This window comes from Helicoverpa armigera, chromosome 2 (genome assembly GCF_030705265.1).
Source record: "Helicoverpa armigera isolate CAAS_96S chromosome 2, ASM3070526v1, whole genome shotgun sequence".
In the NCBI taxonomy this organism is placed as follows: Eukaryota; Metazoa; Arthropoda; class Insecta; order Lepidoptera; family Noctuidae; genus Helicoverpa; species Helicoverpa armigera.
The window spans coordinates 2719889-2922845 of record NC_087121.1 but is presented as its reverse complement, the minus strand read 5'-3'; the positions used below and the strand labels follow the sequence as shown (position 1 = coordinate 2922845).

Genomic DNA, 202957 nt, shown 5'->3' with positions numbered 1-202957 from the left:
AATACTGGTTGATTCACTATTTTGTCGTCCTATCGCCTATACATGGCCGAATATATAAGCTAGAAAACAAGAAAAAAAAATATTGTGGTACAATTTTTGTTAAAACTTTGCATGAGCCGCATCTATTGAGTTGTAATGTTGAAACTGTTGAAATGTCACAAACTATTAATCCTCTCATATATTTATTGCTACGATGTCAGATGTTCCAAAAAACATACATTTTGTGCTTTTTGGTCATTCAACATCGATGAAAGCGATATTTAACAATCAATTTGCAAGACAAGTAATATTTATTACACGCCTTTGCATTCGTTTCAATAATATAATTTAAAAGTACATTCCTAATACTTATAAGCTTACTTCTTTCCCAACTAAAGGTTGGCCATAATCCCGTTATATTTTAATGGTTCCTTGTTAGAGCTGAAATGCAATTCTCGTGCTGGAATCGCCTTAATCTTTTACTGCACTGAGCCCGTGAGCAGAGCGAGCGGAGTCAGGTAAAAGCTATGTCCTGTAATCTGTGCTCGCATCAAATAATTCTGGTATTCTCTCTTGAATAAATCTTCCTTTAAAAACTGGCTGCTTTTTGCGGGTTCCGCCTGGAAAGGGCTTCCCGTACCCAGATAAAATATAGTCTATGACAACCGGGGAAACATCCATATTGTAAGTTTGTTTTTTTTTCTTCATTTATTAAGGGTTGCATAACAATTTTTAGCTCTCGTAATCAACATATTTGTGTAAGTGTATGTATAAGTATTTTTTGAGCAGTATCTTTAGTGCCATCAAAAATTTTTCACAATTAATTTACGTGCACGTTTTCTAGGCTCTGCAGACACAACATTTTACTATGAAAAAAAAAATTATTTCATAAATACATCTAAAATTACGAATTGAATTCAAAAACTCTAAATTAATTCACACTCAAATCAAATTAATCTCGGCCGTAGCATAATTATGAAAATGTCATGCAAATATGAATAGCAAGTTTCATGAAAGCTAAAAATAACTGGGAATACGTAACGAACTAGTTATGCCGCGCGACTCCGCCTACTCAGTCTAGTACATCATTAGTGTATGACTGGGCTTTATTCAGATATAGGTACTGAAACTGCATATTCCTTATTTTTTTATTACATACGTAGTATTTGTGTAAAATATACCTTTGCATCTGTGTCATCATCGACAAATGGATTTTTTTCTCGATAAAAAATTAATTCTTTGATAACAAATATCAATATTTTATATATGTACACCGTTTTCATTTATTTCAGCTAGGTACATTACACTTCTAGACTATAGTATTCCTATATCAAAGCAGGTAGCTTTTTGTATCCCAATAAAACAATTCGACTATGTTAGTAAGAATATCAGAGTTTTAACAAAATCTTTAGAACCTTTTATCTCTTAAAAGTCTTTATTGGCCTAAATGAAATTAATGTGGGCACGTGCAGACACTTACGTGCAGAAAAATATAGTTAGGAATATAGTTTATTGCATTTACAGTCTGTCTGAAAACGGTCGTCTGAATGACTTACAGACCTCTGCCCTCTCTTCGTAACAGACAATCTTCATATAAATGCAAGTATTATTGACATATTCGTTTGTATTGTTAAAATAAGTGAAATATGAGCATTTAGGTAAATTTATATACGTATCTATTTCTATTATTTTTGTTTTTTTTTCTGTGTAACGGGTAAGCAAAGAAGATGGTTATAGATGACGGTTTTTAGTCAGTAAGAGTCCGACACACCGCTGCTAACCCACCGCTGCTACGTTGTAAAAATAAAATGTTTTGTTCAATTTTTATTTGTATATAAAGTATGTTTTGTTAACTTTGTATTACAGAAAGGTTTTCTTAAAAATAAACAGTATACAAACTAACTTATAAAAATAAAACTAGTCTTGTGGTCGCACTAATTAAACTTTCCACCCCCAGTTGGATTACTTTGTAATGAAGTTTTAAGTAAGTAAATGCTTAAATGTAACGAAAATAGTTTTTATTCTTAGTTAACTCCGGAGTAAAAACCATTAGAATAGAGGGTTTACCACAACTCTAAAAGTTATTCACTATTTCGCGGTTACTGAACTCTGTTCGGAAATTACTAACTCAAACTTTATCTAAGTTTAAATTAATGATGTTTACATGCTAAGGTCATAAAAATATTGATGGTAATTTGCTTTTAGCCTAATCTTCCAAAGAATAGTAAATTACTAATTCCTAAAAAGAGCAAACTTAGGAAATAAAAGTAAGTAAGCTATAGTTTGTTCTGATACATAGGCTACATCAGTGCAAAGTTTTCAATTAAAGTTACTGAAACCGATTTAATGATACCATGATATTACTGAGCCTATGAAAAGACCTTCACCTAGGCTCCTTTTCAGCCGGTTGCAGAAAACGCTTTTCCCGGGACGCCGTTAAAACCGCGAGGAACAATAAACCAAGGATTTATAACAAGACATAACATTTAGTAGTCAAATACCCAATTTGCAAGACCAACTCACTCACAAACACACACTCACACACAGCCACACACACACACATTTACACCGTCACTTAATCAGGAGTGCGGTCGTGTTGACTTGGTAAATTATATGGCAACTTTTAACCGGTTGCTGAAAGAGTATATCCTGGCTGAAGCCTTGTGAAACAGATAATACCATTATAATGAGATAAAATCAAAGACTTTATAACAAAACATAACATTACGTCTTTTTCAGTAGTGAAATACCCAATTTGCAAGACCAACTCACACACACACACACATATTTACACACACACATTTACACCGTCACTTAATCAGGAGTGCGGTCGTGTTGACTTGGTAAATTATGTGACAACTCCTGACAAGCCAAACGTTTTCCCAGCCACCGAGTGAGGCAGACTTTATTAGTTTTCACTATAAAGTTAGACTACTATTTTGAGGTTTAATTGATGAACTGGAACTTAACAAAATCGATTCTGTTTTTGTACATAGCTGTTTTCGCAGTTTCACCCACATCCCGTGAAACTTAAAGTGGTGGGGTAAAATATAGCCTGTGTCTTCCAAGGATAGTGTAACTTTCCAACAGTGAAATATTTTTATTAAATCGGTTCAGTATTTTTCAGCTGCTATAAACAAACAGACATATTTCCTACTTCAATAATTGTCAACACGCACAACTAACAGCTCAAAATATCGACCAATACTTTATCAACTCGAAAAAGTATCGATATCGACAATAAGGCCTAAGAGGCACTACATCATTGTCACTACACAAGTTCTCAGTCCCACCGGCCACATTTAGCCTCTCTACGATTAATGTAGCCTATTTATTCGTTGCTACGCCGTAGTCGCTACGGTGCTACGTGCTACGCGTGCTACGGTAACAATGCTACGACGATGTAGCTCGGAATTGGAAGTTCGTGACTCTGTTTTGTGTAAGCTTGAAAACGTGGGCTTTATTGCTTGGAAGAAGGAAATAGAATAGGGTTCTGAAAAATCTGTGAATGGATATATTTTCAGTGAGTTTTATTAAAGCTACGAATAACAATAATTTATATGTTTTCTTACGGTAAGTGGCATCATTTAACTACAATGATAACAAAACCATTTTCAATTGAAAATTCGCCGATTTGACCAAGGAATCACCTTAAATGCTGTAAATCAATGTAATTTAAAACATATTTTAATTTCATTAATATATGTTTTGCTGATATTCGCAATTACCCATTCATATTATTAGAAAAAAGAGTACTGTCCATTACATTAAAAAACTTAAAACAATCACAACCCACTGTTTCTCATAAAAAAAGAATTACCTACATACCTACTTAACCATTTCAAGATGGCTGCTAGCCAAGTGTCGCGCACCTGCTGACGCGTGCACTTCCCTGTAGCTGTTACACTCGCAAACGAGCTAAACGTCCCATTTGTTTTAATATATTGCTTAGGAGGATCTCACACTGCCACGAGAGAAAGTCGCATCTGTGATCGTACATTGTCAAATTGTTTTACAACTACAAATAGTGTGTTAAGTATGAATGTGGATGGATGGAGAGGCAGAGGTAGACCGAGGAAAAGATGGATTGATTGCCTGAAAGAGGACATGAAACTGAAGGGAGTGGATGTAAGTATTACGTCTAACAGAGAGGAATGGAAGAAAAATACGTTTTGCACCGACCCCAAATCACTTGGGAGCAGGGCAGGAAGATGATGATGATATTGTCAAACTGTGATACAACTAGCGACCTTGCTACATGTATTTAGGCACCTTAAGTTTATCAATAAATAGCTGTACGTCGCTATTCCACTTGTACCCCGAGGGAACTACTTCCCACACCTAGATAAAATTAACCTACATCATTTCTCGGGCAATAGGTTAAGTAGTTTTGGCGTGAAAGCACTGCAGATAGATGGGGTTACTTTCGCATTTATAAAGATTTGTAAAGACTAACTTAGTTCCGCAGTAAAATAATGGTTTTATTCGTAGGCGTTTGATTCATCAAGATATTATAATAGCGTAAAATTTCCTAACTTGTCTATGTATCTTGGTAGTGTGTCATTCACCTAGAGCTAATGACATAACAGTTAACTTTTTTTTCACTTGTATAAAAAGGTCGTTATTTGTATTTATTGTTGACGAGGAGACTAATCGACGCTTAGTTGATTGGGTAATCAACTGAGTGTTCGTTTTTATCTACATGAGTATAGTTTTGAGTTTAATCAGGCCTAAGTTCAGTTATAACTTAAACTATCGTTTTTCTTAAAATAACGGTTTACTTTGAAGCTTGAGCGTAAAAATTCATACTAAACAAATGTTTTGAGAAAATTGATGTTTTTGTTGGTAGTTAACTTGAACCTCAGATATTTTGAAATATTTTGAGATAGTATTTACTGTCTCAAAATATTTTTTAGCGGGAACCAAATAACTAGTTTAGGTACATAACTCTCATTAAGTTTCGATTGTTAGTTTAGATACATAACTCTCAAAATTACATTATAATATTATCCTACTTTATCGGCCAATAACAAATTTATCGGAAAATAACATCACCTAATTTTACCAAACCATTTTATAAAAATAATCCCTTACTTAGCATATTTTTCCCTACCGTCTCTCACAGCCATTCGTCTGATATACCTTCGTAATTTATTCAGTGGTCTGAACTCAGCTTCTGACGTCAGACCTTACGAAACTGAATGATGAAGTGTTTTAAAAACCTTGGGATATTTAAAAGCTTTTTTATAAATCTTGGGATATTTTAAAGGCGAGAAATAGTGGTAGTGTAAATTGGTTTGAAATGTTAGTTATAAATAAACTCCGGGTTAGTTAGGTACTCAACGTAGAATTTCTACGAAATGATGACTATTAGTTAGAAAATACTGCTATTTGGTTAACTTTGTTATTACATATATTGATTTAAATACATCACTGGCATCCGTAGTAGTTCATTTTTCTTCAGATTTCATTTATAAGCTAAACATTTCTATAATTCTGTACTCCCTTACACACTATTAAGGCTCTATTGATATACCAATAAAATACTTTAGAAGCCTGCGTGATTAGTGATTACTTAAAAGAGTTACCTTATCTAAGTAACACAAAGTTGTGAGGAGAAACTAGAATGAGTTTTAGTTCCAAATATCTTATGCCTTCCCGTCTTTACCGTTACAGTATCCGTCGTGCTCTACAAAGGACATATCGTAAAAAAAATATTCTAAAAGTCTTATTTAAAAAAAAAACACACAATTTTAAAACAAATTCACATTTCGTGTAATTTTTCAGCATCTACCCACATGCTCTCAAAACGTTATTTAGGCTGTCAATGTATTGAGTTAAGGCGCACCCTCGCGTCGGTTGATTGAAGACGACGGTGGCAACGCGCCATCAATTGACATTACACGCGTGACTAGACACGGTGGTGTGGTACATGACTTATGTTGAGCTGTTGATAGATGAGAAGGTTTAATTTTGGAATTTTAATAGCTTTTTCAATGTTTTACAAACGATATATGTATATGATCTACCTATCCGCAAATGAATCATACAGCATCTTATTTCTTCAAGAAAGATTAGTCATTCTTACTTTTGAAATCCAGGTTTCGTCACAATAAAAACCAGTGTTGTATTAATATCTAGAGTGACTTGAAGCTTTAAAACTCCCTAGACTTTTGAGATCCTGCACTTAAGTACCGTACTTAGAGAACAGGGTCTTTTTTACAGCGCTCTTCTGTTTCTGAACAAAAAACTTTGTTTTTAACATTGAACCTGAAAGATAATAATCTACTAAAACAATTGCGCATATGACAAAACTATGGCCGTATGTAGACATTCTTTACACTTAACCCATACCATACATACCTATATATACCTACCCAGCTACCTAGAGCTACCTAATCACGTCACACTGACCATCTCGGTCACAATACATTGTGACAAGGTAACCGGAGCTTCGGATATCCTCTAACGAAACAATAGCAGTGCTGATAAACAGGTCAGCTTCTAACCAGCTAATGGGGATATGACGTCATCACCACGTGTCCCCAGTGACCTTCTGTAGCCATTCTCGGGTAATCATCTTGAGGAAAATGGATTGGATAATGCTGGTGTTTAATAATGTAGGGGAATGGATGGGAATTTATTTGGTAGAAATACAAGTGTTGAATTAAAAACAAATCCTGCAAAAAAAAACTCATTATAGGCTACAGCGTAGTGGTTATTCACTCTAAAGACATCAGCCAGCTGTCATGCAAGACATACTATAGTAACATTTGAGTAGACACAGATGGACTCTCTATTCCGTTACGCTCATAGCCCGATGGGACGGCAATTCGACACGACCGAAGTTTCTAAAAAGTGTCTGATAAAGCAGTGCAGCAAGGATTAATTTGGCATTGATATCAACCACTAGTTATTTATTTTACTTTGTCAATTATCAACATGACCTTACTTCTTAAGAAATAAGAAAGGCAAAGATCCTTGGCCTAAACTTCCACACAAAACACTATATCTAACTTAGAATACAAAGAATGTGTTCTACTTTCTTCACATACACACAAAACACCATAAACCTTGTTTACATAGAAATAACTTGAGCTTAAAGATAAAAATCGACCTTGACCGCTGTGAATGTGTATGATGGATAATTTTCCGACTGACCTTGGAATGCATTTATCTACTCACTTTAATACATAAAAGAACCCTCTTTAAGTAATAAAGTCTTAAAAGCTTTTGATATCAGATCGTTGTTGAGGAAAATGTAATTAGTTGAATAAAGAATGTAAGTTTATTTAGATAGGAAGATAAAATTAATTGTACTATAAATGTGCAGTTAACTGTTTAGTTTTTGTAAAAATATTTAAGTACTATTGGTTTTAGAAAGCATCACAATAAATATTTTTTACAATTTTAAGAAATCTTTCACTTTTTGAAACCTAGACTATGTATCTCTGAGTTACATATATTTAATCGCGGCAAGGCAAAACGTTCTCATGAAAAAGTGGGAAACCAGCTGGTATCTAATTTATACCGAATGTGTTAAAAATCAAAATGACCAAAAAATTTGGATAATAAGTGACATAGCTGTTGCAGAATGATTACCATACCTACTACATAATTAGACACATATTATATAAATTAATGCCTGCGTAAATCAGCTGTGTGTTCACGTGTTTAACGCGAGCTGACGTCACGTTGGCAATCGGACGCGTCCGCTGTCGCGCACTGACGCGTACACGAGCGCTGTCCAATACTTGTCTGTGTAGATATAGCCTTATTTTGTAGCTGTGGCGAAATATTGTAGCTATTGGCGAGAATAGAACATAGTAAAGCAATATTGTGTTTAGAATATGTGTGGTTTTTATTTAGAAGTATAATAATAATTTTTAGAGCTAATATAAATTAATGAGCTGCGTAAATCAGCCGTGTGTTCACGTGTTTAACGCGAGCTGACGTCACGTTGGCAATCGGACGCGTCCGCTGTCGCGCACTGACGCGTACACGAGCGCTGTCCAATACTTGTCTGTGTAGCTATAGCCTTATATTGTGGAACATTGTAAAGCAATACTATGTTTGGGTTATGTGTGGTTTTGATTTACGATCTATTTTGGGTGAAGAAGTTTGCATGTGTTTAGATGCGTTACTTAGATGCGTCAAGACATAAATTATCACGTAACTAGTTGCTTTTACGCGGTTTCACCCACATCCTGGAGGAACTTTCTCCCATATTAGGATAAAATTAAACCTTTACTCGGAAATAATGTAGCTCTCTAACAGTGCAAAAACTTTTCAAATCGGTTCAGTAGACTGAGAGCCTTTAGGGTATAAACAAACCAAACAATGTTTCCTGTTCATTAGAGGTATATAACTATAGATTTTACATAAATAAAATATAACTTAACAACTTACAAAAAACGTAATGCAATACATTATTGTGAAACTGTTCATTTACAGCAACTCCTCAAGCTGAGCATAATTAATTTCGCAATGCCCAGCTTTCTTCAATTTAACTTAGTTTTTCCAACTGCGGTGGAACTAAGAAATTCCCTTCGTTTTAATGCAGGTCAACTAAATACTTAGTGTGGCCTGCATTACTGCTGCATTTCTTAGAGAAAGGTTGCCAAGTAAAAACTTCTTGCTGTTGCTTTTAATTTAGAGTTGCTTCAAAAGAATTAGTTAGAAGAAAAAACATTTTGCTTGTTTCTTTCACAATAATGTATTTAACTTAAGTTTACCTTAAAAAGTTGTGGGTTAAAAGATCAATAAAATCGCACCTGCTTTATCTACGAAGTATAATAAGGCCCCAAATTCATGAAGTTCAACTTATAGCTGTTTCTGTTTATTTTTTGACACGATCACTACTACTTTCAGATATTTCCCCACTCTGAACTGATTATAATTTGTTACAATCAAAGTCTGTTAAAAATAAACTTAGTACCTAACTATTAGCTGACTAAATATAAGTCACTACTTCATTGCTGACATTTAAATATAACGTAAAAAATAATAATCTTTTCGACGATAGTAACACGTTTCCCAGCTGCCACACATTGACTGACATAACAAAGTTGTGTGAAGTTAATCAATCATTCTTCAGAAGTCGACTTCATATATCAACTTAAAATTCCGAGTCATCTTTTCAATATTGGGACGAAGAAGTTTCCCTTCGACGAAAAAGGTAATTGGTAGGTTATGAACTGAATTTGGGAAGTTTGGGCTAAAATTGTATGAAGAAAGATTTTTTTTCTTTTCATTCTCAAGAATCTTTATGAAAATTCTTCAATTTGATTAATTATTTTATGGATGTTTGGGTAAATCCAAATCAAATCTACTTAAGAAATAGACATAATAATAAATATGAATAAAACCTCTAAGTGCTATGAAGTATAGATACCAGTTTGGATTGCATAAGCGATTTCAATATTTCAAAGCAACGGATAAACTGTTTTCACGCACTTACTTACTATAAATTATTGACACTACTGCATCTATTAAAAACACCCAAAAGAAATAAATTAGACGATATCATGAAGTTTCCGACCGCACACATTTCATTCAAACCAAAATTTCGAAGTTCCCAGATGCACCTGCTCAACTCAACAAATTCCAAATGCAATTCAAACTTGGAACACAACTGGCAATGACAGTGTTTTTGGCGGGAACTTTTTCAATTTCGAACAGAATAAGCCGGTTGAGACAGAATTGGGAACGGAACGTGTAGGACATAAGGCAATGGAATCAACATGTTCTGCCAATCCGGATATTACAGCGAGAACGTACGTCTCACGTGATTGGGAATCAATCTGAAAGAGATTTCTTTTTTACCTTTTCAGCTTTCGAGTTTAGAGTACTATTTATTTATAAATTTAAGGTTTTAGGTTGGAGTAAAAATGTTATCACATACTGAGTTTTATGTGAATCCCACAATTTTTCTTCTGCAAAAACCTATAGGTATAAATTGTATGATTAGGCATAAAAATTAGAGGGTAAAATATCAAATAGGTTGAACGAAAAAAGGCGAGTATTATTGTAGCTGTACAAAAGCTCCAAATTATAACCACAGAAATATTGAACTCAAATTGCACAAAATATGTTCAAAGCATAAATCGAAGCGCATCATGAACTATTCTGTAGCAATTTCTATGCAAACTATTTCAATGCAGAACGCAATATAGCGCAACAATGCGAGCACCAAGAATGACAGTCTCTATGGCTTTGGCAACTTCTGAATACTGCTCAATCTTATTGACATTGCAAGGTTTCTGAGAGAGTTCTTGTCAAGTGACTTTGAAATACTGAAAGCCAGATATATAGAAGCTAGAAGGTCGAGTATTCAAGAAAGGTGGTCAATATACCCTGCCGGAGTTGTTCGAAAGAGATACCTCGGACCTGGTACATAAAAGGCCTACGACGGAATACGACGGTTTTTAGTCAGTAAGAGTCTGCCACTCCCTCACCGCTGCTAACCCACAGCGGGAGGGGTCATTTGATGATTTTTAGGGTCGTTAAAAAAAAACAAAAAAAAAGGTCAACAGATGATGACGAAATAGTATATCAGTGTCCACGAGAAGTTTGCTTACATTCGTTTTCATTACGTATTCAGCCCATGTTAAGGCTAGCTAGCCTTAGCGGAAATCTTTTCATAGCCAACCATTCATAGGCATCCAACGTAATCCGTGTAATAGGAATAAAGTGGAAGTATTTCATACATCTCGTAACGAACACCATTTATTTTTATGGAGAACCTTTACTTTGGGTTTGAGTCACGTTATGCAATTTCTTTGACTCTCTCAAATACTTTAAACCGATTATGCCTTAACTTTTTATCTATTAAAAAGAAATAAGAATTGTTCTACGTTATACTGCTTGTAGATATTTTCATTAGTACGTAATTAAATCTCGCGGTATTAGTAAATAGATTGATGAAGTCATCAAATGATTAAGCAACATACCTCATTAAATAAGTGGAAACAACCTTTAAGTAAGTAGTACCTCAAAATCGATTTCCTGAATAACATTTTCCTAAACCACAAACCAGCTTCGCAGATGAGATAAACAGGACAAAATAGACGGACGCTATTTGCAGAAGCTGTAATTAACATCTACAGTACTCATCTGCTTAGAAATGACCCCAATCCAAATGAACCACATAATTTAAAATCGTTGGACCCAACTCAATGTTTGACCAGCAGAAGTCACCTCCTTTCAAGTGTGCATGTATTTGTAAAGTATATATGTGTGTGTGTGTGTGTGTCTGTGTGTGTGATCAATTTTAAGCTTTAATTATAAAGTTGTGTCTGTCTGAGGACAATTGACGATCTGTCAACCGTTGCCCTCTAATTACCAAGATTAAAGTGTGAAAAAATCGATTGTAAGGATGTTTTGTTAGCTTTAATAAGCTCCTAACAGCGATCCTGTGGTAACTACTCCGCGCAATGGGATAAACTTGATAAATAAGCCCTTAAGGTTTATAACATATGTAACAACAAACTCTGCTTCCTAAAAGTAGCATAGACATTACATTAACATACATTTTTACTCTGTCATATGTACTCAGTACCTACATTTACTCTAAAATTCAGTAAGTCAGTCACTTAATTTTAGCTACTTATTGCGCGTTTTCAAACTCCACACTTTTCATTTGAGTTTTCCTCCCATTTCAGCCAACAACAACAAAATAATAACAACATCTAATTTAACCATATTATTCATTCTACATACACCCAAAATCATTTCAACCAGTACACGTACATTCACAATGAAAGCAAGAAGGTTGATGAAAGTAAGGCCATATGGAACTCGTCCAAAGCATAGACAAAGTTTCTTCTTTTGTCGACGCAAAGAAAAGGTTTCATACGCGAGTCATCTCGTTGGAGAGTAGGCAGACTGCCAGGTTGCCTGAATAAGTGTAGTAAGTAATACGGCTGTTTTTTTGAATTGAAGTCTTATTATTAGGTTTTTTGGTGGGCTATTTTGCTGGAAGGTTTTATTGAGGTACAGAAGGATGGTTACAAAATGAATTAATGTATTAAGTCTTAAGAAGAATAAAACATCATGGTGTTTCCGATTAGTATTATATTTTGGCTATACCTATTTTACGACAAGACTATAAAACATATTTGATTGGTTTCTCTGAAAAATCAGACAACATACAGGCGGTGTAAGATTAGATTTTTTTCATGACCGAGGGAACTATTTTTCGGATTCTAGCCATTTAAAACGAATCAGTCGTTTTGGTATGTGGGTAAAAAGTAGGGATTGAAATTCAGAGAAATTCGTACTAATAAATCTAAGTTTGGATAAAACCACACGTATGTATGTATGTACATTCTGAGAGAGTGTTCAGAACCGATACGTGGGTGCTAAATTAGTAAAGTTTGAGACAGCAACAATCAAAGTTGAGAACTATGCTCTTACACACTTTATACGATTTCCTTCCTTGATCACCTTTGTTGAGATTCGATAGTTATGGAGGTCATTGACCTTGTTAAGATCATTGAAATATTACTGATGGAGACACATTGAATAAAGGCAGAAACGTAATAAGGAATTATAACAATTTTCATTTAGACTGTTTCAAACTAAAAGAACAAGTGTTCATTCTATCAGCATATACTAAACAATTTTATTTATAGAGATCACGTATTCACTTACGTGTATATTATTACATTATTAGGTTTTAAAGGTTTTCTTATTTCACCCATATATTTATTTTTATTTATTTAACTACAAAAACGGCCAGTTTCTAGTTACATTTGTTTCTTTTAAAAAAATACTTTCACTCTCTCATTTCACATACATTAGACATACTGACAGTCTTTGACGATCTCGATGGCGCAATGGTCACCATGCCGGACTGCCGAACCTGAGGTCGGGAGGGTTCGATTCCCGGTTCGGTCGACATTTGTGTGATGAGCATGCTTGTTGGCCGTGGTCTGGGTGTTACAATACGTATTTATCAATATGTAGCTATCAGTATATGTAGTTTGTCAGTTGTGTTAGCAACCATAACACAAGTTAATTAATAACTTACCATGGGGCTAACCGACCGTGTGTGAAAATGTGTCCAAACATTATTTATTTATTTATTATTTAGTATCTTATCCATGGGTACATTCTTTTTACTGCGGAATGTGACCCTTTTATATGCTGCCTTACCGACAAACTTTGCTTTTGATCAAACAAACAAGAGGAAACAGAGAAACTCCAGCTGTTGCTAGACAAGAAATAATGATGCCTCAGGGAAATTGTACCAAATTCTTTTAATTCAGATTGTATTACTGATGCAAATTAATCTAGCCTGCAGAAAAACTGACGCAAAAAGCGAGGAAATTAGCAAATGCTACTCAAAGGAGATTTTATTTAATTCTTTAAGTCCAGAGAAAAAGGCTAGCTTGCATTTAAAAGTGGAATTGAAAAAAGTCGGAATATTTTTACTTTTTCTTGAATTGAAATGTCTCTCCATTGAATCTAAGCCACATATTTACACAATCAAAGAAGAAATATTAATACGATTCTCTCACAAATACAAAACGCTTTTCCGATGTCAAAAGGCCCATTTTTCAAAGCATGTGATTTTGCACGAATTAAATACATGGTATATTACCTATAGGTTACTTTGATAATATGGGTATAAATCTTATACAGCTAAAAAGGTTCTTTGTTTGAACGTACTAAGACAAAAAATAGACTATAGAGGTAGGCTATTTTTTATCCTAGTGCATGAATTAGCTCCATGGAATTTGGATGAAACTGCTTTTAGAAGCCGATTTACAATAAAAGTAGCTACATAGTAATATGATAAAATTATAAGTATATCCGTAATATTTCATTATAATTCAGGAGTTTTCACGCCCACTTTCCTCAAAACGTGCGGCATATTAGGGGCAAGAAAATTAGGAAAGAAATAACTCATCCTGCTTATTTCGTTTTCTTTTATCGTTTAACATTTTCAAAAGAGTAGCTATTTTATTTTAATGAATTTATTTAGAGAGAGGATAACTTAACCAAGATTGCGGTTTTGTTTTTAGGGAAGGAAAAATACACTGTTTTCAACAAAAATAAGTTTTTAGCCAGATATACACTTGCGCAGTTTATTGGTTTTACACTTCCTTAATATTATTTTAATGTGTTTGGCGCATTACATATGAAGCAGTAGCTAGTTGTAAGCTTATAAGCTGCAACCAAGTTTAGAGAGCAATTTTCAAAGTTTCAGCACCACGGTAGAACGTAGCATAATATATTATTCTGAAATGAAATGAAATGAAATGAAATGAAATGAAATGAAATTGTTTATTTTGCAAGTTGGACATTACATCACTTTTACACGTCATTTTAAGAACGCTGAGGCCGGCATTTCCTAACTGACTGATCCCTGAGAAGAAACGCCGAAACAAACTCAAGGGTCATAGTCTCTTTTAAAGTCCAAACATGTTATAAATGAAATAATTATGTGTGAGTGTCACCATGTACGCGGTCTGGAATGGCCTTTTGAGGAAAGAGCCACATCAGGCTGGAGCTGACCAGTCCCAACAGACGGCACGCATGCATCAGTCGTCGTGTAGCTCAACCATATCTTAGGGAGCTCAACGACCTGTCACACGACGATACCAGATCTGCAGAACATTTGCGTAGGCCATTTAAAAAATACTCAAACCCGCCAGACAGTATTTATGTTATAAGGATATATAATGTTGCTCGCATACACGATACTCACATTCACAATAATAATAATAAATTTAAAAAAATACAATTATAACATATAAATGTCAATAAAAGAATGTCATTAATAAAAGTTATCTGATGATAATAATATTTAAATGTCAAAAGTAACAATACACAGGCATTTAAAAAGATATCACTCACTAAGCGAGCAGCTCATTCCCAAGCTTCTTTATCATTTAAATAATCAGATATTTTGTAATATCCTTTTTTCAAGAGTTTGGATTTTATATGATTTTTAAATTTCCTGATAGGTAAGTCACGAACCGCTTTGGGAAGTTTATTGTAAAAGCGTATACATTGACCCATGAACGAGTTGCTTACTCTGTGGAGGCGAGTAGCATGTACAGCGAGATTATGTTTATTCCTAGTATTTATGCTATGAACATCAGACATTTGAACAAAGTTAGAAATGTTTTTACGAACGTACATTAAATTTTCAAAAATATATTGAGAGGCAACAGTCAGAATGTTTATTTCTTTGAATTTCTCTCTGAGAGAAACTTTTGGGCCCAGATTATAAATGGCTCGAACAGCTCTTTTCTGTAGAATAAATATAGTTTCAACATCCGCACAGTTTCCCCAAAGGAGAATCCCATACGTCATTGAACTATGAAAGTAACTAAAATAAACTATTCTGGCTGTGTCCACATCGGTGATAAGTCGGATCTTTTAATAGCATAGGCGGCTGAACTAAGCCTTCCTGACAATTTAACTATATGTGGGCCCCATTGGAGTTTGGAATCAACGGTCAAACCAAGAAATACCGTTGACTCAACAGGCTTCAACTCTACTCCATTTAGTTGTACATTGGTGTGTAACTGCCTTACGTTAGGCGTTGAGAATTTAATTAACTTCGTTTTAGATTCATTTAAAAGAAGATTATTGACATTAAACCAATGAACAACCTTAGAGAGTGCATTGTTAACTTCGTCAAAATTGTCGAGTTGGCGCTTGATTTTAAAAACGAGTGAAGTATCATCGGCAAACAACACAATCTTGTGATTATCCCTTACGTGATAAGGGAGGTCATTAATATAAATAAGAAACAAAAAAGGGCCTAGAATTGAACCCTGTGGAACCCCCATGGTGACCGTAGATCCAGAAGACCTCTTACCATTGACATCCACCCTCTGAATTCTATTATGCAAATAAGAAGTCAGAAGGTCAAGAGCCTTGTTTTGATACCATAGTGGTGAAGTTTCCTGATGAGTATATCATGGTGCACGCAATCAAAAGCCTTGGACAAGTCGCAGAAAATACCGAGCGCATCCTGCGAATCCTCCCAGGCCTCGAATATATTTTTAAGCAATTCCACGCCCGCATCCGTAGTAGAACGACCCTTGGTAAATCCGAATTGTTTAGTGTGCAACAAGTTGTTTCTATTAAAATGGCTCAACAATTGACGTAATATTAACTTCTCAAAAATTTTACTCAAAGTGGGTAAAATTGAAATTGGCCGAAAATTTGATGGATCGGTTGTACTACCAGATTTAAACAATGGAATTACTTTACTAAGTTTCATCAAGTCAGGAAAAACACCTGATGCAACACAAGAGTTGAACACAGTTGCTAAATAAGGTGAAATTATTTCAATTATCGATGAGATTATCTGAACTGACAATCCCCAAAGGTCAGCAGTCTTTTTTACATCGAGATCTTTATACGCTTGAATAATATCCTTAGAGCTGACAACCGTGAATTCAAAACCTTTGTCACATTCCGCAACACAATTTTTTAATATTGTAAGAGCCGAACTGGAAGATGCCATCAGAGTTCTGGTTGTTAAAATAGGGATATTGGTGAAAAATTTTCAAACTCAGATGCTACCTCCGAGTCTGACTTAATGTCTACATTGTTTATTTTTAAGTGAAAGTCTCGATTCCGTACAGTGGATCGGCCTATTTCTGAATTAATTATATTCCAGGTGGTTTTTATTTTATTTCCAGAAGCTTTTATTTTCTGTTTTATGTGTACTGATTTTGCGGAGGTACAGGCTCGTTTAAATATTTTTGAATAGTTTTTAACGTACTGTTTAAATGTTTCATCTTGATTGAATGATCTTTCATAGTATAATTCAAACAACTTCTGTCTACTTTTGTAAATACCCGGCGTTGCCCAATCACTAAATGTTGCCTGATCACAAACAGATATGGACTTAGTAGTAAAAACTTTTTTAAATTCACAATTAATTAAGTTGAATAAAAGGCTGTAAGCTTGATCAGGATTATCATGATAGGGCAATTCAGGCAGTTTTTCAAACAAGTTTTTTTTAAATTGTTCCAAGCGATGTTTGTTTACAGGAATAAAACTTACATTTTTTCTCAGACCTCTGTTAGTTTTCATAGGAAAAATAACTAATTGACCAGAGTGATCAGAATCTAACACATTTAAAATTTGTTTATTTAAAGGTTTTAAGTTTGTGAAAATGTTGTCTATACATGTAGCACTAGTGCTAGTTATTCTAGTTGGCTCGAGAAATGTACTGTACAAGTTGTATGATTTAAATAGAGTTATAAAATTATTAACAATAGCAGTATTTTCCAGTATATTAATATTAAAGTCTCCACAGACGACAACTGTTTTATTATTATTAGAAATTTTGAATAATACATCTTCCAGATGCTTTTCAAAAATTGTATATGTTGCACATGGGGGCCTGTATACACTCATTACAATGAACTGCTCAAGCTCAACGCATGATATCTCAATTACTCGCTCAACAGAAAGGTTCACAATATCCTTCCGTTCTTTGAATTTAATGGTATTGCGAAGAATTATTAGAGAACCACCACGTATTATATTTACTCTGCTGTACGAGCTGCCTACACAATGGTTCTTGAAGCTAAACATGAACTGATGCTCTTTAAGCCAATGCTCAGTTAAACATAAAATATCTATATTATTACAGTTCATGAACAACTCCAATTCCAATTCTTTACCAATCAAACCTTGTATATTTTGATGGAATATATTCAAATTCTGTTTGTTTCTAGTATTTATACTCAAAGGGTTTGATGGATCAGAAGTGACAACATTTTTTGCGGTATTTAATTGTACATTTGAAGATATAATTGTATTTATGTCACAATCCAAAATAATCGATTGACTATTGCTAGAGATTGGCTCTATTGTCTGGTGGTGGAATTTAAATCACTTGGAACTAATTCCAAGTTCTGTGAAAAATAAAACTAGACTGCTGAAAAGGAGCAGTATCGTTAGCCAAGCATTTGGCTTTGTTATAAATACAATAAAATAGCGATTTTGCTATTTGTTCTTTATAAAAATTACAAAGATAATAATTATCTTTTGTCATAAAATAATTATTACTAATGAGTACATTAGAGTCAATAAAATTGAATTTTTCATTATACAATGTCATAGTTTGTATTTTGAGATTGCATTTATGTCTATATTTGTTTTCTGTCTGTGACAAGCCCTTGCCATAGGGAAAAGCATACAAAACTATTTTCTCTACGTTTAATTGAGATAAACACTCAAAGTATTTAATAACTGATTTAATAGTGGCATTTCCTCTTCTCCCAATTAGTACAACCAGAGTAGTAGTTGGACAGTAACTACTGCTTAGTATTTTACCTAATATTTGTTCATAAGTAGCCCCAGGCATACAATAGTTTATTACCTGCTCACCTAAATGTTGATGTAATCTGTGACACATGTTTTGTCCAATTTCATCGCTATATATTACTATTTTTTTGCAATTATTTTTTTCCTTTTGTATTAATTCTATTGGTTTTTGTGTGTCGAAGGAAGTACTTTTTTTACAACTATTTAATTTAATACAATGAGAAGATTGATGAGAACCATCTAACCCTGAACAGCCTGGCAGATCTTGTTCACAACCTGGTGTTCGATTGTTTGTTAATGAATTAAACATTTTCTCATTCTCACTACACAGATCGACCAAGCTGTTCATTGCCAGTATGTACTCACCCATTTCTCTTTGTGAGGTTTGATATTTGCATGTAACTGCCATCAGTGACTCTTGTAAATGGAGAATCCTTGACTGCAGACGCTGCATATCAACCTCATATTCTTTTTTACTATTATTGAAATTTAATTGCAGTTTTTTACAACTGTTTAATGATTTGTAGGTTTTGGTGTAATTATTTTTGTTATTTTTTATTAACTTTTGAGTCCTTTTAATAAATTTATTTATTTTGGCATATTTCTTTACTTTGTTTTTGCTGCCAATAATTTGCTTGACCTGGGATATTGATGCAAAGCTGTTGTCAGTAGTCAGGTCAATAGTCACTATTTGAGAACTATTTTTCAAGAGTGAGTCAGCAGACTGCACCGGCGTGGTACCAACCAGTTCCTCAAACAGTGCATTGGTTTGCTCTGTTTGAAGTCTCTGGCTGGTACTCTCCATCCTAATAATAGTGTCCTGGGCCTCACTCAACCTACACTTCAGTTCAGCGTTGTGTTTGAGAGTTGTGTCAAACTCATCGCTACACCGGTCAAACTGGTCAACAATGTGTTGGAGCTTATCCCGTTCTTCTGTGATGTTTAATAATTGACAGTGCAGTTCTGCCATCTCACTCTTTAATTTACTATTATTGTTTAAAATATTTAGTACTTCCTTCTCATTGTCATCCTGTTCCCTCTGTAGATCCCCACACAAATCCTTATATTTCTTAAGTTCCACTAGTGTTTGTTGGAGTTTAGCTTCCTCCAAACGTGCAGTGGCTTTCCTGGTCATTATTCTTTCCATTTTGCACAGAAAAAACAATAACTCAGGTAGGTGTTTATGAAAGTGTTTTAGTTTGTGTGAGAAACTATTTTCTAGGCACTATTATGATGTTAATTATTCTCTCCGGTAATCACTAATGAAGAATAAGAATTCTCAGTAATAAATTAAGTTGAAAAAAGATAGTACTTACAGGATTTCACGATGACAATGCACTTTAATTCAAAACTTTCAAAGATCGTTATACCAAGTTTCGAACTTTGACAGGCCGAGACTTGGTTATATTTACACAGTAAAACACAAAGTATATCACAAAATTTACCGTCCCAGCAATAAGTGTTTATTATTATTGCGAATTAATGTTATAACTTATAAAATAACACTTAAATTATATTTAAATTAAATTAATTAATTGGGAGAAGTTTTGTTGACGTCTTGTCAACAGGGTTGCCACAGACCCACCACAGATTCTGACGCACCTATTAGCTGTTGAACAACCAAGTTTTATCAAAATCTATTCAGTAGTTTATGGCGTATGAGTGAAATCATGAAGTCGACCCCAACATACATAGTTGGGAAAAGGCTCGGGAGATGATGAGTTAAAATTATGATTTGGGGGACACAATCATGACGTTTATTTTCTTAGTACATAACACCCTACAAATAAATGTTTTCACCTTAATAAACAGTAAATACATACCTTTACCACATAATAAGATATTTTCACAAAGAAATAGATAGCATCTCGCAGATTCAATGGCGGACGGATATTAGTTTGTTATCTGTGGTCGGGTGACAGTGAGCTGATTGGCTGCACAGATTGGATTCTAAATTATAGACTGATTCTTATGGCGAAATGTATTTTTAGAATTCGTTACCTTCTTTGTGACTCTTTGTTTTTAGTTTATTGTTTGTATTTATTACTTATTTATCTTTAACTTCAACCTCAGCACATTGCAACGATAATACTTCTACGGTTCCGTGCCGATACACATATTATAAAGAGAAAACATCACTTAAGTATGTTTGTTTTTTAAATTCTTTGACTGCTTATACGCTATGCCCAAGTGACATAAGCTATATTCTTTTCGGACACGGGAAGTAGTTTCCACGAGTGATTATTTTTGGAAAACGACATTTTTTTACCAGAATTACGACATTATTGACATTAAACATACCGCTTTCAATACATTGACCCTCCGATACAAACTAGTCCTTTAACCCCAAAATTCCGTTCAAAACTCAAGTGGCTTCCTATACGTCTTCGCCGGAATACTCATATCCTGTCTTTACTGTACAACATTTTGTTCAATCCAAAAAACCCGTCCTATCTAAAAGAACGTTTTAAGTTCCTTAATGACACACATGCAAAATGTCTAAGGTCATCTGAGAATTTGAGGCTAGAGATGCCATTGCATTCCACTAACTTCTTTGATAAATCTTTTACCGTTCAAGCTGTGCGGTTGTGGAATGCATTGCCCGTGACAATAAGGCAGGCTCAATCTCTAGCAATCTTCAAGAACCTGGTGAAAAAGCACTACCTTTCCAATTTATAATCCAGTAAAATACCATATTGTTGCGGAGTAGGTATCACTAAGTTTATTGGCAACTTTCAATATATATTATATATATATATATATTTGTGCTATTTTATAAATATATATTTATTATATGTATATGTATTTATTTATTTTTTTTATTTTGTCTATTTTTAGGTATTAATATTATACATAGTACACCAAAAACTACCTGCAATACAGTTATTTCTTTTTTATTCTCAATCCATCCAAAGGTTGTCTGTAAGAGATCGCTTTTAGCGATAAGACCGCCCATTGTGTCACCGACTTTTAAATCTGTAGATCAGTGTTTTGTTGTTGTTTTTTTTTTAAAAATTGGTGTACATAATAAAGAGTATATCTATCTATCTATCTATCTATCTATGGCATTAACACTTTATCGTTAAAATCTTAAAGTCCCAACACTATTAGTTACACACATTTTCACAAAACCGTTTCAGAATACAAATGGTGTTTGCTAACTTTTATAAGTACCCCACACTGCCAACTTTTTAGTTGGCCGATAGTCTGTTTGGGTTTATAAATGAATGTATCATCGTACATTATGAAAATATGATATGAAGATGAATGATAGTACACACATTAAAAAGATCGTTATTTAGCGGGTATCATACTAACTGAAAACTTTGATTGGAATCATGATTTCCTTTATAGTTTGACCTGTTTAATAGTCAGCGATGAATACCATTTTATTGCAACGTTAATTTGTCCACTACCTTGTTATTTGAGGTAATTTCGGTACAAAAAAAATCTTTTGTTCAACATCAGGTCAATTGTCGGGCGACTGTTTAGTCTGCAGTGTGTCTGTACTTTAACTCAGAATGCTCTCACAATCTTGAACGCTGCAATTTTAACAGCTTTCTAATGGAAAATGTTTTCAAATGCATTTCTGAGGCTTTTGTTGAAGATGTATTCTTGTTGGTTTATTTCTTCGTGAATTTTTAATGTCACTTAAAAGGGGACTTGTCTAGGACTCGTTGATAAACCGATTTTAGAAAATTGCGTAGATTCTAAGCTTCATGTGGAGTTGTTACTTAGAAAAGAATGATAAAGAATTCACAGACATTAAAGGTGAATAGGTTAAAAAGGAATTATATTATCTAGATGATCAGTTTTTCTGGAACAAGTTTACCCACTACAAACAGTAATATCACAATAAAATACTTGTAGTATTACAGATGTAGTCCATTTCTAGTCCAAGTAGTATTCTTCACATGCAAGCACCACATATCTATATACTTTTTTTTGTAATTATTATCTTATTTTAATAATTGATTGTTTTTACACATTATAACCTCGTCCAGTTTCCAAGCAGAAGAGTGGCGCCTCCGAGGCTGTCCTTCAGAGCCCTTTGTACGTCCCACGCTAATGACACGGATAACCTATTAGATAATAGATGTACGTACATAAATATGTATGTATTTACGTATAGCTGTGAGAAAAAATAAACATTAGAAACAATGAAAATGGACAGCATCCTATAGTGAAAGAGTGAGGTTTATAAAGTCAATATAATTTTCAGATACCATTTAAAGTATTACTTAAATGGTACTTTTATCACGATGTGCATTACAAAAGAAAAAATCTTCAAAGCAACATGCGCTCTAATACTTATTAGGCTCAATATTTGTAAAATGTTGTCGTAAAATCTCGCTTCTTTTACACCTCATATCTGATCTAATAAATCTGTCAAGATATCCATTTACACCATTTATTTAACTACACTATCTATTTCTATCACTATCTATTTATTTAAAGTAGAATAGATAAAAAAACATAATTACCAAAATTAATTAATTATACTTCAGCTTAGTTGGTGATAATTTGTACTAGATTAAATACTTAATTACTTAATAGTCTCATACGATATCGTTCCTATTTGTGTTATTTCTCACACGTTTTCTGTTAGTAACACTTAGCTAGGATTATGTGATTTCTTAGCGAAACGTGCGTAGGAGTGATTCATTATTTTGTAGACGTAATAAGTATTCGTAATTGCGTTTAATCTAGTTCTAACACTTAAAGGGCTCTTGTTCACACACGTTTTGCCGTTACCTAAATAAAAGAGGCACCACAGGCAATTTAATACGGGTTACGATAAAAACGTACCGTAAACAAGAGCTTTAAAACTTTATCGTCTAAAGAATATATCCTTAATGATCGGTACTCTACTCGTATTGAAAATGAGAAAATAACTCTGTTTGTCAGTCACGCGTTCAGTCCAAAACTATTCGATCAATATAAATTACATTTGATACACACATAGTTAAGGCCCGAGAAAGAACTTTATTTTTATCTATGTGCGGGAAATAGGTCCCTCGAGATCAGCTTACATAAAACCATATATGAAAAAGAGATAAAAATAAGATTGAATTCGTTTACAATAGGTACCTATTGTTTCCTACGTAGAAATTGTCTTGAAAATACGTTTTAAAAGAAAAGTATAAAATACAACTCAATGTGCAATTATGAAGTCAGAATGTTAAGATAGGAGAAAATAATTAAGTGCTCAAGCTTCACTTAATGAATTCTTTAGTTCTAGTTTTGTTTGTTTGATTTTTAATAAAACATCTGTTGACTCTTAAACTATGGCTAGGGTTGGCAAAACTTTCTCGGTGAGATCTAAGCAACTTTATCTACTGCCTGAAAATTAAGTAAACTACAGTCCTTGCTGAATTTGGAGTCTTTAATTAATCAAAATCAAGTGTTTTATTACCAATAGACTGGAACGGTTCCATAAAATTAATCCCTAATGCAATCATTTGTAAAGTTATAATATTATGTAGTAAATAATATTTTATGGATTTTGACACAAAAATGCGTGAAAACTTGTAAATGACAACTATGTTCACATTTTTTTGCAAATTAACAAAAGTAAGTATATAAAAAGCGTAAGTCGGATGATCGATGTCCTACTAAAAAATTTAATACTAAAACGATAGCAAAGCAACCCTAAGAAAGTTTTATTTCGATTAAAATGCAAATGGGGCGGTAAACAGCGCGGGCGTCGCGACGCCGCCTCGCCGCGGCGCCTCCACAACAAATACTAAAAGTATATCATTAATTTTAATTTACATCTGATGAGCTTGTAGTGGTATTGAAATGTATAGTTTTAGAAGTGAAAACTGAAGCAAACTAGACTTGAGTGTGGAATATGAGTTCGTTATGCAGTCACGGATGTAAATGTAAAGTCAATCGAAGAAAATGAAACCCTGGAGATGATCAAAATTCTCTCAGATAGGAAGTGAGGTCTTTAAAAATAAGCCTCGATAAAATGCGCTATCTATCACTGAAATAATTTATGAAACCGGCCCTGTAGTTCCTGTCTGAGATTAGCGCGTTCATGCAAAAACCCTAAACAAACTACTCAGCTTTATAACATTAAAGATGACTAAACTCTGCGTCTCTTTTTTAAGAACATTGCTACCCTTAGCCCTAACGTTAGTCTCTTCCTTAGTATAGCAATGTATATTTGTTAAGAGCAGCATAAATACAATGGGCTGCCTGGTTCATAAGATATAAGCAGACACACACATACATAATATAAAATAACATAACAATATCACCACAAACACACGCTGTCAGAAACAAAATCAAGCGCGTCTCACGAGTTTACTTATAAACTTGAAACTTTACTCAAAGATAAGTCCTTAAAGGCTTTGTTAGTGCAAGTTACAAATACAAGTTAACATATACTTACTTACTTACAAAGTTATTGCAGTAATCTCGTCAAGTTACGAGTGTTACAACTTCCTGGTTTGAAGCTCTGTTTACTAAATTATGAATTAATGTTTGCGTAGGAAGAAATGTAAATTAAACCGAATGTAATTATAATTTGCTTTATTTATTGTATTTGTGTGAAGCTTAAAAATTGTGGGAGTCAAATTACGATTTATAAATTTTTTTGAAGAACTAGGGAAAATAATGTTAGTATTGTATTTTCCAAATAACAACTCAATTTTCTCTTAATAACTTCTGGACATAATCCTAACTGAACTTTATCTTTATCATCTACGCGACGCATTCCGAGCGACTAAAACCTATCATATGGCTCATATGTCATCGTATGGAGCGGTTAGTTGTCAATTGTTTACAACCGTCTCTGTTATCTACTTATTCGAGAAAAATGCGAGCTGACAATCCGCATGAACACGCTAATAGAGTAAAACATCACCTTACTAATTGTCCCTTGTTCCAGCCGCGAATCAGGAGGCCAGCTACCCCGCTCAGCCAGCATAGACTCAGTAGTAGAAGCAGCTATCTGCGCCCGCCACTCCGAGCCGAGCCAGCCCACCACACTACAGCTGCCGAGAGCTGACCGCGCCTTCAGTCTAGCGTCACCAGTGGTTGGCAGGAGAGCGAAGACTCAGAGAGGACAGGCTGGTAAGTTGTAGCGATTGTTATTTGTTTTTTTTTATGTTGTTGTCATCCCATCCTTTTTTGGTGTTGTCTGTCCATTGATTCTTATGTACTGTGTGCCAGTATGTAAATATGTTATGTAGTGTTCTATCCTTGGGCTCATCAATAGTATAAACGTCAGTTCCCTTAAAACAACTGTTTACTACGTATTTTTACGTGTGTCAAATTCAGTAATCAGTGGTTTTAAGCAAAACGGAGTTTATGTTGTCAATGAACTTGGGTCTAAAGTGTCAGCGGTATACACTATCAGCACTGATTTTAAAGGTCACTTCAACCTTTTTCGTGAATTGGTCTATCAATATTATGGTTTGTTTTTGCGCATTGTTTCTGTTAAAAGAATCAAATAAACGTTTCATATTCATTATTTCTGTATTGACTTTTATAAATACATATTGACAACAGTAGCAAGAACATTAAATAAAACCATATTAAAGGAATGCAAACGAGAGCTGACTTGTTTGCTTAAACGTGTAAACAGAGCGTTTATCCTACAGAACAACATTATCGAGATAATCATAACAACAAGGGTTAAACAAACAATAATGGCGGATATACCTAAGTATAAGAGCAGACTTTTCCTCTTTGAAGTATTTTTCTACAGAAATGTGTATACGTAGCTTAATATTTTTATTCCTGTCGTAAGTATTTGCTGCGAAAACGCGAAAACATAAATATATGTTTTTTTATGTCGTATTTTACATGTAAGAAGTGAAGATTATAAATAAAGTTGTCCCAGCTTATTTTACGCAAATCGAGTCATTTGTTGCTACATTTAGCTGTAATTGCCTTTTTACAATTTGTTGAACTGTTGAGCTATTTAAATAACACCGACTTTAAAGTCTACTTTGAACTTAGGATGTAGAATAAATGTTAATTTAAATTAAAAAGTTTGAATAAGGCTTTATATTCTGCCTAAACACAAGTTAATAGCAATAAAAACAGAATAAAAACATTAGGTTTGAGTTTTTTTGTTAACCTAACAGTCACGCAACACAATTACCACCCTTTAGTACAATGAAAAGGTTAAAAGTAAAATAATGTATTACATACAGACTTTGTTTGTGAATAATCTAGAATTCAGTCCTACCAAAAAAGCCTGGAATTTCGTTCTCGAAAATTCCAAAAGTAGGTACGTGATATCAATAAAATATCAGGCCCTTGTTAATTACATTCTATGTTCGAAAAGCAATTAATAATTTCTCATTAAGAATACTTCCTTGTCTAGCATTTTAATAACTTCGTTTGGAATGGACTTGCCGACTGAATAAAATTATTGGAATGACTTTCGATTTTAATTGCTGGTTTTTCTCCGACTCCTGGCAGCTTCATTATTACCGCAAATATTGAGTTTTCATTACTCAGCTGTTTAAAAAAGAACATATTTCAAATTTAAAAGTAACCAAAACGAAAAGCATCTATACTAATATTATAAAGAGGAAAACTTTGTTTGTTTGTTTGTTTGGTTGTAATGGATAAACTCAAAAACTACTGGACCGATTTTAAATATTCTTTCACCATTAGACAGCTATATCAACTGCGAGTAACATAGGCTATATTTTATCCCGGTGCGGGTAGTAACTCCCACGGGACGCGGGTGAAACCGTGGGAAAACGGCTAGTCAGAAATAAAATTACGCCATTAATACAAGCCTTGCAAATTACAAAACTTCCCACATAACATAATTGTCTAGAAAACTCAGCACAGCACTAAGTTCTGACGGCTCAGAATTTGTCTCTCGAGCGTAAAGTTTGCCAGCTAAGCACATGTCAGCGTAGAACACGCCAACTTAAAACTTCAGCGTATGAAACCAAGTTGTTCAGCAGAATAATATATTCTTTGTCAAATGCATAAAGACTTTTCATACGAGTTCTGTGTTCTGTATGCAGCTAACATGCATTTGTGGACAAATAACAAATAGGTTATTACGTTAGTAATGCATAAAATCACGACCGTTTCCCACAGGGGTAAAGTGATGTAAGTCTAGTTACAACTGTGTAGTAATAAGACTTGCGACCATCTTTTTAACGGTAGCTGAAATCTTTACAACAGTAAAGTAACTTTTGAATTATGAAAAATATCGATATTTACCCCAATGCTATGCTTTTCTTGTCAGTTGTTTTAGCAATTTGTGCAAATATTTCTCTTGCTACTCAAAATAAATAACTAGCTCATTTTGAATAAGATTCACAATTTCCTTTCTCATTATATCTATCACTATAGACTGATTTCCATAAACTGGGCCAGTGTCAAACTTGGTCGAGAATAAATACTGAGCTTTCTTCAGATTAACATCGATAAATTCATATCAATGTGAACCCCGCCGAATGGATTATCACAAGCAATAGAGATGTCATATATGAACGTGGAGGGAACCATTTTATCGATGGTAAGTGCCCAAAGCGCCATTTTCATATCCTGTGACTATAAAGACATAACGCATATATTGTAAGCTTTGTACCCATCGTTAAAGGATATTACGGAAAGTGGAAGGATGGAAAGGATGTCCGGATGCCCTAATATTCAGCATAAGTACAGGAAAGTTACTTTTGTCCGAACAGTTGTAATATCATTCAATTTAAACAGTGCTTTAATGTCAACTATTATGAAGCTAAGGAGCTTGTTTCAGTTCTGATTTCAGTTCCTACTGAACCAATCTTAAAAATATTTTATGACTTGCTCTTGTGTACAAAGGATGAACTAAAACATAGGCGATTTAAGGGGATGCCATGAGCATAACACAGTGTACCTACGTAATTTATCTACCGCTATGTCATCATTCCTCCACTTAAGTGCAACATGGCGATTTTGTAAGCCCCTGCCGGCCCCATTCATTATACGGGTTCGGGGATGCACGTTTAGGGTTAGAGCTATTTATTTAAGTAACATGTAGGGTTAAGTAAACTATCATGCATAAGCTATGCTAAAAGATATAGGGTAAACTATCTGCATGGCTTAATTTTTATTTTACAACGCCGTTTAAAAAATACAGCCTCATTTCTCCCGAGCGATGTATCGAGCCATAGCCTAATAATTCGATACGTTATCCAGTTACCAGAGCAGGTTGGGTTTGAAAAGACTAGGCTAAAGTAAAATGTACCATATTACACTGGTCCTCAGACAAACAATCCATAAGACAGGTACGCAGGTATACCATCAACCTCTCTGCCTAGAAGAAATAGATTTTCATAATTTTATCAACTGCTACGATCATCAATGCATTGCCGCTTGTAGTCCAACTTAACCATGCAAAAACGGTAAACAAACACGCAGTCTATCTATCTACATACATTTACATACACGGCATATATTTTGCTTGAATAATGTGTGCAAAAATGCGAGCACTCAGAAAACATGTTTTGTCACGCCCTTGCGCCGCATAGGGAATAATGAAGAGCTGGTACGAAGGTACGAGATACAAGGTACGAAGGTAGGTAGGTCGTTACGAGAGGAACCGCAGTTATGGAGAAAGGTACTTCAAAAATGGAACTGTATTTTTTTACTCGCGTGGAGCTCTGTTGAAAGGAGTCTTTGAGTCTTTCAATATTTGAAGACCCATAATGCTGGCTGACAAGTTGATGGCAGGAAAAGTTTGTGACGTGACGGTTAGGAAGCGCGTTTTCCTTAGAGGATATAGAACTATTAAATAAATAATGCTGCACTTCCTTACCAAATGTTGCTGACTTCATAGTTAATAAATAGAATTGTTTTTACGTTATTGTTTTATTAAAATAAGATGGTATATTATTTATATATCAATTCATTTGTTACCACACAATTGTTGGTACAAATCTGTATCTATCTATAGATTATATTCCCTTTTCCCTTAGAGAAGCCGATTGCAGATAATTTAGGAAAAGCGAAAATTTTACAGCCCAGGCCTCAGCCGGGAACAGCTATACATTATAACGTTAAGTTACAATCATTTTTGATCCTACGCATTTTATTCCTATATTTTATTCTACCCAGCTAATAACTTTATGACTTCGACCTTTAGCTAGATCGTAATCACTAATCTTTTTACGCAGTTAGCTAGAAATCACAGTTTTTCTGAAATCCCCTACGTCCCTAGAGCCCCGGCGTGGCTCGTAAATTGAAATTTCCAATTGGAATACGTTCCAACAGTTTTACGGTTAGATTCACACCGATTTTTGTCTCGCGACGGAAAAACGTACCTATTCGTTTCTGATTCGTGTTGATTAGTTCGATTTTATATGTTGAGGGATTTTTTGTTGAAGTTTGATATCTGAATTAGGATGAAGTCATGAAATGTCTCTATTTGGAAAGACAATTTAGCTACTTGCCTCTAAGGATTAGACAGATTTGCTAGGGTTTCTATGGTAAGTAAACAACTCCTTCCAAGTTACCTCCATGAAACACCAGTCTAGTTGATTAAAATAAAATTATACCTAAGGCTATACGTATCTGTAAATTAAACCTTTACAAATTATAATTTAAATGGCCTTAAGTACATACGATAAACTCAATTCAATCTGTCACTTCAATAAAATTGCAAAAATGTTGTATCTTTCAACAGATTTTTTTAATATTTGAAAAGAACTTTCCGATATTATTTTCTTCAATCGAAAATCTTGGAGTGCAATCTGCATCTGTTTCTGATCCGATACAAAACTGCTGGGTTATTATATTTCTATGCGAAGATATAAAAAGCTACTGCAACGACTCTTTGATATGATAATGAGGTCAGCTGCGCTGGACGCTACTGGTGTGCAGGAATATTACAATTTTGTTCCAAATGAATTATTATTTTTTAATCTTGTGGTTAAATTAAATTGGTGAATAGGAAAGTGAATCATACGAGAAACGTTCGTTTAAACTTTAAATCAAATTCGAGTTTTTGTCAGATAACAAATTAAAGTACCATTTTGGTTAGTTCTCTTTGTTCTTCTGAAATTACAGATTGCATCAAAAGGATGCATCGATAAAGACGCAATTCACATTATCGTCCCAGACATGTGATTATGAGTACACAATATTCTAGATAACGCCTAGTCTAGTCTAGTCCTAGGTAAAAATATTCAATCAGCAAAGTGGTAGCAGACGTACGCTAGATAATATAATCTATTAAAAACGTTTTTTACATGCATATTTTAGAGTAGACACATGTAAAATTACTTTATGATAGTAAAATAAAACTTCATCTTTTCAGCTTAGTGGGTTCTTTATCAACATTTTTATATAGACCGTATAATATAATCTGGAATAATAAACGTAAATAGATATACAAAGCCATACAACAACTTCCCTCAACTAAGTAAGGTAAGAAGCTATCAAATTGCTTTGTTTTTCGTTCGTTATTGCTTCTAAGACGCCATTTTACCAGTCTTATATAAGGGTTTCCCTGACCCTTGAGATTATACCGGTAATCAATTGTTTTAAGCAGGTTTACCAAAGGGTGGCCTTTAACCCTTATGGAGGAAAAGGATTTGTAGCAGTGGAAAATTGATTTCAAGTTTCAAAACAAAGTGATTTTGTAAGACTAATATTTTGCGCATTTGAAGATGCATGTTATTGCAGAGTTTCTCCAGTCTTTCTTAATTAAGGTTTAATATAATTTTCAACAAGTTTTATATTAAATTTTGGGTGTCAAGGATTGTTATGGCGTCCAAAAACCGAGAGATGAAAAGTTTGGCAAGTATGGTATTGTGATTTTCATTAATTTGATTAATTTCTTCCTTATATTACTTTTATACAGCCCGCTAGGTGTCATTTAATATTCAATCCAATGCAAAAAAAAACTTGGAGATACGCTTTTTTTTTTCTTTCAGTAAAAGAGTTAGGTACGTAGCTACCTAACGCCTACAATACCATTATATTATCATAGACATGAAAACGCAAGTACTTGTGGGAGATTTACCTAAAATATGGCATAATTTAGAATATTGCGCTACCTGGCAATGGAAGAACGACTACAAGTTTCAAACTTACCCAGGCATTAATGTATAACACAAACAAGTTCAAGGGAAATTTTAAAAGCTAGTATTAATTTTAGTGTTATTAAGGTCGAGTTTTGAGTGTAGGGTAGACTGGGTACAGTTGTGCCAATTTTCATTTGATCACCAATAATTTTGTTATTTGACTAATTAGCTCGCAAAAAAGGAACTTGTATCGCAATTTGTACATTTGTGTACGTAAAAACACTAATATATTGTTCCTTAATACAATGTATTACTCATAAGATCAATTTTTAAAAAAATGGGAAAGTGTCACAACCGGCCACATACCAAGGGCGGTTGTGACGTGCATAAACATTTATCAAAATGGTCTATAATATCTTTTATTGTTGAAATGTTTAACATAATAAGCTTACAAACATTGTTTTAACAATCAAAAAAACAACATTTGCTCTGTTAAAACTTGTAGCTGTAGAAAGGCTTGTAGCTTGAGCTACACGTACAAAATCCCTTGTTTCACTTCTTCATCGGCATCTTTATATTTTTTGATATCACACTGCGCTCTTTCGGTCTTCCACAAACGCATTCTGGACATCTAAAAGAAAAAAATAATAATATGAGATTTATTATATGTATAGATATTCGTCACAACCGTACCCAAAAAAAATGACACAACCGTACCCAACGCATCATTTTGAAAACAAAAAATCGCCACGATTTTACCAAATACTTTACGTGAAAAGAAATCACTTGTAATTAAATATTAATGTTCAACTTTAAAAAAAAAAAATTATAAGATAATCTATCTGTATAAAAATAACAGTAATTAGGAAAAGAAATCGAACAAAAATACTTACTTTTGATTGTTGAAAAGCAATGTGGGCTCCTGCTTACGTCAACGTCGTGCGCCGGCCAAAGCAATACTGGGGAACGTGTTTAGGCTTGTAAGCCACGTCTTTCTCCCCTACACCACTCCCCCGTATTACGTATAGTTTCGTTACAATTGCGACTGTCACTACCGTACCCTGGCACAACCGTACCCAGTTTACCCTAACGAAATCAATTTGTTGAAGTCTTGTACTCAAAGCAGTAGAAGTGCTGTAAAATAAGTGACTTTAATGGAATAAGTAAGGTTTTGCATATCTTGGATAATGTACACTTAGCCCTTAGCTATCTAGGTACCTACTTATTTTGTAAATACTGGCTTTTGTAGAAAATCCAAAACTATGATTAAAGTAATATAGTCTGAGCATAATAATTTTGCTTTTACAAAGCTAAGTATTACCTACTTACCTACCACGTTTTACGGCTCAATTACCGTATCCTAAAATATTTTCTAAGTAAATACTTATGTTTGTAAGCTATTATTTATACTCCATCCTACTATGTATTAATCCTAATATGTACGTATTAAATATTATGCTACTATGGTATTAAAAAAGTGAAAGCTTGTATGAATTTTTGTTCCTCTTTTACGCAAAATATAATACCTATATAGATTTTGTTCAAACTTAGCAGTAACGTAGCTTATTTATCAGAATAACATATGCGTTACATTTTACTCATCTGCCGGAAAGCAGTTCCCTCCAGCTGCAGGTAAAACTCAGACTATTTATGTAGATAAACATTCAGTATAATTTCCAACAAAATATTCACCAACCAGTCAAAACAAGCGTGATTATCTCCACCATAAACCAAGTAGTATTTACTCTCCTGCACTAAACGCCTGCATGTACGTTAACTACTAAACAGATATACAACATGTTGCTATGAGCGAAGTTGCAGGCGCTTGATTATTTCGATTCAACTTGGTCCGGCTAGTTGGTTTCCTATTACTTGTGGTCTGTAGCTTTAATTTTCAGTGGTTAGAGAACTAGACTAAATTAACATCTGGGTTTACTGTAGTGCTGGCTAAAGTTGCATATTTATAGTAAGTACCTAGTTGAGAGCAAATGTGTGTATGGAGTCACACCGTGTATAATACAGGACCTTGTGGGCTGTCTAACGTCTTTAAAGATGTATGTAGTGTAGTTTGTGTTATAATATACACCTAGGACTGTGTATACATAAATGCGTAAATACTACTACTAAATAAAGACAGAATTGTTTGAAGTTAAGCAAATTATGGCGCTATCAATTGAGATGTTTATGCAAACAATTTACTTTTATTGTTCTGTGATTTTCGAACGGAAATTGGCAATTCTGTTCACAATTGCATGATTCTGTATAACAGTTATACCTACGTTGTTAAAAGAAATAAAATTCGTTTACGATAACGCTTTTGTTATGCAATTTTTGCCGCTGCACGAGGCAATGCATACCTATTACTTCACTGGACTGCCATATATGTACATGTTCCCGTATATAAAAGGTTAATTATATCAAAGCTATGAAAGTAAAAACTTTCGGCTTTTAAAATGTATAATACACACTTACCTTCTTTGTGAATTATTCTATTATGTACCTATGGCTAATTGTCACATGCACATTTGCACATCCATTCAATAATTTTTATCACGCTCAAACATAGACACTACTCTATTCCTATCATAACATTAGCAATCCAAAACCCTTGAAATATACCCAACTGAAACACTTCAAAAACTTTTTGAACGTCATCGATTACCGCTTTGCTTTCAACTACTTTCAACACAAAAAAACAGTAGCGACTAGACCAGACCATACTTCAACGTATACAAAAGTAATACCTCGAAAAATACTTGTGAATCCAGACCATAAACCAAAGAAGTACCTCGAAAAAAAAACCTCATAACAAAAGAAAGTGAGGTTCTAAGTTCTAACATTCGCGCTCATTACCATGTCAAAGGCGCCGCATTCGCCCTTCTGACGTTCTGACTCACGCAACTACCGCAAAGGTACCGCTTGTTATTTACATTTCCCTACTTCTTGCGCTGAAATTATAATAAGGGACAATCAGTTTGATGTGACACCTAGGATTTTGTTTGAGTGGTTAAGTTTGTGAAATGTAAGATGTATTTTTAGGTAATTATTTATTAAAGAAAAAATAAATATTTCGTATTTTAACGAAGCCAAAGACTTTATTAGTATGAGTTTGTCCCATAGATCAATTACCTATGTTTCCTATGGATCGCCAGCAGTAAATAATTATAGTATTTCTAGATCAATAAGAAAGCTTCTGTGGTTTTCAAGTAAACCAAATATATACCGTATAAAAAATAATTACAAATATTGATGTTATATTTGGTTGAAGAGCCTACTTAATTTTATTTAGAAAATCTCTAACATTTCAGTGTAGGACAATCATCGTCCATATTTTCCTTTAGCTCGAATATTCTGTCCGGCAGCTTTAGACAAGAATTTAATATCTTGGTCGATCGCTAAAGCTCGATAGACAACAACTGCTGCATCAACTTATAAGATTGTTAAAATTTAATATTGAACTATATAGTATCAAATATTAAAGAAGAAAATCATTTCATTTATAAAGGAAAAACGAAAATTCTTATCTTTTACCTCAATTAAGACCAAAACGAAAAACTATTTCGTAAACACAGATTTAATTTAAGGATTAGAAATGTTGATATCGATAAACATGTAATTGGTTTCTACTTATTAGAAATTGTAGTTTAAGTGGTATTTGTAAAACTGTTTGGGAATAAAAAAAATAGACCTATACATAGGTATCATCACAAACGCTGTTGAAACTTTTGGATAATACTAATATAACCTTTATATACTTTATACCAAACACTTTTACATCGTAAAGGATATAGATCAGATCACTAAAATTCCCTATAAATTATTATCAAGACTAATAAACTCAAAGAAATAAACTGTCTGCAATTCAGTACACTGTCAGGACCACCTGTCTTGTATATTAAGGTGACGTTATTACGTGGCTCCGGGCAATACGTTCCGGTCGCTAATGAAGTCAAGATGACGAGCGTATTACCGCTTCACGGCCAACTGTTTTATTCTGTGTAAACCTGAAATATTTTTGAGGTGACTTGTTTTAATGGTGGTTATATTTGAAGTATACATGTATGTATGTAGATTGATCTTTTTGGTTTTTGGAGAGTAGTTTGCTTGCTTTATAACTCCAGTGAGGTAGATTTTCCATACCTCCCTTTGTTGCTTTCACTTAATTCACCTTAATTATGATAGCTAACTTCTAGCTTGTGCCAATGTATACTCGCGTCATGGGGGAAAAACTTGGTGCAATCGAATAAAAAGTAGACTAAAGCCAGACTATAACTGGCCCTTTGATATATGGGCTATATATATCTAACACTAAATGAAAGATTGACTTTTTTCCAGTCGTTAAACAAAATTACGGTAAATATACCTACATCAGCTGCATGTAGTGAATATATATAGTGTCAACTATTGTAGGTAGATGTAAAGGTTAGCAGCGCAATAAAAACTACAAGTTTTATGAGACGTATTAGCTTTATAGAAGTTCTATTTAATGGATCAATTAAAAGTGCTATTTTTAGCATTATTTCTTTAAAATCATCAAAAAGTTATTTGTATGTAAAAAACTCTATCTTAAACCTAACAATTAAAAATTTTCCACGTGAACGCCTAATGCTTTGGCAACGAGACTAATAATAGTTATTCAAAGAAACACAATCCAAAATGATATCCCGACAAAATTCGACACTAAGATCCAATCATAATCCAGAGTAAATAGCACTAAGAAAACTCAGGAATCCAATACCATAAAACGTTAATATAGGAGACGGAACGGTAATCAGTGGCCATGATATAACTGTATTGGATAAACTGGTTGCAATGTCGGCTATCCTGCGTTAGTAGGCTTAGTTTTGCCATAGATATAGATTTATCTGTAAGATATAGGAAAATAGTACTGGTGAATAAAAACTGTTGTATTTTTCGTATCATCATGTGTTTTTGATTAAACTTCCCAATAAGGATTCATTCAAAACAATCTTAATTTCCTAATACCTACATATTAAAACAGTATTTAATATGTCTAAAATAATTCTTATACACAACTTAAAACTAATAAAACGCATCAAAAAAATAGTCCTCATCGCTGTAAACCAAAAGGTATTTACGATTTGTCTTTTCTTAATAAAATACAAAAAAAAAGAAAATGGGCTGTAGCGTTCTTAGTGCGTAAAATGAAGAGGAGTACCTGTTATCCTATATAAATGATCCCAGCTCACCAAAATGTGACTATCCTAAAAAAATACCGTTACATTTCCTTCAGAAAATTCCAAAATAATAACAATCTATGTGGCATATGGTATTAATTGGCGCCATGAGAATAATTACCACGTGAACGGTCACGAAGCCGAAATACCAGGGGAGCATAAGTTAATGGTAGCGTATCGGATCGGTCATCTTCACGCTCGTTTGGATGAGGGGTCAGTAGATCACCAAGCGGATCTCTTGCGTGATGGGTTGAACATCGTAGACATTTGGTCACGTTTGTTGTATATTTAATTTAAACTGTAGTACGGTAGTTGTTTAAAAATAAGTTATAGTACCTATGTACTATTTTATTCTGTATACGTAACTTTTTACAATCCATTCATGATTGTTTCCATAAAGTATCTATAGGTATCTATACTAAAATAATTATAGGTATGCATATTTGTAAATTTTAAAAGTGGAAACATTTTCTTGTTTTTACCTTAAGCCAAAGGCATCAAAACTACTAAACTGATTTAAAAATTATTTTACTGTTAGTAGCTTCATTGAATACCAAGTAACATAAGCTATAGGTATTTTGCCAAGGTACGGTCAGGAGTTTCCCCGGGACGCGGACGTAACCGCTTGATAACGCTAGCAAGCCATAAAGAATATTAAGTAGTCTGACAGTTTCTTTCAATGATTAACATAGTAATGTTCCTACATTAAAATGATAAAAACTTGAAATTTCTTTAGGTAGACAGGTACTTTCCCTTGAGACAGAAATCGCGTGTTCTTTTTAGTTTGGCAAATGTCTAGACTTTTTAAACTTTGTCTTCGTTGTTATTAAATATTTTCTTTTTCGTCGTGAAAAAATTTTGTTTAAGAATACTTATGTAATTTACAAAAATGACTTTTTTCAGCGTGGTATTTTTCTTTGTTACTTGAATACTAAAGTGAGTAAATATTGTAGTAATTTTTACCTCCAAGTTAAATTCAGTAAAGTGATTCTTTTAGTATCACACGAATCGTTTAAGTATCACATATTACTTTACTATTGTTAAAAACACTCTATTTAGTGACATGTAAAAAACATACACAAGATCTTAAATAAAATTATGTATTTTTAATGTGCCCAACCAGTTAAAAAATTAGATTTACGACTGCGATTACAAAATTACTATTTTGTTAATGTCTTGTAGAATTTCTCAGATCATAAATTATCTCCGAAGTCAAATAAACCAGTTTGTCACAGAAACACCTGTTTTTGCAACAATTTATAATTTTGCTAAACATAATGTTTTTGAGAATATGTTTAATATTAAGTATTTTAATTAGATTATAATGCAAATATGAGACATTTATATTTTTTCCAGTTTCCGTCACATTATGACGCTCGATGTTATCAGATAAGTTATCTCCGTTATCTCAAAGATAGGCAGTTTATTTAAGTTTAAATTTATACAAGGTTAATGACGTCTTAATATCGTATCCAATTTTTTATAACATACGTAACTAATGCAGTATTTTTTACGCCAATCGCTTTAACTCTCTCCAATTGATAGTGTTTTTTTTCTAGAAATCTTCTTCTTCTTCTTCTTGTTTTTTTTCTAGAAATATAAATTATAATTTTAATTAGGGTTTCTATAGTCCATACTTCTCTTAGAAACTCATAGCAAAAAACAAGACATTATTTCTACATAAGCAATGTTAACCCGACAAAATACTTTAAAATCTAAAAACCCGAGCCTATCAACAATTTACCGTTAAAATCAATCAATAATGAATCTAATGACAAACCGAACGGCCTGATCTACTCATTCAATAACAATAATAATTTACCCACAAAACATTCACAGTTACATTTTAAAGAACCAGTTTAATCTACTTTCCTTATCCTGGAACTATTACTTGAGACTTAAAACTTCAAACAAACATTCTTAGTACTCGCATTCTAGGTACCTAAGCCCGCAGTGACGTGCACGGAAGTCTCGCAAAATTCAAACAAACGAATGAAAACAAAACAACGCCTACATTGCAGCGTGCATATTTTAATCCGGGCCAAAGTGGAGGCTCGGGTTAGAAGCTTTTAAGGCTGCCATATAACCTATCTCACTCACACGCCAAGAAAAAACATCGCCGTCTCCCTCTCCCCGCTCGCCACGCCAACTGCCGGTAACCCGGCGAACTAGTTGACAGTTGTTGCCTAAGCGCATGCTCTTTGTATTGTGTCGCGTTCTTGTTATGACTACGTTAATTTGTTCTAAAGTGTATTAAAAACTTTTTCGAAACAAAATGTTTGTAAAAGTGTGTGCTTATGATAGTGAATGTAAGAAAATAGTGACTTTGTGTCAGTAAATGGGTGCCCGTGGTATTGTTGACATACCAGGATTGTTTTTTACTTGGAGTCCGAAGAACAGTATTAAAATAAAGCTCAAACGTACGTATATTCCCTCTTTTTGTTGTATTTTTTAATTTTAATGCTTAAGATAAACTCAAACAGCGGAGAAAATTAATTAACAAGCTAATAAGTTTTCATAAAGCGTAACTTAATTGATTAATTAACCCTGAAATGTTAAATTAAGTGTTTAGTTTAGTTTACTTACTTAAAAAAATTATCGAATAATCGCTACATTTTTGTGAGTTGACTTATTTAAAAAAACAGGGCAGAAATAACACAGTAAATATAAAATTAGTACCTGACGTTATCAAAGAAAATCGCCATAAACATAAACAAACGTCTTTTTGGAAGTTTTTTTTAAATACATATTAAAAATTTCCTCTTTCACCTACTTAGGCACGTAGGTAGGTACATAAGTTTTAACTCTAAAACCGCTCGACTGGTTCATAGAATTCACCAGCCTTTCTTTAGGCATTCAGGTCAAAATAGCAATAAAACCATGACCTCTAAAACCACAGACACCATCAAAACAAATACCTAAATAATATTTAAAATTCACCACAAATACATCCTTGTGTGCATCCTACTGCGAATTTAACAACAATTTTCCTGACTGCTTAAAATCAGACGCAAATCAAAAATTTCCTCATATTATTTACCTCAATTCGGCCACAATACAACCTCTATTATAATACCTATTTACATATAAAATGCTAAGTTTTTAATTTGAAATTTTGCCAGCGTTTGAGTATGGCTGCGCAAATCGCGGCGCGCATTTTAAACAGTAAGCAACATTCGTTAGCGAATTCCATATGCTATATTAGGTTTAGTGCAGAATAATAATAATCGTTGCAACGTGGTTTATGGTTGTAGGAAACTGATAAGGCCACGCATGTTGTATGCACAGCTTTAATTGGCGACCCGTGATATGACGGTCACCGTAATCGGTAATTGCAACTGCCGTTTTTAGCGCGCAGTTCCGATACAATTTGCTAAATGCATATAAGTTTGCAAGTCATTTTATTTATTCCTTGTTTCTAATTTTACTCATATATAATTTTTACTAGCCTATAATGTCCCACTGCTGGGCAAAGGCCTACCTATCTTGCTTCTACACTTCCCGATACTTCGACTGGGCCCACCAGTCTCAATCCCGTCTGTGGTGTCCATCCTAAGGTATCCACTGGGTGATAATAGTCGCCCATCTCCCCGGATGCATTTGTCTCACGTGTCCGACCCAGTATTTCGAACATAAGCAAGTTGAAAATATGTATATTTTGTTAAACGGTCAGCTTCATATTTACGCCAATATCGAAGTCGTTACCGTTCCCAACTATTTGTTGCAACATGATCCGGGTTTATAGATAAAAACGACCGTTATTGCATACCTATTGCTTGACCAAGCATTTTGTATTAAAACAATGCTTAGAAGATAAGTTATTGCTCTCGTAAGCAGTTTTACTTTCATCCATGCTCGCTTGTGCACAAACATTATGTATGAACATCAGTTTTATCTTAATTTGCAAATAAGTATAATAAGTCAAAGTAACGACTATTCTTTTCACATTAATCATATCGATAAAAAATTAAAACTAGCCAAATCAAATAAATTCTAACAGGTTCATCTAGAATCATCGTCATCAAGCTTGCATAAAAAGTCATCGCTCGTCATATGTTTTATCGTCAACCATTCCATGTTATGAATTAAATGTTCAACAACACATAAGAACAATGAATAAACACAGATTAGCAATGCTTTACCCAGAAGCGATACAATGTAGCTAAGTTTATGCAAAATCAACTATTCGTCGAGCTAAGACGGCTTAAAATTTGCATGATGAACCACTTGAAAGATTAAGATTCTACTTAAATATTAACGACGCTGCAGACTCATAAATTATGACATTTTCGTGCGCTTTATGTGCTTTATTTTTTAATGAGCTATAAGGATTTTAGGGGCGTGTGTAATCATCTTAATTGTACTAGGTACACAGAGCAGACGAATCTGAAGAAAATATACTGCAGTTTTTCCACCTAAACTAAGTAAGCAGTTTTTACACTAATATGCTCTTCACTTAACTAAATAACTAAATCTCTTCAAGGGCCCATATATTTCAACTAAGGTACCTATCGTATACCTTGTGTACATTCATTGATATATTTACATTACCATACCAAGGAACACTTCGAAACACAACCAAAACATGATTCACATTGATCACAACTGAACTTTATACGTTGTCCGTTGGTAGCAATCAAGTTCGAATCCTACTGTTTATAAAAACCGATGCAATTGGAACCCGTGCAGGCGTGCACGTCCAATGCGACCGCTCTGTCAATCGTCCATATACGTAGCGAAATGGCGCTTTCTCTGCGGTTTGGGGTCAAATAACGGACGACAGTTTAATGCACGAGTTATCGAATATATTATAACACTAGTTTACGGCTGATTCACTTGTGAGGAATCCCGAGAGAGTTGCGTAATACATGATGACCAAACTAAAGATGAATGCAGGACCACTGTAATCTAAGACAAAATATCCAACTCAAATCAATAGTATACTTAACTCTGGTGATAGTTTTCTTGTGTTTAGGTTATCGTACAGCTCCTGACACAAAGACATTTGAGGTAGCCAGTTTATGGTGCCATAGTGTACTAAGTTTAGCTCAAGTATGATCTTCTTCAACGCAAACCAATCTGGGTTAAATATAACTAATATAATTGACTATAATTTTTTTAGAATTGCACGGAGACACGTCTGAATTGAGCCGTATTCCCATAAAATTAACTTGCAGACAGCCATACTTTCTCAAGCATAACATATCTAAGGATCATGCATGCCATTAGGTCAGGGCTTGCGTGTTTCAGACCATACAGCACCATGATATTAGGTCGACGTGCCAGATAATGGCTATTAGCACGTCGCTATGTAGCGTGAGGAGTTTTGAGTTTGCGATCGTAAAATAACAATAAGGAAATTGTCTATTACCTAGCTATTATTATGATATCTTTGTGTGCAATTTCAAGGAAGTAATGAAAATATGAAAAGTGTTATTTGGTTTATATGAAATTGAAACGTAAAGAGTATATATAAGGTCAAAGAATAACGTCCAAGTAAGTTGGATTCGGTAGTTTTCCGTGCATTGTTATAGGTACCCAATTCTAAGTATAATGTATGTATTTATATTCCGGAGACACAACTGACGTAAGGTCTGCCAAAACGACCAAATAAACTATATGGAAAATTACCTTCTTATTAAAATCCACATTAAAAAAACCTTCACAGCAGATTTATGCCCGGTTTTTATACAAATAAACGATTATTTTTGCTTATGGATAGTAGCATTTTGAGACGTACGTCAGAAGTTACCGTCCATTGGCAAAACGGATCGTTTCTTCTGTAAAAAGGAATTGGGAAGTAGGTGACATGGCAGAAAAAAACATACTAACGAAAAAATCGCTTCTATCAAATAAAACACAAACAAGAAAAGAATGAAGTGGAACACGTATTTGGATGCAAAAAACCTGCGTCAACAACATTACTTTTGTTTTTCTACTGACTGGAAAATTTTAGAAGTATAGTGAACTTGACTAACTTCTAAGTTTCTATTTTCGATGAAAAGATGTGACATAATACTGAAGCCACACACATAATAACTCAAAGGCATTTGATAATTGAAAACGACGTCTAATGAAGTAATTAAAAGATTCCTCAGAGAATTGAGAACACAATTACGTTGCCGCTCAATTATTTAACAATCGCCAACTTTAATAAGAAAATTGTAGGATTACATGCTTTGCAATTATGCACAGAACTTATTGTTTGCAATTTTTTTATTCAGCATATCTTTAATTAAACGGAAGCTGACATTTCCGGAGATACTTAATTTGCTTTTAATAACAACATAATTTGCTCGTGCGACGTCAAAACAATTAACTTTGTACTTATCTGTAGGTGCATATAACATAATATTTATCAACAACGTTGATTATTAGGAAATAATTTTCATATTATGATTAAAATGACTCCTGTACAGACTAAATTATTTCCAAATTCCTCGAAAAATTGCCATTATTTCCTTTCCTAATAGAAGGAAAATTAATTAATTATTCCATATTTTTGGTTCGGTATTATGTTTCAAACGAAACGAAAATATTTTTATTGAATAAATTAATGACAAGATTTAGTTTAAAAATAATATTACATACCGACTTACATTCAAGAAGTATTTGTTTTAATTCTCATGTATTTTATTCACAATAATCTCTTTTTATATACCTAACACGAGCAACTATGCGGAAAACTCCAATTTTCAATTAATAATTGGTAAAAGTTCTTATCGGTATTTTCCTAACTAGCTCAGATTCTTATTTCAAACATGTATTTAGTTTATCATAGAGGTTTTGCTTCCGTGCACATTTACTTTTTTTTCTAAACCAACATGGCCGCGACTGTCAAACGGCCAATTAGTTTGTAATAAGCAGCAATAAAATCAATAAACGCTTGTTTAATTGGTTTGCATAGCCTTATAGAATATTAATTAGTATAATAATATGTGTGAGGTATTACAAAATCGGCAGAGGCCAAAATTTTTGCAAGGATGATTAACAATGACAGAATATCGCTTTAAAATAACATCAAGCAAAGGTGTTGGTTCTTCTGGAAGGGTCACTTTTCAATTTATGCCATTCCTTTCTCATTAACAGATTTAAAAAATAACAATCATAAATCACATTTAGAAATAACTTTTAGAAATTATTTAGAATTCACTTCTTCTTAACGATTTAACTATTGAAGTAGATAATAGGCATTTAATATCCTATGTGCATTAAATTACGCCTATTTTAATTTAATTTTAGTTCTAGACTTACTTAATATATAGAACAATCGACAATATTATAAGGCAAGTTTGTATAAGCAAATATAAACCCAAGACTAACTTATTTCACAAGAGCGCTCGGGTTACCAACAAAAGCACTAAAAAGTTATTGTTGGCTGAACAATAATAGTTATTATGTACAACAATGAACAGCCGGGAAGCAAATTATTATGGCAACTTAGTCAATGAACGTACAGTCCACAGAAACACTTGATCCTGTAGGGATTTTGTTTTGTTCGAAGATCAGAAATCACCAACCGTTCCTTCCTGTGGATGGAGTAAAAGGAAGAATTAAAATCTGAGTTCTGACGTCTATCCAGCCAGCATAATTTTCGGCCACGGCAGCTGTTCTCGAAAGAGGTTAGCCAGCTACGTAGGACATTATAATTACGTTAGCGTTTACGTAAACAGTCACTTTAATTCATTTCCTTTTCACATAGTCAGATATCATGTAACCTTATAAATAACATTACTGGAATTCATCATTTAAACACACCATGATGAACGAAGGGTTCCTTAACCTACATTTTATGCGTGGGAATGTAAAAACACAAATATTCACAAACTTACAAGCCCGTAACATCCCCATCGATTTGGATGGGTGAGCGAAACAGTTGGCTTGACATATGGTAACAAAACTCCTTGGTGCGTTGCAGTCGAGCGGTTTGGCTGAATCAACTTTCCTTTGCCGATAAGGATTGTTATTGTTTATGAATCATGGCGTCATCATACGTGTTGGCATGTTGTATTGAGTTTTTTTGCGAACAAGGTGATAAAATAGGTACGTTCATAGCTGGCTACTGTAAGTGATTTAACAATCTAGTTACATATTTCTTAATCGCATTATCCTAGAAGGAATAAACGGTCGTCGCTGAAGCTCCACCAAATGTGAAAATATTTTTATAATATTGTTGAGTCTTTTCGTACTGACAAGTAACTTCAGACAATGTGGTCTGCTTCAAAATAACTAAAAAATCTGTATTCATGGTTTCTGAGGATTTCTGAGTTGTGACATTCAGTATTAGAATTATTTCAGTTAGGCTATTTCAAAAACAATAATGATTGATGATTGAATATTTAAATCCACTACCGCAAATATCAAAACTCTTTAACACAAACTCAAGAACAGCAACATACATACTTAAATCCAACTTACACCTGCATATAATCTTAGCATTTTCCAGCAGTTACCCAACCGTGAAGAAGGGGGTCACGATTGATTAGGTCGCTCGCTTTGTGCTAACCAGTCTGTACAACTAGTCTAGTGCTTATAAGGAATCTATGTTTTGTTTTTGTAAGAGGAATTTCTTAGTAACCGGTTCAGTTCTTTAAAGCGTGATTAAAGAAACATTTAAATAACTAAATCTGTATATTTTCTACTGAATATATTTAGTCATCATCATTTACCCAGCCTTTTTCAAATAATTATGTTGGGGTCAGCTTCTAGTCGAATGGGATGCAGGTGAGTACCAGTGTTTTACATGGAGCAACTGGTGGACGGAACTAACTCTTGGTAAGACTGGTTATGACACTTTCTGGCATCTGACTACCTACGAGTAGACATGTTGAATTTGAATTTGACAAATTCCAAAGAGGTCTTCCAATTGAGAATTCGAGAATTCCAATTACTTTGTTTGTATTGCAAGCTCCGAAGCTACTCAACCGACTCAAAAATTATATTCTTAAATATTGAGCAGTTACGCAATCACCGAATGACATCTAGGCTATATTTTATACAGGCATATTGGTAATTAGTCTCGGGTTAACAGCTGGTATTATGTAAAGGTAAAGATAGGATATCTTCTAAACTGAAGGCAAAACATATTGAAAGCTCCGGAATACATCGTTAAGAGGGTTTCTACGATAGAAACGCCAGATAACGCGAGTGGTGTTCATTGTATCCCTATTGTCTATGTCTGGGTTACGGAGTAAGGGAAGATGAGCGGAGATGCCATATGTAATGTAGGAAGGTTAGGTGCTTTCTTCTAGGTCAGATTCGTACGGTGGGCATGAACAAACCGATCAGTTAGGAGTGAACTAACGAGGCGTTCGGGTTCTTTGAAACATCTGTCTACAATTTTTGGTATTACAAAAAACTATCGGGTCTAAAGAAGGCGTATAAGGGCGAAAGCAGTAACGTTCCTCGTCCCCCGTTCACCCGCAATTTGGCGTGCTGCTTTCTTAGGCGATTTTCCGCTATGGCACCTCCGCTAGTCATTTTGTTCTCCATGGTTTGGGTATTGTAGAACATCATTCCTTGTCGTAGACACATATGTTTCAAGTGCCTAAGTAAAGTCTATAGTCGTTAGTCGTAGAATAGGGTGGAGCTAACAATGCCTACCCAAAGTTAGGTTTGGAATATATTACGTTTATTTGATGTCGATATACATACGTTTTACGTTCGTAAGATCTGTTTTCCAATTTCGAATTGTAAGTTAAATGTTCGTTAAACAAAATACCTATTTGAAAAACGGAATACTTAGAACGGATGCTTATGTTGGTTAACTTGAGCCTCATAAGATTTTTGAGTGTTCTTGTAAATGAAAACTTATTTTAAAAATAATTGTCTTTTGCAGGAAATTATTTTAATATTCAATGCAACTTACCATAACAACAAAATAATTGCCTAATTCAGCACATAGATAAAGTGCAATATAATAAAAGCCACATTAAACCAATAAATTATCCTCAATACTTAAATCCGTGATCTTCACCTTAACTGCACAAAAAAGTGGAAATCTCCAACAATTAGGGGGCAGAGTGACGTCTGTGCACTGGTACTCAGCTACATCCGGCTAGACTGGAAGCCGACCCCAACATCCTCCGAGCCTTTTTCCCAACTATGTTGGGGTCGGCTTCCAGACTAGCCGGATTCAGCTGAGTACCAGTGCTTTACAAGAAGCGACTGCCTATCTGACCTCCTCAACCCAGTTACCCGGGCAACCCAATCCCCCATGGTTATTGACAGCCGGGACCTACAGTTTAATGTGCCATCCGAAACACAGTCATTGGTGTCTAAGAAATACTTAGAAAGTACATACAAACTTAGAAAAGTTGCATTGGTACTTGCCTGACCTGGAATCGAACCCGCTCCCTCATACTTGACAGGTTGGTTCTTTTACCCACTAGGCCCCCACGACTTCCCAAGCCGACCCCAACATAGTTGGGAAAAAGGCTCGGAGGATGATGAGTGACGTCTGTGCACCCGAGTGAACAATCAGACATTTACATAATGTAATCAAATCCTCCGCTTCGTTAGTCCTTTACCGAACTCTCGGAATAATTGGATAAATTATTACCGTTGTAATTCTAGAGCAAATTATGTTTATTAGTACAGACAGACTGTAACTTATGTTACTGTTCATGTTCATGTTTATTCTGCGGATTTGGTTCGAGTAATTTCTGCAGGCATTTGTTTTGGCTTGTTGAGACATTGACAATGCTTGCGTAATTGGGTCCTACCTATTATTTGAAAGGAAAGTTTTCAACACGCTTTTATTAGGTTGACCTGTATGTAACTATGTAATGGAATCTAAAGTAACTAATTTTACCACCTTATGATACAGTCGGAGCTAGAAGATATAAATATACATAGACTTTATAGAAAAATGTGATGGTTTTTACGTGCATTTACTTATAAAAGCCTGTTCAATTTTTTTTACCTAGGTATTAATTTATTTTATTGAAGTTTCAGTTATGTTTTAATATTTTTTTCCTCTTAAAAAATAACGTAACAACATGCTTGTATAAACTGAACATTTATTTCCACATTTTCGCAAAATAAAACGCAACAACTTCGCTGTTGGAAAAATATGTGCCATCAACGATATCAGTCCAATTTTTGGTATTTTCAGAGCTCAAAAATCCGGCGATATTTCCTTGTTTCACGGACGGCGAATTTCACATAAACTACGAGTCGGGCTTGTTATCTCTTGCAAATAGTCAGTTATTCCGGTAGTCCGTAGTTTAATTAAAACTACTAACACGGAGATTTTTGAGAACTTATGGCGATAATTGGCTAACTTCAGTAGTAGGTATCCTGAAATTGAACTGATAAGCATTTTTTCAGTTCAGTATTTTCGTCGTGAAAAAGCCACATACGGACAGAGTAACTTTCGCTTACATATATGTATATTAAAGGTCTAGCAGTAGTATTTATATTGATTCATGAAGTAGATAAAGTTAAGAACTTCGCTTTAGAAAATTAGATAATGTTGGAAATAAATATATAAGATTGCTTTTATCCGAGAATCACTTCTACACTATTCAGATTAAGTAGAGAACCACACTAACTTTGCCTCGGACACCCTTTAAAAAAAATTGAACGAATCTAGATTGAAACATCATTATCTGTAGTTTGGAAATAAGTAGACTAATTCCGCAACAATGTAAGTAAAACACAGACAATCAGACGCCATTAAGATTCGTAATAACAAAAGCAACAAGCTCATTGGAGCCCATAACCATAGCCTACGAAACTATGACTCAATGAATTTGATCCAGTATGGCTAATCGACGTCATAATACGAGATTCTGTGCCAAGAAACTGGTGAGTTTGTGGCTTAATAAGACAAGGTTTCTTGGCCATTCTGTGGACTATATGTATATCTATATGTTATGTTAGGTTAGGGAAGGCTGTTTGTTCTATAGTAGTTAGAAAAGTAAGAAGGTTTACCTTGGTATCTTAAGCTGAAAAGTTTTTTGAGTTTATTTGAACGCGCTAATCTGAGAAACTACTGGACTGAAATGTAATTGAAATAATTTTATGAGGTTGAAGAGTTTGGACGTTTAGACACCTCATCTTAGGAATAACTGGGTCTATTTGAAAAAAAAACTATTGTTAATAATCGTTATACTTTATCGAGACGAGAGGTTATAGACTACTTGAAGAAGTTTTTAAAAGACGCAGCTGAAACTGCGGGCAAATGTTGTTACCCATATACTTACCTAATTATACATAATTTTACAATCAATCAAAAGCTTCATCTGTCTGCCATATGACAGGAAGCTTCCTGTAATTATTCAAACAAGGGAAATTGATTCCTATGCTGAGCATAGCGTCGGTGCTTGCGCATGCGCAAGTCGTGAGCGCAAATCGTGATTACTGGCACTAATGCTACAAGTATTAGCTTTGATTGTTTGTTTATTGTTGATGTTATTAACTAGCCTTTTCTGGCGAAGTTACTTGAGATATGAAAGCTTATTTTGTATTCGTTAATTTAGCTAAAATCGATCTTTAGGGTCTCATGTAGGTAAACAAAGTCCTCGGCTGCAAATGTCTGTAAAACTACTGAATGTACTTTCACGTGTTTTTCACCAACATGAATACCATTACCAATATGATAAAGGTTTTATCTGGTTTAGGAAAGGTATCTATTAGCTTGAAAACGTCAAAAACCGAAGGGGTTCAGTGCATAAAGTAGGTATCATCAGCCAGCGTCGAAAAACCTGTGAAACTTTTTAAATTAGGTGTAAAAAGTGCAACTTTTCATAATAGGTAACAGATAATAACACACGTCATCAGCTTGACGTACACACGTCATGACTTGTACATAGATTCCTAAACACACAAAATAGAACATAAACAAAGAACGATCAAAATGATATTCTTCAAAGCAAACGAGAAACAGTTACACCAGTAATTACTAACAAACAAACAAAACTAAAACTCAACAAAAGCACTTACTTATGTGTTCATTTTGAAGCTTCACTTCTGCACTGAAGTACCAAAAAACTAAGTTGAACAAGTCGACCTAAATAACGTTTTCAGCTACAATTAAATCACTGGTAGAGTGTGTTTTTTATTTTGTCATAGCACTAAAAGCAACTTATAATTATTATCTTAATCAGACACTATAAAACAGTCTTCAATGTGCTTGTCTGCCTGTCCTCGATATACTGAAATATGACTGCTTGGACTTTCATGCCATTTCGTTAATAAATTCATGAAGTAGCCTTAGCTAGCACAACGGGGCAAGCAGTTTGAATCTTTTATCTATTAGTAATGAAAACCACACGAAAATATGTTCAGTAACTTTTAGATTTACAGCGAATAAAAAGACACGGAGTAAAACTTTGTTTTATAACATTTCCATATTAATAAAAATCTTAGTTCCTTGCATAAAACATTACTTATTCTAAAATGCGGGTGACGCAGCGGTTAGAAACTAGTCTTCATAAATATTACATGGCAACACCATATTTCTCTGGCTAAAATGGCTAAGCCTGACAGGTTGTGAAGTATGAGCGTATAAAAGTATTAAGTACTGCTGTGAAACCGATTAGGGTAACACTGTTACGAAGAAAAATTTTATATGGCGTTTAGCAAATTTTAGACGGACGTAATTGTGTAATTTTGTGATTATTAGATTGTACTTGTTAAAGCAATATTACGTTTACCTACTGCCGTAGATATTAAGACCTATAAACATGGCTTTAAAACCCATTATAAATCTTTATATGCCTTTTAAAAATGACTTTTTATAAGTAAAGCACCCTTTTTACCGCCAAAATAAACGTCAATTTTTCCAATGACGCAAAGCAGATTATACCGTCATATATAAATGACGTGCCAATTATAAGCAAAACAAATGAATCTGCTTAGAATATTTGGAAATACCTTGCCCAATAAATATAAGCAAAGGTCAGCAAAAAGTTCCATACAATTTATTTATCAATACCACGGAGTAAGGAAAGATGAGCCGAGACACCATGAGGCAGGTAGGTCGGCCGTCGGGCGCCTTCTTTTAGGTCAAATTCGTACTGTGGGCAATACGATCAGTTACGGCTGAACTAACGAGGCGTTTAGGGTCTTTGAGACATCTGTCAACATTTTTTGGTATAACAAAGAATGGTCGGGTCCAAAGAAGGCGTAAAAGATCAGAAACAGTAACGTTCCTCGTCCTCCACCCAACCGCATTTTGGCACTTTCTTAAGAGATTTTTCGTTAGGGCACCTCCACTAGTCATTTTCTTCTCCGTTATCAAAACAGAAATAAATTGTAAAGCAATTCTCAGTTACGTGTCCACGAGTAGTCTAGTTTGTTTTCAATTCCGCCTGGATTTAAGAGATAAATTACCTGAAAATATACCTACGGCCTGTTGGTGAAAACAATTTTTACCTGAAGGCTTTATTTGTGTAAATTTCAGACTTATTTATGGCCTTTTTGGCCTTGTTTGAACCAGTGGGACGCTTGTCATAGTCAGGTTTAAGTAGCAATTGAAAAATGCTGATAAAAATGTATGGTTTCCAGATTTTTATGTCTGAAAGATGAAACGAAATAGGTACATAGTACATATACTTATAGTATGTGTAAGAACTCCTTAAAGAACTGTAACACCCGGAAGTTTATGTGTTTCTAGTACACGTATGAAGAATTATTCAATACGCACGTTCTATCATTGTTTCAGTCAACGGCATTGATTGTTACAGGATTTTCAGGTAATATGACCGCGATAAAAATTCAGCAATAAGGATTTTTTTTCTTATCATTATAATTATGTAATACTACTATTACTACTAATATTACATAAATCATTCATAATTTTATAATATAATCTATGCAAACAACAAGTTCTCAGTAGTAAAAAAAATGTGATGCTTATACATCCTGATTTATTTATGATTTTAAAAACTGAATTACACATAAATATATTTATAGTTCCTCATTATCTGTTTTAATGTGGTTAATTGGCTGTATAAATATTTACAATGGCCAGTTCTTTTATTCGACGACTAATTGCATTGCCATCCGCGGCTCATTTGGAGCACCAATTATAATTCATGGCGGGACTGAGCACTTGGCCCTTTCAAATTGGACTGAACTGCTGCAGATGTAGGAATTTCAACTGAATTTCATGTGGCTTTACGTCTATTTTCAATTAAATCTTTTAATTCAATAAAGTGCGTCTGTGCGGCTGCGTTGGGCCTGTTTTCGTTATTTGGATAATGGATATCGCACTGCGGATTTTAATTTTAAGGAATTGCGGAATATTATTTTCAAAGAATTTTAGGAAATTCAAACCCAGTTTGGTATATCCAAAGAAATTACTATGAAGAGTCGATTAAACAAAAACACTGACACAATATGAAATTAGAACCGCATTTCATTTAGATTTTCTTTGTTTTTGTAAAAAAGTCTTCCCGTAATTTATTCTTAGTCCCATTACCCAAAGCAAAATAATTGAAATTTCCCACATACAAAACACCATCAAAAATTCGTACGAACATCATTACGGAACCCAGGCTCATTAAAATTAAGCGGCAGATCGTCACAATCATGGCCGCTGCCTCAGCGGCGCACCACAGACTCGTTAGTACTCCGATCTCATTATTGAACCTCCTCGATGCCAGCCTGTTTCGAACTCATTGCTTGTTCTTTTGAGATCGCACTTTTTTTCTATATTCCAATTTTGAATTTTGTGCGTTTTGAAAATGGAAAATGTTGAAATCGGTATATGGCCTATTTTGGAGACTGTTTTAGGAATTAATATTTTGGTTCTATTTTTTTTAAGTCTTACTTCAGCAATAACACATAGGAAGTGGTGAAGGGTGGGCGTTTTGGGGGCTGTCTATTGTAAATTCCTGACGTTCAAAAAGTGCTGTCTTGCAGCCAAGTTTGAATAAATGATTTTTGATTTTTTTGATTTTGATTTTGAGTAGGTAACCTCTTCATAACATTATATTTTATGTGTAAGTATTTTGACTTTATGTCCGTCTCTCTTAATTTCCAAAGCCAAAAGCTAAAGTGCAGAAAATAACTACTGCAAAGTTTGAAAAAACTCTATTTTCAGTTGACTAATTGAAGTTAAGAAATTGTCAAGATAACTGCTGAATATTTTAAACTTCTCCGCTTCTCAGCAAAGTGCCGACGCTACAATTAGCTGAAAACTTCACACCAAAACCAGTTAAGTGTTTCTTTTTAAAACTGACCTCTTTAGACTGGCTTTTTCAGTATGTTTTCTAAACTTAAAATAAACAGATGTATTTATAGAGACCTTTTATAACCAAAAGCACATAACAACCCGCTAAGTATCTGAAAACTTTTTTCCTATATTTTAGCGCAATGCAGTGTTTTTGTTATAACGAGAAAACCTGAATTCAAATTGAGAAATTGAATTGAATATCGAACGCTAGATTTACATTGCTCCATGTTGACCGAGTCTGATAAAATAGTTTTAATGCAAAGAGATTGCATTCTGGATATGAAAGTAAAATATTATATACTCCAATAAAAGTTACGAGTTCATTTCAATTGATTGAATGCTTTTTCGTATTAATATTAGATATTAGTAGACTTTTTGTTTCATTATCTTCAAGTAGTCTCATTAGCAGAAATTTCAAACTATAGATTACTTTTTCTACGTTATTTTTTAAATAATTTAATCCTAATAGACTAATATTTCCATGCCATTTATTAGTCTTAACTTTTGTCTCTACTATGTAAATATAGATTTAGATTTTATATACTTATGTAAATTAAATACATAGGTCATATCAAACCAGACAGTAAGATTGAAGGCCTTATACCAACATAGTTCAAAAAGGCCACATACATGATGATCAACCTCAGACCTTGCGATGATTAATCATAGTTTTTTAAAGCAGTATGTAATCAGTCATTTTATATATTATTTGTTTTTGTTTCTAAAGTATAAAGATATGATAAAGTTTTTTTGTTTTGTTCGTTTGTAACGGCTCCAGAACTACTGAAACGATTTGATTATTTTTTTATTTGGGAATCTATATTATCATGACAAGATGCTGTGACATCGCTATAAGTATAAACATCTGCAAAATAAACGATTTGATTTATATTTTGTCCATATATTTTACAGCATTATTTTAACAGCAAGGTAAATACCTGTTTCTGATTATTGAGTCGATAACTTAAAGCTATTTGTGTTTAGACAGCCTCAGTCATTAATCTTATCGTAAAAGTCGAATTTAAATATATGGGCCATTACATAATCATAATTATCTGATAGATACTATATTTGTGTATTTTCAAACCTTATACCAGCAATAGTGTAAAAAAACAAAGTGCTAAGATTCATTTTAGTTTTACAACATATTTAAATTGTAAATTCCTATGTAGTCAATCAAAAAGTAAATAAAAAGTATTTAAGTAGATAAATAAACGAGCTAAAACTGATGTCAATAATTCCTTTGATATTTTGCACATAATAACATGGTAAGTTTTTGAACGCTCTATGTATTTGGTTTTCAAAGATTTTTCCATTGTTCTGTATTTACTTGTAAGAAAAAAATACTCCTTTAAAAAGTAAAAACCTCGGAAAACAGCAATAATTTCCCGCATCTGACACGAGTGTAATTCACGCTGTTTAACTGCAGTAATTACTCTATAATAATTGCTAGCTCGTTAACCAATAAACAATAATAAATGCCCGTCGCTTAATACGAACTGATTTACTTCGCTAATTAATACATCGATGGACTTGGCACGAATTTAAGCGAGTATTCCAACTTGGTGTGAACGATCTTTGTATCAAATGTTCTGGAAATTCTCACTGTATGATATTCAAGCGTTATATATTTAATACCTAATTAGCAAGTACCAAGAAAGCGGTTTATGTACCACATTAAACACTCATCCTCTATGTAACTGCTTCGTTCTTCACTAAAATGCAGAATCAGGTTTAAAGTACAGACTATACATATATTTTTGCACTACTCTCAATTTTATTTACTTAAATAAAACTTTTTTCGCAAAACTCTGTACTAGCCTATTTTTCATGTCCATAAACCATAGGTTCTAGCCAAGAATAATGGATCAAATTATGCTATATAATTCAACCTTCTTCGTTGCAAACGTTGCTTCCTTGTATAGTGTGTAGGCTTATTTAACTTTTTTATCTTTTACAAGATGAGCAGACATTTTCCCATCGGCAACAAATTTCTTTACCACCATGATAGTAATCTGACTAACAGAACATCTTTTACTATTACATAAAACGTGTAATGGTAGACTCAGATAAGGAATGGTGGAAGCCGCTTGTATGATGGGATTCTAAAACAAAAGAGCATTGCGTAATTTAAGGGGTTTCCCTATTGTTCGAACGATTTGAGTAAAAGCAGTTTATGGTAATTCTTTACGATAGGTAACTACATAGTTAAATTTTGAGATTACTATCAGTTTTTTGCAATGTTACTCTTTTGTTACTGTGGTCAGTGATACAATGTATATTTTTAAGATATTACGGATAATATTCTACTTCTAATTAAATAACATCTTGGAACTTTATTTTTTAAGGATATTATACTGCCTTATATTTTGATTACAGTTTCAATTATTGTAATCCATAATAACAGCTTTTTGTTCTTTCGTTCTAGTATCAAATACAATTCCCTCAAATTTTTCTAGTCAAAATTTTTAATTTAGAATTGTTAAATACAGCAGCGGTTCAAAATATTCTGAGCAAAACATGTACATATCTTAACTTTTAACCTAATAAAGGTACGGGTAAATCAATTAAATTAATTTATTTAACTGTATCCCACCTTGATACTCCTAACACCAACTTCCCGATAGTTTTTCACCGCCACCGAGAGCATCAGCCGCGTAACGTTCCATTATACGCATTTAGCGCAACACTTTCACTATCGGCGCTACTCTAGTGTGACAGCACGTGTGTCAACTGTAGTAGAGGTGGGATGCATTCGCGATGTTTTTTTTTGTTATTGAAGTGGAAAATACGACTGAAATATACTCACATCAGAAAATTTGTACATAAGTAAATTTTTAAGGACTTTTAGGGAAACAGAGAAGGTATAACAAAACTAGCTGTTCCCCGCGATCCCACCTGCATCCCGAAGTATTCCCCGTACCCGAATGAATAGTAGCCCATGTCCTTTCTCAGGCTTTTAGTTAGAATATCTGTGCAGTTCTATAGTTTCATTGTGATAGCGGGACAGACAAACAGATTGACTTTCTCATTTATGTTATTAAGGATTTTATGTTTGGAATATTATCACCGGTAAATAAGGCAATCTCGATATCAACATTCTAACACAAGTAAAAAATTGAGCTTCATAAATCAAATACCATAAATAGCATGAGAAAAGATCAAAAAACAATATAAAACAAGTTGACAGATGATAATATCATTTCCATTAAATTCAGTCCTCACATTAAGCTCAGGACTTCAACTTAAATGAACTTTTCTGTCATTAAGACTACCAATTTATTAACCTTTGTCTCTGCTCATTACATTTCTTTCTTTCTTTCCTCAGTTCATATTACAATAAAATATTATTATTACCTTTTCATCTAAGAGCACACTGCATACAAAACTGTCGGCCGTCAGTTGAAAATCTTGATTCCAATTTAATTTTTCCGTCGTTCCAATACCGGATAAATATCTGATCTTTAATGTGCGTACAACCATTCATCTTAATACTGTTATAAGAGCCCAAACAAACTATCGGCCGACTTAAATGAGATCTTTCTTGTCGCTTAAACGTCTTGTATCGTACTTTACTATTCATGAAGCTTTTGCTCTGCGAAGCTTGAGTAAATACGTACTTGGCATTTAAAGTCAGTACAACAAAAAAATCTTTTGAAACACGACACGCTTCTAAATCTCTGGAGATTTAGCTTCAGCCTGAAAGCATTTTGTAACATTTCGCACTTTTTCGCTAGCGTTTTCTACGTCTTAAAACGTCTTGTAATCTTTATAGTTTCCTTAGACGCTATTTTTTTTCTTTTTTATGGCATGACTTGTATTTGTAATAAGACTTTTCTTGAAGTTGTACAAAAATACTGGAGGAATACAAATACATAAAGTAGTGATGGTTTATTTTAGATAGGCCACTCAAAATGAGGAATGAAAAATAATTTTAGCTTGTGGTTTTATTTACCGTGGGAATTGGATTAGCTTGTAGCTTTCCTCGATAAAATGGGCTATCCAACTAAAATATTAAACTGAAATATTATTCAAACTCGAGCAGCAATTTCTGAGACCAACAAACCAACTCTTCAGTTCTTAATATTAAGATGGATGTTACTGAAACACGAAATCCATTAAACATAGCTAATGAATTAATTAAGATCTCCATTAAAACACTATTTGTCCAGTTACATTGATTGCAAGGAGTTTCACTAATTTATTTAACAAGTTTGGTCCTCTAAGGCTTCTCAGAATTTGAATAAGACTGATCTAGTCTGGTCGACTGAAGTTAAGTTACGACTGAGTGAATTAGTCTAGTTTCAATAGTGGACTAAATTATAGATTTGGAATAATGTTGAAATACTTTAGAATTATTATTTATGTTTATCAATGACTTATACTTGAAAAAATAATCTTAAATTGAAACAAAAAAAAACATTATCCACTATTATATTATATTAGCCTTGTGTTAACAGCTTCTAATTAATTATCTCTTGACATTTAACGATCAATAAATCATCAGCGATCGTATCCGAAACTGTTAACAGATTTATGCACAACTCCGACTTAAATCCTACTCCGTCAAGCAATATTGTTTATAGCTACCTGCGCAAGAGTAGAACGCAGTGATCGAACAGGTTCTTCAAAGTTCATTCGTTCCCCATTCATTACTACAAAGGCCGTTGACTGCGGCGTACTCGCACGTCGCGTCGGCCATATTGTTCCGCCATATTGGCAGCACTGACGCCATGTTGACTTACGTTGGCACCCCTGACAACCGCCGCCAACTTCACGGCACAGCGGCATACGCTAACGTTACGTTAGTTATGTTTTGAACTGTTTGTGTACGGCATACGGTTTCTTAAATAAAAGAATTTCGTATTTTCATCAATGGAACGAACTTTTTTGTTTCCGTTGACAATCGGACAACGGCTTTTGTGTTATTTTTATGTTATTAAAAGTGTTTTCAAGTGATAAGTGTCCGTTGATAAGTAAGTTAGTGAAAGTTTGGTTATGTTGACAGTTGAACTCATTAAAGCGGTTGATTGTAACATGTTTGGACAAAAAAATGTGTGATTAGGTAATTATTGATTGTGTGTTGTTGTTACAAAAAGTATCGACAGATTTATGTGTTCATGATGTGCTAAGTTTATGATGTGAGATCTCGCAGAGCCCGGTCTTAGACCTTCAACCGTTTATGGCAATGTTTCGAATTAATTTTGTCTCGAAAAGGCACGATAAAATCATGGTGCCTTTTTTATGATTTATCTTGGTAAACGGTGATTTCCGGAGATATCGTCCACTGTGTCTGTCGTAAAGTGTAGAAAACTTAATTTGTTGAGCTTTGTTTTGGTTAGGTACATGATTTTCTGCACTCGTTAAATCCTCAAAATAAAATACGGGCATGCAAGCTTGATACTAAAAAGAATGTTACATACACAACAATGAATAGTAAAATGGATAATTATTACACAACTGGGCAAACTATACCAACTTAATTTTGCAAGTACCTAAGTAGAAATTGGAAGGCAATTAAAAGTTTTTGCACTATTTAGTTTTCCAGTTACTAGGTAGGTATCCAATTAATAACCAAATTAGTAAAACATATAAAATAACTATTAAAACAAAGGAAATACGTAATAACTTATAAATTACCAGAAATACTGTAATATGTTGAACTTTAGTTAGTTAAGTGGCACTTCAGTTAAGTGACCCGCATATTAGAAATGAGTATGCGGGCTTAGATCCTAACATAAGTCATGTTTATGGCTATAACTTTATATACCTACCTAACAAATGTTAATGCTAAGTTATATGCGAATGAAAACAGCGAAAATACAACTGATTTTCGATAGCGGAAATTTATTTTGATGATTTGCGCTGTGGGTAAAGCAAAACAGATCAAAACCCCACTATTCTTATTCCAAGGCCGTTTATTCTTTCTTATTCCTCTATCATCTCCCGAGCTTTTCCTTAGTTAGATATTAATCCCTGTCTTTATTGATGCAAATCCTTACAAAATGCTTAATATCTGGCAGGTTTACAATTTAATTGACATTGTACTTAAACAAAACAAAGTTTCCGACAGCAACTCCACCCGTGGGAACTACTCAGCGCAACCAGATAAAAGTAGCCTATACTCTTTCTCAACAATATATATTTTGAAATCAGATCAATAGAATCCAATATAAGCGCGTTAGAGCAAACAAACTCTTCAGCTTTATTTATTTATTTTACTACAGATCACACTCGTCTCCTTGCAACTCCTATGAATTGTTCAAGTACTTAATACATTATTTATTTAGGTATTGTTTTAAAAATATTGACATAAATCTCAAGAATGCACAAAAGGCGTAACAAAACATCATAATGTAATTGTGTTGTTTTCCGTCTTGTTATGCAAAAACAAACAGTCTTACAACCGTTTTTCCTTTCAAGACTGAAATTCCTGGAATTTTTTATTCACGCCTTTATGATTGTCTTATGTTTCAATCAGTTACTTCCATGCTACGCTTCATAGTCATTATGTACCTGACGGCATGACAGCATGATCCTGGGTACCTATGTTTTCCATTCAGTCTTACCAACGCAAACAGCATCATCAGCGTTTCTACTGTCCCACTACAAGACACAGGTCCCTTCTCGTACAGAGAAGAAATGTTGGGTTTACCTAATCATCACGCTTGCTCAATGTGGTTTGGCAATTTCAGACTTTAAAGTGCAGGTTTCCTCAAGATATTTTTCTTTACCTTTACTCCGTCGAAAGTAGTACCCAAGATACATTGGAAAGTAGGTACTCACGACTTAAAAATGCTACATTAGTACTTTGCTTACCTTAAATCGAACCCTAACACTCATACGTGAAGAGTAGGTGCTTTAACCACCTACACACACATTAAAAAGGGTATTACCTAAATCAAAATTAAAAGCTAATTAAGAGAATATTAACTTCAAAGACCACAAATGAGGAAGGAAAAGACCTGGAAAATAACATGCTTATTTACTTCTAGGTACACCATAATATGCAATCCATTTAAACCTTATAGGTAACCCACTGGTTTAGTTTACCTTACCACAATCATGACCGTATTAAATGGTATTAACAACTTATATAACTAAAACCTCAGTGTGGTACTGTCCCGACGAAATATTAAATTGATAGTTCATTTTGTATTAAGTTTCGGTTTTCCTCTTGATAGTAGTGTTATTCTACTGAATCTGGATTTATGAAGTGGCAAGGCATAAACGTGTGTTATATTTAATATTATTAGCAAATAAATACCTAACTTCAAATGACCTCAGTTGTTCCATTGACATTAAAAATGCGAAAAAGTTCCAAATCAAGCGGAAATTTCATCTAGTTTTAAAGTCGGCTAATGAATTCAAATAGCCAATTAAAATTTGCTGAGCAGTAAAATTAAGTTTTATTTCGATGATATTCGTAACTATTCCAATTTAGCGGGAAAATGTGACACATTACCGTCAGCTGACCATAAAATCGAAAATTACGCCATTTTGGATTTCAGCCGTAATGTTGGTATTTTGGCCTTATTGTAGTGAACTGCTAATGACTTCAATGGCTTACTCACGAAGTTTCTTTATTCGCGTAATTATAGAAATTTGGATGATTTCTCAATATTCGGCGTCATTAAATGACAGGGCTACTAGTAAAAATATAGTTTTTTTGTTGCTAGGCAATATTTTGATCAAATATAATTTAGCACTTCTACCTAGGCTGATCAATTCACAAGATTATTCATCCATTGTTAACTTCAAGTTCTGAATGTCACTATATGTATTTATGTCAGTCAGTTTGTGCCCTCGCACTGCCTAAACAACTGAATCGAAGTACATATTCACGAAGGAGTTATCCTTGACTTGGTCCTGACCAAGCGTCCTAGGGTAGCAATTAGATCAGAAGAAAGCATTGTTATTGGAATTTAATAACACAACCTAAGTTAAGGTTAAGCTCCTCTTATCTTAATGTGTCTTAAACATTTAAATGACATCGGAACTATTCTTATCGTTCACTAAAAAACTTACGATTCCTATTTAGTATAGTAGGAATTAACGATAATATTCGTAGAACCAGTAGGAATAATGTCAGCAATCGAGAACGTTTCCGGCAATAACTTGTAGACGTGATCACGTATTGTGTTTAACGTGCAAGTTGCAGTTGCACAAATACATTCATTTGCGGCTTTGTGTAAACGTACAGAACATTGTCCCTTATACTCGTAGTTAGTTCATAGGATCATACACTGTGTAGTAACATATGTGTCATGTTATGACCTATACAACAGTTCTGTGATTTGTCCAACTATAATACTGAACCCACTTTGACAATGTGTCTTATTGTTTACCTATTTACCTAATTCCACCAGTGCAAAGAGCCATAGCAGTCGATTTAAATGGACCAATTGAGGACATACTATGTACAAGAACTCTCTATTCCCTCAATCTATTACTTACAACTAAAGATAGTTCAAGAATCAAAACACAGAGTGTTTCTGCTACCAAAGATTGATGTGTGTTAGTGTATGCCCCGCTTTAGTGAGTGCATCTAGTTGTAAAGTTTATTATTTGTTAGCGATATTGTACTAGGACCTTGTGAAGTGACTTTATTAAATTTTAACTCCAACATAGGGTCCTCAACTCAAATTAACTGTACAATATTGTTCGCTTTAAGCTCATCCAACTGAGTTGAAAAGGTCTAACTATTATTGTGATTGCAATAGTTAGCGTGTTTAACTGACACGAAGACACCTTATCGAACAATCAAGAATTTAAGTAAAACTTGTTGTAGACTATCTAAAAGTACTTAAAAGCTGATAATTTTTGAGTGACATCTGATCATCATAGATGTCTCGGTCAACTGTCTGTTTCACAATATTAACCAATTGTTGTTTGTCTCAGCAGTAACACAGTTTGCCTGACAGTGACAGAATATTACCTAAATGGCAGACACAGAACATTAAACTGAGAGCATAATCAATCTTCATGTATCTCTCTCCGATACGGAAATACTACAAAATGAATCTCGAATCCCGATCTGGATGATAAAGTAATAACTCAAAGTGTCTCAAATAAGTACTTTTCAAGTCTTCGAGTAAAATACGAATTTTACTCTTCCATACTGCATTTCAAAATGGCGCCCAACAATTTCGCCAGCTTCGTATTCCATTACGCTGTATCTACAAACTTGACGGCAAGCATCACTATGGAAAAGCTCGATGGAACGTAAAATAAAACTCAAAGGATACGTTTCTCGCGCAGATAGCGTCAGCTGACATCGGAAATTACCATTTTAATAGTATTCTTTGGAGTTGGACTTCCGTAACATGTACAAAATCAACAAATTTACATAAATGTACCGCCGCTGATAAAAGGTCTGTGAATTATTAAGCGTTTCCCCTCTATTTGCTCTGTTTCGTCATATCCTGGCCTTGAATTGGCTTAAGTTCGTTCCCAATATTCTATCAATACACTTGCTTACTAGAGAATAAGAGATAGAATTTAGACATTAGCGCCATTATGGTAATTATTGCCACTCCATGCTAACATTATTTGTATTATGTGCTTAATATATGTACACGTTATTCAGCTCTTATGAAGGACAAAAAAGTAACATCAACTCCGCAGAATAATTACTTTTTTCTGTAATTCAACAATTGGACAATTAATTTGACTTTGTAGTGTCACCTTGAATTGCAATGAATCTATTAATTACTGGAGTCTAGTATAACTAGACCTTTTAATATACTTAGCAAACATAATAACCAAATTGTTTTAATTAGTCACAAACAATCATTAATTTTGTAACAGTCACTGTTATAAAAAATCAAGCGTAAAAAAATATAGTTTAGTTTTTATTGAACCATCGACAATAACTAAAACGTTCTATTCTATATTCGATTTCACGGGAAGGAGGATAATGCGCGTAAAATAGCCTCTTTGGTTCGTCTTCAAAACCTTATTATGGAATCGATCAGATTTCAACGAGATTTACTATAAAAAAGACAAAAAAGCAATAATTTATCTTACCTTTTTCAAAAGAACTACATCTTATAACTTTTTAGTTACATACTTAGATACTCAATTACTAAGAAATTGTCGATTTCAATTGCTTGCTTTATATGAAGTGGGTGATAAATACCTAATCAAACGATTTGGTTCTCTTTAGTTCAAGAGCCGATAGTGCCATAGAAATGATATAATAATTTATTACAGAACTATATTTAGTTTAATATATGTAGGTACTAAAAATATTACAATACATTTCCTTTCATGAATTCAGGATGAAACAAACCAACCGATTTAGATACATGTAGATAATTCACTTGGAAATTAATGAAAAGTTTGTAACGACAGTTTTTATCTAGCTAGTGCGGATGAAAACGTGGGTAAGAATTAGTTCATGTTACAACCGCTTATATTAATCTTATATTAAGTAATGTGTATAGAATCGATTTTACGCTTTCAAAGTCCTTTGATAATCCCAAATTATAATTGTTGTCAAATGCAGGGACCCTTGTAATGTTTAATGTGCCCCGAGTGACCGTAGCTAAGACATATGCTTTTAATTACCGAGCTTACACGTCGCACTGAACAGACATCTTTGTTCAATTGGCTTTAAGTTTCAAAGGATTTAATTGCTTAATTATATTTATTTTGAACTGAGGACTATTTTGGCAGCCAGTAAGTCTGACAACCAGTCTTACCAAGGGGTATTGGGTTGCCCGGGTAACTAGGTTGAGGAACCCCATAGGCAGTCGCCCCTTGTAAAACACTGAAATGCATACGGATAGACTGGAAGCTGACCCTTAGCTGATGATTTGTTTGAGAAAAAAATTTTAGACGTTTCTTTCGAATGAAGTGTCTCAGTCTACACGTATTGGCAAAAGTCGAAAAAATATTCGGCCTCTTTAGCGCTATGTTATCTTAGAAACCTGTTAAATATCCACAAAAAACATCATTTGCAATTGCCGAAATGTAACAAAAACACCCGGAAGATACCTACGTTTAATATTGGAAGCTAACAAAGAGAAGGAATTTAAGTGTGAGGGGCTCGTTCGTGAATAAGGGACACCGCACCTGCTACCTGATCGGCCGTTGACTAGCTTCACGTCGGTTCCAAATTTAAACCAAATCTGACGTTTTTGGTTTTGTTTTTTTTTTTAATAACTATAAGAAAAAGGATATAGCTTGTCTTTGTTTTATATCCTGATTTGATATTTGATCTCTTTGGTGTTTTAATAAATGAGAGGAAACGATAACAGAACTGTCATAATGCTGATTTGTATATTGTTTATTTTTGTATTGGTAGACAATGGCTCTGGTTTCAACTTAAGTCTATTGAAAAAATAAAATATTACATGATGCTACAAATTCACCTACCTCTTTTATAATGGCAATATCTATCATATAAGCATCTTTGTGATTCAAATATCTAAAATATGGAGGTCATGTTTCGAGAACTTGTTTTCTGAGAAATGAAAAAAAAACAGAATTGGGTCAATTCGAAGTCTTATCGAGTTAGCCTTATTATTTGTTCTAACGGTTTTTATTATCAGCAAAAATGTTACTGGTCACTGTTATTAAGATGTATTTTAATTCAGATTATCGCAAAGCCGGTTAGGTCATAAGCACAAAATAGAACAGAAGTCAATCTCATGTATGTACTTCACTTTTCATGCCTAAACTCGGCGGTCGCGCTAGGGTTGTCAACTTTTTTATGCGCATAAAACTAATGTGGTAGTGGTACTCGTATCTAATTATTTGATGTATTGTTGAGAATAAAACAGGAAAAATGAAATATAAACCAATAATAATCAAAAAATTAATGTGGCATACAAGAGGTTAATAAACACTTTCAACGGAAATTCGTTTGAACGAGATACCGAACTTTTTCAGAAACCGCAATTTATAATTTTGTTATTCATACATATATACTTACCCTACTCTTTACTTGTGAAAAAAATATTTTTGTATGTAATGGGCTGGTACAGTCCCTGATCTAAGCTTGCTTCTACCTACAGAAACCTTGATGTGCGAGTTTTATTTCGTCTACCTTACAACATACTCTCGCCATGATCACAAAAATTATCAACTCCTACTAGTAATAATCTTTGAGGGTAGGTAGGCAGGTTTGCCTGGGTCGACACTAGCAAAACTTATTACGGCATTGGGCCAGAGGCCGCCGCCGGGGCGCTTACCTACCCACCTAACTGTACCTACCTACTGCGTTTATTAATCGAACCATCGAAATATGAGAAAATAAGTAGGTACATAGGTACTAAAGGTAATACGGCAGGCTAAAAAAACGACAATTCACTGTTTATTTTTGTATAAAAACAACCGTCCACTGAACAATTATAATACGACTTTTTGTTGCTCCATTATTACTTTTTCTTTTGTTATTAAAATTAAAAATATTACAGTCAAATTACAGACGCGTGCACATTTATCTACCTTGTGTGTGACGCGCGTATCTCAAGAAAACGGCAGCCGCGCTCGCACTGTTTTGAGTTGTTTTGAGACAGCGCGTCTGTGAACACGCACACATAGACACCTGTGTCTGCGTGACTCGAACGCGCTTTGTATGTAGATTGACTTCTGTACCTATGTATTCTGTGTCATAAGTTCATAATTTGACCTTCTTAGTTTATGAAGGAATTTTAATTAATTTTACAAATACAATAATCCAAATAAAACTGTTTTAGCATTAGCCTTCTTCGGTTCATGTAATATAGAAAATAAGAAATACGTAATACTTAATGAGTCTATTACCAAAAGTAAGAGGCCAAGTCATTTAATAGATGCGTGTGTAAAAATAAAAACTCGCTTCAAAACTAGTTCGTTTTTACTTGAAACTAGTCTCGTGATCAATTATACTTACTATCGGAATGAAGTCTCAATAAATTCAATGCTGACAAATTGACTCGCAATATTACTTCCATAATGGTCGTTCTGCCATTACATTAATAACAGCGATCGTTTAATTAAATTGTTTCCTTTTAAAAAATATCTGAAAAATGCCCGACAACGCATATCGAAGATAAATGACGCACGTACGAAGAAGGTTGAATGCAGAATACGGAATAACACGGATATTTACAAGTACATGGCCAGAAAGATTAAAGGAATTTTAAATTCGAATCTCAGCCGCAGATGCATAGAATTTAAAAATAGATTTAATTAAAAATGCTGTTTCGAAAAAGAACACGGTGTTCAATTGTTTTCTGCCTCGAATTCAAAGCGGTGTGCCGCAATTTAAAAATTTAGAAAAAGTGCCGTTGTCTGCAAAGCTTTTACTTTACTGTTTCACAACATGAACAGAAAAAGTTACTACAAAATGCAGATTGGCACGTGTGTACTAGCTATCTTTCTATCATTGTTTTCATCTGTCATCTCGTAATTATTTACTCGTCATATTTATTTAAGTCATAAATTATCACGTGCAACATTTAAAGCTAACTTTGCAGATGATAAACGTCACCCCAATTATCTATTTGACTGAGTTATTTGATAAAATATTTAAGTTAAGCTACAAAAACCGTCGCAAGGTTTACATAGAAATGCTTATTATAGTTATCGGCACGAATCTTGAGCTCTGACCTACATCTGCGCAGAAGTGATTTATTAGCAAAGAAGCAATCCCGAGTGACGGCTATGACGCGATGCACTGCTGGCCAATCACCGCTTTACAACGCCCCCGCGCCTCACTTCATACCACAAAAGGGACCCAATAAATTACTTCTGCGTAGGTGAAGGTCAGAGCTCAAGATTCGTGCCGATAACTATAAGCATGTTATTGCTAATTTCATGTGTTGTTAAGTATGACAGAACTTTGTAGTTCCCCCAACTTGGTTAAGTTGTTCGCAGAACTTTCGCCTCATTATTAAGTTTCTAACTATGATTTATAAAGGACTTCACACACACTGTACGCGATAGGTATTGGTGGTAACAATATGCGACTTAGTCTGGTCTTGCTTGTAAACAACTAGAACTGTATCATAGTGTGAATAGAAACTTTTAACTATTTTGTAAAGAAATTGTCTTAGATAAACGTTTTACTATTAAGTTTATGGAAAACTCTTTTGATGCGACAATTTACTTTTATTTAACTTTCGAGTCCAGGGGGGATAATCGTTAATCGTATCGGCAGCTTTTAAACTTTTTGATTAAAAATACGTATATTTACACAATCCTTTCGCAAATTACCCACAGCGCTGCAACATGCTTATCTTTAATTGCACATGTTAATTAAATTGCACGAACAAAGCTATCATAATTGCAATATGTTCCAAAATCTTAAACGAAAATGCAGAGAATCATGTAACTTGCTCACTATTACCTAACGACCACAGCTTGTGAAGTTGTGCGACACGGTGTAACCTCGTTCACTGGCAATGTCCAATAAATTAAACGAATGATCGATCACGGCACAGTTGTCGGCATGCTCGGCGCCGAGCTCTGCATTGCCGTAAATCTAACCACCGCCACCACGAACATTGCGAAAGAATCAATACCAACCATAGAAGCAATGCACCCTATAAAACTTAGCTCAACAAATCAACTTATCTCTCTGTCCTTAGTATTTATCTCAGAATTCACGTCACAACAAATCTGACTCGTGAAATGCGTATACCAAACAATCGTATCTTATCAAATCAAATGATTGTGCAAATGAGAACAGTTTATCAGTGGCGTCAGTCCGAGGCGGGCTACTGCGAGGTCTCCGGCGCCAGAGCCCTACCATTGAGCACGTTGTTGCAGGCCGCACTCGACACGCCGGCGCCGCACCGAGTGAACGTCGGGAAGGAAGCGACTCACGTAACTATCGTTAGTGAATAGAGTGCGCGAAGTCGATCGTGACGTGCAATGCCCAGGGCCCAGTGCGCCCCGCTACCCCTCACAGGGCTATGGAGACCCTCCTCGATAAGTTCAAGAGGGAGCAAAGTGGTCTACGACGTTCCAGATCCGTCCGCGCTTCCCTACGACTGATAGGCAACCGCTGGCGGTCCAAAGACGAGGACACTACAGATGACATCGACAAGATCAAAACCAACGGAATATTATTCACTAAGCCCATCTGGACCGAGAAGGACTACGACGTAGCGTATACGGGTATCGAAGGAACGTATAAACCAAAGACACCTGCCATGGCGAAGAGAAAAGCTGAGCCACCAAAAGTGAGGAAGAAGAGTGGAGACATTGACTTGAGTTTGAAGCCGCAGCGACCAAAGAAAGTGGAGAAAAAGTTTAGTGATTTGTTTTCAAATAAGAAACAAAAGAGTGTGTCGGCTAAGGAACTAATAGTGCCGGAGAAAATACCACCGAAAGCTGCGGCTATCTTACACATACATTCTCCTGAGAATGATAAAATGAAGAAGAAGTTAAAAGGGATGGGGAAGTCGGAATCTGCGAAGTCGATGGCGGAGTTGATGTCGAACAAGCGCGTGCGTCGAGGATCGGAGAGTGACATGTGTCCGAGCCAATCACGTGGTTGTGTGAACCCTGCGTTTGTGTACAGCACGCCGCCAAAGGACAGGAAGATGCCGATGTCACCCACCGCATTTCTGAGTACGTATATTTTACTTTTAACTCTTCATACAACCGTTTACCGCATAATCTAAAAATGTACTAAAACTTAGTCAACAATTTTGACATATTATGACTTTTCGTCCGCATTCCCCCTCCATTAGGCTATTTGTTCAAGCTGTTGGAAAACTCATTGTGTACAATAATATGACATGAAGTGTCACTAATTATACAACAGTACGTGCGGTGCACTCGTAGTTTAAGAGTTATCACTCGAGAGCCTGGTGAACGAGTATTACGTTTATAGACACACTCGTCAGTATTGTGTGATAGTGGTGACTGTCATTTGTCAGTGGAGGATTTACTTTGACTCCTTCTAGAAGATTCTTTAGATTTTTTGGCAACGAAATTGACACTGAAATATAAATTCTCTTCTGTAATAGGTTTAGTAAAATACATAACTTGTTTTAAAACGATAAGGCTATTTCCAAGTTCCATAAAATTCTATGCACTATAATAAATCTTGATATTTCTCCCAATCAATTTCACCGAAAATCGTTACCTACACGAGAACGCTCTAATCGCTACTCAATAAATCACTTCGAATTGATTTAGATGAAAGTTTAATAGGACAATTACTCGAGCCCAGCACTATTCTATTCGATATAATGTAATCGAGATACCACAATAATGTTTTAAGTAAAATACAAATTACAGTTTCCTTATCTTATCCAAACTTAGGTGGGTAGGACTAAGAAACAGTAATGTATGTCAGAAATCTAGTAGGTGTATCAATAACGTAATTTCGCGCTAAAATAGTAACTGGTTTTAAGACAACGGGTAATCGATTTGGTTCGAGTCGATTAACAATCGAATGTCCGTTTAAAGTCCGATTTGTAATTGTTCTATTTTTTAATTCACATGTCAATGACATAGCGTAATATGTTTTCTTTTCGGGCTGTCCACGGAGTATTCAAATTGCTTCTAATTTCGAATGTTTCAAAAATGAAGACCATTAAAAAAGAAAAATAATTCTAAATTAGAACAATTTCAAATTCGAAATTAGAATACTTTGTTACATAAGTCAAAATGGCGTTACTAAAACAGTGGAATTATCACCATTCATCACAAAGAACTGGATTAAAGACTACGATTGTATATTTAGTACTAATCTAGCTTTATAATTAAAATTAAACCAAAGATTAGTGAGATAATGGTTCCAATCTCAGTCTCCTTAAGCGGTGTTATCCCACTGTAATTAAACAATAAACTGTGATCTCTGTTCTTAACATCAGTTACAGAAATATAAAAGGGTTATTCCATTTGATTATTATTTTATTTTCAGATGAATGGTTACTGAAAACGCACCTATTGAATATATATATCAGGAAATATTAAAGTATTTTCCTCTCTATTAATTGTTTACTTCACTTTGTGGTTATGTATTGTCGCTTTGAATATGTTTCCATTGTTATGTAAAAAAAACTTTAACTAGGACAGGATATACCTATCTCTATATTTTCCTACAGTTATTAAATTCTCCACCCACAAAGTCGGATTTCATAATAAACATTTAAAACGTGAGGTTTTTACCGCGATTTATTTATGTTAGTGGTGTGTGAAATTGCCTGTCGTTGAACCGAACACCAATTAGCCGATTTCATATTTCACTAAATGGCACCCTGCTAACGCTGGCCTTTAATTTAGAACCTGGCCAATACTAATTAGAATTTGTAATAGCCATATCCAAACAATGCATTCATCAATATTAAAAACACAAAAAAGTATCTATGAAATCGAATAATACCTCTTTGCTACCACAGCGCACGCAAAAAAAAATAGAATTCAAGATTCAATATTTTGAAATAAGAACACATTTTCTAACAGTTTTACCGATATATCGAAAACTAAATAACCACGATATTAGAAAAGAAGAAAAAACGCCTGCGTAAAAAATCGTACTGTTTTCATTGAAACAGAACTTGCTCGTTCAAATAAATGCGGATGTTCTTTATTCTGTGAAGCTGTTCGTTAATCAACGGCAACCATAGAGAAAAATCCTACAAAAACTAGAATACGTTTCATGTTCTCTTTTCTATTGTTTGAAGAAGGCGCGTTCTAAAAAGTTTGCACTCGTTGTGGCACACAGAATTTTACTTTAAGCTTACTAGACATAAAATATAATTCAGCGAATTTATGTTATAGATTCCGTTTAGCATAATTGGTTGCCTTGATAAAGACTGTAATTTAGTGTTATAACATAAAACCTACTTAGTCTATACCTCATTTAACGAATGAAAACATGCTACACCGCGTGCGTTATACCTAATCAAGTAAAAAACTTAGATCGCCCTGAACGGATCATTAGGTTCTGTTGTAAGTGTTAAAATTATGTGTTTTTCGGTAGCAAACCATTATTACTTAACACCCGCATTACTGGCACTTCATTAACTATTGTTTCGTAACTTGTTATCATGTATTTTCCTTGCAATAGGTTGAACTACGTATCTTTAATTGCAAACATGTTTTTCTTGTTATTTGGTGGTATGTAGTATTTGGTTATGCTAGTGAAATATTTTAATTTCTTAGTATTACAGATAAGTTAGTATGATTTTACTTATTTACGTAGATATTAATACATTCACAAAAATTTATAAAATTATCCTAGTAAAAAAAAAATCAAAAATTCATCCCCATCGCTGTCGACTGTGAGCGTACCCAAGAGACTGGCAGCATTACTTCGTTGGATCGCCATGCTAAACCTTTGTCCTAGGTAATAGCCAGCCTCTTGGTCACGTTAATTAGTATGACTATATTTTATACATTGCTCCAGATATAGGTCATATAGGTGCTCTATTTGTAAATAGTGCTACAACACAATCAACCTATAGAGGACAACCAAATTAACAATAGATAGATTGTTTGAAAGTTGACCTGGCTAGAAAGAATGTTACTTGTGAGATGACGAGAGATGGACGGTATGGAAGAAAAAAACATGCTGCTCCGACCGCAAATAAAATTGGGATAAGGACAGGATGCTGATGATAATGATAATAATCAACCTATAATTCACAAAAGAAGTATATATTTTTCAATTTTTAAAAACTAGGACCAATGGTATTGATATCGAAATCAAAAACGACAATGACCGATGCAATAACGTGTACAACTTCGACAGATATTTTGATAGTATTTTATAACAATATTGATTCATCACCAATGACTGTATAATTTTATTATCTCGCGTAAACTGTCTTATTTATTGCATTATCTTAAGTATGTGATTCACGCTCAATTTTGGCGTGATTGATTTAATGTTTATCTTTTCATCGGCTGAAATCAGTCAATGCATTTTGGCACACCCATTTTTCTTCCTATTGATATGACAGATTATAATGACTTACGCCATAAGGAAGTAGTATTAGAAATGGAGTCGTTGTATGTGGTTTTCGGGACCACATATAAATCCAGCATCGTTTAGGCGTCAAACTTTTGCTACTTCATATTCAGCTAGATTTTGTAAGCTCATGATCTTATTTAAAATCGCATACGCCTTTACCATGAATCTGTCCGGCCATTATACAGACAACGTAACAAACAAATGATTACGTCCTTACTGAATATTAGATGTTATGTGGATATTAATTTGCAATGCAAGAAGCTTCACTTACACATCTACAGCCCTTTTAGGGCAAATGGGCAAATACTTGGAGAGTCTTAGCAAAAAACTAGGCAATAATTCATTGGGTTTCCTTCCTGAAGGTATCACTGTTGCAATATCCTCACGTGCTGAAAACAGACGTTTGTGCAGAACGTCCTCAAAACTCTTCAAGTCTAAAGTTAACTGCGCAGTAAAATTTCTTGTAACAAATATTCGAGTCTTCAAGTGACTGAGTGTAAAAAATTAAAGAGTGAATAGGATACCTACTTCTAGGTAAGCGTGCTCCATCTTTGACCACATCATCGCTTACCATCAGGTGAGATAATGGCCAATCGCGAGTCTATAGAAAAAACAAAAAAAAGGTCTACTGCGCAAGCAATATAACTTTAGACTTACCAAGTCAATTTAGACATACTGTATACAATCCCTTGGCGCCTTAATTAATAATGGCTTGAAGATAAAGATCTGACAGATACGGCGCCATTTTAGAAGCAGACATTAGGATAACATTCATTGTTTATCTGACTTGGTTAGATCTTAGAAGTCTGTCTGCTGTAGCTAATGATATTCTGAAGGATAATGTTAAGTTAGTAGACAATCATTGTATTTATATGAACCTTATTGTCATAATTTTGATAAATGCGGGATTGTTTGAAAAGTTACCGCGGCCCTGGTATATAAAGGGCTCCTGAAGGAAGATGGTGAATTTTTGTCAGTAAGTCTGACACTCGCTCACGCTACCCATACAGCGCTAGGGGTCATTTGATGTTTTCACATCAACGATGTTCTCTTTTAAAATGGACCTTATGAAACATTGCAACATCATTCAGAGTACTATCTTTATCTTCTAAAGTAATAGGCTGGAACAACTACGAATGATCTTTCTTACAATTTGCTGATAAACCAGACAAAGAGGCCATTGTAAAACAGTTCCCATACCAGTGAAAATGTTTGATTTTCTACGTTGTTATTACCGCATTTTACACTTTCTGGAACTCATAGTATGGTTAGTATTTCGAGCTAAATAACAGAGCAAAGTTTTAGTTCAATTGCATAATAATTACGTGAAATAACGTCACAAGAAAAACAATGAATTCGATTTGCATCATCGAAAAATATTCAAAAATGGAAAGTCGTCTCAATTATTTTGCAGTAAAAAGGTTTTAACAATAGCGAATCAAAATACTTACCATTCATGTCGTACTGGCATGTAATTTTGGAACATAATAATCTCTTTACGTAATAACTAACTGACAATGGTTTGTGAGAATTTGAACTAAGTAACAGTTACGAAAGATTATGAGGAAAGCTGAGACATTGACCTTTTCTTCGAATCGCTTAATGACCAACAAATTGCATCATCGCATTCCCCGTCGGTTTTAAATTTCTAAAAAAAGTACCTTCGTAATGTGTACTCATTTGCCGAATTTATTTTTGACGCCAAAAAATGCGTTTATTTAATGACCTCGAAAGTTGAGCTTTTCTTTTGTTTATTTATGAAAATTATTTTGGAACAAAAAGGCCCAATTAACGCAAAGCAAATGAGGACATTTTGTTTTGTAACACTTTTTAAATCTTTTAAACTAATAACCTTTATAATTAAGTTGCCTTTAAACAAAATAACACGATATAATTGAAAAAAAGTTAGGATTTTATTTAATTTGGTTTTTGCCTTCGTACGAGGAAAATTGTCCAGAAATTATGTTGCTGTATTAATTTGAATCTACACCAAAATGGTTTTACCTAGGTTTTACCAAAATATATCAGCATCATCTGCCTAGCCTTCTCCCAACTATGTTGGGGTTGGCTTCCTGTCCAACTAACGCTTAAACAAGGAGTGACTGACTATCTGACGTCTCCAACCCAGTTTCCCGGCCAACCCAATAAACTATAACTGAAACTTGGTTACCAATTACATAACCAAAACTAATTAATATTTCCATCCTCTACTTCTTCCAATAAAAATTCATCATTAAACCCTAAAACTAGATCGAAAAGTCGAATACAAATTCGATATATTTCCATTTCAAATTGCGCGGCCATTGATTCGATTACTTTCCCCGAGATATTTTGACATCGCAGAGATGAACTTCCGTCACGTAATTGGAATCGAATATTTTATTTATTAATCGATTTACATAAAAATCTTTATCGATGTTCTAGAATCGAGATGTTGGCAATAAAACGATAGTCTGACGCAAGTTACCCGTTATGAATTTTAATGTACGGTTTTTGTCTTTGGTCTAATTAAAGTTTTTTTTTACTAGCTGTTTTCCCACGGTTGCACCCGCGTCCTGGGGGACTTCTGCCCGTACTCGGATAAAATATAGGCTATGTTACTTGGGAACAGTAAAGCTTTCCAAAAGTGAAATACTTTTATATTAAAATCCATATAAAATCATCTAACTACATAAATACTATTCTCAGGGAAATATCCAGAGGTACGTGCAAAAAAATTAATAATACAATTTAATCCTCTTAGTTAAGAAGGGAGTCCATTTGCGTTTGCCATCACTGCTAAACTAATTTGAGAACTAAATTGAACTTCCACTCAACCTAGTTAGTGAGGTGTCGACACACTGGGTTTTAAAGCTAGAACACACAGGCTTTTACAAAAAAAGTTTACAGCACAAATACATTTATAGAATCTAGATCAATATTGCTAAGATTTATTACGAAAGCAAATGTTGGCAATAAACGAAATTAAAAAAAAATTGTAAAGAAGTTGCGCAGAAATAAAACAAAGAATAATGTTTGCATAAAACCTCATTAAAGCTTTATATGAGTATGTAGACACAGTTCAAATGATGATGTCGCCAATTAAAAAGATCTAGATAGTCCGTACAATGACCAAAGTCAGAATCATGCGACCATCTCAGTTGCAACTATGATACTGCAATGGAGCGACATGCTAGAATTCATAACCTGCGGTCAGTTCTTTTTTCAAAATATTTTTGTTTGTGGCCAGTGATGTGATTGAATTGTTTTTTTTTTGTTTTTTGGTGTCAGTGAAATTCGGCCAGTGTTTTATGCGGTTTTAACGGTTAACCTCTTTTGAATTCGATTAATACGTCGTATCGAGTTATCGTTTATTTTTATCGTTGTGTTTGTTAGTGTCAATCATTGTTACTACTCTATCAAATTAACGGAAAGCGTATTGAGATTGTTTATGCTTTCTCTGTAATTATAAAATGGTTTGACGGCCTGTTTGTGAGTTATTTTAATTAATTATTATGTACTTACAGTAATTTTTAAGTAAAGGTAAATTAATTCGGTTCATTTGATGGGTCTATAAGCCCCAAGAATCTACCCAATGCTCATTCTTAAGCTGTCCCTATTACTTAGCTACCCGTATCCAAACTTCGGCTCACCTTAAGGAAAGTCCTACATGTGTTATATCTTCCTGAACATTAAAATAAGTTTTTTAATAAATTACCCATCAAAACGGATAAACGATGCTTCCAAGGGTAAAACGTCCATAAAATTTTCACATGCGATTCACCAAAGGTCACCTACGTTCTCACACTTCGTACATTTATTCAGTACCTCGTTCTGCTTCGTCGGTTAACCATGATCCTTCCGCATGCTGTCCAATACAAACGATTTACGATGCATCACTGTTGCTTTCGTGCAGTTTTTTCATCGTTGAGTAATGTTTACACACGCGGTGCGCCGGCGCACGGCTATCGAGACATGCAGGGATGTTCTTATGTAAATATGTAAGTGTTTCTGTGAAGAAGTGAAGTGATTTGTAGTGGTCTGTATGGTAGACTAAGAAAATAACAAATTCTAAATTTTGTGCTTGTATTTATTTTTTTTTATGTAACAGACCTATGTAAGACCAACTTATTGATCATCATTTCTAAAAGACAATTTCAATTTCCACCGAAAAAATACGTTTCCTGTCGTCGCCAAAATTTTTCAATTTCCGCTAAGTAATACAATTCCTGTATTGCTGTCCTACAGGTATTTGAAGCAGAAAATACATACAAGAATTCACTTAGGATTTTAAGGAGTCTGTTTAAAGACTGGATAATGCTTTTTCATAAATTCTACATCATCGTCTGCCAAACCTTTTCCCAACTATGTTAGTGTCGGCTTCCAGTCTCCCCAGATGCAGCTGAGTACCAGTGTTTTACAAGGAACGACTGCCTATCTGATCCTCTACCCAGTTTCCCGGGCAACCAAATACCCCTTGGTAAGACTGGTTGACAGCCTTTCTAGCTTCTGACTACCTGCAACGATTGCCTTAGATGTTCAGTGACAGAAGGCAACAACCTACAGTTTAACGTGTCATCCGAAACACAGTCATTATTGGTGTCCAAGATATTCTTAGTGGATACAAACTTATAAAAGTTAAAGCATAGGTACCTACTTGTCTGACCTGAAATCAAACCCACATTTGAGAGCACACTAGGCCGCCAGGTCTTTTTTGCGAGAACCATAGATCCTACAAAGACCAGTATTTCTTCGGCTACGTAATACAGGAAGCATAGAAGCATAGGTTTGCCTAACCATCGTAATTGCGAGTGAACCCTCCAGAGAGTGCTACAACGACGCACACAATGATGGGAACCTTTCACTGAGCTACTGAGAACTGACGCTTTCCTTTGTTTACGTTTTGTTAACGCTGCACAGTGATTCACTCTAAGGCCATAAATCGAAAAATGTCATAGGCTTATCCCCATTAGATCTACTTACTAACTGATTAACAAGTAAAGAAGCTACCAAAATCTCTAAATACCCGTGTCATAAGCTCAACTTATTGACCACTTTTGTGCATCGGAAGTTGGCGCATCTCGAGTCTAATTATCGCAACGTGTGAGACATCAAAACTTAACACTTTGTTTTTGAGTGTCACTATTCCAAATCAAGTGTTTACGTATGGTGATAGTATGGAGGTCCAAGACCAAGGTATGTACTTCTATTATCAACTACTTTTTTATTTTTTTTAATGCGTTTAATATTTTTTTTAATTTTTTTATTGAAGGTAGCGTTTTTGTAGATTTGTTTGGTATACTTTGATTTCATTTGGACCTATAACTTTTTGCTGCTCAGTGCTGCACTTGAGGCAAATGTTTTTCGAATAAAGAGGATGTTCTTATAAAACCATATAAGTTTCATCTGCATCTTTCTGCCCCTTCTTGGGTTAAAGGAGTGTCAAAGTATGCATGTCCATAGTATTGAAAAAACTTTATATTTTAAGTTCAGCTTTCATGTTGTTTTAGGTAAAGCTTTCAAATGTTCTGTTTCGAGGACGACTATTTTTGACATTTGGCACTCTAAAGAGGGTAGTCCAAATGAAAAATGCAACATGTCCTGAATACTTTGACCGAAACATCGTGCCTTTCGGATGACATCATAAATATCAAACTAGAGACTTTAAGTAATAAAATTATGAATGTATATAAACGAATTTCTCATTATTGGGCAAAATCAAATCGTAGTAGGTCTAAATTTATAGAAAAATATTCAGATTGACTGAATGTAGTTGAAAATATTGATGTAGAGCGAATTGAGTTACATTTATCTCAGAAGTCTGGCAAAGTTGAACCATCAACTTCTTCATTCAGATCCCTTCCCAACAGGTTTACGAAAGTTACCTGTTAAAAACAAAAGGTGTGCTATCAAAATATGTTCTAGATTTGTTATCTGTTTGTAGTAAATACTTTTGAGCTTGAATGTATTCTAGTATATTTTGTGTTTTGTGTGTATTTGCAAAAAGGGTTGTTCATGTATTTTTGCTGTTTTATTTTATTCCTTTGGTTGTTTTTAATATAAATAACCATTATTTATATAGATTTTTCATTAAAAGTCGCAGTATGACATGTTTTAGGTTTATCGTCTAAAACAAAATTACTGCGAGTAATTTTTACACCTAAATAGTATGATATTTTTGTTAAATGAATGTGGTTATGTTATAATTTTAATAATTTGCACTTATCTTAACATATTTCAACGTGTAAAATAAATTAATTAAAAGTATTTGTGAGTTTCGTATTTATGGCCGCCTTTGTATGGAACGTGAATCACTGTGCGCTGCTTTGTAAGTAATACATTAATACGTTTTAATATTTGAAATGGTTCTGGAGATTGGTTAAAAATGATGCAATAATTGATTTGTTTCTCTATATTTAGAAATACATCTCGCATTTAAAATTTTGGGGGTTATGTATGGGAAATTGGAAAGGGCTATGAGAAAGCTTAGCACAGGAAAGAAAATTTAGGAAACCTTAATATAAAAGATGTTTTAAGTGACACATTAAATTAAGAGTTTCACGATAATCTTATTAGCGATTCTTTTACTAATTATTATGTCTGCATAGTAAACGGAGAATGGATTATTTTTGAATATTTATCAGCAATCAATTAACTTGATAATTATAATATTCGACGTAATAATTATGTATTTGATTTATTTTTGTCGTTTTACCGCCGTAGTTATGAAGTAAATGTGTAGTCTCTTTATAATAACCAGTTGATGTAATATTCTTCGGAAAAAAAACTACATAATATCTACTAGAGATAGTAAAATAATTAATACATGTAACAGCTGTTTGATGTTTATTTAATAACATTTATATAATATATGTATATAAATGAAAGTCGTGATAGTTACACTACTTATAACTCAATAATGGCTGAAGCTTTTCCCTAAAATTTGATAGTAGACCCAGGAGAAGGACAGAATAGTTTTGTCACCACCCGACCACGGGAAGTAGACATCTCAGGACGCGGGTGAAACCGCTGGCGGAAGCTAGTTATAATACCACAGATTAAACATTCATAAAAAAAGATACATACTTAACTCTTTCCAAATACAAATTACGACTTACGACACTGCAATTTAAGATTCGAAATTTAAAATCATAAAGAGAAAGTTGTCATGTCTGCAAAAGAAGTTTTTTGTCTAATCACGATGACATTAACGTGTGTATTTGATAAACGTCATTATTATCTACTCAGTATGTTTATTACAAAGAAATCACAATTTAGCTACCTTAGAAAGCAGTCATTAAATATAATGAAACTTTAAGTAAAATCTACACTAGGCAGGTAATCACAAAAATTTTGGGATATTTTTTCATGGGTGTTTTTCTTATGTGAAGGAGGAAAATTGTCGTACAGCAAAATAAAAAGCCGCAAATTGTAGATTCAAGTATCTTATTTTTATACCTGCTTATTAATACTTTCCTATTAAATCCTGAGTTCTGGAATAATCCTAAAAAGAATTCATTTTTTTCCAATCTTCAGAAAGTTGAAAGGAAAAAACATCCCAAAATTTTTATGGTTTTACTGTTATTAAACGAAATCAATGCTCAAAATCTATTTTTAAAACCTCGAGTCGATATACAAACTTCTTAGTCGTTTCTATTTGCATAATGAGTTAATTTCAATTGTAACCGCGCAGACTAGGCCTCTTAAAACCTTTGTTTGATAAGATAACCGACCGTATTTTTCCATAATACTTATTACAGACAGAGATTACTCTCAACGTCCCTTCGTAATTGCTCAATTATTTAAAAGACAAATAGAACATTCAAACTAAATATCTAGACATGTGGTAAGCATGTATGTAGCTATATATTTGTCTATTATGTGTAATAAAATACACAATGACTGATTCGTTAGAATTATATGTTAAAATGTTATTTACAATGCCTGAGAACTAGGGAACTACCGAAATGACTAACAGTACTACTGATTACAGTTAAATCTTCTCGTTTTATACAAAACAGAGTCTATGAGAGAATTTTAACTAGCGATCAAGCTATTCACAAGGTTAGGCTATGAATATTATCATCTGTCTAGCCTTTTCCTAACTATATTCAGGACGAAACACAGTCGACCCGTGATGTAGTAAGTAGGTACTAGTGTTATACATGAAGCGACTGCATAAAAAACAAAAGCCAAACGCTCTTCGGGAACAATAGGAAGTGTGTTGTATGAAGCCGTCAACTGATGACTCGTTCGAAATAGCTTGAAACATATTGGCAGATGAACTCCAAAAATAGTTTCACCATAATACACCTCAGTTGGGAAAGAAGGCATCTTTATCACCATAGAGCATCTAAATTACACGTCAAAACTTAATCTCGGTACCGTATCTTCGTTTTTACGTGAACAGTTTCCGGACCTTTCCTCATTTCGATGTTACCGATTACCAGGTTCGATATTAACCGACCTTGTATGTCCACAAGGTGAGTATGGCATGACATTGAAGTGAATTTAAGCTTTTTAATATTCCGACAAGTACAGCCTGTCGCCTTGTGAAATCGATTTGTAATCGATATTCAATCGATAGATAATCATAATCTGTCGTCAAGTTGTGAATAAGGCTATGCTATTGGGTGCAAATGTGCCTCGGGGTAATTCTTGAGGCGGTAAAAATGTTTTAAATTCTATATTTGCTTACGAAACTTTATAAAGAAATAGTCAATAAAGATATAGGTATAAAGAGATTAGATCGAGATTGGATTGTAAAACATACTACTGATTATGTGTTCATCGAAAGACCTTTCAAAAGATAGATTACAATACACATGTAATAAATAGGTGAGTCTGAAGTTAGCTCGTTGACCATTTTCGGTGTAGCAAAGTTATTTCGGACTGTTAACACACCAGTGATTAACATTATTATAGTGACGATATTACTACATTGAAGCTTTTAATCACTTACGTTCTTAATGCAATCAAAATCCATCAATCATCTATTCAGCATCGCATTACGAAATGTTGCATTATCTTAACACCTTATTTGGACTGCCTTAGAAATCCCATTATACCGATATGGTATCTAATCACGCCCTCAAAGTTGAAAGGTATTGAGAGTAATATGTTGGTACAGAACTTAGAGCATTTGAATAACTGGAAACGCCAGCAGTATAAATCACACAAATCTACGATAAGGGCTGCCGATTTCCGCTTGTGTTAGAATGCAAAATGTTGTGTATGTACTGCAAAAAAAAATATGATACTTAGCTCTTTTTTGTGCGAAATTTTCAAATGAACCTTCCTACAGTGTACGCAGCGTTAAGGGATGACAGACTCTTACTAACTAAAACCCATCATGCTCCTTCTGGAATTCTTTTTATACCAGAGCCGCTTATACTCTTTCTAACATTCCTGCAGCCCCATTCCACACAATTGAAGCAAACATGAGTGGTACTTTCGTACCTTTGTCAGAGGAGAAGACAAGGCTATGGCATCTCCAATAGTTTAAATGATCTAAGGTACAGAATTTGTATGACATTGAGCTAATCACAGTCATTGTTGTTTAAATAACCTTTGGCTGTCGGCCGTGGGTAGCTTGATAAATGATCCGGACGAATGTAGGTGGATCGGAAGTCCTTTAAGTTAGTTTTTTTTTGAGAAACCTGTTCTGTTCCAGATTTGAATGATTTTTGTGCTGTAGGTTTTATTATTGAGATGAAAAGAATGAGTGCGGTGAATTAAAAGGAAGTCCATTAATAAATTGATGACGGAAATGATGATGATGTGAATGGAAATTTTTGTTCAAAACTCAGCGCAAAAAAATTGTGCAATTATGCTGCTAGAAAATTCAACTTTTACTACTTATAGGTAGTATTTCATATCACTATTTCACAAATAATTCTTATCAGTCATTTTTTATTATTATTTTTCCCATTTTGTTTTTTTCTTTTTGTTGATTTTGCACGTTTCTCCCCTAGAGCTTCAGTACGGCGCTCTACTCGAGGGGTGCGGGGGGGAGCTGCCGTCGCTGAGCGCATGCGCCCCCCACCCCCCGCACCTCGACAAGGCAACACGTCGGCAACAGAAGGACGCGCGAGCGCAACAAGACAAAATCGCACAAGTTAACATACACTTACACGGTATTTGTTTCGTTTTTTTTTATTTTGTTCTTTTTAAAATTTTATTTTTTGACTTTCAATATCTACAATTTATATATGTACTTAACATTATTATGTACACACTTACTATAAATAATAAAAAATTGGTTCAAAACTCCTCATCGCTGCCCACCGGGAGTGTACCCAAGAGGCTGGCAGCATTTTGCTACGTTGGATGGCAATGCTTACTTTTTACCCCAAAATAAAAACCAGCCTTTGGGTCACTTAAAGCGTCAGCAAGTCTCTTCGTTAGTTTTTTTTTTATATTCTTCTTTAGTTAATTTGTGTTATGTATTCTGTTGTTTCTATTATTGACATTTTGTGTTTAACATTTCATTGTTTGTTCCATTATCTTATTGTCTTCATCAAACAACACTTACACTGTACATTTGTCTATTGAACGCCGTCTATTATTAAACATACCTATTTGTTCTTCTATATTGTCATTTACATATTTTATACAATGTACATTGCTAAGAAAGCCGAATGTTCATCTGAATATAATCCTCACCAAACTTACTTTGCCGCCATCGGAATTTGTGGGAACCATATCTACTAACTCTATACTGATGTTTTCAGCAACTTCTTAACAAATTGCAGCTTTCCTAACCCGTTTATATTCTCAATATTAGTAAATAAGTAGTTCTTTAAAGTGAATCCTAGTTCTATTTGTTACAGCACTGTTCGCGGCCGTGGAACATGGCTACCTGGACAAGGCGCGGAACATTCTGGAATCCACCGATGTCGACGTCAACAGGTTTGTGATTCATTACCCTTTTATGTGGAACGTTTACTACGCCAATTTTATTGCCTAAGATAAGATGGACACAGCAAACACATTTTACTACAAATTTATTGCCACAGAGAAATAGTATCAACATTTCCTTATCTGAAATTTGATTATATTGACACCACAAATCACGGATACTTCAAAATCATCAAATTATGTAAATTCCTAAGATTGAATGATGAGATATAAATCACTAACCCACTCAATTTCTTAAGGAAATGTCTTTGAAAAACCCATTGATATACATAATCCAAATCCCCGATCCGATAAACGCAGATAAAAATAAGACGTCACAAATTCAAGTAGAAGTCATGCAATCTCAACCAATAAATAGTGTAAAGAGAATAAATATCAAAAGGAACAGGTACGATATATTAGGTTCCGAGGAACAGGTACAATAACGTATACTTGAGACAACTGTTCCGGCCAATGCGGCAAACATGCATTCGCTAAGGATTTATCACCGTCCGACTGTAGCTGTTACTAAAGAACTGTTTGTAGCACCTGGATTTGTCAGGGTAACAAACGACGTGCTTACGTATTTACTTTTGAATTAAATGTGGATCTTCGAGTTAGTGTTGGAGTTAAGCTTAATGTTACGTTGCTATTTGTAGATCAAAATTGAAAAGTCAATCTGTTTAGGTTGCCAAACTTAGCAATTGAAAAAGCTGCAAGGCTCCTTAGCTAACGAAAAATGTTGTCTTTATTGCCTTACTATTATGTAACTTAAAAAAGCTACTATATCCTAATTGCAACAAAGTAAATATAAAACAACTTCTTATATTCACTCGTGAAAAAATACCATTCTTTGAATCGTGAATCTTTCATGAGAAGTTAATCTCTTTTTTTCCGGATAAGTTTCCTTGCGTTTCCCTGTGGAATAAACTTCTTGGAAAAATATGCTCAGCTATATGCAGTTTAGACTGGAATGTAATAAAGTTGTCCTTTTCTCAATGTTTTATAACCCGTCATACAAAATAACGACTCATACGCTGTTATATAAAACCTTTTTAGAGCTTTATGACTGTCCTCATGTCTATGGTTTGCTTATATCCTCTTTTTTATTCCAGTCTCAATGCTGATGGGCTGTCACCGCTCGATGTGGCCGTTCTTGCAACCAACAGACAACTGGCGAAAATGCTCATGGAATTCGGTGCTAAGGAAGGAACGCAATGTAAGTTTCGCAATAGTTTATGTTGTTATCTTGAGCAAATGGCTTGTTTTCAATGTTCCTAGCTTGCAAAACAAGAGGATACTGTTTGCACTTTTATCTGTTCTTAGTTCAATAGTATTGTTTTTGTGGTAATTCCGTAGATTTTACCACAACTTTCTGAGATACTACGCACGTCGTAAGGTCGTCGAGGTAAATTATTATTGGTGTCAATAGCCTTTGAAAGGTAATAATCGTTCAAGAAAACATGTGAATCACGTTGAAAAGAAATTCGTAATATTCAAATGCAGCGGCTGTAGATATAATCAGATTTTAACAAGTCTAGTAGTATCGTCGGGATTATCTGATAACGATTGGTTCCTCGTGATGTTTATGTGGCTGAAACCTTTTTAGCGGATTGTTTTTTATCATTTGTTTTTTCTTCAGTTGAGTTACGATTTTCTTTTATTATAAGTACACTTACTTTGCGTATTTGCCCTGACGAGTATTTTATAAATGCATTAGAATTTTAAAAAGCTCTATAATATGTAATTAAAACTAGCAATAGTCTATTTCTTTAGAAGTTAAGGACAATATTAGATGTTGACAAGAAAATAGAGTCTGGTTATGATATAATATGAAAAATAAAATTATTCCTTTACCGATAGCGACAAGGGCATCCGAGCAGATGCACAATAAATGGATGTCTTCAGTGAACCCATACATTTTCCATTTCTGACGTAACCCACCTGTGTGTGGGTTTTAGGGGTGAAAACACAAATATTACATTCAGTTGGTAAAATGGAATTGTGAATTCAGTTATTTTAACACTTTTTTTTACTTTTCATTCGCATTTTCCGAAATTGAGTGGTCTTTGAATAAAGATTATAATTTGAAATTACAACTTACCGAGCTGATCTTAAAAACCTTAGCACGCCATTCTGAAGTAAGGCAAAGGCATTTAGTAAGCCTACGTCCAATTGCCTACAAAATGCGTTCAAAAATAATAAAAGTTTAAAAGCTAGAAGCTGTTCTTTTTTCAAAATCTTCTACTCCAATCACGTAAACCCTACATAATAACGTTCCTATCTACGTGTTCATAAACACGCGCCCTTGATTCAGCGTTCCATACGGTAAGGAGATTAGAGATTATTATTCCGCTGTCATTCCACCTCGTATTTCGGTACCTCAGGTATTTTTATAATTTACATTCCTTACGTACGCGAGAATTATAGGGAAAGAAATGTTCTTTGGTGCAAAGAAATGTTCCGATGAAATTTTTCCACGGATTCTCGGCGTAGACGTTAATCAGACGGAATTTGGGAGATAAAATGTGCTATCTATTTTATTTAGACTCCTTTTTGACTAATACGCTGTTACTTCATCTTAATTTTCAATACTCTTCTCTCTGGCGTGTTATGAAAGCAAAACTCTTTCGTTTTTCAACAGCTAATTTTTAATTTACCCAACCGAGCGGTTACCGTGATAGCGAAAGTTGGACGTAATGACTTTCGTGCTCATTTTAACAGGAAACTTAGGAAATCAGGATTAGCTAGGATTGCCTATAATTATTGTAATAAAGTATACATTAAGCATATATTATGAGGTATAAAGAAATGATTTATTGCAGTTTTAAAATGAAACTGAACAGGCACGCGATGAGAACATAAATACAAACAAATAAATGGAAATCAGGTAAATGTCAGTGTAACACAATAGCGTCGGAAATGCAAAATGCTAATAGGTGCAGGTGACTGGCAATTACATATGCCGACGTCACTTGCAATCCAAATGTTCCTGGAAATAGGCACGTAAATGGTGCTTTCGTGGAAGTAGATTTCATGTGGAAACGTAGGTTAATTTTCAAATTTTAATGGCCGAATTTTTCCTACGTTTACTTTTGCTGTTGAATAAATAGGAAACATATTTTTTCACAAAAACTTCGGTTAAGCTCTAATGGCTGAATTTTCCATAGATGTGTTTTAATTAGCTGTGGAATAAATGGGATACATATTTTCTATAGGAAAACTGTCATACTGACATATTAGTCTGTGTCTGTCATCCATTAAATATGGCAACAAATTTTACCTTCATGTTCAAAAAATGTCTAGATATCAGAAAAATTTTGCTGAGCTATCTCCCAAAGTCAACAAAGATACTCGTTTGAATTTTTAGAAACACGTTATTCAGGAGAGCTCTTTTGCACCCTTTTCATCCATGTCCATTAATTGAGTTGCTATCGAATCTTTGACAAGAGTAACCCCACTCGGTGTTGCCATATTTGTAACGTGTCACCAAACCAGCGCCGTATAGGGTTGCCAGTTATCCGGTTTGAGCAAGTGCTAATTATACTCATGTGGTTATAAATGCATCTGAGATTGTAGATTAACTGGCTCGGGATATTCTTTCGTTTTCTCATCGGCTGCAATTAAAAATATATGTTTTTTTTTCAGATATAATATGTTAGGTGCGTGGGAAAGATAATACTAGTGACTACTTAAAACATATAAATCTTTACCTTGACAAAATGACAAAAATCTAGTAGGTATAGACTAGTCGCTATCGAATAGGTATAGACAAACTCTTGAAACAATCTATCATGTCCTCTCGAGACAATATAGACGTTCGATCAGATACGAACTTTGATGACGAAATCTTGTTAGAAGTCAAGTCAGCAAAACTTGCCGGTTACCAACCATTGGCAACGAAATACCTCGTATTTAGGTACAATATTAGTTTACAAGACCACACCTGTCAGTCATAATCTGACCGACGCTCACCCCTGTCCAGCACAATCGCTGTCAGACCTGACGAACAAGCAATTGTTACGTCGCGTGACGCGAGTCGTGACCACCTTCCAAAGTTATGTCACGAAATGTGGACTGCGATATCCATTTAACCACATTTACCATCTCACTGCCACTTTCAAGCGTATTCAGCGGACATAAGGTTGTAAATCCTGTGTTAGGTTTTAGATTGAGAACTGCATGTGAGGAAAACGTGTAATTTGGGTCTACGTCATAATTGGGGAAGAATTTTGAACATGTTACATGATATTGTGCGTGTCTTTATACGTTTGTGTGTACAGGCAGTTTCCTAAAAATGTAGATTTTACATATTGTGTTACATATTATCAACAAGCTTCCGCTCTCGGATTCACCCGCTTTCTAAGAAATACTTCCCTCATCCAGATAAAAAGTAGCCCATGCTTTAGTCTGATACATAAGCCATAAGTACCTATTCCTAAGAATTTCCAACACAATCCTTTCATATCCGAAATCGCAGAAGTTACAAACATACGCCCACATAGTCAGAAAATTTCCCCTCTTTAATATTAGTGTGACACGGAAAGTCTGTAAAGCTCTGAAGTTATTCAGAGCAATACTCCAGAGCAGCCAAAATATTCTTGGTCCGTTAGCAAAGTCCTGCGATTTATTCTACTCATCCAGGGTTCCATTTAACTTTATCTATTCGAAAGCCCCTTTCAGTACGTCTAACTATTACTGACTACGCACTTATTGTTCACAAACTTTCCTCATTGGCTGTGTCCGGTGCGATTTACCAAAAGCCTAATTGGAGCACCGTAGACAAATATTTTTGTGACAATTTCCGGAGATAATCGGTCACAACAGGCCACTATCGTTTATCAGAGAAACTTTATTATTTTCACTTTGTGGGCGTGATTTGTTTTTCTAGTATTATCGTGGACCTACATTTTCGTAGTCATGTTTTGCAGCAGGTGGTGAAACATTAATCATTATTATCTGTCAATATCGGGTGATTATTTGAATGTTTTGTTGAAAGATAGTTACGGCGTTTTCATACCAGCGGATTTTCCTCAAACAATTGACAACTACCGGTGCGAAAGATGTGGTTTAAAACCCACACCAGTGTGATGCGTTGTTAGTGATGAGTTTCAGTTTAAAGCAATAAATAATTATTTCACTGTAATGGAGGTCAGTACATACAAGGCCATTATGTGCAGTGACATACATACACGGGTATTTGCGGCCAACGACAAATAACACAAAAGCCCACACATGTCAATACTACTTTTTATATACGGACAAGAAATAGGAAATAAGAGAGAACAAAAAAAGTAATACAAATGCCGGGATGTCGGCCGGATCGCCGCGGGCGAAACTTGGTTCTTGGTCTCCGAGAACAGCCGAGGTTAGCCGAAGTTTACCGATGTGTACGTGTGACACGAGCAAAGCTGCAAGTGACCCGGCTAACTTGGGCCTTGAATCGGAACATGCCGTGCTTAGTCTACTGCAAGTCCTTTAAGCCGCTACTTGGAGTACTTTGGCGTCTACTAGATATAACTACCTATGGGATATATGCTATCAACTCAAGCTCTTGGAATATATCTTGGAGACTAAGTACCTATATTGTATGTTAATTCATCAACGTTTCGCTAAGAATATCAAAGACCTGGAAGAAGGTGCCAAATCACCTTCGTGACAAATCATAAGGTTATAATTTAATACAGACCCAAAGCCAGATTTACCAGCTGCAAACCGCTCAAACTTTCAACTGCAAAATTAAAAAGTTCTCACTCGCAACGAAATTCTCGGCTTGTTAACAGCAAACCCCTTGAGCAATGAATATCTGGTTTTGCAGCAAAAATTGGGAGAATTGCCAGCACCCGAGAGGTTTCCCACCGGGATGAATTCTCGTCATGGAAAACAAATGACTAGCGGAGTTGACATAATGCACAATCTCCTGAGAAAGTTGAGTGCCAAAATGTGGATATTCAGGGAACGAGGAACGTTACTAGCTGCGCTCTTACTCGGCTTTTACGGAACCCACTTATTGTTATCAAAATAAAATCACCAATCAAACAAAACCAATCTTTGACAGATTTGGCAGATTACTTTTGATTTGACAAAGAACCGACGAACCGAAGCCTCGTTATGTCTAGTAACTGATCACGCCTATCGTACATTACTCTAACCTTCGAGAAGGCATCTGACCAACCTATATGTACTAGATTACATACTTATACTACGCGACTAGTCGACGTTGGTATTCGAATTCGGTAGGTCCTCTCCGCTACCTATATACTTATGGCAACTCCGCTGTTTCCTTCGTCCGTGATTCTCTCCCACATAAACCCTGCATCGCATGATATTGGTTTTGCAGGCGTGCGATCAAGCGTGACTGGAACGTGTTGTATCTCCAATATATTATTGTGCATTTACTTTTCAAATGTAGAACAGTATTCTCTGTGGTCTATGTGATGCTTTTGAAATATTCGATTGATTCCTTCCCAACAAACAAACTACTCTTATAAAATTATATGTTTAAGGTCTAATATCTTATAGTTGCTTTAAAATCGCTTTCATTATGTCAATGTTCCTTATTATGGCACAATATAAGAAGATTTGGCTAATATTACCTTTACTCTTATAATTTGGTTGGGTTAACCATAACAAGTCCAAATTACATGATTATAATAAGGATTGAAAATGTGTTATTCTCATAAGCGCATTTACAATGCTTTTAAGCCTTATAATATTCAAAACCCTATAAAAGCTTGTCATTTGGCTAACTGTTCTTATAATAGTAATGCATAAGCTAACTATGACACTTTTAAACTCATAGGAGCATTTCATAAGATGTCTACCCAACAAACAATATTCCGCATTTTATATGGTCTTTACAAGAATGAACGCAATCCATAATCACTTACATAGTCATTAAATACTTATACTTATAGTCATAAACAAACAACTCAACAAATCACTTGAGGGTTCCGTCAATGATTTTATGGAAGATGACAATGAAGTACAGGAAATCAGTCAAGAAGAATATAACGGTGGTGGTAGTGAAGAAGACATAAATTTTCAACTAAATTTGAGTTGAATAAGATGGATATCGGTGGTGATGTCAAAAACTGGGCAGTAAAAATAATAATTCACAATGGCTTTCAGTGGTCTATTTATTAAAATATCTATTTATTTACACTTTTTTTTTTATTAGCCTATGCTGTCCCACTGCATACACTTACCTAGTAATAATTATTTTTCATTGCTAGGTATTAAAATTTTTATACTATTGAGAAATGTGTAATAAAATTATGGATTACAATATTCACATTCATCTTCAATAAAGATCATAAATCAAATACTCTTTACAATTTTGACAAAACAATAGTAGCAAAACTTCTATTTTTTTACGACCAATCACAAAGTGTGAAGGTATGTTTGACAAAGTCTGATATTTGCAATGAAAACATTTTCTTCGTACGATAAAATGTGTCAAATTCCATGGCCATCTCTTGTTTTGAACAGTGAGATCTTCTCCGTAAATACGACCATTGTGATAATACCTAAAATGTAATATAGCTAATATTAATACAGCTACGGAATGATGAAAGGAACCCTAACGGTAGTTAAAATGGCGATAGCAGATGGAATAAATGTTGCCATTACAGAGCTTATAATCTTATAGATTTCTAATAGACGTTGTGAGAATGATATTACCCTTGTAAAAGCATTATAAAAAACATGCCTTAATAATTATTCACATTTTTACGTCAAAACTACTCAAATTCAAGGGCGCGTTGATATAATTACACTTTTTGTACCACATTTTATCATACGTTTGAATTCCCACACAGTTTTCTCAATAAACAAGCACAATATACTCTCGGATTCAGGTACACTAAAAAAAATAAATGAAATTAATCATGGCTCTTGTTTTCTTTAAAATACTCGTTGACGCTGCCAAACTGTGAAAAATCACTCAACAAAACATTTGTTGCAGAATCTCAAACACTGATTTTAAGGCGAATAGATTTAAAATAGAATTTGTCTTGCCGCTATAAGTTTTACTCCCTTGTTGCTCGCCATTATAAAACATGTATAAGAGTGGTTGGCTTTTTAAGAGCAAATCCTTTTGCTTTTATAAGTTTGACTCCCTTATCGCTTGCTATAATAAAGTACATATAAGAAAAAGAAGCTGTCAATAAAGCAAATATAAGGGGGGTTTGAGGTTATTGTTCTTGTAATTTGTGCCCAAACGCACCCTTATTAGCGTTAATACGGCTCTTACAAGAAATTTATTTTTGGCATTTTTAGCCACTATGAGAGGATTTTTTGTTTGTTGGGTTATAGCGAAGTTGTAGTACCGCCATTAATATGGAAAAAGAAAGAAATGTAGTTTTTTTTAAGATTTGCTCATAAGGTTCTTCTGAAAAGGCTTAATCAATGCTTTTATACAATGAATACTTACATGGGAAATATTTTATGTATGGTGTTCAGGCGCCTTAACAGCCAAAGAATGCACCTGCGTGTTTGATGACTTTTAAAGTTTGTGATGATAACGAAATCCTTGTGTACCCTTGTCCTCTTAACATTTTATGTTGCACTAACTTCGGCTTGCAGCATCGTCCGTTCAATTAGGATTCAATCCGTTGCTATGACAACTAACCGCATAGGTAAATACAAGTGCTTTTCGTCGATATTCATTAGGTTTTAAAAATGCAGTAAAAAGTGTGGTGTTAGTAATGTAGAAGTAGCACTGTTTTTCTAAAATATCAAACAACTTATTTTTTATAGAAGACAATCAGACGTCAATACACCTTTTTCTGATTCCAGACATCTTCAACAAAAATATATGTCGTGTCAGCCATTCAATCTTCGTCGGCCATCAGACGAAAAATAACAACAAAACAATGTTATCTTGTATTTATTGCATAACATATAAGAGAAATATTTTCCTGTTTGCAACTTGCATTTTTGCATTCAGATAAAACGACAAGTTTTTGAAGAAAAATGTTCAACTCAAAATGTAGACCGTGATAAAGAGGGCTCTCACTCACCAGCAGAATAAAATGTTTTTAAAGAGCACTTTTGTGAATTTAATGTTAGCATTTTAATATATTTGCTTAAATTATATATTTTTCTAGAAGTTAGTAAAAATTCAGACACAAAAACGAATTCAACTTATTTTCATGTTTGTACATATACCTATAGGTACTTAGCATATATAGATAATATAATTAAAAACTTTTTACCCAAATATCTAAAATGCCACGAAAGTACCCAAATGATGACAAGATGCTCTGTAATAAAAGATGAGCGAAAAAATTATATATCGCACAGTTTTCCACATCATTTTCGCGCGTAAATACTTTTCTTTTAAATTGATTTCGTAAATGGCCGTCGCGTTGCTTTCAAAACTTATGAATATCTATCAAAGTAGGTCGTATACATCACTTGTTGGCCGAACATTGCGTGGAATAGACATTATTCCTTCGATATGTTAAACAGCTTACCTATAGAAGATTTGCGATCCTTTCACGTCTTTACCTCCAGATTGAATTTTGGTAAAGTACTTTACAGGTATTTGATGTCAATAGGTTTTGAAGAAAGCTATCAGAGTTATTTTTAGAGCAATCATTTATATAGCGGGATTTGGAAATAAATTGGTTTAATAGCCACGAGACATTAGGTACACCTATTTTTCGATGCATCTCTATGCCCGATTTTAATTGCATTGTTTTAGAAAAGTATACACGAGGTACAGATAAAAACAACTTATCAAATATTGTAAGAGTAAGTAATTCCTCAACTTATGCAGTTAAATCATGTTATTTTAATAAACAGTGTAGGTCATTAGGTACCTACATGTTCATAATAAACCAACTGCAGTTCAAAACACAAACTGCAAGAAAAAAACCTTTTGGCAACTGAAACTGAATTGAAGTACCAAGCAAAAACCCTTTACTGCGGCTTTCAGCGCCAATTCCCTCGACACTGAAAGCCAGATTCCTAAAACACTCGAGCACTTTTACTAAATGATATCGTCCCTAGATAGTTTTCGAGAGCATTCCGCTAATGTACAGGTTTTCCTCAACAATTTATTACGTAGATGGAAACGTTAGACGAGTAGGTACCTTTAGAACTTTTATAGCCGAGACGGTGAGAAATACGACTTAAGTTCATTGGCCGATCAAGTTACGTACTTAGAGAAAAAACTGTATCAAGGGCATTGAACATTACTGACCTCAGTAGGTACTTTACGTTACTAGTTTCCGCCAGTGGTTTCACCCGCTTCCTATGGCAACTTCTTCCCGTTCCTAAGAGTGAAATAATTTTTCATATCGATTCAGTAGGTGGTTTTGGGAGCTTTTCTGTATGTACCTATGTATGTTTTTATCAAGAATAATCAATAAAATATTATCTTCCTATATAAAAACTTATGTTGTTTATCTATTTGGTGGATCCTACAACCACTTACGAACATCGCTTAAAAAGTTTCAAGAGTCCTGGTAAAAGTTTTGCCGTTAAATCTTTTACGTTATTACCGTAGACAGAAACCCACGCCATGTTATATGGCTGCTAACCTCTTTCAATTTTATTACTTACCTATTCTGAGTATTGGCAACTTTGATCAATAACTGGCAACCCCAAACGCTTCGATAGAAATACCTATCGAATGAATTTCACTCTTACGTTTGTACTAAATGTATTGTTTCATATATTTTTTCAGTGGAAGGACTATTATCCCCGGTAAAGCGTGTCAAAGCGCTTTAAAGCACTCCGCATGAACATAAACATTGATCTCACTCGCATTTACGCGCGAAACAAAAATATTGCCGCCATTTTTTTGAAAGCAACCATAAAGGGACCATGATCATGAATAATAAGGTCTGTAATGCCTTTACTCTGTCGAAACAAACAAGGTTGTAATAGAAGTCGCTTAAGTGCTTACCTTCAAGATGCTCTTAACTTACCTTTAGGAATAAGTAACGGATTTTGTCTAAGTAGCTGGCTGGTGATGGAAGGATAACATTATTTTGAATGTCTTGTTCCAAAATCTGTATGTAAAAAGTATAGACGTCGAGAACTTAGGCTGAGTAATTTCTTACCTTCGGTTTTTTGTGAAAAAGTATAATAGTCATGAGAATAGCAATTTTTTTTTGGATTACTGAAAAACTATTTACTTTCACACGTTACAGCAATTTACCCGTCAAATGACTTCACAGAATTCTCGCATAGAACGGTAAACTGGGTCAATTCGGGTTCGGCAGTATACCTAATTCTCATTATTTAAACTAAACCATGAAAATCAGTGCTTTCACGACCAGTCAACAATCAAATACGCAGGTAGCCTAGTACCTAAATTAATCACTTTTGTGATGCGTGAACGTGATTGCCATACAAATGGACTCCAATCGCGATTAAACGTGATTAGCGCATGGAAAGCGAGCAGATTGGGCTGAATACATTCTGCAATACAAATACAATACAAATAGATACACGATGACCGAGATTTTGTATCGGATTTCACGTTTCGTTTGTAATTGTTGGAGGATGGTCTGAAATTATAACGCGCGGGAATCGAATTGTTTATTTATTTGATTGGGAATTGGGAACCGGTGTGTTGTGAAAAGAATTGGGAGTCGTGTTTTGTGAATTCCATTTTGGGTTTAAGGTCATCCTGTAAAGTCTGTTTTGATACATTTGTTATCTAAAATTAATTTTACAGACTTTTGACTTTGCCTTTATACGCAGCTGCAAGCTCCTATCTGTAGCAACGAATACGTCTTTACTTTTTTTATCTTTTGCAGTTACGTACTTTTATTAATATGACGTCACAATACATATGTAGATAGAAGTTTGATCGTCATATTGTTTGTTGCAGTCAAGAACTCAGATTCGTTGGGAACTCATCTTCGGCGACTGGCGCGTGAAGCAGAGTCCAAGTTACACGAGGTGACAGGCTGCGCTCCTGAGAGAACCTGCCGGGAAGATGCATGTACCAGGTACTTGCCTATACATAGTTTAGGTACTAAAAGTTGAAAGGAAATTAGATATAGGTACACATACCTCCACCCAAAATAAGATTGCAAGTACCTTTGTAAATTAAATTGAAACCTCAGTTTGCCCTCAAGGATTGAGTAAAGCAATAAGGGACTAAAAATGATAAGTGATGTATCATCCAAAAGCCTATATATGTTTATAATAAACTTAGTCAACAATCCAACTTTCATATATTCTTTGTACTCAACACCACCATGATACTCTCAAAAGTCACAAATCCTGCAACTGTAGCTCGAGGGTGCTTTCAAGAACTTTTCACAAAGAAAGACAAATGAGACAGTTTATGATAAAAGCGAATATTAATGAACTTACTTAAAATTAACGAGTTTGAACAATTTTAAGGAGAGGCGTACATTCGTTTGTCTTTGTTCATAGCCGTATCAGATGTTTGAATTTTTGACTATAATTATTTAATACCTATTTATTATATAAAAAAAAATATAAGCGTAATACGTCGCAAATGGTTATCACTCACGCACACTAATCGGTTTTTGAGCCGTCACTAATGGCCCTGGCTCCAGACAGATTTTTTTGTTGCTCTCACTTTACAGCCATAGGAATGCGATAATTAATTTCTAATATGCAGTATGTCATAGTATTAAACTTTCCCTTCATCGATGTATGTTTGCCCAAATTCAGTCTCCATATCTACATCATCGGTGGTCCGTCCATCTGCAGATATAGCCGGTCCATTACCACTTCAGCGTGATGATTCTATGACCAGTTCAATCATGTATATTTGCTCTTCAGGTCTTCGGCTGCCAGTCAAGCAGCGGGTACAACGGGATGCGCGGGCGGCGCTGGTTCCGAGAAAGACAAGCAAGCGCAACATTGGGAAAGGAGAGTGAGAACTCTTAAGTAAGTCTTATTTACTCTTCTTTTTCTAAAAAGATATGATACTGTAATATGTATAAGAAGGGATTGTCTTTGTTCTAGTTAATTGCGCATATAATTACAAAAACACGTTATATTTGAGTAAGCAGGTGATGTCTGAGACTTTTATAAATCTCTGCAGAATGTTTTATCTAACGTGAAATGATTTCTCAAGAACCTTGTAACAGATTTCTAGCAGAGATTGAAGATAGGCGTGCCTATGTTATCATAAGGATTACATCATACTTATGGAAGAAAGCATTCGTGATAACTGAGTGTTTGAGTGAATAATCTTGCAAACACGAAGCATTCACTTAACGGTCCACGTTGAGCAGTGATTTTAGTAATATATCCACGCGCAGAGCATATAAGCATGATCATCATACTTCAAAATGCTTGTTTTTCCAAAATATTTTGTTAACTCATCAAAGATTGCATTTTTGTAAGATAAGCACTAAAAAGCATTGCTGTTGATCTTAAATCTTCAGTATCTTTAAAACCCTTTATGGATCCATTGTTCGCGCAGAGAATCCGTGATCAAATAAATAGTTAATTGTCTAAATAATCTAAATTTCCCAAACATTATAACTTCAGGTACGCTCCCAAAAAATTGTTTCTATCTTTTTTATTTTCCTCGTTTCCCATACAACGTGTTAATCCTATTGTCTTCTTTTTGCAGGCGTCTTGTAGTGGGTTGGCAACAGACCCGAGTACCGCCGGCCCCTCCACCACCAGACCTTGAGGTGTGTGGTGCTCATTCCGTGTCAGTAAGACTGAAGGATACCCGCGCCATGCAAGCTGTTCCGAAAGACCTACCCATCATTACTAAGTATAAAGGTAAGATAGAATTGTATTTCTTGAAAGTTAGGGTGTCAAAAAAGGGATATGGGATGCGTTTGTAGCGAAAAAAAATTTGATGCGGGTATAGAAGGCGGATTATTTAATTTTGACAAAAGGCAAATGTTTTCGCACTGATCAAATTCGTACCTAACCATTAGGTAAAGTGATATCCCAGAAAACCAGAAAAGCCTCTAGAAACCAGTCATTGTTTTGATACTTACATTTTAGAGGCCATTTGTTAAAGGTCTTTAAATAAATTATTCAAAAATCCCTATTGTTTTGATACAATGCCAATATGAACATGAGCGGATTTTAAATAGCATCCCTAAATGCACTCGAAACCGTATACTGAATTCCATTTGGAATACAAAAATATCCTCTTTATTCTTTATATTATATATAGTTTCTTTATTGCGACTTCGCGTGATAAGTTTCGAATAATATCAAACGCTTAACGAACCAGTTGCCATCTGCTAGCTTATAGGTATAGGATCAGTCATATCTCTTGAGTCTCTTTTATTTACCTGTCTATCCTCATTAATCAACTCCTCTTCTGTTTTTCCCTGAGAACCATTCTTGATTTAATGTCTTTCCTCTTTGCAGTGGAATGGTCATCACGTGCGGACTTCTCAAACGTATGTGGGTTTCGTGAGGTAGCGGCCTCAGGTACCAACAGTGGCACGAGAGTGCTAGCTGCGGGCCTGACGAGAGGTCGACGATACTTCTTCAGAGCGGCTGCCGGAAATATCAAGGGATGGGGAGCTTATACCGTCTCAGTTCCCAGAAGTGTTGTTCCTAGCAGTGAGTATACTGTTACTATGTGTTTACCTATCAAGTACTTTTCATTAGCAGTGAACTCTGTTTATCCATAAAATGTTCTTCCAACTTAATTTAGGTGCAATAGTCTTAAGTATATACATAGGTCTTGCCTTAGTATCTGTAAATTACTTTTAATTAGGTTTTAATCTCTTCTAAAGTTCAGTCATAAGTGCGCCCATGTGGTCATAACCTTTGCGCAATACCGAACTATTTCAGTTGATTCGCCTTGTTCTGAGCAGCTATTAGCTTTGGATCTTACTATGAAATTTCGATTAATTTCAGGTTGGCGCGACGTAAGCACGCGGGGCACTCGCTCGTCATGCGGCGCGGGCGGCGCGGCGGCGGCTCTAGAGGCGCTGTCGGCAGCCGCCGCCACCGCACGCGCTCGCCCTGCTGCGCACCACGCGCGACTGCCGCGCAAGAAGACTGCAACTATAAGACAGCTCTTCACTGCGGCTAGCAAGTTCCAGAAGAATCTTAGACGGTACGTTTCTTTCCCTAGATTGATTTGCGTCGTCATTTGTTTCGATTTCAAGGCCTTACCACGTTCTATCTATCCATTACCTTTCTTGACGATGGGTTCCTACTAACCAGCCGTACTCCCTATTGTGGTATTCTATACCAAAGAAGGATGAAGAGCATAATAGTTTCAACAATACGCAATAGACACGAGATCATGTTACTTTAGCTTGAGCCAAGTATTTCAAATAGTTATAGTCCAATAGACTCGGCGCTGGAATCTACGCCATTGCTTAAAAATTATATGTAAAAATAGATAGTTCCATCAATAAAAAATATCAAATTACATCTTCTTAAAATAGAAACTTACCTTCAATGTCCATCATTCCAGAGGCGTATACCTAGCGTGTATCTTGTACCATGAGGACAAAGTGCTGGTCACCAGCGAAGAGTTCCTGCCAGTCATCGAAGTGGACGAGACCTACCCCACCTGCATCTACACCGATTTCCATTGGCTCATGAAGGTAATATACCTTAGAATTATTTGTCTATGGTTTTTTGTTGGGAGGTTCAAATTAAATCCCCCTTGCAAAAGTTTGACGGTAAATCTTCGCTTACAGGAAAAAGTAATAAATTATATTATTAATTCAAATTTTATTATAGCCACAACAGTGGGGCTGGAAAGTTTTTATTATGGTTTTATCGACTTTACCGCATTGTAATAGCAGTAGGTACCTACACAAACTATAGGCATAGTCAACAATACAAAAGAACGATCATATAAAAGACTGGACTAGTCATTAGACATTTTTTTTTTATCAGCATGTAGGTATATCTTTACAACGATTTGCTATGTAGAATTTTACCTGGAGAGTCTTCCAATCTGTTTTTCACAACCGACCCAATTGTTAAATAATCCTTAAAAAAATCCTCATGGTATTTATTCCAGGTGTCGTGTTCATGGGACGACGTGAAGGCGTTACGGTCAGACATGGAGAAGCATACGTCGTCCTCCATACACTTCAGACTCAAGCTTCTGACGGCGGCCGCTCAGATGCAGTCTGCGTTATGCATACAGGATTTAGGTGAGTTCTTGCACCTTTAACAATAGTTTGAAGTTTTTATGAGAAGTAAAGAGTGAAGTGACCTTACAATTTTGAAATTATTCTGGAGTGATTACAGAAATTGAGGCAGTAATGCTTTACCTGTAGGAACTTAACCATCGCTATCATGGGGACCTATTGGATTTTGTAGATTATTTAAATTAAAAACAGAATGCTGGACAATATTTTACCTTTTGTAGTGGGACATAAAAGCATACCAGAAATTGCTTATGACATCGAATATAATCGAAATCTAGAAGGAAATCACTTTCCTTTCAATACTCCCAGCTACAACCTATGCCTCCATTTCAACCATTAACTTATCTTCCCCAGGTCAACTATACCACAAGCCGCTCCGAGACTCGCACGGCACCATCGTCCTGTCGTGCGTCAACAGCGTGAAGTCAGTCAAGTCGGTGTCGGCGCTCAACTCGCGCTGGGCGGCCGTGTCCCGACTCCGGCGGAGAGTGCTCAGCGAGGATAATACGATAGGAGAACTGCTGATGGCTTCGGTTCATGAGCAGATTGCTTATCATCAGGTAAATTGATTTTTAAAGTTCCTTGAAAATGCACGCTGTGTCTGCATAAAATAAGAAAAACGGATGTGTACCTAGTATTTTTTTTTTCATAAGTGAAAGCCATTTAAGTCATGAATAAACTTTTCCGTAACGCCTTGAAGCTTTAGGCCTTTTCGGACAACGGCAAAATTTTCGCCGCTCATAAGATAAGTCAGGACGTTTTTCGCTGTTGTCAACAAAGGGACTAAAGATGTAGTGACAAGAATATTCTTTGTACTCTAATTACAATGCTTAATCATGTACTTACCACAATCTTCAACCATATGCCAAACGATGGTCTTCTCCTACCAGCACCTTATTTATATCTGGACCTTCCTCACTAACAAGCTGTTCTATCTCCCCCACAGGTGTCTCGCGTGCAACTACCCCGTGGCTTGTACCTGGGCTACCTGAAGCTGCAGTCGTCGGTGGAAGTAGTCCGCATCGTGGCGCCAGCGCGCACACCCAACGTGCCGCCGCACACACGCGTCAGGGACAACCCACATGTTTCTGCGTTAGTACATAATTATACACTTTTAAGTACATAGGCATCAATCAATATATGTAATTTCCAAGTACATACTATCAACCAATACATGTAAGCTTAAGCAAGTTTTCACAGAGACACACAAATTAATATAATAACGCTGGAATTCGGCATGTAGTGTAAGGAAGTACCTACATAGCTGCATTCATTTACACTGAAAGACGTAACCCAAGGTTTTTACTTTGAACAGTCACATGGCAATGAAAAAGTTGCATCTACAGCCTACACAACATTTGAGGATCAACTTCTATCTGCAAACTAAATATTGTGGAATATTCTAAATCCATAACTAAACATTTCTATCCTTTTTCAGAGAGGAATGGGAATACCTAAAGAACCAATCAGGCAAATGCGACGACTCGCAGCCAATCAACAGCCTTGCAATCAGCGGTCAGGAGCGGCCCTCAGAATCTCAAGAAATGTTCCTCGACCTCATCGCATCAGGCGCACGAAGACTCTTCAAAGAGATGGAGATCCCCATAGAAAGCGTAATAGCCCACCGAATATACGACCTTGAAGTAGTCGAACTAAACAACGACGTCAGCTTCATCATGATATGTCCCCCCGCTGAACAAGCCTGCTCAGTGCCGGGACAAAAGGAAATACTCCTACAGAAAGGCGATCTACTCAGCTTACCAATCCAAGCATTCGAAATGATTCACCTACAAACTTATCACACAAACATTCTGAACAAATACTCGAAACTCAGCTGCGTGCTAGAACTGGATGTAGCTCTAGCCGCCCACTCTCATAGAGAAGCGTTTTCTTGCACTGAACTACAGACAGCCAAAGAGAGACTAACCAAACTAGAAGATCTACAGAATAATCTAAACACAGTATGGAAAGCTGAACGATGGCTCATGGACCTCATAGGTTTCGCGAGAGATAAGGACAAAGCTGCACCTAGTTCTGGTATAGTGCTCAAATATATTCTGGACAAAACACCATCGCAACCCACTGAGAATACTACAGAAGTTAATGAGACAGATAGCAAGTTTAAAGATTTCCTTCAGATACCTTCAAGAGATGGCAAAATAACTAAAACCTCTCCCGGTAGAGGCTCATGGCCAGGGCCCGCTGGGAACGGCAACCATGCCAACCTACATCCAGAGTTCAGCAAATCTGAACAACAGTTGAGCCTATCCCCTCGCCAAACATCTGTATCTACACTAAACCTTTGCAGTTCACAATTCTTAAACCCAGATAACCACAAATTTCCCAGAAAAGGCAGTGCCGACTCCCAGTACACGCAATCCAGTGCAGTCAGCAACAATTTCATGAGCAGTAATTCCCAGTTCGATATAAAGTCATCAGGAGGCTCTCACAACAGTATTGGTAGCAATCGCTTACCACCTTCCAGAAGTGAAGATACTCTCGTACTTCAGAACGAAAATGTAGAACCGAAGCCGAGGCCTCACAGTATTAACGCCAGTTCAACCACATCGAGTCCTCTGTTAACTGTAAAAGGCTATTATCCTGGCAGTATGATTAGCGTTAGAACGTCGAAAGGAAATGTTTCAGAGTCCGCCCAGAGTCTCTCGAGTGATTCCGAGAGCCAGACCTGTCCGATAACGTCAGTTCCTTTGAAAGTCCGTCCTCAAGGGAAGCATTATAGGAGCCCTTGTAACGTCATTGCTTCGAAGAGTATGACGAATGTGAAAGGAGAGGTAGACTTCACGGATACTGGGCAAGAGTATGCCAAGTCCAATTTGTGCGTCAAACGTCAGCCGTTGTTGGAGACGCAGGAAGACGCAGAGTATAACAATAAAGTTCCAAAGACTGATGAGAGGAGGGATAGTGAAGATGTGAAGGCGCCGGAGCCGCGGACACCCGACCAGGCGGGGATACTGCAGGTAATATTAATGTTACAACCAGAAATTATGCACTAAGTCCCAAAGATTACCACGCAATGTCTTGGTGGCGATGACCGTTTTCTTTTGAACATGAATGAAAACATAAACATTTACCGTTTTTGTAAAGCTAAGTAATTACAGGCAATTAACATAATGGCCACATATACACATTCATTACATTAAATGCTAATGCGTTACATCAAACAATTAACGAGTGCACGAGTGATACTTATCGTATTTTCCAGGTATTCGCTGCATACGAAACCGGCCTCGCGGCGGGAACATCGCTCAAGCTGCACGTGACGCCGCGGACGTCAGCGCGGGAGGTCATCGACCTCGTTGTCAAACAACTCAACATGGCCGCCGTTCTCAAAGGAAAATCAGGACCCGTTTACGGCCCTGAGAAACTACAAGACTTCTGCTTAGTTGCCGTCATAGGTGCCCGTGAAAGATGCCTCCGAGACGATTTCAGACCGCTACAACTCCAAAATCCATGGAGAAAAGGAAGATTGTATGTCAGGCTCAAACACGATGTGTTGGCAGCATTGCAGCATTCTGCTAAACAGCCCGCGTATATTTGAAAAGGTTTTTTACTAGGCGAGGGAATAGAGATATTGTTTTGTGGCATAAGTAGGATTTATTGTTGGAACTGTTTAGTCACCGTAGGAAGGTAGTTAGTGCTTGTAAATAAGACTTGTGGAAATTGTTAAGCCGTCTAAATAACTCACCGCCTACAGAGAACTATGATTTCTGCTAAAACTTAATTGCCTGTCCATTGAAGTCAGTTTCGAACATAGGTAACTGTTTGGCTAATTATCTATCAACATTAAAAATAATTGTTATATTTTTTAATACTTTCTACAGTGACTAGCATTTTAATTCCTTTCATTTTTGGTGCCAATTCTGATTATGTTAATGCTTTAAATAGTTAAGTAAAAGTTGTGAGTAATAATAGTAAATATTTAAAAACAGAATTTATGGTGCTTTTCACTGTAAAATATTGTCGCTTTAACGTCTCTATCAGATTTCCATGAATTATTTGTTAGACTGGTAAAGAGTTTATGCTTAACGAAATACCTAGCTATTCCTGTTTAGATGAATTTCTTCTTGTCGTGCTGTTTCTGTAGTTCTAACGATCAATTTAAACTATCTTAGGTCGTAGACTCAATCGTTAATCTAATTCCAATTTCATAGAGAATCATTCAAAATTCATTGTTGAAAATAAAAGTATTTTTTTGAGTTGGTAACATTGTCATTTATTACTTCAGAGTGGATAAAGGAATTATCAAAGTGCCTCATTATTTCCAAAAAAATATGTAATTCAGATAAAGTCATATCTCAGAGGTAAACAGGGTTACCTACATTTTATTACCTAATCCATGATACACGTAATATTTTTACAGTCTTTATCTATCTATCTATGTGATTTAAAAGCAATAAAATATCGAACTCGATGAACTAACTCTGACTTACCTACATTATTATCGATCTTCGTTAGATATTCATCGATATTTTTTTACCACCGCAGTAAATTATAAATTATATAATCTATTCTACATAAGCGTCAATGTGGTTAGAGAATCTATGCAATTATAAAAAAAAAAAACAACAATTGTTATCGAATATAGTGTAGAATTAAGTGTAAATAATTTAAAAATAAAAAATAATCTATCTATCAGTATAATGAATTATGTAGATAATATTTTGATAATTTTAGTACTTATGTGAATGTTCAGAAGTTATTTTGTAAATAACTTGTTTTCACTTTTACGTCGTAATTCTCATTTTCATGGTGGCAATGTATTGATTTACCTAATCCTGAATAATAAATTGTCTCCGAAAATAAAATGCAAAAAGAATTGGCCATTTTATTTTAAAATGAATTTGAAATTAGGTACCTATTTAATCTCAGGATTAGGTAGGTATCTACAATACATTTTATATAATACTTTTTAGATTTTATTACTATGTCCACCCTATGTTCTGTCGCATTAGTTTTTATTACCTACATATTAGTTGAATACTTAGATCTCTTAACAAAATAATTTGTTTACTTATTTAAATTATTTACGAGTATTATCCTATTGACATGATTGTGAACGGACTGAACGGCTGTTTTTGTTTGTTTTAAACATAATACTCAAAACTTGTCTAATTTACAATAATTTTATTGTACTGTAAATGTAAATTCTGTAGTTAATCGCTGTACAAAAGGGAGTGTAGGTAAATTAAATCAGAATATATAAAAAATATGTAAAAGAAATTATCAACGATTCGAGCCATAAATAAAAGATTATATTGCAATTTTGAATAAAGCCTAACTGAATGTCTTATGATATATAAATAATTTAAAGTTTTATTTTAGATTATATCATGTATGTATTCACCCTATCTGGTGTTGTACATTAGAAATTAGCGAGAGTGGGGTTATGAAATGATGCACAAAAATAAATGTATTTCAAATCTTTTTTGTCATTTTATTTAATCTACGTTACTACATTCCTCATCTACGTACCTGGTTATTATATTAGTTGGTAGCAAATCATTTAATCCAATTCCCTTTATTTACTACTAGCTGTTGTCCGCGACTTCGTCTGCGTGAGCAATATAGAATTTCCAGTTTCGTTTATTTAATCATTCATTGCTCAACCCCCGTAGATGATAGCGTGATAATATATAGCCTATGTGTTGAACCGGCCCCCAGGTAATAGTCATGCAAAATTTGATTTAAATCCATGCTGTACTTTTTGATTTTTTCCGGACAAACATACAGACAAACAGATAAACAGACATACAGACAAAAATTCTAAAAACTACATATTTGGGTTCAGAATCCATTATGGATCACCCCGCAAGTATACTTAAAAAAAAAAATATACAATGTACAGTTTTGACTTTTCTATCATTTTATTATATGTATAGATATAGATAGGTTTAGGTTGGGTATGTACCAACTTAACTAGGTACCTACTAGCGATCCAGGCTGGTTTCGCACTGTTAATTATCATAGGTACGTATTCGATATTTACTTATATCCTTAAATTTAGTAACCCTTCCCTGGAAACCCTCCCGGGTCTAAGTTACCTCCCCTCTAATTTTCAGCTAAATCGGTCAAGCCGTTTTTATCTATACTAATATTATAAAGAGGAAAACTTTGTTTGTTTGTTTGGTTGTAATGGATAACCTCAAAAACTACTGGCCCGATTTTAAATATTCTTTCACCATTAGAAAGCTATATTATCTGCGAGTAACATAGGCTATATTTTAAACCCGTGCAGGCAGTAGCTCCCACGGGACCCGGGTGAAACTAATAAATGTTTGCGTATTTAGGCCTCCAGATGTCCAAGGCATTGACGCTTGGTCGCAACATGAAGCAAAAGATGGGTTAACAGTTAATATATTAAAATCTGTGACAATGTGTGTGCAAGGTGTTTGAGTTAAATCTTGATAATAATAAATCATTTATTTGCGAGAAATATGGTGTTACATTAGATCTTAATATGTGTAAGTTTGTGTACTGAAACATATTTCACCATTATTACGGGTATGCAAAATACAAATACTTAAAACTAATCGAAAGCTAATATTTAATACTAAAGGATATTTAAAACTAAAACAATATATTTAAAATAAGTTAAATTAAATTCAGATGGGTTTGAGGCGCGATAGAAATAATCAATTGTTCTGGTTGAATGTCATTAGATGGTGCATTTTGACTGTTATTAAAAAGGATGAAGTCATTTTCGATTGCTGATAGTGTCTGTGACGGTGGCAATATAGATGGAGATGGACTTCTTGTTCGGTTCTTGTCATCGTTTTCGTCGTTACTTGTTCTATCTCACCTGGATTTAGCTCGTACTGCCTGTCAGTAACTTCGCTTGGTGCGAAGTCAAGGTCAGTAAAAAGGTCTCTATTAAATGGGAATATCCCCGTAGCCCGAAATGCACTACATATGTTACTCGGTGTCATGGACCTCAAGTGCGCTTCTTTAACGCACCCAGCTACATCATAGATAGAGAATGCGGTGGGACGGTTATAATTGTGACTCCATTTTCTTTAGCTAAATGAAGAGCCTCAATACAAATATGTGACTAATGATTATCTAGTATTAGAAGACTAGGGTTATTTTTACAGCTATTTGTGTGAGAAATAAAATGTTGTAACGTCTTCACGAACAGTTTTCCGTTCATCCAGCCAGATGGTGTAGCAAGACCTAAGTTTCCAGGAGGTGCTTCATTTATCATGTATTGTTTAAAATGAACCCTCGGAAAAATCATAACGGGTGGCAGAGTATTGCCAAGTGCACTCACTATGTAACATGTAGTTACCAGTGTTCCCCTTTCGGCACTGGTCACTTTGGAGAGCTGTTTCTGTCCTTTGACGGCGAGCACTTTGGCCGACTTTTGTACTGTCATTGTGTTGGTTTCGTCTAAATTAAATACCCTAGTGCCGTTGCCAAACACTATTTCCCTTGACATAACATTTTCTAAATTATCAAAAAATAATTGAACGTTGTGGCGGTTAAGAGAGGTTGCACGGCTTAAACTGCAACCTTCCGGGGTTCTCAGACTCAGAATGGTGTGCCTTTTTCTAAGACCATATAGCCACTCTATACCGGCCTGGGGCCCGATTCTCCTAAGTTAATAATGTCAAAATCGAGTAGAAATCGAATCACAATATGATCGCAATAGCAGTTTTAACCATATCGGGCATTCTGCTACTAATAAAAGACCAATCGTATTCGATTGACATTTGATTGGTGTGCGATTGGTCTGCTATTTTGGCGATTTTGGTCCACACGGTAGTTTGCTGTACAATCATTTTGCAATCGTAAATCATTTGCGACAAAATGAATCATTATTGAATGACAGAAAAGGATAAAAACGTTTATTTCAAAGAAAAAATAGCGGAATGCCACATACGCTTCAATCGTAGGTAATCGAGTCGGGATCGGATCTCAGTCGAGTCGAGTCGAACGTGAATCGTATGACGCTTAAGTAAAATTAGGAGAATCGGGGCCCTGTTTAGTATCATGCCACTTTTGTGGTACCTGAATGTAATTCAGAATTGCCATCTCGTAAGCAAGTTTCCGAATATCAATTATTGTAGTCAAACCATAAAACATCTGACTACATTTAACAACGTAGTCCACAATTGCATTCTCTTGTGTGGAAGTAAATATTTTCGTACCGCATAGTTTGGTGTTAAATAAATTGAGCTTGTATCCTGAGCTAAAGAATTTTTATTTTTTTGTAATACCTACCTCTGCAGAGTGGTGAACGGGATTTTCGTTAATTTAGAAACGGCTCTAATGGTTTGACCGTCTACGATCATGTTAAATGCATTCCGCATTTGTTCTTCCTTATGAAGACCAATATTTGTTTTTCTATGTCTGTCACGTGGCATGTTAACCTGTAAACAAGTAGGAATATTTTGAAACTCGAACCTTTTTGGGGAACAGTGGATCATGATTCAACGAACCCCATTACCACTTGAATCACTGTAACCTATTTACTAATAACGGAAATAATAATTTTGGCAAAATATAAATCGCATATAGGTATCAGACCACTTTACTTTTATACAATTAGACACACATACTAAAGAAAAACATGCAAAGACTTTAAAATATCGAAATAACTTTAAACCAAAGTCATTTCGAAAATAACATAAATTATTTTTTTCGTACTTACCTACTACTCCCGTTGTAATGCAGTGCCGGTGACTGGTCAGTGGTGCAGGGTATAAGGCGGCCAACCGTCCCGCATTCTGCGGGACCGTCCCGTAATGCTTGACGAAATCCCGTTTTGAAATTATTAGTAAAATAGTCCCGCAAAACGTTGTATGCGTCCCGCATGTCCCGCATCCCTATTTTTCTACCACGCTTCTACACAACACCCACCTGCGCACACGCTCAACAGTGCAGGAACACAGATTACCTATACCTCTAATATAATCTCGTTCTCTTTATTTCTACTGAACTCGTGAGGCCTAATGATTTTGAAAATAAGACATTAGTGCACGCTGTGACACGATATTGATAGGTTAAATTATAGCTTTTTGCTTACGGTTTTTATTTTATCACTTCCGTCCGATCATTTTTCAATCCCCCCCCCCCACCCCCTCTTTTCACGAAAGGTTAAGTCCCGCATTCAGTTTTCGGAAAGTTGGCCGCCTTAGCAGGGTAGGGTATAGCATCAGTGAAGCCGGCGCGTGTAATGAGTACAATACAAAAGATACAGAATTTTAACAATTGATTCACTGTTCCTCGTGATCCTCTGTTACACATGTTCCTAGGCAAGCAGGCAACCAAGAAATGGGTTTTTCGATGTTGTTGGTGAAGCGGAACGGAGCACTCCTGATTCAACTCTTATCGGACACACTGACTAAATACAGACCAATTGACAGGAAATATAGTTATCAAAGAAATTTTAAAATTATGATAATAAATTATCTCACCGGCTAGCTTGATATTTTTCAAACTTGAACTTTTGCCTCCCATTTTGCTGCAAGGTCGTGAATCGCTTGCCATAATAAAAAATAAAAATATATCCAAACATAAACGGAGTTTAATTTTAATACATACTCCATCTACGCATTAAAAAATAAGGCAATTGAATGTATGCGTAATTGATTAAGTTTTAAATGTTTTATACACATTTATATGAAATCAAATTATGTATGAAAGAAATAAAATAAATCAAAAAAGAAAATTATTATGCCAACTATGGCAATGTTTTATGATAAACGTCATATTTGCTCGGACGTTGACCGACTGACGTTGTCAACTTGTCAAAAAAAAATCATAAAAAAAGGAAAACTAACATCGGACTGGTTATTACGAGCAGACTGTTTATTCGGCTTTGAGTTTCGAAATTGTTACCTTATCCGCTCAAATATAAAATAATCTTTCTAAAATGAGTTTAGTAGCTAACACCGGGTAAGAATTTTAAGTTTTGGATCTGTAAGAAGTTACTGTTGTTTGGTCTACTTTCTTCTAATTTTTCGTGTGGCTGTTTTATTAGGAAATTGGCTGGCCGGACGCTGTTCATTACTGGCGCGTCTCGTGGTATTGGTAAGGCTATTGCTTTGAAGGCGGCTAAGGATGGCGCGAACGTTGTGATTGCCGCAAAAACAGCTGACCCGCATCCGAAGCTCCCGGGAACTATTTACACAGCAGCCGAGGAGAGTAAGTGAAACAACCTTCTTTTGCAACTTCCTTAATCATCTATAAATAGCTTGGAACCGGTTTTAAGTCATAATGCGTTAGAAATGTAATAATATTTGTGTCTATGAGTTGGACTTTGTCCACCATATTGCTTTGGACTTTGAACTGCCTATAATTGACCTAGATGGATTTGTTTTGTAAACTATTGAGACTGTTTATTGTGTACCTGTTGAATAATGTAGATAACTATTGTCTATTTTTAATCTTCGGTTTGATTTTGTAAGCAGTTTGATTGAAACTTACATTATCATTAATCAATTCTTAACTTTAAATTACATTGCTAGAAATTAATATTTAGAACCTGTTTTTGAAGTGAAATTGTGTATTAGAAACTCAAATTTTCTGTTATTTTCCTAGCTGTGCTACTAAACAAGAATTTATGATTATTTTTATAGTAATAATTAATTTGCCACATTTAATCAAATAATGGTAATTAAAACCTGGCTTTATAGCCATAATTATAGAAGGAAAATATATATGTAAAGATTTGATGCTTTCTAGTTGAAGCCCTCGGAGGCAAGGCCCTGCCATGCATTGTAGATGTGAGAGACGAGAAGCAGGTCCAAAAGGCTGTGGATGAGGCTGTCAAGAAGGTAAGATTTTGGTTACAATATTACTTTCATAAATTAATAGTATACCATGTTATGGTTATCTGAAGAACTTTTTACTGCAAGAATTTGATGTTTCTTGATATATTAATGTATTCTGAATTGGACGTAGTTATGCAGAAAAGTTCCAACCCACAAGTCATCCGAAATTGAGTTATTGTGATTGAACAGCCTAAAATTTAGCATATGGTTATCTAAACTCAATATAATTCAACAATAAAACCTCTAGTACCTTTACTAGTTAAAATAAAAAAGAATACAACTGAAACGCGTAAATGCTTATATCTCAAATTCAAGTTGAATTTGAGATATAAGCATTTACGCGTCCAGTGGGTTGGAACGTTTCTGCATAACTACGTCCAATTGAGAAACATTTGAATTCAATGAACTTTTGGAGTTAAATGAAGAAAAATATAAAAAAGCATTAAGTATCATTTTTTTTTAATCAATGATTATGTTGCTAAGCAGTCCAATGACCATGACCTTCCCTAATGCCAACATAATTGCACTGTTATTTCATGGATGGCATTATTGACCATCTGCCAACTTTATCTTGTTATACCTATAAAACTTTGTAAGCATCCATGCTTGTTCAATAAATGTTATGTTGGTTTGCTCTGTATAGGCCTGCTTCTGCCTGCAATGTAACTTTTTATTTTTATTTATTCCTTTACTACAGGGAACTAGGGCCCATAAAAATACAAATACACATATATCATTAACTATACTTACTTAAAAAATAATACTTAAAATTATCCATGTCAATATATTAAATACTATACTTATATGTATAAAAAAAAATTAAAACATACTATCAATACAAACATTCTTAAAACTAATGTAAATTTTTAAAAAGTGGAAGAATTTTCGCAATTATTTAATCATTTTATAGGATACCTATACAATATTGCAAACAAAAATATTTCTTCTTAGATTGTTTTAAGACCCAACTTAGCAAACACATAATTGCAAATTAATTACCTATGGGGAAATGATTGCATTAGATGGGTGAATTTGTTTGTTTATATAGTCTGTAGCTGATTGATGATGATGTACGTAAAATTTATTTTCTTAGTATCATTCTCAAGTAAGAGACATTGTATGTTTTTATTGAGAATAAAGTTTCTTTAAACCTAACATTCATAATCTAAACAACAGATGCTAATTGCTAATAATTCTTGTAAGTATGGTTTACTCTAAAAGGAATTAGGTTTACTTAGGTTTACTCAAAAAAAAAACAAAGAAGCAAAAATTTTCCTTATAACAAAATATAAAAAGCGTTAGGTATTTTTATTGTATAAAAATATATTAGTAGGTATGTATTTTGGTTCCAAAGGTTGGCTATCGCAAATGTTGTTAACCTTTGGATACTGCTGTTATTTTTTTGGCAGTGGACTTTAGACTTATAAACTTACTGAATGAAAACTATTTTTAGATTCTTTATCATACGAGTATAATACCAATGTGTAGGGAAAACTTTAATCTACCGACGTAATGTATAAATATGTACTTACTGAATGTTTACTCTGATTAAACAATACTATGCTAAATGTAGTCTAACTACATACATATACACACATACATAGGTAGTATACATAGATAGTATAGAATACTAGATATTATAGGCTACATACAATTATTACATACTAATGTAATAAAGAGGAAACACTTTTTTGTTTGTACCCTAAAGACTCTGAAACTACTAAACCAATTTGAAATATTCTCTAACTGATGGCAAAGCCTTACTATTCTTGAGTAACAAAGGCATATTTTATCTGGGTACAGGAAGAAGTATCCCGGAACGCGGATGAAACCGCGGGAATACAGCTTAACATAAATAAATTATTATCTATTGCAATAAATAAGCTTGAGACCCCTTAAACTCAAATTGAAAATTAATCTGGGGGCATGGCAGTGCCCCAGCCAAGACTTGAGCAAAGCGGGCATGTTTTTGACTAAAAAATAATGGTGAAATTGTATAATGCCACAGACCATTTAGTTTTCTATAAAAGATGTTATCAAATTCTTGCTCCCTCGATTTAAACGCACCTCTATAACAAGTATACTGTGTTTATTTTTAAACATTAGGTACTCTGGTTCCAAAGGTTGGTAATCTCAATTGTGGTTAACCTTTGGACATTGCTGTTATTTTTTATCAGTGTACTTTAGACTTACAAACTTACTGAATTAAAACTATTTTTAGAATTGTTTATCATAATAATACCGATGTATAGGGAAAAGTTTAATCTACTGACGTAATGTTTTAAATATAGGTGCATCAGGTGCATGTACCTACTTATGTTGAACATTCATGCCTGATACTGATTTCTGACACTTATCACTTAACTTTATTATTACTATACAGCATCCAGTCTGCCCGTGAACATGGATGCTGTAAAGGATACGAAACGTCGGCATTAAATAATATTAATATTAATCCGTAAAAGTAGTTTTATATAAATTCATACCTGATGACAAAAAGTAATTGTTCCAGCATGTTTTCTTCTTTACCCGTAAATGTAAATAAAACGTGTCAGCACATCATTTTATTTGTTGAATTAATTCCAGTTCAACGGCATTGACATCCTGGTGAACAATGCGTCTGCCATCTCGCTGACCGGCACTGCTGACACCGACATGAAGAGATACGACCTCATGCACAACATCAACACCAGGGGAACTTTCTTGGCGTAAGTAGAGAAATATCTTGTCTTTCTAAGAGTCCTTCCAGTTCAACGGCATTGACATCCTGGTGAACAATGCGTCTGCCATCTCGCTGACCGGCACTGCTGACACCGACATGAAGAGATACGACCTCATGCACAACATCAACACCAGGGGAACTTTCTTGGCGTAAGTAGAGAAATATCTTGTCTTTCTAAGAGTCCTTCCAGTTCAACGGCATTGACATCCTGGTGAACAATGCGTCTGCCATCTCGCTGACCGGCACTGCTGACACCGACATGAAGAGATACGACCTCATGCACAACATCAACACCAGGGGAACTTTCTTGGCGTAAGTAGGGAAATGCCTTGTCTCTCGTAAGAGTAGTTTTAAAGGCTGGGAACCTAAAAACCCATGAAAGGTTATTAGAGTCAAGAGACTCAAAATATCGGGTCACCTTTTCTCCCATGGTAAGTTATTAATTAAATTATGTTATGCGTGCTAATACAACTGACAAACGACGTATTTTTGTAAGCACATCGAAAATAATAAAATCACCACCCACCCACCACCATGTGGGATACATAGCTGGGAAGAGAGAGAGACATAGAAAATAATAAAATGCTTTAGGAAATCTTGCCTAAATTCTGTGTTTCGTGTTGCAGTCTAGTCTATATCCTACTAATATTATAAACGCGAAAGTTTGTATGTATGGATGTATGGATGTTTGTTACTCTTTCACGCAAAAACTACTGAATGGATTTTAATGAAACTTTACAATAATATAGCTTATACATCAGAATAATACATAGGCTACAATTTGTAAACATATTGTTCGAAATACTAAACCTGCGCAGACGAAGTCGCGGGCACCAGCTAGTTATTATATAAAACAAAACGAATATTAAACATATTCTGAAAAACAAGACAAGACCTTGCAATGCAAATTGATAAAAATAACTGTACGTCATCATCTACAATGACCGTCTCTCAATAAAATTATGTAAATTGCTACAATCACGTAACAAAATACTTGTTGATAAATTGCCAGTTACCTTGACAATGCCCAATCAAATCGCAGGATGGGAGTAAATGTTTTATTTTGATGTAATTTATTTGTATTAAGTATGTTTTGTTTATGTTTGATCAGGTCCAAGCTGTGCCTGCCGCTTCTGAAGGCGAGCAACCATGCACATATCTTGAACCTCTCCCCACCTCTCAACATGAACCCTTACTGGTAAGTGAACTATCTCTTTAAGAGAAATGGATGTTTGTAGCTGAATTCGGTTAGACTGGAAGCCGACCCCAACATAGTTGGAAAAAAGGCTCGGAGGATGATGATGATGTTTGTAGCTTAAGCATATTTCTCTCTTTTTTAATTTGTGTGTGCATATTAATAATGTGTGCATATACTTATTGAGCTTTAAGATCTGTAAAAATATAAATACAAATATGTACATATTTATGTATAGGTAAACAGTTCTCGTCAAACAAGTTACCCTCACCAAAGTAGGCAAATAGTCAAAATTGTTCAAGTTCAAATGCAGTAAATAAACAAATTATATGAAAACGAATGGGCATGTACATGATCTCTAAAGCTAAATATTATTTGAAGACCGTGCTATTTTATCCCAGTGTAACAGGGTCCATATTCAGTAATGACCCTCAAAAAAATATTTTTTATTCCCATTTTTAAATCAAAATAAACTAATATTAAAATAATTGCAGGTTCTCCCTCCACGTGGCGTACACTATGGCTAAGTACGGCATGTCGATGTGTGTGCTCGGCATGGCTGAGGAGTTCAAGGAGTTCAACATCGGCGTCAACGCTCTGTGGCCTAAGACTGGTATGTAACACATTAAGTAGGTTATTTAGTACATGATTTATTGGTTAAGTGAATATAAATCGTCTGTTTTTTTTCAATGAATATGGGTACTAAAAAGATGTTCATATTGTAAACAGGAGTTACATAATTTTACATAATTATATAATTTTCCTTATAGCAGATGTTATACTTGAACCCCAAAGAAAAATAAGGGAAGTTATGTCTATGAATATATCAACAGTATCATAAATTTTAAATTGAAATGAATGTTAAAACAGGACGGCTTGAAAATTCAAAAAGTAGGTACAAGGTTAAAAGTAAATTGAGTAAGTATTTTTTTTACTTTTTGTAGCGTTTCTTTTAATTTTAATTATTATATGCTACTAGCGATCGCGACTGCTGCCATCGAGATGTTGACTGGCACCAGCTCCACCAGCCGCAAAGTTGACATCGTCTCCGACGCCGCATACGTCATGCTTTGCAAGTACGTATTCATTCACTTTTACCCGAAGGAGCACCTTCCCGCATATGGATAAAAAGTAGCGTATACGCTATTATGGCAATTTTTGAGTGAAAAAAAGAAACGAGCTCCCATACAAACAATCTTTCAAGTTTATAATACGAAATAGAATCAAATATTCACGTTTACCAGTTTCTGTATTTGCTTATTGATACAAGAAGGTTTTCCTATTTCTCATATAAAAACTTGTGTTTGTACTATTTTCAGAGACCCCAAAACCTACACAGGCAACTTTGCCATCGACGAAGATGTCGTGAAGTCCGTTGGCGTCAAGGACTTGACCCCCTATGCTTGTGACCCCAGTAAGTAATAATTGAATGACTACCTACTTAACATAAGCAGTTACAGACTAAGTTATGATTCATTTATACATCTAAATCTAGAAATTCCAAGCTCAATAGTACATACAACAATTATTTACCTTTTAAACCAAGTACCCCATAGTCCATCCATCATCATGATCATCTATTATCACCTCCCTCTTATCTACATATATCACAATGTCATAATTTATTATAGTTGACTCTCCCACAATTTTATATCATGCAATCTCTATTACATAATAATCGCTCTGTTTACACAATTTTGTATGTAAACTACAGTCTGACCGTTTTTTGGTGCAGTTGACAATTCTGTCATTCAGGGCAAAAATGCAATTTTACCTTGTATATGAATAGCACATAAGATATGATGGCATTATGCAATAAGTTAGTTAGACAATACAAAGTAACAATTGACCACAGAGAACGTCGATAACCTATTACTGGACGGTTTCCTGGATGCTCCCGAGTCGCTAGCGCACCACAAGGCTACCGTTTCTTCGGCCAATCGCGCCAGACAGTACCATACGTCTGCCGTTAACTACAAGGAAAAGGTTTGTCTTGCAAAACCTTTTTGGTAACAATATATAAGCAAATAGGTTTTATTTTACGTGTAACTGGCCAGATTTTATAACTATAGATGTCTGTATGATGTGTATAACGCCTTTTGTATATAAGTATGCTGTTTTAATTTATTTTAGGCAGAACAAATCAGTGGTCAGTGCAAAAATCCATTTTCAGGTCCAGGAAACCAGTCCAAATTGTAATTGGTATCAAAATTTAAAAAGGGTTTTTTTTTTCTTTTGGCAATTCAAATTGGGAATGTCGCTTTGTTCACAGATAACAAAGACAATTTGCTACCCGACTTCTTCCTGGACCTACCCCATATGACAAAGGAAACGAAAGCTAAAACGGTGTGAAAATAATAAAAATGGGTGTCTAGATTTTATCTATGACCATTCGTTTTTTCTGCATGTTTGTTTTTATTTTTGTGCTGTCCACCCTTTTCAGTGTTGGGAATATTAACAAATTATTATTTAAGAAAAAACCAATAGTTTCAGTTGCCTTTTCTTCCTAGCATTAACTTGATAGTTCTAACATTAATGATAATTCTACTAATTTTTATCAAGTAGTTTATTAACTATAAAATATTTGTCAATAGGAAACAAAAACAAGTAGACAACTAAACTAAACAAATAATACTAATGCTAACAAAATATAATTAACTATTTTGGCGATTAATTTCTGTGCATGTCTGCTTTTAGTGCTTTACTTCTATTTTATTGGTTAATTCTGGTTGAAAACTATAATGTGCGAGCCAAAATGAAATGGTTTAGGAAATCATCAAAAAAACCTTTGTCTTACTGTCAGTGCAATCAATGTTTATTTATTTTTTAATATAAATTAACCAACATTTACAGGAAGCCGCGGGAGACGGTCAGATCCCAACTTTGTTTGCTTCCATAAGCAAAGTTCTATCATCAGACCTGGTACAGAAGACTCAAGCCATCTATCAGTTCAATGTTAAAGGTTTGTAGATTAAGTAGCAACCTTTTGTAATTTTTAAATATTTCATTTAAGACTGGGGCTAAGAAATATGTTTTTTTAATTAGACTTATACAGTACCCAAAGCATTCAAGATGCACTTTAATTCCTATATAATATCATCTTTGCTTCAATTATACATATTTACAAATTTTCTGTAAGTTTTGTCCCCTAATCTTTTAGTTCTGTTAATAACACTGAAAGTCACCCTGTTCTTAACTTGTGTCACATATTATAATAATAAAGTCATCAAAGAATTTTAAATGTCCTTGAAACTCTGAGTGTCCATTTCTCCAGTCATACATGTTTATGTTATACTCAGGTAAGGAGGAAGGAGTATGGCACATTGACCTCAAGAACGGCGACGGCGTGTGCGGCCAGGGCGAGCCCAAGAACCCGCCCGACGCGACACTCACCATGGACGGACAGCACTTCGCAGAGATGTTTGCTGGTATGCGTCCAACAAAACCGCCAATATAAAAGTGTATTAGTTAGTAAAAAATATTCAAAGTATCTCTATAAAAATAAATCCAACAGAATAAAAAATTAGTAATCCCACAGTTAAATCTGCAGCAGAAAATTAATTTGAAATGACACATTTTGTCATTTTTGTTATTAGCGTGGAATGATGCTGCTAATTTGTTAGAAAATGCAGTCATTTGGGGCAATTTTTGAGACACTGATTGTAAATCTTGGGTTTTTCGGAATAGTTGTTTGGATAAAACAATATAGTTAAAGGCTTATTTTGAAATAATGTTGTTTTTGTCGAACAGGTAAGCTGAAGCCAACCACCGCATTCATGATGGGCAAACTGAAGATCAAGGGAGATATCCAGAAGGCAATGAAATTAGAGAAAATGATGAAATCTCTCCAAAAGAAGAAGTAATGAGGAAACCACTCTTCCCCTGTCAAATACTGTATTAGTAGTTGTGATATAATCACAGCTACTTTGAGGAGGTTGTTGTATAATCTTAGATTTATATTGAAAATACAGAAAATGTAATATAGAGAAGAGCACTGGGTGTATAAATTGATCAGTTCCTTATTCAAACACGAACAAAATATGTTTGTTGTAAAGCAAGAATGTTAACAGTCTGCACTAAAACATTATGTATGATAAATGTTTGTATATTTGTAACTAGATTGGTCAATGAATGTTAAAGTTTTTAAAGTGATGAAAGAGGCATCTGCTGAATAATCTTGTTATATTTGAAATTGTGTATTTACGTGAATTATGCATATTGCAACATACAAACTTTGTTACAAACTGGTGCCTTTGGTGTAGGTACTAAACTGCCAAAAAAATATATTTTTCAAGCAGCTATAGTATTTTTATAAAATTAAACATATAATGAAATATTGTAACCAGATGTTTGTAAATAAAACTATTTTTACATAACCTGTCTAGTTTTCATTTTATTTATTTACATAAGGAGAGCTACTTGACTAGAATACTCTGGATTAGTCCCAATATCTAACATTGTTACTATAGCTGGCACAATTTAGTAACATTAAGCTCTTCTGTGTGAGACACACAGGATTCAAGAACATCCTTATAAAATTGATGTGTGGATTATATGAAAGGGGGCTAGTGACATTTTTTATTTATTTATGAGAGGCAGCTTCACAGCTGAAATTACATTGAATCATCATACCAAACTACGCCAATTATGAAGTACATACTAGCTGTATATTCGTACAAAAAAATTTGTAACGCAGTGAGAGTTGGTCGGCATACCTATATCGGTTACAAAATGTAATAAAACGTGAATGCCACTTATAGCTTTCAATGATGAAGTAATATTTTGTTTGTATTAGCGGCATAATACAATAACCAATCGACTATCGTCAGAAATTTAAATTTCGTCATGCAATCAACAATAATACGATAACCTTGTTATCTGAATTGAATTCTCCCGCCGATTTGCCCGACCTTGGTTGTTGTTAGGTTATGTTCATTAAAGTGTCAGCTGTATGCCGCTATCGACGTAACAAGACAGTGTTTCTTACATTTTACAATAAACTGTGATAAAAATGTTTTCAATCGACGCTCCCGTGGAAATACAAAATTCAGAATATTGCAACTACAGGTCTCCATTGAGCACCAGATATGCTTCGAAGGAAATGCAATATAACTTTAGCGACCAGAAAAAGTTTTCGACATGGAGAAAGCTGTGGATTTATTTGGCGAAAGCTGAAAAGGTAAGTTTGTGTCACGTAATACGTAACATTATAAGTTTAGTCAATTTGATTATTTACGCACAAAATAGTATTTTATATATTTTATTTTTTTAATTTGAGCTGTCATCGGGAGTCGATTCCTAACGCGGAACAAAGTCTTTTGAGCTTTGTTTTGATTTTATATTAAATAGCGCATGCATTGCATGTTTGCAAGATGTGACATTTTGTAATAAATAGGTATTTGGTTTTTGAGTTGTATGTGGTAAAAAATTACCATGATCACTGTTCTCAAGTAGGTATAGGCCTGCAAAAAAAGTTGCTGTTGATGTTTTCTTTCTCCCTCGTAGCTCTTTCTGCCCTCGATCGCGATGGTGGAATCCCTGCCACTGGCATCAAACAGTGCAGCAGTGGTGACCGGAAACCGCGTACCTATTGTTCGACAAATAAACATCTCCTAATATAATCTGTTTATAAAGCATGGAGTAATGAAATTGCTTTAGTAGGTATACCTTATTATAAATAGTTATACAAAATTGCAGCAATAACGATTTTTTCTTATTGTGCGAAAAATCAGCTCAGTACGCAACCTTGGGGAACACCTACTTATATTAATCAATAAAAAGTGTTATTATTAGGTATGTACCTACAAGGAATTCATGGTTTAGTAACAGCCGCGCAATTCGATCCATCATAAAATTAAGCCAAGTACCTATGTTTGGCGCGGTTGGTCCGTAGATAGACAATCCAAGGCACGTTAAGTTAGTGAGTCCCTAAAATCATTTGAACATCTCTGACAGTCGTTACCGGTGATCAGTGGCCAGAAAGTCTGAAACCAGTCTTATCGGGTTGAGGAGGTCAGATAGACGGTTGCTCCATGTGAAACACTGGTACTCAGAGCTTATGTTATTTTCCCCCCGACAGTTTATAGCGACCCCATCATTGTTGGTAAAAGGCTTGGCAGATGTTCGGTCTTGGAGGAATGGACCACTCCCTCAAGGCTTGTGTTTGTTTGACACATACGTACCTACACATTTACATTAAGCGTCTACGTACTTTGGTTTTAAATATAAGCGACGAATAATATGTGTAGATACCACTCCATACGTATCCTACTCCATAATGTAGGTGCATATTATTTTGTGCATTTAATTTCAAAGCATGCATATTTTGAGATTTCCAATTTCCCAGCAACAGTTGTACGAAGTCCATGTGCATCGAAATAAAACATTATTTAATGCATTTATTTATTAAATTGTTACATACAGATACATGACGTGTATTACATTATTTTTGTTCTTATCCAAAGAGTTTAGTTTGTGAGTGACGCGGGTACCTTTTGTTATTAAAATGGGGAATAAATAAGGTAACATTAGCGCCGGTTACATAAGTTATATATTTTTATTTACATGTTTCATATAAATCTTAATATTTTCTTATAATTAACGTTCACAACTCATGTGATATCCACACGTTATTTTTCCATAATAATAATATTTAACATTATATCTAAATTAACTAAACTGATGATGAAAAATATTCTATCTATGCTACGATTATTTTTAGACACCAATTGAATCTACAACTATTTAGAAGACTCTAACACCTTATATGCCTAGGGCCTGTCTCACCTCCTTGGTATAGATAAGGCCAGATTATTTTATTCACGTATTGGAACATCATTTGCATGAAATTATCTGGTCGTTAAAGTTAATCGATTCTAATCCGAAGATGATGAAACTGGCCTTAACCTAATAAAAGAGAAAAGTTATAAAGAAAATATTTTAACGAGAAAATTATTAATAAGAAAACATAAAGTTTAATCAGATCATGACAGTGAAGTTAAAGTGACACGATTTTGAAGAAATAAAGAAATTCTGAAGTCATCAGAGAAAGCTTAACTACCACTGGACGGATACTGATTACTGCTTTGGTTTATCCTTTAAATATAACTAATAATAAAATTAAATTTTACTTAATTAATTAAACAACTTAATAACATAACAAATGATTCGAATGAAATAAAACTTGTTTTTTTTTTACATTTTTCCGAAAATTCAATGATTTGAGTGCAAAAATAAAATTGATACTTATATCGTTTTCGAAATGTGTTGGAAAAATAATATAAACATTTGCGGTGGTCTTGCTTCGATTATTTGCATAAATGATTCCTTACCATGAATGAAAAATCCTGTTACATTAATTAAGAATATTTTCTTCTGAATGTTTGATTATTGATTTATTTGCTTGCTTTTCTAAAATAATTTAGAAACTGATTGAAGTCACGTTTTTATTTTTTTCATACATGGTAAGGACAAAAAGTTAATGCTAAAGAATTAAGTAAATATTTTTGTTGAATTTTGTGGAATGTCATAGTACTTAATTTTAACCGAATAATAAAACAAAATAATATAAAATCCTTAAAACTAATTAAACTTAATTCGAAAAAACGCAATAATTTAGGAATTATCCAAAAGAGCCAATATAAAAACAAAAATTATATTTTCGAATCTAAATTCTACAATCTCTAGCTTACTACTCATCCTTAAAAAGGATATACCTATCGCCGTGCCTATCCAAAATCATTGCATAATCTTAAAAAAAACTTATTTCTATTCTTAAACTTGCACTTGCGGCCGAAATACGTTTGCATTGAAAAAAAAGGCAAAAAAATATGCTGCACAAAAAAAGCTGCAAAATTATAGCTGTGTATCAAAATAAAAAGCTAAGTAAAATAATTACTGACCGTTTTATTTAATTTAGAAATCATAAAAAGAATTTTATTCCAATTTCAATAATGATTTATGATATAAATAGCTGCATTAATGAAATTAAATCTTAATCATTTTTAAATATAATGCGTAAGTAGCTGCCTTAAAATACTGAACTTAAATAATTATTTTTGATTCACAATTTTGCTGCCAATTCTCAATAGCTGCTTTAAAAAAATAAAATTATCAAATTATATAGCTGCTTACAATACTGAAAATAAAATTAGCATTTACTCTACCTGCCTTTTAGAAATAATTAACATTAAAGCTGAATTACATCAACGAATATATTGTTATTATTAAAAATAAAATTTATTTTCGTATGATATTTTTAGCTGTCAATAGGCTCTTGGTTTTAGCTGTCCAAAAAATATTAAAAATATTTTCGAAAAAGTAGCAGACAATTTAAAAATATATCCTATCTGTATCAAAAGTAATCTCACCTTAAAAATATAAAGAAAGCTGCCTGTAATTTTAACTGCAAAAGAATAGTTGCCTACATTTTAAATATACTTAAAAATATGCTGCCGTTTTGCACAATAACTGCTATAAAATAATTATATTAGCTGCGATTATTAATATACCAATTAAATAAAATTAATGTATTTAAAATATATGCTGCCATTAAATATAAATAATATTTTTTATGTAGCTGTTTCAAATAATAACATACTAACAAAATAATATAATTGAAATAGATACATATTAAAAAACCGGAGCTGCACCATTATAGTTGCCATAAAGCTACTTGATTTAAAAAATTGCATAAAATAGTTGCCATATAGCTGTTGATTTTAAAAATGTTAAATAAAGTTGCCAGAAAACTGCTTGATTTAAAAAATATTTAATAAAAGAGTTGCCATAAAGCTGTTGATTTTAAAACCTATAGCTGCTTGAATTAAAAAAAAAAGAAATAGTTGCCATTTAGCTGCTTTATAAACAAAATATGCAATTAAATAGTTGTCATATATAGCTGCTTGATATAGAAATAAAATAGTTGCCAAATATAAAAAAAATATCTACATAATAAAGCTGCTCGAATATTAAATATGCTATATAAAATAGTCGCCATAAATAGTTGCCTGATTAAAAAAAAGTATTAAACAAAATAGTCGCCAAAATGAGTATGTATGTCCAAATCCATAGCTACTACAGAGGGCAATCCGATAAAAATATTAAATAGAAATAAAAAGCTTTAGCTACCCAATGAGGCAACATATTGATATTATTATATACAACTTAAATAATATAAACGAAAATAAAAATCTTAACTACAATTATATTAAAATAATACTCTTAAAGGTTACTTAATGATTACGTATGTGTGGGCTTGCAACGGGTATAAAAAAAGAAAAAACAAACAAAAAACCAGAGAGCAAATAAAGAAAAATGGAAAGCTAATGAAAAAAAGGTGAAAATGAAGCGACTTAATCTATAAGACTTTGGTTTTCATAGCGAAAATTAATAATTAATATTCGAAATTAAAGGGAATAAAAACAAAAATATATAATTTAAGTAGTTATTCAGTAGTCAGCGTCTTCTCTGAAGGTTATGAAAGCATGGACAAGGAAGACCACGACCTCTATGACCGCGAAAACTCCCGAAGCTATAAGGAGGTCGTATGCTTGCTTGTTCGGACGAAGGTTTGTGTAGTAAGACCTGTGCCAATCTGAAATTAAAATGAATATTAATATATTAATATAAAATCATATAGGTACAAAATATTGCCAAATAAATAACAATAAAATTGTCATAATAAAATAAGTTCTTTTCCTTATTTTAGTTTTGAAAAGAAAATCTATGGTTTGAAAATCTGTTTTGCTAATGAAGTGGACAAAATGTAGATACACCTAATGAAAATAGCAACCAAATCATTTTAAAAAACATAACTTGTATTAGAAAGGAACGGAAGCTACACTTCACACCAATCCCCATAGACTAATTGTCTACATTTTTAATAGGCAACGTCAAGGCCCTGCCTTATACAGCCTAGTGGGCTCATAGGTGCACTGTGCATATCAATTATTATTTTACAACTATCCGTGACTAGTTTATTTAAACCTTTATGTTTGTTAGAACAAATATTTTTATTATATTAGTACTTTAGTAATTGCGTCGTAAAATCATATTCGCAAATACATGAGATAATTCCATTCAAAAGTCAACAGAGGTAAACTGCGGAGATAAATTTAATTTACAAATAACATGAGATATCTAAATATTGGAAATACTGCATTCCATAGTTGTGTGTTTTATGGCATCTTCATCATCTTAGTAGGTACATAACATTCCACTATAATTATAAAGACAATATTTGTCTATCGGTATATTCCAGCCGACCCCAATATTCTATCTCCTCTATGGGGCTTATGTCAAATTCTATCTCCAGTATGCAAAACAACGGATAGATTCGGTTATTGAAATCCGTTGTAAGTAGGTTTTAAGCATACATTGTGTGGCCCAGCGTAATATATGAATAGGTAATATTATTGCGATGTTATTATCCACGGTCTATCGGATCACTGAGCAAGGTAACTACTAGATTATTAGTTGTTTGTATTCTTGAATATATATCGTAATTACAAGTTGATACGCATGTAAAAAATGTACCGTTTAAATGGCTAGTTTAGTAGAGCAATTGTGCTTATAACACGTTTTACAAAATTAGTTTTGGTTAATTAACTACACAAAAATAATATGAAAGCTGATTCTGAAATGCAACTTTTCCATTTCACCCTGGAAAATTGAAAAAATGATTTGAAAATCTCATTTAATTTAAAAGACTGGCAACTCTAATCAACCTGTAGACGCACATTCAACCTCCTTAAAGTACCATTCCCAAAACAAAATACCAAAAAGGTCTATACCAACGAGGTCATATCACTCACCATAGAATATGACAGCAGCGGCGGCCGTGAACATGATGACGCCCAGCACTGAGAAACCGATGGAAGTCCTCCAGCCAGGAGACTCGCCGAACAGCCTCGCGATGATAAGAACACCGGTGATGATGATGTAGCCTGGATAAAGGAAATTTATTTTAATATTTTTGGGTCTGAAGAATAAAGGACATCATTCATTTTGGTTCAAAATCAAATACAACACGTCCGCCTGAGCATTTGTGCTTGAAAGTATTATTTGAGTTCTAAAATAAAAACTTTAAACAAACAAATTTTATTTCTCGGATTTCGGTAAAAACATATAAGTACCTGGGTACGATGTTTCAGGTTTGGGTTACAAAGATTTTCGAATCGTCACACTTAGCTAATTGTTTTAGATTTCGTTACGTAATTATTATTATTAATTCTAATAGATTGATAATTTGCTATAGCCGCACCTATTACAATGTTACAAATTGATTTATAAATAAAGTGAAACTTAATTTTGGCAAGGTTTCCAAATGATTGAACAATTTTAACAATCAGGATGAAATCTATAACATTAAAGATTTTGCGTGCGAAGAAGCATTTAAACATTTCCGTTCGAAATAGTTTTAACACTTTAGGAAATGGAATTAACTTCTTAATGATGTACCTAGTCCGAACTATTAACCTACTGAAAAATAGGCCATCCATTTAATAGCTTTTCAAACAATCTTATAAAAGCGTAACGAATTCAATATAAACTCAATTATGTAAACCGATAAACAGGAAAAAATCATAATAATGTTATGAACAATAAATCGAGCATCGACACGATTCAGGAAGTTATCGCAAATCGGTTTACGGTTGACGGTTTACGTTTACAAGTGTTTACAGTTTTCACTTTCACACACAAAGTTCATTGAAACCAATTTTCCACTCGAGTATCGAGTGAAAACGATCCGACGAAAAATATCATCGATATTTCATGAATATAGTTATTTGCTTCACTATTCATGAGTTGCGAAATGATTCTACAGTCGACTGATCGAGTATTGAAGACTTTTTCAACGATTTCTTGTTGCGTTTATTATTATTGTTAGCTTTTTTTAGTAAACAAAGGTAAACATTTTAATGGTTGACTATTGTGTCAAAATCTGTGCCCGTTTAGGCGTAAAATCACTATTACAATTCGAAGGATGCTAAGACGTGTAGTGAACAAACGATTACACACTACATTAAAAAGTAATTAAAGAAAAGTTGATTGACACTATATTGTTCAAACCATGTTTTTGCCTACAACCCATAAAAGTGGTGGCCTCATGTATCCCAACTTGAAAATGGGGTTTTCCCATAGTCCCCTTGTTTTTCGTTCGTTTCACTTATAAGTGATTTGCGTTCCTTATTTGTTAATTGTCACCTTGTTAATTCACCATTTGGCCGGCCATGAAGAGTGCCACAATCGATTCTGTGACAATTGGTAAATTGAAAGATTAGAACTAATTCTATTAGAAACCGGGTCACGGTTTCAGCATCCTTAGCTGAACAGAAACAACGAAGTTTTTACTGAAATTGATTTTACAAAAAGTAATGAACATTTTGAAATGATACAAAGGAATATTACTTGCAATTACTGAAATGTAAACTGTCTCTGACTTGCATAGGTGCAATATCTAGCTTCCGACAGCGGTAAACTTTCCGCACCCAGATAAAAAGTAGGCTATATGGCAGCTATACCTATGTTATTCTAATGTATAAGCTATATTACTGCCAAGTTTCCATATGTATACACTTTCGAGTTTATAATATTGTTAAAATAACACTTATGTTTTATTGCAGTTAATTTTATATGTAAGTATGTTCCTCTTTCTTGTAAATGTATTTAATGTAGCTGCAATACTTACTGGAGTAGGCAGAGTAGATGACGGCAATATGCCTTTGGTCCGACTGCACCACTTGCGGAGAGTACAGAGCGCCCACAATCAGACCGATTGCTATCACCGCGATTATCTGAAAATAAAACATCAATTAGGGACCGCATATCAATACCCTGCTTTCATAAATGTGACTCTCATCATCATCATCCTCAGCCTATCGCAGTCCACTGCTAGACATAGGCCTCTCCAAGTGCACGCCTATATAAATGTGACTCTATTTAACAATAACTTCAATGAAACAAATTCTTCAATGTCGCTCTGCAACATGGCCCAGTTTTTCCAAAAGCATGTTCCAAAATGAATCTTGTCTAGTTTTTCCTTATTGCAAAAGAAAGTTCAAAATATTTCAATCAAGCTTTCGAGGACCACAACCGTTTGCAATTCTAACTCATTAACTTTTTGTATTAACATCACAAGTCATTTTATTCTGTCTAGTTTCCAAAATGACAGGTCACGTACGCGTCTAAAAACCATGAGATCGTTTAAAACAAGCGTTTTCGAGTTTTTGAGTGAAAGTGTCCTACGATTGTTGGTCTGGTGGTCGCATTGTCATAAATGTTTTCTCCTTTTGGTCGTGTTTCGATACCGCAAGTGATTTTCCATCATGGCCACAGTGTTCATAAATGGCTATTACAAAGGTTTTCACTTTCGCGCATCGTTTAGTTAACCACAGTTATATGATTTATTATTTTATAATAGTTAAAGTAAAAGTGTTGCTGTTGTCATTTTGTCATTTGAACTAGCTTCAGCCAGCGGTTACACCCGCGTCTTGTGGGAACTCTTTTATGCACCCGGCTTTTCCTTACTTGATAAAAAGGCTATTTTACACTGAAATATGTTTCCATTCCATCCAATCGGTCCAATAGTGCCCGAGATTAGCTAATTTTGGCAAACGAGCAAACTCTTCAGCTTTATAGACATACATAGGTGTAATCTAGGGTGTATCTAAGAAAGAATACCTATGCTTACAAAGGGTTGTGCTGTTTTACGGTCTTCAACCTTATAAGTCGGTTATGCTCCTGGCTTAAAGCGTGATCTCTGAAGCCCTACATATCCTTTAAAGGGAAAAGGATAATTCTGTTACTGCACTCTCGGCTCTTGCGATAATCACGCTCGTTGATGCAGTGGATTATAACCTGTAATTGGGTCTAAACATAATATTACAAGTCTGCAATAATGGTATTGAAACTCAAACAACAATTTAACAAAGGAGGTGTACTGTGTTTAATTAAACACAAGTACGAGAGCACAAGGGATCCTTTGACTTCAAGGGCACTGTGTCATGCTACAAATTATCATGTCTTGCATCAACGTGGTCAGTTCCCATATATACATAGCCACCATAATTGCACGCAATTACGGCCATGCCTTGCGATCATCCAGTTGTATCGATTTCCAATTATACAATGTATTAAATGGTTTAGTTTAGATGTTCTAGTTTTTAGTGTTACATTTTCTATTGGCTCGCATTTTTCTTAGCGCTGTTCGAATGATTCAGAACTTTCACATTTTCTTGTTTTCTACTTCATCCTCTGTTGGGTGTTGGTGATTAATTGCTGTAGGATCTTCCTCTAAGATCAACCGATGCGTGCAAATTGTGTTTTGCTCGTTTATTTTTCAGTTCCACCTGTTCAATGTCTTCTATAGCCACGGATGTCTTTTGTTGTTCTTTGTGTTTTTTTACACGATTGGCATGGTCATTTGGACGTGACAATGAAACAATATTAAACCTTGCATTTATCGACAAGACCCCTTCTTCTAAACAGTATTTCCTATCGATTATTTGCCTAAGTTTTTACTATGTGTTTGGACTTTTTTGGGAAGTTTTCCAAAAAGTTTTTGTCAGTCTTCGTTGTCAACTTACCAGTTCGAGAGCCCGTAGCCCGACGCACCAGTACTGCTTGAGGGCGGCCGCAGCCCTGCTGTCCCGGTCGTTGGAGGCTGCCTCATCGCCCTTCTTGGCCTGCGCCTCGGCCTCTCGGTCGCCCGCCGACATGGCCCACACTACTCGAGCGCCACCGCCGTACTCAGACACCTGGGAAAAAGGAGTTTGTGAGATATGTAAAAAAACTATGGACAATCTAAAGGGCATTTTGGAAAACTTAAGGTCTTTCCTGAGAAAAACACAATGACCTACACGAGGTGACGTAAATACCTAGATATACACCTCTAAATATCTCCATGTCATGATGAAGTGATTGTTCAAAAATTGAACACTTCTATTTATAATTATCTTCTATATATTATTATTTTGTAAATTAAAACTATACGTAATTGTACAACTACAGGACACTCTGTGGTGATACTATGGTTGCTGAAACTAAACAAAAACATACTTTTCCTGAGACAAAATAACATATAACTTGTAAGCATTCTCACTAAGCACGTAGACAAGTTCCTCCATCAGGTACGACTAATGAAGGCATCACTTTAAACTGCCCATAAAGCAATGTCGTGTTCCAATTCATAAGGAAGTCTTGTACTGTCAACGTGACACTTATGGTGTTCAACTTTATGTATGCCCATGATAATAACGGCGACTATAATCTAGCCTAATGACTGTTATTGCCCAGCTTGCGTGCTTCTGACAAATTATTACGCCTATATCTCAATTTTTTTACAACAAATTAGAATTGTGACTCAGGATTTAGGTACATAACTGTGTGATACGCAAATTATCATCTGAAACGTTGCGTGATTGTAATAATACTGAAATATTGCGTTAATTAATTCAATTAATACTAACGAGTCTCATTTACGCGTGTTGTTAAATATTTGAAAAGTGGTTGGTTATAGACGACAATGCATAAATCATAAACAAGCTGAATGCCAATCACTGAAACGGAACGCAACTGGCGCGTTATGCTTTCCCAAACGAATGTTGTTTTTTACAAACATTGCTTTGCCACTTAATAATGAAAAAAAACATCACGTAAGCAGTAGCTGAGGCCATTAATGGATTAATGATCATTGGATATCAATTTAGTATTCAGGTAATGTTTTTGTTTACAGTTCCGAAAGAAAATAGCTTGCTGAAAGTTTCAGGAAAGCGTTTATAATTCTAATTAACTTAAGTCACCAATCGATTATTTGAGCTATAACTATTCTCTATGCTTAATTAATTTTATAATTTGCATATAATTAATGGTTTGGAATATTTACTTAGACGGTTTAGTTTCCGATGATTATCAACGCGAGTGCTTGCTTATATTGCAGATAACTTAATTTATTATTGTTCAATAATAATTATCACACAACTTCAAATATAGCTTCCAGTTACATTGAAATAATGTAAACACAACAAACATTTTCCCTCTACTAGCAAATATGGTGTATTAAATTCAAAAGAACTAATTAAAATGCAAAATACATAAGTACCGCTAGCACCATAACATGCAATTACAATAGAAGCACAAAGGCATACATTATTGAAAAAAAAATCTTACCAAAGACCGAAATCAAAAACTCCGAGCAGCGACAATGAACGCACTATTTTATTTTGTTTTTAATTCACTTGCACTTCGAAATTCAAATTCAAAATGTTAGGCGGTTTCGGCGACGAGAGATGTTTACTAAGCTCAGTGCAGACACGAGTGCGTTCGGGCCACCGCGCGATGCGACTACCGCTTGGCCGACAATCGGCGCTCCTCTATGCTTCATTTGAAAATAATCCAATGGTCTCTGATTGTCCTTCCGTTTTCCCTTATACCGCCCTTTGTAACACGTTATGGGGGAACCACGAGAGGTCAAGTAAAATTGGCCGTTGAACCGTAGAACCGGTGGCGTAGTAATGCGTAGCAGATGAGTAAACAGCTTTCATTCATTTGTAAAGTTTGCGCTAGAACTGGAACTTACTATAGAAACGCATTTAAGGTGTGTCTTTAAAACACATCAGATCGATATTACGTATATCACAGCATAATTTAATTTGGGCTAACAATAATTAACTCCGTGTTTGCAACGCGAAAATTCGCGAAACTGAAAACCTTACTTAATCGTTAGCTGGTTCATAATACTTACGTATTACAAATGCATTCTCTTTTTTACATAATCCTGCGTAGTAAGTCCATATTTCAGATTCATATTTCAGAGTTGGTTTCCACTTGAGGAATACTAGGCCACTATAAAAATACTTTTCCCTTCGAGTAGCTGTGAGTGGTCACAGAATGGTTCCCTAAATCGTTTGATCGGTTTATTTTGGTACGCATTCGATTAAGGAACTCACGAGTCCCGGCATGGTTGCGAAATAGTTCTTATTGATTAAATAATGGAATGGAACTATTTGTACTATTATTGTGGGAGGCTGTTTTCTGTCATACTTTACGATGTTCATCTTGGCAATCTGTGCGCTGACGGCAGTTAGATGGCGTTTTGGCTTAAAACCAAAGCTGTGATTGTAAACATAATGTGTAGTCAGTGTTTTCATACACTAAATCTATTTTTATTTAATTAAATTAGGGTATCTTACAATCGTGAGTAGTAAACTACTAATAAGGAACGGAGAACGTGACTGTCACTTCAGTATAGTGAAACACTTTGGAATGAGTATTTACTTTAGTATTTTCTATCTAATAAAAAGGTTAGGCACTTGTAATAACTTAAGAGATTATTTTAATTACAAAACACAAGCCTATATCAATCACAAACCAACATAAAATGTGATTTAACATCACCGTGCGCGTTGGATCGGCGCAAACGCATTTATTATGTAGCTATTCGTAAATTGAAAAGCCACTTTCTAGCGTTTTCCGGTCTAGAAGTCAGCGCGCATTTCTGCACACATGTGCGCGCACGCACCTCGATCGCGAACGATAAATATGCGAAATTATAAATACGTATGCTATTATACTGACATGCAATTTGTGATCTTTATTTTGTAGAGATGATGTTTTTGTGCGTTGGTCTTGTGAGAAAATGTTCAGGTTGCCAACTTTGTAGGTTATTTAGCTCGGCTTTGAGCTTTTGAGTTTTCTTATTACTAGTATTTTTTTATGTTGGTAAACCTTTTTCCTTGAACTAACTGAAGTTAATTAAATCTAAGTTTATCGTGGTTTTCGAAACACGGAACGTTATTGTAACAATATTTTCACAAAATTAAATGTGTGTTCGTGATTAATTAATAATATTAATTGACCAAATAATACGTTACAGATCATTAACTTTAAAATTATTTAAGGTTTATTTCTTTACTTAAACGCAAAAAACAATACTTTACCCGTAAATCGTGATTAATTCATGAATATTTTCCTGTATTTCAGACGTCAAACAACAAGATGTCATGTTTACAGTACAATTAATTGCTCGCGATTTTCAGAAATTATGACTAATTACAGCTTAATAATGGTTTGAGACACCATTATTCATACTATGTACGTGCTATGGGAAGAATTGTTTTTATGGAACATATTATATTTCCATTCAATAAGTTGACTAATTACAATAAAGTCGGTTAAGGTCTTTACCTGTAAGTTATTGGCCTACTCTTTGAGGAAAAGCCTCTGAAAAGTAGTATACAAGCATTTTGTTTAATACTAAGCAAATAATAATTAAAAATATGAGAAATTATTTTCGCAACGTACGCGATGCTGATTTTCGATACAGAGTACTCACTGCGCACAGTATGTAGGTAGGTACATGAAACCACATTGAAATATTAGGGTATCTAATTTTCTTGAATTAGGTACCTACTCAATTCTTAAGGCAACTGATAGGCTTGGAACCATGACTTAAAAACCGGCCAAGTGCGAGTCGGACTCGTGCACGAAGGGTTCCGTAAATTACAGTTAAATCAACCTATCTCAAAAACTATAAGAGATACTTTGATCAAACCAAAAATCGTTGAAAGAGTTAATTAGCATGCATCACCTCTATTTTTTTTAGAATTTTATACCCCGTAGTTATAAAAATAGAGGGGGGGGGGACATACTTTTTACGACTTTGAGAGCTGATATCTCAAAAACCGTTCACTTTAAGAAAAATGTTTTTTAGAAAACTTTATATCATTTTAAAAGACCTTTCCATTGATACCCCACACGGGTATGTACATCGAAAAAAAAAATTTCATCCCTCAGTTACATGTATGGGGGGCCCCACCCCCAATTCTTTTTTTTACTATTTAGTGTCATATTTTTGTAGCGGTTCATACAACACATATTCCCATCAAATTTCATCACTGTAGTACTTATAGTTTCCGAGTAAATCGGCTGTGACAGACGGACAGACGGACAGACGGACAGACGGACATGACGAAACTATAAGGGTTCCGTTTTTGCCATTTTGGCTACGGAACTGTTGGGAGAAACGCAGACATGCGCATTTAGTACGTTTAGTAACAAATAACTATACTAGTGTATAGTCTATGGTCCAAGACATAGTATGGTCTATGGTTGTAGGCACCTCTCTTCTACGATTTTGACAATTGGTATTAACGTGCTCTGTAATCTTTGTAATATTAATTAAGTCCAATAAATAGTTTTCTACAGTTTAAAAGTCTTAGTCTTTTCTTATTTCAACAGGTTATGGGCTTCTCCCGATCTGTAAAGTGTAGTACAGTGAAAATACAAAGTAAATTAGCTAATCTTGTTCAGTAAAACGTATAACCTAAAAATTGAGCACGCGGTCGCCGAAGTTTTTATATTTCAGCTATAATCTCTTGATAAAATGACATCAAACAATGGGTCATTGGTACAAATTGAAAAACTTACTGGCCGAGATAACTGGACAAGCTGGAGTTTCGCAGTGCAAGCATACCTGGAACTCGATGATTTATGGGATTGTGTACAAGGAACAAATACTGATCCAAAGAAAGAAAAAAAGGCTAAATCAAAAATAATATTACTAATCGATCCAATAAATTTTATACATATCCAGGATGCGACTACATCAAAACAGATTTGGGAAAATTTATCAAAAGCATTTGAAGACTCTGGTTTACTGAGAAGAGTTGGTTTATTGCGAGACTTAATTAACAGTAATTTAGAAACAAGCACCAGTGTAGAAGATTATGTCAACAAAATCATGAGCTCAGCTCACAAGCTCAGAAATATTGGATTCACAGTTGACGATGAATGGCTCGGGACTTTGATGCTGGCAGGTTTACCCGAAGAATACAAACCTATGATTATGGGTATAGAAAGCTCAGGAGTAAAAATAAGTGCAGATATGATTAAAACTAAACTTTTGCAAGAAATAAAAGCTACACCAAGTAATTCAGCTCTGTACACAAGTAATAAAAATACTCAAGCTAAGTTCAAAAACACTCAGCATCAGTCAAAGTCAAAAGGTCCAAGATGTTTTAATTGTAACAAATATGGACACCTTGGTAAAAATTGTTGGTTTCAGAAAAATAAATCACAGAGTAAAGAAAATAATAAAGGTTTTGTCGCAGCTTTCTCAGCCATGCAACTGAATGATTGTATTAACTGGTATGTCGATTCAGGTGCTTCGATGCATATGACAATGCATAAACATTTACTACAGAATGAAACAATACCACCGATATCCACAATCAAAATTGCAGACAATAAAACTTTACATGTTGAAAGCTGCGGTGATGTGATACTTCACATACCTAATAAAGATGGCACCAGCAGTGAAATATTAGTGAAGAATGTTTTATATGTGCCAAAGCTGTCTACAAACTTATTATCAGTTAGTAAAATAATAAAGTCTGGTTGTACAGTGGAATTTGATAAAACTGGCTGCTCAGTATATAATTCAAATAATCAAAAAGTGGCCACAGCAAATCTAATAAATGATACATATAGACTGAACATAAATTACAGTAAAATATTCGCCATGTCAGCAAAAGCAGAGTCAATTACACATCTATGGCATCAACGTTTGGGCCATCTAAATTATAATGATGTTCACAAGTTACCTAACTGCACGACTGGTGTACAACTATCATCACAGAAAGAAAAGTATGTATGTATTAGCTGCCTAGAGGGTAAGCAAACAAGGCAATCATTTCCAAGCAATGGCTCCAGGGCAAATGGGTTGCTAGAGCTAGTCCACACAGATGTATGTGGCCCGATACAAGTTGCTTCGATTGGCGGTGCCAGGTATTTTACAACTTTTATTGATGATTTTTCAAGAAAAGTCTATGTTTATATAATTAAAAGTAAATCAGAAGTGTTTGAAAAATTTATTGAATACAAAAACAGAGTAGAAAATGAGTTGAATAAAAAGATTAAAATTTTACGCAGCGATAATGGATTGGAGTATACTAATAACAATTTTGATAATTATTTAAGGAAAAATGGTATATTACATCAGACTTCCAATCCATACACGCCACAACAGAATGGTCTGAGCGAAAGAATGAACCGAACATTGGTTGAACGGGCAAAATGCATGATGCTTAATGCTGATTTACCGAAGAACTATTGGGCTGAAGCTGTAACAACTGCTGCATATCTAATAAACCGCTCACCCACACATGCTTTATCAGACATTACACCTCATGAAGTTTGGACCGGACAAAAGCCAGACTTGAGCAATATTAGAATATTTGGTTGTCCTGCTATGGTGCACATACCCAAAGAAAAGCGCCAAAAATTAGATGTGAAATCTCGTCAGCTAATCTTTGTTGGGTACAGTGAGTGCACAAAAGGCTACCGTTTTATAGAACCAAAAACTAATAAAGCAGTTATCAGCCGGGATGTACATTTTCTGGAAGAAAACATTAAAAGTAAAATAGTAGAATCAATTTCTTTTTCAGCACCTGAAACAAAAATAAATAATATTAATAAAGAAGAAGAAAAACAGCAATTGAAAGATAAAAATAATAATGAAAAGAATAATAAGAAAGAAGAAAAATTAACACATATATACTTACCATTGAATGAAGAAAAGTCTGAATTAATTACACAAGATGATGAAAACACAGATGAGGAAGAGCAGTCTTCTTCAGATAATATGAGTAACAATATTACAGATACCTCAAGTAATGCAGAATATGAAGATCCATTAGATGACACATACTTACCAAGTCAGAGTGTTGACATATCACCTGCAAATGAAACAATTATAAAAACCCGTCAGCAAAAAAGAAAGTTGGAAACAAATAATGGAAGTTCATCTTTATACATTTGCATGAATGGTGAGTCTACATCAAGCCTTCTTAACAATGATCCGCAAAGCTTAGAAGAAGCTCTTGAAAGTAATGAATCTGAAGAATGGAAACAGGCAATGAAAGAAGAATATGAGTCTCTTATTCACAATAATACTTGGTCTTTAGTAGATTTACCTGATGGGAAGAAAGCTATTCCATGCAAATGGGTTTTCAAACGAAAATTTGATCATACTGGAGAAATCAGTCGTTACAAGGCTAGACTTGTAATTAAGGGTTACAAGCAGAAAAAGGGAATAGATTACAATGAGATATATGCACCTGTTGTACGATACACGTCGATTAGATATCTCATTGGCATAGCTGCAAAATACAATCTTGAAATTCATCAAATGGATGCCATTACAGCATTTTTACAAGGAGATGTTGATGAAGATATTTACATGTCTCAACCACCCACTTTTGATCGAGGAGAGAAAGTATGCCATTTAAATAAAGCTATATATGGCCTCAAGCAAGCCAGTAGACAGTGGAACAAAAAGCTAAACTCAGTTTTGTTAGAAATTGGCATGAAACGATCAAAACTTGATCCTTGCATTTATTTTCGTATATTGAACAAAAATGATATTTTATTTATCTCAGTATATGTCGACGATCTACTTTTGTTTTTTAATTGTTTTGAAACTGGTGAAGAAATAAAGAAAAAACTCAAAGATAACTTTAGTATGAAAGACATGGGAAAAGCAAAACAATGTATTGGATTCAGAATAACACATGAAGATCAAAATAAAATATCACTGGATCAATCAATGTATATTAAAAAGATACTTAATCGTTTTGGTATGGATGATTGTAAACCAGTCTGGACTCCATGTGATCCAAACACTCAATTAAAGAGAGCCAAAAGTGAGGAAGAAATATTGAGAAACATACCTTATCAAGAAGCCATTGGGTGTTTATTATATTTGTCACAAGGGACAAGACCCGACATAACATATATTGTAAACTCATTAAGTCGGTACAATGGACAACCCACTGCAGAACATTGGACTACACTGAAGAGAGTTTTAAGATATTTAAAAGCCACCATTGATTATAAATTAACATATGATGGTAACTTGGAAGGCAATGTTACAGGCTTTTGTGATGCTGATTGGGCCAGTCATTCTGAAGACCGTAGATCCTGTACTGGATACATTTTTATTCTTCAGGGTGCTGCAATAAGTTGGTGCTCTAAAAAACAATTGACTATAGCCCTGTCAAGCACGGAGGCTGAGTACATGTCTCTGGCCACAGCTGTGCAAGAAGCTATTTGGCTGAAACAATTAGATGAAGACTTTTGGCCTGAATCATCAGCTATTCCTATTGTTGTTTATTGTGATAATCAAAGTGCCATTCGCATTTCAGGTAATGAAAGTTATCAACAGCGCAGCAAACACATTGATGTTCGCTACCATTTTATTCGAGAGAGGATTGCTGCCAAACAAGTCCTAGTAAAATATCAAAGAAGTCAAGACATGACTGCGGACATTTTGACCAAAGCACTGCATAGACCAAAACATGAAGCTTTCAGCAGAGCGATGGGTCTGCGTTCAGGAGAGAATGTTGGGAGAAACGCAGACATGCGCATTTAGTACGTTTAGTAACAAATAACTATACTAGTGTATAGTCTATGGTCCAAGACATAGTATGGTCTATGGTTGTAGGCACCTCTCTTCTACGATTTTGACAATTGGTATTAACGTGCTCTGTAATCTTTGTAATATTAATTAAGTCCAATAAATAGTTTTCTACAGTTTAAAAGTCTTAGTCTTTTCTTATTTCAACAGGAACCCTAAAAAATCTTATCTCTTAAGATAGCCTTGCAATCCAATACCTAAGTTTATCTATTCTCATTCGTGACGAATTTAATTGCCCCACTACTTATTTAGCAAATCTGAAAAGGTACTTGTCAACCGTCAAATTAATAACTGACACTGATGTCGGCAGTTATATTTTTTACAAGGATTAACCTTCATGACAGCCGTGACAAATACTGCGCGTACGCAAGGCCACTATAGGTAACAATTACGTTTTACTGATCTACTATCTGAAGCTGTAGTGCAAAAACGCCTGTGACTAAGCGTGAAAAACATCACATTATAGACCGATTGTTAATTTTACAGAATTATCCGTTTCGTGGCAAGTTTTCATAAAATAATGTTTGTTTATGATGATGCAGACTTTGTTTCGAAAATGCATAAAAAGTTTATTTATGAAGCCCTTGCTTTAACACAGACGTTTTCATAAACGTCTCAACTTCACGTGAAACAGGACCCGTAATTTCCTCAATATCAACTGTTTTAAGGCAAAAATCCCGTCGCCAGTTGCATATAAATGAAATATTAGACCATAACCGTGGCTTTTATTGGTAAGGGCAAAGAGTGAGCGTTGCGAACAATGAGTATTTGTCGCTCACGGCTTATGTTGTTAGACGGTGCCGCTATGGGCCATTGTTTGGTGACCATACTGACCATTACTTACCAACAGGCTACCGAACGGACATTTTGATTTTTTGACGTACCTCTTTGCTTGCAATTACATTGCCAAATTGATAAGGTTGTTTATTTTTAATCTGTGAACTGCAATGTAAACAAAAATAAGAGATGCCCCTCAGATAATAGGTACGTATAATCTTTGACCAAAACATGACCTCTAACAAAACTAAGTAGCTTTTCTCTTATTTGTTTATATTAAGTAAGAAGCCTTCGAATAACATAACATTATCCTGTAAATGCATGAAATAGAGCAGCGTCCCGCCAAGTCGGCGGCGGCGGGCGCCATCTTGTCGCCAGTTTTGGCGCCAAGGTGGCCGCGTCAGGGGGTGCGTTCCAGGGTGTTGTTACACTGACCTATTTGTTCAAATGACACAGTGTACCCTTTACGACTGGGTTGTATGCACAGCGGCCCTAATTTCTATGGACGTAGCTTGTAATTGCTGTTGTAAAACTTGTAGGTTAACGCTGTAATAAGTGCTGTAATCTTTGGATATTAAAACGTTGAGATTAATTGAAATAGTTTATCCAAAATTATATGTTGCAATCTAACCCTTCGCAACTTTATCAATTTCTGCTTTGAGATTTGTCTTATGTCCTTAAAAAATGTCGGCGGATTCCTGATTTTCAGTGTGACTTTCAGTTGTATCAAAGTTTCTTTTTTCTTAAGAGGACGAATTGGAATTTTTGGCGCCAAGGATGTCAATTTTTCTCAGTAAATACAAAACGGATCAAAATACAACTTGGTTACCTGAAAGTTCATGATATAAACCTTATTTTGTTAGTTGTAGAAACATGATTAGGTAACTTTTATAACAGAGAAAAATATATCAAACATACCTCTTTTTAAAAAGAGATTCACATATTATGGGCAAACGGGACCGATTTAAGCCTCTTAACTTTTTTAGTAGTTGAGTATATACATACTCTTTAAAATTGTAGTAGGAATTTTTATTAAATTATCATTTCTAAATATTAAAATTACAAAACCATTTTGTCGCTTACGACTTTTAGTTATAAGCTAGCGCGCGTATTGTTATCCTCGCCCCGCTCAGACGCTCCGACCCCTTTTGGCGCCTTAGATGCGCGTGCCGGTTATGGAATTATTGTTGACCAATTCCTCGCCTTAACTGATCTACTACAAGAAATACATGTTTTTAAATACTTCTAGCTAAGTATGTCTTTTGGCTGCCAATGCATCTGCGTGTTCTAAAAACGGCGCATTGAACTTTGTTTCGCTTAGCCATAACGACATCACTTAAAATATTTTACTATCTGCCAACTGCGTGAGTACCAACTACTTTAAATCTTTAGAAAATCATTAAATATCCTCTTGATGTTAAATTCACAATATTACTTATTTTAAAATAAGTAAGTAAGTAAGAATATAACCAGCAAAATTAATGTATTTTATTATCAAATCCAATTATTCAAATAATTTACATAATATGAATAAAATAATATGCATAGTAATCTAGTAGGGTATAAAATTACGCAATTATGTGACTCAGCACTATGAATGTGAATGAAGTTACTGTTATAATTGCCAAGTTTTATTCTCACGTGAATTAATGTACCTAGACAATAGGCCTGGTAGTCGGCCATCTTGTATTCTATTCAATGAAAATAAATACTTTAATAATGACCTAGTAGTGAGTGTGTGACCGTAATCGGTTGTACATATGTATTTGTAAACATAAACGTTTGTGTACAAAACAAATGTGACTCTTCTGCGCCAATGTGAAGAATGAAAACTTTGTAATGTGAAGTGGCTGAAATGATATTTTCCGGGAAGACAATTATTAAAATGAAGTCGTGCCTGGTTTCTGATATTTGTTTATACACAGATTACCTCTCGCTGTGGCGGCTATATTGGGCTATATTGGGCTGACAAAGTGTAGTCTCACTATAAGACATGTCATCGACACGAAAGAATAAGAACCTCTGTTTTCATTATGTCTCTGACTGGCGCTTATGCTCTTTAATAAAATCTTTAATAACTATGCTAGTCAACAATATCTCGTTCTATGTATGTTTACGGGAATATCGACCTCTTAGTTTCTAAAAGTGAAAAGGAGGCGTTTGATGGGCATAATGCAATTTGATCTGTTTTTTCCTCATCTCATCAAAACTTTACCTAGACTGGTTCACTCCTCCTAATTAACCACATTAATTATTTCAACAAATTGTTTAATTTATTGAATAAAAAGCTCCTAAGTACGTCACAGTGATGAACAAACAATATTTTTCAATAATAAACTTAGTCACGGCCCTTATTTACAGGAAAGTAAACCACTGAAAACCATAGTAGGCAAATCATGTAGTACCGATGACATTGCTTTTTACGTAGGATTGAGGAAACGAGAATTCTGAAATTCCCCATTGATGTTGCTCGATGGCAGGAGAGTAATGATAATTCATATTAAAACTAGCTTCTGGCAGAGGTTTCACCATCTTCCCATGGGAATTACTGTACTACTGTTACAGCCTTTTTATCGTCCCACTGCTGGACACAGGCCTCCTCTCTCACGGAGAAGGATTGAGCATTAATCACCACGCTTGCTCAATGCGGGTTGGTGATTTGGACTTAATCCAGGTTTCCTCAAGATGTTTTCCTTCACCTTTTTATCAGCCATTGGTGTCTAAGATTACTTACTACTGCACGCGCCCTGAGAAAAAGCGATCTGCAGCTTCTGCAGCATTTTCTGTTACCCTTTCGTAATTTCATAAGCAACAAACATCAATATTCATTTGTATTTTCACGTAAATAAGTACAGAGGCCGTTCAAATGCTTATTGAATGGTTCTTACACGTATTTACGAATTCCTAACCCACAAACTTAACTTCTAAGCAGATAACAGAATAAGGCACCTACTTTTTATGCTAATGAGGCGTCCCTTTGCTGGCCTACAGTTAGAAGCGCGTGCCTCCGTAATGTTTGCTACTGACAGTTATCCACGAAACTGGGTTGACCGGTGATTGTCAAGCGATTGCCCAAAGCATTTGAATAAATAGGGAATTTCTATTGCTATGTTACGTAATTAGGAGATGGATTTTAGTCTTAGAACTTGATATATGGATAACAGGGATATGTGTCCTTTGACTTTAAGAGTAAGGTTTCCAACCAGGTTATAAAAGATGGTCGTTTTCCCGCGTTTTTACTCGCGTCGCATGGGAACTACTGCCCGCACCAGGATAAAATATACCTAGCCTATGTCACTCAGGAATAGTGTAGCTTTCCAACTACATATGATATTTTTCAAATCAGTTGAGTAGTTTTGAAGCCAAACAAACAAATCCTCTTTATTCTATTAGTACCTTAGATAATTTTATTACTTATTTATTTTATTTAGGTTTTTAAACATTTTCTAAACGTGGACATACATTGGCAGATGTCTAACTCCGATGATTTAGCCAGTTGCAAGTACTTACAAGTTTTATTAAAATACGAGCAGCCTTAATCCAAAGTTATACAAAAGACAACCTCTTTTGAAATCACCTGATTAATCAAAGACAACACACATGTATTCTACATTCATATTCATGTGATCGTTTCTACTAATAGCTTTAATAACTCACGTTTGTCTACGTGTAACTTACGCAAGTGATGTGCTTTACCATAATAAACCTAAAGTGTAAAATAAATTAAGTAAGTATAACTTTTGATTACCTACCAAAGTTTTTTTTTTAATCTAATCAAATGGGCTTTGTTACTAGATTCTTATCTGGATTTCCGATGTGTCGAAAATAACACACAGATGATACAAACCTTTCGAACTTTTTGTAACGTCCATTTTTATTTAAAAAACTGTTTAAATTGTATGTGAAAATTTGTAATAAGTACACCGTTTTTTTAAGAAAACGGACGTTTATATTGTCGGTCAACTATAAACTCAGAAAGTTTAAAAACAATCGATAAATGAAAACGCCATGACCGCATCACTTCGGGCCCACATTTCGTGTGCACCATAACAATGCACCGTACACCGAGTGCGTTGACGTGGCTAATGCGTGACACGCCTTATTTTACTAAGTATATGTATATGTTGGTATATGTATGTATTATGTAGGTACACCATATGACTGAATGTATGTAGCGCTGACTGTAGATATTATTTAGGTGCATTTACCTTCATAGCCCCGTTGTTGCCCGTTGTTGTGGGTTGCCCGGGTAACTGGGTTGAGGAGGCCAGATAGGCAGTCGCTTCTTGTAAAGCACTGGTACTCAGCTGAATCCGGTTAGACTGGAAGCCGACCCCAACATAGTTTGGGAAAAGGCTCGGAGACCTTCATAGACCCGTTGTGTAATCGAAATTGTGAGGAGGTGCTGTGGTGAAGAGTGAATGGTAGAAAAATTGGGTTCAATTTTTAGGGGCGCTTTTTTTATAAGTACTTAAACGTATATACACTTTTTGATTATATAAATATACCCTATACAATACATGGTATAAAACAAAGTCGCTTTCCCTATATCTCTATCAAAGGTCTCTTCTATGTACGCTTAAATCTTTAGAGATGGAATCGCTAAAAAATGGCTAGTTAAAGGAAACTGCAAGAAATATCCTCCACAAAATCCTAGGACATATACTTACAAAAGTTTTTAAAGTTAATCTTTACTTACGGTTTCCGTTAGTGGAGCAATTTTGGCGGTTTCCACGTCGACGTCGCACAAAAACTCCTTGCTGTCGGGCGCAATGGTTACCCAGTTCTCGAATAGATGATCCACTTTTATTTCTTTATCAATAACTATTATTTTCAAATAATAATGACGACAAAAACTTAAAAAGCAAAACTTAAAAATTTTGCCAAAAAAACCAAAACAATGGCGCGTAATTTCGACAGCGTTCGAAATTTAAAATGTTATTATTTCTTTTCTTGCGTGTCAATTTTTTTTCTGTAGTAACGGAACTCTTTGGTGTTAGCTGTCGTGAAGTTCGTGATGCAAGGAGTATGAGACTAATCCTAGCTTCATCAGTGAGTCAGTTCTCAAGACGGATCGCACTTAACCTTCGACCTTCGCCCTGGCGTCTAATTTGACTCCCACATTGACCCCCGTACTGTTATCCCAACGTAGCTGGTTTAGTTCCTGTCGTTTCTTGAAAAATCTATGTTTTACGTACAATTCATAAAATTGTTTTTACTTAATTTTAAGCAAGTCATTACATTCATTGACTAGGCACTATCTTCACACTTAATAGCAATACCTATCCCATATAGGTATATGAGCATTCGTAGGAGATTGAGTTCTAACTCGACAATATTATACCTACCTATATTAAAACTGATTAATTTTTAAGGTCCCTTAATAATGCGAGTAAAACCATGATAACAAGTTGTTTATTTGTGAGTCAGAATGTCAGTGCGACTGTATATTACCTTAATTAACACGACTGTCGAGACAACTTGTGCATAAAATTGTATACAGAGCTTTCACACGATTCGGAACTGGAAATTGGATATGTTTTCCGGGTATATAAAATAATTTCCGTAGGATACCTACATATCGCGGGACACAATAATTAATAAATACGTATTATTTTTGTGAAAGCACGGCTTATTTCAATGAAACATAGCAATTTTCCTAATACGTAATAGAACGAGGATAAAATGGTCGTGACGAGGTATAGACAATAGGTGCGTACGTGATACTGCGAGTTCCCCGACGTATGGAAACGTCACTAACTTAAAGCTAACTTTATGTTTCCTTATTGCCTATGAAACAATACTATTGTTTCAGCAAAAATAATTAGTTACTTCAAAACATTGCAAAATCTTTTAGAAAATTACAAAATTGGCCTACAGGCGTGAAAACTTTTTTTATCTCACTTTTTTATTTGAACTGGCTTTTTACTTTTTTATAACAACTTTGTAGGCCTGCATAGTATGTATCATGGATAGGATGAATAGTCCAGTAACCCTTGGTACGTTAGTCACATTGTATTTCACTCGGAAAATAACAAACTGTTCGGACTTTGTATCATGACTTGACATAAAATGACAATTGTGTATGGTCACTGACACTTTACGTCATAAAAAATCCCTATAGCACATACACTTCCCCAAAAAGGAGAAGATTTAAAGCACTTTTAGATATTTTGAAGCGTTATTTATTAAGCTACTAGGAGTACCTTTATTATTAGATTTGTATGTAAAGTGCACTTAAAAAATAACGAGTAAAATAAAAACACCAATTATTACACTTTAATTTATTTCAAAATAATATTTACGTTACAATATTATAACTGACATATAAAACATGTTCTACAATACTAACTTAGGGAGAAGGTGGGAAATAGACAATGTTTTGCGCGAGAGCATAGTGAACACCATAAACATTTAATTTTAACTTTTTTATAACAAGACTTTTGAATTGACAGTTGCCTAATTAACTGAATTGTATTATCGTTTCGGTTTCCTTAAGTATATAATAAAATAATATGCAGAAAACTCTATGGTAGTTCGAAATATATGTTAGAGTTTATTATATTTTATGTTCAATCCTCAGATCTCATTCGAAAAAGGAATGAAACAAAAAACTTATTTGTTCGGAAATAATCGTTCGTGTAAAACACTTAGGTAAACTTAGCTGTACTTAGAATTAAATAAAATTAAGTTTATTAACATTAAGCACTAAGTTACATCTCTTTAGTGAAGTGGATGACGGATAGCGCCGTGTCTAGCAAGTAAACTGCGCCGTTGATCACGCAGAGGGCGCCCACTGCCAAACCAACCTGGAAATAGATAGAAATAATATTAATAAATTGTTATTTAATAATTTTAATCATTGTTAACTCTGGATGTATCGTATAGTATACTGAGGAGTTTATGTATGGCTAAATAACAGATCAAAGATGACGCACTGCTTTTGTTTTGTTCACGGAATCTTTGCCATACCGAAAGTTTTTCGTGCCTCAAACTACGAGATTTATTGGAAGACCTTTATCTCCTGCAGGTTATTCGAAACAGATACCGCGGCCCTGGTTCATAAAAGGCCTACGACGGAACACAACGGTTTTTAGTCAGTAAGAGTCTGACACTCCCTCACCACTGCTAACCCACAGCGGGAAGGGTAATTTTTGACGTCGTTAAAAAAAGATCTTTATCTGAACGCATAATCAAAAACTTATCTATTTGAAATGCCATATTCTATGAATGAATTACTCATTGTATTGGCACAACTGGTATTCTTTTCAGAGTTCTTGTAAAACCGTCCAGTAATTAAGTCTGAGGCTGGCCCAAGACCTACCGTTTCTAATGATTAACAGTGTCAAACGTACCTGTTTCTCAGCGAACACGAACTGGTACTGGTGTTCTCCCTGGTAGCCGCCCCAGTAGTGCAGCGCGACTGCGCCCACCGCGATCCACAGGAACACGCCCACGAAGTTCATCACTATCTCTGACAGTGCTCTGGAAATTTTCATTTTAGTCATTAGCGAAACGCATACAATATTTGTGGCTGACATGCTTTAGGGAATCTAGAGATCCATTTGCTTTAAATAACAACTTATAGTCACCGGCACGTAACCTGGCACGAATCGTTAGATGAACCTGTGTGAAGAGTATACAAGGGACCACTTGTTCCTGTTACGTGTTCACATTAAAAACGCCAAATCCTTACTTGTTCAGTATATGCTGATGACTAGATATCTAGCCAAAGTCTATTGAAAATGAAGCATCGATAACATTATTCTGCCTCATCAATGTCTAGCTTTAAACTCCCAATACAAGTCAACTTTTATTGCTTTATGATTATAACATTTCTGTCATCTTCAAACCTATGAAATATTTCTCTCAGAGTGACTTCCCGAGGAACAAGTAGTCCGAAGATAATAACAAGGTTATATCAACACGTTACCTTTTATGCTCAGTAGTGCCAAACAGGAAAGTGACGATTTGCACCAGCGTGTATATGAGGTAGCCCACAATGACTCCAGAGGCTACTATCTCAGCGTCAGGGTTCTTCTCCTCATTGAGGTTCCAGGTACCTCCCACCCCGAGGAACTCGCCATTGTAACCCGTTCGGTAGAGAACTAGGATCACTATGTTCAGGACCTGGGGAAATGAGATGTGGTTAGTCAGAGGTTTAGATGTGAAGTTGAAATCGTCATGGTGACGGTATTAAGTGGGGGAGGGGGGGATTAAATGGAGGCAATTGCTGTATTTTGACCTAGTGTTGAATGATCTAATTGCCTCCTTAAATAATATCAATGAAGTTAATATGGAGAAATATGAAACATAAACGAATGATCATGTTAATGATCACCGTAACTTGATGCTTGACATTGTTCCTTGCAGGAAAAAACAATACATTACTGTTGTTGGTTGACACTTAATTGGAAATCAATTAAATAATCTAAATGAGATTATGCATTTTACCTACTTAAGTGTCCGGTATACCTAATAGGTACGTCATTCCTATGAATGTACTTATAGATAAATAAGTAACTTACTAACTAGACCCGTTTCTATTCGGAACAATATGCATTCCCAATTGTCGACTTCCTCAGCATATTTACGAAACAGTCGAGTAACAATATTAGTCATTAGCAGGTATGATCTACTTCCTGTTGTTCAGTACATTATCTCGACTTCCGAGGATCTGGCTAATCAGTGGGTGCTACCGGTTGCTGCGTGCCGAAGGAACTTAGTCATAGATAGTGAGGATCCTGTTGACGACTAGGTTTCATGATGAAGTTATTTTGGATAGGATTTACATGTATCCGGGTTTTTAAAGTTTTCAGTCATTGTATTTTTTCCTTTTGCAAAAGAGTGATCCGTTTGTTTCATTGGATAACTGGGAACATCTAAAATAGTGTGACTAATGTTCTACGTAATCTTTGATCTTTATCTTGATCAATCTCTATTCTATGCTACATTAGTTGAGCAATTTCATCGGAAACTCAAATGGGAAATTTTAAAAGAACTTTTCACACTACACTTTAGTAGGGCTGCCATCCGTCCGGGTTTCCCCGGATTTGTCCTCGTTTGGAGGCCGTCCGGGGGACGTCCGGGCGGGGTTTCAAGAAGTGTCCCGGACATTTTTCTTACGAGTTGAATTACAATCGACACACAGGCTGCAGAAGTTGAAGTGTCCCAAAACTCAAAAATTTTCGCGCTCGCTTCGCTCGCGGCTTCCTTTCTTGACACTATCTTTTTTTCCGTTTAGCTACTTTAATATCCCAATATTCAAAAAATTTTGCGCTCGCATCGCTCGCGGCTTCTTCACTTTGCGGATTTTTTTTATTATACAAGTTTAGGTGCTTTAGTGACCCAAAATTTTCGGCGACTTCACTTTACGGTTGATTGTATTTTTCAACATTTTTTTGTCTAACCTATCAAAAAGGTAGCGCCGTTTTAAGTCCTATTACTAACAAGAAGCTAACTCCTAGTTTCCATATGAGCTTTCTTATTTATGACCTTCGAAATATTAAGTCATAATCTTTCAATACTAGGTACCTACTACTTGAGCTAGATATGGCCCTGACGTTCCATGTAAGGAAGCACCTCATTGAATTTAAGTATAAACATAATAGTAGTAATAGTAATATTAAAAACTAGGTCTTGTTTTGTTAAAAAAAAAATCAGACTCGTCCGGGGTAAAAATGCGATTTACGCCAAATGTCCGGGTTTTTTTAATATTTGTCCGGGTTTGGCGAAATTCGAAATGGCAGCCCTACACTTTAGCAATATAAATATTAGTAAAGGATACGAGTAAATAATCGTCTGTGCAAGCTAACAGACGAGATTTGCAACAACGAAAAACATTTATTAGCCCTTTTCCTTAATAAACACTCAGCTATTTACAATTATTATTATTTTCATAAAAAGTGAAAACTTGTGCAAATAATTCGCGGCAGGTAAATACCGCTGTACATAGTTTGTGTGTCAGCAATCGATAAGATAGTGTGTATCAAGCGATTCTCGATAACTGCCGTACAGTCATTATTTCCGATTACGAGAAATATTCCGCCTTTGTGTCGATTCTGGCAATTTTATTGTTTCAGTTCAAATTTCTTCTTCGTACCTTTGTTATCAATACAAAGGTGTAATCTCGATAATTTTTGGTTTATAAGTCATTTTTTAAAGTGTTGTTGGATGAATAATTTCATGAGATTAGGTATTATTGTTTCTGTTGATTTAAGTAATCTCTTGACTTACAGATCATTCTGTGGGTCTAACCTAAGTCTAAATAAGAGTAGATACTCGATCAGTTTTCTATGGAAAGTTGAATCAAGTACTTTGCTTGTATGCAGAAGCTTTGCTTTGATGGCAAAGATACAGAAATTACAAAACCATATTACGAGTTTACCTATTGTAATCACAAAACCTAACCATACAAAGGAGTAAAAGTCGAAAGTGCCGCAAAATTAAGGCTAATGTTTTGATGATGTCACCTCTATTTTTCTTCTACAACTGCAAAGAAAAATAGACCTTACGAACCGCCCTATAATTCCATATTCATAAACTGTTGCATGCATTTAATAGTTCTGGGGTAAAAGCGTGCAGAAATCTGAGACTAGTTTTAAAGTCAAGGTTTTATTCTCTAATTGCTTTACACTTAATTGTTCAAGTGAACTTTGCCATTAATTAAGCACGTGTGGACTTGTTAGTGGGACTTTTTTAGTGAAAGACGTATGTAGGTCTGTATTCTAACTGTATAGAAAAGTTTTACTTGTAGGTACCTATGGACTACATGGAGGAGTAAATTGTCGATATCGCCACTGAAACTTTAGTCTTTACCATTTTTAGTTTGTCTTAAAATGTAGTGGCTTTTTCTCCACAAAACCATTATTTATTTCAAAGAGACCACGTTTTCTAACAGTTTATTAATTATATTCTTAGTTGACACATTCGAATCCTGGATTTAGTCAATCCATGCCACCTTTATCTTCATACCAAATATTGTTCTGTAAAATATAGGAAACGCCACACAAAGTATTGATAAAAAGTTATTCTTGAGACGTTTCTTTATCTTAAACATTTATTGACATTGACGATCGAATGACGACATCACAAAATCATTGTCGTCCCAATAAAAAAGTTACCAAACAATGCAAGTATTTGAATAAAAGACGTAGCTAAAGAAAAATATTTTACGGGTGATTAAATCTTCTCCATATTTCAGATTTTCTTTTAAATACATTCTTATAGCCTTTTTTCTTGATGCAATTACATTGCGGTTTTCAATAACCTTCAATTGTTGTGATAAAACAGATGCATACAATACCGGCTTTTATTAAGGTATGCAGTGTCAGAAGTTACAATACATTTTTTACACGCTTTTTATTTTTGGTGGGAGATCGCTATGGGTGCAGTGAACCCTCACTGCGTCGAGACTCGTATTGACTGAAACCCACCATGTTCCTTCTGGAGCCCTTCATGTACCATGGCTACGGTTACTCTCTATTAATCTAGTGACGCGAGGTTTTAATGCAAACAAGCAGCATACTGTATAAATCCTAAATAATCTCTTGTGTAACTTATTAGTAATCCTAGTCATTTACTTAGTTAAAGATTGGCATGCGCTAGATAACATAGACCACACACAATCTCACTATCAGACCACATTCCCTTGCTACGGCGTTCTGGACCTAAATTCATGTTAATCTTAATTAAATGTAATAATTGTAGTTCATTTGATTATCAGATTCGGTACCATGTGTTGTCGTATTACTTATAGACTCAAAGTTCCAAACTAATAAGGCTGAAAAGTTGCTTGGTTTAAAATGCGCTAATCTCGGGAATGGGACCGATTAAACCTATATTACATACCTATATTTTAGATAACCCATTTACTAATGTAAGTTATAATAGGTGACTTTTCATTCAGGTGCTCAGAGTACCTAAATGAAATGAAATGCGGGTGAAACTAAACTGCTGTTTTATAATTTACTTAATCTTTTATAAAATGATCATTTATTTAAAAACTATGCTTGAGACGCTTTCAAAAGACTTAATTCACATTTTAAGTAGATGGATCTTAGAACGTCAGGCCCAGCTGCTAAAAATAAAATAGTGTGATAACCGAGTGAGTAACAAACAGTAGTATTCCTTTGACTCGTGACCCCCGCGTCAATAATACGCTGCTATCAATGGATTGCGTCTGAATTATTTCATCGTTACATTACTGACCCGTGATGTGATGCCACATCGAGATCGCCTGGTTACGTCATAGATATCTCATATTGTAGTACTTACAACATAAGATACTCTACTTCTTGAATACTTACACAAATATTCAAAAAAATCCTCAAGTATAAGTTACAGTTAGATAAATAGTAACAATAGCCTGGATTGTTGATTCTGCTGTTGATTAGCCAAAGTGTTCATCACATCGGCCCTTTTTATTATAAAACTAGTAACTTAGGTAACTTCTTTCTAACAAGCATTATTATTCGTGTGGGAAACCGCACCAGTGTGTACACCTCGTGTTTTAGAAGCTACAGGAACTTATGTCTTGCATGAGACACGTATTTACAAACAAGCCCACTACACGACAAAAATCTTAGTACCACATCTTCTGCCAACTTATTCGATAAATCTGTCCTCAAAATGCACCTCTTCCAATTACTCATATCAGTTGCAAAAATGAAGTGTCTCACCATGTGTGAAGTGCATCTGCCTGGCCAAGTCATTTGTTATGCAGTCAGGATGGTGACAATTAGTGTAAGTCCTTAGTCACGGGGTCGGGTCAACGGTTAAGGAGATATGACTTGACTTTGAGAGAGGTGATGAGATGAGAGAGATTTTGGAGCGTAAATATGTTTTATTGAGTGCAAAATATATTGTTAGATAATAATTGTAATGTTAAGTTGAAAGAGATTAAAACCCGATTGACTAGGACAAAATATTCGAATTTCTATCTGTCTTTGAATGCATCCCACAAAAGGTAACGACCACAAAAGTATTTTTAATGTGAAAATAGTAACCTTGAAAGGCTTGAAAAAGGATACCTAAGCTGCTGATGATTAAATATCTTAAGCATACGAAGTAACTATTCAAGTCCAAGTCGAAGCTCTTTAATCAAATCAACATCTAAATAAAATACTACACCATAATCCAATCTACGATCAACTCAAACAATAATTTACCACGCATTTCCTAAACGCATAGAAAAGCTTTTCTAACCATCTCACTAAGTAAACATCCTGCGTTTGTCTGTCTGACAGCAGCTGAGTCTACCGTCTGCCAGTAATTAGCTATAACAAGTTTAATTACTGCCGACGGGAAGGTCTCAGTCTTCCTGTGCAAATCACGATCTTTATGATTAAGATGATTGTATGAGTATTTGTGACGTTTTTATTAGCTTCAGCTGTTTTATAAAACTTGATGATGGGGATGTGTTAGTTGTGAAAGAATTGGTGGGGAATCTTCAATCCCTACTAATATTATAAATGCGAAAGTAACTCTGTCTGTCTGTCTGTTACGCTTTCACGTCTAAACCACTGAACTGATTTTAATAAAATTTGGTACTGAGATAGAGTTGACCTTGAGAAAGAAAATAGAATAGTTTTTATCCCGGACTCTTGAATAATTCTCTTGGAAACGCGTTATAATCAAACTCTATGCGGGCGAAGCCGCGGGCGGAAGCTATTGTTGTATATGTCATTTAAAAAGTAGGTATGATATGCTTTTGATACAGAATCTTTTTCTAAAACTGCTATTTCATAGGTTCGTTTTAAACACCACAGGATTTATGTTTACTAATCATGTATCGCCTATGGTGCTAGAACCGTGAACTTTCGTGTAGCTAGGTGATTATTTAATCCTAGCATTACCTTTTTAACACCACGTTTCAAATTAAAGTGGCTGATGACCAATTTTTCACTTGTCTGTCTTGATCTAAAGAGTCAATGTAGGCTTCATCGTTCTTTTTACAACGTTTTCATTGAATTAAAAAATATATACGCAATAATACAAACAAACAAATAAATCCCTATAGTCTAAACTACCAGAGCAAATCGATCACGTACATATCAAAGTACATAATAAGCATATTCAAGGTAAATAGCGTACGATTTGATTGTCCAGGCCGCTTGGGAGAGCCATTGTGCGCACGCAGATCGAGATGTCATGCATCTGTAATGCCAGCTAGAAACTGCGTATACTAACAATCTTAGGTAGTCAGAAAATGTAGGTTTTAGTTGTTTGTTTGCTACGCTTTCATGGTATAGTATTACTGAAGCAGTGAAGATATAGACGAGAACTAAAGTCAAATAAGAGTTTTTATGTACCTACAGTTAAGCTTAGGTACACGGTTACACGGTTCAAAGGAGTAAGTCTCATGGAGAAGAAGTGACAAGAAACTCCACGGCTACTAAACGGCCACGGTAACCATCTCTAACTCATCATCATCTATCGAACCTTTTTCCAAATATGTTGGGGTTGGCTTCCAGTCTAACCAGATGCAGCTGAGTACTAGTACCACCCTATTTGACCTCCTTAACCCAGTCTTCACCTTTAACCATCCTCAATCTTTAACAATCTCTAACTATCAGGTCCTTATAACATGGGTGCTTAGAGTAGTTCCCGGTGAACGTAGGCAAAACTGCGGAAAAGAGCTTGTCTCAATAGTAGTAACTATAGTGACAGTAGTAAAGTCTAACAATAGTAGAGCATTAAAGGAAATACTTTCGCAACTTGACTAGAAGAAAGCTTGTGGTAGACAATTTAGAAATGGCTTTCAAGTCAGACACTGCAATCACTTGAAAGGACAATGGGCACAAATATATGGGACCTGGTATACCCCACCAATAGGAATGTCATATATACCATTGGATAGGTCTTTTTATGTAGAACAATATTTACTATGACAGCTTTGTTGAAATGTTTGTCCGTTCTGAGATATAGATCAAAAACTGTGCAAAAGTTAGAACTAAATAATCTATTGATAACTCAAGTTTTTAAAGGAAAATCTAAGTACTACCAAGTGTAAGTCTTGTAAGTGCTACCTGCTGTGCCCGTTAGGGTCCATAATTGTTACTATTAGGTATGTAGCATTTCAACCTTTTATAACGGACAAACAATAGAACAAAGCTGTCATAGTAAATATTGTTCCAATTAAAAAGACCTGTCCAACGATATATATGACTTTGCTATTGGTGCGGTTTCTCATTACGCCCAAAATCCAGTTGATACAATAAAAGGTTGAAATGCTACATAATAGTAACAATTATGGACCCTAACGGGCACAGCAGGTAGCACTTACAAGACTTACACTTGGTAGTACTTAGATTTTCCTTTAAAAACTTGAGTTATCAATAGATTACTTAGTTCTAACTTTTGCACAGTTTTTGATCTATATCTCAGAACGGACAAACATGTCAGCAAAGCTGTCATAGTAAATGTTGTTCTACATAAAAAGGCCTATCCAATGATATATATGACATTGCTATTGGTGGGGTATACCAATCTGCCCATTGTCCTTATAGACTATAGCTATCAAATTAAACTGCATTTGTGTATTCAATGCATTAGTTTAATTAAATGGAGACCTTGCCATACACTTAAACGTATTCAGTTCGACATGGTTATTTATGAATGTGACTGACAGGTGTAATAACGTAAACATTATGACTAATACAAAAATGACAAATTAAGTTACTACTCTTGCTAATGAGCTGACGGTAAGCTCTCAAATTAAGGCAGTGACATTACATTTATTTGTATTGTTTACCTAATCCTTGACAATTGAAATTAAGTGTCCTTATTTTTTATTTTATTGACTCTGTACATACCCTCCTAAGGGACCCTTCTCCGGTATCATTTCCAATCTAGACACACGGCAGTGTGTCCGCCAAGTTCGAGCAAAAAAAGCGACACACCGGCCGTGGGTTATATTACACGAACCATTTCGGGCCAAATTCGAACACCCTATAACTCAAAATCTATTTTGTTCACGCATATCAAATTTCAAGTTTCTGTTGAGACCCCCTCACTTATCTAAAATACAAAATTTCATTAATATACCTATTGTAGGTCTTGAGATATTGACGTCAGAAAATCGCTATTTTTACTATACACTCACTGACTGACTGACTGACTGACTGACTCACTCATCAAAAACCTAGACCACTTCCAATGGTCGTATTGACTTGAAATTTGGCATGGAGGTAGGTCTTTATGTCAAGGTAAAGGGAAAAATCTGAAAATGGTCAAGTGTGAGTCGGTTTTAAAATAATGAAGGTGTTTTATACCCCTAAGGAACTAAAACGAACTAAATTTATCTATATTTATATAATGTATCTTCGAATGGTCGTACCGATCTGAAATTCGTTACAAAGGTTTGTATTTAGTCAAAGTAAAGTAAAAATCTGAAAACGGCCAAGTGTGAGTCACTTTCGAAAATAACGAATGTGTAACTTTGATCCACAAACACAATATATGATAACATGTCATGTCAGTCAGTTGGTAAATCTAGTTCATTTCTTTGTAAGAAGCGTGCATATTAAAAAATCTGAAAGATAGAATAAATGAGTCATTTCCTTAACTAACTTAGTCATATGAAAAACCATTGTCTGTAAAGTCGTTTTACTGACGATAGTTGAACGTGACAACGTGAGTAGCTGCCGATTGTGCCTCTTTGTCGCTCGCTGCGTGCTCTCGCTTGCACTTCAAGCCTTAAACGGAACGCCTCAGAGCGAGGTAACGCCGCATGAGTCATGTTTTTTCGTGCGTGCAGCCGGCTCCATCGATTTATAAGACGTTGTCACGTCAAAAAATAAAATAAACAACCTTACAAAAATAAATGAAATCCCACCCAAAACATAAATGTGAAAGACTGCCAAGTTCGATAATATGGGAACGCTTCGCCTATAAAAGAAGTGAGATCTGAATAAGTACCAAGTTCCATACACATACCTCAGTTAAAAATAGTTACTTTTTAATGATGTTACTTGGCAAGTTTTAATAGAAAATTAAATACTTGATTCATTGCATTTAGTAGGTTTATAACAAGGTGTGTGAAAACTTGCCAAGTAGCATCATTAAAAAGTAACTATTTTTAACTGAGGTATGTGTATGGAACTTGGTACTTATTCAGATCTCACTTCTTTTATAGGCGAAGCGTTCCCATATTATCGAACTTGGCAGTCTTTCACATTTATGTTTTGGGTGGGTTTTGTCTCTCTTTCAACTTGTTTTAGAATTCAATGTTCAGTGTCTCACTTATTTATGGCAAATATGTATGAATCATCAAAAACAATTGAATCCCTATACATCCAGGTTTGCATTCAACCCATGAGCTACATTAGTCATAGTATTACTCACTACGTACCTCTAGCAATGTAGTGAGTAACGCATTATCTGATAAATTTGTTTGTTCTACTGTTTTGCAACGTGCTCTGCGGTTGTGAAGGACCACAAGATGAGAACAACGTAAATGATGAATTGTTTACTGCTGGTTATGAGTTAGAAGATGGTACACGTTCAATAAAGTTGGTTAGTGAGAGTATAGCTGTAAACATAATTTTGCTGGAGATAAAAAATCCAAAGCAAGAGAGAAGCTAAAGACTATATAGCTATTGAACGTAAAACTAAAGTAATGGCAAAGTATTAATAAAGTCTTCAAGATTGTCTCATGGCTAATTAGAACATGGCAGAGGCTTTGGTTCATTTGTTAGTAGGTGCGATAATAGAACTAAACATTTGTGCAAAAACTCCATAGATAACCTGTATTGATGATATCATAATTATCAAGTCTCGGATGATGACTGATATTGAAGTAAGAGAAACCAAAGCTGACTTGAAAGTTACTACAGAAACAGTTTCTTCCAGTAAATTAAAACATGCTCTATTCATAAACGTTAAAAGAAATTCAGTAATTAAAGAAGTATGTGGAGTTACGCTGTATCGCGTAGGTGTGGTTATCATGTTATCAGCTTGATAGGGAATGAGGCCGCTAGGGCCGATTAACCTTAACGTTGATGCACACATACATGTGCCAAATAAACTTAGTTTAGATGTACGTGACGTTATTAACACCATGCTTTATGAGTCAGATATGATCACGAATAAAAATACGAATGTCGCTCTGCTTGGAACTTACGATTTACTCTTTAGGATCTATCATTTCTACTTCATCATCGACCATTCTTATTTAGCCCTTTTCAAGAAAACAGTCAATTGTGCACTTTGTCACTCATAGTTCCTTTATGGTTGTTCTAGTTTAGCTCATTGTATCTACTTTCATGTCACCTTCTAGCCAATATTGGATGGTTTTCAATCAACTATATCAATAAATGCTTGTATATTTTTATCACATAACATGACATCATCATTTTCAGACAATACATATCCAGCTAGAATTGTATTTGAATTTACTTATTTTTGCTCCCGTTCAAGTCATTTCAATGATTCAGCTATTTTCTTTGTTCCTGGAATATTGAACCTTTTTGCAATAATTGATATTTTATTGTCATGTTGTAACTTTGATGAATCAGCTTCGTCCTCTTGATGTATTATTATTTACTTATCTTATGAAACCACACAAAGGTTAAAACTACAGTTATTAGGTTATAAAAATAAAGGTTTAGTTTAAATAAACCTTATTATTTATTTATTGATAACAGCACTAAGATTTCTTTTAAATTATGTCAGTATTTTTGTATTGCTTCTACATTAATATAGTGATCAACAAATAAACATTTCTCTTGATGAGTAAGGTTTCGGCATTTAATATTTCAATAAGGTACATTTGTTCACACAAGAGTCATTAATTAGGTACCTTCATGGTGAAATGCAAATAATTTTTTTGAGGATTTTCCTGTTTTGAGTTTTCGCTACCGATTTTTGCGTTGGATTTGTCACGCTACCTTATTCGTGTTTTAACCGATGATGAATAATTTTTGAAAGTCTTTCCAAGGGTTATGGTTGTCCGGGTAACTGGGTTGAGGAAATCAGACTAATGTAGTTTGGGAAAATATTAGGCAGCAAGATCGATGATATATTCCTGTTGCATCTCATAATTTCTCTACAGTATGATTTTCTGTCCTTTTCCTTATCGGACAGGTGGTCATAATGTTACCCTTTAGATAATGTTATCGACATTTCTATATTTCTTATAAGTAATATACCTACTTATTGTAAGAAGGAAGCATAAGAATTCGAAGTTCTCCATTTATTTTGGTCTACTAGCAATAGTTGATAGAAAAATCAGTTTTGCTTTGTGGTCAACATCCAAGCCGCACCCTGATATTTCTTTCAATGGTGAAACGCAGTCTTAAAGATATTTGCTTTGCTTTTTACTTACAACTTTGAATGTCTTCACGACTATCGTCGCTATAGTTTGCACGGACACCATTTTCACTCACACTTTGATATCACTACTAACAAATGAGTCCTCTTTTGTCTTTATGTTCGTTTTCGCTAAACCGACGCCCCTCACTGTGTGACTGTACTTATCACTTTGTATGGTTTTATCAGCACACGAGTTCTAATCTTATCTCTTCTAGCGAATTAGTAGGGCAGGTTGCATGGTACCTTTGAACACCTGCTTTACGAAATTTGACCTTATCTTTATAGGTTTAGGTTGTATGTTTGTTTTCTGTATTGTTTTTACGTGTTGATCTAGTCGTTATCGCCATATTTAGGCTACTATTCTATTTTTTTTATGGTGCTCGTTCGAACTTGAATTGATTTGAAGTCTTTTAAGACAAATTGCGACACGATTCTTTAAAAAAAAAACAATATCAGGTATTCTAATTTTAATTCGTTTTTTAATGTCAAGACAAAGACGTTACGTTGTTACTTCAACAAACTACCATAAAGAAATGGAATTAAACTAATTTGTAAACTAACTGTTATCGATTTTATAATTTGCGCGGGAAAACAGGCAACTGATGGACGCCATGTTTTTTCATTACCTCTCGCTAATGTGATGGTGCTCATAAAATATGCATGTTCATTTACTTGATTGCATCTGCCCTCAATAAGTGACAAATATTTACTGTCTGAGTCTAGAAATGCCATAGAACCTACCCTGTCATGACTTAGCACCCTGCTTAAAGTTATTTTCTATCTTCAGAACAAAACATCTTGAATGTATATGAGACTAGCCTTTTTCCCGCGGTTACACCCGCGTCGAGTGGGAACTACTTTACGTAGCAGGATATAATATAACCTGCTATTATACTCGAGAAGAGTGTAGCTTTCTCACAGTCAAAGAATGTTTCAATTCGTTTAAGTACTTTCGGAATTCGGAGCCTTTACCTACAAACAAACAAAAAATGTTCCTCTTTATTATATCAATACCTATAGAATAGTAGCCTAGAATAAAATAGGGATGGCTAACCTAACGACAGTTCCCAATATTCAATTACTTTATTACATTTTATCCAGCTTACTAACACCGTGCGCAATACTAATTACTTGCGATCAATTAATTGCGCCAGCTTACCATAATGAACAATCCACCGTGTCTCATCGAAGGTTAGAAATCTATTAAACCGATGTCCTAAATAACGAGCTCTCGTTTTCTAACAAAAACTTGACCAATTCATAGACAAAGGAAAAGGGCGGTTGCTTAACTGAAGTGAGAAGTATGGGTAGATTTTGTAATCCTTCCCATTATTGGACGTGACACATTAAATGTCTTTATAAGTTTTGCAGGTGGTAAATTCAGAAGAGTTATGAGGATTTCTAGTGTTGGAGTTCTGTGGCGCTTTCTGTACCCTAATTTTCTCATAAATCTACTCCTTCTTTAAAATACTTATTTGTTTTTTCGAGTTTCATACCTACATGAAACTTGAAACGTACTCTTACATTAATTACCAGGTTTCGAACCCGCCATTTTCAGTGTCATGGGAAATAAGCATTACCTACCTAATGGTTGCAACTCAAGAAATTTTTGGCACCTACCTATTTTATACATAAACACAGACTCCGCCTGGCAGTCAGTAAACATTTTTATTTACTCTTGTAACTGCGGGCGACATCTATCGGAGTCAACTGACAATAATATATTGTGTTAATAAGATACCTTTTTAGTTGAAATCGATGTAATTAATGCATGGATAGGTAACTAAGTTTTGTTAAAATTTTCAGCAAAAAAGTGAACGAATAGGTATACTGCACGTCCAAATATTTTAGCAACAGAATGTGCTCGTTTTACAAACTGTTTGCATGTTTGTAACTTGTAATAAAATAATAAATTAAAATTATGTTTTCTTCGTCATAATATTTGTTACACAATGCTGCCTGTTTTATCTTTTAAAGTTTTATTATTACACTCATATACTTCTGTAATAATTTCGTAGTTAAAAGCCATATATTGATTTCTGACACTTACGCGAATATTAGACATTTAAATAAAACTACTATTACGGATTTTATCGCGGTTATATTATATTATTCAATCCCGACGTGTAAAGGATCCGAAACGTCGGGATTAAATAATACAATATAACCGCGATAAAATCCGTAAAAGTAGTTTTATTTAAAAGCCATATATTGAACTCTACTTTAAAATCTAGAGAAGAATCCACAGCTACTGAATCCTTCTCTTTTTAGTTCCAGGACTGAAATAAAGTATAAGTGATGAAGTAATAACAAGGTCGAATCACAAATGCAAGTTAATTGCCTTAAAAACAAGTGCTGAATAAAACCACAAAGCCTTGTGGCTTCTTGAATGGTATACTTAAAGTCTTAAAATATACTTTTAATTCATATTGATCTATAAAATGCTGTGATGCTACAAATGACTAACTGGCACACAGATGGATCATGGTTTCATAACCAGAATTAAATGTTAGATCATTTTTATAGGCGCCATTGGTTTCTTAGAAAAGTACTCGTATTCTGCTTTTACGATACACTTTGCGACTCGATACACCATGAAAGTAAACAGGAAAAATCTTTTGAAAAACACGTTACGTACATTTACAGGTGTTTTGGGAAATGATCTAATTCATTATTTGTTGACTTTCCTTTCATTAAGTTTATGTACTACCTATAATGATGGAAGACACCTATATGCTTGTCCTGCAATTTTTGTTTAAACACAAGTTATTCCATACATAGTCTAAGAAGAAAAAGTGACCTACACAATTTTCTGTTGTCATTTAGGAACAACTAAAGGGGTAACATTTTGGATGAATATGCTAAGTGAGCTTCCTTACTAAAACAGCATTCGTGCCCTTGTCTAGAGCTCCAACCTGACTTTAAATTGGGCCATGCTAAAAGTTACTTTTCTCTTGTCATTCCAGGAGCTGGGTCTTGACATCAGCGACGACCAGATCGCTGAACTAGAAGCAGCTATCCACGACATCGACTTCGAAGCTGCTGCAGCTCACGAGAAGAAAGTCCGCCATGACGTCATGGCTCATGTCCATACCTTAGCTGAGAGGTGTCCTAAAGCCGCCCCTATTATACACCTGGGAGCGACCTCGTGTTATGTGGGAGATAATACTGATCTTATTGTGTTGAGACATGGACTGGATCTGTTGCTACCGAGGTTGGGCGCCATTATTAGCCAGCTTGCGAAGTTCGCTGATGAGTATAAGTGAGTATCAAGATTTTGAACTAAAGCTTAGTTTGCATAAAAACACTAATGGGTGATGACGTTCATAAAGATCATAAAATTCTAACATACTCCGTAGGTACTACTACGCTACAGGAGACAAAACAAATAGCCTATATTAAGACTTCAATCAAACGTCGCAGCCATTACAACAGATATGTTTAGCATACAATAACTTAGAACAATAAGCAATAATCATTAAACTCTTATGTATGTACTACGAAATACTCGATGTACGCTGACAGATCCATATGTTTGCTTACGTTATTAATTAAAAGCAACTTCCTGATTTATTGCGTATTGCCAAATTGTATTTACGTTCTATTTTTAATTAATTGGTTGTTGTATCATAATCTTCGTTCATCATTGTTACATATTTACGAAGAATATTACGCGTTATTACACATCAAATTACGTATATTTGAACTAACTGTCTAACTGACTGTTTCAGATCACTCCCAATGCTGGGTTTCACTCATCTGCAACCGGCACAGCTGACAACCGTCGGAAAGAGGGCGTCCCTCTGGTTGAGCGACTTGCTCATGGACGAGCGTGCTCTCTCCCGCGCTAGAGACGATCTTCGTTTCCGAGGAGTCAAGGGCACCACAGGTACTCAAGCCTCCTTCCTCCAACTCTTCAAGGGAGACAATGAAAAAGTCCGAGCTCTCGACCAGAGAGTCGCTGAACTTGCAGGATTTAACAAACGCTACATTGTCACTGGACAGACTTACTCCAGAAAGGTTGACTTGGAAGTCATTGCTGCTTTATCTGGACTGGGAGCTACCGTCCACAAGATGTGCTCTGACATACGTCTGCTAGCCTCGCGTAAAGAACTAGAGGAGCCTTTCGAAGCTTCTCAGATCGGTTCGAGTGCTATGCCCTACAAGAGAAACCCGATGAGGTCTGAACGCTGCTGTGCCCTCGCTCGCCACCTCATTACATTACACGCGAATGCAGCTAACACCCACGCCGTTCAATGGTTAGAGCGTACCCTGGACGATTCTGCAAACAGACGCATCACGCTCGCTGAAGGCTTCCTAACAGCTGATGCGACTTTGTTGACCCTGCTTAACATTTGCCAAGGACTGGTTGTCTACCCTAAAGTTATTGAGCGTCATATCGCACAGGAGCTGCCTTTCATGGCAACTGAGAATATTATCATGGCTATGGTTCAGGCAGGCGGGGATCGCCAAGTTTGTCACGAGAAAATTAGAGTTCTCTCTCACGAAGCAGGCGCTCAAGTGAAACAACACGGCAAAGATAATGACTTGATCGAGCGCGTGAAGAAAGATAGCTACTTTGCTCCTATTATATCGCAATTGGACAAAATCTTAGATGCATCTACGTTCATTGGCAGGGCTCCTGAACAAGTTACGGAGTTCATTGAAGAGGAGGTCAACCCCATTATTGCCAAGTACAAACATGCTTTGGCTGAAGTTGGAAAGCCTGTTGCTTTGATGATTTAAACTGTTGCATTTATTTTATTATTATTAATTTGACGTGTATTAAACATACTATTAAATGGAAACAAATGTTCATTGAATAAAATCATATATTTACAAATTACAGCGTATTATTTCTATATTAATTTATAAAAATACAAAAAATATGACTTCACTATTTTACAATAACATGAACTAGAAATTGGTAACTCTAATTCCAATAATGAAACACATGGCTTAGCATAAGCGAGTTGTAAGCTGAAAAAGTGATTATTATGTAATAAATAACTATGAAATAACATTAACAAAACCGAACAAATAAATAAGCAACTTAAACAAAAGAGAGACAAATCGTCCAATTGTATCGAGATAGAGTTAGACAATATTCGTGATCACAATTTATCACAATTTCGATGGCACGACGAGATTGGCAACTATGTTAAGGTACTTAAAGAACGTTGGTGAGGAGTGTGTCGCCCTGGCAGGCGGGGCCCTGGCTGGGCCAGTTGCACGCGCCTATGCTGGGGTCGAAGCTTAGCTGCACGGGGCAGTTGAACACGTGCAGCGTGAACCTCTGCTTAGTGCAGTCCCACCTGCACGCGTAGAACTTGTTGCACTGCTTCGGATGACGGAACAGACCAGCCCTCTGGCAGTCCACCGATCCTTGCAGAGTCTCATCCCTGCTTCTCCATCCACCAGGACCATAACGGTCGAACGCCTGAGATTCAATAGCCGATCCAGATTCAGATCCCTCATTGATAGTAACAGTTGGTGTTACTTCTTGGTTCAACAACACAGTTTTGTAATTAGGCGCTGCAGTGACGGCCTTCACGCGAGGACGGACCCTCAGGTACCTTTCTGTAGTAGATGACACTTCAGGTGTGCTTGAGACGTAACTCTCAGAATATACTGCCTTGGGTTTAGGTGTAACGTCAACATTGTACCTTTCCTGATCCTGATAATCGTGATAGAATGACTCGTCGGGAACAATAATAGGATTAGATGTAGAGGAAACAATTGGCGCTGCAGTTGCTACTGAGTGCACATCTGAACCATCAATATTAGTATACCTCTGACCGTAATCACCGTTACTGATGTCTCCGCGGTTAGAGTCATCGTAATCATTGTTGTCAATATGTTGTTGTGTAGGTCTCTTTCCCTTAAGAACAAGAACTGGTGACTGACAGCTGCAGACAGCTCCAAGTTTGCGAACAAGGAAAGGATTGAAGTCATTGATCTTAGTAACTACTGCTACTTTCGGTTTCGTTCTTCGTACAGGCAAGACTTCGAATAAACCTTGCTCCTCAGGAGCGTGGGTGGACGAAACCGGTTTTGGCGTTTTGACTAGTATAGCGTCAGAGTCCACAGCACCGAAACCAATTTGCTGCGATTTTGCCGTTTGAATAACTATATTCTGTTTTCTTTGAACTGGGGCCGAAGTGGACACTGAGATTTCTTGGTATGGATTGTACTTGCTGTCAACCCTAGAGTCTTGACCATTGTATCTGTAACTCTCGTCATTTACCTCTGATTTCAAATCATCTGAGGGTGGCAAATATTCTGGAGCCTGGTACTCAGTCGTAGTGCTGTATTTATAAGCAGGGCGAGCTGTTGATTTAACTCTTTGTCTGTATGTAGATGACACAACGGGTGCTGCCGTGGTGTAAGTAACTGGAGATACTAACCCTGCATCAGGTCCTACTGTTCCAAATCCAAGTAAATGAGACTTGGCAGTTTCAACCACGATGTTATGTTTCCTTTCTATTGGAGCCGGATCGGGATACCCCACAAACTGTTGATAAGGATTGTACTGAATATTGGAATCAGCATTCGCGTCGTTGAATCCGAAGCTCTCGAAATTAACCAATTTAGAATCACCTGCAGGAGGTAAGTATTCCGATGCCTTATAAGATTCCGTTTTCTCAACAATAGGTCTGGCGGTAGTGGATGAAACGTATTCATATTTAGGTTCTGCTGGTGGCAGGTACTCCCGTGTAGTCGACACAGTAGAGTAAGTTCTAGGTCTGTATGTGGACGTTACAACAGGTGCGCTGGTAGTCGAAACTACAGGTGGCAAATATTCCTCACCCTTTGAAACAACCTGAATCTCTGGAGATTGATATTCAACTTGCTGATATTTCGGAGTAGCTGTAGAACTGGGGAACGAGAAGTGAATTGATTCTACTTTTTGCGCCTGTTGCTCAGATTTTTGAATGGCGTCGTATTGATGCGAATAGTCATAGTTATCTTCATAGTAGACAGCGGACTTTTCCTCAGATGGGTTTGTAGCAGTTGATACTGAGTATGATTGGTAATTCGTCTGGGGAGCGACGTATTTTTGGGTTTGATGTACTACAGAGCTCTGGTGAACGACAGGGGCTGATGCAGAACCAACAGAGTAAGATTTATAACCCGTCTTAGATGTATCGTAGTTCTCGTACTCCTTACCTTGGCTACTTACAGAGCCTGAATGTGATTGGAACTCTACTTTAGGAGCCACATATTCCTGAGCTTGGTGAACAACAGAACTTTGATGGATCACTGGCGTTGAAGCTGTCGATACAACAGAGTAAGACTTGTAGTCATTCTTAGGTGGAATGTACTCAGGAGCCTGGTATGTGTCTACTTTCGGAGATTGGTAATCAGCATAGTGGCTTTCGTAAACAAGAGTAGAAGGTGTGGTTGATACAAACACAACATCTTTACCAGATTTGTAATTATTATTTACGTTGGATTGATGGTATACTTGGTGTGATACGGCACTCGCGTCGGAGTAGCCCTTAGATTCAACATTCCTTTGTATTTCTGGCTGACTGTACGAATAGCCTTCTTGGCTTATATGCACCTGTTGTTGCTGCTGCTGATATTGCACAGGTTGGCTCACAATGTGCTTGACTTCATGTTGCTGAACGAGAGGCTTGTAAGTCTGCGTGTACACCGCAGCAGTCGGCTGGACGTAAGTCACTGGAGTTGCCTTCACTGTATATTTAAGAATAGGATTTTCGTATGTCGTAACGGCTTGTTGGTACGACAAATCTACTTTAGGAGCAGAAGTGGATGACACTGGAACATATTTCTGTGATTCCACTTTGTGGATGGTCTGATGGCTGTATGTCTGTGGCCTGTAAGTCGAAGCCACTATGGGCGAAGGAGTAGAGTACTGGAATACAGTCTTAGGAGCTTCCTCAAATTTGACAGCGGGTTTGTTGTACTCATAACCGTCAGTTTCTTTAGTGTATGTATTAACTTGACTAGCATCTACGTTGTGTAGCGTCTGTTGGCTGTATACTTGCGGTTGGTATGTGGACACTACTGCCGGTTGGGCTGTAGTGTACTGAACTTGCTCGTGGACAGCTACAGCTGGTTTGGCGTATTCGTATCCAGATTCAACATTGTATGCCTTGTTATTTTCAACCTTGTGTATAGTCTGATGGCTGAACGCCTGGGATTTGTAAGTAGGCTCCACGTAAGTTACAGGGGTAGCCTTTTGTGTATATTTAATTATAGGATTTTCATAGACTGTAACTGGAGTCGACTGGTAGCTGACCTCATATTTAGGTGTAGAAGAAACTGGTACGGTTTTCTGGGTCTCGAAGTGGATAGTCTGATGACTGTAGGTTTGAGGTCGGTAAGTCGATGATACAATTGGTGCAGGAGTTGAGTAAACATTGTGTCCGTCTTCAAACTTAACGGAAGGTTGCTCGTATGTGTAACCTGATGAAGAATCTCCTGAATATGTGTTGACACGGTTGGCTTCAACTTTGTGTAGTGTTTGGTGGCTGATCACTTGCGGTTGGTAAGTAGAGACCACTGGCTGGACAGCGAGAGTTGGCTGTGCTGTTGTATACTGAACTACTTTGGGTTCTTCGAAGGAAACTCCGGATTTTGAATAATCGTAACCAGTAGCAACCGACGCTGATTCGACTGATGGAGTATAAACTTTGCTCGATTCTACTTTATGTATAGTCTGATGACTGAATGAATGAGGGGTGTATGTAGCAGCGGTGGGTTCAGAGTATGTAGCCACTGACGGCCCAGTAGTATAAGCTACTACCTTCTTGAAAGGTTCTTCATACACAGGCGTAGGCGTGGAATATCCAAAACCGACGGATTCGACTTGATGAACAGTTTGGTGGTTATGGCTTATGCTTTCAGGTTGATATGTGGATACAGAAATAGCTGGCGCTGCGGTGGTGTGTGAAACACCTTCTTCAAACTTGATACTGGGTTTCGAATAATCGTATCCAAATTGAACCTGAGCTGCACCATCGTAATTCTCAGAATAGTCTTTGCTTTCGTACTGATAGCTCGGACCTTGATTAATATGTTGTACTTGATTAGTGACTTGCTTCACAGCAATAGCTGTTGGCTGAACGTAAGTCACAGCAGGCTGAGAAACGCCGAATATTTGCTTGACAGTTGTCTTAGGTGCCTCTGGAACGAATGTGGTCTTGTATGTCACGGTTGGTATTGAGGAAGTGACTGCGAATGGAGTTGCAGTGGTTGGGATTCCGGAGGAAGTTGGAGTGGTCACATAACTGTATCCGTCAAGGTTGTTACCGTCAGTCCCAACATGGTTTATGGCTACAGCTGGTTGAGAGACGTACGAAACATGGGCTGGGTGTAAAGTTTGGGAGGAGTGGCTGAATGACTTTGTTCCCTGATAATTGCCTTGGTGCTGCCTGTAGCCTTCAGAGCCTGATCCATGATAAGAGCCTTCATCTTGGCTATAGACTTGACTATCTTCTCCATGGTAGCTACCCTGATCCTGGTTGTAACCTTGAGAACTGGATTCTTGATAATTGGCTTGGTTGCTATAGTCAGCGTCGATTAACGTAGTCTTTCCAACTAGACCAACGTTAATAGCTCCCGCGGTCAAAATGTGTGATGCACCAGTGTGAGCTTTGGAGTCGCTGATGTAGTTGCCAGCATTCGCTTCACTGTAGCCGTGGTACTGTTGGAAACTGGACTGACTGGTTGCTTTACCCTCACCGATATGTCCGTCGGCCCTGTAAACTCCAGCTTCATATTTCCCGGAGTCATCATGTTTGTAAGCACCAGAGGAATCAGCAGTATAACCAGTAGTGTAGCCAGAAGAATACGCTCCTTTGTAACCAGTGCTTCCAGTCCCAATACCGGAGTAATCATGTTTGTAAGCACCAGAAGAATCAGCAGTATAACCAGTAGTGTAGCCAGAAGAATAAGCTCCTTTGTAACCAGTGCTTCCAGTCCCAACATATGCTCCCGAGTTGTCCTGGACATATTGTCCACTTTGGTCATCAAGATATTTGCCTTCATAGCCAGTTTGAGGTGAGTCATAATAGTCACCAGACTGTTTGTAAGCAGCTCCGTCATGTACGTATGGCTCGATTGGTGAGTCCACATGTTTGTAAGGCTCTGCGTAATCTCCTGTGGGGTCATGTACGTAGGCTCCAGAATTGTCATCTTCGTAACTAGAACTTTGGTACTGAACTGTACTTTGACCCTGACCTGCGTTGTATGAGCCTGAATATCCGTTTTGTCCTACAGTGTAACCTGCGGCCTGGGCGGTGCCACGGCCTCCGGCTTGAGATACATAACCAGAATTATGTCCAGTCTGTGATGAGTAGGTGTTAGTTGTATGTCCAATATTTGCTCTCTGTGCACCATGGCGGAGAGCTTCCTCTTTAGTAGGCAGTCTGAAATCATCTAAGATAATAGATCCGCTTGAGTACTTCGCTGGTTGGACTAAACCGTGACCGCTGAGAGAGCTTGGATCTCCAAGCTGGTATGCAAAGTCGTTCTCGATTTCGGCAGAACCATGACCACTACTGATTTGATTGACACCAACACCGATTTCGTGTGAGTGTGCAGCATGTGCCAGTTCCTGTGAAGCGATGAAATTAGAGTCTAATGCATCGTCTTTGGTGAGGAACCCTCCTTGAATTCCAACTAGGTTGTTGAGCGAAGCACCGGAGACCAGGCTTTGATGGGCGGCGACGTTGATAGCATCGGCAGTTTGGCCTTGATAACCTGCGGCACCTGAAAAACATAATTAGGATCTTTATTTTTAATTATGATTGATCTTCAGATTTTCTTAGTTGACTGAATTTTTTTTTTGATAAGGTATTTTCACCAAGATATATCTAACTTGATATATTGTTCTTCTATCCTTACCAGTGAGAGTAGCAGCAGAGAACCCGTGGGCCTCAGCCTCGTATCTTCCAATATTTCCACAAGCCGGTACCAACCACGGCCAGTCGCACTTCAGTTTCTCAGCATCAAAACCAAGTCCGAATGGACAACGGAACTCGTAGGCCGTCAGCGGCGACTTGCCGTGATCCAGACACGCGAAGAACCAGCGACAGTTCTCAGGATCGGCGTAATAACCTACAAGGGCAAAATAATAATTAATAGATTTAAGTCCTTGATCGCTTTGTGACCTATGTTCCTCGGGATGATGCAAGGACTCTATGTAATTTTACCTAATACCCTAAAGGCGTCATGCATTCAAGAATTATGGTAAAACAACTGATAAACTTCATTGAAAATGTAACCGCTGTTTGTAATTGCGCAGAACTCCTTTTTGGAAAGAAATGGTATATCAAACCAAAGAACTTTTCACTGTCAAAGATAGTGTTATAACTTTTCACTGTCAAAGATGGTGTTACTAAAGGCAATTTTGAAAAGACAGACGTCATATTTCACAATCAAAGGATAAACTGTCTGCATCATGCCGTACCTTCATGTTCAGGACAGATGAACCGTGTCCTGGGCACGGGCGCGATCTCGGAGGAGCCGGGGCACGCCTGCGAGTGCGGCAGGCTGCCCGGCCACACGCACACCTCGTAGCGCGCGTCGAACGCCAGGCCCGCGGGGCAGTCGAACTCGAACACCTGGAAATTGTATAAAAACCTTGGTTGATAAATAGAACTTAGAAAGGGGGGGGTTGAAAATTAATAATTTTGTTTTCTTAGTGAATTACTTGTGAATAAGACAAATGATAATCATGCTTTGTCTCTGCTTGTTTGTCCTAAGTTCACCGACAACATAAAGTTTCTTAAGCCACTAAATATTAACTATGATTTTTTTCGTTAAATTTGTAAAGTAAACAGAGTCCTGATTCCGAGTTTTGTAAGTTTACGATACGTAATTATAACATGACTGAAGTAAGGAGTCGTATGCTACATGATAGCACGTTCATTCATTTTTCCGGATAATGACGTTTACTATTTCGCAAGTGAGCGCGTTTATATTACGAGCAAGTGCCGATGACAGCCTTTATGAAATAAACATGTCAAAAATGAATACTATGTAATTAAGTTGTATGATAATATAGGCATCGAGAAAGTTAACTTGCAAAACTCGCACTAGGCACTCAGTTATTTTAAGTAAACCGACTGCTCTACTACTGTGAAGAAAAAAACTTACGGTATATTCGGGAGACAGTTGGTCGAACTTGACACAACGATAGAAGCGGGCGCAGGACCGAGGGTGCACGAAGTATCCTTGACGAGAACAAGAGAACTCCGTACGAGTGTCCTGCAAATTACAATGGTAATGAGTTTTGTGATGATGAAGAAGATAATAGAAGTGATGACGAAAAAATCTGTAGGTATTTACATAAAACCGGGGCAAAACTTCAAAATAAAGCACATAAAAAGGGCCACGATGGGACACACCTTTATTTGTTGTGGTTAACACAGATCATACCAAATTCAGAGCACATGTTTTCGCTACTTCAATACGAAAATCTTGCAACATTTTACGAATCAGGCAAAGCGTACGATGTGAAATCAAAACCGGACTTTAGTGAGCCGATTAAGTTTTCTTCGTTTTCTGCTTATAAACGTGTACCTACTATGTTTAACACCTATGTATACTAGTTTGATATCAATCCAAAAGAGTTTGTCCGTTAAGTTTCTCTTTGTAATGTGGACGGAAGTGACTTCAAATCTAGGGTAGGTACCTATAATTATAATATTCTCTATGCAAAATAAATGAATGAAAATCTGGGTAAATCTGAGGAGAAAATATAGATGATAGTAATAAATACTGACCTCTCTTATAGAGTGAATGACGCCATCAGAGTCGACAACTTGCGTGATTCTGTAGGGAGACACCTGGAGAGCGTCGAGGGCACGTACGTGACCCTGGGCTGACAGGATCTCGTTCTCTAGGGACCTGGAATATAAGTAATTAAGGAGCTACTTGGTTTTAATTTGAACACATAACTTTTTTATGTGTGAAGGGAAAATTGAAAAACAGCCTGTGAAATCTTAGATCGCCCGGATCTATGTAATAAAAGTTTTATAATATAAAGTTATTCTGAATAATTTACTTCTTTAATCTTGATGAGTCTTAGTTCATGTAATATACCTCAGTACAGCAGCCCTAGGTGCTCTGCTCTGCTGATTCAGAACCTTGGCCAGAGAAGTCCTGAGGGTTGGCCCGCAAGCAGACTCCACGTCGCGGTCAGCGCGATGCAGTGCAATACCGGCCAAGCCACGGACTCTCGCGTATTTACCCTTCACGTCTATTGAGGATGAGTCTTCGAATGATATCCAAGTTTTGTTCCTGAAAGTAAATTTATTTTTGAAGTTAGGTGAAGAACATAAAATTAATAATATCTCCTTAAAATATGATTAAAACTTTTATATGATTTCGTAGTCTTTTGTTTTCGGATCGTCATTTTTATGGTATTAAAGTAGACTATGCCAATACCTATGCCAATTGCAATAGGCAATAGTACAAGCTCTTTTTAAACAAATTACGTAATGTTTATATAAAAACTTAAAGAAAACTAGGTAGATAACACAATCTTTAAATTCTTAAAAGTGAACATTTTGTAAAATTATCAAACGCCTATCAAAAACGGAATACACAACCTCTTTAACACAACACAACTTCATCACTCACTTAAAAGCATAAGGCGCCGACAGATCCTGATCCCTTTCCAGAGTCCATCTTCCATTCCTCAACTGCCTGCACAGTTCCGCTTGATCAATCTCCTTAGGCTCATCTTCTTCAGTAGGGCTGCCAGGAGTACTGAGGGTCTCGTTGACCAGTGTGAACTGACGGGCAGTCGCCGGTAGACTGATGACGATCTTCGATGAAGGCACGCCGAGACCAATGACTAGGTCTACCACAGAGTCCTGGAGAATGAAGGTTGCATATCAGAATTTGAAAAATTTGGAAATAGAAGGGTTATTAGGCCAGTTGATTGAATGAATAAGAATCAAGCGTTTTTACTTAATTCACATTTAAGAAATAATAGAAAGAAATAATTAACTCAATAAATCACTTTTTTCAGAAAAGACGAGAAACAGTTAACTCCGTGCCTGTGTATGTGTTCTATATAGAAAAATGCTTTTTGTGCGCGGAATTTGATGGTAGGCATAACTCAAAAAACTAGGTTTTTCATTTAACCCCCTTTATATCTAGGTGTGCGAAATATAAAAGCCTGCTAAGAATGACGAGCATCCTTTGCAAAAAAACCATCCTCAACGTTCAAATTATTAACATAAAAGTAACTGCATGGCCTTAACTCTGTTAATGCCTTCTACGAATCGCATAGCAATCAGTCAACGAGTGATGAATGTAAAAGACTGAGCACCAATTAAGTGCCATCTATCCATTTCAATGCATGCCATACAAGTAAGACCGTTGTGAATCTCCAAAGAGATGCACCTGCTAATAATTGTCCTACATACCCTAAATTGTACCGCTACAACCAACTTACGATACTCTACATACATTGGAGAATGAACCTTACGTCTGTAGTTATAGAGGTTTACAAGAGTGAATAGCTAAGTTGGTTATTTATGTTTTTTTTTTCACTGTAGTTAGCCTTCAAGTGCAAAACGGTGACCGAAATACGATGTTGGGATTATTAATAGTTATTTTATCCAAGTGATTGATTCCTAATTATTGAAATAGAGTGTACCTATGAGTTGCCGACTAATTGCTTGTCAGCAAGTTTTAGAAGATTAATGGATATTATTAATGAGGTAATAACGTTTAACCTGGTTAAGGTACAGGTTATTAAGTTATTTTATAGTTAAGATTTAGTTTTGACAGTGGATTTTACATTAGCTGATTCCCGCTTCTCCAGAAAACTGCTGAGAATATTGGCTTATCTTGACTGAAACAGTTTTTCGAATCGGAACAGTAGGAGAGAACAGATTAACGCGATCAAAAAAAGAAACTATTCAGCTTTATAATATACTAGCTCGTGCCAGCGGTTTCACCCGCATCCCGTGGGAACCTCGGCACGAACCCGGATAAAAAGTAGCCTATAGCCTTCCTCGATAAATGGGCTATCTAATACTGAAAGAATTTTTCAAATCGGACCAGTAGTTTTTGAGATTAGCGCGTTCAAACAAACAAACAAACAAACAAACTCTTCAGCTTTATAATATTAGTATAGATTTCTTATCTTTTGTCACACAAGTAATTTATTATTGTTCTTTTCGCGTTAGATACATTAGATAACTGTAAGCAAATAAACTGGCCAGCTTTATCTCACTAACGTATGTGACGCCGCGAGCAAAAGCCCACATACAAAATTATTATATCATTATCTTTCCTTATAATTTCATTTGACTCGTTGCTCAATCACAATTGGAGCAGCTATCCATCATCAGACGTTTTATATAAGGAGTACATAACTCTATTGTATCATATTACGTATGTATTGATTACTTTCCTATGTCAAGCAGGTGTAGGTAGTCTATTGTTTAGAATTAGATGGTCATTAATATGGTTTGTTGATGGCCAACATTTCTGATGCTGTTTTGTTTTGGCACCATTGTTGCATCTTTAATCATTTCTTGTTTTGGTCGTTTCTTTTGCCTATTCTAGTTATTCGCCTGATAGTGAGTTACAGCGCGTGTGTTTTGCAAGAGCTCATTCCTACTACCTCATGAAACCAGTTATAGAAAAAGACAAAATGCAAAATGAAAAAATGTAAAACGTGTTGTTGATTAAATTAAAATACATGGAAAGTAAATAAAGAAACTATAGTCCTGTAACTATTTTACTTGTCATGTTTTTCCTGCCTCTGATCAAATAACTTTTCATTTGCAGTCACGTTACTTAATGTTAAATATTTACAAAGCGCACTCATATTCACACACAAAAATCCTTAGCAGTTCTAAAAACATTTGAAAAATACTCACAGTATTCATCATATCCCACATGCCACTCAACCTACTAGGATGATACGTCATCTTCTTCACCAGTCCCAAGGCATGTGTCTCCACCATCAGCAGATCAACCTTTTTCACCAAGGTCCTCAGGTCGTAGTACTTGGCCAGCAGTTCAGGATGGGCTGGGAGGGCCAGGAAGAGGGGGCCACCACCAGATGCTGTGATGGCTGATCGAGCAGCCTCCACGGTTTCCACAACCTTCGTCCTGTTGAGGGTTTTGTGGGCATCGTGAAGTTCGAGACCTTGGACGTGCTTCGATTTTAGAAGGCTGCGGAGATCCTGAAACAAGATGAGGTTTGATGTTAGATGTTATTAAACTGTTTATCATAATTGCAGAGACTAGAAAAGGTTTTTTTGGATGGAAATGTTGAAGAATGTGATTCACAAAATGTGCTAATTGTCTTGTCTGCGTATTTCTATGGTTGTAGCTGAAAGATGCTTTTTAGTTGGTTGGTTGCTCTTAAGTCACTACTGCACTTAAGTACTTAAAGACATCAAATTAGTTCATAAAGCACAATTAAGAGATTTAACTGATTCTAGACCACAGCTTTACATATCCCACGAATTATTTTCGCGTCGATAAAATTCAAATTACACCATCTACTCCAATCGAACGAAGTCAATAAAATATTCTAATTCTATCAGATAAAACCTAGTACCTACTTATGTACTAAGTAGTTGTTCTTGTTCTCATTTCACAGCATATCCTGATAAAACTGAGATAGACATGCATTGCATGATATTTGTCAACTGAACATAGGTATAAATCATGCATGCGTGCGCGCACGTATTTGAAATACAAGAGTTAACCGGAGCGGTCCAATTAAATTCGCATGACTTTATTTATTTGCAGGAAACGAGGCATTAGAGTTCGTGTAGATAAACTGATTTTTTATACGAACAAAATTGCTAATAATCGTTAAGTCGACCGTCGCTCGTTAAAGGTTGATCTAAAAAAAATGTGATTGATACACCCACCCTATATACCTAATGATAAGTTACTCATTGTATCTACCACTACGGCAGTTTAGGTAGTCCGGGGGAAGTTCTCAAGCCCAGGTGTATATACATAGGTATGTATTTTGTTTTACATGTGCTGCGTTCTAAAGTTAATGCACTTCTGCGATCGAGAACTTGAAACAGTTCAATCTGTCCATATTTAAGTCTCGTTTTCGTTACTGCCTATTTGTTGTGTTAGTTTTGTAATGATAAGCCTAGGTCAAGTAGCTAACTATCTTATAATCTGATTCAACAAATTATATCTGACAATATCAACACGGGGTGAGTCACGGCGTATAAAAATGAATTGTGTACAATGTCGTAACGCGGGAGTGCCTCGGTACCGTGTCGTGTCGCTTAATCTGTACCACATCTGTACGTGCTTAGCACTTAGTAGCTTTTTAAATTGGGTTGCAAAAATATTGGGTGCTTTTTTGGGCTTCATGGAAATAAAATTGATCAAAAATTATTGGGATTTTTGATAGCATCTGGGGGTTAGCTAGACATACAAGTTTTTTTCTTTTTCTACGAGTGTGTTAAGAAAACCAGGTATTCAACAGTCCTTGCTAAAGATGAAGTTTGTTTTCTATGAACAACGAAAAATGCGATTTAATCAGATGGAGTTTATTTTCATCCCCGACGCTATCTATGATATTGTACCTCTAGTTCATAAATAGTTGAACCGTTTTGAATATTGTCTCCTTTAAAGGTTTAAATGAAAGCTTGTTTTCCAGCAGTGGTTAATCAATATAACTTACTACTCATAACTTAGCACTCTACAAACGTTTATTTACCAACAAAATGGCCATTGAAACGCATGAGTCAGGGCACAAAAAAGGTTTTAATTCAGCACAATGTCACAAGCGCATAGGAGTGCCGAGTCTGGGTTACGCGCCGCGAATCTAGACCGAACGAGTGTATGACCAATTTGGGAACAGCTTTGTTATGTAATGTGAGGCAGGTAAACATATGTGATGTTAGGTTAGTATATTGATTGAACATAAGGGACTTGTTATGAACCTTTAAACCGGTGTCATAAAAAAAAAACATTCGTTTAATTCGTTTAAGGACTTTGTCAAATTCAAAGTTTTTCTGAATAACTGTGGTGGTACTGTATTTTTACTGAATTGCATCAATTATATCTTCAATTGATCATATAAAAAATAATTTTCTGCTGTGATCTTGGAACTACAAACTAGTATTGAGCAATTTGCATAAAAAATTAAGAAAATATGTTATTATTCACGAGATAATAAAACAAGAATAATGCGAAAACCAAGGTAAACGCCATAACAACTTTTACCAGTTCTACAAAACTTAAAGCAGTCTTCAACAGTTACTGACAGTTGAAAAGCCCAGTTATCCCACAATTTATTGATTGCAGTTACAATACAAAAGCGTAATTGACTTCTTAATGTACTACATACATTCCATACAATATTCTATCAATAGTTATTATGAAAACATTAGGTACACAACACAGGTACAAATTAGGGACATTAGTCCCAGTACCTGCCCATAAAATAAATCTCACAAGGCTTCATTACGCATAATAGTCGGCGTATTATGCTAATTTTACTATAGAAGGCTAATCCAATGATACAGCCTAACTTACTCTGGGACCTGCCTGACTAAATGACCATTTAGTTTCTGATAGATATTACTTTAACCGTCAAATACGTTGGAGGTACCTATGTTTAAGTAGATGCCAATAAGACCGTAAGCTCTTTACGCAAATTACAAAATACGTCATCATCAGCCTTTTCATTGTCCCAATGCAGGGCACACGCCTCTTCTCTAACAGAGAAAGAATGAGCCTAAATCACCCTGCTTGCCCAAGATACACTTAGAATTACATTTAGCTTCGAAAACTTATATTGGTACCGTCCTGACCAGAATCCACCTGAGATGCCTTTATCCACTAGGACATCACAATTTACTTTTCACTGTTGTGCAAATTCGATTGCAACTTATAGAGTAATGTTTAGAGTAAGTTGTGACCGAATAGGCAAAAAAACAGTCCTTCGAATACTTTTCCTACATTATCATTCCCAGGAAAAAAACTGAACTCTTAAGTTTCCCAGCCAGCACCAACTTAACAAAATTGTGTAACTAACAGTCGCCAGTCTATACATAAGTAACGCCTGGTTTCACTCGAACCAGTGATGGATTGCAATACATTACCACAGGAGGAATAGGAGCGTGGCCATCGAGATACCTTTCCATTCATAGCTTATCTATATCTGTGTATCTAGTGGATTACTTGTTCCAATGATCGATCGTGAGAAATTTTGGAGGAATTTAATTAGGATTTTTTTTGGGAACGACACAATTGCATTAACTTGAGTACTCTCTCTCTTTTCGTCTCTTGTATTTACTAATAGTAAGGTATTTAGGACAATTATTTATACCTTAATTCTAGATTCCTACTCATTCAAATTCTGTATCAGGTAATGTTTTACAATGCCTGATTGTACAACAAAATACCTTCCTTTACGTTTTAAATCCGTCTGTTAATTTTGTAACGATTTAGTAGGTACGGGTAAGTTGTAGTACCGGTCTTACTTGGTGCTTACCATTGTCCAGTTTAAGCTTCAGGTATTCTAAACTATAGCTGTGGTATCAACATTCAATTCATAAAGGTAACAAGTACTCTTAGAGACGATTTGTGATACTGGATTGGTAAGCTACAGGTAAAATATGTATGTAAGTAAGTAGCATATACATAGAGCAGATAGAGGGACATGACTGTGATAGGTACCTATCACAGTCTGTCACTTTTGGTAAAATAAGTCTTGGTACAATATTTTTTGCTGTAGCTGGCCTTCATTGCATATTATTTTTATAAATAAATCTAATTGACAAAATTATATTTCGAGCAAATAAATTACCGCCACTGTCACTTTTCACATAAATAACTTTTCAAGGGCTCAACATTAATGCCTAAAGCTTAATTTACTAACTGCGTTTTTATTTAATTTTTTTAATTAGTTTAATTGCGTAAGAATTTTATAAGAGTTTAGTTAGTACTGTGGCCTTCGATACTTACCCAGTAGATAAGTTAAAGCTGTTTAGTATTTGTAACTTTAACGGCAGGAAACTCGAAATAAATTGTCATTACTCGGTCACTTTATTGAAGTGAGCACACTATTCCGTAATTTATTAATTGGTTTATGAACTATGTTAGACGAAATCAAGTGGTACCTACCTAATGTATTTTTCTTAGAATATAATTAATTAGACAGTAAGTGTAGGTATACTTACAATTTGTAATAATTTCCAAAATAAAGAACAATTTTTTACATTTCTTCGATATTTTCAGAATTCATTATAGAATCACTAAGTTTCATAATGCAATTTAAAATTCAATAAGTGGAAAATTGAGTACCTAAATTTAATAAATCCTGTTGACCGTAAACTGTTCTCATCCTTTTTATTGCAAGGTTTTTTTTATTCTCAGTATGAAATATAGACATTAATATGACTAGACACGTCCGTTTTCCTCATAAATGCGGTCGTAATAAAAAATCAGCGATGTTTGTTGGTTGACAAATGTAATAAATGATAAACTCAGTTTATCTTTACGGCAAAAAAAATCGTGACCTACTTACATTCAGTAGTCGTTCTTGACAATTTTGATAATTTTATTTGTAAAACTATGTATAAACACCATAAGAAGAAATGTTGAGTGTTTAAAATTTATTGGTCCATCAAAAAAATCGTCTGCAATATTTTGTGAAAAGCTTTTAAGTGCCTAAGTTTTATTTAATCTATACTATACCATCTATCATAATACAACAAAGATTAAACATTTTTGTTTATACCCTTAGGGGTCCAAAACTACTGAGCCGATTGAAAAATTAATTCACTCTTGTCGGGTGACATATAGGTCATCAGTCAAGAGACGCGGGTGAAACCGCGGGAAAACGGCTAATTAGATATAATTAGGCGGCATGCACTTAAAAGCTAACAAAATAAACAATCCAAGTACATCAAACTTTGCTCCGTCTTCAATCACACAAAAACAATAGAGCATCTACGAGTACATATTCATGCGAACTGTATTTCCCAAGGCGAGCCCTTGATACCAAAGTTACGCCTTTTATACATGTTCCAATGCGTATTTTATATAGGGTTGCCACTTCAACCTGTCAAATAGAACCGGCCTTGTATAGCGTTCAATGTATTTCCGCGGTTTGTGAGATGTTTTCAAGGATGCTAGTGACATAACAATGCGATTAATGAGTTGACCTGTCTTTTGAGATTTATCGCGTTGAGTGGAGTAATTAAAGGAGGTATAATGAGTCGAGGCTATCGATTTTTATTTAAAGATTTTTCCTTACTGCAACTGAGACGTATTTTACGCAGAGCGACTGCTTATATGATAGGCTATATTTGGCAGATTAGTTGTCATTATACGTTCCGATCTATCAACTGGTTTCATACCGGAGGAAACATTAAAATTAAAATGTCATATTTTTTGCCAATGACCATAAAAACAGACTTTACCAAAATACAATTGATGGTAAACGGAAAATGAAAAACCATGTTTTGAACTAATTACCGTGACTCGAATGACGTCACATTTCAATAGTATAGTTTACGACATTAACTCTACAATAGTGGTCAAACATTGTCCTTTAATAACGTCTGTCAGTCATTTGTTTCATGAATCATTCTGTAAATTTGGAATAATGTTGTTCGTCATTTGTCTTCTAGCTTACCTCCACAGTTTTTGTTAAACATTAAAGTTATTGTTTTGTCGCGATTTTCGGAACTTGTTACCGTAAATCAAAAAAAATATAGCCTATGTTACTCGGGAATAGGGTAGCTTCCCAACGGTGAAAGAATTTTCCATTTTCTTCAGTAGTTCCAGAGCCTTTGGGGTAGATACGAAGAAAAGTATTTTTCCTCTACGGTATCCAAGTGAAAATAAATATCGAATTATGGATAAAAATAATTAATAAATAATTATTGAAAGAATTACCTAAGTATAACTTATAATAGAATATTTACTCTTTTATTCTTATTTTCCTCTTGCAGGTATGCTGAAAGATATTTCTTTAGAAATGAGCACTACCTTTGTAAATTCTTTCATTCTGTAATTTATCTTTATTTATTGTGTTCGTACAAAAATGTGTAAATAAATAGAAGTATAGATTTTCATCGACTTATATGCTAATGCATGAAATTATTACCATCTAGAAATATTATTTTATCACCAAGAACTATTAAATAAATCGAATACTCTGTGTCAAACAAAACTATTACACAGGATAAGTATTAAGGTGTGAAACTAAACTAATAATTTTAGTCTTACATTATAGCATGCATGTTCAAAAGCCCTACAACGATGGTTTTATTGATAACCTAGTTTGACTTAAACTTATTGCCAAACGTTTTCTAACTCGATTACTCCGCCTAACCACCTGCAAACGCATAAAATATTACCTAAGCCCAATACTTAAAATGAAATTAAACGATTAAACCAATTTAAATATAGATAACTATAAAACAAAATGTCAACTGGTTTGGTCTGATTGATCAATCCGTTTCGAGTTTTTAGGCCTCACTGATCAATCTTTAGCGATTATTTCGCATATGACTTACGACATTGCATATCCATAAGAGTACTCGCAGACTAAAAACTTTTAGTTGGCCGATATTTTTGATCGGGTGCTTGATAAATAAATATGAAGATGAATGGTAGTACGCGCATAACAACGATCCGGTATTTGGCCAGTATCAAACCGCCTAAAAACTTTGATTAAATTCACGATTTTTTTTTCAACCATCGGGCCAATTGGCGGTCCACTTTTAAGTCTGCAGTGTGCTGGTACTCGAAACGTCAAAAATGTATCGAATATTTCATTTTAGTCAATCTATTACTGGTTTGTCCTTAAAAGAAAAAAATATTCGTTAAGTTACATAATGATTGAAAGCTCACCAATTTAGATTTATTACATAAATCGTGATCGATGGATATCGATCTATCTTTGGAAGTGTTTAATTAGTCTATTCACCTTTGCACGAGGGAAAAACAGCGAGTTTGTAGGTTAGTTTATTAACGAGTCTATATAACTCTATGTAACAACGCTAATACAGATTGAATTATTTTGAAGTAAGCTGAAAAGTTTTTTTGAACGCTTGAGCTACTGGATTGATTTGAAAAAATAATTATTAGATAGATACCCTACCTTATTGAAGATGGCTACTTAACGTGAGCGGAGTAGTTCACATGGAACGCGGGTGAAACCTCTGACGAAACCTACAACATATGCACCTATTAAAATTTTCTTAACTGTTAACTGTCTTTATTTTTGAAAGAACATACCTTGCTCTTACATTTATCATCACATACCACCTTCACAACATCTAACCGACTTACCGAAGCATAAACAACGCCAATGACATTGCGACTAATTGCAGCCTAATCAGTGTGAAAGGGTAATATGGACCCCCTTGACAGACAATACCAACCTTATGCCTTTCGAAATAAGGTTCATAACGGTTATAATTTATGCGCATATTGACATTAGGTGTGAATTGAGCTCGTTCTGTCATTATCTTACACGCTTAAGTGTCTGTATGAGATTTAAGGCATAAGTGTTACATATAGTTTATTGGTGTTTAGAACTGAATTTATGAGGGTCGAAATGGTGTGTATTAAATTTTAAAGGATTTTAGTTATGATCGTTTTGGTGCAGTGTAACGTGTAACTTATCAAACAGGTAAAAGGTTTTAGGTATGATTTAGTCATACAATTCAAGGCAATGTAAATAGATTTGAAATCATGTTATAATGTAAATACAAATAGCGTATTCCTCTTATGTGAATAAAATTACAAATCATATTTTACTAGCTTCTGAAATAGTTTTCACTCGCTTCCTACTTACTACCAAAACTATTGCGTGCACACGGATAAAAGGTTGCCTACAGCGTTCCTCGATAGAAAAGTTTTCTTACAGAAAAAAAATCGAACAGAATCAGTAGTTTCTAAGATTAGCAGTTTAATCAAACAAACATACAAATAATCCCTTCAGTTTTATAATATTAGTAATTAAATAGGTGGGCTCAGTAACCTAACTACATCTCTAAATGGTTTTATGTAATTTAGAAATAGGCTTTGTAGCAAGTTGAGACCTTTTCTTACGTCACCACTTATATCACAGAGCTTAGAATACTAGGCCAGTTTCATGACTATTATTAAATGAATGTAGGTAAACTATTAGTTCTGATATGTGGAGTACATTAGACCAGTCCAATTATTATTAATAACATAACACTATGCTTGTCAACGGATGCAATAAAAGAACATGTAAATGGGACAACTTTTGATACAATTTATATTAAACGTAGGTATAATTGAATGTCAGGTACAAGTAGGCTAGTTTCTTATGTTATAATATGTACAGTAATAATTGCGTAAATACGTGCCTATTACATTTTCAAACTGAAAATGACGTGATAGAAGAGTATGGAAGAAAAAAATTGCAGCGCCGACCCTACATAAAATTGGGATAAGCACAGGAGGACGATGATGATAAGATTTTCAGACTATAGGTAGTTTGTTATTAAGATTTCATTTTATTACCTACAAAAAAAATGTCTGTGTATATACCTACCGTTACTTTTTTAGTTTGCCATGGATCTTAGAATATAACACAAGATTCCACAGAGAAACTTAACCTGAGTTGTATGCTACAGTTTTTGAATGAAAATATGTATATTGGAAATCCGACCATTATTTCCGCAAATTATAAAACTAAAGAAAACTTTCGGATTCAATTTTCCGACATTGGTGAACCGTGCCTTACAATTAGACACCTACATAACCTGCACAACTGTATAACATATAATATTACCAATATTACGTCTTACAGTTACCACAACAGCTCTACATATCAAAAGGGCAGTTGCTCAGGGCGCGGTCATTATTGTGCTCTTGCGCATAAAGCCTTTGATTTATGTTCGTATGAATATGCATTGTTGTAATGCACGGACCCTTTTGTCACGCAATCTTGCACTATATATGAGATACAATGTGTTTAGGTTCTGATATAATTGTTTATTAATAGAAATAATGACAGTATTAAAATAACGCCTTTATTTCTGTAAACTTAAATAAAAAATTGTCATGCAATGTTTTCTCATAAGGTAGGTATGTGGGAAGAAATCAAAAAAGGTTTGTAAAAAAAGTAATGGTAGCAGTTACGAAAAACCAATTAAACATTTATACATAGATGAGACAAAAATGGCAGCCTAGTCATTAAAAATATTGAAATAAAAAAAACATGTCTTTAAATTATCGATGTCAAATACGCAATGTCAAAAAAACTCACGTGTGGGAATGTCGGCCATAATTGCGTAACAACCCATAAAACGAAATAAAACAACACTTGCCTCCTATAGCGACTCTTGCGCAGACTTGCACAACTGTAAGGACCGTAAATTGTACGATTTATTGACGTTTATTTACCCTATATCTGTCAGGCTATTGACACAATTTTATCTTAATAAAGCTGTCAAATAAATTGAGACTCAAAACCTGTCTACTTGACATGACTTTGATATGTTAAGTATGAAACTTAAAAGCTTTGAGGATTTCACCCACATGTATGTTGCCGAACTTATTTCTACGGCCTACATCAAATCATATTATTTTGACCATAAATATTGTGACATTACACAATCATCATTTCATATTTAGGTCAAACCTCCTTTGCCATCAACCAAAGACAAAACTTTGCCACGCAAAGGCAACAACCCGTTATGCCAACATCAAACCTTGATTTACCACACCTTAAGTTAAAGTTAAAATTAAAATTATAAAATCTAAATATTCTGACAGGTCCACTTGCCCGGATAATAAAGGCCGTTCAGTAAATAAAAACAGCCCACAAATGAACTAGATAAGTTCAGAATTCAATGTCGGCTATACTAATGGAGGTAGTTGTTCGTGACTGGTTTAATCAACCTTTCACTGATCCTTGCGTTAAATTTAAGTTTATCTGCACATGATTTGCATACACCGTGAGTATGTGGGGTGCAATTAATCTTAGCGAACTTATTGAAAATTTTAATTGAGGTATCAGTTCGCAGTGATTTGTGGCAGACATATTCTTGAGTCTTTAAATTGATTGGCGCCACAAGGATTTCCAAGGCGGATATTATTGTGTCTTATAATTTAACGTGATAGTTTATTATTAATTTTAACGTATTAATCTATGGTTTTGTAACAGTAACGTGACTGATTGATTGGCAGGACTCCGGTGCATTGGGTTACAGCACGTGTTTAATTAATGATCCTTCTTCTTAATCGTTAATATGTACAAATTAATTAACTGTTAAAATACTCAACAAACTAACTTTAATTATTTAAAACTAATCTTCACGAGTATGAACAGTTTAAATGCAATATATTTCAAATTTTATTTAAACCCTGCTGTCAGTACCAGTACGAGTGGTATTATGTCTTAGTTTAACTTTTAGCTTATAGTCGCGTACAGCAAAATATGTAAAATCTTTCACACCATATCTTTTGTCATCTGTTTATATCCTTCGGGTGCTACAAAGGATTCTTTTGAAAAAGCCTATACCTTCAGGATTCAGTAACGCTATGCCAGGTAGCGTTCAGCTACAATTAGTATCGTCACATGTTTGTAACAGTATCTGCGCCTGCGCACGCTACCCGTGTCAAATTACTCTTACACCTCACTTCACTGAATATTTCCACTTCCAATAGTAAATATCTTAAAATAATAATAATAGCTGTTGTCGATTTTTAATAGGATTCGAGATATTAAAAAGAAATAGAACCGAAGCGCTATTTGCTAAATGCATTCCATACCTATTAATGCATTCAATAACCCAAATCTGTCACCCAAAAACAGTTACAAATTGACGAGATCAAATTATTATATAGCGTGATAATGATCCTTTTCCTATATTTTTTCTAACCCACGTGTTTAACTTCCTATGCAACCCACTTACGAAATACCAAAAGTGTGTAGATACTTGACGTAAAAATATTCATATGCTTTTCTAACACACTTCACTCGCTCATTGAGGACTAAGTTACATTTCGCAAACGTTCATTTCACATGTAAAACTTTTCTAATAACGACAATTAAGAACCTTATTAGGCCCTCAGTTCACAGATGTTGTCATTAAAGGAAGCACTTACTAACATTCGTTCAGTTTTCTTTTTAAAACAAAAGGCGTGTCGCCATCTTCTTTGCAGTTACGATAGACAACAGATGAGGCAAAAACTTGAAAAGTATTGGGAAATACAAGTATAAAATACTATATTTTCATGTAAAATATGCCGTAAATCTAGTGCCTGGATTTTTAGCAAAGCTTTATGAAATTAGTTCAACTACTTTGGAGGTAACTTTTATTTATTTAAAACTTTATGCACAAGTTTATAACAATGGCGGACTTAACGCCCTAGGCATTTTCTCCCAGTCTATCTTTGGGTGGTAGAGAAATAGCAGTGGTAGGTGCAAATTTTTTAGAAACACAAACTTTTCGAACAATTATTTCATGGTATTTAGATGTAAGAAGTAGTAAGAATTAGATCTCTTCCTTACTGCAGATGGTAGAATGCGGAAAACCGGCCAATAAAAGCGAAAGGATGGTTGTAAAACCATTTATCTTCTAGTATCGATCTAAGATTCGCACCCATTCGCACCAATATAGATATACCTACTAAACTTAGACAAGTTAATCTATTTTATCTACAGGAGTTATCTCTCTGAACACATTTAAACCGTAAACTAAACTAGGTACTTGTTCCTGATAGCGGTTACGTGTTACAAGCCCGTAACGTCTTTATCATTTATTTGTCGTTTTTTCTCTAAGATAACAAATATACACTGCGTTTCAGATGGCACGTTAAACTGTAGGTCCCGGCCGTCATTGAACATCCTTGGCAGTCGTTACGGGTAGTCAGAAGCCAGTAAGTCTGACACCAGTCTAACCAAGGGGTATCGGATTGCCCGGGTAACTGGGTTGAGGAGGTCAGATAGGCAGTCGCTTCTTGTAAAGCACTGGTACTCAGCTGAATCCGGTTAGACTGGAAGCCTACTCCAACATAAGTAGTTGGGAAAAGGCTCGGAGGATGATGAACAAATATACACTGTGTTTCAGGTAACCTATCAACCATATGACACTAGATACTTTATTGGAATTTACAGAACTAGTAAAAGTTAATTCACAAGTTTTACGGATACTAAAGGAACGTTTATCGTATCCTTTCAAAAGGCTTGACATATGACGATACCACACGTCGTCATGATGTCATAGGCACAATTATTTACGGTAAATGCGACACATAAATATTTGAGGAATCTGCGTGAAACCATGTAAGGTCTAAGAGGAAAATATCGTGAGAAAAGCCTTGCCTTCCTTAGCGGCAAAGAGCAAAGGCTCTGGCAAAAAAACTACAAAATGTGGCTATGTTGTATGACATTAAATTGATAGCACACCTGTATTCATGTATACCATTACATTCTCATAAAAAATATGGTGATACATAGTACTCTTTTCAAAGATAATTACTTTGGTTTTTCGGAAAAATCAGCGATACTGACTGTTTGGTTACAGAATATACTATTTTTATGACGTTCTGACGTATAAATTCACTGTGTAATATTCCAATTATTATGTAAGAAAGCTGATTGCGAATTATATGCAAATATAAATCTGCACATCACGCAAAGAATGAGACTATACCGGTTGTCACCGCGCGCTTTCTGCATTCCAAACTCAAAAGTTGACATACCTGTCAAAATTGACAATGGCCAATACATATCGGGCGCCCTTGACCCAATCTGTCACGCCAAGGTCAATAGTCTATGAATCATTCTGACATTCACGAACGAATGAGATTGCAAACTCGCTCACATGATAAACGTATGTAATGTCTTAACAATGCGATATTTAATCTTGATAACTTTTACAAATAAGGGTCTGGTTTGATATTTTTGCAACTGGATTATTATTTGTAATTTAGATTTGATCTAAGTACATAAAACAGTCAAACTGTTTTAGTGTCTGGATTTTTAATTTTTCAGAATCCTATAACTAGATGGGCGATTAGGTATTTATTTAACTTATTTAGACACACAGACATATTTTTTAAAATGCAATGCTACAATCATTAAAAGAAGTCATTAATTAAATCTTAACTAAACCAGACTAAACTATCTCCAAATCAATTAACATAAGTTCTAAATGAGGCCCAAACTGGCCCAGTCAGTAACTAGCGCAAGTATGCAAGACAGAAGCAAGTTGGTGGCGCCTTGTGACATTGACAAGTCAACTAGAACGCCCACTGGACATCTACGCTCGGTTACTGTAATCGCTCCATACGTTATGCTTACACTGTACGGCGAAAAGTATTGGCAGTGGTAAAGCTTTTCTTTTAAAAAGCTCCGACTGGAGCGAGACATTAAAATGAAAATGCTTTTCGATATTTGATTTACGCTAATAATATACCTCTAAGTCCTAAGTAATTTTTGATGACTTTGATTAACTGCGAAAGTGTTTAAAACGCATATACAAGATATCAATTATTTGGGCGTACCTATGTATATTTTAGTATAACTATGGGAATTTCGATACAGGTGTGGGATCAAAACAACAACTAAAACAGCTTTTGAAGGATATTGTTATCAATATTGTTGTTTTAAGAAGTAAATAATAGCTCCAGGGGTAGGCCAATTAAGTTTTATAGCAGTGTTTTATATAAAACGCAGAATTTATAATGATAATTTAGGACACACACCCACAATAACACCTAAAAATAATAATTATAAGAAGGTCAAACAAACTCTAAATTCTATCACACACACTTGACTTCCTACATTCTATCAACAAAACTTATCACTTACTTTCCTACCACGTTACTTAACACGAACCTATATTTTTAACTCCTTAGATAACTAAGAAAGCGAATCTAGATCGTAATCACTAGCGAAAGGTAACAGCCAATGAAAGGAAAACCATGATTATATCTTGTAATCTTATGTACTATTGTTATTGAACTGTGATAGGTAAAAAGACGACTTTATCAAGGAAATCGCAATTATTTTTGTTAAACCAAATAGTGTTAGAAAAATTAATCGATCTTCATCTTCGGTGCGAAGCTACGTGAGTGAGATTTTTTGTTTATAGATATGAGTGTGAATTGTAGGTAGGTACCTAATCATCATCATCATCATTCTGCCCGTATGCCATGTTTTCTTCTTCGTTATAAATGAGTATTTTAATGAAAGGATTATTTTACATCCAACAGTGATAATAATTCCCTCAGATGGCTCTCCCGATATAAGGTAAGCGTCAAAATTTCTCCCAAGACACCTAAAAATAAACGAAATAATCCAACTCAAAAATGAAGGTCTGCTTTTCATTTTGCAGTCGGTTAAAAATAACCCGACATAATTATGTCATATTTCATGTATGATCTCATCGAAATATTACCCTTACATTAACCGTGGCCTTTTTAAATCATATTTCCGACGTATCGACTTTTACGTAACAAGTAATTAGCCTCAATTATTGGAACAGAATTTAATTATAAACTTATCGATTCGTACGTGCCTGACGATTCAGAATATAAAATTAGGAAGCTTTTAGAATAATCGTGCATTTTATAGTTCAATCGTGCATTTAATTCGTGTTCAGTCTGATTCTTTATTTCCTAAGTAATTATATATTATCGGTAGTCATTAAATGCACTCAGTGTTTATGATTTTAAATTATCGAAATGTTTGATCTAAATGTCACATTATTGTAATTCATATTTGTAGCATTGTAATTGGTCTAAAACCTTCCTGATTTTCTCTTGTCTTTTGTGCGTCAATCACTTGTTCTATTTTTAATTGAAAATGCCAGTGTAGCAGACAGTCCGTAGGTAAACATTTTATTTTAATTAGGTTACGCTAAAACATTTGTGCACAATAATATTCAGAATTACGTTAGTACATGTTAACATCTTTAATTGACAGATAAATTCATTGAAGCTTCGAAATGGACGCGAAGTACAAGACCACTGCAGACGGACGAACCAAATAAAGAATTTCAAACTTGGAACTGCTAATTGGTTTTAAGAGGAAATACTCATTCATACATAAATGGCCAGTATGCCACCATGAACTTTGCATGTAACTGGCCACATTTAAAGAAAATTATCACACCTTCTTCGGCTCAACCTTTGCACAGGTGATCCAAAAAGTATGCATGCAATCAGTCAAGTTTTTAAGATAATGTAACACCGATCCGATTATGGTTCACAGTAATTTTTTACACAAGGAATTATATTTAATGCCTCATCCATAAATGTACTTTTATATTTTTCCTGGTAATCAGTTTTGCGATCTGAACATTTTATCCGGTAAATCAGTTGTTGTGTGTCGAAAGCATTATTTTACACAAGCTAACTCTCATCTGATAATTCTCAAGATTAATGCAGCTTTCCGCTTTCCAAATAATTTTGGGGAAAGCCACAAGGGTTCTTCTATTCAAGAAAATCCAAAGTAACCAGAAAATATTAATTTTAGTAAGTGATTTTTGACCTATGAGGCTTGTGTCAGAAACTACCATCCTTTGGCAAAACGTTTCCTTCCATCAATATTATCTATTTTGACTTGAAAGCCCTTTCCTCCATTTGTTTTCTTTGTCCCACTTGGATATTCCATAGTACCCCAATAAGTCCGCATCATTGCAGATGCAGTTTGCAGCCCACAGTCCCGAGGTCGCGGACGTGAGAACGCACTCGTTTGCATGACGTCACCCTGCCCGTCAACACCAACAGATTTAAGGTGACGTTTCCATGCAATGTGCAAAAAAAATACGCAAAAATGTGACAATAAATGGTGACGATGACCTATTGTTTTAGAGGTAAGCAACTGTGTTATTATGAAAGAGATTAATAACTGTTACATTTCTAATAGAAAGTTGCACAATCCCTAATTACATAGCAAATATGTAACAAATGTTACATGCGGATACGATCAAAGAGGATTAGATCACATTTGAAATATAATATCGGTACAGACACGCAGGAAGATTATCTGATTCCGTAAAGAGATGCCACCTTAACTTGCTAACCAGTTTCAACGTAATGCTGGTAACACCGTGCTCCAAATACAAGAGTAATTTCACTGAAAACGTGTTGCGTAAGGTCAAGTCGGCCATATCACTTGACAGGTCAATCAGGTTATTTTTGAAACTGTTTACAAAGGCTGTTCGAGAACTTGGGTTACTTTTTCTTATGTCAGATGGTGTAATAAATAAATAAATTGGGGATTTTGTAATTTTGTAGCTGATCTTTTGCTGTTTGAATATAGGACATTAAAGGATATTTAATATGCTTGTTAGAGGGGCTTTTGATATCTGCCAGATAGGAACAGTGACAGTTCTGGGGTCCAAAAAATAGGAACAAAAAATCCGGGAGAAATAGAATAAAATACATTCTGTGGCTGAAAAATTGCAATGAATTGGATAACATTTCATATGTCAAACCTATATTATTTCGTCATTTCGCTAATTTGAGACATTTACAATACCACCACGATTAATAAGCAATGTATGCAACAATTTCGTCTATTCAAAGATGATATAATTGTTATCCGCAGCAACGTCAGCCAGCATCATCTACAAACAACAAATGACAGCAGTAACTCCCGCTGTCATGTCAGATAATAACAAATATGAGTCAACCATCTCATAATCCTAAACAAATCATAAACATGAAGTGTCCTACCACAATGATATCATGTCATCTAACCATTAATATTCATTAGTTACACATAACACTAACCGTGGGAACAAATATAATTTAATATTCAGCAAGGGCCACACCTAATCTAGACCAGTGTAGAACCTTTTTGCAAGTTTCCGCTTAGAGTTGAGCTTTATGGTTTTCCTCTATTAAAATTTATAGAACGTGTCGTGTTCGCGCCTTTTTGGACTCGCACTTAGTTCGAAATTAGAATGCAGTTTTGCTTTTTTGATGTTGTTTTTTAGCATTGATTTATTTTATGTAATGTGTACTTCTTTTTACTTCGACAAATTATGTCTAGACCGCACTGCTATTAACCACTCATGGAGTTCCTAATAAATATATTTCGTAACATAACGAAGGAAGCAATCTCGAAAATAATAATATGTTCTTACAAAACCGTCCAGATATAAACGTTTGAAAAAAGAAAGTAGTTTGTAGGTACGATCTTAAAAATCACGAAGGAAAATCGTGAAGGAGGATATCGGATGTTCACATAAAGCACGCTCCACTTCCCAAACCTTAGTTAACAAGTCCGACAATTAGCGTGTGATTACGAAACAATGAGCTCTCAGTACTCACACATTTGTACTGCTCGTAGACTTTCTTCACCTCGCGAATACGACTCACTCGTCATTCTAACAAAAGAATACATTTCCACCTCATCAATATGGGCAACAGGACTCGGAAGCGCTACTTAACGAATCGGTAAAAAGTAATTAGCTCTATGTAATACTTTGACGTTTCTACACGTGTTTAGATTTGTTAATGAAAAGTTTTGTAAGACCTTGCAGATAAGACTCCGTAACTTACCTTATCAACTTCGGACACTCTCAGTATAATTTTCAGTCTAGGATTGGTCTTCTTGTAGTCCTTCAGCAGAGCTTCGAGCTTATCGGCTCTCGCGTCGCCCGCGTAAACGAGATGTGTACACTCGGAAAATCCGTCGATAGCGCGCGCGCTTTCCACGTAGCAGACGAGGCGGGCGGCGCCGGCGCCTGCGCTCTCGACGCCCGACAGCACCGCGGCCGCGGCGACGAGTACTAACCAGAGCCACATGATTTAAAAAATCAAACTGTCATTCCGAACGCGTCTTATTTTGAAAATTCGAATTATGAGTTTGGAAGCGCGTTGGTCGTATCGTTAGCACAGTACGAGTGGCGGAGTGGCGCAGGCCGGCCGCAGTCATAGGCGCCCCCGCCCTGGCACCGCGGTGGCAGCAAGGTCGCGCGCTCACTGCGAGCCCGCGGGACGGCGCGCCGGCTATGCGTTACGTGCCACTCGTCACCGGTATGCCGGCGTGTGTCATATTACAATGACTGATGGAGGCTCAGCTTAACGGCCTGTCAGAACAATGCATAAATCTTCTGTAAACTGTCCGCTACTATGATATTGCTACTTGTGATAAGAGTTATTTATGGCTTTTGAATGATTTCATCGTTCAAGCGTCAAAATTAACAATTACAGTAAAGTTACAATAATTCATTGAAGACCCAACCAATTGAAGGAGTAATCAATAGATACTGAAACTGTCTGAAAACTGTCAAAACGGAAAAAGTACGTAGAGCAAGACATTTGGATAAAGGATTTGGCTTCCTACGAAAAAAACCGCAATACTTGGTCCTACAGAGTAGGTACCAACATTCATTCATAACGGCCAAAAATTAATTACACACATTTATTAAGTAGGTACAATAGATTCACGGAAAACAAAACATAAGTATACGAAGAACATCTATTGTTTTACTTGTCAATGTTTCCGTATAACTTGAGAATAAGTAACTTTGTACCACGGAGTAAGAAAAGATGAGCGGAGATGCCATAATGCAGGTAGGTCAGGCGCCTTCTTCTAGGTCAAACAGGTACGATGGGCATTAACAAAATGATCAGTTAAGAGTGCACTAATGAGGCGTTCGGGTTCTTTGAGACATTTGTCAACAATTTTTGGTATTCACAAAAAATGGTCGAGTCCAAACAAAGCGTATAAGGGCCAAGACAGTAACGTTTCCCATCTCCTGCATTTTGGCGCGCTAGTTTCTTAGGAGATTTTTCGTTATGGTACCTCCGCTAGTCATTTTGTTCTCTATGATTTGTTCCGAAGTTCGGCCATTGTTCGAAATAAGGTAGATACCCGTACCTACCTACGTTTTGCATCTGCGTAATATCTAACACGAAATCTGATATACACGATGTATAATAAATTAATTGTTTGTATATCGCAATTTGTATTACAATCGTAGTACTACGTATTAATTATAGTTTATGGAATCGGTGAAGTGTGAGCGGAATTTTCATAGGCGAAGTTAGACTCTGACTATTTACTTTATGACATATTTGACTGAATATATACTTTTTGACTGACTGAAATATTTTTGTTCACAGAATCACACACTGACAAGATCCTATTAATTTAAAAAAGCAATTAACATGATCTCAGTTTTCTCAAATATCATCTGTTTCAAGTGATCTATGAATAGACTGTTATAATCAGTTCCAATGATCTAGATAAAATCAGCTCTGATGAATGGATCGGAAATCACACAGCGAGTCATAAAAAGCTCGTTAAGCTCGAATTTATGTTCCACATGAAATATATATTAGCAACTATGAGTCAGTTAGATACATACATACTGGATTTCGTAATTTAGGTAGGTAGTTGTCATTTTAATATCGGTAACATAGGAGAACCTTAAACCATAGTGTTCCCAGTTGCGTCTTTTGGTAGCTATATTATGTCCTTCTTGGCTGATCTCCTCATAGGAGAACGTGACCGACGTTGACTACATAATTATGTGACAGCAGAATTTGAAATATTTATATCTTTCTAACATATTCCTCCAGGATAGTTCATATGTTTGTGTTAATACAATAGAAATATATGGGGATAGGAATTGATAGGATTTTTTTTTCCTCAAAAATATTTTCTTTATTTTATTTTTATTTTATTCAGAAAGGAACTCCAACAAAGGATACTTACACATTACATGCATTATTATAAAAAGTTATTTAAAGATTTGTGCTCCTTCAGTTATAGGAGAACACATCATGCATACAACAACATCATCTTTTTAATCTTTACATTACTTACCAAAAATAGCAAGTGTAACCAAACCTTTTAATGTAGGTATTACCAACCAAAAAGTTAATAAAAAGGAACTCCTAAACAACAACAGTTCCGTTCCGATCATATCTATAACCCTGACATTAGTGGTGCGCCTGAGCAATGATACAAAGTCTATGCTTCACCTGCCGAGTGCTGCTCAATCACTGTGTGATCTAAATACTTTGAAAAAAGAACAGGATATTAGTTATTAAAGGTATTACCTGTGGTATTACTGTGATCTAACCGCTTGCAGAAAATGTACCTATGTAGAATAGTTGAGAACCATTTAACGAAACCTTTATGTAAAAATTATCTTTTAATTTAGAATCATGAGTTTTCTTACATGCGAATCCACTCGAAATTGTTTCTCTTGTACCTTAAACTGGGTACTTACTTACTTTTCAATTAGAAGGTAGGAATCATCGAATGAACCCTGCCGCTATAGAACTAAACTCCACGTAGCTACTTCTCGAGCTATCGAAAGATTTACCACAACCCTGGTACCGCGGTACCAAAGGCTAAAAGTACAAAATTCTCCAGAAGGAACAAAGGTGTTTTTAGTTACTAGTCATTTGATGATTTCCCACCAAAAAAAGGTGCAACACTCTGTCAAAATCAACAGCTATAAACTTGCACACAGCACTTTAAATTCAGCAAAAGTAATCCCTTTTTTATTGCAATGACATTATTACCAATAATAATGCAATAAACTGTCCCTCGGCGCAAGAGTGCAATAAATAAGTATGTGTTGCGATGTTGGTAGTCTGTAGTTTTGGCAAAATGCCATCACGCTTGCGCTTGAACTGACCATAAGAATTAATCCATATTACACATCCAGGATGCTTCAAATCAAAACTATGTTTTTTTGCAAAATATTGTAAATACTTTTACTATTTACTAAAATTAAATACTTTTTTAGGAAAATGTTTGCTTTGGGTATCCCCAAAACGGCCAAATCGATTATGTTAACATTTTCACTGTAAGAAGAAGTTAAAATGTTTCAAGTTTCGCTCTAAAATGTATACTGTATATCATCATCATCATCAGCCTATCGCAGTCCACTGCTGGACATAGGCCTCTCCAAGTGCACGCCACTGAGATCTATTTTCGGCTTCTGTATACTTAGGTATGTAACTGACTTAATCATGTAGAAACATGTTTAGTAGTAATAGCTTGGATACCAACTAAGAATTACCTACTTCAAATATATATCCTCATAGATTGACGTAAAAGTTACGATAACCATGATTCAGCATTTCACTTTGGAAAGTGAAAAATAAAACAAACGCTATCGAGATCTGAAAAAACCTACAATGATATGCAAAAAAAATTACAAATTTCCAGGAAAATGCAACAAATAAGTACTTACGTGGGCTTACTCGTATAATATATACTTATTTGTGTTATCAAATCCTATGGAATTTTTATTTTATTTATAAATAAACTGCTGAGCTGTAATGAGATGGTGTATCCTACATGTTGGGACAGTCGCGAGCAAAAATCCGATACAGGAAGAGTAAAAATCTTTACTCATTAAGTGATGTGTACCAGAGGAAAAAATATATGCGCATGTAGTGTTAGTTGTGCTTCTAAATTATTATGTATACAAAAGTTTATTTCAAAAAAAAAAAAATAACGAAATAATCCTAAAAATAATACTTTATCATATACTTTGAAAAATAATAAGAAAACCCAACACAAACAACTAGCTAAAACCTAAAACAATAATAAGTAGGCCAATACTTATGGCATTGCCTGTAATCTAAAACATACTTATCAATTTTGCCTTTGGCAGCATGACGCGGAACTATTTTAACCGCTGCAGTTAACTGCCCTTGATAACACTCCTATATTTGCCATCACGACAAGCCCAAATTATTGGTAATGCACTCAACACGAGGTTTTTATCACAATCAGTGTTGTTATCCTTTTAATTATGCATAAACATCTTATTTGTAATGACTCATCAAATTAACTTAATTAACATAATTATTATTTAATCGTCAACGTTACGTCTTTTCCCTCCAATAAATAGGTATAGGTAAGTTTATATATCCGTACCTGATACCTACTTTCGCCAAGTCCTGATGATTTTAGAAGAAAAAAAAAGTAAATAGTGCTTGAATAAAAAAAAAATCTAGGTACATCGACATTTAGAACCTCCTCTTTTTGGGAATTCTTTTAAAAAACGACTGCGTGATTTTGAAAACTGTAAAGAAACTGTCTTGTTTATATCTGTGGCGGCTTGTTATTAGCAACTGAATTATATTTTTTGTTACCTATTCTGTTATTCGTCTGTAAGCCTTCTTAAAATTAATAAAACAACATAATAAATAAATAAATTAAGATACCGACAGTAGTGTACTTATACTAAAATGAGCCAGAAACAGCCTGTGGACACAAACACATCCCATTTATGCAATCCACCATATTTTATGTCGGCTGCGAAGTAAACGAAACACGTAGCCACCCAGTCTGCTTTGCCACACACTCTGATTGTAATGTTGGTCACTCGAATAAACAGATTAAAATATACAAATCTTCTGCTTTCATGCTTACCTGTAACTCTCACGTTTATTTACAAATACATATACAGTTTGTCCCAGCAGTTTCACAACTATACCTAACTACTACATACAACCGGATAAAATGTGGACTTCCTCCATAAATAAATAGGCTATACCTACTTAAAACATCTACAAACCCTGTTTCCTATTTAGTTACTCTGTGTAGAAGAAAACGAATCAATCCATTGCTCAACACACTAAAAGGACAAACCAATAAATATTCTTTCATAATTCAAGAACTGAGTGAAGATAATCCTTTGAATAATGATTTTCTCTTGATGGAGAGTGCCTGTAAATATGCAGAGGTCGCATTTTTTCCATTATCGAAGAGAGACACGGATTCAGGATTGTAAAAGGTCAGAATGGCATGATGAGTTTTATTTTCTCCTAAGAATACGTACCTAACTATGTACGGAAATCCTACTCTCTGTTTTGTTCTATCCGAAAATATACGTATCTATAGTGTGTGAGTAAAGTTTAATTAAATATAAATACGTGAATCAGTCCCGACATTCCGAAGACACCATAACATAACCTACCAACTCATTTTGAAGTAGGCACAACACAGCTGTGTAGATAGGATAATCTCGATCGAATCTTATCGCAATGACGATGACGCGACAAAACGCGAAACTAGATACGGGATAACGGAAAATAATACAATTGCCATCAGTTCGGTTCACACAAAACTTGCAAAATGTCGTTTTCAGGCAAAAGATACCGAAGAGTCCGCTCCGAAAATATTGAAGAATTAGTTAACGCGAGCGGTGAGTGATATCTTTATGTGTGTTAGTTTTTGTGAATGTGTGAGTGTGTATATGCATTTTACGGAAAAACGTTTTTTTTTCTTTTTTTGCAACGGACTTTGACCTGACATAGTTTAGTGTAGTGATTTTTTAAGTGTACTTAGTGACCTTATCAAGCAATTGAATCTCTTGACAGGAAATAGTGTATTACAATACAGTCACGTATCTATGTTTATCTGAAAAATGTCTGTTTATCACAGTAAATCCATGGAGATAGTTGTTTATCAATACGAAGCTGTTTCTATTAGTTATAGTTAGCTATGTTTTTATTTTAAAGCAATGTCTTTTCATACATATTTAACATTGCTTCGGGTTTTCACAAGTATCGCTTAAATAGCGTTCTTGAAAACGTTAATTACCGTAATATTTTAAATTTTAAAACAATTGCAAGCTGCCGAATTCTCGGAAAGTCAAAATTAACCTAAATAATATTTCGTGAGTAAGTAGGTGGTTGAAATGAGATCCGTTTATGATTTCATTCATGGACCGTGAGACTATGACTAATATACAACCTCTGTAGGCCTGTTTTGCATGACACCTACTGAAATCAACAGTTCTTGGTATCGAATAAGCATAGTAAGATTGAAGTAAAGTGAATTACAATGTAGATACTTATTGCTTCATATAATTTTGGAGACCCATGGCTATACTATTAAGAAGAGAATCATCAATAATTACCTTTTCTTTCATACAGGTAATCATTTCAAAACCTTAATACTTTCAGTGCTTAGCACCAGATATATTGCTTGAACAATAATAAAATTCCTCCGTGGGCCTAGAACCCTCCCCCTAGAAATCTAGATTATGTGAAATATTTAAAACATGTGGACATAAGCTGGTATTTGTCATCTTTATTATAGACCGTTACTAGTAACTCAAGTTATAACATAAATATCTAAATCCTTGATCTCTTTCTGGTCGTGTCGGATTGCCGTCCCATCGGGTTATAAGAGTGAAGGAATAGGGAGTGATCTGTATCTGCGCACATGCTCGTGCACTATAATATGTCCTGCGCAGCTAGCTGATCTCCTTACATGAGAACAGCCGCCGTGGCCGAAATCGGCCGTGGACGCCATTATCTAAAACCTATTTCTCATTCCCAGACACAAATGAGAACCTAATACGGATGCTACAGAGCAACGCCCCAATCTTCTGCTTCACCCGCATAGATGAGAACACGTTCAACTTCACCCTGGAGATGCAGAACAGGACCATGACGCATGACTTCAAGCTGGGAGAGCCACATGAGATGGAGAGAAGAGACGGCTCAAAGGTATGTGGAACTTAAAGTAAAATACTATATACAAAATATATATAAACATAAAACATATATAATACATGTGGTTTTTTTCAAAACAAAATCAAAAGTCATTTATTCAAATTAGTCTGCAAAACAGCACTTTTCGAACGTCAGAAATCTACAAAAGACAGCCCCCAAAACGCCCACCCTTCACTACTTCCTGTGTTTTTGCTGGGAAGAAGAAGTTGCTCAACAAACTCCCCAGCAAAGCGTTTTTCACTATTCGCTATACGCGTCTGTAACTATTCCTTCACACGGTGGTATTTATAATCCTCGATCGATGCAATGGGTGTTAAATATTTGAATTAATTGATTTGATCTGCCGATGCATGCATACTTTAAGTATCTAACGGACAGTTTTTGCAAAGATGTTTCACTTTTTCATAAGCAAACAGTTGGTAAAACAGATTAAATTACTTATTTAAAAGAAAACTGAAGGAAAGCTCTATTAAAATAGTGCATTTGAAAAAAAAAACTATTTAAACCACTTTCGGAGCTGTTTTTTATTTATTTTATCAATATCATGAAACATTTTATTTTTCTAGGTTAAAATCACATACACGTTGGAAGGCGAGAACGTTTTGAAACAAGTCATCATACCTAAAGACGGCGGCAGAGTTGCATACTTCAGGCGAGAATTCGGCGAAAATGAAGTTAAAATGGTAAGTTAAAAAACTAATATAAAAGATTTTCTTATATCCTCATCATAAAAAAGGTCTGTTACAAAAATACCAAATCGCTTTCCATTAACCATACGTAACCTCCTTTAGTGAAAATTCAAACAATGAATTCGTCAACACTGGCCATAAGACGTCAAAAAATAATCGGATGCCATATTCGATTTATTTTTAATTTTTATTTCTCTTTGAGAAAATGGCTTCACATAATTTTTTTCAGCAAAATCGGCCAGTAATATAATTTTAGTCAAGGAAATAGAAACTCTTTTTATTTATCATTGTTTTAATATGTGTAAATTGAGGTTTTATTCACATAGTTTACTTTGCTCAATTGCTTATTCTATAATATTAGTTAGAACATGTATCTAGGTCTAAAATTACATAAGTAGCCTAGTCATACTAAAGCCTAGTTAACTAGATATAACAGCATTCACAATAACGTAACAACAATCTCTGAACATCGTGTTAGCACCTAAATTCTTAAGGCGCGCAAGATTGCGTCTAATCTCATAATAATTAATTGGTCCGGAATCATTCAGGCATTATAATTGGCTAGACTAGACGATACGTAATATGTAATGCTACTAGTTAACTGTAGTCAAATGATTACAGTCTTATTACTAGCTATAAGAAGATAGATATGTCATTATTTAAGAAGGCGTAGATAGAAACGTGACTAACGTGTCTATGGTAATTTTCTGTATTTGAGTGATTGAAGTAGTTTGTTTCATGCATTTTGAATTAATATACAAAAGCATGTACATAATCATTATACACTTTTATGTATTTTAATTGTTACCTCGTTAGTGTAGACTTTGGTGTGTTGAATTGTTCCTCATAATACTTTCTTTGACATTGACAAATCTTTCGACAAAATGTAATTTTCTTTTTTCTTTACAGATAATCAAAATGGAAGGCACAGACGTTGAAGGTGTAGTTTATTATGAAGAAGTCAAGTGAACATGTGTAAATTAAAATGTTTCATTCAGAAATGTATTTATTAATGTTAAGTTCAAATAAAATTATTCTTAAGTTAATTCAATGTTTCATTTTCACTCTCAGATATTCACTGAGAACATATTTTGATTATAATTTTAACATTACATATATAATCTTACCAAAACGAGCTCACATTAGCATAATTACTTCACAGCTAAGTAAGCCACGCCCACTTCTATTGTCTATGCACGATAACTAGGCTGTATGCATAGACATAATATTAGTAAACAGGACTGCGCATATAAACCCAAAAAACGAGCCGAGTGAAACAGTTAGTACGGAGGCTGTCTGTCCCTTTCTAATAGGGTGACTATGAGATTAAGCTATGTGAGACAAATCCGAATTTGCTAAGATTATTAAACACAGATTAGTATTGAAGTTTTAACTTACGCAGTTTGAGACCTTAAGATACTAATAAAGGCTTTTCATAATTAGCGGAAATTAGCAGTATAAAAGCAGGAAGATTCGAAGTGAAGACTGTTTTTTTTTGTATTTCTACTTCATATATAGACTGCTGAGCCATTTATGTCGCCTTTCTTCATTTTTTGGGAAGCTATAACAATAGTACAACAGTTTTAAAATCCATCACCCATATTTTGACTCGTTACAAGAATTCATGGGCACCCTAGTTGTTTGGTTTACGAAAATGTTATTATTAGCTAACCTGTGGAACGATATATTGCAACCACCATAGGATTCACTTTTGCAAGTAGAAACGCAACACTTTTCACCATTTTAATAGTTTAAATTGATTTACTACAAAAAAATATAAACACAATTTTAAATGCCGATTACGCGCCAAGAATGATCAGGGTTACCGCTAGAAAATAAAAAAAAGCAAAATAAAAATTTATGTTGTTTATGTTTTAATAATAAATACGAATAAATTAATGCGATTTTTATTAATTTGTTGACTTACAATGGTTAAAATAAGATAAAAATATAAGTGATTCAATTGTTTTTTGGGAAGACAAAACTTTTGATCACAACATTTTTTTATGCTGGCAAGGTGTTAGAAAGAGACAAACAGCCTCCGTTCGAACTATCCCTCTCGGCTCGGATTTGCCTCTGTGTATTATGCAACCAATTTAGTACCTTATTGCGTTAGAATAGAGTTCATTTTCGTAAATATATATTTTGAGCGTGCGCAATCTTGTTTAGTAATATTATATCTATGGCTGTATGAAACTGTAACACGACTGAGTTGCATATCTAAGAGATATGCAAGTTTGTCGATGCAAATGATTTGTGGCTCAATTTGTCTTATTCATGATGATTGACGCTTGATTAAATGCAAATGGATAATTTCTAACTGCGTACTTCTTGGAAAACAATGAGGATTGTCTGTGTTTAGCAATGGACGTCTTTTGGCAGAGATTATAATGAAGCATGTAAATAATAACTTTCAGCCAACGCTTTCATTTTCCTAGCTCTATGCAATATCTTTGGGAAAATGTTATGTTAGGATTTACTAGTGAATCATTCCTCGCAGGTGCCTTAAATTCTTCAGTTTACTTACCTACTGCTTAGGTAGGTAATGGTCGGACGCTTGGCGCTGTTCTGTACGATTAGTTCTTGAGCTTAGTTATTTATTGTCTCATAGAATTAATGCTACATATTTTTCCAAACATACATTTTCGTTATTAGGCATCTACCTAGACCTTTTCCCACCAATAACTTATAAGTAGCAATTACACATGCGTGCAGAATCTTGTACCTACTATTTTTATAAGACAATGTTGACAATCAGTCGGCTTCGAATTGAACGATGTAGGTCAGTCGCGTTACCTTTTGCGGGCAGGGCGATGTAAGCCTTAATGAACGCATGCCGCGCCCCGGGCGAACTGACTGCATAGGGTTGTCAGATAATCTGAACTTAAATGTGAATGTTAAGCAAAATCCAAGAAAAACGGCAGTATCCTATCTATATGTCTAATAAAAGTTGAAAGTAGCTTTTAGGACTAGAATTTTCGGAGCCCTTAAGGGTCAAAATCTTCCGGAGCTTAAAAGTTTTCCGAAAGAGATACCGCAGCCCTGATAAGCAAAAGGCGTCAGAAAGAAAAATCGTGTAGTCAGTAATAGTCTGGCACAGCAGGAGGGGTCTGATTCCCCTACTCAAAAAAAGTTTTAATTTGTAAGTATTTATAAAACCATCAGGAACTACGGTGGAACATATTAATTTCTTTAAAGAAGGCTGGCAAAACATAGTTATTAGTATTTGTAAAGAAATACCTACACTCCTACAGCTACCAGCCCTAACTTAGCAATGTGTTTAATGCGCGTTCTCATAATCATGGCATTAACCTTATCGGACAATGACAAGCCACGGGATAAGTAGTAAGTGTCACACGACGTAACCGCGCTTACTGTTAGATAACCGTCTAACTGGAAGCATTAGAATTAACTTAACTAAAGCTTTCGTAAGTAGAGCTTTGTAAGGTAACATGTATAACTTGTTCAAATCAACAGACTTATGATAGAACTCATTCAGCAATAGATACCATCTATTCAATAATCATAAGATAACTTAATCATCATCTGCCGAGTTTTCTCCCAACTCTGTTGGAATCGGTTTCCAGTCTTACCGGATGCAGCTGAATACCACAGTTTTACAAGGAGCAACTGACTATCTAACCTCCTCAACCCATCTACCCATGCAACTCAGTACCCAATATAATTATACGATAACTTAATACATAGGTATATCTATCTGCTATCCTATATCTGCTTACTAATAGATAAGACCACCTGTAGACTTGGTACTAGACCATTTCGCAAAACCAATCTTGCAATAAATCTAGAACACATACGTTTACAACAATCCCCTTTAATTCCGAACCATATCTGAAACTGGTCCCATATCGACATATTACTCAACTAGTTTACCGTGGTTTCACCCACGTCCCGAGAACTTGGAAAACTTCGCTCTAGCTGATGAAAATTAGCCTGTAATGGGCAATCAATGGAGTGTCTAACACTAAAATGCGTTTTTCACACCAGATAGCTTAGATTTTAATAATCTAAAATCCAGCTAAAAATCCGATTAAGCTGAATCCGGTTAGACTGGAAGCCGACTGTAACAAAGTTGGGAAAAGGCTCGGGAGATGATGATAGTTTAGATTTTAATAGTTCCTGAGATAAGATATTAGCGAGTTTAACAGACAAACACTTTACCTTTTTAATATAAGTGTGAAGTATAAAGATAAGTTAATACTAATGAAGTTATATTAGTGTGGTAACATAAACAACTGGCCACATTATGTACATGCACATTCGGTCTCGATATTTTCAGGTTGCGCAACTATTAGCATACACCGATATGCAGGCAAGATTTTAGCGTAATGCATGATAACCTGTCGCCTTTGGACATGTTTATTATGTCGAAATTCAGGCACACATGGTGCGAATACAGACGGTGACAAATACTATAAGTTGCAATATATATAATAATATGGGCCACTAATGGATGATCTGTTGTGTGGTCACTATGTTAAAGACACGCTAAATAGGTGGGTCCCAGCTATAATTTCGACATCTTTGGCAGTCGTTACGGGTAATCAGAAGCTAGTAAGTCTGACAACCAGTTCTACCAGGGAAGAGGTCTAGAGTTTGTGCAGGTAATATGATTGAGGAAGACAAATAGACGGTCGAATGTCGTGATAATTTCCAAAATGTAAAATTAGTTGTGCATGCATAATAATCTCCGTGAAAAAACTGGAACGATAATAGTATAAATTATTCAGGCCATTGCACCGTATTACCCTTTGCGCTTATTTTTCAACTGTTCACAATCGATCTCCAATAATTCCCATTGTTTAGGTAATTACTATAAGTTTTTTACATTTCTACCATATAATTGAGAGATCTTTTCACTCGACTGTACATAATAAGAACAAGAATAGTGTAAACTATTTGACATTTAACTACAAATGAACATAAAATAATAAATATT

General features: G+C 35.2%; 6 protein-coding genes and 1 long non-coding RNA gene across 11 annotated transcripts; 4 read left to right on the top strand and 3 right to left on the bottom strand.

Moving 5' to 3' along the window:
- Nucleotides 1-31686: 31686 nt before the first annotated feature.
- Nucleotides 31687-32370, bottom strand: LOC135117725 (uncharacterized). The gene is made up of 2 exons (XR_010277086.1): nucleotides 32177-32370; nucleotides 31687-31914 (listed from the first exon to the last, which is right to left on the bottom strand). It is a non-coding gene; the product is annotated as an uncharacterized LOC135117725 (long non-coding RNA).
- Nucleotides 32371-38657: 6287 nt separating this feature from the next.
- On the top strand, nucleotides 38658-104021 carry Wake (wide awake). Of its 4 annotated transcripts, none has more exons than XM_064037613.1 (16): nucleotides 57401-57732; nucleotides 67431-68237; nucleotides 81549-81710; nucleotides 82407-82485; nucleotides 83589-83692; nucleotides 94325-94445; nucleotides 95254-95361; nucleotides 96056-96213; nucleotides 96820-97017; nucleotides 97318-97519; nucleotides 97886-98018; nucleotides 98444-98579; nucleotides 98931-99136; nucleotides 99523-99668; nucleotides 100015-101554; nucleotides 101800-104021. In XM_064037613.1, the coding sequence occupies exons 2-16, from the start codon at nucleotides 67577-67579 to the stop codon at nucleotides 102133-102135; spliced, it is 4290 nt and encodes a 1429-aa protein (XP_063893683.1). In that variant the 5' UTR covers nucleotides 57401-57732; nucleotides 67431-67576; the 3' UTR covers nucleotides 102136-104021. The 4 variants fall into 4 exon arrangements, with proteins under 4 accessions (XP_063893689.1, XP_063893683.1, XP_063893687.1 ...); XM_064037617.1 differs by having other exon boundaries at nucleotides 67250-68237; XM_064037619.1 differs by lacking the exons at nucleotides 57401-57732; nucleotides 67431-68237 and adding an exon at nucleotides 38658-38901.
- Nucleotides 104022-108304: 4283 nt separating this feature from the next.
- Nucleotides 108305-117665, top strand: LOC110372043 (hydroxysteroid dehydrogenase-like protein 2). 2 transcript variants are annotated; one of them, XM_021328558.3, is made up of 12 exons: nucleotides 108305-108494; nucleotides 108580-108743; nucleotides 109284-109375; nucleotides 111959-112080; nucleotides 113206-113292; nucleotides 113784-113902; nucleotides 114269-114365; nucleotides 114609-114703; nucleotides 115562-115635; nucleotides 116143-116251; nucleotides 116589-116717; nucleotides 117040-117665. In XM_021328558.3, exons 1-12 carry the CDS (start codon nucleotides 108472-108474, stop codon nucleotides 117150-117152), a joined length of 1224 nt encoding a protein of 407 aa, XP_021184233.3. In that variant the 5' UTR covers nucleotides 108305-108471; the 3' UTR covers nucleotides 117153-117665. The 2 variants fall into 2 exon arrangements, with proteins under 2 accessions (XP_021184233.3, XP_021184231.3); XM_021328556.3 differs by lacking the exon at nucleotides 115562-115635 and adding an exon at nucleotides 115145-115275 and having other exon boundaries at nucleotides 108306-108494.
- A 523-nt stretch (nucleotides 117666-118188) lies between these two features.
- LOC110372045 (adenylosuccinate lyase) lies at nucleotides 118189-161699 on the top strand. The gene is made up of 3 exons (XM_021328560.3): nucleotides 118189-118468; nucleotides 159823-160118; nucleotides 160588-161699. The coding sequence occupies exons 1-3, from the start codon at nucleotides 118301-118303 to the stop codon at nucleotides 161600-161602; spliced, it is 1479 nt and encodes a 492-aa protein (XP_021184235.1). The 5' UTR covers nucleotides 118189-118300; the 3' UTR covers nucleotides 161603-161699.
- Nucleotides 121626-157036, bottom strand: LOC110372047 (uncharacterized). Its single transcript, XM_021328562.3, is given in 9 exon segments — nucleotides 121626-122884; nucleotides 124104-124235; nucleotides 125981-126086; nucleotides 127878-128048; nucleotides 142242-142345; nucleotides 144252-144351; nucleotides 144898-145027; nucleotides 145476-145672; nucleotides 156870-157036. Coding segments are annotated over 9 exon segments (1137 nt in total). The 5' UTR covers nucleotides 156921-157036; the 3' UTR covers nucleotides 121626-122738.
- On the bottom strand, nucleotides 161671-190780 carry LOC110372044 (uncharacterized). Its single transcript, XM_064037602.1, has 9 exons — nucleotides 190367-190780; nucleotides 172738-173046; nucleotides 170477-170712; nucleotides 169937-170134; nucleotides 169618-169741; nucleotides 168989-169099; nucleotides 168300-168453; nucleotides 167735-167947; nucleotides 161671-167599 (listed from the first exon to the last, which is right to left on the bottom strand). Exons 1-9 carry the CDS (start codon nucleotides 190610-190612, stop codon nucleotides 162027-162029), a joined length of 7164 nt encoding a protein of 2387 aa, XP_063893672.1. The 5' UTR covers nucleotides 190613-190780; the 3' UTR covers nucleotides 161671-162026.
- Nucleotides 190781-195830: 5050 nt separating this feature from the next.
- LOC110372061 (fatty acid-binding protein, liver) lies at nucleotides 195831-199041 on the top strand. Its single transcript, XM_021328580.3, has 4 exons — nucleotides 195831-195990; nucleotides 197133-197302; nucleotides 197875-197991; nucleotides 198907-199041. Exons 1-4 carry the CDS (start codon nucleotides 195921-195923, stop codon nucleotides 198964-198966), a joined length of 417 nt encoding a protein of 138 aa, XP_021184255.3. The 5' UTR covers nucleotides 195831-195920; the 3' UTR covers nucleotides 198967-199041.
- Nucleotides 199042-202957: the final 3916 nt, after the last annotated feature.

Coding starts and splice junctions, on each gene's coding strand:
- Wake (XM_064037613.1), top strand. CDS start 67,577: ATGGAGACCCTCCTCGATAAGTTCAAGAGGGAGCAAAGTGGTCTACGA. Junction 99,137..99,522: donor AGCAGATTGCTTATCATCAG/GTAAATTGATTT, acceptor TCTCCCCCACAG/GTGTCTCGCGTGCAACTACC. Junction 101,555..101,799: donor ACCAGGCGGGGATACTGCAG/GTAATATTAATG, acceptor CGTATTTTCCAG/GTATTCGCTGCATACGAAAC.
- LOC110372043 (XM_021328556.3), top strand. CDS start 108,472: ATGAGTTTAGTAGCTAACACCGG. Junction 109,376..111,958: donor TGGATGAGGCTGTCAAGAAG/GTAAGATTTTGG, acceptor AATTAATTCCAG/TTCAACGGCATTGACATCCT. Junction 113,903..114,268: donor CGCTCTGTGGCCTAAGACTG/GTATGTAACACA, acceptor ATATGCTACTAG/CGATCGCGACTGCTGCCATC.
- LOC110372045 (XM_021328560.3), top strand. CDS start 118,301: ATGTTTTCAATCGACGCTCCCGTGGAAATACAAAATTCAGAATATTGC. Junction 118,469..159,822: donor ATTTGGCGAAAGCTGAAAAG/GTAAGTTTGTGT, acceptor TTGTCATTCCAG/GAGCTGGGTCTTGACATCAG. Junction 160,119..160,587: donor AAGTTCGCTGATGAGTATAA/GTGAGTATCAAG, acceptor TGACTGTTTCAG/ATCACTCCCAATGCTGGGTT.
- LOC110372044 (XM_064037602.1), bottom strand. CDS start 190,612: ATGTGGCTCTGGTTAGTACTCGTCGCCGCGGCCGCGGTGCTGTCGGGC. Junction 169,742..169,936: donor CCTAGGGCTGCTGTACTGAG/GTATATTACATG, acceptor CTTATATTCCAG/GTCCCTAGAGAACGAGATCC. Junction 169,100..169,617: donor TCATTCACTCTATAAGAGAG/GTCAGTATTTAT, acceptor TGTAATTTGCAG/GACACTCGTACGGAGTTCTC.
- LOC110372061 (XM_021328580.3), top strand. CDS start 195,921: ATGTCGTTTTCAGGCAAAAGATACCGAAGAGTCCGCTCCGAAAATATT. Junction 195,991..197,132: donor AGAATTAGTTAACGCGAGCG/GTGAGTGATATC, acceptor TCTCATTCCCAG/ACACAAATGAGAACCTAATA. Junction 197,303..197,874: donor AGAGAAGAGACGGCTCAAAG/GTATGTGGAACT, acceptor TTATTTTTCTAG/GTTAAAATCACATACACGTT.